A 265,004-nucleotide genomic window follows, 5' to 3' on the forward strand; every position below is an offset into this window, starting at 1 on the left:
CAAGGAATGCTGAACAGAGATGGGAATATCAAGGCAAATGGCTCTTTAAACACTGTACAGCAGAGTTAGCTTAGTCACCTTCCCATCTCTCTGCCTTATCTTCACTGTCTAACCCTTCAGCCTAGATATCATGAAGACTTGAGCCAGCCAGGTATACTTATTTTATCGTGTGAAAAGAAGGGATAGCTTTCTGAGAATAGAGAGAAAATCTCCATACAGCTATTCACTGCCTATTGAACCCACCTTTACTTTAATATGTATTTTAGTTATTTCTATTATAGCTTATATCTTTATTTTCTACTTTTTAAAGAAAGAAAAAGATGCATAAATTCTATTATGTGTGGTGAAATTTGCTAAAGATATACTTGAAAACAAACTACATATGTGAATTCTACATTTAGTAGACAAAGAACTAAGCAAAGGAGTCAAAACCAAGTGACAATATTTTGTTAACAAAAAATGGTCTGCATGGATTTGTGTCACTGGAAATCAAACCAATTTGTGACTTAGCTTTTACTTTCGATACATCTCAATTATCAAGAGCAAGATTTATAGTGCACTAATCTATAGATGAAGACATGTTGGGTGACAGAGGAATCATAGGATTAGGACCACAAATTGAACATAAAGGAGACTGGCATGCTCACATTTATTTCTTTGAAGTGTGTGGAGAAAGCACTGAACATTCTAGATAAAGTCCCAAGTGTGTTCAACTGAAAATTTGAACAAGAATAAGAATTAGTATGGTGTAGTCTAAAGCAGTATTGAAAGTGATTTAAGGAAGCACTAATGGTTATTGAATGTTTCTTATTCTGTCATCTAAAATTTAAAGGTTGCTTAATTGTGTTGGCTAGCAGTTTTGTTTTTAGACTCAATATGTTAGCTGCCAACCTTTTATTTTTAGGACAATTTATCTTATTGCAAATTCTCATATTCCTTTGTTTACTTTTACCTATTACTATAATCTTACAGTTGCACATCTGTACAGAACAGTCCCTGATTTGAATGTTTAGATAAAGCTGGAAGTTTGGTCTGTTCTTCTTAGAGCTTGTTTACTTTGGTATTGATATTTTGAGACATTTTTGCACATTGCAACTCAGGCTTGCCTTGAACAACCTCTTTCCCCTCCCCACCTCCCAAGTGTTGGGTTACAGGTGTGTGTATCCACAATGTCTTAGTCTGCTCAAGGTTCCCAACCAAGGTGCAGCGTGCATTATCATCACATCTTCTGGGCTCCCCTTTTGGCTTTTGGCTGTGATGGTTATTCATATATTCAGACTTTTTGTGACCTTGGTAGTTTTGAAGAATACTGGTCAGATATTTTGCATGATATAGCTCATTTGGGAGTTTTCTGATACTCAGTTTCATTCTATGACAAGAGCTGTAGAGTTTCGGGATGAAAGTTTAGCAGGTTAAGTGTCATACTTAGCATGTAACACCAAATCTCTGTCCTCTCCCCATGAACTATTACTGTTGATATTTCAATGGGATCAACTGTCAGAGCAGGCATCTGTTGGGCTTCTTCTCTGTGAAGTTACATTGCCCTTTCCCTTTCAATACTATACTCTTTGAAAGAAAGCTAATATGTGGAGTCCATACTTAATGAGCAGAGATTTATGTTTCATATCTTGCAGAGTAGAGTTATTTACACATTCAAAAATTCTTCTGCAAGGGGTATTTGTCTATTTCTTCAATTTGTTTGTTGAATTATTTACCTGTGTCTTATGGAATCATATATATATATATATGCACACACACACATATATATGTATATATGTATATATATATACATGTGTGTATATATGTATATATATGCACACATATATATACACATATATATGCATTTATATACATATATACATATATACATATATATAATCACATATATGCACATGTGTATATATATTTACTTTGAAATATATTTATTTTTGCTCAAAATATTCAGCTTTCACCATTAAGAGCTCTCTTTAGTCAACTGCCTTGTCTCCCACACACTTTATCATTGTGGATTCTCTTGTTTGTTTTCTTGTTAGCTTTTTAAATTTTCTATAATTTTTCATACTAAATGATGATATAAATACACTCATATACTTTTGAATAGATTTACAGGAAGCAGTCCTTTGGCAAGGATGCCCAATTGCTTTTATTAGAACATATCATTAGAAAACACGATGTAGAAGTTATCTTTTTGGTCTTTTGAGTGCAACTGCTTCTTGGCCCTTTATATTAGCAAAGATATGAAATAATAATGCATATATAACAGTATGTATATATCTACAAATGTTTCTAAGTTTGTCCTCTTATAAGTGAAATGTGGGTTCATACTGTGGGTTCAAAACTTCCACTCCCACCCATCCCCATGTGTTAGCTTGTCTTTTCTCATGCGAGCAGCAAGAAACTGACCTCTACCCTATTTTATCCACTTACTTCATTGTTCAGTCCTAGCGAATATAAGTTAATACTATGTGTCAAACGCATCATCATGAAGAACAAACTTATTGTCTGCAGTACTGTTTGCAAATAAACTTATAGACAAGTTGTTTTGCCTTTAACAGATTTTTATGCACCTGCTACATTATTTGAGTCATCTTTCCTCTTCATTCCTTTTTTTTTGCAAGAATATTTCATACATTTTTAGCATCATTGGATTTTTTTCTTCTTATTTTTTTATTAAATGTAATTACATCACTTGTCCCCTACAACTTTCTCCTTCAACCTCTCTCATGTCTCCTTCTAGTTCCTTCTACGACCTCCACCTCACTCCCTCACTTGCTCTCAAATCTATGGCATACATACCTGTTTGTGGGTGTTTACTTGTATAAGCATGTACAAATATATAAATACAGCATGCTGAGTCTGTTTTTTGTTGTTTATGTGTCTATGATTTCAGGACTGACCACTTTATAAGGATAACTGATTAGGCCATTTGATCTTAGAAGAAGTTAAGTCTCTCTGTCTCTGTCTCTCCATCTCTGTCTCTCTCTCTGTCTCTCTCTCTCTATGTCTCTCTCTCTCTCTCTCTCTCAGAAGTTCTTAGCTTCCTGTGGTTCTTAGTCTAGGGGTCTAGGATTCTTAGTCTTAGTCCCCATGAGACTCCCCCTCTTTTGTGTTAGCATGTCTATTGATATTGCCACTACTTGGGTCCAACTTAGGCAACTACTTCTTGGAGACGGCATCTCACAGTCCTCCTAGACCCTGCCTCATACATTCTTCTCTCTCAGTTGTTTCCCGAGCCTTAGGTGCACGATGTCTTGTCATTGTATCTGTTAGGCCCAATCTTCCTATAATCCTTTGATCTCCACATGTGTTGTGACTTTATGTAATGGTTTCCATTTGCTGTAAATAGAAGCTTCTTTGATGGAGAATGGGAGCTTAACTTATCTGTGGCTACATGGATAAATTTAGAATTCAGTAAGGAATTAAGCTGGTCTAGTAAAGTGGCATTTATAGGTTCTCTTCTAAGAGCTGTGACCTCACTAGCCCTGGGTGGCTGGCTAGGTTTCTCCCCACTAGCCCTGGGTAGTTGACAAGTGCCAGGGACTCTGGTGGAGTCAGCTTGACAAAGCGAAAGCTGGGAAGCTGGTTCATGAAGCAAAGAGTTTCAAGGAAACTCCCTTCCCGGGGGCCTGGCATTTTCTCCCTAATCTATATAAACCATAAAATTAATTTTTCCATTCCCACATTAGTCTAGTGTATAGATCCACGTGCACTCTATATAGTATTACCTTATAGTAAATGCCTTTTAAGATTGTATTCTAACATAGCTAAAGCCTTTTTCCAGTGTTCTTAGATTCCAGATAGCAGCAAGGAGCTTAACCCATTCAGTAAACAATTAAGCACTTGCCATTTTACTCAGCTGTTTACAGATAGAGACTAAAAGTCTCACTGAGATAGAAATCTTTTACTACAGGCTACTTCCATGTCAAGTATAAGTTGATATACTACCCTGATAAGGGGAAACTCTCCAGACAAGATAAGTTTTACTAGACCTAAGAATTTAGAGCTCTGTGATAGCGCATTACTCTTAAGGCCTGTCAAGAGTTAACAACCCCCTGATGCTTTTAACCTTAAAGTGTGAAATTCTTGCCTGGCATTAGGCTGATCCTAGGCAGGGCTTGTTATCCCTAATGTAAACATTTAATTAGTCCCTGTAAATTCCTTTCTGCTGTAACTGGTGAATTTCAGTGTATCTTGTCTTTTTGTGATTTGTATCCTCTGATAATTCGTTGTTATATAAGTCTGAAGCTCAACCAGAACATTACATTCAGATTCAACACATCTTTCGTGTATCTGTCTGTCATTTTCATCCGGAATCTTTGTCCATCTGCCTAAGAAATCCCGTTCTTCACAGACCAGGGACCCAGATTGTCTGTGGCAGACAAGGTTTCTCCACACTACCCCTAGGTACTTGGCTAGGTTTCTCTTCACTAACCCTGGGTACTTGGCCAGGTTCTTCCCCACTAGCCCTGGGTAGTTGTCTAGGTTTCAAGAGCCTGCATGATTTTCCAACGTGTTTTTACAATAACATTGCTAGACAAAATAGGACTAGAAGCAACATAGTTCATTATAAAGGCTCTATATCACAAACCCACAACCAACCTTATCCAAATGAAGAAAACCTCAAAACACTCCCATTAAAATCAGGAATGAAACAGCGATGGCCATTTTCCCTCCTCATTTTTAATATAGTGCTGGCAGCACAGGCTGGAGTAATGAGACAAGATAGGGAAAATAAAGATATACAAATAGGAAAAAAGAAGTGTAATATACCTGTTTGCAAAGGATATATCATGCATAAGAGATTACAAAACAGTCACAAGAAAATGCCCAGAAAAAAGATCAACAATTTCAGCAAGGAGACAAGATACAAAATCGTTTCGCAAAAGCTGTAGCCTTTCTGTACACCCCCAACAAACATGTCAAGAAAGATATCAGCAGAAACACTCCTATTTACAAAGCCTCAGAAACAAGGAAAGAGCTTGGGCTATACCTAAAAAAAAGATAAAAGAGGTCTATAATAAAAATTCAAATCTCTGAAAGAAGAGATTAATAAAGACACTAGAAAAAGAAAAGACAGCCCATGTTCCAGGATCATATCACAATTGATATTGTGAAGATCACCATTCTACCAAAAAAAGTACAGATTCAATGTAATCCAAATAAAAATATTTACATTTTTCACATACATACAAAAAAGATACACTAAAATTCATGTGGAACCAGAAAAGATGCCAGATAGCCAAAGCAACCCTATTCACTGGTTTGACAAACAGTATCTTTTCTGGTGTCTTTTGGCCATCATAATGGGTTGGAAAGGAATGAGGTTGGATACACATTAATCAAGGACTGAAATGAGATGTTGCTACACATTCCAAGATCATGGGTTTCTGGGAAGTTCTGTGAAGTGGAATTTGTAACTTGCCTTACATGAAATGGTGTAACTTCTGAAAATGTTTTCTATAGCATATTGATAAATATCTTATATCATAGATATCATAATATCTTATATCATACATATATGGAAAACCTTGCTAAGAAATCAATACAACATTTTTGGATGGTTATTTAATATACCTGTACCTCAGTGTCCTTATGTATTAGGTAGAAATGTTAACATATTTCACAGAATTTCTTTGAAAAGTAAATGGAAAAATTCATGGAATGATCTTAGGACAATGGATTTCATTTTCTAAGCATTCAAAATAATATTTATTGTTATTGTTACCTTATTTTCTTTATTACTATTGTTGCAAAAGCAAGACGTAAGTTTTGCTCTTAAGATGCTTATATTTTATCAACTATAACTTGAATATGGATTTAAGATTTTACTCTAACATCTTTTGGTTCATGGTTTGTTTTTTATTTAATGTCGTTCCTTCCATAGCTTTTATCTTATCTTCTTCCACTGCTTATATGATTACTCTGTACATAATTTCCAAATCCTCCACTACGTACTTGTGTGATGCATTTCATGTTATACTTTGAATCAGAATTATCTGTAAATATGCCATCCCCATTAAGAAGATTAAATATTCTATGCATTAATATCTTTATCAGGGAACTGGGCATAGAGTGGTACCCAATAAATATTGGAGGATGAAGCTTAAAGCAAACTAAATTATGCAGGACCCAAAACACCTTCCTCCAAGTCCATAGCGTCTCCTACAATTGTGGCAAAGCACACACTGTTCATGGGTATCTTTGTTTCTTGTACAATAACTTTTACGTTACACATATGGCTATCCAAGATGCAGTATCCGTCTCAAGCTTTTCCAAACTATGGGTCCAGGGTGGTGGTGGGTGAGAAATAGCTATACACATGCAGAAGGACTCTTATTTAATCAATACACTTAGTTTTCTTAACATAACATTGACATCATAAGTAACTTTGTCTTTATCACATGAAAGTTGCCTGTCTGCAGCTATGAAAAACAAGATGAGCCCTTGGAGTAAAGACAGTACAAGTTATTAATACCATTAAGCAGCCCTCTGGATCCAACTGTGACTCAAGCCAGAGCTACACATGGCTTTCCAATTATACAAACCAACAAATCATCTTTCATTTTTGCTTAAGTTAATTGTAAGCTAGGCTTTATCCTTTGCAACTGGAAGCATTTTGATTAATTCAAACAAGCTGCTTCAGTTTCTACTCTCTTTGTTTGAAATATCCCATTGAAAGTCACTTAAAATTCAAAATGTGTTTTTTCTTTCCCTACAGTCAAGTGCAAAATCTTACTCTGTGCTTCATTATTACCTGAGATTTTGCTAAAATAAATACACACATCTGAATCCATCATGATCAGAGAAAAACACAATCATACAGTGAAGGCTGCAACTATTTGGCTTATAAATTTATAGGATAAGCTTTGGTTGTCCTATGATGAGGCATAAACTAATAAGAACTGCACACATATGTACTGAGATATAGTTAGTTTATACTTCACAATAAGCATGTGTCATGAAATAGCTACATGGTCTTGATGACATTACAGCTCCCATCTGACCCAAATATTTGAGTCACCATTCTTGCCAGAAGATAAAAAACATAACTATTTGGTTTAGCATTCCAAGTATGGGGAAAACATAAATCCTGAAAAAACTCCTGAAGGATTTCTTCCTTCAGGAGCTCACAGTCGAGCTGATAAGATGAAACATATACACAAACCCAAGAACAATAGACCAGTACAATTATTTGTCTAGTAAGGTATCCAAGATGCTTAAGATATTAACGGGTAAGAAGCACTGAACAAGAGGAATGGGGAATTAAATGGTTTCTATGACATTGCCCAAGCTCAATGGCTGAAAGCAAAAGCAAATGTGTATTTAAAGACATAATTCATCCATTTGATTTGGTAGATGATCCCCACAGGGAGTGATAGATCATGAGATGGGGGAGGATTTCCCCATACTTGGAATGCCAAACCAAATAGTTATGTTTTTGTCTTCAGGCAAGAATGGTGACTCAAATATTTGGGTCAGATGGGAGCTTTAATGTCATCAAGGCCATGTAGATATTTATGATACATGTTTATAGTGAAAATGTTAGCGAAGACACTAGATGAAGGGGAGGTGTCAGGAGCTCTTGTGACATTTGAGGCCAGAAGTGATGAGTGTTCAGGTACAATTAGTGATAACGTGAAGGAAGGGCAGAAGACACATGAGGTGAAGGCATATTTGGAAGAATGGTTAGAGCCCTAAGTCACACTGGATGGGAAGTTGGAAGCAATGGATTTTAAGGTAGAATGCAAAGTAGATTGGCTAGGGTTAGGAAAGGACAGCACCTAACTGGATGAATCCTGCTGCAGTTGTCTGTTTCCTTACTTTGTCATATAATGAACATCTTTCTCTAATTGTGAAATATATGCTTCTTTACCTGCAGGACCATTTCAGGCTTATCTGTGATGTAATATTTAACATTTAACATGGTAACTGACCTATAACATGGATTCAGTAAATATTTGCCGAATTAATGATTATTTGACAGCTACAATGTAACATATTATTTGAGTGGAAAACAGTATATTGGGGGCATATAGAATAAAAAAATAACCTTTCATGCAAAATTATGAAGCCAACATTTTTTCCAGCTTTATTGAAGTATGATTGACAAAATAAAATGACATATTTGGTATGTACTCTGCAATGTTTTCATACATATCTATATAGATACAGATATTTGTTTCTATATGCATAAGCCATGAAAATGACTACTATCTCAGCTAAGGTTACTACTACTATGATGAAACCTTGAGATCAAAGGGAACTTGAGGAGGAAAGGGTTGCTTTCACTCACAGGTTGGCCCATATAACAGTGAAGGCAGGAACTCAAGCAGGGCAGAAACCTATAGGTAGAGGCTGATGAAGACGCCATGGAAGAGTGATGCTCACTGCGTTGCTCCTCATAGCTTTTTCAGTCTGCTTCCTTATAGAATCCAGAGCCATCATCCCTGGGGTGACATCAACCATAATGGACTGGGCCCTCCCAAATCAGTCACTAATTTCCTCCCCTTAACTGGACTGCCTGGTTAGACTTAAGACTTTAGTCTTGCTGTGATTGGATCTCTCAGAGCTGGATGGGATACAAGCAGGGCTTTCCCTTCTCTGAGGAGAGGGGGAGGGGCAGTGGGGAGAGGGCCTGGGAGAAGAGGAGAGAGAGGGAGCTGACATTGGGATGTAAAGTGAATACAGAAATAATAAATATATGAAACAGTAAAGAATTTAAATATAAGACCTTACAAAAGAAAGAACCAAAGAAAGAAATTAAGAAAGGAAGGCAGTATAGTACAGGTTTGGTTTTCTTACAACTCAGTCTTAGGGAGGCATTTTTTTTTCAACTGTCATTTTATTCTCTCAGATGACCAGAGCTGAGGTCAAGTTGACATAAGATTAGGCAGCACATTGCCATTATCAACTCATATAATATATTCATTACTTACTTTTGTGATGAGGACATTCAAGATATGTTTTAACAACTTCCAAGTATATGGAACATAATTATTAATTATAGTCAACATGGTGTGTTTCCTTATATGTCTATTTGGGTATTTTGCCCATTTTCTAATTGGGATTCTTATCTTCTTGCTATTGAGTTGCATGAAATATACCCTGGATATTCATGCATAGTAGATATACATTTTGCATATATGTTTATCTCATTCTGTAAGTAGCTCTTGATTTTGTTATTCATGTCTTTTGTGTCAAACTACAAAGGTCAGGTAAAGGGGCTTTGCTCCTATATTTTGTTTCTTTGCTTGTTTGTTTGTTTGTTTTTTAAAGCTTGGGGAACATTTGATAAGAGCTGGCAAGAAAATCAAGCAGACAATCTTTAAATCTTGGCAACTGGCAGGAGAGAGAAAGAAAAAACAACGCAAGAAACTTCTGCTTTTCAAAATTAGGTTATTAGGGAAAAAGCATATTCAGCTTTGAAAATGCAGGGTAGGAAGTTAGAATTTCATGCCCCAGGTTGTAGGCCCAGCATGGACCCAAAGGTGTTTGTGAATTGAATTAAGGTTTTCTCCTTGAAGATGGTAAGTGATTAAAGACAAAGGCTCTGTGGAGGGAGGAAGCCAGTCTTTGTAATTATTGCCTTGTGTGCTCTGAGGGCTGCTTAGTGGAAGCCGATTCATTGCAGGAGTGTGGGTTTGCAAGGAGGGAAAAGGTTCATTAAGAAAGGAAAAATGCTCCCCCATGTAGGGTCAGCTCAGGAGAGGAGGCCCCAAAGGCTTCTTCTATTTTTTCTCACAGTTTACGTTTAAATCTTTAATTCCTTGTGAGTTGTTTCTGTGTGTGTATGGTGTAAGAATGGATGACTGTGGGCTCCTTTTGTATGTGTATTTCCAGCTTCTGATGATGAGACTATATTTTCATCCTCCACCCAAAGTATAAAACAGCATCTTCAGGAAAAACTACATTATACGGACAAATGTTGTAAGTAGGAAAATAAACCATGATGTGCATCCAGGAATCAAAATACAATGCAAAAGCCTCTTTGTACTGATGAACTCTTCACTGAGGAATAGTGTGCTCAATGTTATCATGATAACAGCTCCTGAATTTTATTTTAGTAATAGGAATTTTGTCCATAAATTCTGGTTAATAAAATCTTGGACTCAGCCCCAAATTCACATGCTGTCTGTAGTTCTAGGAAGCTGTGTAATTTTTGGGAAGCCACTTTACCCCTTTTGAACTTTAGTTTTTATCTGTAGAGATAATGCTACCCCCTTCATTGTATGGGGTGACTCTTAAGTGAGACGGACATAGAGCTAACTGTGTGCTTGACAATTGGTGTGCTTCCTGTGGTCATTTGTATTATTACTGTTGTAACTATCAACGTCACACAAGAACTTTTCATAGGCGTCTTTGTGTTGCATGCATCGTATACCTAATGTGCCACAGGTTGCAGCCCAGCAGAGGTGTTTGCAGAAGTGAATTAAGGTTTTCTTGTTGATGATGGTGAGTGATTACAAGCAAAGACTCTGAGGAAGAGTCCAATCTTTGGAACTATTGTCCTGTGTGCTTTAATTTCAGGCTTAAAAATGTGAAGTCAAAAAAATCTTTTAAAATAAAAACTCCATGAGTAAATGCATCTCACTACTTAAATTGAGATATTTCAGGAAAATAAGGAAGATGATCTTTACAGCTACTTTGCTAAAAATAGACTTCTGCTGTAAAACTGCTCTCATATATGCAATTGTGAGGCCCCATTATAATTCTGGTGATTGTGTTGTCATTGTGCCATTATGAATTTATGCATAACAGGTAATGTACACACACACACACACACACACACACACAGAGACTTTACTTCTCTGAGAACAAAGTATGTGGGATAATTTGCTATGCTGCAGTGAGTTGGGTTTTTTGTTTGTTTGTTTGTTTGATTTTGGACATGGATCATGTAGCTGTGTTATTTGGGAAGGTCAATGGTGTTGCTACTTCTGTTGTGAATGTTTTTTTTAAAATAATATATTAGAGAAGTGATTTCAATGATAATATACCAACATGAAATTGATGGCTTATTTGTAAAATATTTCCCCACCAATTATTGTTGCAATGAAAGATGAGAATGCTCCTTATTCTCCTTCTCAAATGAAATCCACCTTTTCTGAGCCTACACTGAACCTGTAATACTTATGGCAGGGGTTACCATAGTAACCTGCATTGATGTCACCAGCTCAGGCTTCTGACTTCATTGCATAATGCGGTAGAAAGTGCATTTGCAGCAGAAACACCCTGCAAAGGAACAAGTATCTTGATTCACAGCAAAGAGGACAAAGAAAAGCTGCAAGCTCTAAGGGTTGAATGCTGGATTGTGAGTCAGATCGCCTGAGTTCTTATTTTAACCGTGCCTCTCACTTGTTGCCTTGCTTTGAGTAATGTTTACATGTGTGCACTAGGATTTGAAGAAAAATTATCTCCTGTCTGGGATGGACAGGGCAGGGAAATACTCAGAGTACCACAATGTCTTGTTTATTAGAAATCTAAATAAAGCTAAAATGCCCTAAAATTTGAGAAAGAAAAATAATTACTAATGTTCTATAGCACGTAGGTAAATAACTAGCTCAGAAAGAGATAGTGAAGTAAGAGCCACCTTGCTAGGCTTTCTTTGTTTACCTTGCTAAAACAGCAGCAGCAACCACAACAACAAAAAGATGAACACTTCAGTGTTTATTTCAGTGAAAGAAAGCAGAAAACTCATATATGAGTTTCGCTGTATGTAACTGTGTTCATCTGAAGGTTGTTCTGTGGCATTCAATGTGAAGTCAAACATTAATGTGTCTATTAATTTGTGAGACATTTCCAATGTTTATATGGTGCCCATTATAAGAATTAGTTCTCAAGCTTAGTATGGCAATGTTGATCCTCATTAGAAAATGAGGGAATGGTTCTGCTAATTTAAAAAAGTCTTAAAAGTAATTGTGTACCACTTCAAAGAAAAAGTGAACTTCTCCATTTGTTTGTCTAACCTATTCATTTCATCCATCTCATACTTTTTATTATACACTGAATTACAGAATTGAGATAAGAATATTTTTATTTGAAAAGCATTAAAATAATCAGTTTGCTCGTCAGAGACTATGGTGAAATAAGACACAGCCTTTATTTTTTAATGTAAAGTAATATGGGTAAACATCTTAATAAAGGGAGCTATCCATACCCCATCCAGATACTCAATCCTTTCAAATTATCTGCAAAATTTTACTGTGCCATGAAACTTCATTATTTCTAATCTGTGTTGATTATTCCCCAAGAATACATCATTTTTCAAGTCTTGAGAAATTTTTAGTTAATATTGAAAAATGTAGATTGTGTTAGAAGATTGGAGTGTGTTTCTAAATAAGAGGAACTGCAAGTGATGTCAGCTGACATGTTCACATGCTTCTTAAAAGCTAACCAATATGCCCAGAGCTCATGTCTCTAGCTGCATATGTAGCAGAAGATGGCCTAGTCGACCATCATTGGGAAGAGAGGCCCCTTGGTATTGCAAACTTTATATGCTTCAGTACAGGGGAATGCCAGGGCCAAGAAGTGGGAGTGGGTGGGTAGGGGAGCAGGGCAGGGGGAGGGTATAGGGAACTTTCGGGATAGCATTTGAAATTTAAATGTAAATAAAGAAAATATCTAATAAAAAAATAAAAAAGAAAAAAAGAGCTTGCAAAATCATTTTAAAAACAGAATGCCAACAATAGTGTTTTATAGAATGTTTAAGAATGCATTTTATCATGGATAGTTGTTAGGCACCAGGTGGTTGCTGGGATTTGAACTCGGGGTCCTTTGGGTCTGTGCTCTTAAACACTGAGCCATCTTGCCAGCCCCCGTGTGCCAGTGGTGGCACACGCCTTTAATCCCAGCACTCAGGAGGCAGAGGCAGGCGGATTTCTGAGTTCGAGGCTAGCCTGGTCTACAGAGTGAGTTCCAGGACAGCCAGGGCTATACAGAGAAACCCTGTCTCAAAAAGAAAAAAAAAGAAAAAAGAAAAAAAAAAGAATGCATATTATCTTTTTTAATGATAGCATCATGTGTATCTCATTAGGGAAAAAAGTCTTTTGTACAAACAAAGGAAAACATGTGAGCTTAATACAACAGATTTTAACTGAGAAGGTCTTAATCATATTTTGTAACATTTGTGGAAGAACAGATAGGTCAATATATTTTTGAAATCTTGGGCTCAGAAAAGGAATACTGATATGGTTGTTATTCTCTCCACTCTACTTGGTCTTTGTGTCAATTCCACTATTCCTTAAATATAGTTGTTTGAAGGACCTAAGACTATACAGGTACTGCAAAATCACAGACACCAAAGAATCATGATGATAGGGAGACACAGAGAGAGACACAGAGAGACACACACACAGAGACGGTGAGACAGAGTCAGAGAGACACACACAGACACAGAGAGGGTCTGTGATGTATTCATAACATGGTGATACATTCTGGTGACTCTCCCTAAGTTAACCAGCAGAAGAATTTCAACCTCTGCTACAGGCTTGCACTTGGTGTGCTATTACATCAGTTTGTCTTGATCTAGCTCAACGACTTCCATCCAGAGTCACTACTCTGTCAATCCTTGGTAATTCTGCACAACCCATCTATCAAGTTCTGTTCTTTTGGCAAAGTTTGTAACTATAAACTAAATTTAGCTGCCAATGGTGATTCAGTTAAACTCACTTAACATTTTGAAATGTTATGTTGTTTGAAAGTAGTCTAAGAATATTTATAAAACTTTGCTGAGTGACATTGCTTTGAAAAGTGAAACAATTAGGAAACAAAATCAAGTGCACGGTATGAGTCTGTCAAAACTGTATGCAGAAGATCTGACAGAATTCCAGAAAGAGGGTAATCAGGTGTAATGTTGTTGTGCAAGCAGACAAAGAGCATTCCATAGTAGAAGATATACTGAAGTGAGTGTTCTCTGTCTTCTTCATTGTTATAGCTCACCATCTTGTTCTTAGACTCTTCTTTCATGAGCAAATCATTCATGTTTATTGTTGACACATTATGTAAAAAAGCTCAGAACACAAAGGACAGCGTCATGATTGAACAAATGTTTATTCCATGTTCTGCATATTATTTCTCACAAGATTTTAGGTAAGGGGACTGTAGAGTTGGCCATGAAGTGAATAGCACTTACTGTTCTTGCAGAGTACCCGAGTTCAGTTCCTAGCACCTGTATCCTGTAGCCCACAATTGCCTGACTTCTATCTCTAGGGGATTCAATATTCTTTTATGATCTCTGCAGGTACCTGCACACATATATGCATGCTGACAGGCACAAACCATGCATTAAAACTTAGGTTTAAATCTAAGGTTCAAACATCACCTTTTTATGAAATGATTATATACTCTTCACACTGGTTTGTAAGTTACTATTTTTATATAGCAGTATTATGTGACTAGGTTTTTGTATTTATAGACATTTAACTTAAATAACATAAAGTTATATTGAGATAAATATACCTAAATGACTTAATCATTTTGATAAAGTTTTCTTAGTCTATTGCCGACATCATGTATATATAAAAATTTGCACATACATAGAAGAATCTATGTATATATGGAATTTTAGCTTTCTTTTTTCTTTTTTTAAATATATTTTCTTTATTTACATTTCAAATGTTATCCCCTTTTCCACTTTCCCCTGCAGTATCCCCCTATCCCATTCCCCTCTCCCTGCTTCTATGAGGGTGTTCCCCACCCATCCATCCCTACCCTACACTGGGGCATCAAGCCTTCACAGGACCAAGAGCCTCTCTTCCCATTGATGCCCAACAAGGCCATCCTTTGCCACATATGCAGCTGAAGCCATGGGTCCCTCCATGTGTATACTCTTTGATTGGTGGTTTAGTCCCTGGGAGCTCTGGGGGTGGGGGTGGGAGTTCTGGTTGGTTGATATTGTTGTTCTTCCTATGGGGTTGCAAACCCCTTCAACTCTGTCAGTCCTTTAACTATTGGTTAGGCTCTGGCAGGGCCTCTCAGGAGGCAGCTATATCAGTCTCCTGTCAGCATGCACTTGTTGACACTCACAATAGTGTCTGGATTTGGTGACTGTATATGGGATGGATCCCCAGGTGGGGCATCCCTGGATGGCCTTTCCTTCAGTCTCTGCTCTACACTTTGTCTCCTTATTTCCTCCCATGAGTATTTTGTTCCCCTTTCTAAGAAGGACCGAAGCATCCACATTTTGGTCTTCCTTCTTCTTGAGCCTCATGTGGTCTGTGAATTGTATCTTGGATATTCTGAGCTTTTGGGCTAATATCCACTTATCAGTGAGTGCATACAATGTGTGTTCTTTTGTGATTAGGTTATCTCACTCAGGATTATATTTTCTAGTTCTATCCATTTGCCTAAGAATTTCATTAAGTCATTGTTTTTTATAGCTTTATTTTGTAAATGTATCACATTTTCTATTTCCATTCCTACGTTGAAGGACATCTGGGTTGTTTCCAGCTTCTGGCTATTATAAATAAGGCTTCTCTGAACATAGTGGAGCATGTGTTCCTGTTTCTTTTATATACAATCTTAAACTATTGTATGACTTTTACATTGAAAGAGTGTTCAAATTGTTTGATGTATAATTGGTAGATGCTAAATTATTTTGACTGTAAAATCCTAGAAGTGGAATTGCTAGAAAAAAAAGGTTATAAATTAAAAGAATTGTAATACTTGTTTTTAAAGTGGTTCCAAGAAATAAATGAATTGATAGGCATAAAAGTGAGACTTGTTTGATCATAATTTTCAGTCATAGCAAACTGTTAGAGAAAAATACTATTTACAACAAACTCGTGTCCTTCACTTGGGATTCTCGTGGCACTGGACAGTTTTTATTTGTGTATTAAATTCAATTCCAACAAAACCCAAAACATTTGTTTCCATAGCCATTTGCCGTTCCTTCTCGATACCTTTTGTTTTTACATGCGCAATCTGTTCATTCTCTCATGCTTTCTGTTCTGGGTTTCATATCATCCAATGAGGAGATGACACAGTCAGTAAAGCATTTCCTGTGCACTGGCGTCAAAGAGGGTGCATGTCTTTAATTCTACAACTGGGGAGATGGAGACAGGAGAATTCCTACTTAATTGCCAAGTCCCAGCTTGAGTAGGAGACTTTTTCTCAAAAACTAAGGTGGGAAGTGATTAAGTAAGACACCTAACATGGACCTCAGGGGTTCACATGCATATGCACACACGTTCACACACACGTGCACATGTGTAAACATGCATAAGATACACATTTGTCTACTTTTCCTCGTATTTTCATTTATTTCATCTGTTGTGTATATTCGTGTAACATGTTGGAATAGAATTAAAGTTCATTTGAAAATTCTCCAGTTGTTTTACATTCCTTCTTTTTCAGAACTTGACTTTGACAGCTTCTTGGCCTTCTGCATCAGATTAAGTTATATGCCTCCAGTCTGTCTGTGGCTTTTATAATTATGTTCCATGATCTAATGTTGGTATTGTACTGCTTTACTTATTAATTATTGCTTAAAGCCTTTGTTATTACTATGATAACCTAATAAAATGAATTAGAAAATGTCTGCTGTGCTTCAGTGAGTATAGATAATGAAAATATCATGCCCTCTTTTCTTTGTCCTGCTGTTTTTATCCTAGATGCTAAATTTTATTCTATTTTATTTTTAATTTTCTGAGATTAGTTTATTCTGAGCATTATAAAAATTTTTCCAGTAAATGCTTTTTCATTTTTTTTACATATCTACTCAGTTAATTTTGCTTTTAAATGTATTGGCATACATTAACTATGAATATTATTATATATAAAGGTACATTATATTATGACATTTTCATACAAGTGCGTAATATATTTCAATCATTTCACCCCCATTGCCACCTGTCTCCATACTTTTTAAATGTTTTCTAATTGAAATACTTACATCACTGCCCCTTTCGTCCTCAGCTTCTCCAGTTATCTTTCCTCAAGCCTCTCTCATGCCTCGTTTACTCTCAAGTTGATAACTTCTTTTTCTTTAATTATTATTATTGCATATATATATATATATATATATATATATATATATATATATATATATGTGTGTGTGTGTGTGTGTGTGTGTGTGTGTGTGTGTGTGTGTATTTGCTTGTGCACAGATATTTATAGATACAACTTACTGAGTCTGTTTTTGCTTATTTGTATCCAATTTCAGGATTGATTGTCTTTGTATTATACAACCAGTAAGAAGATTCAACTCTGGGAGAGGTTAATTCATTCTCTCTCCCTCCCCCTCCCCCTTCCCCCCTCCCCGTCCCCTTCTCCCTCTCCCTCAGCAGTCATCAGTTGCCTTTAGTTTTGTCTAGGGTCTGAACTCCATGAGATTGCCCCCCCCCCTTCATGTTAGCATGTCTATTGTATACCATTGTTCCAGTCTTGATTATGTAGCCATTTCTATGAGAGACTGCTTAGGATTCTGGCTCTTACAATCTTTACTTCCTTTCTTCAGTTATGTTTTCTAAGTCATAGATGCAGAAGTTATAGTGTAGAGCTATCTTATGGGGGTGGACTCCCCCGAATATGTTGATCTCAACATCCTGTCTAATTTTGTTGTTGTTGACAGTGGTGGTGGTGATGGTGGTAGTGGTAATGCTATTCAGTTACTGGCTCTTAGGAAAAAAAAAAACATTTTCCATCTACCCTAGAAAGAGCCTACAACAGACCAAACTTCAGATGGAAGATGCCACCACTTTGTGAACCAGTAAATTTTATTGGAGTTAATTACAGGAATATGGGTGAGGGGTTACTTAGAGGAGCAGAAATGACTCAAGAACAATTGTATCATCAAAGCCAACCCCAGCACAGGTGACAGCTCATGAAAACTTCTGGGTAACCTGGTGCATACTGCACAGCCTACAGCCATCTCAGCAGATAGGATAGCCTTTGCAGGTGACTCAGTCAGTCTAAATTGCTTTTGGGAATCTGGGCTGGTTTCTCTTATCTGAGAGTGACTCTCAATAGTCTTGCTTACTCTTGGGAAGGGGGGACACAGTGAATTTGCTCTACTTTGAGTTATTTACCTTCCACCCTAATGAGCTTTCTTAGGATGTTTCTATCTCAGAGGAAACACCATTTGCTGTAAAGAGAGGTTTCTTTTAATGAAACTTCTTTCTGATTTCGTGTCTCTTGTGTTTCCCCTTGTGACACATTGGATTTTATTAAGGCTATCTGCAGGAACACAGTGAGAGCCTGGGCTCCATACAAGGGATTCCACCACTGAATCAAATGCCTCCATCTTCCCTTCTCCTCCCCTCCCCCTTTCCTTTCCCTCCCCCTTCTCACATCCATCCTCAGTTGTCTGTAGATTCTCAAAGAGAGGTGAACCCTGTGTGCTCCTGCTCCTCCACAGGGCATTGACAGGACCAGTTAAGTATAGATCTTATGCAGATATTCGTAGCTGCAATTTTATGGTTTTCTTATTTTTCCAGCTCTTAAAAGCTAATGGAATAAATTCACATTGGTGGATATTCTAAAAACAAGTCACTTGTACTCTGGCAAACATTCAGTACAGTCATGATAGTGTCATTACTATACTTCCATGTTCATCTTAATGACATTGGATATATAATTTTCTGACTCTTCCAGAGAGACCCTTTTCATCCTTATCCTTACGTTTTAAGAAACATATTCTCATGTGAAAAATTGTGTTTGGGAACTTCCCTCTCTCTTTTCTCCAGAAAAATTAATTTTATCGATTGCTTATAGCTAAGAGTCTGATACATTTATATATATAGAGAGAGGCATGAGCCTTTGTTTTGACTTGTTTTGGAAGACACATGAGTCTGTGCATGATGGAAAAAAAATATCTGTCATACTGTAGGAACTAGTGTTCTTGTTTGTTTGAGGAGAAATGGAAGATTATTGAAATTAATGATTTATACTCAATGCTTATGAATTTATTCAAGTTTCCTGTTTTTCCTTTTCCTTATGTAGTTTTCTTTGGTAAATTATAGTGTTTTCTAGAAATGTACCTGTTTGCTTTTAAGTATTTCTTACTTTTTAAATGTCTAATCTACATTTCTACTTTTAATTTTGGCTGTAAATTAAACTGAGGGTTGACACATGGTGGGCGAAGACTGTCACTGGGCTGTATCTCCAGGCCTAGTCACTAGAAATGGTGCACAGATGTCAGTTTGTTTTTTTAAACTGACTTTGGCTACCTTTGGCTTTGCTTATTGCTCCTTTTATCTTTTGCTGCCTAATGCAGATTGGGAAAATTTAGAGGCATGGTTTGATTGTCTCTTGTGATTTGATAGGTTGAGTCCTCACATACAATGCCCAGATTACTCTGTTGCCCATATGGTATTGACTACTCTATCTGGTGACATGCAGATGGTCCTATTGGGTTCCTAGAGCCCAGGACAATTTCATTTCTGTGTCTTGGGGTTTGGTGAGGACATACAAAGTGCTTAACCTCGCTTCCTCATTCCTTGTAATATAGAGCTTGTCCTCATGTCCCCCACTGAAGAGTGGTAGCCATATGCCATTTGTTGTAACCAATCCTACAAGATTGTTCCAAGGGATAGAAAGTAGAAGCTCCAACCCTCTAAAAGCCCAGATACACCTCTCCAAAAGCATCATGCCTGCCATAAACTTTCCCAATGCAGCTATAGAGCATAGATTTCCCAGAGGGTAATAAGATCCCTCTTCTCAAAGAGATGGGGAACAAAAATTTAAAGTGATTTTAAAAATGCAGTTACATTCATTTATCGTCTATTATGCTTTAGTTCTTTATTTTGTAAGCTTTTCTTAATTTTAACTTTTGCATCTTTATTTATATTCATGGATTCTCATACCCCAGCATCTAAAACTGGAAGCTGAAATCCTGCTCACTGTTCCCTTTCTTCTAGTCACTTTCCTCTTCCTTCTATCTTCCTTTTCTCTTCTTACTCCCACTTTCCTCCTCCCCTTTCTCCTCTTTCTCCTCCTCTTTCTTCTCCTTTTTCTCTTGTGAAACATGTTTCTTATGTAACCCAGGCTGACATAAAGTCACCGTGTAGTTGAAGTCAGCCTTGAATTCCTAACCTCCCCAATCCTTCAGTATCTACCTGACTTGTGCTTGGATGACAGGCATGTGTCACCATGCTGTCGACCATTTTTCTCCCCATACAAGGACAAAGGATATGTGTTTTGTCACATGCCTTTCAAAATTTCATCAGTCCTGATCATTTGTTTCTCATTCGTTGACACGTAATGTCATTATGCTTTCATCTTTTTCTCCGTAATTCCTCTTTTTCCTATGTTGCTTCTTTTTCTCTGACTCATTAGGTGATTTCTTCAGAGAAGCCTTTGCATTTCCTAATCCTCCATCTGGCTTATGTAAGGTGTAAGCTAACCCAACTAGAAAATTTTGTTATGGTAATTTTTATTATAATTTTTATTCTTAAATGTTTAAAAATATTACTTAATACTTAAATATTAATATTTGGAGAAAGTTTTATCTTGCTTTTGCATTTTCATTATTTCTTTAAATGTTTTACTTGTATTTTATTTGAAAATTTTTTATTTTATAACTGTTGGGTTTCTTTTTTTTTCCATTTTTTATTATGTATTTAGCTCATTTACATTTCCAATGCTATACCAAAAGTCCCCCATACCCACCCACCCCCACTCCCCTACCCACCCACTCCACCTTTTTGGCCCTGGCGTTCCCCTGTACTGGGGCATATAAAGTTTGCATGTCCAATGGGCCTCTCTTTCCAGTGATGGCCGACTAGGCCATCTTTTGATACATATGCAGCTAGAGTCAAGAGCTCCGGGGTACTGGTTAGTTCATAATGTTGTTCCACCTATAGGGTTGCAGATCCCTTTAGCTCCTTGGGTACTTTCTCTAGCTCCTGCATTGGGAGCCCTGTGATCCATCCATTAGCTGACTGTGAGCATCCACTTCTGTGTTTGCTAGGCCCTGGCATAGTCTCACAAGAGACAGCTACATCTGGGTCCTTTCAATAAAATCTTGCTAGTGTATGCAATGGTGTCAGCGTTTGGATGCTGATTATGGGGTGGATCCCTGGATATGGCAGTCTCTACATGGTCCATCCTTTCATCTCAGCTCCAAACTTTGTCTCTGCAACTCCTTCCATGGGTGTTTTGTTCCCAATTCTATGGAGGGGCATAGTGTCCACACTTCAGTCTTCATTCTTCTTGAGTTTCATGTGTTTAGCAAATTGTATCTTATATCTTGGGTATCCTAGGTTTAGGGCTTATATCCACTTATCATTGAGTACATATTGTGTGAGTTCCTTTGTGAATGTGTTACCTCACTCAGGATGATGCCCTCCAGGTCCATCCATTTGGCTAGGAATTTCATAAATTCATTCTTTTTAATAGCTGAGTAGTACTCCATTGTGTAGATGTACCACATTTTCTGTATCCATTCCTCTGTTGAGGGGCATCTGGGTTCTTTCCAGCTTCTGGCTATTATAAATGAGGCTGCTATGAACATAGTGGAGCATGTGTCCTTCTTACCAGTTGGGACATCTTCTGGATATATGCCCAGGAGAGGTATTGCAGGATCCTCCGGTAGTACTGTGTCCAATTTCCTGAGGAACCGCCAGACTGATTTCCAGAGTGGTTGTACAAGCCTGCAATCCCACCAACAATGGAGGAGTGTTCCTCTTTCTCCACATCCACGCCAGCATCTGCTGTCACCTGAATTTTTGATCTTAGCCATTCTGACTGGTGTGAGGTGGAATCTCAGGGTTGTTTTGATTTGCATTTCCCTGATGATTAAGGATGTTGAACATTTTTTCAGGTGCTTCTCTGCCATTCGGTATTCCTCAGGTGAGAACTCTTTGTTCAGTTCTGAGCCCCATTTTTTAATGGGGTTATTTGATTTTCTGAAGTCCACCTTCTTGAGTTCTTTATATATGTTGGATATTAGTCCCCTATCTGATTTAGGATAGGTAAAGATCCTTTCCCAATCTGTTGGTGGGCTTTTTGTCTTATTGACGGTGTCTTTTGCCTTGCAGAAACTTTGGAGTTTCATTAGGTCCCATTTGTCAATTCTCGATCTTACAGCACAAGCCATTGCTATTCTGTTCAGGAATTTTTCCCCTGTGCCCATATCTTCAAGGCTTTTCCCCACTTTATCCTCTATAAGTTTCAGTGTTTGTGTTTTTATGTGAAGTTCCTTGATCCACTTAGATTTGACCTTAGTACAAGGAGATAAGTATGGATCGATTCGCATTCTTCTACACGATAACAACCAGTTGTGCCAGCACCAATTGTTGAAAATGCTGTCTTTCTTCCAATGGATGGTTTTATCTCCCTTGTCGAAGATCAAGTGACCATAGGTGTGTGGGTTCATTTCTGGGTCTTCAATTCTATTCCATTGGTCTACTTGTCTGTCTCTATACCAGTACCATGCAGTTTTTATCACAATTGCTCTGTAGTAAAGCTTTAGGTCAGGCATGGTGATTCCACCAGAGGTTCTTTTATCCTTGAGAAGACTTTTTGCTATCCTGGGTTTTTTGTTATTCCAGATGAATTTGCAAATTGCTCCTTCTAATTCGTTGAAGAATTGAGTTGGAATTTTGATGGGGATTGCATTGAATCTGTAGATTGCTTTTGGCAAGATAGCCATTTTTACAATGTTGATCCTGCCAATCCATGAGCATGGGAGATCTTTCCATCTTCTGAGATCTTCTTTAATTTCTTTCTTCAGAGATTTGAAGTTTTTATCATACAGATCTTTCACTTCCTTAGTTAGAGTCACGCCAAGATATTTTATATTATTTGTGACTATTGAGAAGGGTGTTGTTTCCCTAATTTTTTTCTCAGCCTGTTTATTCTTTGTATAGAGAAAGGCCATTGACTTGTTTGAGTTTATTTTATATCCAGCTACTTCACCAAAGCTGTTTATCAGGTTTAGGAGTTCTCTGGTGGAATTTTTAGGGTCACTTATATATACTATCATATCATCTTCAAAAAGTCATATTTTGACTTCCTCTTTTCCAATTTGTATCCCCTCGATCTCCTTTTGTTGTCGAATTGGTCTGGCTAATACTTCAAGTACTATGTTGAAAAGGTAGGGAGAAAGTGGTCGGCCTTGTCTACTCCCTGATTTTAGTGGGATTGCTTCCAACTTATTTCCATTTACTTTGATGTTGGCTACTGGTTTGCTGTAGATTGCTTTTATCATGTTTAGGTATGGGCCTTGAATTCCTGATCTTTCCAAAACTTTTATCATGAATGAGTGTTGGATCTTGTCAAATGCTTTTTCTGCATCTAACGAGATGATCATGTGGTTTTTGTCTTTGAGTTTGTTTATATAATGGATTACATTGATGGATTTTCATATATTAAACCATCCCTGCATCCCTGGAATAAAACCTACTTGGTCAGGATGGATGATTGCTTTAATATGTTCTTGGATTCGGTTAGCGAGAATTTTATTGAGGATTTTTGCATCGATATTCATAAGAGAAATTGATATGAAGTTCTCAATCTTTGTTGGGTCTTTCTATGGTTTAGGTATCAGAGTAATAGTGGCTTCATAAAATGAGTTGTGTAGAGTACCTTCTACTTCTATTTTGTGAAATAGTTTGTGCAGAACTGGAATTAAATCTTCTTTGAAGGTCTGATAGAACTCTGCACTAAACCCGTCTGGTCCTGGGCTTTTTTTGGCTGGGAGACTAGTAATAACTGCTTCTATTTCTTTAGGTGATATGGGACTGTTTAGATGGTCAACTTGATCCTGATTCAACTTTGGTACCTGGTATCTGTCCAGAAATTTGTCCATTTCTTCCAGGTTTTCCAGTTTTGTTGAGTATAGCCTTTTGTAGAAGGATCTGATGGTGTTTTGGATTTCTTCAGGATCTGTTGTTATGTCTTCCTTTTCATTTCTGATTTTGTTAATTAGGATTTTGTCTCTGTGCCCTTTAGTGAGTCTAGCTAAGGGTTTATCTATCTTGTTGATTTTCTCAAAGAACCAACTCCTCGTTTGGTTAATTCTTTGAATAGTTCTTCTTGTTTCCACTTGGTTGATTTCACCCCTGAGTTTGATTATTTCCTGCTGTCTACTCCTCTTGGGTGAATTTGCTTCCTTTTTTTCTAAAGCTTTTAGATGTGTTGTCAAGCTGCTAGTATGTGCTCTCTTCCGTTTCTTCTTGGAGGCACTCAGAGCTATGAGTTTCCCTCTCAAAAATGCTTTCATTGTGTCCCATAGGTTTGGGTATGTTGTGGCTTCATTTTCATTAAACTCTAAAAAGTCTTTAATTTCTTTCTTTATTCCTTTCTTGACCAAGGTATCATTGAGAAGAGTGTTGTTCAGTTTCCATGTGAATGTTGGCTTTCCATTATTTATGTTGTTATTGAAGATCAGTCTTAGGCCATGGTGGTCTGATAGGATACATGGGACAATTTCAATATTTTTGTATCTCTTGAGGCCTATTTTGTGACCAATTATATGGTCAATTTTGGAGAAGGTCCCGTGAGGTGCTGAGAAGAAGGTATATCCTTTTGTTTTAGGATAAAATGTTCTGTAGATATCTGTCAGGTACATTTGTTTCATAACTTCTGTTAGTTTCACTGTGTCCCTGTTTAGTTTCTGTTTCCACGATCTGTCCATTGATGAAAGTGGTGTGTTGAAGTCTCCCACTATTATTGTGTGAGGTGCAACGTGTGCTTTGAGCTTTACTAAAGTGTCTTTAATGAATGTGGCAGCCCTTGCATTTGGAGCGTAGATATTCAGAATTGTGAGTTCCTCTTGGAGGATTTTACCTTTGATGAGTCTGAAGTGTCCCTTCTTGTCTTTTTTGATAACTTTGGGTTGGAAGTCGATTTTATCCGATATTAAAATGGCTACTCCAGCTTGTTTCTTCAGACCATTTGCTTGGAAAATTGTTTTCCAGCCTTTCACTCTGAGGTAGTGTCTGTCTTTTTCCCTGAGATGGGTTTCCTGTAAGCAGCAGAATGTTGGGTCCTGTTTGTGTAGCCAGTCTTTTAGTCTATGTCTTTTTATTGGGGAGTTGAGACCATTGATATTAAGAGATATTAAGGAAAAGTAATTGTTGCTTCCTGTTATTTTTGTTGTTAGAGTTGGCATTCTGTTCTTGTGGCTGTCTTCTTTTAGTTTTGTTGAGGGATTATCTTCTTGTTTTTTTCTAGGGCGTGGTTCCCGTCCTTCTATTGGTTTTTTTCTGTTATTATCCTTTGAAGGGCTGGATTCGTGGAGAGATAATGGGTGAATTTAGTTTTGTCGTGGAATACTTTGGTTTCTCCATCTATGGTAATTGAGAGTTTGGCTGGGTATAGTCGTCTGGGCTGGAATTTGTGTTCTCTTAGTGTCTGTATAACATCTGTCCAGGCTCTTCTGGCTTTCATAGTCTCTGGTGAAAAATCTGGTGTAATTCTGATAGGCTTGCCTTTATATGTTACTTGACCTTTTTCCCTTACTGCTTTTAGTATTCTATCTTTATTTAGTGCATTTATTGTTCTGATTATTATGTGTCGGGAGGAATTTCTTTTCTGGTCCAGTCTATTTGGAGTTCTGTAGGCTTCTTGTATGTTCATGGGCATCTCTTTCTTTAGATTCGGGAAGTTTTCTTCAATAATTTTGTTGAAGATGTTTGCTGGTCCTTTGAGTTGAAAATCTTCATTCTCATCCACTCCTGTTATCCGTAGATTTGGTCTTCTCATTGTGTCCTGGATTTCCTGGATGTTTTGAGTTAGGATCTTTTGCATTTTCCATTTTCTTTGATTGTTGTGCCGATGTTCTCTATGGAATCTTCTGCACCTGAGATTCTCTCTTCCATCTCTTGTATTCTGTTGCTGATGCTCGCGTCTATGGTTCCAGATTTCTTTCCTAGGGTTTCTATCTCCAGCGTTGCCTCACTTTGGGTTTTCTTTATTGTGTCTACTTCCCTTTTTAGGTCTAGTATGGTTTTGTTCATTTCTATCACCTGTTTGGATGTGTTTTCCTGTTTTTTTATAAGGACTTCTACCTGTTTGGTTGTGTTTTCCTGTTTTTCTTTAAGGACTTGTAACTCTTTAGCAGTGTTTTCCTGTATTTCTTTAAGTGAGTTATTAAATTCCTTCTTTATGTCCTCTACCATCATCATGAGAAATGCTTTTAAATCCAGGTCTACCTTTTCAGGTGTGTTAGGATGCCCTGGACTGGGCGAAGTGGGAGTGCTGGGTTCTGATGATGGTGAGTGGTCTTGGTTCCTGTTAGTAGGATTCTTACGTTTACCTTTCGCCATCTGGCAATCTCTGGAGTTAGTTGTTATAGTTGTCTTTGTTTAGAGATTGTTCCTCTGTTGATTTTGTTACCCTCTATCAGCAGACGTGGGAGACTAGCTCTCTCCTCTGAGTTTCAGTGGTCAGAGCAGTCTCTGCAGGCAAGCTCTCCTCTTTCAGGGAAGGTGCACAGTTATCTGGTGTTTGGACCTCCTCCTGGCTGAAGATGAAGGCCCAAAACAGGATCTTTCCCAGAAGCTGTGTTGCTTTGGCCAGGAAGGTGGCCGGCTGTCTGGAGCCAAAGATGGCGCCGCCTCAGAAGCTCTGTGGCTCTTGCCTGTACCAGAAATGGCTGGCCTCTGTATTCCACACCGTCACCCGTGCAGCCTGCCCTCCGAGGAGTCCTGGATCCAAGGAGACTCCCGCCGCCGGGGCCTGAGGCACAAACCTCTTGGGCTGGCGAATCCCTGTGCACTCACCAGGAAGGTGGCCGGTTGTCTGGAGCCGAAGATGGCGCCGCCTCAGAAGTTATGTGGCTCTCGCCTGCCCCAAAAACCAACTGTTGGGTTTCTAAACATGTTTTTTACTTTCTGCTTTGTGCTCATGGTGGTGACTTGAGTGTCTATTCAGTTTTTATAGTGACTTCATAGTCTATGGAATACCATGGAAAGAAAGCCTAGAGATACAGATTTTGTGAATAGATAATGTTGCTTTAATTTGGGGGAGTTGGGAAAAAAATGCCACATTTAATCTCAAAGGAAATGTTGCCCATATTCTCAGGAAGAATGAAAGCAGCTGGAAATGAGTGGCAGCCCTGGATAGTGTGAACTGTGACCCAGTTATGCCGAGCAGCTGGGAAGATCTATTTAGCTAGTTCTGGCTGTTACACATCAAGACAAGTGCTTGACCACTGAGCCACACCCCAGTGCCTGAAGCCCAATTATCAATGGGATTGACTTGAGTATCCTTTGTAGCGCATGGAAAGGTTGCTCCATTTTCCTTTTATCCAGGTCTTTCCAGAGAGCCCGTGAATTACAAGATTTTTTTTTAAATTAACATTGCACAGTGGAGTCTAGGCAATGAGAAGAGTAAAGAGGCAGGCATTCAGACCCTACAGCCTGACAGCAGCTATATTAACCCCTAGTATCTATTTGTACATCTTCAAAGTCTTTTGTCTTACAGTTTTGATTGTACTTAGATAAGGCTTCAATAAGCAAGAGAGTGGTTTTGTTTTCCTGATGGAAAGTTTAAATTAGCTCTGCAGCATGTTGCTTTTAGCTTGTTTGTAGAGATAATCGTTTAGTTAATGAGGATGCACCCTTTCTGAGTACTGCCTTTAAAATGAATTTCCATAGATTTACATAAACTCCCTGGGGATCGCTATAATGTGAGCAAAGAAAGAATTGCCCAGCTGTGCACTGATTTAATGGAATTATGAAGCTTTGGGGTGTGGGTTCTGAGAAAGATAACTGTGAAAAAGAGTCACTCAAACTGTTGGAGGAGTAATCCTTAAAAGAATTTGTTCTCACTTTGATAGAAGGCTATTTTAGAAGACAGCAGTAATCCATGGTTTTAAAAGCTTGTCTTAGGCAAAGCTCATGGAAAAGTTGAACATTCCAGAAATCACTCATTCTATTTGAACACTGATGTTAATATTTTATTATAGTAATTTAAAGGTAGAGTCTTACGTTAAATTAGTTTCATCAGAAATAGAGAGAATTAGCAAAAGCCCAATAAGTCATGTCCCAAACTCAAAACCGATAGCTTCCTTATACATTTACCTTGACACTTGGAAGTGGGTCCTGAACCCCTTTCAGAATTTATTGCTTGTGTTCTTTGTGTGTGTCACATTTCAGTCTATGATATGTGCTAGTCAAATAGATTTTTGCCATCTGGTTAACTCTAATTTCTTCTTTATGTGATTCTGTCCCAAATAGTTAAGTGCTATGTACTATGTGGCTGACTTTCCATGTTGGCTAGAATGACTCAATAATAATCATTTGATTCCCCTTGCATTGTATCATAGCAATATGAGCTATATTCTTTTGAAGATAATTTAGATAGGCCTTTATAAATGTTTGGTTCTTGCTCAAGGACCCTTTTCTGTTTTTCAAGAATATGAAGGAATCAATACTTATTTATATTTGGTGTTGAAAGAACAACCACTGGTGTTGTGAGTTGATGAATATTTCAATCAGTAAGTTCTTAGTAGGGCAAGGACAATATTCTATGTGGGATGCAGGAATGGAAGAGGCTCATCTCTAGCAAATGAAATGATATCAATAATCACAGCTATATTTTGTACATTCATTGTATTCTAGGATTTTTCTTTGATTGCCTTACATAAAATTTTGTGACTTAAGTACCCAGATTATCACATTTGCAGATAAGAATAAGGGAAAGAAAAAAGCTAAATTACTGTGTTACAGGCATCTCAGATAATGTTTGTGAGAGCCATGGTGCTAACCTTGACACTTGGACTACACACACACACACACACACACACACACACACACACACACACACACACACAAATTTTGTTCAAACTAGAGTCTCTTTAAGTAGCCCTGGCTGTCCTAGAACTGGATCTGTAGATCAGGTTGGCCTTGAACTCACAGAGACCTGCCTGTTTCTTCCTCCAAAGTGTTGGGTTTAAAGGTGTATACCAATGTGTTTGGAAAATCGTTTTTCATCTTAATCATTTTTTTTAATATATGGTTCAGGGGCATTGGGTGGATCCATACTGCGAAAGAGCCAATACAACTGGGTATCTCTAGAAGTCTGTTTATCTTTCCATATTCCAACTTTGCCTATTACTTAATAGTTTTCCATTGCTGCTTTCCCGATTTTCCTGGAAAGCATCAGTACATTCCTGTCTCTATGACATCTTTGAATAGCCAATTTATATGGAATTACATAGATTTCACTCTGTGGAGCTGATTTGCTTAACTTAATATAATGTTTCAAAACTCATGAATTTGTAGCATTTACTAGGACTTTGTTCTTTTTTTCTTTCTAAAGGATATGCTACCACATGAGTCCTATTGACTGGTTCCAGGATGTGAGAGGCAAAAAAACATTGCCAAGAGTTGTAGGCAAACCTTGGTACAATATAAGATCCTCCTAAAAATATAGTTTATGTATATGAATATATAGTATTTATACAACATATATAGTATTTATCTGTTTATGTGTGAATGGATCTCTTGGATTGCATCTATCTTTTAATGATAGATTATGACAGCTAATGATGCTATTATGTATGTGGGAATTCACAGTTCTATTTGAGCCCTTATTTTTTATTTCTTTTACAAATAGTTCTGCTATACTACATAGTTCTAATCGAGGTTTTTGAGTAACACATATATGTATATAGAGTCTTCCATAGTGGGTAGACCATCTTACACAGATCAGCAGTAAAGCACAATGTGTTGCCAGAGAATGAACTTCACCAAACTTTCCCTTTGTTCGAAGTCATCCTAATGACCTCACAGTGTGGCTAGTGATGTTGTATACACTATCATGGGCTTAGTGGCCATTTGTAAATCTTATCTGGTGAAATTCAAGTTCCTTGCTTATTTTTATAATGATGTTTTTCTTCACTCTTCTTAGCATGAAGAATCCTTTATATAGTCTGCATGTCAATTGTATATCACATATACATTTTTCATCTCATATACAAATTTATCACATATGTAATCTCTTGGGTTGTTTCTTTCATTCTGTGTTAATGTTATCTGATGCATAAATGTTTCTAATTTTGATGACATCCAACCTATTTGCGTTTTCTTTTTGAAGTGTGTTCAAACTCTTAATATAAATGAATCACACAAGTACATAATTTGGTCTAAGTTATAACTGCTGATGTGGTTAGGGATAAGGGGCTGTGCTGTCAGGAAAGGCATGAAGGAAGAAGCAGGGTACGATCCCAGCACACTACGGATGTGCTGAGGGCATGGTTTTTTTTGTTTTTTTGTTTTTGTTTTTTTTTTTTTTTTGGTGAGAGCTTATTTCCCATTAGAGTTGATGGGGAAAAATAATATTTTGTGAACTTCGTGTCTTTCTCATTTTTTTGCCCTGTCTCAGATGTGTCTTAGCTATTTATTAGGGGAGGGGAAGACTGAAGAAGGTGAGGTCTTTGGTGGTGAATCAAAACACAGTGAAACCCTGTCTCACAAAACCAAAACGAAGAATGTGGAGCCCGCAATCTTTTGGCTTCAGGTTTCTGAGTAGAGGAGTCATTAAGCCTGATTTAGGAGATGAAATAGACTCTCTGCGCTGTCTCCTGCACAGTTTGCTTTCCTGTGGACCTTAATTTAAGCATGGTAGAAAGTAAAGAAGAAAAGATCCTTCCTTTTGCCTTTTGTTCTCTGCCAGAGGCTGGGCTGAGCTCACTCTGCTTATTAAGGATGAGGAGATGGCGGAGACTGAGTTCAGGCTGCACTCATTTATCCTCTGAATGTTTTTCTCTTGTTCTTTGAACCTGAGATACACATAATTGTGGTTTTTTTTCTTTGCATGCTCTTAGTGTATTGCCCATTCTTTGCCTCAGATTCTTTGGTTAGGTACAGATGCTGTCACAGTAACAATTGGTAAAATGAAATAGAGATTTTTCTTCTTCTCACCCAGTATAGAGCGAAGTCTCAAGGCCTTTCCGTGTAGTCCCAGGCCTGCTCTAGCTCTGAAGATCTTCTGGTGTAGGCAATTATGAAAGGGATAAGGGATGTGCAATTGCCATGGGGATGGCTTCAGAGACGTCAGGAAGTTTGCAACAAGCACAGGGCTTTTGTAAACCTCCCCGAAGCCGCTACAGAAAGACCATGAGTTGCTATTGCTTCCTCTTCTTGCAGTGTCTTGGGCAATAGGGTGGAGACCACCATGCTGCTTAATCATGGGGTGGGAGGTGATGATAATGTGACGGGGTTTGGACCCATTTGACTGAATTCCATGTGCAAACCTCTCCCCCTAGTTAAATACTGTGTGTGGTCCAGATCACCTGTGCTGGCCTTCGTGCTGCCTACTTTTATTTCACTTGACACAGCCGGAGTAATCTGAGAGAAGGAACCCTTGACTAAGAAATGCCTCAGTAAGATAGGAGGGCAGGCAAGCCTGCAGAGAATTTTCTTAATGAGTGATGGATGGAAGAAGGCCCAGCCCATTTTGGGTGGTTACATCCCTGGGATGGTGGTCCTGGGTTCTAGAAGAAAGCAGGCTGAGCAAGCCATGAGGAGCAAGCCAGAAAGCAGCATCTCTCCATGGCCTCTGCATCAGCTCTTACCTCCTGGTTTCTGCCCCATTTTAGTTCTTGTTTTGACTTACTTCAATGGTAAACAATGATATGGAAGTACAAGGCCATTAAGCCCTTTCCTCCTTAGTTTGCGTTTGCTCATGGTATTTCATTTAACAGCAGAAACTGTAACTAAGACACATTAAGACAAGGAGAGGTGATTTTCATCTTCATTGGCAGTTGAAGGTCCATGATTGAAGGGGTCATTCGGAGGAGTTGAGGCTTGGCACTATGAGGATTTATGCCTAGGAGAGGCAATTGGTGAAAGTACAGACCTATTGTAGCAGGAGATTCCAGCATCCTGGAGATGCCAGTACATTGGGATGTCCAAGCACAACAGCAACTGTGGGATGGAGCCAACTGAAGTCTAGAATTTAAGCTGTGTGTGTGACAGAGAGCAGAGCTGGAAAGTGACTCCAGCCCCTTGGAGGAGCCTAGGATTCATGAGTGAATCCTACACATTGAGTATTGAGTTATTCACACATTCAAAGTTTGGTTTTGCTTTGATTCGACTGTGGCTGTGCCCTGGCTCTTGCCCTCTTAGAAGCCCAGCACTTTTGTATATTTTCTGACAGACAACATTAGTGGCTACTTCTTCCTCTCCTTGCAATGGCTTGGGCAACAGTGAGAAGATTGTAGTGCCGTTTGATCATGAGGTGGAAGGTGAAGACAGCCTGATGGGGTTTGAGATCATCCGACTGAATTCCATCTGACAACATCTCCCCCTAGTTAGATACCCTGTGTGTTCAGGGTAAATTGCACTAGTCATTTGTTGTGGGTAGTTTTATGTCTTCTTGACACAGACTAGGTGGAGAGGTCCTTAGACCTATGTTGGTCATTCTACTTTCCAAGGGCAGCATCAACTTGACTTCAACTCTCTTGAGAATTTCCGTTTTACCTAAAAGCCAAGACGGTTTATTGTGTGAGGTATTTTCCTATTGGTGTTCACTGTCTTTATACAGTTGTGCTAGGTGCTTACCTAGTTCACTGGAAGATGAGAGCAATTCTAGCTAGGTACACTCATTGTTTTATTAGTGAGGAAGTTGAATCTGTGGAGGGAAAAACAAAGGCAGGTGCCATAGCTCGCACACCAAGGTGAGTAGGACCCACGCTTCCCTTCTTCCCTTCTTCACTTTGGCCTCTTCCTTGTCTTCTCTCTTAGACCTTCAATGCTTTGGTTAAAATCTCCTTAGATGAAGGCTGGAGAGATGGCTCAGTGGCTAAGAGAACTGGCTGCTCTTACACAGGTCCTGAGTTCAATTCCCAGCAACCACATGGTGGCTCACAACCATCTGTAATGGGATCTGAGGCCCTCTTCTGGTATTTCCGAGATATTTAAGATGTGCTCCTATACATTAAAAAACAACAACAACAAAACAAAACAAAAAAACCTCCTTAGACAGCAGTTTTCAACCTGTGGTTTGACACCACTTTGGGGGTCACCTAAGACCATTGGAAAACACAGATATTTTCATTATAATTCATAATGGTAGCAAAGTAACAGTGATGAAATAGTAAAAAAAATTATGGTTGGGGTTCCCCACAACATGAAGAACTGTGTTAAAGGGTCACAGCATTAGAAATGTTGGGAATCATTGCCTTACAGATTCCAAAAATTAAACAAAGGGAAACCAGGAATACTTTATATAAACTTGTTAGCTGAAATTAGAAATCATCTTCACATTTGGGATAGTATGGCCACTTCTTGCATTGACACATCACAATATCAATAAGTGCTGATATAAACATTAGTGGTCATCTTGTATGCTGCACGGCCCTCTCCCACTTTGAGGTCCCTGTCACCTCTACTATGACAACGCACCAAGAAGACTTTTATATGACTTATGGAATCTGTCCAGGGAAAGGACTGCTGCACTGGAGGACATGATATCACTCAAGCACCACAAGGACTGCCAGTGAGAACTGCCCCACCAGGCCAAGGACAGAGCCTTGATTTTTATTCCATGGCATAAGGGACTTCGGGAGACTTTCTTCCCTCTATGTGGACTGATTATTGATTTGTTCTTGTTTTCTTGGAAATAATGATTTTTTTTTTGTAGTGTCAGTTTCATAGCATGGTTACTTGTCTGCAAAATCCAGCAATCACAGTGAACTAAAAGAATTATTTATTGTCTTTCAGAGTAAATGGGCTTATTGTGCCTCTGTGTGTTTGTGTGTGTGTGTGTGTGTGTGTGTGTGTGTGTGTGTGTATGTGCGCGCACGCGCTTGTGCATGCAGGCTTCTTTGACACTCAGAAGTCTACACCTGAGTCACTAGTAAGCATAATTTGCCAAATAAATGAGAAAAAAACCATTATTTTCTTAAAGATGGTACTGATGTGATAATCATTTTCATATAATCTTTACCAAACGGCTAGGAGAAAACTTATCTATACCCACTATGAACTAGCTCCAGTTCCAAGGAACAGCATTGGCATCAGGCTGCTGCTTCTTTCCTTCTCCTTCTCCTTCTCCTTCTCCTTCTCCTTCTCCTTCTCCTTCTCCTTCTCCTCCTTCTCCTTCTCCTTCTCCTTCTCCTTCTCCTTCTCCTTCTCCTTCTCCTTCTCCTTCTCCTTCTCCTTCTCCTTCTCCTTCTCCTTCTCCTTCTCCTTCTCCTTCTCCTCCTCCTCCTCCTCCTCCTCCTCCTCCTCCTCCTCCTTCTTTTTTTTTTTCTCAATTTTTTTATTAGGTATTTTCTTCATTTACATTTCAAATGCTATCTCAAAGGTCCCCTATACGCTCCCCCCTTGTGCTCCCCTATGCACGCACTCCCACTTCTTTTTTTTTAAATATTTTTTATTAGGTATTTTCCTCATTTACATTTCCAATGCTATTCCAAAAGTCCCCCATACCCTCCCCCCACTCCCCTACCCACCCACTCCCACTTTTTGGCCCTGGTGTTCCCCTGTATTGGGGCATATAAAGTTTGCACGACCAATGGGCCTCTCTTTCCAGTGATGGCCGACTAGGCCATCTTTTGATACATATGCAGCTAAAGTCAAGAGCTCCAGGGTACTGGTTAGTTCATATTGTTGTTCCACCTATAGGGTTGCAGATCCCTTTAGCTCCTTGGGTACTTTCTCTAGCTCCTCCACTGGGGGTCTTGTGATCCATCCAATAGCTGACTGTGAGCATCCAATTCTGTGTTTGCTAGGCCCCGGCATAGTCTCACAAGAGACAGCTATATTACCCACTCCTACTTCTTGACCCTGGTGTTCCCTTGTATTGGGGCATACAAAGTTTGCAAGACCAAGGGGCCTCTCTTCCCAATGATGACCAACTAGGCAATCTTCTGCTACATATGCAGCTAGAGACATGAGCTCTGGGGGTACTGGTTAGTTCATATTGTTCCACCTATGGGGTTGCAGACAGCTTCAGCTCCTTGGGTACTTTCTCTAGCTCTTCCATTGGGGGCCCTGTGTTCCATGCAATAGCTGACTGTGAGCATTCACTTCTGTATTTGCCAGGCACTGGAATAGCCTCACAAGAGACAGCTATATCAGTGTCCTTTCGGCAAAATCTTGCTATTGTATGCAATAGTGTCAGCATTTGGTGGCTGATTAAGGGATGGATCCCCAGGTGGGGCAGTCTCTGAATGATCCATCCTTTCATCTCAGCTCCAAACTTTGTCTCTGTAACTCCTTCCAGGGATGTTTTGTTTCCAATTCTAAGAAGGGGCGACATGTCCACACTTTGGTCGTCTTTCTTCTTGAGTTTCATGTGTTTTACAAATTGTATCTTGAGTATTCTAATTTTCTGGGCTAATATCACTTATCAGTGAGTGCAAATCATGTGAGTTCTTTTGTGATTGGTTTACCTCACTCACAATGATACCCTCCAGATCCATCCATTTGCCTAGGAATTTCATAAATTCATTGTTTTTATTTGCTGAGTAGTACTCCATTGTGTAAATGTACCACATTTTCTGTTTCCATTCCTCTGTTGAGGGACATCTGGGTTCTTTCCAGCTTCTGGCTATTATAAATAAGGCTGCTCTGAACATAGTGGAGCAGGTGTTCTTATAACCAGTTGGAACATCTTCTGGATATATGCCCAGCAGAGGTATTGTTGGATCCTCCGGTAGTACTATGTCCAATTTTCTTAGGAACTGCCAGACTTATTTCCAGAGTGGTTGTACCAGCTTGCAATCCCACCAACAATGGAGGAGTGTTCCTCTTTCTCCATATCCTTGCCAGCATCTGCTGTCACCTGAATTTTTGATCTTAGCCATTCTGCCTGGTGTGAGGTAGAATCTCAGGGTTGTTTTGATTTGCATTTCCCTGATGATTAAGGATGTTGAACATTTTTTCAGGTGCTTCTCAGCCATTTGATATTCCTCAGTTAAGAATTCTTTGTTTAGCTCTGTGCCCCATTTTTAAATGGGGTTATTTGCTTTTCTGGAGTCCATCATCTTGAGTTCTTTATACATATTAGATATTAGTCCCCTATCTGATTTAGGATTGGCAAAGCTCCTTTCCCAATCTGTTGGTTGCCTTTTTTTTTTTTTTTTTTTTTTTTTATTGACAGTGTCTTTTGCCTTACAGAAGCTTTGCAATTTTATGAGGTCCCATTTGTCAATTCTCGATCTTACAGCACAAGCCATTGTTGTTCTATTCAGGAATTTTATCTGTGCCTATATCTTTGAGGCTTTTCTTTACTTTCTCCTCTATAAGTTTCAGTGTCTCTAGTTTTATGTGGAGTTCCTTGATCCACTTAGACTTGGCCTTAGTACAAGATCAATTCTCATTCTCCTACATGATAACCGCCAGTTGTGCCAGCACCATTTGTTGAAAATGCTGTCTTTTTTCCACTGGGTGGTTTTAGCTCCCTTTTCAAAGATCAAGTGACCATAGGTGTATGGGTTCCTTTCTGGGTCTTCAATTCTATTCCATTGGTCTACCTGTCTGTTGTTATACCAGTACCAGACAGTTTTTTTTTTAATCACAATTGCTCTGTAGTAAAGCTTTAGGTCAGGCATGGTGATTCCCCCAGAGGTTCTATTATCCTTGAGAAGAGTTTTTGCTATCCTAGCTTTTTGTTATTCCAGATTGAGGAGAGTGTTGTTCAGTTTCCATGTGAATGTTGGCTTTGTATTATTTATGTTGTTATTGAAGATCAGCCTTAGTCCGTGGTGATCTAATAGGATGCATGGGACAATTTCAATATTTTTGTATGTCTTGAGGCCTGTTTTGCGACTAATTATATGGTCAATTTTGGAGAAGGTACCACGAGGTCCTGAGAAGAAGGTATATCCCTTTGTTTTAGAATAAAATGTTCAGTAGATATCTGTCAAATCCATTTGTTTCACAACTTTTGTTAGTTTCACAGTGTCTCTGTTTAGTTTCTGTTTCCAGGATCTGTCCATTGATGAGAGTCGGGTGTTGAAGTCTCCCACTATTATTGTGTGAGGTACAATTTGTGCTTTGAGATTTACTAAAGTTTCTTTAATGAATGTGACTGCCCTTGCATTTGGAGCATAGATATTCAGAATTGAGAGTTCCTCTTGGAAGATTTTACCTTTGATGAGTATGTAGTGCCCCTTCTTGTCTTTTTTGATAACTTTGGGTTGGAAGTCGATTTTATTCAATGTTAGAATGGCTACTCCAGCTTGTTTCTTCAGACTGTTTGCTTGGAAAATTGTTTTCCAGCCTTTCACTCTGAGGTAGTGTCTGTCTTTTTCCCTGAGATGGGTTTCCTGTAAGCAGCAAAATGTTGGGTCCTCTTTGTGTAGCCAGCCTGTTAGTCTATGTCTTTTTATTGGGGAATTGAGTCCAGTGATATTAAGAGATATTAAGGAAAAGTAATTGTTGCTTCCTGTTATTTTGGTGTTAGAGTTGGCATTCTGTTCTTGTCGCTGTCTTCTTTTAGGTCTTTTGAAGGATTATTTTCTAGCTTTTTCAAGGGCATAGTTTCTGTCCTTGTTTTGGTGTTTTCCTATTATTATCCTATGAAGGGCTGGATTTGTGGAAAGATAATGTGTGAATTTGGTTTTGTCATGGAATACTTTGGTTTCTCCATATATGGTATGAGAGTTTTGCTGGGTATAGTACCCTGGGCTGGCATTTGTGTTCTCTTAGGGTCTGTATAACATCTGGCCAGGATCTTCTGGCTTTCATAGTCTCTGGTGAGAAGTCTGGAGTAATTCTAATAGGCCTGCCTTTATATGTTACTTGACCTTTTTCCCTTACTGCTTTTAATATTCTATCTTTATTTGTTGTTCTGATTATTATGTGTTGGGAGGAATTTCTTTTCTGGTCCAGTCTAGTTGGAGTTGTGTAGGCTTCTTGTATGTTCATGGGCATCTCCTTCTTTATGTATGTGAAGTTTTCTTCTATAATTTTGTTGAAGATACTTGCTGGCCCTTCAAGTTGAAAATATTCATTCTCATCTACTCCTATTGGTTTGTTCTTCTCATTGTGTCCTTTATTTCCTGGATGTTTTGACTTAGAATCTCTTTGCATTTTGCATTTTCTTTGATTGTTGTGTCCATGTTCCCTATGGAATCTTCTGCACCTGAGATTCTCTCTTCCATCTCTTGTATTCTGTGGTTCCTGATTTCTTTCCTAGGGTTTCTAGCTCCTGAGTTGTCTCCCTTTGGGTTTTCTTTATTGTTTCTACTTCCACTTTTAGATCCTGGATGGTTTTGTTCAATTCCATCACCTGTTTGATAGTGTTTTCCTGTAACTCTCTAAGGGATATTTGTGTTTCCTCTTTAAATGCTTCTAGCTGTTTACCTGCATTTTCCTGTATTACCTTTTTAAAGTTCTCCATCATCATGATGAGAAGTGACTTTAGATCCATGTCTTGGTTTTCTGGTTTGATGGTGTATCCAGGAGTTGCTATGGTGGGAGCGTTTGGTTCTGATGATGCCATGTAACCTTGGTTTCTGTTGCTTCTGTTCTTATGCTCGCCTCCTGCCATCTGATTATCTCAAGTGCTAGTGCCCTCAATATATCTGATTGGAGCCTGTCCTTCCTATACTCCCAGTTGATTCAGGACTCCGCAGTGTCCAGCTTTCTCTGTGTTCCTTTGATTGTGGGCTCCTGTGAACCTGAGATTCTGGGTGTGTCAGAGTTCTTGGCAGTCAAGCTCCTTTGAGACCCTGAAATATTGGTATGACCCAGCTCCTGTCCTGGGATCCTGTTGTCCTAAGATCCTGGGCATGTTACATTGCCTGAAAGTAATGCCTCTTTTGAGGACTGTGGAGCTATCTGGTCTGTTCGAAACCAAGGTAAACCAGAACTGATCAAAAGGAGCCCAAGCCTCTGGTCAGGAAGGGCTCTGGTGTCCTTGTTCCTGCTGTCACAGGCCCGTCACAATTGGATTGAACCTGATGTTGTGTTCCACTCACCAGGGATCCTAAAATTGTGTGGAGAGTCCTCTGGGGACTGTGGAGGTGTCCGCCGATTCATCACCCAAGGTGACCCGGTGCTGGTGCTGACCAGAAGGTTCTTGTGCCCCTGGTCAGGCTGGTTTTCTGCTTCCCTACTGCTGTCTCAAGTCCTTCGTGATTGGATTGGAACTGATGTTTGTTCCACTCACCAGTGATCCTAAGATCTCGTGGAGAGTCCTCTGGGGACTGTGGGGGTATCCGCCGATTCTGTGCCCAGGCATCAGGCTTCTTAGAGAAAAAGTAAAATCAGGTACTCAGTAAGTCATGTAGAAGCTGTCGTCTACATCTAAAACTAGATGAAATGAAAAAGGACAAAGAAACCTTCTTAGAGGACCAGTAGGTACTGTGAGATGTGGTGATGTGTATGTTCCTGAGCTGTAGTCTTTCTAATGTTGGTGTTTGAAGTGAGTATCAGGGGAATAAGTAGTATCTTCATTGCTAATATAAAATTATCAGCAAGCATATAGCATGGAGATATTTCCAGAAGAATGTGAAATGATGTCTTTATCTGTTTGTTTGTTTGCTTGTTTACCTGATAAAGTTGAAGCTATTTCAAAGTGAGGAGACTGGGGCACATACAGTATAGGCAACTGGTTGGCTTTTACACAGTGGGCAAGGTGGAATTTGTATTCAAATAGTCTGACTTCAGTATCTGTGGTCCTACCCACTGTCAGTCAGAACACGTGTGCTAGCATATCTTACAGTTCTCTAGAGCACACTGATTTGGATCTAACTTTTTGCCATCTTTGAAGGTCAAGTAAAAATTTTCTTATGTTAAGGAAAAAAACTACCCCAATTGTCAGTATTTTTTGTTTGTTTGTTTGTTTGTTTTTGTGATCATTGACAAAGAAGTACTTGATCCCATGAAGAGACTGACCAGCAATGTCTTTTACTTAGGGTTAGATTGAAGATGTAAAAGTAGGCATCATGCTAGATTTTCATCTATTGCCTCATGGGATACTCATAACTGTATGAGCTAGGTCATTAATTTAAATAGTCTTCCACCCTTTGGTTTTGTTTTGGGACCTGTCTTGTTGAACTCGTTGTCCTGAAGCACTCTTTCCATGTTACTGTGTCACAGAAATCAAAAGTGCATTCCCTTGCTGGTTTCATGAGTTCAGCTGTATGACAGCCTTCATATAAAACCATAAATCATATCACGTGCTCAGGCTACTCTTCTAATTTAATGAATTTTGTGGGGGAAAAGCTAGTTAAGTTTCACACATCTCAGATCCTGTTGCTTTTATTATCACACTTACCTGCATTTCCTAGTGTCAATGGAAGCAGAAAGCAGTGACAAAATCACAAGAATGTGAATGCACACCCTCAGAGGAATGTCCTCTACTGAGAGAAAGAATTGTTCTCACTTGCACGAGGAAGCTCTGCAGCTGACTTCCTGTGAATTGAAATGTATTTTTCCACACTGGGCAAGGTCTCAGAATCTCACCAAAATTTGGCATTTAAATTGAAGTAATTTCAAAGTTTGCCTGTTGATGCCATTTTTTTTTTTTTTTTTTTTGGCTTCAGTAAATACACGTATGTAATGATATGCTGGAAAATAGTGACCTATAAATAGCTATGTTTGGAAAACTAACACACACACCCACACACACGCACACACACACACATACACACACACACTATAAGTTAGACTCCATGTGAAGTTAGCATGAAATGGCCCTGATTCTGAACACTTCAGAAAACCTTCCCTGAACTGTTTCAAAAATCAGTGTTAGTGTTTTCTTTCTCCTTTATTTTTCTTACAGGGAAGAGAGCATAGGACCTCTAGCATGCTAATCTCACACTGTACTCCTATGCTACATCCCTGTCTTTGTACCATAACATGTTTAACAAACTTGAACACTTGCTTTTTAGTTGCATGTTTCTGGATATGTGAGGTATGTGTAGAGGATGTAGAGCAAACAGAACTGAGAGATTATTGGGGATGTTAATGTTTTACTTATCGATGTATTTTTCTGTTGTGATCTCTTAAAATATGTATTTTCTGTGAAATTTTATAAATACTTTAAAGATAAGGAACCACAATATTCTAGAATACTGAGAAGAAAAATATATCTTTAGGGCTGAGAATGAGGTGCAGTGTTCACAGGGATGTTAGCCATTCTTTCTGTGAGCTTTAACCTTCACGAGAACAAATGTCTACATTTGCATAACCAGTTGCTAAAATAATTCACTCATTAAATCATCTATTATTTACCTGCCACACTATATGACAAAATAGTCTTGGGGTGATTATATAATTATACTTTTTGATGCTGTGACTGTCACTGCCAAGAGTCAGACTTGCCAATGCAATGCATATTTTACATTATTTTATATGTAAGTAAAAACTAAAAATGGATGACTTAAAACACTTATCATTGCACTGTGTCATCTTTAGACAAGTTATTGCACCAGAATAGATAGGAAAACATTTTTATGAGTCAAGCTTTCTATGGTCGTATTGTATTCTCTTTGTTCAGCTATCCAAATACTTGTCTCATTTACAGAATTTAAAAGGAATAAAAGATAGCCTAAAACTTTGTAATGTTTTAATCTTTTCCTTCATGATCACATAGATATGATAATACATGTGATTTCGAAATAAGGTGGTCTTAACTACACAAAGGCCTGGTCTTCTCTGCCACCATTGGAAGGCAGCTTTAGCAGAGAAAGTGACATTTAGTGACACAGCATTACCTGGTTATTTCTGTAGCTAGCATTTCTGACTACAACATTTGTGCCTTCATGTTGCCTTATGAAATACGTAGATAGTCCCCTTTTCACTCTGATGTCCATGTATGAGAACACATTCTCTTCCCAGGGAATGTACTTTCAAGTTAAATAATTAATCTCTAATGACTGACTCCTGGATAGTTAGAAATGGGAGAAAATCAGAAAAGAACATTTCCAATGCCTCAGAGTAAAAACTGAAAAATGAATTCAGAATGTGCTTTGCCTATCCTGGCTTGTTCTACAGAATAAATGTTGATATTATTAAACAGAGAGTGTCAAATGAATTATAAGGATCTCCTACATATTACTTGCCAGTAATTACATATTTTATTTATATTTTATACTACTAACATCATTATTACTTTGAAGTACAGATTTTCACTTGTGGTGATTTAAAATCAGTCACATAGTATTTGAAACGTGCAAAGTATGTGAAATGTTTGAAATTATGAAAGTATCCCTCTGAAGTATTAAAAGGTCTATCAAACACTTACAGGGTGCTAAGGTCTCTTTTAAAAGAATATTTTTTAATGTCTGCAGGTATTCATGGCACTAGGAACTGGTTCTTCCCATTTAAAGTAGGAGTCTGAAGAAACCCACATTAGCTCAACAGTACAAGCAGAAAGTGGTACCGTTGCTCTTGTAGCCCTTGCGTCTTCATTTGCCCCCCAGACCTAATTGTAGTCTCAGTCTTACTAAATGTGAACTATGTATCTGGCAATGAACTTTGATGCCTATATACTTGTCTCATTCACGAATTGTAGTTGATCTGTCCAACTGTACACTGTTTAGAAGTGACGGAGCCATGGCTCAGATTCCAGTCTAATGATTTCACATTGAATAGCACTTCTTTCATGGGATGCTAAACAGTGTAATGATGAAATAAAAGGGTAATGATTAGACATGAGGCATTCAATGATAGTTCACTAAAAAAAGACAAATAGCAAAAATCCTTAGGACTGTTTCTGAAATAAAGGAACCATAAGACTCACTATTTGGAAAATATCTTATATAGCATTGATTTAAAAGTCAAGCCACCCTTATAATTATAATATTATAATAATATAATGCAAATTATAATTTACATTCTTAGTATCTATGTTAAATGATATTTAGCTGACATTTTGGTGCTCTGTAGAAGTATGAAACTCACTCCTCTGTTGATTAAAAGTGATTTACTGGACATCCAAATGGAATAATTTCATGTATTTTGAATGAATCATGGGCATCAGGAATGGCTTTATGTCATGGCACAGTGAGTAAAAAACACTGAACAAAGGATTAAAGGAAAGGAACCTAGGTAAACAGAGCTGCAGAGAGATTGAATGTAGTACAGCAGGGTTAGACAAGTGATTAAAAATACGTGGGGTGGCTCTTGTTACCATGACACTCATACCTTGGTCTGTTAGACAGACTGCATCTCCACGACACCAGGCTATCTCATAGGTTCTGTAATGAACGCGCATTTCCTTTGCACCATGCCTTCTTTGTCCTCATTTAATTACTACCATTTCCCCAGGACTTTCAAAAAGAACTTTCATATCTACCCCAGTGATTCCTAAGCAAGAATTGCTCTCACATACTGTACAGACAGATTTTCAGTGGCCTCTATTAAAAGGGCGAGTGCAGGCAGTTTTGAGGAACAAGGGACGAGGGTTAAGTGGAGGGGAGTTTCAGTATATATAGGAGACACCACCTTTGCTCCTGAACATCGTAACACACTGATTTTTTTAGACAGTCACCTCCTCCTCCACTTTACAATACAATAACCATTATATTAGTTTTCTAGGGCTCCTCTCACAAACCACCAGGAATCCAATAGCTTAAACCACAATGTGTTTATTCTCTCACAGCTCCCCAGGATCGACGTTCAAAATCAATGGGACACCAAAGAAAGGCTTTGCTCTCTCAAAGGCTCTGGAGAAAACTCCTTCCTTGTCTTTTTTCTGCTTCCAATACCCAGTAGCATGTGGGGTTTCTCTGCTTCGGGCTGTTCATTACCAGTCTCTACTTTGTCCTATCATCCATGTCTGGGGGTCCCCTTCCTTTCTGTTGGAATAGTGTTATTCGATTCTAGGCAGGCATGTGTGTTCGGGCACACTCTTTGGCCCACCATGAAAGGCTCATCTGGGTCTGGCAATTGTTGGAGATCATGACACAGCCATGAGAAAAGTCCAAGGTGGACTTGTGTTCTCATAGATGTTAGTGTCTATCATGAAAATAAGGTATTCATCAAATTGCTATGTTAGAGTGTGTGAAGCATTGCTAAGGACTCAGGTTGGTCCAGCCGCCGAAACTGGTTGTGTCGAGAAGCTGAAAAAAGTCTGTAAGGAGAAGTTTGAGCTGAAGTATGAAAGATGAGTGCAGATTATATAGATAGGAATGAGAAGGGGGAGGGAATGTTCCATTCGAGGGAGGGGCAGACACAAAGGGTTCTCTATCACAATACGTTGAGAAACCTCAAACTGTAGTTGTGGCTGGCACTTCTCATTTTATGGCATTAAAAGTGAAATTATGACCCATTCATAGGCTCTAGATATTTATATACATGTTAAGGGTCAAAGTAACATATCTGACACCTGGTTCAGAATGAGAACATATATTATATAAAATATATTATATAACATATCATATAACAGAATAAGGAGCTCAACAGGCTGCAGAGGTTGCATCAGAAAGATTCCGGAACCAACCTGAAAAAGTTCCTATTAGTCAAATGGAAAAATCTGAATATCAAGGAAATAGATTGAAACATATTATATGTTAAAATTTATGAATGTAAAGTACGTGCATGGAGGGATCCATGGCTCCAGCCACATGTGTTGCAGAGGAAGGCCTTGCCGGGGGCATCAATGGGAGGGGAGGAGGCCTTTGGTCCTGTGAAGGCATGATGTCCCAGTGTAGGGGAATGCCAGGGTAGAGAGGCAGGAGTGGGTGGGTGGGGGAGCACCCTCACAGAAGCAGGGGGAGGGAGGATGGGATAGGGTTTTTCTGGAGGGGAAACCAGGAAGGAGAAGATAACATTTGAAATGTAAATAAAGAAAACATCCAATCCAAAATAAATAAAAATACCTGAAACTTTAAAGTAAAAAGAGAGAGAGAGAGAGAGAGAGAGAGAGAGAGAGATTGACTTTTACAAAAAATGACTTTAAGCTTTGTGTGAAAGAATGGATCAGTTCAGTGGTTCTTAGGAGAGGAGAGAATGTTTGAACTAAAAGGAATAAATATGAAATATTAAATATAGTACATGCATTTTGTTTGGCTCTGTACTCAAAGCAACACAAACAAGGCAACCAGAAAGGGAGAATGCATTAGACAATATGGCTTGAACTTCACCTGGATAGTTGACGAGAGTGGAGAATATTAGTCATTCTTGGGGGGGGGGGCATGAGGAGAGAGATGCTTACATTCTGTATTTAATAACTATCTTCTTGAAATATGTATGCGCTGAAATATTTATAAGCAAAATGATAAAATCACTGAGGTTTGTCTCAAATATTATCATGATTAGAAGTGAGACCTCTGTGTTGAGTTTGCAGCTGAGTGACAGGTAGTTTATGCACTATTCTTTTTTTAAAAAAATTTTTATTAGATAATTTCATTTACATTTTTTTGTTTTTTGTTTTTTGTTTTTTGTTTTTTTGTTTTTTTTGAGACAGTGTTTCTCTGTGTAGTCCTGGCTGTCCTGGAAGTCACTTTGTAGACCAGCTGGCCTCGAACTCAGAAATCTGCCTGCCTCTGCCTCCTGAGTGCTGGGATTAAAGGCTTGCTCCACCATGCCCAGCTCATTTACATTTTAAATGCTATCCCAAAAGTCCCCTATACCTCCCTCCACCCTGCTCCCCTATGCACTCACTCCCACTTGGCCCTGGTGTTCCCCTGTATTGGGGCATATAAAGTTTGCAAGACCAAGGGGCCTCTCTTCTCAATGATGGCCGACTAGTCCATTTTCTGCTACAATGCAGCTAGAGACACGAGCTCTGGGGGTACTGGTTAATTCATATTGTTGTTCTACCTATAGGGTTGCAGAGCCTTCAGCTCCTTGGGTACTTTCTCTAACTCCTCCATTGGGGGCCCTGTGTTCCATCTACTTCTGTATTTGCCAGGTACTGGCATAGCCCCACAAGATACAGCTATATCAGGGTCCTTTGATTCCATAGGAAACTTTCTTTCTTTTTTTTTTTTTTTCAATGAGAAGTGAAAGAAGATGCAGGGTACCAATTAGGAGGCAGAGAGGAACTCTCCTTTGTGAACGCTCCCTTGTGAACTTCACTCCTTCATCATAAGCCTTTCAGTACTTGACTAGCTAATGCTATCTTTTTCAAGCATGGTTCACCAAAGCAACAACCGCTGTCTCTCCAGGCAGGGAACATGGCCGAGTTACTGGGTGAGGTCAAGATCCCTTGAGGTCTTTAAGTGTTGAATTATCAAGTACCATAGGAAACTGTGAAAGAAGATGACCGCAGGAAACTGTGAAGAAAGCTGTGCTTCTTCACTTCCATTTTAGAAAGACCTACTTAAGGGCTTTCTGCAGGAAAAATAATGGATTCCAGGAGAAAAAGCACACAGTATCCTTGAAAATAGAAACCATGCTTCTCTTTTGTCTGAAATAGTAAATTAAGGTTAAATAATAACATAGCAATGTAGTGATAGCTAGTTAACTTTTAAAAATTGTGTAGATACTACCTCTGAAACAGAAAGTCCAGTATAGAACAGTAGATAAATAATTTTGAATATTGTCCTTTCTCCCAACTTAATTGCTATTTTCAACTAGTCAAATTACAGTTCAATATTTATTTTAAAGTCATCTGGGTTACTTTTACATCATTTCAGAAATCACCTATTTAAATTATTACCTTAGAGCTTATCTAGATTATCTTTGAGTGAAAAAAAGTTCTTGGGGATTAAACACACTGACAGATAGGAAAGAAGGGTTAGAAAAATCTATCTTTGCCTATTATTAAATGTATTAGGTGCACATGGAAATCATAACATACAACTGTAAACACCCTCTCTTCCTCTTTGCCTCTCTCACATTCCCTCTTTCCCCTTTCCACACGTGCATACAAACACACAAATCACAAAATTATTTTCCATCTAAAAATCCATTTTCTTTCTCAGCTCCATTTTTTTCTTTTTTTTATTATGTATTTTCTTCAATTACATTTCCAATGCTATCCCAAAAGTCCCCCACACCCTCCCCCCCACTCCCCTACCCACCCATTCCCATTTTTTGGCCCTGGTGTTACCCTGTACTGGGGCATATAAAGTGTGCCTGACCAATGGGCCTCTCTTTCCAGTGATGGCCGACTAGGTCATCTTTTGATACATATGCAGCTAGAGTCAAGAGCTCTGGGGTACTGGTTAGTTCATAATGTTGTTCCACTGATAGGGTTGCAGATCTCTTTAGCTCCTTGGATACTTTCTCTAGCTCCTCCATTGGGGGCCCTGTGATCCATCCAATAGTTGACTGTGAGCATCCACTTCTGTGTTTGCTAGGCCCCGGCCTAGTCTCACAAGGGACAGCTATATCACTGTCCTTGCAACAAAGGCTTGCTAGTGTATGCAATGGTGTCATCATTTGGAGGCTAATTATGGGATGGATCCCTGGGTATGGCAGTCTCTAGATGGACCATCCTTTTGTCTCAGCTCCAAACTTTGTCTCTGTAACTCCTTCCATGGGTGATTGTTTCCAATTCTAAGAATGAGCAAAGTGTCCACACTTTGGTCTTCGTTCTTCTTCAGTTTCATATGTTTTACATATTGTACCTTATATCTCTCTATACTAAGTTTCTGGGTTAATAGCCACTTATCAGTGAGTACATTTCATTTGAGTTCTTTTGTGATTGGGTTACCTCACTCAGGATGATGCCCTCCAGGTCCAACCATTTGCCTAGGAATTTCATAAATTCATTCTTTTTAATAGCTGAGTAGTACTCCATTGTGTAAATGTACCACATTTTCTGTATCCATTCCTCTGTTGAGGGGCATCTGGGTTCTTTCCAGCTTCTGGCTATTATAAATAAGGCTGCTGTGAACATAGTGGAGCATGTGTCCTTCTTACCAGTTGGGACATCGTCTGGATATATGCCCAGGAGAGGTATTGCTGGATCCTCCGGTAGTACTATGTCCAATTTTCTGAGGAACCGCCAGACTGATTTCCAGAGTGGTTGTACAAGCTTGGTATCCCACCAACAATGGAGGAGTGTTCCTCTTTCTCCACATCCTCGCCAGCATCTGCTGTCACCTGAATTTTTCATCTTAGCCATTCTGACTGGTGTGAGATGGAATCTCAGGGTTGTTTTGATTTGCATTTCTCTGATGATTAAGGATGTTGAACATTTTTTCAGGTGTTTCTCAGCCTTTCGGTATTCCTCGGGTGAGAATTCTTTGTTCAGCTCTGAGCCCCATCTTTTAAGGGGGTTATTTGATTTTCTGGAGTCCACCCTCTTGAGTTCTTTATATATATTGGATATTAGTCCCCTATCTGATTTAAGATAGGTAAAGATCCTTTCCCAATCTGTTGGTGGTCTTTTTGTCTTATTGACAGTGTCTTTTGCCTTGCAGAAGCTTTGCAGTTTCATGAGGTCCCATTTGTCAATCCTCGATCTTACAGCACAAGCCATTGCTGTTCTATTCAGGAATTTTTTCCCTGTGCCCATATCTTCGAGACTTTTCCCCACTTTCTCCTCTATAAGTTTCAGTATCTCTAGTTTTATATGAAGTTCCTTGATCCACTCAGATTTGACCTTAATACAAGGAGAGAGGAATGGGTCGATTCAAATTCTTCTACATGATAACAACCAGTTGTGCCAGCAACATTTGTTGAAAATGCTGTCTTTTTTCCACTGGATGGTTTTAGCTCCCTTGTCGAAGATCAAGTGACCATAGGTGTGTGGGTTCATTTCTGGGTCTTCAATTCTATTCCATTGGTCTACTTGTCTGTCACTATACCAGTACCATGCAGTTTTTATCACAATTGCTCTGTAGTAAAGCTTTAGGTCAGGCATGGTGATTCCACCAGAGGTACTTTTATCCTTGAGAAGAGCTTTTGCTATCCTAGGTTTTTTGTTATTCCAGATGATTTTGCAGATTGCTCTTTCTAATTCGTTGAAGAATTGAGTTGGAATTTTGATGGGGATTGCATTGAATCTATAGATTGCTTTTGGCAAGATAGCCATTTTTACAATGTTGATCTTGTCAATCCATGAGCATGGGAGATCTTTCCATCTTCTGAGATCTTCTTTAAATTCTTTCTTCAGGGACTTGAAGTTTTTATCATACAGATCTTTCACTTCCTTAGTTAGAGTCATGCCAAGATATTTTATATTATTTGTGACTATTGAGAAGGGTGTTGTTTCCCTAATTTCTTTCTCAGCCTGTTTATTCTTTGTGTACAGAAAGGCCGTTGACTTGTTTGAGTTAATTTTCTATCCAGCTACTTCACCGAAGCTGTTTATCAGGTTTAGGAGTTCTCTGGTGGAATTTTTAGGATCACTTATATATACTATCATATCATCTGCAAAAAGTGATATTTTGATTTCCTCTTTTCCAATTTGTATCCCCTTGATCTGTTTTTGTTGTCGAATTGCTCTGGTTAGGACTTCAAGTACTATGTTGAAGAGGTAGGGAGAAAGTGGGCAGCATTGTCTAGTCCCTGATTTTAGTGGGATTGCTTCCAGCTTCTCACAATTTACTTTGATGTTGGCTACTGGTTTGCTGTAGATTGCTTTTATCATGTTTAGGTATGGGCCTTGAATTCCTGATCTTTCCAAGACTTTTTCATGAATGGGTGTTGGATCTTGTCAAATGCTTTTTCCACATCTAACGAGATGATCCTGTGGTTTTTGTCTTTGAGTTTGTTTATATAATGGATTACATTGATGGATTTTCATATATTAAACCATCCCTGCATCCCTGGAATAAAACCTACTTGGTCAGGATGGATGATTGCTTTAATGTGTTCTTGGATTCGGTTAGGAAGAATTTTATTGAGGATTTTTGCATCGATATTCATAAGGGAAATTGGTCTGAAGTTCTCTATCTTTGTTGGATCTTTCTGTGGTTTAGATATCAGAGTAATTGTGGCTTCATAGAATGAGTTGGGTAGAGTTCCCTCTACTTCTATTTTGTGGAATAGTTTGTGCAGTACTGGGATTAGATCTCTTTGAAGGTCTGGTAGAACTCTGCACTAAACCCGTCTGGTCCTGGGCTTTTTTTGGCTGGGAGACTATTAATAACTGCTTCTATTTCTTTAGGTGATATGGGACTGTTTAGATGGTCAACTTGATCCTGATTCAACTTTGGTACCTGGTATCTGTCCAGAAATTTGTCCATTTCATCCAGGTTTTCCAGTTTTGTTGAGTATAGCCTTTTGTAGAAGGATCTGATGGTGTTTTGGATTTCTTCAGGATCTGTTGTTATGTCTTCCTTTTCATTTCTGATTTTGTTAATTAGGATTTTGTCTCTGTGCCCTTTAGTGAGTCTAGCTAAGGGTTTATCTATCTTGTTGATTTTCTCAAAGAACCAACTCCTCGTTTGGTTAATTCTTTGAATAGTTCTTCTTGTTTCCACTTGGTTGATTTCACCCCTGAGTTTGATTATTTCCTGCTGTCTATTCCTCTTGGGTGAATTTGCTTCCTTTTTTTCTAGAGCTTTTAGATGTGTTGTCAAGCTGCTAGTATGTGCTCTCTCCCGTTTCTTCTTGGAGGCACTCAGAGCTATGAGTTTCCCTCTCAAAAATGCTTTCATTGTGTCCCATAGGTTTGGGTATGTTGTGGCTTCATTTTCATTAAACTCTAAAAAGTCTTTAATTTCTTTCTTTATTCCTTCCTTGACCAAGGTATCATTGAGAAGAGTGTTGTTCAGTTTCCACGTGAATGTTGGCTTTCCATTATTTATGTTGTTATTGAAGATCAGTCTTAGGCCATGGTGGTCTGATAGGATACATGGGACAATTTCAATATTTTTGTATCTGTTGAGGCCTGTTTTGTGACCAATTATATGGTCAATTTTGGAGAAGGTCCCTTGAGGTGCTGAGAAGAAGGTATATCCCTTTGTTTTAGGATAAAATGTTCTGTAGATATCTGTTAAGTCCATTTGTTTCATAACTCTGTTAGTTTCACTGTGTCCCTGTTTAGTTTCTGTTTCCACGATCTGTCCATTGATGAAAGTGGTGTGTTGAAGTCTCCCACTATTATTGTGTGAGGTTCAATGTGTGTTTTGAGCTTTACTAAAGTGTCTTTAATGAATGTGGCTGCCCTTGCATTTGGAGCGTAGATATTCAGAATTGTGAGTTCCTCTTGGAGGATTTTACCTTTGATGAGTATGAAGTGTCCCTCCTTGTCTTTTTTGATAACTTTGCGTTGGAAGTCGATTTTATCTGATATTAGAATGGCTACTCCAGCTTGTTTCTTCAGACCATTTGCTTGGAAACTTGCTTTCCAGCCTTTCACTCTGAGGTAGTGTCTGTCTTTTTCCCTGAGATGGGTTTCCTGTAAGCAGCAGAATTTTGGGTCCTGTTTGTGTAGCCAGTCTGTTAGTCTATGTCTTTTTATTGGGGAATTGAGTCCATTGATATTAAGAGATATTAAGGAAAAGTAATTGTTGCTTCCTTTTATTTTTGTTGTTAGAGTTGGCATTCTGTTCTCGTGGCTGTCTTCTTTTTGGTTTGTTGAGAGATTACTTTCTTGCTTGTTCTAGGGCGTGATTTCCGTCCTTGTATTGCTTCTTTTCTGTTATTATCTTTTGAAGGGCTGGATTCATGGAAAGATAATGTGTGAATTTGGTTTTGTCTTGGAGTACTTTGGTTTCTCCATCTATGGTAATTGAGAGTTTGGCCGGGTATAGTAGCCTGGGCTGGCATTTGTGTTCTCTTAGCGTCTGTATAACATCTGTCCAGGCTCTTCTGGCTTTCATAGTCTCTGATGAAAAGTCTGGTGTAATTCTAATAGGCCTGCCTTTATATGTTACTTGACCTTTCTCCCTTACTGCTTTTAGTATTCTATCTTTATTTAGTGCATTTGTTGTTCTGATTATTATGTGTCTGGAGGAATTTCTTTTCTGGTCCAGTCTATTTGGAGTTTTGTAGGCTTCTTGTATGTTCATGGGCATGTCATTCTTTAGGTTTGGGAAGTTTTCTTCTATAATTTTGTTGAATATATTTGCTGGCCCTTTAAGTTGAAAATCTTCATTCTCATCAACTCCTATTATCTGTAGGTTTGGTCTTCTCATTGTGTCCTGGATTTCCTGGATGTTTTGAGTTAGGATCTTTTTGCGTTTTCCATTATCTTTGATTGTTGTGCCGATGTTCTCTATGGAATCTTCTGCACCTGAGATTCTCTCTTCCATCTCTTGTATTCTGTTGTTGATGAGTCTATGGTTCCAGATTTCTTTCCTAGGGTTTCTATCTCCAGCTTTGCCTCACGTTGGGTTTTCTTTATTGTGTCTACTTCCCTTTTTATGTCTAGTATGGTTTTGTTCATTTCCATCACCTGTTTGGATGTGTTTTCCTGTTTTTCTATAAGGACTTCTACCTGTTTGGTTGTGTTTTCCTGCTTTTCTTTAAGGACTTGTAACTCTTTAGCAGTGTTCTCCTGTATTTCTTTAAGAGAGTTATTAAAGTTCTTCTTGATGTCCTCTACCTTCATCATGAGATATGCTTTTAAATCCGGGTCTAGCTTTTCGGTTGTGTTGGGGTGCCCAGGTCTAGGTCGCATGGGAGTGCTGCGTTCTGATGATGGTGAGTGGTCTTAATTTCTGTTAGTAGGATTCTTAAGTTTGCCTTTGCCATCTGGTATTCTCTGGAGCTGTGCAGGATACACTCGGCGGGTCCTGGAACCAAGATGTCTGTGCAGGGTACACTCGGCAGTGTTCTGGAACTAAGATGTCTCCTGCCAATGCTCAGGCAAAGCGCTCCCGTGCCGGGCAGGTCCCTATCCTCTGGCCGGGGAAAATGGCCAGCTGTCTGTGCAGGATACACTCGGGGTCCCGGAACCGAGATGTCTGCTGCTGATGCTCAGGCAAAGTGCTCCCGTGCCAGGCAGATCCCAATCCTCAGAATTCTTAAGATTGCGTGGCTGGTGTTGTGGGTATCTGGTGGTAGTCAGCTGACTGTGCGCCCTAGCTACCCTGGTGCTGCTTGGACCGAAAGGGGCTTGTGTCCCTACTCAGACTGGGTCTTCTGCTTCCCTGACTAATGCAGTCTCAGGTCCCACGCAATTGGATTGGAGCAGATGCTGTGTTCCACTCACCAGAAGTCTTAAGATCACTTGGCGGGTGTTGTGGGTAGCTGGCGGTTGTCAGCCGATTCTGCGCCCTAGCTACCCTGGTGCTGCTTGGACCGTAAGCCCATTTCTTTAGTTGATGAGAATACAAAATCATGACCACTAGAAAAACATCAAAGTCATTTTTGACACAATTTTCTCTTATGGCTCATTTTAGACAGAGTCTTGCTTGCTGTATGTCTTAGATAGACTTTGAAGTCACTATATACGTAAAGTGCTGGCCTTCACTAATGCAACATCTTCCTCCCTTAGCCTTATGCTATTTTCAGTGATTTCTGACTTTACTTCTAAAATCCTGCAGTGCCTTTTCTTCTCTCTCAGGCCACCCTTTATGATCCAGTTTTACACTTTGTCATGCTTCCGCAATAGTTTCAAAGTGGTTTCTCTTCTTTCAGATTGTCCAGGTTTCACGATATCCACCTATCATTGTTCATCACCACAGTTGCACCATGAAATATGGTGGTGGCACTGTATTACTTCTGAGTTCAATTCTTTTCTAGATGTGTTGAAGACAGGGGAAGTCTCCAAGCCTTCCTTCAGGTGAAGTACATAAATATACAGAAGCCATGCTCGTGGCTCACAGAAGGGAACCACAGGCAGAATGCAGGGATGGTACGCTTCTGGAGGGGTAAAACCATTCCACTCCAGCCTTGAGAGTGGAGACCCAATTCTGCCCAAGCTTTCATTTGTTTTCTTCACTGGAAGCTACAAATACAGATCTTTATTGAAGTAGCTCATTAAAAGAAAAGAAAAGATTTTCTTTTGAAACCACTTCATGAGCCAGTTTGCAACCTTGGTTTTCGTCTTTCATTCCTTTGTTCTTTTCTTTTTTCTTTTCTTCTTTTTCAATACCCATCACTTCTGAGTGTTATAGCAGCAGCTCTTCTATGAGGACCCAGGACAACCATCTCCAAAACTTTCTTTGAATTATTCTTCAACCATCCCTCCAAATTTAGTAGCTTAATAGTCTAAGCTTCTACAGAGTTTGAACTAATACAAATTTAATTATAATAAAAAATATTATTTTGGTTTACATGATTAATTCCTCTGATTATTTAAAGTAATAGCTACTGTACTAGAGGGAAGTCCATGTCAATATCAAAAGAAAAGAGAACCTTCTGAGAAGAGGTGGTGGCAGTGCCTTTCTTTAATCCCAGCACTAGGGAGGCAAAGGCAGGCAGATCTCTTGAGTTTGAGGCCAGCCTAGTCTACTGAGTGAGTTCTAGGTTAGCCAAGGCTACCAGAGAGAAACCCTGTCTTGAAATAAAGAACGAACAAACAACAGAGAAAGGAAAGAAACACACAGAGAGAAACTTCTGATTTTCTTATTTATTTAATATTTGTAATATAATAAGATGAAAAACAAATAACCTCCTAAAAAAAGCAAGAGTTTGAAATATGCGGGATAAAGAGGCTGCATTTAATGTCTCCTTACCTGAGTGAGGTGGGAAGTAAAACACAGTATGTAGAAGACCAAGCAGAACGGCACATCTGCATCTTAGTTAGGGTTGCTAGCACCACCTAAAACAATGTGGACAGACATAGGGGAAGAGCAAAGCAGAATTTGCACTCAGGTTGCTCTTTGGGATTTTATCAGGAACTAATGCTCCAGAAAAAAAGAAGGTCCAAAGTATAGTCAACCTTTTGTATTTGTGAATTCAACTTCTATAGTTCTAGCCAATCATGGGTGGAAAGCCATTGAAAAACCCAGCATCTCTACTGAACACGATCAGATGTCTATGTTGGCATTCTTAAATAATACACAACAACAAAAAAACCCTTTCTGTAACATTTGTAAATTAAGAAATCTATAATGATAAAATTTGTGATAGGATTGCATAGGATATCTTTAAACACTATGCCATCTTATAAAATAAACTTGAATTTGTGAGGAGCTGCTAACTATAAAGGGTCTAGAATCAACTCACTAGAGACACTGAGAGACACTGTACTTGGAACGTTATGGGAAATCACCACTCATCTCTCTGTTTGGACCTTCTACGGAGAAGCAAATACATGGTTCAGATACGATCTGTAGTGACAGAAGAAAAATATGAAAATAATACTGCATATGCAATGAAAGTTAGAAAATAAAAACACCATTAACAAAAGATGATAAAAATCACAAAAACCAAATGGCACACTTACATTTGACATATTAATAATTATATTAGATATAATAAGATTAGATAATTTAATCAAAATTAATACAATTTTAAAAAATTAATGTTGTCTTGCAAATTCATGAAATCTCATGCCTAATATTACCTCATCCACCTGTTAAATTAAAATTTATATAAAACATTTATGAAAACTGACCAAAAAGAATCAAACCATGATGCAGAGAAATATACAATATTTTTAGAAATATATATAAGAGCAAGCTTGGTGACACACATCTGTAATGTCAGCACTTAAAAGGCTGCTGAGGGAGGACTGCACAAGTTGAGAGCAGACTGGGGATATGTAGTGAGTTACAGAAGAGCCTGGGCTACAGAGTAAGATCCTGTTACAAAATATCAAAGACATGGTATAAAGGAGTCATAAATCTCTCTCTACTTAATTGAAATTAAATGAAAACCATGAGAGGATAGTTTTAAAAATCTATTTAAGAATATACATTGACCTGTTTTGAAGTTATATAACATAAAGATCAGAGACTTTACTTTTCAAATTGACCAATGTTTATAAAAATATTTTAATTAACTTTATTCTTTGATATTTGTATATATGTATATACATATTCTAGTTATTCTTATTTCTATCCTCTTTTATCTCCCTCCCATCCCTGTCTATTCCCACTTTCCTACAGTTTCTTCCCTATACTTATGCCTTTATTCTGTGGCCCATGTGATTCCCTAGGTATATCTATATGTCAATGGGTTGGGTGAGCTTGATGGCTTTATAGTGGGCACAGGTTTGAAGACAATGAATGGTATATTAAAGACAAAATAATCAGGAGGGGTGAAAGAGAGATAAGAAATGGAGGATAAATGTTAAGCCAAAAAGATGGAGTCGGGATGTTAGCACCAGACTGCTCAGGTCATTTGTAAATGAAATAAGAAATAGATTTTAAGAATAATAAAGAGAAAAAAAAATACACCAATCGATGTTATTTTATGCTTTGTTATCAGGCAATAGATAATCTGAGAATCTCAAACTGCTACATGAATGCCCCTTTCAGGTGAAAGTTGACTAAACCACAGAGCAGAGCAGAAGAGTAGACCTACTGTGTGAGATAAACCACAGAAAATGAGAAGAAGACCTGTTAGGAAACACAGCTTTGAGGCTCTGCCTGAACAGTTCCCTGAGAAAGCATCTTTATCTCTAACCTCTGAAGATAGGCAGCAGCTCTTACAGATACGACGGTCCACGTGACAGAGAAGATACTCTTACCATCATGGAGGAACATGAGTGATCTAACTGCTAAACAACTCCCATGCCTTTAAGTAGTAGCCACTTGTTCTAGTTATAAAGCCCAATTCTGAAAGGTGGACTCTTCTGTCTTAATTTGTTCCCAGATCAGAACATGAAGTAGAAATTAACAGAAACATAATGATAGTTAAGCCTCCCAACTCTCTCTGTATATGTGTGTATGTGTGTCTGTCTGCCTGTCTTGTTTATGAAAAATAAAGCAGGCAAAAAGAAAGATGCCTGGAAATTTTTTTTATTAAATTTCTCTCTTAAAATGCATATTTTTCAGTTATCAACTTGGTCAGTATTGATCATCAAGACAAAGAGCTACCTGCACCTATAAATACATACTTTTGTTTGTATTAGTGGTATTTTATTTTAATAGTGTGTTCAGTTATTAAAACTTGACATTGTGCTCCTTATCCCTATTTATCAAACAGTGATACATAGCATGCTTTGTTATCCATGCTCCAGGAATCCCTTATTTACTAATCAAGTGATTTGCCTCTTTTAAAGAAGCACTGAGAGTTGTCTTTCTGCTAATTTCTCAGATGTTTTAAAGTATGCATAGAAGCTGTAGAATGTGTTGAGAATTTAGCTTTGCCTGTTGCCATGTGACCTTGATCAAATGACTGCTTGTTTCCATAGCTTTAAAAGGAGGGCATCTGCATGTGTTCCCTTTATTCTGTTTGTCTTCAAATTTGCCTCCCGCATTCTCACCCTCATTCTGTCCCTAAAGCTGATCACTGGTGTCTGACCTTCATTTTCCAGCTGGAGCTGGCCAATGGGAAGCACTCATAGGTGACCTGAGATTGGCAGGAGAGAAATGGTGTCTGCTCCATGGTTTCTTTTCACTTCAGGTACATCTCTCCCCACTAGGGGCTATTTATGAAGATAGTCCCTGCACATGCCTACTTCTACAGAGTGACAGTTCCACAGAATGCCTATGAGAACTGAGCTCACAGAAAGCAGATCCAAAGAATTCCGGTTGCTTTTCAGTTCTTTTTAAAGAGCAAAAAGCATGGTAAATGCTTTGGAATGTATTCTAAGGATTTAGTGTTGAGGCTGTCAAATTTTAGTTTGTGGGTTCATGGCAAGCTTCCTGTGTTTCTATGGCTTGAAACAGTGAGATTTTTTTTAAACATTCTTAATTAAAATATGATCATGTAGTTTCCCTCCTTTCCCTTTCTTTTCTCCAACTTTTCCATGCCCACACTTGATTCCTTCTCAAACTTTTGCCCCCCCCTTATATAAATCACACACAAATTAAATAATAATTTATAAAAAATATATATCTGTTACACACACAACCTGCTGAGTCCGTTTACGGTCCCATGAACACTATTTAAGGGATGCCCACGTGGTATTAGATAACCAATTACAAATCTCCTCTGTGAAAGAAGATCGATCCCATTCTCAGGATCCCCAAGTTACCTGTAGGGTTTTTTGTTTGATTTTGTGTTTGTTTTTTGTTTTTGTTTTTTTTGTTTGTTTTGTTTTGTTTTGTTTTGTTTTTGTCTAGGAATCCAGACCTGTGAATTTTCCTTTTTCTAAGTTTTCATGTCTGAGTGATGTTGTTCTACACAAAAAGCTCAAAGAACACCAATGAACAAGGAATTGGGCTGGTTAGGATAGTAAGAGCCAGAGGACCAGGAATTTGCTGTGAGATTTGTTTCCTAGTAGGTCCTATAAGGTCTCTTCAACCACAATACCTCAATAACATGGATGGTTGAAGAGACATAATATATTTTATATTTTAAGATGTTAGGAGTCTATCTTATTCCACAGGCAAAATTGTGTCAGTGTTCATAGATAAAATTTGAATGGAGCTTAGCCACAGGGTTTTGTTGGTGGATATTTTTCTGCTATAATGTGAATAGTGGTATAGCAATTTGTTGATCCTTGTTGTACAAAATAAGGTAATAGTGAAAAGTTCTGCCATTAGATTGAGATTCCCTTTTTAATGGGAGTAATGAAATCCTAGAGGCAGAGTGGAGAGACAAGTGTGGGCCTTTACTACCAAGTCACACAAAGTGGACAGAATTTTTGTTATAGGCAGAACCAAAGTGTCAATTGTTTTGACCCATATAAATTAATGTTTAATTGATGATAAATTAATAGGAATAAAATATGTTTAATTTATGAAGATATTAACTTAGATGTATAATCCTGTGGACAGAAACATTATGTGTGAGAATTCATAGTCTATTGTTAAAGGAAGTGATTAACTACACTGGTGGCCAGATCCCTGTGGGAAGGATCTTGTAACATATCCACAAATATATGCTGTGAATCTCCAACTAAGGCTCTCCCTTGGGATGCTTATACAGTGACTAAATATTGCAGTAAAGGAATTATTTTGTACTTTCTGTATATAATAAGATATTTGTCCTTAGGTGAGAAAGAAGAGGCTGACAGTGAATTATTAATATTAGGGGGTCCCTGTTCCTAGTTAACAGATGAGATAAAAATGAATATCTGGTTTTCATGTGCATGTGCTACCACAGATGGGAGTGTCTACAGTAGGAAGTAATTTGAGTAATACATTAGGTGGCTTCTTTAAAAGTAAAAATCATCTTCAATGTAGTTTTGCATTAATGATGGAGTTGGCTAGCTAGACAGGGACTTAGGAAGAAGTGATTGGGAGGTTGGTAACAGGCATGACTAGGAAAGTGTGAATTTCAATTCATTTGCATATTCCTAGAAATGAGAGAGGTCCCACAACAGGAAGAGGAGGCTCCACTCCCAGGTATAGCAAGCCCAGGATCATTAGGATTAGGGGTGAGTAACACACAATATCTGTTCCAACACCACCGGGAGTAACTGGGACCAACAGGATCCAGGTACTCAGGAACCTGCCAGACCAGTGGCTCAGGTTCCTTCAGGTCTAAGCCAGTTTACCTTGGGCACAAACTTCTCAGCCAGCCCCACAGCACCCAGAGGAGACTCAAATCCTAGGCGCTCTAACACAGCCAGGATCCCAGAATTCCAGGAGTTTGATCACACCAGGTTCTCAGGGTCCCAGAGGCAACTAGACTCCCAGGAACTCTGATACACCCAGAATCTCAGGATTACAGAATCCTGGAATCACAAGATCACAGAGACAGCTGGACTCTGAGGAGTTCTGATACAACCAGGATCACAGGAAGGACAGGCTCCAGTCAGATATAGCGAGGGCAGGTACTAGAGATAATCAGATGTTGGGAGGCAAGCATAAGAACATAAGCAACAGAAACCAAGCTTACTTGGCATCATCAGATCCCAAATTTCCCACCATAGCAAGTCCTGGATATATCACACTGGAAAAGCAAGACCCAGATCTAAAATCACTTCTCATGATGATGATAGAAGACCTCAAGAAGGATGCAAATAACTCCCTTAAAGAAACACAGGAGGGTCCACAATTTGCACCTGAGAGCTGAAGCTATTGTATGGGTTCTGCCAGGAGAGGCCTCTTCTCCCTGGGCATAGAGGTGAGACAGCCACTTTCTCTCAGGCTTACAGACCCACAGGAGAAACAAGCTCCTGCTAGAGACAACAAGAACATCTAACACCAGAGATAAACAGATGTCGAAAGGCAAATGAAAGGATCTTACCAACACAAACCAAGACAACTTAGCACCATCAGAACCCAATTCTCCCACCACAGCAAGTCCCAGATTCCCCAATTCACTGGAAAAGCAAGATGTGGATTTAAAATCATATCTTATGATGCTGATAGGACTTAAGAAGGACATAAATAACTCCTTTAAAGAAATACAGGAGAAAACAGGTAAACAGGTAGAAACCCTTAAAGAAGAAACACAAAAAATCCCTTAAAAAATTACAGGAAAACACATGCAAACAGGTGAAGGATTTAACAAAACCATCGAGGATTTAAAAATGGAAGTAGAAACAATAAAGAAATCACAAAGTGACACAACTCTGGAGATAGAAAACCTAGGCAAGAGATCAGGAGCCATAGATGCAAGCACCACGAACAGAATATAAGAAATGGAAGAGAGAATCTCAGGCACAGAAGATACCATAGAAAACATTGACACAGCAATCAAAGAAAATGCAAAATGCAAGAAGATCCTAACTCAAAACATCCAGGAAATCCAGGATGCAATGAGAAGACTAAAGCTAACAATAATAGGTATAGAAGAGAGTGAAGATTCCTAAGTTAAAGGGCCAGTAAATATCTTCAACAACATTATAGAAGAAAACTTCCCTAACCTAAAGAAAGAGATGCCCATGAATATACAAGAAGCCTACAGAACACCAAATAGTCTGGGTGAGAAAAGAAATTACTTCCCACATAACAATCCAAACACCAACTGTACAAAACAAAGAATATTAAAAGCAGTATGGGAGAAAGGTCAAGTAAAATAAAAAGGCAGATCTATCAGAATTACACCAGACTTCTCGCCAGAAACTATGTAAGCAAGAAGATCCTAGGCAGACATCATACAGACCCTAAGAGAACACAAATGCCAGCCCAGGCTACTATACCCAGCAAAACTCTCAATAGCCATAGATGGAAAAACCAAGATATTCCTTGCAAAACCAAATTTACACAATATCTTTCCACAAATCCAGCCTTTCAAAGGATAATGAACAGAAAACTTCAACATAAAGAGGGAAACTACACCCTAGAAAAAGAAAAAAAAATCTTTTAACAAACAGAAAAGAAGATAACCACAAAAAACATAATTCTAACTCTAACAACAAAAATAATAGGAAACAACTATCTTTTTTCCTTAATATCTCTTAATATCAAAGGACACTATTCCCCAATGAAAAGACATAGACTAACAGACTGGATATGTAAGCAAGATCCAATATTTTGCTGCATACAGGAAACCCACCTCAGTGACAGATAGAGACACTACCTTGGAGTAAAAGACTGGAAAACAATTCTCCAAGCAAATGGTCCCAAGAAATGAACTGGAGAAGCCATTCTAATATGGAAGAAAATCGACTTCCAACCTAAAGTTGTCAAAAAAGATATGGAAGGGCGGTCGCCATCTTGGTCCGGGACCCGCCGAACTTAGGAAATTAGTCTGAACAGGTGAGAGGGTGCGCCAGAGAACCTGACAGCTTCTGGAACAGGCGGAAGCACAGAGGCGCTGAGGCAGCACCCTGTGTGGGCCGGGGACAGCCGGCCACCTTCCGGACCAGAGGACAGGTGCCCACCCGGCTGGGGAGGCGGCCTAAGCCACAGCAGCAGCGGTCGCCATCTTGGTCCGGGACCCGCCGAACTTAGGAAATTAGTCTGAACAGGTGAGAGGGTGCGCCAGAGAACCTGACAGCTTCTGGAACAGGCGGAAGCACAGAGGCGCTGAGGCAGCACCCTGTGTGGGCCGGGGACAGCCGGCCACCTTCCGGACCAGAGGACAGGTGCCCACCCGGCTGGGGAGGCGGCCTAAGCCACAGCAGCAGCGGTCGCCATCTTGGTCCGGGACCCGCCGAACTTAGGAAATTAGTCTGAACAGGTGAGAGGGTGCGCCAGAGAACCTGACAGCTTCTGGAACAGGCAGAAGCACAGAGGCGCTGAGGCAGCACCCTGTGTGGGCCGGGGACAGCCGGCCACCTTCCGGACCAGAGGACAGGTGCCCGCCCGGCTGGGGAGGCGACCTAAGCCACAGCAGCAGCGGTCGCCATCTTGGTCCCGGGACTCCAAGGAACTTAGGAATTTAGTCTGCTTAGGTGAGAGTCTGTACCACCTGGGAACTGCCAAAGCAACACAGTGTCTGAGAAAGGTCCTGTTTTGGGCCTTCTTCTTCGGCCAGGAGGAGGTCCAAATACAAGATATCTGCGCACCTTCCCTGTAAGAGAGCTTGCCAGCAGAGAGTGCTCTGAGCACTGAAACTCAGAGGAGAGAATCTGTCTCCCAGGTCTGCTGATAGACGGTAACAGAATCACCAGAAGAACAATCTCTAAACAGAGTCAACTATAACTACTAACTCCAGAGATTACCAGATGGCGAAAGGTAAACGGAGGAATCTTACTAACAGGAACCAAGACCACTCACCATCACCAGAACCCAGCACACCCACTTCGCCCAGTCCAGGGAACCCCAACACACCTGAGAACCTAGACCTAGATTTAAAAGCATATCTCATGATGATGGTAGAGGACATCAAGAAGGACTTTAATAAATCACTTAAAGAAATACAGGAGAACACTGCTAAAGAGTTACAAGTCCTTAAAGAAAAACAGGAAAACACAATCAAACAGGTAGAAGTCCTTACAGAAAAAGAGGAAAAAACATACAAACAGGTGATGGAAATGAACAAAACCATACTAGACCTAAAAAGGGAAGTAGACACAATAAAGAAAACTCAAAGCGAGGCAACACTAGAGATAGAAACCCTAGGAAAGAAATCTGGAACCATAGATTTGAGCATCAGCAACAGAATACAAGAGATGGAAGAGAGAATCTCAGGTGCAGAAGATTCCATAGAGAACATCGGCACAACAATCAAAGAAAATGGAAAATGCAAAAAGATCCTAACTCAAAATATCCAGGAAATCCAGGACACAATAAGAAGACCAAACGTACGGATAATAGGAGTGGATGAGAATGAAGATTTTCAACTCAAAGGTCCAGCAAACATCTTCAACAAAATTATTGAAGAAAACTTCCCAAATCTAAAGAATGAGATGCATATGAACATACAAGAAGCCTACAGAACTCCAAATAGACTGGACCAGAAAAGAAATTCCTCCCGACACATAATAATCAGAACATCAAATGCACTAAATAAAGATAGAATACTAAAAGCAGTAAGGGAAAAAGGTCAAGTAACATATAAAGGCAAGCCTATCAGAATTACACCAGATTTTTCACCAGAGACTATGAAAGCCAGAAGAGCCTGGACAGATGTTATACAGACACTAAGAGAACACAAACTGCAGCCCAGGCTACTATACCCAGCCAAACTCTCAATTATCATAGAGGGAGAAACCAAAGTATTCCACGACAAAACCAAATTCACGCATTATCTCTCCACGAATCCAGCCCTTCAAAGGATAATAACAGAAAAAAACCAATACAAGAACGGGAACAACGCCCTAGAAAAAACAAGAAGGTAATCCCTCAACAAACCTAAAAGAAGACAGCCACAAGAACAGAATGCCACCTTTAACAACTAAAATAACAGGAAGCAACAATTACTTTTCCTTAATATCTCTTAACATCAATGGTCTCAACTCGCCAATAAAAAGACATAGACTAACAAACTGGCTACACAAACAAGACCCAACATTTTGCTGCTTACAGGAAACTCATCTCAGAGAAAAAGATAGACACTACCTCAGAATGAAAGGCTGGAAAACAATTTTCCAAGCAAATGGTATGAAGAAACAAGCAGGAGTAGCCATCCTAATATCTGATAAGATTGACTTCCAACCCAAAGTCATCAAAAAAGACAAGGAGGGACACTTCATTCTCATCAAAGGTAAAATCCTCCAAGAGGAACTCTCAATTCTGAATATCTATGCTCCAAATACAAGAGCAGCCACATTCACTAAAGAAACTTTAGTAAAGCTCAAAGCACACATTGCGCCTCACACAATAATAGTGGGAGACTTCAACACACCACTTTCACCAATGGACAGATCATGGAAACAGAAACTAAACAGGGACACACTGAAACTAACAGAAGTGATGAAACAAATGGATCTGACAGATATCTACAGAACATTTTACCCTAAAACAAAAGGATATACCTTCTTCTCAGCACCTCATGGTACCTTCTCCAAAATTGACCACATAATAGGTCACAAATCAGGCCTCAACAGATTCAAAAATATTGAAATTGTCCCATGTATCCTATCAGATCACCATGCACTAAGGCTGATCTTCAATAACAAAATAAATAACAGAAAGCCAACATTCACATGGAAACTGAACAACACTCTTCTCAATGATACCTTGGTCAAGGAAGGAATAAAGAAAGAAATTAAAGACTTTTTAGAGTTTAATGAAAATGAAGCCACAACGTACCCAAACCTTTGGGACACAATGAAAGCATTTCTAAGAGGGAAACTCATAGCTATGAGTGCCTTCAAGAAAAAACGGGAGAGAGCACATACTAGCAGCTTGACAACACATCTAAAAGCTCTAGAAAAAAAGGAAGCAAATTCACCCAAGAGGAGTAGACGGCAGGAAATAATCAAACTCAGGGGTGAAATCAACCAAGTGGAAACAAGAAGAACTATTCAAAGAATTAACCAAACGAGGAGTTGGTTCTTTGAGAAAATCAACAAGATAGATAAACCCTTAGCTAGACTCACTAAAGGGCACAGGGACAAAATCCTAATTAACAAAATCAGAAATGAAAAGGGAGACATAACAACAGATCCTGAAGAAATCCAAAACACCATCAGATCCTTCTACAAAAGGCTATACTCAACAAAACTGGAAAACCTGGACGAAATGGACAAATTTCTGGACAGATACCAGGTACCAAAGTTGAATCAGGATCAAGTTGACCTTCTAAACAGTCCCATATCCCCTAAAGAAATAGAAGCAGTTATTAATAGTCTCCCAGCCAAAAAAAGCCCAGGACCAGACGGGTTTAGTGCAGAGTTCTATCAGACCTTCAAAGAAGATCTAACTCCAGTTCTGCACAAACTTTTTCACAAGATAGAAGTAGAAGGTATTCTACCCAACTCATTTTATGAAGCCACTATTACTCTGATACCTAAACCACAGAAAGATCCAACAAAGATAGAGAACTTCAGACCAATTTCTCTTATGAACATCGATGCAAAAATCCTTAATAAAATTCTCGCTAACCGAATCCAAGAACACATTAAAGCAATCATCCATCCTGACCAAGTAGGTTTTATTCCAGGGATGCAGGGATGGTTTAATATACGAAAATCCATCAATGTAATCCATTATATAAACAAACTCAAAGACAAAAACCACATGATCATCTCGTTAGATGCAGAAAAAGCATTTGACAAGATCCAACACCCATTCATGATAAAAGTTCTGGAAAGATCAGGAATTCAAGGCCAATACCTAAACATGATAAAAGCAATCTACAGCAAACCAGTAGCCAACATCAAAGTAAATGGAGAGAAGCTGGAAGCAATCCCACTAAAATCAGGGACTAGACAAGGCTGCCCACTTTCTCCCTACCTTTTCAACATAGTACTTGAAGTATTAGCCAGAGCAATTCGACAACAAAAGGAGATCAAGGGGATACAAATTGGAAAAGAGGAAGTCAAAATATCACTTTTTGCAGATGATATGATAGTATATATAAGTGACCCTAAAAATTCTACCAGAGAACTCCTAAACCTGATAAACAGCTTCGGTGAAGTAGCTGGATATAAAATTAACTCAAACAAGTCAATGGCCTTTCTCTACACAAAGAATAAACAGGCTGAGAAAGAAATTAGGGAAACAACACCCTTCTCAATAGCCACAAATAATATAAAATATCTCGGCGTGACTCTAACGAAGGAAGTGAAAGATCTGTATGATAAAAACTTCAAGTCCCTGAAGAAAGAAATTAAAGAAGATCTCAGAAGATGGAAAGATCTCCCATGCTCATGGATTGGCAGGACCAACATTGTAAAAATGGCTATCTTGCCAAAAGCAATCTACAGATTCAATGCAATCCCCATTAAAATTCCAACTCAATTCTTCAACGAATTAGAAGGAGCAATTTGCAAATTCATCTGGAATAACAAAAAACCGAGGATAGCAAAAACTCTTCTCAAGGATAAAAGAACCTCTGGTGGAATCACCATGCCTGACCTAAAGCTTTACTACAGAGCAATTGTGATAAAAACTGCATGGTACTGGTATAGAGACAGACAAGTGGACCAATGGAATAGAATTGAAGACCCAGAAATGAACCCACACACCTTTGGTCACTTGATCTTCGACAAGGGAGCCAAAACCATCCAGTGGAAGAAAGACAGCATTTTCAACAATTGGTGCTGGCACAACTGGTTGTTATCATGTAGAAGAATGCGAATCGATCCATACTTATCTCCTTGTACTAAGGTCAAATCTAAGTGGATCAAGGAACTTCACATAAAACCAGAGACACTGAAACTTATAGAGGAGAAAGTGGGGAAAAGCCTTGAAGATATGGGCACAGGGGAAAAATTCCTGAACAGAACAGCAATGGCTTGTGCTGTAAGATCGAGAATTGACAAATGGGACCTAATGAAACTCCAAAGTTTCTGCAAGGCAAAAGACACTGTCTATAAGACAAAAAGACCACCAACAGACTGGGAAAGGATCTTTACCTATCCTAAATCAGATAGGGGACTAATATCCAACATATATAAAGAACTCAAGAAGGTGGACCTCAGAAAATCAAATAACCCCCTTAAAAAATGGGGCTCAGAACTGAACAAAGAATTCTCACCTGAGGAATACCGAATGGCAGAGAAGCACCTGAAAAAATGTTCAACATCCTTAATCATCAGGGAAATGCAAATCAAAACAACCCTGAGATTCCACCTCACACCAGTGAGAATGTCTAAGATCAAAAATTCAGGTGACAGCAGATGCTGGCGAGGATGTGGAGAAAGAGGAACACTCCTCCATTGTTGGTGGGATTGCAGGCTTGTACAACCACTCTGGAAATCAGTCTGGCGGTTCCTCAGAAAATTGGACATAGTACTACCGGAGGATCCAGCAATACCTCTCCTGGGCATATATCCAGAAGAAGCCCCAACTGGTAAGAAGGACACATGCTCCACTATGTTCATAGCAGCCTTATTTATAATAGCCAGAAACTGGAAAGAACCCAGATGCCCCTCAACAGAGGAATGGATACAGAAAATGTGGTACATCTACACAATGGAGTACTACTCAGCTATTAAAAAGAATGAATTTATGAAATTCCTAGCCAAATGGATGGACCTGGAGAGCATCATCCTGAGTGAGGTAACACAATCACAAAGGAACTCACACAATATGTACTCACTGATAAGTGGATACTAGCCCAAAACCTAGGATACCCACGATATAAGATACAATTTCCTAAACACATGAAACTCAAGAAAAATGAAGACTGAAGTGTGGACACTATGCCCCTCCTTAGAAGTGGGAACAAAACACCCATGGAAGGAGTTACAGAAACAAAGTTTGGAGCTGAGATGAAAGGATGGACCATGTAGAGACTGGCATATCCAGGGATCCACCCCATAATCAGCATCCAAACGCTGACACCATTGCATATACTAGCAAGATTTTATCGAAAGGACCCAGATGTAGCTGTCTCTTGTGAGACTATGCCGGGGCCTAGCAAACACAGAAGTGGATGCTCACAGTCAGCTAATGGATGGATCACAGGGCTCCCAATGGAGGAGCTAGAGAAAGTACCCAAGGAGCTAAAGGGATCTTCAACCCTATAGGTGGAACAACATTATGAACTAACCAGTACCCCTGAGCTCTTGACTCTAGCTGCATATGTATCAAAAGATGGCCTAGTCGGCCATCACTGGAAAGAGAGGCCCATTGGACACGCAGACTTTGTGTGCCCCGGTACAGGGGAACGCCAGGGCCAAAGGGGGGGAGTGGGTGGGTAGGGGAGTGGGGGTGGGTGGGTAAGGGGGACTTTTGGTATAGCATTGGAAATGTAAATGAGCTAAATACCTAATAAAAAATGGAAAAAAAAAAAAAAAAAAAAAAGATATGGAAGAACACTTCATATTCGTCAAAGAAAAATCTACCAAGAAGAACTCTCTATTCTGAATATCTATGCTCCTAATGCAAGGGCATCCACATTCATAAAAGAAACTTTTCTTTTTTTCTTTTTGTTTTTGTTTGTTTGTTTGTTTGTTTTTTGTTTTTTTGTTTTTGTTTTTGTTTTTCAAGAAAGGGTTTCTCTGTGTAGTCCTGGCTGTCCTGGAACTCACTTTGTAGACCAGGCTGGCCTCGAACTCAGAAATCTGCCTGCCTCTGCCTCCCGAGTGCTGGGACTAAAGGTGTGTGCCACCACACCCGACTACTTTTTTTCTTTTTTCTTTTTGTTTTTTTTTGTTTTTTTTTGTTTTTTTTTTGAGACAGGGTTTCTCTGTATAGCCCTGGCTGTTCTGGAATTCACTCTGTAGACCAGACTGGCCTCAAAATAAAAGAAACTTTACTAAAGCTCAAAGCACACATTGCAATGCACGCAATAATAGTGGGAGACTTCAATACCCTAGTCTCAGACAGAACATGGAAACAGAAACTAAAAAAAGACACTGAAAATAACATAAGTTATGAAACAAATGGATTTAATATATATCTATAGAACATTTTATCCTAAAACAAAAGAATTCACCTTCTTCTAAGCACCTCATGGTACAGTCTCCAAATTTGACCATATAATTGGTCACAAAATGGACCTCAACAGATACAAGAAGATTGAAATAATCCCATGTATACTATCAGACAACCACAGTCTAAGGCTGGTCTTCAATAAGAACATAAACAATAGAAAGCCCACATAGATGTGGAAATTGAACAATACTCTACTCAATGATAACTTGGTCAAGGAAGAAATAAAGAAATTAAAGACTTTTTTAGAGTTAATGAAAATGAAGCCACAACATATCCAAACTTATGGGGCACAATGAAAGCAGTCCTAAGAGGAAAACTCATAGCTCTGAGTACCTTCAAAAAGAAACTGGAGAGAGCATGCACTAGCAGGTTGACAGCATATCTGAAAACTCTAGAACAAAAACAATCAAATTCACCCAAGAGTAGTAGACAGCAGGAAATACTCAAACTCAGGGCTGAAATCAACCAAGTGGAAACAAAAAGAACTATACAAAGAATCAACCAAACAAAGAGCTGGTTTTTGAGAAAAATCAACGAAATAGATAGCCAAACTAACTAGAGGGCAAAGAGGCAGTATCCTAACCAACAAAATCAGAAACAAAAAGGGAGACATAACAATAGAAACCAAAAAAATACAAAAAAATCATCAAATCCTACTACAAAACACTCAACAAATACTCAACAAAACTGGAAAATATGGATGAAATGGACAATTTTCTAGACAGATACCAGGTAACAAAGTTAAATCAGGATCAGATAAATGATCTAAACAGTCCCATATTCCCTAAAGAAACAGAAACAGTTATTAATAGTCTCACAAACAAACAAACAAACAAACAAACAAGCCCAGGACTGGTTGGGTTTAGTGCAGAGTTCTGTTAGACCTTCAAAGAAGACCTAATTATAGTAACTATTATAATTCAAACTATTCCACAAAATAAAAACAGAAGGTACTCTACCCAATTCGTTCTATGAAGCCACAGTTACTCTGATACCTAAACCATACAAAGACCAAAGAAAGAGAACTTCAGACCAATTTCCCTTATGAATATTGATGCAAAAATATTCAATCAAATTCTTGCACATCGAATCCAAGAACACATCAAAATGATCATCCATTCTTGATCAAGTAGGCTTTATCCCAGGAATGCATGGATGGTTCAATATACAGAAATCCATCAACATAATCCACTATATAAACAAACTCAAAGACAAAAACCATATGATCATCTTGTTAGATGCTGAGAAAGTGTTTGACAAAATCCATCAACCCATCATGATAAAAGTCTTGTAAAGAACAGGAAGCCAAGGCCAGTCACCTAAACATAGTAAAAGCAATATGCAGCAAAAAAAAAAAAAAAAAAAAAAGTAGCCAACATTGAGCTAAATGGAGAGAAACTTGAAGAAATCTCACTAAAGTCAGGGACTACAAAAGGCTGCCCACTCTTTCCCTACCTATTCAATATAATACTTGAATTGCTAGCCAGAGCAACTAGACAACAAAGGGAGATCAAAGAGATACAAATTGGAAAGGAAGAAATCAAAATATCACTATTTACAGATGATATAATGTATACTTAAGTGACCCCAAAAATTCCAACAGAGAACTCTTAAACCTGATAAATAACTTCAGTGCAGTAGCTGGATATAAAATTAACTCAAACAAATCAGTGGCCTTCCTCTACACAAAGGGTAAACAGGCTGAGAAGACATTAGGGAAACAACACCCTTCACAATTGTCCCAAATAATATAAAATACCTCGGTATGATTCTAAACAAGTGAAAGATCTGTATAATAAGAACTACAAGTCTCTGAAGAAAGAAATTGAAGATCTCAGAAGATGGAAAGATCTCCCATGCTCATGAATTGGCAGGATTAATATAGTAAAAATGACCATCTTACCGAAAGCAATCTACAGATTTGATGCAGTCTCCATCAAAATTCCTACTTAATTCTTCACAGAGTTAGAAAGAGCAATTTGCAAATTCATCTGGAATAACAAAAAACCTAGAATAGCAAAAACTATTCTCAACAATGAAAGAAATTCTGGTGGAATCACCATCCCTGATCTCAAACTATACTACAGAGCAATTTTGGTAAAAACTACATGGTATTGGTACAGAGACAGGCAGGAAGATCAATGGAATAGAATTGAAGACCCAGAAATGAACCTAGACACATATGGTCACTTGATATCTGACAAAGGAGCTAAAGCCATCTAATGCATAAAAGACAGCATTTTAAACAAATGCTGCTGGTTCATCTGGTGGTCAGCATGTAGAAAAATACAAATCAATCCATTCTTATCTCCCTGTACAAAGCTCAAGTCCAGGTGGATCAAGAACCTCACATAAAACCAGATACACTGAAACTTACAGAGGAAAAAGTGGGGAAGAACCTAGCAGATATGAGCACAGGAGAAAAATTCCTGAACAGAACACCAATGGCTTATGCTCTAAGATCAAGAATTAACAAATGGGACCTCATAAAATTGCAAAGCTTCTGTAAGCAAAGGACACTGTAAATAGGACAAAAAGACAACCAACAGATTGGGAAAAGTTCTTTACCAGTCCTACATCCAGTAGAGACTAATGTACAATATATACAAAGAACTCAAGAAGTCACACACCAGAGAATCAAATAACCCTATTAAAAATGGGGTACAGAGCTAAACAAGAAATTATCAGTTGAGGAATATTGAATGACCAAGAAGCACCTAAAGAAATCTTCATCAGGGAAATGCAAATCAAAAACAACCCTGAGATTCCACCTCTCACCAGTCAGAATGGCTAAATTCAAAACTCAGGTAACAGCAGATGCTGGTGAGGATGTGGAGAAAGAGGAACACTCTCCCATTACTGGTGGTATTGTAAGCTGGTAAAACCACTCTGGAAATCAGTTTGTTGATTACTCAGAAAATTGGGCATAGAACTACCTGAGGACTCAGCTCTACCACTCCTGGGCATATACTCAGAAGATGCTCCAACATGTAATAAGAAAACATGTTCCACTATATTCATAGCAGCCTTATTTATAATAGCCAGGAGCTGAAAAGAACACAGATATCCTTCAACAGAGGAATGGATACAGAAAATGTGATATATTTACACAATGGAGTACTACTCAGCTATTAAAAACAATGAATTCATGAAATTCGTAGGCAAATGGATATAACTAGAAAAAAAATCATCCTGAGTGAGGTACCCCAATTGCAAAAGAACACAAATGGTATGTAGTCACTGATAAGTGGATATTAGGCCAAAAGCTCCAAGTAACCAAGATACAATTCAGAGACCACATGAAACTCAAGAAGAAGGAAGACCAGTGTGGGTGCTTCGGTCCTTCTTAGAAGGAGAACAAAATACTCACAGGAGCAAATATCAAGATAAAGAGTAGAACAGAGACTGAAGAAAAGGCCATCCAGCAACTCTCCTACCTGGGGATTCATCCTATATACAGTAACAAACCTAGATACTACTGTGGATACCAAGAAGTGCATGTTGAAAAGATATGGCTGTCTCCTGACAGGCCCTGCCAGAGCCTAACAAATACAGAGGTGGATGCTGGAAGCCAACCATTGGACTGAGTGTGGTTTCCCCAATAGAGGAGTTAGAGAAAGGACTGAAGGAGTTGAAGGAGTTTGCAACCCCATAGGAAGAACAACATTATCAACCATCCAGACTACCCAGAGCTCTCAGGGACTAAGCCATCAACAAAGGAGTACACATGGCTCCAGCTGCATATGTAGCAGAGGATGGCCTTGTCATGCATCAATGGGAGGAGAGGTCCTTGGTCCTATGAAGGCTCGATAGATGCCCCAGTGTAGGGGAATTGAGGGCAGGTGGGTGGGTGGAGGAACACTCTCAAAAAAGCAGGGGACAGAGGATAGGATGGGGATTTTCTAGAAGGGGGGAAACCAGGAAAGGGGACAACGTTTGAAATGTAAATAAAGAAAATATTCAATAAAAGAAAAAAAAACAGAAGTGAAAGGTAAGATGTCTTTTGGTATGACTATTAGCTCCCTCATCATCATCTATCACAAGACTCATTTTTATTGTGCATGTCATCCAGGATGGAGCTGTGCAGTTCAGTACTAAGAGGCACTCCTTACCAACACTGATGTGGTTATTGCTGTGGCTGAATGTCAACATTATATGCCTTAGAAGCTAATATTAGCTCTGTTCTTCAGGGGAACCAGGCAGAATGTTGGTGCTAAGTAGAACATGCTTGTTACTTGCTAGCAGAAAGGACAAAGCTGTTCTCACAAGATTTATATTCTGTATGCACATTTGCCTTTCCATAATTTTTCTGTCAATTCTGCAGTCTGTGATTATGGTACTTACACAATGTGATAGTGTTTCTTACAAAATAACCTTAATCAAAAATCTCATTGCACATTGAAGAAAAAAAGAAACAATGAGTTCACCGTCATGCAACTCACCAATGTTTCCACTTCCCACAAAAGTAGCTGGACTTTATCTTATAATCTCTGGGAAGTATAGGGAAAGAGGGAGATCTGAGGGAGAGAGGAGTGGGAGGAAAAAATGGGGACCAGTTCAGATACAGAAGGAGATGGGGGAGAAGTACAGAGGGTCAGGAATTTGAAAGGAGGTATGTAGCAGTCGGGGAGGGGGAACTGGGGGTAGCCATTAGAAAGTCCCAGATGCCAGGCACCCAAGAGGTTCCCAGCACCCAACAGGGAGGACATTAGTCTAAATACCCAACAAAGGTGAGATAGAATCTATAGAGACCATATACACTGGATAGGCAAGGCTCGGCTGAGTGATGGGGCTACCCACCTGCCTCAAAAATATTAACTCAGAATCCCTCCTGTCAAAAGGTAATTCAGGGACAAAGAGTGGAGCAGAAACTGAAGGAAATGCCATCCAGAGACTGTCCCACATAGGGATCCATCCCATCTGTAGACATCAAACACAGACCCTATTGCTGATGCCAAGAAGTGCTTACTGACAGGATCCTGGTATAGCTGTCCCCTGAGATGCTCTGCCAGAGCCGGATCAATATAGATGCAGATTTATATAACCAAACATTGGACTGAGTGTGGAGAACTCAATGGAGGAGTTAGAGGAAGGACTGAAGAAGCTGAAGGGGTTTTCAGGCAAGCAGACCCCCCTGCCCCCGCCAAAGCTTTCAGGGACTAATCCACCAACCAAAGAGTACACATGGGAGGACCCTAAGCTCTATCTGGATATGTAGCAGAGGACTGCCTTATCAGGTGTCAATGGGTGGGGGGAGGGGAGCTCTTTGGTCTTGTGAATGCTCGATGACCCAGGATAGGGGGATGCTAGGGTGGTGAGGCAGAAGTGGATGGCTGCGTCTGGGAGCCCCCTTATAGAAGCAGGGGAGGTGGGAGGGGATAGAGGATAACATTTGAAATGTAAATAAATAAAATAACCAATAAAAGTGGAAAAAACAGAACAATGGAAAGAACTACTAAAAGTTGAGTTATAAAATCAGTTTAGAAACAACTTAACTGAGGTTTTAGTGTTGTCCCATAGGAAGTAAAACATATTTCGTGTAAACATTGCTTGCACAGTTCACCCGTAACCATCGTATAAAAGATGTGGACTAAAGGATTGAGTTATCAATGGACTTCTTATGTCACTTAGTAATTAACTATTTCTGCTTCATGTTCTGTGGCCTCAGAATTTGAGAGTTATTTGGCCTAAGGAAAGGAAGGTGCAGCATCCCATAAGTTAAACAATGCTGTTTCATTGAATTAATGACAAGACACTGCCTATTTGATTGTTTCTAAGACATTAAAACAGCAGAAGGAGAAGCAACAGACTGGTTAGTTCCTACTACTAAAGCGAAATTGTATTAGTGGTGTTATATTAAAGGGTATGAAGGAATAAGCACTATGTGCTGTCATTCAGGGTACCACTAACACTCATCACCAAGTGACTAACTGTCATACAAAGATATTTTTTGTCATGTTACAAAGATCAGAGTTTGTGAATCAGAAGTCTCTCAGGATTCTTTTAGAGGTGACTCGGGGAGTGATTTTACAGAGTGAGTGTTAGAATATAGCAAAGAAATTGTTTAATTGATTAAATCTGAGCTATGGCCTTATTAGAACTCTCTCAGGTGGAAGATCAAGACAATACCACTGGCTCTTTCTGTCATAGGCTTAGCAGTTCTAAAGGAGTTAACATGCCAGGGACTGCGTTTTTCTTTTCTTTTTTTTTTCCATTTTTTATTAGGTATTTAGCTAATTTACATTTCCAATGCTATACCAAAAGTCCCCCATACCCACCCCCCCACTCCCCTACCCACCCACTCCCCCTTTTTGCCCCTGGCGTTCCCCTGTACTGGGGCATATAAAGTTTGCAAGTCCAATTGGCCTCTCTTTGCAGTGATGGCCGACTAGGCCATCTTTTGATACATATGCAGCTAGAGACAAGAGCTCCGGGGTACTGCTTAGTTCATATTGTTGTTCCACCTACAGGGTTGCAGTTCCCTTTAGTTCCTTGGGTGCTTTCTCTAGTTCCTCCATTGGGGGCCCTGTGGTCCATCCAATAGCTGACTGTGAGCATCCACTTCTGTGTTTGCTAGGCCCTGGCATAATCTCACAAGAGACAGCTATATCTGGGTCCTTTCAGCAAAATCTTGCTAGTGTATGCAATGGTGTCAGCGTTTGGAAGCTGATCATGGGATGGATCTCTGGATATGGCAATCACTAGATGGTCCATCCTTTCGTCACACTTCCAAATTTTGTCTCTGAAACTCCTTCCATGGGTGTTTTGTTTCCTATTCTAAGAAGGGGCAAAGTATCCACACTTTGGTCTTCGTTCTCTTGAGTTTAATGTGTTTAGCAAATTGTATCTTATATCTTGGGTATCCTAAGTTTCTGGGCTAATATCCACTTTTCAAAACCTATATGAACTCATGGAGACCCTTAGAGAGTCACGTCTCAACTAAGAACTGAAGCTGATGAAAAATGTAGGATTTTGAACAACTGTGAGGTCTGTAGGATCAAATTTACCTCGACCAAGACCTGTAAAGCTGTGCAAGAGCTGCTTATACTGGGTGAAATACAGAGTATTTTTAAAGATAATGCCCTGGTGTGGCAACTTCTTCCACTGGGGCACTAGATGAGGGCAAAATGAAGCTGAATTACATCCTGGGTCTGAAGATTAAGGGTTTCTTGATGTAGTTGCACACTCAGGTCTTTAAGACAGGTCTATTCACCATGTCCAAGTACTTTCCACCAGTGCTATGTCAGTGTCCACAACGTGTAGTGAACCTCCCATCCTTCACTGTCTGTGGAACTCACAGACTCACATTGACTTTTTTCTCTGCTCATCTTATGTGGCAGATGCTCAGACCCCATGAAGAGGAAGAATAGCAAAAAAGCCATATGGCATTGGGTGGGGGGCGAGGGGTGTTAGTAAGGAAAAGGATTGCATTCACACCTCTCTGGACTGGAGGATTGTCTAGTTTTCCAGTTGGCTAAAAAGATAGGATCAACACTACCACTACTATTATTACTACTAGTACTGCTGCTGCTGCTACTACTACCTCTAATTATTATTATAATTATTAATGATCTATAATGATAGTTATAGAAGATGAAAAGAATCTTAATGATCACGTGGCTATTTTGATTGTCTTGGCTTAAAATTTATCTTACGCTACTTATAGGAAGTAGATCTGAGGTAGGTATCATGTCATTTCTTTGGGCCCCGGTGTATGGAACTTCTTTCCCTATGAAATCTGCAAGCTGCAGGATTTGTTCAGGAGTATGGTTCTGATTCCTGAGGTTTAACAGTAGCTTGAACAAATATTAGCCAAATGAGTGGATATACAGTTACTTTATTAACTGAATGCTAAGTCTTATATTCTGTTTTTGGTTGTATCTATATTCTATTATTTTATCTTTATTTAGGACAAGAAAACTTGTGTCCTGGATGTTTTTTTGCTTCAGCTTCTTTATTTGTGTGTAACCTATTCTTGGTTCCAATCTCATATACACAAGTGCCAAATCAAAAGTGTTCCACAAACTTAATTTTTCAAAGTTTAGCATATGCTCATCTAGTGGTGAAGATGGTCCTAACTTTAAATGATATCTGAATGGGGGGAAATCTAGTTTCTTTGGAGACTCAGTTGTGTCATGTGATGTTTTTCTGGAAACAGTCTTATAAAAGGATGTTTTCGCTGAAGCAAACGCATGGGAGGATGTTTTGCTAAGAACAGGCAAGTGGTGTTTTTCTGGAGGCATCCTGAAAAAGGGCATGTGATGTTTTGCTAGAGTGGATGCTTGAGAGAACACATGATGTTTGGAAAGGATATAAATATAGCCCAATGGAGTATAGACAATGATGGATGGTATTGGTATGCCTTGGCATTCTTTGCTGGTCATTGTTGGGCTTTGCTGATTCTGGTCTTCACTGAGTGGCTGGGTGGTATTGGTATGTCTCACAATTCTTTGTTGGTCATCATCTGTCATGACTTCATAGAGAGAAATGCACAAAAATACTTCTGGAGGTGTTCTGGCAGCTTCTTGGTGCTTTTATGGACTCAGGCTGATTGGCAGAGCCTTGCCGTTTCTTCTGGTTTGCCCTGCCAGTGCTGATTTGTGAATGGTGTTTGCGAGTCCTGTTGTTGTTGATTCATGAATAGTGTTTGCAAGTAGATCAAACTGCTACTGATGATTTGTACGAATTGAACTGCTGGTATCCTGAGAATACTTATTGGATTTGCTACAAAGAAATGTTTCTCAACAGGTCCACATCCTTCTTTGCTCTTGTGGGTGGTGGGGCTACAATGGAGTTAAAAGCATTGAAAAACAATTATTAAAGGTAGGTTTTGAATAATCTAAGCCCAAAGATATCAGTTATTTATTTATGGAATTAGTTTCTCCAGCTTTGTACAGATAGTCATACTTTTTTGCTGTCACATGTTTGAATACCCTGCCCTTCTCCAGAACCTGTAGATTTTATGCCTTTTATGGAATATCTCTCTTAATCTCTTTTTAAAATCTGAAAATTAACAAAATTTGGAAGATGCATTTGTTTTCAAGTGTTTTCAATACAAAACAGTCTGTTTTATTTTTTTATTTTTATTTTTTATCATTGTGACAAAATATCTGGTATAATGAACCTCAAAGAAAAAAGGTTAAGTTTGGCTCACAACTTGACAAATTTTAGCCTGTAGTTGCTTGGTATTGTTGGCATGGCCAAAAGTAGAAGGTGGAATGAGTTGGTTAGTTCACAGTTGCCAGAAAGCAGAGAGAAGAATAGGAAAGCCTGTAATTCTAAAATCCTCTTCAAGGGTACATGTCCAGTGATCTACCTTTTTTCCCCCAACAATGCCATGGCCTTTAAACCATAAACCTTAGGCGATATTATTCAATCCATAGCAATAATAACGATGCTGATATTGACTGGTTGTGTGGACTCAATTACTTATTAAAACACTCATACCTGGCACATAGGAATTAATAACATTTGTCTTTCTAACAGTAAGACTCTGATTTCTCTGTTACTGTGAGAGTGAGATCTCTATCTCCATCTTACCTGAGGCCTACAATATCTTTTAGAGTTTATCATTGTGGCAGGGTCAAGTGTGTTGACCCATGACCTGAGGCACAGCAGACAGAATTTGTCAGGGTTCATGGGCTGCCAGGGCTTTGGAAACTGAAATCTTTGCTCTGAAGTTTGCTACAGGTTCTGAGATGTTACCTAAGGCTGAGGGACCTACTCAGCTCTGGGTGGAAACTCAAACTTTCTTGGCATAAAGACATGGTGCCACAGGATTTTATTCCTTTTTAGTCGGTGTCTCCTCAGGTGTTTGTTTCCCCAAAGAATAGATTAAACATGTGGCCTGAGCAGCACACCTCATCATTGTGTGGTGGGGAGAAAGCAGTTCTCAGCTGAAGCTCTCTTTGTCTCTTTATACTAGTCCTCTTGCATTCCTGAAGGAGTTTACTTTAGGACCTTCAGTTCAGGTTTCCTTCAGTTTTGGTCTCTGTTTTACTGTATTTATAGTTTTGTTGGATATAATTAGCTCTATGTTGCTGTGCATTGTCTGCCCTCTCTTTACAGTTTTGTTCTTAACTGGGACAAAACAAAATATAAAATATTCACAGAGAGTAAACTCTGAGTGCTTAGAGTTTTGGGTTCTGGGAAGAGACTAACATTTTTTGTTTGTAGTTTTGGTTGGTTGGTTGCTTTGTTTTTTCCCTTTGGGTCTAAATTAAAATGTATTAATTAATTGTTGTATTAATTATTGTTGGGAATTAGTATGGTGGTAGTTATTACTTAACCAGCTAGTTCCCCAAATAATTGTACAGAGACCTTTTAATATTTCAAAGTTTAGGCTTTAGCTGGGCAGACTCTCAACCAACTCATCTAAGTTAATCTGACTACCTAGCCACATCCAGCCACATGGCTATATAGCTATACCTTCCAGGCCTGTAGTCACAACCATCTCTTCTGATGCCTCCTGACAAAAAACAAAGCAACAACAACAACAAAAAACTTTCCTCTTTCTCCTTCCCAGAGTTTCTTTCTTACTCCCAGGAAGTCTCACCTTTCACTTCCTGTCCAGGTAACTGGCCATCAGACTTTTTGAAAGCAAATCAGAGAATGCCTTAGGTAAGTGAGGAAGGACAAAGACACAATTTCACAGAGTGTACCCCAACATTTGGGTTTTATATACTATTTGTAGTCTTCCTTTTGACTTAGAAGAATATGTATATTTTATCTGTATGTGACATATTAAAATACTATAGATTTGCTTTCACCAAGGCTACTGCTATTGGGGAATGTCAGTCCTGTCCACAGCAGAAGCCAGCACTTAGCTCCTAGTGTGTCTCTATACTTGCGGGACCATCCTGATTATATAGTAAGTTGAATGTGCTGGCTTTCTTCCATTTTGTGAGGAAAACAGTCCTCATATTCTGGCTATAGATTATGCCCTCGAAGAGTTAACATAAAGCTGTATCTATTCCTTTGAATACTGCTAGTTTATTTTTTGTGTCTTATTTTCTGTGCAACTAATAAGGTGATTTGGTTATAGTGGAGAAAATATTTAATAGTTTTATTGTTATCATGCTTGGAAAAATCCCATTTATGACATTATCTGTTTTAGTAAAAAGGTATGTTGTCCCATAGAAAAGTTCATAGGAATTTGTAAAGAAGGGTAAATAGACCTGGTTTATTTATTTATTTAATGTGCCTAGGAAAGTCAAAAGAATATTGTAGAACTGAGGCCTCACAAATAACACAGTGAAAGACCTTCATCAGTTAACATGCACACATCATTCATTACACATAATTACCTTTTTCTACACAGATTTCTTGAGCACACAATGAGCCATTGACACATAGGTAAAGAAAATAAGTGAAAGAAACATGAAAAATTCCTTGCTTTTTGGAGCTTACATAAAGAGAAACAAGAAGAATTACACCATGTAATGTATTAGGAAATTTAAGAACTATAGAGAAAAAGAAATGAAGTAATGCTGGTAGGGCTGTGAAATGGGAGATTGCGATTTTCTCTATTTAGAAGTGATGACTTTGAGACGGAGACATGCATGGTACTATTTGAAAAATAAGTAAGTTGCCTAGGTTTCAAGAGCAGAAACATTCTAAGAAGAGGAAATAAGAACCACCCCACTTTATTTTCCATTTCTTTTGTGGATACAATAATAAAAGTCCTTTAATGTTCCAAGTTGCTTAGAAAATAATTTCTGCTCTTCCCTAAAATCTCTATATGTCATGTAGCCAAATGCACTACAGACCTCAAAGCAACCATTGACACTTGTGATACAGTTTAAGTAATCCATTGAGCCATACAAGACGAATATGTACAAACCAGTACCTCCTCATGGATACTTGCTCTGAGTTAGCATCTATAGGGGCTGGCTAAGAAGCCCAGGCAGACGGGTTTTGTGGACTATAGCACAAACAAGCTCTGTAAATTAACAGATCTGTCAGTTTATTGTGATTGTTTTAAGACAAAGCATATTCTTTTCTACTTTCAGTCTTTCCTCTCTCTTAATGGTTCTGTAGTGGCCTGGGTTTGGATTGTAATTTCCTCTCTAATCTCCACATTGATCTGCTTCATAAGGCAGAGGAAACTGATCTAAGAAGGAGTGGTTTTGTAGGGAACTCCAGTATGAACGTAGATGGTTCCCTGCTGAGCAGGTGCTGAGTGCCATTGCCTTAAAGAAGAGCTTCGCACATAACCTTTTACATGTGCCCAGTTCTGCTTGAAACACACATTAATAAAACAGTATTTGGATTTGAGAACAATGCACTAAAAATAGCTGAGGGCCTGTACTCCCATTTGGGAAAAATTACTGTGAAATGATTTTTTCCCCCCTCCTTCTTCTGAGCATCTCACAAAGCAAAACCAATTCACAGTAACTCAGAGTATATTCTCAAAGAGACATCTCCAGCCATTTACTCCTGAACCCTGGAGACCTCATTATTCTGCCATTACAAACAGACCTGCAGCAAATGTATGCCTCTGTGCTGGCAAATTAAAATAATACACAGAATTTGCTATGCAGATACATTTGCTAGTCACTGCTATATATTTATGTATGCCTGGTACATCCTGCTTTATGGAATAACTGTGTTTTTCAAAAATTCTGCCTGAGTTTAAAAGTATCTTTAAAGTTTTACATCAGTGACTCCCAGAGCTGGTTGTCAGAACCAGCAAGGTTTAGAGGCCTTTGCGAACAATTTATCTTCTATCCTATCCGTTTTTTCTATATGCTTTGAAGGAGAGTATAATGTCTTCTATATCCACTCACCTGCTTCTAAGGAGGCTAAGAATCTCCTCTGTGAATTGCATTTAAGAAGGCTATTATAGCCCTCTGGAATGCTGGAATGGAGACCAGGCTCAGCACTAGTGAAAGCTTCATTCTCATGAGTGCTCAGAGTTGGGGGTGGGGAACAACAGTACCTTCCCCAGTGCATTGTAGGTCTCTGTTCACATGTGCAGACTCTATGGGGAGGCTGGAGATGACAGTGGTGCTTATTTTATAATACCTTTTTACACAGCTGCTTAAGTAACAGAGTATTTTAAAGACAGTACATTGGGAGATTAAAACACTATAAAATTGTTTTGGTTTTCATGGATTCAAAAGCTTAGTTGGCAGAATAAAGCAGATGTATATACAGAAGCTAGTATGGGAAATAAATTCTGTAAGTAAGTATTTGTTTCAATTTTCTGGACCACCATGATGTATTTGTGTATATAAACGAAGGCTTATTATTATTTTTTATTTTATTGGGTATTTATTTCATTTACATTTCCAATGCTATCCCAAAAGTCCCTCACCCACTCCGCCACCCACCCACTCCCACTTCTTGGCCCTGTCGTTTCCCTGGACTGAGGCATATAAAGTTTGCACAACCAATGGGCCTCTCTTTCCACTGATGGCTGACTAGGCCATTTTCTGATTCATATGCAGCTAGAGACATGAGCTCCGGGGGTACTGGTTAGTTCATATTGTTGTTCCACCTATAGGGTTGCAGATCCCTTTAGCTCCTTGGGTACTTTCTCTAGCTCCTCCATTGGGGGCCCTGTGATCCATCCAATAGCTGACTGTGAGCATCCACTTCTGTGTTTGCTAGGCCCCGGCATAGTCTCACAAGAGACAGCTCTATCAGATTTTGCTGAAAGGACCCAGACGAAGGCTTATTATTGATGCTGAAAGTTAAGAAGGCAGAGATTGGAATTGCTCTCCCAAACCTAAGTTATTTATGGAGCAGTTTGGAATTTCTAGAAAATGCTCCAGAGAGGAAGAACAATTGAATGATGGAGGATTACAAAGAAAATGAGGGCTGAGAAGAGGGGAGCAGAAGCCAGTGATGTAAAGTGAAACTGGGGTATCACACGTGCTGAAATGGCCTTTGAAATTCCAAGATTAAACTCCCAGAATGTACTGTTAGGGTGCCATTTGAGGACGGTTGGGACATAAACTGAATTATGTTATCTTTCTAGTGGGTTAGTAGTGAGCCTTGAATACAACTATGTAGCTATACAGCATAATACACCTTCTTCTTTCTCCTTCTGCTTCCTATTATTATTATTATTATTATTATTATTATTATTATTAATTTTGTTTTTTATTTGAGATAGGCTCTCACTCTGTATCAACTGGGCTGGCCTTGAGTTCTCATCCATCTTCCTTCATCAACCTTCTGAAAGCCCAAGGTTTCAGGAAGGATCCACCATGCATGGCTACTTCACACTTCACAGACCATACAGCAACACTAATTTCTGAGTTAATAAAGCATAAAAGAGCAACTAACTAGATCATTATGGGACTCTGGAGTGAATTATGTGTGTTTTTCTCAAGCTTTTGGTAAATTAGGCCATTTATGCAAAACTTTTTATGAAGAGTATCCGTGGCTTACGTTGTTTTTATTTATTAGATGCAAGAGAGGGTGATTATGACTTCTAAACTGGCCAGGAGTAGAAAATGAATAACATGGGAGGGGAGTAAGAGGATCTATGTACTGAATCAATTCTAAAGAGGGTCGGAACTGGAGATAATGGAGCACAAATGTCTTCCTAGAATTTTCTGGAGTCACCTAGCAGGTGTAGGATTGTCAGGAAGGGGTTTGAGACACACTCAGATATTACAGGTGTTAGGCTGTGGGTGACATTGAGTTACAGATATGTGAAAAGAAGATATTGAAATTACAACACAATATATTATAACTGTCAGATGAAAGACAGCTATAATAAGTAGCGCATAAGTTCAAAGTAGAGGATGACAATTGATCTGAAGCAGATGGGAAGAATTTTTTTCCAGAAGAATGGGAATTAAGATGTGAGCTTTGTAGATGAATTCTGATAGGAATCATCATCTAGAATAACAGGTACAAGGCCTTCATTTTCTTTTAAATCTTTATTCAGCTCCTAGAAGTCAAGGAGAATGATGGGCAGTCTGGATGTGTACATCATTGAGACAAGATTTCTATCCACAGAATATAAACATAAGTGAAAAACTCCAGAAGCAAATGATTCTAATAGTGGGCAGCCATGTGACCCCTTCACAGTTCTTTGAATAGCCTGTGGAGAAATACACATGGGAGCATTTTGGTCTGTTTGGGTCACTTAAGGGATGGCTTCACTACAAACTTGACATTACAGCTGGGCCTTGAGTGCTGTAGACTATGACTAGGTGGAGACTGGGATAAGATCAGGGAGCCATGTAAGCAAAGCTGCGAGGTTCAGAGCACATAAGTCTGCAAAACACAGCTAAGTCCAGTGTGCAGGAAGGGTGGAAGAAGGCTGGAACAGCATATATGGCAAGAAGGTGGACGGGTGAGAAGAATTGGTTTCTGAGCTGGTGAGCATGGTTGGATTTATTTTGTCAAAGTATTATGATTGAGTAAAGGGGTGGAAACAAAAGAGAATTCAGGGTTAACCTTGCCTAGTTTTCTTTGTGGGAGGTGTATTGTCATTGATGTACATATCTCACGTCTTCAGTGCTGTATAGTCAAATCCTGTTAGCCCCTACCTATGGGTGAGAAAACTGTATATTTCACGGCACATTAATAGAAAAACCAGGTCTGAACCCATCACATCTGACTGCAGAGTTGAAGGGTAGTCTTGAATGCTACCTTCTGTTGACTTGAATCATCCAGGCAGAAGTCCAAGTTAGAGAGTATGGCCTTCAGGTAGAAAAATGTATGGCAGAGTAGTCAGATAGAGATAGCACCAAACCAAGATGAACCAGTTTTATTGTTTGAATTGACAGAAAACAATAGAGATACTGTCATCATTCTACCAAGAAAATGAGAAAATCATAGCAGCTTATTATGTTGTTGTAGCTATGCCTTTAATATGCAACTACTGAACTTCTGACAATGACAAGCAAGGTCTCCTACTAAGTGTGCTGAATGAATCTCACCATCATATATAAAGTTCCCCCAATCAAATAACAAAAAAGATGGTTAGTTAACCAGTTTTTGTTGTCATCTATGGTGAACATCTGGAAGGCTTTGTGAGTTTCATTTTTGATATAGTCGATCTACCATTATATAATGTCACATTTAAGAAATGAGGTGAGTCTCAGAAATACACATGCAAAAGAACATAATATATGCAAAAGGCAATAATAACATCTGCTACTCTTTCAGGGTTGTAAAAGCACTCCTAGCCCCTGGCATGTGCATATAGATTGCTGAATTTCATAAAATAATAAAATAATAATGCTTTGTATTGCAATCATGCCTCACACAGCTTTCAACGCTTTCCCAGAAAATAAATTACAGAAAGCAGTATGCATAGGCACTTGAGAGTGATTAGTGATGGAACATGTACTGTTCTGAATGCTGCTTTTGGTGTTTCTCAAATGTCAATAATGTGTTCTGAATGGAAATAAAAGGATTATGAGGAGCTCAGAGGAGTAAAATCGCACATGTTTTGTTGTTTGTATATTTTTGAAAGCAGCTGGGATATATGCTAAGATATTTTGGTTTTTATGGGCTGACCTATTTAGAAGACAACTTTTCTTTGCTAAGCCCTGTGCTTAGCTTATACATGGCTAATAACTTTTCCTTATTATGTTTTAAGTCTGTTTGGGAGTCGTGTATTTGTTTAGTTGTTTCTGTGTGAACTGGCTGAAGTTCCATTTGGAGCTATCAGAAGACAAAGACTCTCTGCTTACACATATTGAATAGCATGACTCAGGTAGGGATGCTAAATGAAAGACTGTACCTGATAGCTATGGAATAAATGATACATGAAGACCTACAGTGTTGACCTAGAGAATCATATCAGTATACAACCTGCAAGCTTTAGCTACAGTGTATTTTTTAAATACTTTTTATTATTATGTATTTTCCTCAATTACATTTAGAATGCTATCCCAAAAGTCCCCCATATCCTCCCCCCCACTCCCCTACCCACCCATTCCCACTTTTTGGCCCTGGCATTCCCCTGTACTGGGGCATATAAAGTTTGCGTGTCCAATGGGCCTCTCTTTCCAGTGATGGCCGACTAGGCCATCTTTTGATACATATGCAGCTAGAGTCAAGAGCTCCGGGGTACTGGTTAGTTCATAATGTTGTTGCACTTACAGGGTTGCAGATCTCTTTAGCTCCTTGGATACTTTGTCTAGCTTCTCCATTGGGGGCCCTGTGCTCCATCCAATAGCTGACTGTGAGCATCCACTTATATCTACAGTGTATTATGTGTTTAGATGTATACAATATAATATAACATAGCATAATATAATATAATATAATATAATATAATATAATATAATAATATATGAACAATTTAAGAATGCTTTTGTTTCATGTTAATCCTGTAAGGTATTTGAACCATGGGCCCTGGAAGTTATACTTTTATATAGTGTTTGGCCTGATAAACACTTTAGATTATAGCAACCTATTCAAGTTTTATAAATATAAGGTGCCCAAAGTTTGAAGATACTGAGTAACTTTTTTGAATTCACACTCTGGAAAACAAACCAGTCACTGAATGCAGGAGCTTCATGGCTCTGTGAGTGTGCAGGAGCTTCATGGCTCTGTGAGTGTGCAGGAGCTTCATGGCTCTGTGAGTGTGCAGGAGCTTCATGGCTCTGTGAGTGTGCAGGAGCTTCATGGCTCTGTGAGTGTGCAGGAGCTTCATGGCTCTGTGAGTGTGCAGGAGCTTCATGGCTCTGTGAGTGTGCAGGAGCTTCATGGCTCTGTGAGTGTGCCCTTCTGCATGTACGGAGACAGGTTTAGTAACAAGGGAAACATGACAGTTGTCAAGGGATCCAGAGGTAAAAGAATGCCAAATACCTTCACAGATGAAGTGTAGAAGCCATTTACAGATTACATACAAGTTCAGCAACACCTCCCTAAAAGCTGCAATTGTGGCCAGTATTTAAATGTATCTTTCCACATGTCCGGGTGTAGCCATTTCACATCTTCATAAGTTGGAAAGGTAAGTCCTTTAAACATACTATTTGAATGGCAAAATACAAAACAAAAGTTGGTGGCACCAATTCATTTAAATTCTGTTTCTTTTCAGTCGGTTCCAGACATTGATATCATAATAGTTACCCATCTCTTCATTGTGACAAAAGACCAGGCAAAGGCAACCTAAGGAAGGGTTTATTTTGGCTTTCAATTCTGTTAGATACAATCCATCATGGCAAGACAGAGCTGCCGCTGGGATCAGGAGGCAGCTGGCCGCTGGCCGGGTTGTTTCCACGGTCAGGCAGTAGATTGATGCTTCTGTTCCTCTGTCCCCTTTCTCTGGTATGTTCAGCCCACTGATGGAATGATGCTAGTCACAGTTAGGATGCATATTCTTATCTTTCTACCTCAGTTAACTAAGTCTAGGAATTCCCTCACTGGGATACTCAGATGTTTGCTTCCATGGTGACTGTAAATCCCGCCAAACTGATGATTGAGATGTACTGTCACATCTACTGGCTGAACATCTGTAATGTGTAATTTTATTGTGGTAGCCACTAACAAGAAAAGCAGGTTGGTTGTTCCTCTTCTTAAGCCTAATGCTCATCTTACCTGGGAAAGAGTAGTGCAGCATAGGCGTGTCCACTCCATTTTTGCTTATCTAACCATGTGTTCAGGTGTAAAACAGACTGCACACATTTCCCAGGATTGATTGAGTGAAATCTGTGTATAGTGGCTCTGTGTGGGGAAGTGTGCAGGTGTTATCACTAGAGTGATAATACACAGATTAAATAAAATAATCGGAGCACAATACTGGGTTTTAAATACAACTGGGTTAGAAAGCATGTGTGAACATTTGAGTTCGATGAATGCTTAAATGATCTGTAAAATAGAGGAGATTTTCTTGAATTTCCATTTATATCATGTGACAGAGTATTAAACTTACTGATATGTAGGTAAAATTGGACAAAGCAACAGACAGCTATGTGCAGAATGCTCAGACAATTCCAGAATTTTCCTTGCAACCTCTTATTGGAATATGTTTAAGCTTCCAATAGGACTACAGGATTAATGAAGGTTGAAGGGCTACTACTTAGTATTTTTGCCCATTGGCATCTGTTTGTGATGTCAGACATGCTGGTTGGTCAGTTCAAGTACTCTGAGGGTCTTCTTTCTCACAATGTAAGTCTCATCTTCAACTTTATTTATGTCCTCAGACAAGTGGTTTGCAACATTCCTAATACTGCAACTCTTTAATAATATGGTTTCTCATGTTGTGATGATCCTCCAACCATAAAATTATTTTCCTTAGACTTCATAACTGTAATTTTGCTATTGTTAGGAATCATAATGTAAATATCTGATATTCAGGATATGTGATATGCAGTCCTTATGAAAGGATAGTCCTTATGAAAGGTTGAAGACCACTACCTTAGAGGAAACAGAAACTATTTCCTTTAGAGTACTTTAGTGCTACCCAACCACATACCAACCAGATTATTGGCTCATCTGTCTGTATATTTTCATCAGCAATAGATATTTTACTGTTCTGGTGCTGTGTTGGATAGAGTCTCCATCATGATCTCTAAGGTGCCTCCAGGCTACATTTTGGAGAGGAGACAGATCTCTAAAATGCAGACATAGCTTTCTTTCCATGCCCTAGACTCAGATCTTTATCAGAGATGGGCTATAGGACTCTCATTTCTTAGAGGACAATGAAGGAGATAACTAACATAATTTCCTTCCTCTCCATCTCTGAACATTCTCTTCTACTAGCCTAAAAATCTCTTTCCTGGAGGGAGTTCGAAAAACTGAAGAGGTAACATTCTTTTCAGCTTCTATTTCTGGATCTCTAGGGTTTTTTCTCCTTATGTATATGTCAGGCTTTCAGTACTGAGAATCCGTATTTGTCAAAGAAGCTTGATTCTTGCAAATCAAAATACTAAGCTTTCAAAAGCTATTGTTTTTTTTCCCTTTGAATTTTAAAATGTATTTATAGATTCAATTGACTCATATTCTGAGCAGCATCTACTATTCCACTAGGAAATAAATGTCAAGTGTTGCAGTGGGTAAAAAGTTGCTGAAGAGTGAGGAAAAGGTGAAAGGAGAGTGCTTGGTTTCACAGGATCTTATTTCCCTGCATTATACTGCATGCTATGTATTCTTCTCTATGTAGAAGTCACACATCACTCTGGTGCCTTGATACCCTCCTCAAAATCCAGGCATTAGTCTCTCAACAAAATAGGATTCAGACATTGTCCGTGAAGGTTCTCCACACATGGCTTTCTTGTGTGAGTGCGGATCCAACCTTCCGTTTGCCCAGGGTGTTACAGCATCTTTGGGCAATCTGGTTGTTACTGAGAGATGTCCTTACCTTGGTGACCCAGAAGTACTGTTTTGGTGGTCTGCTTCCTCAAACCAGGGCACACCACGTTCACTATAGGTGTAAATTCATCAGGGGATTAGTAAGCCCCTCCATGATTCAATGATCTCTTAAAGACCATCAGCTACCAAGGAACCTTTGCACATACGAGCCATTTGGGAATATTCTTCACATTCAAACCATAACAGCCCCGATAGTAGCTTTGAGCTCACATAATCCCCCACCAGTATCTTCAAACCTTATAAAATCTACAGTGCAATTCGCAATATTCCTATAAGCAATGCAAAAAGAGGAATTTGCCTTTTAAATGTGCTTAGCAGCTCTTTCCATTTCTGTCCAACTGGATTTTTCATAATACTTACCTCATGAACTAGGGACACTGCTGCATGATAGATTGGGGATTTCTCTTTTTCTCCCCCCTCCTTTTTTTTGACCATTTCAGAGTACTTTGAATGTTCAAATAAATTAAGGTTTCTTCATACTTTTTCTCCTTTCTCTTTCTCTTAGAAAGTCAAAGAGAAATGAGTACACATGTTTAAGACCAGAGTCAAGAGAGGTGGATTATGGAATCGGGGTAATGATTCAGCTACACACTGTCATCATTTGTACATAGTGTCTGTGGACAGTTGCCATCTATTGACGTTTAGTTGATAATCAATCCAAACTGGCATCTGAGAGATGGTGGGTAAATCTGTACACTGTGTGTCTTCTTTGTCATTCACAGGGTCCTTCTTTTCTGCACCCTGTACTACTACTCTGAATCTCCCAGGATTAAGAGCTTTAACCTCACCTAGTCTTTTTTCCTGCCTTTTCCATCTCCCTCCAGTTAATTTTATTATAATTCTATATGTGCTTATTATCCAATTGCATATTTTTATTGGAGTGATGTACTAGTGAGGTATAGTCCCATCTCAACATTACTCTTTTACATGTGGAAGCTGAGTTGTTTAAACATTATTTGTTGAAGATACTTCCCTTCATTGACCTGATGATACCTTTGGGAAATGTCAACTGGTCATGGACAGAGTTTATAGGTTTGTTATGTGAAAACCCATTTCCAAGGGAGATGCAACACACAGTGTCTACTCATGCTAGATAGGGAACCTATGATAGATGAAAGTACATAGGAAACCCATGATAGAACAAAGTACGGATACCACCAAACTCCAACTTAGTGAACCAATTAGTTTTATTGGGGTTACTTACAGGAATATGGGTGTAGAGTTACTTACAAGAAGAGAAATGACTCAAAGACAACTGCATCATCAAGAGCCAACCAACCCATTATGGGTGACAAATCAGAACTGCTAAGAACCTGGAGCACACTAAAGAGCCTGCAGGAAGCTAAGCAGATAGGAGAGTGTCTTTTTCAAGTAACTCTTTTCTAAAGCTCTTTTAGGCAGTTGTGCTAGTTTCTGCTTCTTCTGGGCAACTAGTGTGATCTCAGAATCTTCCATACTGCTTTGATTGTCTGAGACTGATTCTCAGTAGCCTTATTGCTTTCTCTGGCAGAAAATGGCCTAGTGAAACTTGTCAGTTCTAGGAACTTCCTGAATCTCTTTGAAGTTGTTTGCCCACCTATTAAACAGCTTCCAGCAAAATGGAATGTTTTAATCTTGGAGGAAACTTACACAACAAGGTTATAACTGAGCACGATTGGATTTGTATGTCTATGTCTTTGCTATAAGATAGGAAAAGTCTAAGGCTAAGTCTTGTATCATAAACCTTTCTTCTTTGTTTTCAGCTCTTTAACTTGTGAACCTTTGCCTGGTAACTTCAGAGTTTCTTGAACTATTAAACCCAAGGACAGAAATCAACATAAATGCAATAAATCCTTCTTTATCAGTTTTGTCTTCCTCCCTTTCAAAAAAATTTTGGCATCTTCATTTCATAATATCCTAATGTATATGACAGTGTCATGTTTAGTTTGGTCACTTTAAAAATCTATCAGTAATATAATTGAAAATTGAAAACATCCGAATGTAAAGATTTCTGGATGACAGAGTTACCATTCTACTTGAGACAAGAAATGTTCTAAGACAATTAAGGTAATCTCAAGAAGAAATGGGTTCAAACTTAAGGAGTTCAGGAAGAAAATTTTAATAGAATACGTTTCATCTTGTCATTGCTTTATTTGTATTGTTTTAGTTAGATCCAACATGAGAATGTATTTATATATGTATGTCTGTACTTCTTAGATTTGGGATTTACGAAATGAATAAAAATAAAAGAAAAAGAAAATTAATTTAAAAGAATGAGCAAGTAACACAATTTTCTAGAGTACTCTAGATGTTAACAATTTAATGTAAATTAGAACCATTATTAGTCACACTCTATGAAATTTATGAAAGTTAGAGGAGAATTATGGCCTACATATCAGCCATTTAGAAGATCAGTGATATTTAGTCACTTTGGCAGTTTGAATTCTGGAAATACAGAAATATATCTGCTAGTCTCCAGATTCCCGGCTTGCCTCTCATCCTGTAAATTATCAATGGGTTAATTATCACCTCTGTATCAAGGATGTGGTCTGAGGTCATATGAGTGTCTCAAGCTGGAAGAGTTGAATTTTCTCAGTGCACTTGTGATATTTATAATTGATAAATCTGAATTTAGGGTAACACTTATTTTGCATTAAAAAACAGCTCAAATTGTATTTTAGTAACAACAAAAAGTAAGTTACTTAATACCCATGAAGGCTTTTTACTTGGTTATTTACAGTTGTCATTCTAGCAACAGACAAGATGTGTGCCCTCCCCGGGTTACTTTCTCTACCTGGGATGCATCTGTGGGATGAGCCTCGGGAAATGTAATAGACTGAGACACTCCTGTCTACCTTTTAAAAGTATGACTCTTCCCTTGGTGTTTAGATAAATGGCTGTGAGATTCAGGCATTTATACTGATATAAAAATTGTGTGTACATATTGGCAAGAAAGGCAAAAGGAAGAGTTCCCACACAAGTATAGTGGGTTATGAAAGACATGAAGACGGATGAGAGTATGTCCCTGCCAGGGGATAGAATTGGATGGTGACCTCAGAGGTGGGCAAAATCGTGTTGCTTTGTATACATGTATGGAAGTCCAAAGCTAACAAAGTTGTTTTTTAAAAAAAAGATCCTGGGGAATTTGAGAAGGAAAGTGTGAAACCCACTCCTCTTGTTACAGTGCAGGAAGTTAGACTTTCTTGATCCATTATCCAGAGTAAAGATGTTTGTCATGAATCAATAGATATAATCGTTCACAGCTGACTTTAGTGACTATCGAAAGCTATCTGAAATGCCATAGCTATTTGGTTTGTTTTGTGTTTGCATATATGACAGTTTCTGGAGAGAAACTTCATAGAAGGAATATTTCAGCTTAATCAAAGCATGGATTGTATATCTGTTTTCAAAAGACTTGAGCAATGATTTAGGTTTTAAATTATTTTTTATTTCCTAATACTTTGTGTATCAGAACCAAATGTACTCCTTCAGCACCAGTTAAGAAGTGTGTAACTGTAGCAGATTCAGATGTTAAATGCACAAGCACAGCTCTTGATTAACTTAGCAGCAACTGTGAGTCTGCATAAAGACTAGCGTTTGGCTTTTTCTGAATGTGATTTTGTGAAATCAACATGATAAAATATAAAATTCTGAATCTGGGACATAGGAGGGTTCATAAGAGAGATTTTAAAAATTGAGTTCTACTCAATTATTATTGAAATAACTGTTTCCCAGTGTCTTTGAGGTCTGGAGGGGCCCACTGTCTCTGCTCTCCTTGCAGGTGGGAGGGAGTCGGGAGTGACCAGGCAGAGATACCGCTCATCTTCAGCTATGTTGAATCGTTGGCTGATGAGGATCCCTGAGAGTATTACAGACACTTTGGATATTCTCACTGTCTGTGGTTCAGAGCCTGGGAAAGTTTGGGGCAGAAAAGCCAAACCTTTCATGGAAAGGTTTCTGTCTGTTAACAAATGCAGACCTCTCACAAACAGAAGCAGCACTGAGCTTGGTGCCAGGCACTCAGACACAAATCAGGAATGGGTTCCATAATTCAGACATATGCAATCTTATGGAAGTTCTTAGGTGTGTTTAATAAAAATTTCAATGGGGTGGAAGGCCAGTAGTCCCTAAGGGTAGGTGAGCTGTCACAAGAGTTTCTAGCGAGGGCAATCTTAGGTCCCATATTACCAGCCATCCCTCTTCACCTCATGATGGCTTTGCTCCATCCAGAATGTGCTGGGTGGTGCGCCTCCTGGTATGTAAGTCATTTAATGTTCTCTGTTTAGCCGTTTGCGTACCCAGAATGCATCTGGCCTCATCATCTAGACCTTATAAAGGGAAACTGAATTCATGATTTTAGGTACAGCAATTTTCTTATATAATTTGGTTGTTTATCTACTGCAAACTGTCATGTCTTTGTACTCAAGGCAGAATGTTTCGTGATCATTGTCTTACTGGAGTGACATGTAGATTTTATTTTTAGTTGACCTAACTTTGACATGCTTCCTCAACTATAAATTAACCTTGCCTAAACTTAAGTCAGAGGCTAGAAAACAAAAGAAAAATACTGTTGCATTTTATTTAGTGCCTGCTTAACTATACTTAATTTTGTTTGGAAATGTTACAAATTTTAAACATTCAAACTCAGCCAATGCTAATTAATAGAAGGCAAATAGAAAGCAGACAAGAGTTAGATTCAGTGGATAAACTTGAAATAAAAAGGTTTCCCTTATTAAAAAGAAACTATTAATATCAAGGAGTAATCCCTAGTTAGAAGAGCGGGATAATTAATTACAGTTCTCAGTAGAAATCTTATGTAATATTTTTAAGAATATTCTTAAAGCCATAACAATTTATTAATGCATTCAAAAAATGAAACCTGAAGCTCACAGAATTCTGCATATGTGATGACTAAGCCAGCAGCTATTGTGCTAGTTCCGGGCTGACACATGCATTTCTACATGCTATTCTTTTCTCCTAATCTTTTAGAAGCCACCTTTACCTCTTGACTGACATAGTCTATGTGCTGTCATTTTTGAGGAATGCAGACAAACCAGTTTTTAGAGATCACTGAGTATGTTTCGCAGTGACCTTTATGCTGTCTGTTTCTGTTGAGCAATTAAAATAGACAGTCAGTAGTGTGCAAGTAACGTGTAATTTGGTTCGGCCATCTTTGACCTTCTTTTCATGCCATGGTTCATCACTTGGCTTCCTTTCTATGCAGAATCCAGCCAAGCATTTGTAAATGTTCATAGTAAGAAGTAGGCTTTTGAGATGCTTGACAGCTCAGGAAGAGTGATAAGGCACTGTTGTCAAACAGCTGCACAGAAGCCTTGAGAAGCACGGAGTGAGCTGTCAATAAGTGATAATATCACTGCCAATTATCAAATCAAAACACATTCAATAGGAAAACACTGAAGTCCTAGGAATAGAATCTAATCACTCACAACTCCAACGATGTACTGAGAAATGAAATTTCCAGGCACAAAATAGCCAAAGTACCGATGCCTGAGATTTGAGTCCTCTTTGTACTGCTAATAGCTCTTGTGAAATGGGCAAAGTCATTAATAAGTTTTTGTTTTCTTATTCTGTTATATGCCTAGTGAGATGGTTCTACCTACTTCCAGGGTTGCCCTGAGAGTCTAAGACGAACCAGTGTGCTGAAAACATGTGTTCTCCCCCCAAATGCCCAATTTTCTATTCAGCCTTATTCAAGGAGTGGTATATCTACAAAACTTAACAACTACACAAACTATGATCCTAACACAACGGAAGTTCGAAACTGTTAAAAATTACACTGCCCTTGGAAATCCTCATAGAGAATTAGAAAAGCATTTTAGGGAAAATATGAACATGACTGGTAAAAGGGATAAAACATAATCTACTTTCTGTAGACATCTCTGTTTATATATGCTAGATCATAATGTCATTTGGTTAAAAACATCAGTCTTTGGTTAAAACTTTGGTTTAACTTAATAGTGTTTGACTTACGTTTCCAAACTTTCTATAATTCTATGCCTTTATTTTATTTTTCTCAGAACATGAAAGAAAATATTGATTATGTGTAACACATTTTCAAACCCAAACCATGTAGAAATTATTTTGAATGACAGTCTTGAAACTATTCATCCTATTTATTAGTTTCTTCATTCAAAATATAGCAGGCCATATGCAATAGATTTATTTAACTAGGTGGCTGCTGTGGAGAAAAAGGTGGTAAGAGATCATTATGGGCCAGGACTACAGCAGGAATAGGGTTTGAGCTAAGTGCAAAGGACCTGGTACTGTAGAGAAGTGAAGGAAATCCCGACTGGGTCATGCTGTTTGTTTGCTAATAATAAAGCTTCAAAACCTATTAGGAACTTGCCTTGTGAGTGCAACGCTATTTTTCTATTCCCAATGAATAATTTAATCACTTTGTTAATATTGTCATTGCTTATTTTCAGACTACAAATTCCAAACTTTTTTTTTTTAACAGTTCATTGAAATGTTCATCACTGGTTGAATTTAAGAGTTATGCTTAAGTATTATATTGTGAATTTTAGTACTTTATTCACGTTAATATTTTTTCTAATTTATGATAATCTTGAAGGATTCATACCTAGCTTTTACAGAAGATGTGGCAGAGAAAAAAACAGTTTTGGCTAAAGGTGAGGAGTGGAATTTGGATCTCCAGAACCCATGAAAAAACTGGGCAGGTGCTGCAGCATGCTTTTAAAGCCAGAGGCAGAGGTGAGGGGTCCTCAGGCCTGAGCTAGAGCAAGCTGGCTGTCTAGACTAGGTAATCAGAGGGCTCTAGGTTTGCAAGAGATGATACCCCATGCCATCCTGTGGTCTCTACATGTTCAGAAGTACTCCAACACATGTTCATCCACACATATGTGCACACACATGCACACACTGCAGATATACAAATGCACACATATGTGCACACACATGCACACACTGCAGATATACAAATGCACACATATGTGCACACACAGGCACATGCTACATATATACAAATGAAAAACGTATTTTTAACAAAGTTCCTACTTTTATCTACCCAGGGGACACTTCACATTTTTTTTTTTTTTTTTGGTGACAGGAGTTTATTAGTTAAAGTCAGCAAACCTTAGTTGAGATTTCAAGATCAATTTTGATAGAACTCTCACCTCATCCCATGCCTGATGCTCTGCTGAGATTCCTGGGAGTTCTGCTCCATTTCACAAGAACTGACGGAATTTTAAACCATAGAAGCCCACTGCATATTCATTGATTTGCCCTGAAAAAATAAATGTAGTATGATTTGATTATATTTCGTCGATTCAACTTTGAGTTCGCATAGGTTTATTCCGGTTTTATTTTCTTATCCCAATAAGAGTCACTTCTAGCATTAACAGAAAGCTTAGAGAAGCACTGTTTCTCCCCTCAGAAGCCCTGGCAGTGCCCCTCCTCCCCAGCACTGTGTTCCACTGGTTGGGTGGTTACAAATGGCAACAACACTCAGTAGGAATTCCACCTTAAACTCTCAGAACTCAGAACTCTTTCGTAATCCCAGGGACTGGCTGCACCTAACACACTGAAGGATATGAGACACACCTCTTACTGCAGCTTTTGGATATATCACTAAAATCAAGTACCAAGGACACCCTTGGATGGAAGATTAGAAGGCAGGCAGCAAAATGATAAACTGTATAGAGAATTAGAGAAGATGGAGTTTCACGGGGTTCAGAGGCCCCATTCAAATCTAACTGGTGCTGAGGAGGGCTGTTCTAGCTTTTCTTAGCTCCCAATGTCTTTCTCTTCCTTTTCCTCCCTTCCTCCATCCATCCCTCCCTCCTTCCCTTCATCCTCCCTTTCTCCGTCCCTCCTTCTTTCTATGTCTATAGATTTATCCATTTTTACATCAAACTATGCCTTTCTTTCTCCCTTATGCCCTTCTTCTCTGAGGCTCTCATGCAGTTTGGCTTTCCTTATATAGAGGAAACTATCCAGTGAACTGATTCAAATATTATGTGTGGCACATCCATGATTAGCCATATCAGTTATCTCTAGCAGGAAGGAGATGCAATCCTGATCTGAACTCTCGTCCAAGTTAGATTATTTCAGGCCTTATCTCTATAGTGAATCCAGAAATGGAATTTTGGGAAAATATAGTATGCTAATGTGTATTAAACTTCCTTACACACCAATGCTTGTTAAAAAAGACAAAAAATAAAACAAAAAAACCATAAAACAATAACAAAAACAAAACAAAACAAAACCTTCACAGGACAAAGAAGCAAGGCTCATGTGTTGCCCTTGCTGAGAGAGGGAAAGGCAGCACCCGCAGGCTTTATTACTTACCCGAGAGAAATGGAAAAGGAATCAATCGCTGAGGATGTATTTTAAAAAGAACAGAACATTCTAGTTCAAATGCACCATTTCCCCACCGTGTTCCTGGGGCAGGCTGGTACTGCTAGCTTAAGAACACAATGACTACACAGGTTTCTCCTGTCACAGGTGGTTAAAATACAGGAAGGGGCTATGAGACATGTCCTCATCTCTCATCAATAGGCTTCCTGAATACACACGGCCAATTTCTTTCCATAAGAGTCCTCTTTTGAAGTTGGTAGGGACAATGAGACTGCTTCAGTAGAGACATACTGTTTTTCTGTTTCTGGAATTCAAACTCCTTGTTAGTGACATCATGTTCCTCTCCCAGGTGTGAGTTGGGTAAACTTGACAGCTCCAACAATGACGGCTCAAGGGCAGCTCTAGGAGCTACATTGACCCAGCTTTCTGAGTTCATTATTACATGTCAGGCAAGTGGCATCTTGGGAAGTAATCGTGCCTCTTTGATTCTGTTGCCAAGGCCTTTAACCTTTGTATATGTAATAGATTTCAAAATTAAGCATTAGTTGTTTAGCTGAGCAAGGTCTATGTCTACACAGTACTGCTTAGTACAAGGTACCCAAGGTATTGAATATAGCCACCTTCATTTGCTGCCCCAAATATCCACTACGTTCAGGAGCAGATGTTTACAGCTGGCAGATTTATTGAACCTACAGGCTTATTTGCTTTCTTAGGCTGTCAGTCCTCCTGTGCCTTCTTCACTTTTGGCAGAGTTTTTTTTTTTTTTTTTTCAGTATTGCTTATGAAATCTGGCTCCCTGGCTTGGAATCACATTTTCCGATTTTACTGAGAGAACATGGCACACAGAGCATAGGAAATGCATCGATGAAGGAGACAGCAAGTGCTGCGATAGAAGAGAAAATGTTTACAGATTTCTAAAATTTCTCAAGTCTAAGCTTTCCATTGTAAATCTGGAAGCCCCCAAAGGTGTACTAGGTGGGTGTTTATTTATTGTACTCCTTGCTTTCAAGTGCTTGGTAGATAGGTGGGAAGATTTGCAGGAAGTTTTATGATTAGAGTTAGATTAATAAAACAAGTTTATCTGATAAGTACATAGCAATAGTATTTTATATGGTAGCTACTTTGCTCAAGTGCATATGTGCTCATACACAGACACATAGTCACACACTTAGATGTACATATACACGTGCACACTCACACAAACTCACATGGGCATGAATATTTGCATTCTCTATCACACATGCATACAATTATACACATATATACACACACACTAACACACAAACATATACACACATGGACACATACTTGCACATACATTCTCAATTATATCCATGCATATACACCCTCACATGCATATATACTCAGATATACTCACACACACTCACAAACACAAACATGCAGCAGTTTCTCCTGATTTTAATAACATCTTGCTTGCCTTTCAGACAGGCCCTTAACTGTAACCTCTCCAGCCTGGCTGTGTCTTTATTGACCTTTGTGGCTTTATTTCTAAACATTGTATCCTTAGGATAAACAGTGAGTCTCATGCTACACTTTCCCTCCATCTTTGTCTGTGTGAACCAATGTTATATTTAATCCTTTACCTTGGGCTTGTTTCTTTAGACTGTACCGGCTGCAAGAGCAGATTCTCTGCTCATTTCTACATACCACTTGTATGTGCTATGAACCTTCGATTATGATAAACTCTTGATAAAGTCTCACCCTCCTCACTTTTCTCTCCCTCTCTCCCTTCTCTTCTCTTGCCTTCCTTTGATGAGGTGCCTGAGATCCGACCCAGAGCCTCACATATGCTACAGGTGTGGATTCATATCACTGAGTCAGCCACAGTTATTTTTGTAGTGAAAGAATCCTTTCACATAGAGCTTCCCAGAGTGGGCTTAGATACAGTGTTTACTTCCTTTTGATAGGTCTTTTCAAATTCTCGCTACATTCTTTTTATTTATGTGGAACGGTCATCTCTGATACTCTTCCATGTATTCTGCAAAACGAAGCCATTTCTGCTGGAGGTATGTTGAGGTGGCAGCTCAGAGAGGCATTCCAGGCTTTGGTTTCAATAGTCCTGTTACAGAATATTTGCACACAACGGTACATTCACAGCTAGGTTGGGACTTGAGCTCTTATAGGTCTGAGCAGAGATGGTGGGCCCAAGAGTTCCTTCAGATATGGTGTTCAGAGAGAGTAGACTTGGAAGGGGTTTTTTAAATACTCTTCATCAGTCAGCACTTCCATTATGACTTCTGGTGGGTTTGATTCCCATGCATTTCCTGTTCAGGAACACATGGATATTTTCCAGTAGGAATTTCATGAAATAAAATTTTAATTCCAATTTTTTTCTGTCGTGCTTCTTTGTTCACAGACAAGATAGCCTTTCGTGGCATAAGAAATAACAAATGAGCATGTAAGAGAAGTAACCAGGCCTCCCACACCAACCTCCACATCCTCTGAAGTTAATACTTTCTTTGACATTAAAAGTAGCTGGCAGGGAGCATGTTCCTATGATGCGATTCATTGCTAAATTAACCAGCTTTTCACAATGAGAGAACTGCGCTGGCTTGATTGTTTCCCTTCTTAGAGGAGGGGAGAGCAAAGGCATGACACTTGGTGACTTTCCGATGTGTCCTGAATAGTAATTGGGTTTTTTTTTTTTTTTTTTTTTTGTCCTGTATCTGCATTCTCAAACAGCTAACTATACTGCTAGGTTTGTAGATGTAGCTGATGCTCTCCAGGATGGTTTCCTGGATTTAAGTACATATTTTATGCCTAACCTTGTCAAAGAGCTTTTGAGAAAGAGAGAGAGAGAGAGAAAGAGCTTCTCTACACAAAACATTCTTTCATTCTGTCTTCATTATCTTTCCATTAAATTTTATGTCAGTTTGTCACCTCTATTTTTAGAAAAGTAAATTTTTTTTAGATAATGCATTTATGGTGTGTGGTTAAAAGTCCACAGTACAACCGACTTGTATTTTCTAGGTGTCGCATCAGCTGGGATGGCCAAAATAATAAGCATGATCTGAGGGCATGTTTTATGCAAAAAAAATATCCCCATGTATGCAGCATTGTTCAATATGTTATTTTTAAAGGTAAATTTATATTTTTCATTTAATACTGTGTTGGCTGGCGATTTTAAGTGCCTGATCTATGTTAATCACTATGTGGGCTTCAAGCTCTCAAACTTAAAAAATTTCTGATAAAGTCATGTTGAGAAGGAGTTTAAGTGCTCATTAGACAAGACTATATATCAAAAATTACAAACATCAAACAAATAATTTAAAATGACAAAACAATATTAAGATGCAAAACTACAAAGCAGAGATGTTTTAATTCTTCTCTTGTTTTTGTTTTTGTTTTTTTTTTTTTTTTTTCGGGAAATGATTTGAAATACATAGGATCCAAAATACTGTTGTTGTTTTTTTTAAATGTTCTTCTATAGTTTTAGTTTTTTCATTTGTTCATTCATATTCATTGTGATCATACAAGGGGGCATGAGTATAATTCTTTGAAGGGATCCTAAGATTACAGCATAGAATTTGATATTTATTTAATGAATTTAAAGATACCTATTCTTCTGGAATATCAGATAAGAGGGTGCTTCTGCCTCTAGTCAATAATTTCAATAACTATAGTTAAAATTATCTTCACCCCCACAAAAAAACCCCATTTGTCATATACCTCTTAATTTAGAAATTAAACCAGAGGAAACAGGGAATTGGAAAAGCCAACAAAATAAAAACCCTAAGATATCTTTCTTGAACACAAAAAAAGGAGAAATGATATTTCCTGGTCAGTTACAGTGAAGTGATGAGAGCTAACACAAAAGAGTCAAGGATGCTGTGGGAGGTCAGGGCATAGAAGACCCTCTCTGTTCAAAGAAGGTTAAAGGAAAGATGATTTCTCAACGTGGAGTGGGAGCTGTGGTGAAAAGAATCCCATGCCACTTCCCTGAAAGAGAGCATATCCAGTTCTCTGTCTCTCTGTCTTTCTCTCTCTCTCTCTGTCTCTCTGTTTCTCTCTGTCTCTCATTGTATGTGTCTGTCTGTCTCTGTTTCTATCTCTCTGTCTCTGGTGGGTGGTGATGACAAACAGACTGATCTAGAGACAGAGGAGAGAGAAAAAGACAGGTGGTGAGGTGGTGCATGCATTTTGTTTTGTTTTGGAAAGCTGTAGAAACTGATGATTTTGAAGGTTAATTTGAGACCCTCATTTGAGCCACATACACAGAATTATTTAATAATATTTTCTAGGGTCTCTCAATGATAGTTTAAAACATAGTTAGTTTCAACTATTTTCTAAAAATATTACTTGGAAAGTTCTTGAAATGTACAATTTATGTATTTTAAAATTACTCTTTTTTTTTTTTTTTTTTTTTTTTTACAATTCATTCATTATGGCCTCTCCCCAGTCTGCCTTTCCACAGTTCCTCATCCCATTCGTCTTTCTCCCTGTCTCCAAGAGGATGTTCCCACTTATGCCACCTGCCAGGCCTCTCTACTCCCTGGAGTCTCAAGTCTCTCAAGGGTTAGGAGCTTCTCCCACTGAGGCCAGACCAGGCAGTCCTCTGCTGTATATGTGTTGGGGGCCTTGGACTAGCTTATGTAGGCTGCCTGGTTGGAGATCTCTGGGGTTCGAGTTAGTTGAGAATGCTAGTCTTCCTATGGGGCTGCCCTCTTCCGCAGCTTCTTTCAGTCTTTCTCTAATTCAACTACAGGGGCCCCCAACTTCAGTCGATTGGTTGGGTATAAGTATCTGCGTCTGTCTCAGTCAGCTGCTTGTTGGGCCTCTCACAAGACAGCCATGCTAGTCTCCTGTCTGTAAACACACCTGTATAGTCTCCTGTATAGCATCAGCAATAGTGTCAGGTTTTGGAACCTCTCCTTGAGATAGGTCCCAAGTTGTGCCTGTCAGACTGCCTTTCCCTTAGTCTCTTCTCCATTTTTGTCCCTGCATTTCTTCTAGACAGGAACAATTCTGCATCAGAGTTTTTGACTGTGGGATGGCAACCCCATTCCTCCACTTGATGTCCTGTCTTTCTACTGTAGGTGGACTCTACAAGTTCCCTCTCTTCACTGTTGGGCATTTCATCCAAGGTCCCTCCCTTTGGGGCCTGAGAGTCCCTCAGCTCCCTGGTCTCTGGTACATTCTATAGGGTCCCCCAATTCCTACTTCCAGAGGTTGCTTGTTTCCATTCTTCCTGCTGGCCCTCAGGACTTCAGTCATGTTCTCCCATACCTGATAATGTTCCTCTTTCCCCCTACCCTGACTGGGAGATATATATATATTTCCAATTTTCTGAGGAACTTCCAGATTGATTTCCAGAGTGTTTGCAATTCTACCAGCAATGGAGAAGTGTTCCCTTTTCTCCACATCCTCACCATTTTAAAGTAAATCATGTACCATTATAGTTATTGTGATAAAATCTTGTGATATCTTGATTTTGACCCATCCCACCTAGGCATGCACTATCTCTTTGTCTAACATTCCCACACAGAGTATGCCATGCTCCTATTAATATGTGCAGTATAATATGCTATTCTGAGAAAGATTATAATCATATAACTTGATGACAATGATTTTATTATATATTATTGTTATTAATCTTTTACTATTCCTAAAATTTACCACAGGTATGTATGTAGGTATATGGAGAAACCACACAGTTTAAATAGGCTTTCATGGTATCTATGGTTTTTAGGAAGCTACTAGGTATTTTGGAACCTGTCACCATATATATATCATCTATAGTGTAGATCCTGAGGATAAACGTGAATACATATAAGATGGATAGATGTGTTAGAGTTTTAGAGCTTATGTCCCTGGGTAACTCTAGGACACATTGGTCCCAGGACAACTAAGGTCACTGAAGCTTGATCATACTTTTTTAAAGCTGGAATTTACTCCTAAATACAGCATTTTTAATATATAAAGTACTAGTACTTTGTACTTAATTTATTTAATACATATTTTTTCTTTACTTTTTTTTTAATTAGGTATTTTCCTCATTTACATTTCCAATGCTATCCCAAAAGTCCCCCATACCCTCCCCTCCACCCCCCTACCCACCCACTCCCACTTTTTGGCCCTGGCGTTCCCCTGTCCTGGGGCATATAAAGTTTGCAAGTCAAATGGGCCTCTCTTTCCAGTGATGGCCAACTAGGCCATCTTTGGATACATATGCAGCTAGAGTCAAGAGCTCCGGGGTACTGGTTAGTTCATATTGTTGTTTCACCTATAGGGTTGCAGATCCCTTTAGCTCCTTGGATATTTTCTCTAGCTCCTCCATTGGGGGCCCTGTGATCCATCCAATAGCTGACTGTGAGCACCCACTTCTGTGTTTGCTAGGCCCCAGTGTAGTCTCACAAGAGACAGCTACATCTGGGTCCTATCAGCACAATCTTGCTAGTGTATGCAATGGTGTCAGCATTTGGAGGCTGATTATGGGATGGATCCTTGGATATGGCAGTCTCTAGATGGCCCATCCTTTTGTCTCAGCTCCAAACTTTGTCTCTGTAACTCCTTCCATGGGTGTTTTGTTTCCAATTCTAAGAAGGGGCAAAGTGTCCACACTTTGGTCTTCGTTCTTCTTGAGTTTCATGTGTTTTACAAATTGTATCTTATATCTTGGGTATCCTAAGTTTCTGGGCTAATATCCACTTATCAGTGAGTACATATCATTTGAGTTCTTGTGTGTTAATGCATATTTCTTTATCCTTTCCTTGATTAATTTCTGTTTTCCCCAAAATGCCTCACTGGTATCTAGGACACAGGCTTAACTTTAACATTATAGCAAGTCAGCTTTCCACACTCATCCCTAGGTACAATGCTGAATCCACCTGCAACTTTTTAAAAAACCACTGATAAATCCTGATGTACTAATGCTAGAGCTCAGATGTGAGAGCAAGTGCTAGCTGCAACTCTTTCTTGTCAACTTTCAGAATTAAAACTATTTTTCCCGTTGCTTTGTTCTCTTTCTCCCTAGTATTTATTTTGGAATATCACTCATTTGAGTTGCTATCTGTTCCTGTTTTCTCCCTCTCTTCTGCCTCCCTCTCCTCTGTACTTCTTTTCCCCCTTTTCTCCCTCTTAGGACTTTTGGAATGTCCTCTAAATGAGTCCATTTGAATCAATGTGGGCACAGAGTTTTCAGACCTGAGTCCTTTGTATAAAATTGTGCTGTATTGTAGTCTTTGCATTTTCTGCAATAGTTTCTAGTCATTTCAGAATTGTGGCCTCTGCATTAACAAAGATGACTTGACTCAACAGAGACAGGATATAGGCTAAGCCAGTAAGGATATTCTTTCACTACAACTGATTTTTTCCAAGGTGAGTTTCTCAGATAATTTTCTAAGCATTTAGAGTAAAAGACACTGAAACAAGCTTTGCCTTCATTCCCTTGCTGTCTCCCCTATTTTGCCATCCTTCTGATATCATATCTGATACTTATATGTACATTGCCAATGAAAGGCTATACTAAAGCAGTTTTCTATTAATGCTAATGCCCTGATTTTATGTTACCACCATATAAAATCCTTACCCTATTTTCTTCAATGAATTGGTTTAAAGGATTAAAATTATATCATAAAATATAATTAGAGATATACTATTTTGACTTTGTTTATAGCAACTGAGAGCTCTGTGTTTTTGCTTCTGTGGTTTCTTTAAAAATGCAGCCCAAGGTTCAATCAGAACTGTGTTACTTTCACTTTCTTAGGATAACTTACTACATCCTTTTAGCATTTATAAGCATAAATAAGAGCTTGACAATTAAGACCATCACAGTGCCATCTTGGGAGCATGCACTTGTGCCAGGGAACATCTGTGAATCCCAACAAGATGAGCAAGGTGTTGACTCCTGTGCAATTTGCATTAGGGTCTTGAGCTTGAGCTTGAGCCATACCACTATCTCTGGTGCAGGAGGTAGGCTGTGAGCCTGTTTCAGGCAAGCATTTATAGAGGCAGGAAGGGAATATCTAGCCTGGTGCCCATCTGATTGGGGCACCATTATGGCCTTTAAAATAACTGGCTGGTGCTGGGAGCCAAACCATAAACTTAACTTCTGCTTTCCTCCTGTTTGGTGGTTGTTAGGAAGTGAAGTATCAGGAGTGAGCTTGTAACCTGGGGGTACAGATGTGTTGGGGAATAACCTGCAAACTGTTATTAGGCATAGGTATTCCTGGGGGATAACTTGGAAACTGGTGTTAGACAAGGGTCTTGTTGAAGTGTAGCCTGGAAACTGGTGCTAGGTTCTGGCTTGTTAGTTAACTTGAGTTCAACCTTAGGTCAGGTTCTCTAAGATGGACTCTAAACCCAAAAGATTTGGTCTTTCACTCTCACAGCTTCTGTAAGCCCCATCAGAATTTCCAAATTTTGGTTTGTCATTCAGCTCACTATTTCCAGTGGCCACACACTTGGCAGATGTTGAGAAAAACTGAGAAGATGGGGAGTTTGATGACCACCATTAAAATATAATATTATCCATTCTCACTATATACTTTTTTTTATCATTTCCAGTGTGATTTTGCTATGGAAATGGGCTCTGGTTGAGAGAGTTCCCACCTGCATGCTTCCTTAGAAACTTGAGCGGCTCGTGGAAACAAGCACAGATCTTAGGAATGATGGAGTTAGCATAGAGTTTGATGTACTATGGAGCAAGAATAATTCAGTAGCCTGATTTGAGGTCAGTTAACCTGTGGTTTTTATATTTCTTCTCTTATAAAATGGGACAATGTTATCTTCTCTATTACATACCAAGATGTTTATTGCCAAGACATCTGAAGAAAAATTCTAATGGCCATCTTATATAGAATGTGCCAGTTCCCATCATTATTGTGATAGAGACTTTAAAACTTTAAAACTTACTTTCAGAATGTAAGTTTTACCTTCATAAATGTGTAAAGAAAAGAAGTCCCTCCAGATAGTCTTTCTTTCTTTTACTAGAGAAGCCACTACTCCTGCATGAATCTCAGAATATTCTTTAGAAAAGAGAGCATTTTTTTGAAGATAGTATAGAACATTCTTCAATATCCATCACAGGATCTGAAACTGGAAAAAATTCTGGATTAAGGCACCAGATTTTCTATGCCTGTGGCATATGTCCTTTGGATTTACAGGAAAGAAAATAATAAATTAAAATTCTGATTTATGAGTACTTATTATGTCTATCATGCTCAGTTCTATGTTTTCTTTGCACTGCACGTTTTGTCAAACATTCCTAAGACAGCTGAGTATAGAGGCAGATATCCTTAATATCAGCACTGAGGTAGGAGGATCATGAGTTAGAGTCAGACTGGACCACACAGGAGAAGAAGAAGGAAGAGGAAAGAAAAAGGGGAAGGGAGTAAAAGAGAGGGGAAGGCATTTGATAGCAGAGCAGGAGATGACATCAAAAGAGCTTAATTTGTGTTCTAGAGTTAGCAGTTTCTTCTTGGGAAGAAAGCTTACATGCATGGGGAATTGTGCTTTAAGATATATTTACTTGTGTGTGTTTGTGTGTGTGTGTGTGTGTGTGTACATGCATGTGTGTGTTGTAGGATGTGTTTGCATGTGTGCAGACATTTCTATGAAGATAGTATAGAGAATTCTTCAATATCTGTCACAGGATCTTAAAATGAACAATATTTAGTCAGAGAAAAACCAAATACAGCTACTAGAAACAGATGTCACAAAACCGCAGATAAGTCCAGGAAAGCTGACATGATTAGTCAATAATTATTGAGACTTCAGGCCTTTCTACATCTGGGAGGAGTTAATGGGCCAATCTACTACAGGTCATTAACTCAACAGCAATTACTCCTGGGAAGTGTCTTATTTTGAAGTTAATACTCTGTCTTAAATATGCATATTTAGAGAAAACTGCTTATTTCTTATACCATGTCTACTAAAGGCGCAATGACAAGGCAGAAGCTCCTAGAGGCTGGTTGTAGTTTTCTATAACAAAATAGGAGAGAGGGTCAAGTGCGTACACGTGAAAGGGAAGCATGCTTTGCTATCTCCATCTTGTAGTCATAGATGCTGGAATTTACCTTCACCCCTGTTCATCCTCAGAAGAAGGCAAGGCAGTTCTTACTGGACAATACTATGTGCAGATAAGGTGAGATGGTGTAGCAGGGGAAGATGAAGATGGAAAGAAGTCCAGTATGAAGAACTGGCAAGGGAAAGGTATGGAGGAAAGTATGCAGAAACTTCTAGACAGCCTCTGAGAACTCTTCCCTTCTCTCCTCAGCTCAACTGCAAGGTTTCCGTCCACATCACTCATGCATTTCACCCTGTCCAGACCATTTTAATTCCCAGGACACTTTATTTCCCTATAATGGGCTCTCTAACACTTCACGTGGATCCTCACAAGATAGGTTCCACCTTGAAGTGAGTTCAAAATGTGAGCTCCATGTGTGGAATTCATTTGTACTAGTGCTGTTAGAGTTGTCAAATAGGGAGCTGTCACAAGTAGCCCATCTCAGCTTCTCTTCAGTCCAAAGGAATTAATGTTTCATATTTGTATTCTGTTGACTACAGAGAGCTTGACTGTCTTTGTCTTGGAGAAAGGTGTCTCAGTCTTTCTCACCTCATGTAGTGATACTAGCCTTCATGCCTTTTATATTACCATCACCACAATCTCTCATCCAGAGAAGTTCAGACAAAACTAATTTTTCTGCAGTGACACTTTCCTACTTCATATAAATTGATCCCATGACAGGTCTTATGCTGACTTATCTGTGACTTCACCAGGTGATATCCCCAGTTGCTGTGGTGTCATCTTCATTGCTTCCCTTCTTCTCTTAGCTCATCTTTCTCCCTCTCATACATACTCACTTGTAAGTAGCATCGTCTGTGAGAAAGATGCATGGGAAAGAATCTTTAAGTTATACATAGAGTTTTACATGGTGGAACTGGTTCTATTAGAGTAGATAGAATCAAGGTGGTAGCCAGAGGAACACCAATGTTCATGAGAAAGAGAACTGAGAATTACCACTGATGGAGAAGGATTGCACAGATGCAATATTATCAGCACAAGGGTGTCACAGAATTAACTTCGGAATTTCAATCTGACTTGTTGAATATTGTTTCTGGTTACCTCCAAGATTCCTTCTCATTTTACACAGAAACTGGAGATGTAACAGCTATGAACTAAAATTCATTACTTCTTCCCAGATCTGCTATTTCTGTAAATGAGGTTAATATCAATTTCTTACCATGTTCCAATGATATTGGCTTCTTATGAGGTTTTGTTACCCCCATGACTAATACAGATGCTTCATATCCTTAGTATTCTTTCCATTCTCAGTAAATTTTTTTCAGATTTCAATTTTCTATTTATAGAATGATTATTGTAGCAAATCATGAATGATACAGGATTCTAGTCTCATTGTTCTCTCTCCCAACAACCCATCCTTGAAATAGTCACAAGGTAGTTTCCTAAAATAAGGACCTATCATGACATGCTAACTAAAAGTAATAAGATGTTTAAGGCTTATGAATCTACAAAGTATTAGCTATGTTTTGAGTAATTTCAAGTCAAGTAATTGGCTAAAATCAGAACTATGAGTTCTACAGTTGAAGGCACAAAGGCCTTGGAAACAAATGGGAGAAGTTTCAGATATCTATTTTATACTTTAAAAGATTGGGACATTTTCTTTTTAAACATAGCTTTGTGGAACACATGCACACTCTTAGACATATTTTCTCTTCCTTTATCCCATCCTCTGTTTCACTGCATGTAATGTTCCTTACTTTACTATGATTAATTTGAAACTTTTCATCTTTAGAATTTAGTAATTCTATTATTGTTTTAGTTTCTATTTTATTGCTGTAAAGAGGGACCATGATAAAGCAAAGCAAAGCAAAATAAAACAAACCAAAACACTTAATTGGGGGCAAGCTTAGAGTTTCAGAGAATGGTCATCATGACCATCATGGTGGAAAACACAATAGCCAGCAGACAGTCGTGGCACTATATCAGTAAATGAGAGCTTACATTTTATCTCTAGGCAGGGAGAGAGACAGTGGTAGCCTTTGAAACCTTCAAAGTCCATTCCCAATGACACACCTCCTCCAAAAAGGCTCCACATCCTAATCTTTCCTAAACAGTCCCACCAACTGGGAGACAAACATGGAGGCCATCCTCATTCAAACTACAATTATAATTAGCCTACATAATCTTCATTTTCTTAATTCTTCTTAGGATTCTCTGAGCTTCCTAGTTCTATGGGCTAACATTCATCATCATCATCATCATCGAAAACTATACTTAATATAAACTCTCCAAATATTCTTTCCATATTTTTCTTTCTCTCACTACTTTCTATCTCTGCCTCTGAGAACCAATTCTCACATAGAAGTCTATATAACCAAGGGCTAAGAACAAGGAGATCATTGTGATTTTTGAGGCTAGCATAAGCTAGATAGTGATTTTCGGGTCAGTTGAGCTATATAGTAGGGTCCTGTTCAAAAACTAAATGAAAAACAAAAAAGCGTAGACATGATCAGAATTTCCCTAGTCAGGCTACGGCCTGAGTACCCACGATGCTGTGATGTCTCTCTAGGCGTTACAGCTTAGAAGCTATCTAGCTTACTGTGGGAAGCTCAGCTCATTTTACAAACCCCTATCCCTTTTGGTTCCCTATGGGATCCTGTTTGATAGTTCTAACTCGAGCTTTCTTTGCTTTGGAAGACATCTTAATCCATTTTTATAGCTATAACTGAACACCATATCATAGGCATTTCATAAAGAATAAAAGTTTTATTCAAATACAGTTGTTGGGGATCCACATAGAGACTGAGCTGATATCTATCTGTCTGTGTGTGTCTGTGTCTGTGTGTGTGTGTGTGTGTGTGTGTGTGCGCGCCAAGGGCTTCATTCTAGCTCCTGTGTGTTCTTTGGTTGGTGGTTTAATCTCTGAGAGCTCCTAGAGGTCCAGTTTAGCTGACACTATTGGTTTTTCTGAGGGGTTCCCATCTCTTTCAATGGATTCAATCATTCCCCCAACTCTTCCATAAGAGTCCTTAACCTTTGTGCAATGTTTGGGTGTGGGTAATTAATTGCATTTGTTTCAGTCAGCTCCTGGGTAGAACCTCCGAAGGACAGTTACGATAGGCTCCTGTCTGTAAGCAGAACAGAGAATCATTAATAATGTCAGGGATTGGTGTTTGTCCATGGGATGGGTTTCAGGGTAGGCAAGTTATTGGTTGGCCCTTCCCTCAGTCTCTGGTCCATCCTTGTCCCTGCATTTCTTTTAGACAGGGCACATTTTAGGTCAAAAGTTTTGTGGGTGAGTTGGTGTCTTTATCCCTGCACTGAGTGGTTCTGCCTGATCACACAGGTGGCTCTTCAGGTTCCATGTCCTCACTGTTAAGCATTTTGGCTTATGCCACTCGCATTGACTCCTGGGATCCTCCCTCATCTCAGGTTCTGGAACTTCCTATAGATTTCTCCCATCCATCCACACACTCTGACAGCTGCAGATTTTTATTCTTCTGTCTCTCTCCAAACCACTCCCATAATCTCCTCCCCTTTCCTTTTCCAACCCACTTCCCTCCCTCCTTTTGCCTCCTATGACTATTTTGTTGCTTCTTCTAAGTGTGATTCAAGCATTCTTGCTTGGGTCTTCCTTCTTGTTTCACTACTTTGAGTCTATTGGGTATATCATGAGTATTCTTTACTTTATGGCTAATATCCACTAATCAGTGAGTACATACCATACATGTCCTTTTGGGTTACCTCACTCAGGATGATATTTTCTAATTCCATACATTTGCCTGCAAAATTCATGATGTCATTGTTTTTAATAGCTGCATACTATTCCATTGTATCAATGAACCACATTTTCTGTATCCATTCTTTAAATGAGAGACATTGAGTTGTTTCAAGTTTCTGGCTATTATGAATAAAGCTGCTCTGAACATAGTGAAGCATGTGTTTTTGTAGTATAGTGAAACATCTATTGGGTATATGTCTAAGAGTGATATAGTTGTGTCTTCAAGTAGAACTATTTCCAATTTTCTGAGAAATTGCCAGATTGATTTCCAGAGTGGTTGTATAAGTTTGGAATCCCACCAGCAATGGAGGAGTGCTCCCCTTTCTCTACATCCTTGCCAGCATCTGCTGTCATTTGAATTTTCTATCTTAGCCATTCTGACTGGTATAAGGTAGAATTTCAGAGTCCTTTTGATTTGCATTTCCCTGATGACTAAGGATGCTGAACATTTCTTTAAGTGCCTCTTGGCCATTTGAGATTCCCCTGTTGAGAATTCTCTGTTTAGCTCTGTACCCCATTTTTATTTATTTATTTATGTATTTATTTATTTTGGAATCTAACTTCTTGGAGATCAGGGGGATACAAATTGCAAATAAAGAAGTCAATGTATCATTATTCACAGATGATATGATGATATACATAAGTGATCTCCAAAATTCTACTAGAGAATTGCTTACAGTTTATAAATAACTTCAGCAAAGTGGTTGGATATAAAATTAACTCAAAAAAATCAGTAACCATCCTATGTACAAAGGACAAATGGGCAGAGAAAGAAATTAGGGAAACAGCATCCTTCACAGTGCCATGAATAGTATAAAATATCTTGGTATCATTCTAACCAAGCAAGTGAAAGATCTATATGATGAGAACTTCACAGAAGACAGAAAGATCTTCCATGCTTATGGACTGGTAGGATTAATATAGTGAAAATAGCCATCTTACCAAAAGCAACCAACAGATGTAGTGCAATCCCATCAAAATTCCAACACTATTTTTTATAGACATTGAAAGAGCAATTCTCAATGTCATATGGAAAAACAAAAACACAAGATATTCAAAACAATCCTTAATAACAAAAGAACTTTTAGAAAAATCACCATCCCTGACTTTTAGCTGTATTACAGAGCAATAGTGGTAAACAAAACAAAACAAACTGCATGGTATTGGTACAGAAACAGACAGGCTGATAAACGGAATTGAACTAAAGTCCCAGAAATAATTCCACACACACCTATGGACACTTGATTTTTGACAAAAAAGGCAAGACCATACAATGGAAAAATGAAAGCATCTTCATCAAATGGTACTGTACTAACTGGATGTCTTCATGTAGAAGAATGAAAATTGATCCATTCTTCTTACCCTACACAAAAGTAAAGTCCAGGTGGACCAAGGACCTCAACATAAAACTGGATACACTAATCCTCATAGAAGAGATCGTGGGAAATAACCTTGAATGCATCACTACAGGAGACAATTTCCTGAAGAGAACACCAGTGACTCAGGCTCTAAGATCAACAATTGATAAATGGGACCTCATGAAGCTGAAAAGCTTCTGTCAGGCAAAGCACATTGTTACTAGGACAAAAGAATCCCTACCAATTGGGAAAGGATCTTCACTAACTCTACACTTTGATAGAGGGCTAAAATCCAAACTATATACAAAACTCATGCTCTCTCTCCCCCTCCTTTTCCCTCTCCTTTCCTCTCCCCCTCCCTCTCCCCCCCCCCTTAACTGGAAAGGGCTTGCCTATTTATTGAATTTAATTTACGTGGGTTACCTAACATGCTCAATTTTTGGATGGATTTTAAGAAGACTACCGTTTTGAATTCTTTTTGACTTATTATTTTAAGGGTAGAAGGAATACATGAGCTATGGCTACATCCTAAATCCTCTGAATTATCTAGTCATTATATTCTTGCCTCTTTTGCCCTAGTGTGCCTTCCTACACAAGCAATTCTGTAAAACTAAAACCTACACTACTTTTTTTCAGTGAGATTCTAGGTCTAATTTGGGTTTGGCTGGTTAGATTCACTCAAGAAATACAAATGGAGAAAATGCTTTGGGTTGTCTCTGATGCTGTTTTGTGTCTTCCTGTTGCGTACAGTGAGAGTGGTGGTGGATACTCCTCTCTGGAACTTCTGTAGCATCCATCCTGTGCCTGAGCTATCCCTTAGATTTCTGGTTAGAAAATTAGATACCAATGTAAGAAGCACCTATTGCTTTCGTAGATTGCTGACTCTGGGGTGAACAACTCTTATAGACTCTGGGTAATACAAAATCACTTGTTTTTTTCTTTTTAATACTATTATTGATTTACTAGAGTTAACAGTCACAAAGATAATTTTCTAATTTCTCTGCTTCCTGACTCTTATAGACAAACTAAATATCTATTAGTCTGTGTTATAAAGGCTCTGAGAATCACTCTGGAAGTCACTGCCTCAATACTCTAACAAGCCCAGACCTCTCAAATACTTTCTAAGAGCTTTGGTAAACTCCTTTGTGTTTAAAATAAAAAAAGTGAGGTTTTTTTGTTTTGTTTTGTTTTTTTTTTGTCTTTATCTGATTCTTTTTTTTTTCTTTCCATTTTTTATTAGGTATTTAGCTCATTTACATTTCCAATGCTATACCAAAAGTCCCCCATACCCACCCACCCCCACTCCCCTACCCGCCCACTCCCCCTTTTTGGCCCTGGTGTTCCCCTGTTCTGGGGCATATAAAGTTTGTGTGTCCAATGGGCCTCTCTTTCCAGTGATGGCCGACTAGGCCATCTTTTGATACATATGCAGCTAGAGTCAAGAGCTCCCGGGTACTGGTTAGTTCATAATGTTGATCCACCTATAGGGTTGCAGATCCCTTTAGCTCCTTGGGTACTTTCTCTAGCTCCTCCATTGGGAGCCCTGTGATCCATCCATTAGCTGACTGTGGGCATCCACTTCTGTGTTTGCTAGGCCCAGGCATAGTCTCACAAGAGACAGCTACATCTGGGTCCTTTAGATAAAATCTTGCTATTGTATGCAATGGTGTCAGCGTTTGGATGCTGATTATGGGGTGGATCCCTGGATAAGGCAGTCTCTACATGGTCCATCCTTTCATCTCAGCTCCAAACTTTGTCTCTGTAACTCCTTCCAAGGGTGGGCATAGTGGAGGAGGGGCATAGTGTCCACACTTCAGTCTTCATTTTTCTTGAGTTTCATGTGTTTAGGAAATTGTATCTTATATCTTGGGTATCCTAGGTTTTGGGCTAATATCCACTTATCAGTGAGTACATATTGTTTGAGTTCCTTTGTGAATGTGTTACCTCACTCAGGATGATGCCCTCCAGGTCCATCCATTTGCCTAGGAATTTCATAAATTCATTCTTTTTAATAGCTGAGTAGTACTCCATTGTGTAGATGTACCACATTTTCTGTATCCATTCCTCTGTTGAGGGGTATCTGGGTTCTTTCCAGCTTCTGGCTATTATAAATAAGGCTGCTATGAACATAGTGGAGCATGTGTCCTTCTTACCAGTTGGGGCATCTTCTGGATATATGCCCAGGAGAGGTATTGCTGGATCCTCCTGTAATACTATGTCCAATTTTCTGAGGAACCGCCAGACAGATTTCCAGAGTGGTTGTACAAGCCTGCAATCCCACCAACAATGGAGGAGTGTTCCTCTTTCTCCACATCCTCGCCAGCATCTGCTGTCACCTGAATTTTTGATCTTAGACATTCTGACTGGTGTGAGGTGGAATCTCAGGGTTGTTTTGATTTGCATTTCCCTGATGATTAAGGATGTTGAACATTTTTTCAGGTGCTTCTCTGCCATTCGATATTCCTCAGGTGAGAATTCTTTGTTCAGTTCTGAGCCCCATTTTTTAATGGGGTTGTTTGATTTTCTGAAGTCCACCTTCTTGAGTTATTTATATATGTTGGATATTAGTCCCCTATCTGATTTAGGATAGGTAAAGATCCTTTCCCAATCTGTTGGTGGTCTCTTTGTCTTATTGACGGTGTCTTTTGCCTTGCAGAAACTTTGGAGTTTCATTAGGTCCCATTTGTCAATTCTCGATCTTACAGCACAAGCCATTGCTGTTCTGTTCAGGAATTTTTCCCCTGTGCCCATATCTTCAAGGCTTTTCCCCACTTTCTCCTCTATAAGTTTCAGTGTCTCTGGTTTTATGTGAAGTTCTTTGATCCATTTAGATTTGACCTTAGTACAAGGAGATAAGTATGGATCGATTCGCATTCTTCTACATGATAACAACCAGTTGTGCCAGCACCATTTGTTGAAAATGCTGTCTTTCTTCCACTGGATGGTTTTAGCTCCCTTGTCGAAGATCAAGTGACCATAGGTGTGTGGGTTCATTTCTGGGTCTTCAATTCTATTCCATTGGTCTACTTGTCTGTCTCTATACCAGTACCATGCAGTTTTTACCACAATTGCTCTGTAGTAAAGCTTTAGGTCAGGCATGGTGATTCCACCAGAGGTTCTTTTATCCTTGAGAAGAGTTTTTGCTATCCTAGGTTTTTTGTTATTCCAGATGAATTTGCAAATTGCTCCTTCTAATTCGTTGAAGAATTGAATTGGAATTTTGATGGGGATTGCATTGAATCTGTAGATTGCTTTTGGCAAGATAGCCATTTTTACAATATTGATCCTGCCAATCCATGAGCATGGGAGATCTTTCCATCTTCTGAGATCTTTAATTTCTTTCTTCAGAGACTTGAAGTTTTTATCATACAGATCTTTCACTTCCTTAGAGTCACGCCGAAATATTTTATATTATTTGTGACTATTGAGAAGGGTGTTGTTTCCCTAATTTCTTTCTCAGCCTGTTTATTCTTTGTGTAGAGAAAGGCCATTGACTTGTTTGAGTTAATTTTATATCCAGCTACTTCACCGAAGCTGTTTATCAGGTTTAGGAGTTCTCTGGTGGAATTTTTAGGGTCACTTATATATACTATCATATCATCTGCAAAAAGTGATATTTTGACTTCCTCTTTTCCAATTTGTATCCCCTTGATCTCCTTTTGTTGTCGAATTGCTCTGGCTAATACTTCAAGTACTATGTTGAAAAGGTAGGGAGAAAGTGGGCAGCCTTGTCTAGTCCCTGATTTTAGTGGGATTGCTTCCAGCTTCTCTCCATTTACTTTGATGTTGGCTACTGGTTTTCTGTAGATTGCTTTTATCATGTTTAGGTATGGGCCTTGAATTCCTGATCTTTCCAGAACTTTTATCATGAATGGGTGTTGGATCTTGTCAAATGCTTTTTCTGCATCCAACGAGATGATCATGTGGTTTTTGTCTTTGAGTTTGTTTATATAGTGGATTACTTTGATGGATTTTCGTATATTAAACCATCCCTGCATTCCTGGAATAAAACCTACTTGGTCAGAATGGATGATTGCTTTAATGTGTTCTTGGATTCGGTTAGCGAGAATTTTATTGAGGATTTTTGCATCGATATTCATAAGAGAAATTGGTCTGAAGTTCTCTATCTTTGTTGGATCTTTCTGTGGTTTAGGTATCAGAGTAATAGTGGCTTCATAAAATGAGTTGGGTAGAGTACTTTCTACTTCTATCTTGTGAAAAAGTTTGTGCAGAACTGGAATTAGATCTTCTTTGAAGGTCTGATAGAACTCTGCACTAAACCCGTCTGGTCCTGGGCTTTTTTTGGCTGGGAGACTATTTATAACTGCTTCTATTTCTTTAGGGGATATGGGACTGTTTAGAAGGTCAACTTGATCCTGATTCAACTTTGGTACCTGGTATCTGTCCAGAAATTTGTCCATTTTGTCCAGGTTTTCCAGTTTTGTTGAGTATAGCCTTTTGTAGAAGGATCTGATGGTGTTTTGGATTTCTTCAGGATCTGTTGTTATGTCTCCCTTTTCAGTTCTGGTTTTGTTAATTAGGATTTTGTCTCTGTGCCCTCTAGTGAGTCTAGCTAAGGGTTTATCTATCTTGTTGATTTTCTCAAAGAACCAACTCCTCGTTTGGTTAATTCTTTGAATAGTTCTTCTTGTTTCCACTTGGTTGATTTCACCCCTGAGTTTGATTATTTCCTGCTGTCTACTCCTCTTGGGTGAATTTGCTTCCTTTTTTTCTAGAGCTTTTAGATGTGTTGTCAAGCTGCTAGTATGTGCTCTCTCCCATTTCTTCATGGAGGCACTCAGAGCTATGAGTTTCCCTCTTAGAAATGCTTTCATTGTGTCCCAAAGGTTTGGGTACGTTGTGGCTTCATTTTCATTAAACTCTAAAAAGTCTTTAATTTCTTTCTTTATTCCTTCCTTGACCAAGGTATCATTGAGAAGAGTGTTGTTCAGTTTCCACGTGAGTGTTGGCTTTCTGTTATTTTTTTTGTTATTGAAGATCAGCCTTAGTGCATGGTGATCTGATAGGATACATGGGACAATTTCAATATTTTTGAATCTGTTGAGGCCTGTTTTGTGACCTATTATGTGGTCAATTTTGGAGAAGGTACCATGAGGTGCTGAGAAGAAGGTATATCCTTTTGTTTTAGGATAAAATGTTCTGTAGATATCTGTCAGATCCATTTGTTTCATCACTTCTGTTAGTTTCAGTATGTCCCTGTTTAGTTTCTGTTTCCATGATCTGTCCATTGGTGAAAGTGGTGTGTTGAAGTCTCCCACTATTATTGTGTGAGGTGCAATGTGTGCTTTGAGCTTTACTAAAGTTTCTTTAATGAATGTGGCTGCCCTTGTATTTGGCGCATAGATATTCAGAATTGAGAGTTCCTCTTGGAGGATTTTACCTTTGATGAGAACGAAGTGCCCCTCCTTGTCTTTTTTGATGACTTTGGGTTGGAAGTCAATCTTATCAGATATTAGGATGGCTACTCCAGCTTGTTTCTTCATACCATTTGCTTGGAAAATTGTTTTCCAGCCTTTTATTCTGAGGTAGTGTCTATCTTTTTCTCTGAGATGTGTCTCCTGTAAACAGCAAAATGTTGGGTCTTGTTTGTGTAGCCAGTTTGTTAGTCTATGTCTTTTTATTGGGGAGTTGAGACCATTGATGTTAAGAGATATTAAGGAAAAGTAATTGTTGCTTCCTGTTATTTTTGTTGTTAAAGTTGGCATTCTGTTCTTGTGGCTGTCTTCTTTTAGGTTTGTTGAGGGATTACCTTCTTGTTTTTTCTAGGGCATTGTTCCCGTTCTTGTATTGGTTTTTTTCTGTTATTATCCTTTGAAGGGCTGGATTCGTGGAGAGATAATGTGTGAATTTGGTTTTGTCGTGGAATACTTTGGTTTCTCCATCTATGGTAATTGAGAGTTTGGCTGGGTATAGTAGCCTGGGCTGGAATTTGTGTTCTCTTAGTGTCTGTATAACATCTGTCCAGGCTCTTCTGGCTTTCATAGTCTCTGGTGAAAAATCTGGTGTAATTCTGATAGGCTTTCCTTTGTATGTTACTTGACCTTTTTCCCTTACTGCTTTTAGTATTCTATCTTTATTTAGTGCATTTGTTGTTCTGATTATTATGTGTCGGGAGGAATTTCTTTTCTGGTCCAGTCTATTTGGAGTTCTGTAGGCTTCTTGTATGTTCATAGGTATCTCTTTCTTTATATTTGGGAAGTTTTCTTCAATAATTTTGTTGAAGATGTTTGCTGGTCCTTTGAGTTGAAAATCTTCATTCTCATCCACTCCTATTATCCGTAGGTTTGGTCTTCTCATTGTGTCCTGGATTTCCTGGATATTTTGAGTTAGGATCTTTTTGCATTTTCCATTTTCTTTGATTGTTGTGCCGATGTTCTCTATGGAATCTTCTGCACTTGAGATTCTCTCTTCCATCTCTTGTATTCTGTTGCTGATGCTCAAATCTATGGTTCCAGATTTCTTTCCTAGGGTTTCTATCTCCAGTGTTGCCTCACTTTGAGTTTTCTTTATTGTTTCTACTTCCCTTTTTAGGTCTAGTATGGTTTTGTTCATTTCCATCACCTGTTTGTATGTTTTTTTTCTCTTTTTCTGTAAGGACTTCTACCTGTTTGATTGTGTTTTCCTGTTTTTCTCTAAGGACTTGTAACTCTTTAGCAGTGTTCTCCTGTATTTCTTTAAGTGATTTATTAAAGTCCTTCTTGATGTCCTCTACCATCATCATGAGATATGCTTTTAAATCTAAGTCTAGGTTTTCGGGTGTGTTGGGGTGCCCTGGACTGGGCGAAGTGGGAGTGCTGGGTTCTGATGATGGTGAGTGGTCTTGGTTCCTGTTAGTAGGATTCCTACGTTTACCTTTCGCCATCTGGTAATCTCTGGAGTTAGTAGTTATAGTTGACTCTGTTTAGAGATTGTTCTTCTGGTGATTCTGTTACCTTCTCTCAGCAGACCTGGGAGACAGATTCTCTCCTCTGAGTTTCAGTGCTCAGAGCACTCTCTGCTGGCAAGCTCTCTTACAGGGAAGGTGCGCAGATATCTTGTTTTTGGACCTCCTCCTGGTCGAAGAAGAAGGCCCAAAACAGGGCCTCTCTCAGAAGCTGTGTTGCTTTGGCAGTTCCCAGGAGCTGTCAGCTTCTGTGGTGCAGACTCTCACCTGTGCAGACTAAAATCCTAAGTTCCAGGGAGTCCTGGAACCAAGATGGTGACCGCTGCTGCTGAGGCTGAGGCTGCCTCCCAAGCCAGGCGGACACCTGTCCTCTGGTCCGGATGGTGGCCGGTTGTCTGCGGCCCGCCCAGGCTGCTGCCTCAGCGGCTCTGTGCTTCCGCCCGTCCCAGAAGCTGTCCGGTTCTCTGGCGCACCCTCTAACCTGTTCAGACTAATTTCCTAGGTCCCGCGGAGTCCTATCTGATTCTTTACAGAGACTCATCATCTGTCATTTGTGCTGACACTTGTCATGTATGAAGTACTGTCACCTATGAGATATCATCTGCTCTTATGTAAGTTTCAGGAAACTGACATGTTATAGAATACAAATGCAGTTTTTAAGTGCACCACTGTGAAAGTAAAAACCAAAGACTCTAATTAATCATAAAAATGTTTTTAATCACATACAAATTTTATGTTGTGCTTTTTAAAAATGTGCTTGGAATATTTTACCAAGTTCAGGTGTGATCCCAACTGCTCCCCATTGACCTATCTCTAGAAGAGGCTGTTGTAGATGTGTTATTACAACACGCAGGTAATGGTGGTAGGTAATAGATCAAGAAAATTTACCTCATGCTGCATCTCATGCTGTAATTCTAAACTCAAGTCTGGATGCTTTGGAACCTGAATTCAGCAGAGAAAGGACTTGGAACAAAAGATCTACATGAATGAAGGCAGGGAGAAAAGGGAAATTGAAACCATCTATATATTTGTATATAGATGTATATATTTTGTAAATTCATCTCACTTCCATTCTTCCTAAGGAAATAATGAACAATGTTCAACAAATTAAGCTATCTAGGTATGGAGCTTTAATGACTAAGTAGTCAGTTAAAAGCCTAGCCAGGGGATACACTTGGTCTTTCAAAGCTGGATCCTGTTGTATGTATACATTTTAGATACATGTATTGAAGATGCAAGCTATATAGCTGACATCAGAAACAAAATTTTTAAAGAGAAAGCTAATAAAACTAGACTGGATCTTGTGGCAACTCCTTGTTATTTTTCCTTAAATCTCACAGGAAATTCTTAACCTTTGGGGCTTAGCTCAAAACACTCAAATGGATGAGAATCTAGAAAGCCATTTTCTTTTAGCTCTTTTAGCTCTTGCAAAGCCTACTTCATCCAGTAGCGTGTGCATGTGACAATATGATCCCGCAGCTAAAAACAGAGCCTATTTCACTGACGCCTTAAAGTCACAGAAAATGAAGCAAAATCCCAGATAATGACAACCATTTTAGAGTCTGTTTCCTCCAGGAATCAAATCAAACTGCTCAACAGCCTGTCACTGAGAGCTGAATAGAGAATGAAGCCGATGTGGTGGTTCCTCCTTAAAGGAATGATAAAACACTGATTATTCTAATCTGGCCCTCAGCACTGATAATAGTAGGTCACTTCTAATTATTGTTCCCTTTCTGGACTATATAAAGATAAATACATGGGATATTAAAATGCCTTGTGGACTGGTTATTTAATTGCTACAGAATTGATTTCATGAAGGAAAGAAAGCAGATTAGATTCTAAGATGTAAATGTGCAACTTGACAGACTGCAGTGTATTTTTTGAGTCTATCAATAGCATGTCAGCCCACAGCTTCTTGCTGGCTATTGTAGATTTTTGTTATATGAGACTGGCAGATTTGATGTTCATAAGAGCAAACATAACTGCTCCTCTTCTTAATATAATAAGAAATTGTGTTTGTGTTTTCAATGTTGTCATTCACATTATGCAACATGATACTTTTAGATTGGAATGGCTGTCTGCTGACCAAGAGATGATCATGGTTTTCTTTTTGCTTTTCTTTCTTCATTTAGCCCTCAGCTCAAGTTCCTAAGTGCTGGGGGAGTATGCTCTGTTTTGATACTAGCAAAGCTAGTTTCATAGTCTTGCTGGGCCTTATGACTATAAACTAGGAAAAACATAAAACACAGTTTTCTGATGTTTGCTTCAGAAATTCTTACTGTTTTAGACTGGGGAATAGATAGCCAAAATAAAGGGAATATCAGTGTTAATATTATTTAGAAATTCATTTACTTAACTTCCATTTTACCTGGCCAATAACAATTGAGTATTCCTAATATCATGCTACTCTACTGGCTCTGCAGATTTAGGGTGAGCATGCTCTCATGTTCTCTCCTTTCTAGACAAGCCACACATGTGAAGTAGGAATGTGGGGTTAGGTTTTGGGATAGTCAGTGGAGGTATGCTTTACTATATATTCAAGATATATTTCCCTTTGTTGAAATTATAAAGATGGTATAATATGCCTTTTTGGGTTACCATAACCAAATGCCACAGATTGACTGCCTTGTAGGGGCTGAATATCTAAGATCCAGGCACTGGCACTGCAGGTCTACACTTCAGACTTTTGTTTTGGCTCATTAGGTAGCTGCCATCTTACCTTATTCTCATGTGACCTCTTTATGTACTTAGTGAAAAAGATGCGAGTTCTTTTTTGTCACTTCTTACAAGGTCACTAATTTTGTTAGACTATGGCCCTGACTAAAACTTCATATAACCTTAAGTACTTCCTAATATGTGTTATCTACAGATAAAGGTAAATGAATATTAGGACTTTGACATATGAATGTGGATGGAATACATACATTGAGTTTACACTGTTGTCTCCTTTGCTTTTCTATTGCTTTGACAGGACACCAAGAATGACACAACTGATAAAAGGAAATATTTATTGGGGCTTATGTTTTAGAATCTATTGCAATCATTGTGCAGAGCATAGCAGGGGTCAGGCAGACATGCATTAAAGCATTAGCTGAGAGCTTTGGTCTTGATCCACAAGTGTAAGGTAGAGAGAGCTAACTGGGAATCATGTGGACTTTTGAAACCTCAAAAGTTGTTTCCTGTGACACACATCCTTTGAAAAAGACATATCTCCTAATCCTTCCCCAAAAGTCCCACCAACTGGGCCCCAATTTTTCAAATATATGAACCTATGGAGGCCATTTTCATTCAAACCACTACAAGTAGGTAGAGTAGGGGATACATTGGAAGAACAGTTAATACAAGCTCTGTTGATGATACAAAGCCTTAAGGAACAGAGATAACAGATTAAAAAAGGATAAGACAGATGGGCCTCTTGGAAGTGTTTTAGACAATTAAATAATAAGCACAACTATCCTGAGGCTAAAGCAGATGAAATATGTGAGAAACAACAAGATAGGCAGGGGTGGGATGAACCAGAAGAGTGATGAGAAATGAGAGTGGAGAAAGATGTAAGCTATGAAGTTTGAATATGCAGCATTATTTAGAATCCTTTGAATTAAATTTATTAATCCTAGATGGTGGCATTATTTTGGAAGGTTCTGGAGACTTTAGAAGGAAATGGTTTACTTCAAGCATATCCATATTGTTATCTTGCATCTGGCTCCTTCCTTTCTTGCCTTGCTGAACTTCTTACTGCCATGATTTCTTGGTTAGGGGTTCTAGTTCAGTGATAAAATGCCATTACCAAGAGCAACTTGGGGGAAAGTATATTATTTCAACTTTTAGTTCCATGTCACACACAGTCCATCATCAGGAGGAGTAAGGGAAGGATCTGAAGCAGGTATCATGTAAACAGATTGCATAAAATCAAAATTAGGAAGTTTTTCTACCAGAATTTCAGTCAAAGTGAGGTTTAAGTTGATGAACCTGGAGGCAGAAACTAATACAGTAGGCATGGAGGAGTAATACTTACTTGATTGCTTTCCATGGCTTGCTCAGCCTGATTTGTTAGAGACTTCAGGACCATCAGCCCTGGGAACTGTTAGCAGTCAGCCAGGCACTTCCACATCAATCACCAATCAAGAAAGTGTACCATAGGTTTTCCACAGGACAATCTAGAGTGGACATTTTCTCAATTTAGATTTCTCTCTTCCAAAATGCTACTAGGTTGTGTTGCACTGACATATAACTATCCAGCACATATGATTTGAAGAGTTCTCCTCTACCATATACTTCTACCACCATGGTGATACGCCTAAGACCATTGTACCAAGCATCTCAGATGGAATGCTGTAAGCCCCCCAAAAACTTTTCTTCATTGAATTGTTCTCTCAGTTGGATCACAGCAAACCAAAAGTAGATGTGTATGGTAACTCTCAATTTCATCAACTCCCTTGCATCATAGCAAATATTTTTAATGGCCATATGTTTCTTCCAAAAATAAAATTAATAGGATGTAACCCACTTTGATGGATATAGTCTGGAAGACAGAGACGAAAAAGCATTTTTCAACACGTAGAATCTAGTTACAGAAAACATGTACCTGGGAAAGGATGTGAATCTAAATCATGTATTAATAATACATACAGAGCCTGATTTTCTGTCTCACTGCATTAAATATTTCTGTTTTGCTTGTTAAAATACTTGAAGGTATCATGTAAACAGATTGTATAAAATCAAAATTAGAATAATTTCCTTGATCAGAATTTCAGACAAAGTGATATTTAAATTGATGGCAGTTTCCTGAGTTAATTTTTTTTTAGTATTTTGAGATGCTAATAAATTAATCAATTATAATTTCTGTACACACGATATGCCTCATAGTTTACATTCTTCCCCACCCCACCCAACCCCAACCCCTTTGGGCTATACTGACACTGTCTGTGTTCTATGGGAATAGGAGAAAGGAAGGATGTTAAATTGGATAAAAATTCAGGAATAGAATTTTGAAAGCAGCTTTGTGAAGGAAAAATGAAGCCTTGATGCCATTACCTAAAGGGGATTGAAGGTTAGGGAGAGTTACTTTCTGAAAAGAGGTATGTGAGATAAGAACTTATTTGATCTTGGGAAGAGCAGGCTGGGCAGAGTCCTCTGGTGTTAGAGGTCCTGAAAGCAACTCAGCACTAGCGTGACAGATGACATAAGTTTAGAATGACAGTTAAGGAATAAAGAGAAACTCCCAATAGTTGTCATGTAAAACAGCCAAGGCCTTCAGCATATGTGAGCATTTTTTATCTTTTCTGTAATTCCTGTTATATTGACCTTAAAGTAAGATATTTCATAATATTAGTGTGCCTGGCATATTCTGGGATATTTATTAGGCATAAGGAGGATTAAATGGTTTCTAAAATGACTCATGTCTTTTAACTTGTAAACATTTCATTGCAAGTTTGTCCTCATGTTTATTCAAATATTTTAAATGATTATCAATGAGTCATTTTTCATATACTTGGTTTTTATTTTCTTTCTGTGCTTATTTATTTCAGCTGAGCAGATGAACTTAAAAAACACAAATGCCTTATAATATTTGGGAATTCAAATCTGTTAGTTCTGTTTCATTTATTGTGAAGAATACCTTGGCAAAAACAACTTAGGGAAGAAAGTTCAAAGTTCAAGCCATCAGGGCAGTGAAGTCACAGTGGCAAGAATTCGAATCAGCTTGTCACAACACATCCATAGTAGAAAAAAAAGAGAGAGAGAGAGAATAACTAATGAATACATGCATATTTTCACTCAGCTAATTTTCTCCATTCTTATATAGTTCAGGATCTCCTGCCTAGGGAATGGTACCTCCCATAGTAGGTAGGTCTTCCCACCTCAATGAAACTAATCAAGACAATTCCCCACAGAAATGCCTACAAGTAACTTGATTTAGGCAATCCATCTTTTCCCAAATGATTATAAATTATTTTAATTTGACAGTTAAAACCCACAAAATGATAAGACAAGATTTCCACTTATCTCTTTTCTTATCTTTATATGGTGACGAATGAAATTTAAATATAATTATATTTTATATCAAAGCTAGATTAGTCTGTAGATATATTTTAAAGTATAAAAGTGTTTTAATGAGTGGTTTTGTTCTTTTGCTAGGGTTTCATATTTAGACCAGAAAGCTCTTCTCTTAATGAAGGAGAAATCTTTCTTCATCTAATTTGTGAATTGTATTTAGGGTCTGTTGAAAGATAATGAAATTTGTGAGGTCATTCAGGCTTGGTCAGTTTCAAAGAAAGATAAAATATAATGAAAGTATTCTTATTAACAGTAGTAGCTTTTATCTAATAAAATGAAGATATGAAAAGAGATGTGAGATAATGAGTATTTATTTTCTCTTAAAAAACAGGTAATGGCTGTGTCAGATTAAATCCCACTTCACAGCTCATAGACTTTTGGCTTTGCAAAGCCTAAGGTATTAGCCAGGACAGTTTTCTTTAACATGAAAATAGGGAGAGCTGACATGTGAAATGCTCTTGAAAAACAAATCTCTTAAAAACTCATAGGAGGAGAATTATTTTTGTTTCCTTGAAAGAAGTAGAAGAGGGGGAAAGAGGCCAAGCATAGGGCAGTAGTGTAGTTCCCTCCATATGGAGATACAAATCTAATATGGACTGAAAACTCTTCTCTTAATGAAGGAGAAATCTTTCTGCATCTAATTTGTGAATTGTATTTAGGCTCTGTTGAAAGATAATGGAATTTGTGAGGTCATTCAGGCTTGGTCAGTTTCAAAGAAAGATAAAATATAATGAAAGGATTCTTATTAACAGGAAAACATCGGCTTCTTCTTGACAGAAGAATTACCACTGGAGACATCAAATTCTATTTTACAGAGATTGAGTCCTGATGAACCAAGAGGATATTCAGAGTACTAAGGATTTTGCCCAGAGGCCATCATTCTGGCTTTTACATATTTTGAGTGTATCAGCTGTGCCAGAAGCATTTTATTTCTGTGTGGTCATTAGATTTTATATTGCTGCAGAGACAGATAAAATAAAAATCTTTTCAGAAGAAGCTGCTTACTAGACTTTATGAATTTGGGTGTGAATAGTCATTCTATTTAATAAGTATGATTGTTAACTGTTCTGAAACATAAACAAAATTTACTTCTGGAAACTTAGAGTATAGAGCCAAAATCTCTCCTACTTCTTCTTTTTCCTTTTAAAATTAAGAAGAAATAAGCATCTATAAATGGGAGAGAAAACCATTATAAGAACATAGTTGTATATTCTCATTAATTATAGTGCTCAATTTTGGTTGTCATTTTTCTCCTTGTAGCTTCATTCCATAGCCAAAGATTCTATCCCCTTAATCTCAGACTTATTAAAGAGTGCTTCTTTAACTATAGAAAAGATAAAACAAAGACAAGAAAGAAGTCATCATCAAATAGTTGAACATCTTAAGGTCTGAAGTGCTATGCCAGACATCTTCACATTGATTATATTATTCAAAAATCCAAGAGTCTTAGATGCAAGGTTCATGGCCACCAAAGTCCATAGTTGATGATTTGTTCTGGATAGTTATTAGATCCAACAGGAATCCATTTCATTCTGACGCAAGTGTTCATGCCAAAGTGCTGTGTTCCAAAACACCCATGGAAGGAGTTACAGAGACAAAATTTGGAGCTGTGACGAAAGGATGGACCATCTAGTGATTGCCATATCCAGGGATCCATCCCATAATCAGCTTCCAAACGCTGACACCATTGCATACACTAGCAAGATTTTGCTGTAAGGACCCAGATATAGCTGTCTCTTGTGAGACTATGCCGGGGCCTAGCAAACACAGAAGTGGATGCTCACAGTCAGCTATTGGATGGGTCACACGGCCCCCAATGGAGGAGCTAGAGAAGGTACCCAAGGAGCTAAAGGGAACTGCAACCCTATATGTGGAACAACAATATGAACTAACCAGTACCCCAGAGCTCTTGTCTCTAGCTGCATATGTATCAAAAGATGGCCTAGTCAGCCATCACTGGAAAGAGAGGCTCTTTGGACTTGCAAACTTTATATGCCCCAGTACAGGGGAACGCCAGGGCCAAAAAGGGGGAGTGGGTGGGTAGGGGATTGTGGGGGGGTGGTTTTGGGGGACTTTTGGGATAGCATTGGAAATGTAAACGAGGGAAATACCTAATTAAAAAAAAACAACAAAGTGCTGTGTTCCATTAAGTAAACTTTAAAGCATTTCTATGAAGTCTGAGTAGCTAGTTACATCAAAATATTATTGTCAAGATTAAAGAGACCCCATTTGTGTGGATGTGCCTTATGAAGTTCGATGTACCAAATGATTGATGTATTGCAGATATATAATTAAACATTTGGAATGACTCCATAACTGAAAAAGATACCCTTAAGTTACAGTTGTCTCAAGTGTGGTCAAGTTCACAGGAGCTATCATAATGAACATGGAAACTAAAAATACATTAAAATACACTATATATATATATATATGTGTGTGTGTGTGTGTGTGTGTGTGTGTGTGTGTTTGTGTGTATGTATATATATATGCAATTTTGAAAATTATTGCCCAAAGCATATGCATATAAGAAACTAGAATATTGAATGGGAGAACTACTGTTGGAATTATTATACTACTGGCTGATTATTTGGAAACAATGTAAAAAATCGTATGGTTTTCAGAGGGCTATGTTGCTAGGGCCTATCTGTGTAATATCTGTGTAAGTAATACTTAGGGAAAAAAGACATGTGTCAGTGGGTATTAAAGTATATTATTTTTCTTCAGGGCTATTAGGAAAATCTTTCTATGTATTACTTTTCTAAAAAGGGAGAGGAGAAAAAAAATGGAAAACAAGCAAACCTTCACCCTTCAAAACTGTATACCTTCATTCACATGTAGTAATCTGACACAACCAACTTTTCCTGGCTTTCAAGCCATTTGCAAATTGTCTGGCTATCACTCACCTTGTTTCATCCTTGCCTACACATTTGTCAGCCATCAGAACCACCTACAGTGTCTTCCACTCAGAATAGCACAATTGCTAACAAATCCCTTTAAAGCAAAAAATAAATGTGTGCAGTCAGGTGACGCCCTGCCTTTCTCCTCCTTTGCTATGGCTGGGGCCCACTTGGCACCCAGAGTCCCACTGTCCAGATGGTGTGCTCCTCTCTGCTCCTCTCTGCTCCTCTCTGCTCCTCTCTGCTCCTCTCTGCTCCTTCTCTGCTCCTCTCTGCTCCTCTCTGCTCCTCTCTGCTCCTCTCTGCTCCTGCTCAAGCACATTCCCTGCCAAGGCACCGAGTGCCAATTTTCTGGTGAAAATCTGCTTTACAGAGAGAGAGCTGCCCAGGTTGTGTCACCTCCCTTGTGGTGTACATACAACTGGAACTATGGTGAGTCAGAGGCCAGTGGCAGAGAAGAGGAAGAGGGCAGGAAGACATGAGACTTGCATGAAAAAAGGAGAATTATTGAAATGAAAGGTAGTCACCCCTGTGAACTTAGGTAAATTATCTCAACTCTCTAGTTTTCCACTGTCTCCTTGCTAAAATGAAGGCACTGAAATGGGTGACACGCTACAGCTCTTTGCCTCTAAAATTCCATAATGTTCTGTATCAAAGCAATGATTCTATTCTGACCAGCCAGCAATTTGGGGGAGGCATAAATAAGTTTCAGATAAATGTGGGAGGTAGCTTCTTTATAGCAAAACTAGGTCTGCCTGCTGACATATTTCAGTGAGATCCTAATTTTGGATCCTCATGTTCTAATGTTAAGAAGTTTTCTAGTCAAGTGAAGATTTCTTGTGACTTAGACAATTGCTACAATGCTGATACAGAAAAAGATGATTTAATGAGTTTTACTATAATTTAGGTGTTAGGGACATGGTAAAGAACAGTCTGGAGTCCAGTGGTCCCACAGCAATGAGTGATGGCTCATCTCAGCAAAATTCAGGCAATCTTTTCACAACAGTGCCAAATCATTGCAATATGGCCTTCAAATAATTTTTGCTAATATGAGCCTGAAAGGCTCTTAGTAATAATGTCTTGGCCTTCTAATTTCCTATAGTAGCTATCCCAGCAGCTATAAATACTTGGGAGTTTAAAGGAGCAGGATTTGGAGCTGTACAGGGTTCTAAGAACTTCCAGGAAAGAAGCAGTCTGTGGGTGGTCACTGGGTTGTGGCTCAATTCCATTGCTATCCTGTGTGGTTTTCAATATTTTCTTGTAGTTTGCTTTATGTAGAAAAGTATAAATCAGGATAATGCTTGAGATGAAAAGAAAATATCAGTGGTTTTATATTTTGGCTTACTCATATCTAGGACATGAATCATTCCTAATAACAATTTTAAAAATATAATTAAAATACATCAAACCAGCCTTTTCTGCCACTTGATTCAATATGAGTAAGGAAGGGTATATGTGGGTCCTGACAAGGAAACAGTGTTTCCTTTTCTGGCTATGCTGTGTTCTACCTGTGAACTAAAATAAATGAGTGCTCCTTTGTTTCCTTTACTTTTTATATAATGCACATTTCATTTTCTATGACATGTATACTACTGTGCATAAGAAAAGCCCAGGCTATAAGAGCCATAGAAAGCTTAAAACTGGGAAAATTTGGATATCAAATGTATGCTACTTACTCAGGTGTTATCTTGCTCATTTGTCTGTTGATATAGTTGATATAGATTATCACAGGCTGCCAGATTTATTAAGAAAGGAAATTTATTAGGCAAAATACTCTTGATGTTGATCAGTATAAAGCTGGAGACCAGGATACCAACCGGGAGGGCCTTTTTCCTCTTTCTGGCAGAAGATACTGCATGGCAAATGGGAAGGGGAATGCATGTGAGACTATTTGTTTTACAACAAAGCATCCTCTAAAAATAACCAACTCACTTCAGGGAGAGCTTACTCTTGAGAGAATAGCTTTAGCCAATGAATAGAGATGGGCTCCTTACTATCTGAGCACCTTCTATTTTAAACCTCTTCCTAACCTGTTTTACTAGGCATTAACTTTTCCACAGATGATATTTGGGGGAGGTGTATAGTAAAATTATTTCAGGCTTCCATAATAAATTACCATAAAGTTAGTGGGTTAAACAACAGAAATTTATGTTCTCAGAGTTATGACAGTGAAGTCCAAAATCAAGGATGCAGAGAGAAAAGGGGAGAGAGAGAGAGAGAGAGAGAGAGAGAGAGAGAGAGAGAGAGAGAGAGAGAGAGAGAGAGAGAGAGGAAGAAAGAAAGAGAGAGAAAGAAAGAGAGAGAAAGAGAGAAAGGAGACACAGAGGGAATGAGAACCACTTTAGTGGCTCTTTCATGATGATATTAGTCCTATTACTAAATACCCTGCTTTTATGATCAAATCCTTAGAGTCTCCATAACCAAGTGCAGCCACACTGGGCATTTGAGATTCAACAATTTAATTTCAAGCACAACTATTTAATTCATAGCATACATACCCTCTAGGAGAAGTACAATACAGACTTTTGTTTTGATTTTGAGATAAGGTCTCAAATAATTCATTTAGGCCTCAATGACTCCTGATCTTCCTACATCCACCAGAGATTATGGGCATATGTCACCAAAACTTGTATGCAGTGTTGGGATTAAATTAAACCGAATACGTCTTGTGCATGCTGGGTGAGCACTGTATAAACTGAGGTATATTCCTAATTCGTTATAATATTAGAGGTAGTTTGTAGTATAGTATGGTGTTTGAAGTCATTAAGTCTCACTTTGAGCTATGGTTTTGGCCTTAACTGTGTGACCATAGGTGAATTAATTTTGAAGTGATTTGTCAAAGATATTTTGAGTATCAGCTGGGTTATATGTTAGTGACTGATCACAGAGTTACAAATATAATAAAAAATAAACTATGTTGTCCATATAAATCCTTAAAGAATACAGACAGTATTTGCCAAATGCTACTTAGATTCTGTGATTATCCCCAGAAATCAGTTGGTATTTTAATGGACCCTACTTTAGAAAATATCATACAGTTTTTATAGTCAGAGGGTCATCTCCATGGTTACTAAATTCAACATGCACTAGTATCTCTGAGTAGAAGGAGGGCTGTTTTAAGATGGCATGGTTAATGTAGCTGGATGTCACAAACTAGAGAAAACCCCAATTGTTTACTGGGTAGTGGTTTTCAGCCATGCCATATAATTGGTTCCCTCATGTTACCTTCAGGGCACACATTATCTCTGAAATTCTCCTGGGTAACAAGGGGGTTTCATTGTGGTTATCTATTGGAGATTCAGTTCATAACTTTTAGTATACAATTGTAGAGTGAGGTAGTTTTCTGTTTCCTTCATCAACAGGAAAATTCATTTGTTGTATGCTTTTCTTTCAGTGAGCCTATTTACACTAATAAACACAGGCTTTCACACCTAGACAGACAGACAGACAGACACATGCATGCATTTTGCATGCGTGCGCGCACACACACACTCACACAGACACACACAGACACACACAGACACACACACACACACACACACACACACACACACACACACTTTTCAAAGCTCATGAAAAATGTTTGAAGATCAACCACTCTAGGCATAAATCTTAAAATCTACTTTGCTCCCTTCTAAAGGGAGATGACCCAGCAGTGTCCTTTTGTTTAGCAACATAGAGATAACATCCTTTAATTCTTTATTGATTTTCAAATTAATTTGCTATCAGAACTATCAGAAGGCATCTTACAAATTGTCTCTGGAATCTCCAAAAGGACTTCAAGTACAGTCCCTCATGCTGAGAGATTTTTTCAATCACTTAAAGATGCTTTGCGCTTCCCAGTTTAATTTTGGTAGCATCAGAATGCTGCAGAGAGCCGTGTGCTTTAGGAGTCAGATGTCAGGCTCTTGTCCTTCCTCTGTCACTAGAAAATAATGGTCACAAGTAAGTCACTGGCAAAATCTCCTGAAGGTAGACAGTTTCTTCTGTTTACTTAGCCTCTGACCCTTAGTATTCTTATTTATGAAGTGAATGCAACATGGCACACAGCAGTAAACCCTCTTTGTAGTTTGTGCTAAAAAATACATTGTTTAACCTACTACATATATACCAAATGGTTCCTTTATATTATCCCATTTCGATCTTCTTGATAAACAATGTCTGTCCTTGTAAGTCCTTGAAGATTGGGAAGCTTTGGTAAATGCTACTTAGTTTTGTAGATTTTCCTGAAAATCAATCTTTTACTGTGACTCTGCTTTAGAAAACATTGCACTTTTCACAGGCAATGGATTGTCTCTGTATATGTATTTGCATGTCTGAGAGGACAAAAAGACAATTCCCACACCCTAAGCACATGTTCCACTTGCCCTGCCCTTTTTACTGCTAGATCTCCTATGGGATGGGATGGGATGGGATGGGAATTAATCCAGTATTATCTATATTTGATAAAAGGTTACATAGATAACCTTAATAAAGAAACATGCAATGTCACGTCTATGAAAAGCAATCTAAATTAAGTAGAATAGTTCAAACTCTGTGAGAAACATTTACAGCTTCTTGATTGATATTAGTCTATTTAAGGGCTATTTTATGTCCATTTCAGAATGCTCTTTGAATTCTTCCCCCAGATTTCAGGGAGGTGTTTTTGTTTGTTTTGTTTTGTTTTGTTTTGTTTTGTTTTGTTTGTTTTGTTTTGTTTTGTTTCTGATGTTGTTTTTGTAATCAGTATTTATTCAGTGTCAGTTAGAATTAAGACAGCAACCCAAGTCCTGTGGGAAGATAGGAAAGAAGAGTATAGTCCCAACCCTTGGAACCTCTTTATTTAGCACAGACAACTTTAGGAAAGAAGCTGGGGGTGACCCCAGCAAGGACACTCTTCCAGGTCTGCAGCACCATTGCTCAACAAGAGTTGGCCCAGCGACAGTCTTGAGTTACTGTTTCTAAGTTGAATCTGAGTAGGTTGGAGGAATTCTAGAAACAGAAACATCAGTGGATTTTAAAGTGATTAGTATGAGTGTATGTATGTGTGAGTGTGTGTGAGAATATATGTGTGAGTGTGTTGTAAGCCTGTGTGTGAATGTGTGTGGGGGTGTATGTGGTGTATATGAATGTGTTAGTGAGTAGGGGTGTGAGTGTGGGTGGGTGATATGTATATGTGTGAGTGTGGTGTATGTGTGTAAGTGTGTATGGGTGTATGTGTGTGGTGTATATGTACAGTAAGTGTGGTGTGTATTTAAGTAGCTGTAGGATGGAGTTTTGTGAGTGTGCCCATACATGGGCAAGAACTTATTTAAGTTGTTCTGTATAGCTTAAGAAAGAAATTTCCAGGCCTATCTGGTTACTCCCTTCTACTCCCATTTTTCCTTTCCTCCTAAAATTTTTCCCAGATGTGGGCAGAAAGGGAGAGGGAAGACTGAAAATATTTTATGGTGTTAGCAGGCAAATATCAAAATCTAGACTCATACTCCTCGGATCTTGATTATATGTCATTAGTACTTTGGACTTGAGTTTAAGCTAATTTATCTTTCTTACATTTTAATCTTATAAAATTGAGCTTGTCCTGAAATGCCAAATTTTTTGTTATACTTACTAGGTATTTGTGACTTGGAAATGTAAAGATTTTTTTAAAAACTATTTTATTGGTTCTGTGATAATTTCTTGTAACATATTTTGATCATATTCACCATCCTTTCCCAACTCTTCTCAAAATTGCCCTCCTTCTCCACCCACCGCACTGTGTTCCATTGAAAATAAAAGCCATCAAGATCAATGTGTGCTACCTCAGTGCTATTAGATGTGTGGCCTTCTACTGAAGTATATGGTTGGCTTATGGGCCTTGTGCAAGCTGCAGACTTGTTACCTAATGTCTCTGGTTCTAACACTCTTTCTATCCCCTCTTGTGAAATCATCCTTAAGTCTAATGAGAATTAAAATGAATTACCCTATAAAAGAGACAAAGTACTCCTACTACATTGATGGACAAAGAAAAAACTCAGTTTCAATAATATATTATTTCCTCTGGAGTCTTTGGCCAAGAGTTTCAATGAACCCCCAAGCATTTCAATAACTTGATGGTAGGACCCTATTCCTAAAGATAGGCTGTACTTAAGTCCTAGAACATATGTAGGTCAACCAATAAACATACCTACAGACTAGCCTTTAGAGTAGCAGAGGAGGCTGTGTGTATGTTACTAGCAAAGAAAAGAAGTCATAACTTTTACCCTGCTATGATTTCTGTGAACTACAATAATAACTAGGTTGGCAAGACATGCCCATGGGTACAAGAGTAGCACAAACATCATGGAAATAGCCAGTCAGTTTCTGATTGTATTTAATTCCCACTCTATAGGATGAAACCCATTCCTGGCCTAGATAGGCCCTAGGTGAGAACCTAACACCATCATTCTCATAAATAAACACTATATTGAAACAACTCCTAATGACTTTTTATTTTGCCTATAGATTCTCTCATCTTTCAGTCCTCATCAGAGAAACTTCTCTCTGAAGTAGATTGTGATTAATAAAGTGAACCACAACGGGCCAGGTTGCAAAGATAAAAAAAAAAAAATGGCAGAATGCCCAGCCTTAAATTGAACATATATGCCACACACCTTCTCCTCAAGGCTCAGGAACTTCAAAACGTTTAATAACACATATTGTTTTTAAAGTAGAACATTATAAAGTGAAGAAGAAAGTTCATTGTCAACCCCACTCAACCATTTCCTCCAGGTCACCATAGTCCATTAACTCTCACTTGAAAGTAGCTAGTCCTTGATTCACCAAATTGTTTCAAAGAAGAAAATGGAGTTTTTCTTTCTACCTGCACAGTATTTCATCACTTAACAACAGTATATTGTACAGTTAAAAGTACCTGAAAGAGGGATTTTTTTTTAGTGTTTCACCATGAAGTGATGATGCTTAAGGTGATAGAAATGATAATTACCTGTATTTGATCATTATAAAATGTATACATGTAAAATACCACAACACAGTCCACAAATATGCAACATTAGCAGTTATTACCTAAATACAATATGATAGGTTATTAAGATCTTTGGACCCTTGTGCAAAAGCCCAGGTAATCTGTCAGATTGTCAGAAACAAAGGAGGAGTGTTTGCTTCTTGATTTTCATTGACCATGACACAGGGAAGTGCAGACAAATTAACTTCAGCATAGTTTTATTGATTCGCCACTTCAACTAAAACTTAATTTTACTAATGGGGCACAGGTGATGCATGCTTTTAATTCCAGCATTTGAGAGGCAAAAGAAGGTAAAGCTCTGAGTTCAAGACCAGAATGGTCTACAGAGCAAGTTCCAGAGCAGCCAGGGCTATGCAGAGAAATACTGTCCAGGGGAGATACCATGATCACGAAGGTGGTTTTCCCAGGTCGAGGCTTATCCATTGCACTCCGGATGTGCTGACCCCTGCGATTTCTCCAAGTGAGGGAAACTCGACTGCATAATTTGTTGTAGTGGGGGTCTGCATTCGCGCTCTCCCCTTTAAAAAAAGGAAAGAAAGAAAGAAAGAAGGAAAAAAAGCGAAAAACTAAAAGTTAGTAAGTAAATAAACAAATAAATAAATAAATGTTGTAATTTAATTTACTATTTTATTTGTATACGACCACTTAAGACTGTTCTTATATTTAGAGATTGCAATTGCAAATTCTTTTCGTTCTGCGCATTGTTATCAAGATCAGAATCAGGAGACAATATATTCATCTTGGGCAGGTTGGTGCTAACAGTTTTTACCTTCACAGGGTGTGGAAGGGGAGAACCAGTATCTTTATACCATCATCATATAAAGTTAAGGCATGGTTTTCTCTTGTTTCAAAACCATCAGTCACTTTGGGTTTTGGTTTTGGAAAACTGACTTCCCCTGTAATCTTGGCTCAGTTATGACTTCAGTACTTCTGATCTGAGTTTTTACTAATATTACCACTCTCCTCCAACAGTCATTTGTCCATTCATTAAGTTGTCAATACTTTTTGAATGTTCATTCTATTCTTGGCCCTGAGAAAATGAGTAAGAAAGGCCCAAGTGCTTTGCAACTGTGTTTTTCTTTTAAAAATATCCATAGCTGTTCTTTTCTTTTAGTTTTCTTTTGCTTCTCCTTTTTATCATTTGCAATTGCACTCAAAATTGCATTTTTTGAGAACATCATAACACTTTTGAGTCATAATCTCTTTAGGAGTCTCATACTATGAATAATGCATATCTTCTCTCTAAACATTCTGCAGACGTTCATGGAATGTAGGGTGCACGATTCATGGTGTTCAGCTTTCATTTGGAAAAACTAAAATTCAAGACTCCATGGTCACTTTCTGTTAAAGTTCACATTAGTGTTACCTCATCTCTCCTGCTTATGTCAGAACTAGGCCAGAGTGATAGCTTCTTTGTCTTCCTAGAGATTAAATTGTCATTAAGGACAGTTGGGAATCTGTTACATAGTTGGTTTTGAGCCAGGTAAGTGTTTGGCCAGCACATGGATACCTGAAGCCTTTCTTTCCTTTCTAATGCCAGTGAGAACAGAAGATTCTCCTTTGAGAGGGTGTAATTGCTAAACCACTATGGGCACACCATGATGGCTAACAGCATTAATGCAATGCTTTCTAATATAATGTGCCTTTAAGATGTAGCTATTTCTATGCAAAGTTAGGCATCTCAGACTTCAACACTTTCTTCTGCCTTTTAAAAAGTTTGTTCCTTGTGGATGTGCCACATCTTACTATTACCTTGTACTAATTGAGAGATTAATCAAATCTTAGTCATGATTTCATTTCCATACTTATTTCCTTTTTGGGCATGGTGCTGGAGAAAGAGATGAGAGTTCTATATCTTGATCTGTGGGCAGCAGAAATGAAACTGTGAATCACTAGACAGGCTTGTGCTTCTGAGACCTCAAAGCCCACCCAGCCAGTGATGAATGTCCTCCAACAAAGCAACACCTACTCCAATAAAGCCACACTTCCTAATAGTGCCACTCCCCATGGGCCCGAGGGAGCCATTTTTGTTCAAACCACCACAGTGTCTATAATAAGAACAATATTAAAAGTTTTCTTGAATGAACAATAATCTGTTAGGCACTTTCTCAAGCATGTTCAGGTAGAATAGTAAATTCGATCTTTGTAATTCAACTGAAACAGAAAATGTCAAGAGTCGGATTGTAAATGGAGAGAGGCCACAGCACTCTGGCAGTGGCAATTTCAGTGGTTAAAATTGATCATTTATTTCTGGATAATTTATATTTTAGAGAAGACAGAGATGAGTAAATTAACTACTTTCAAATAATATGTGTTACAAAGATAAAAAGAAATATGCTTTTCTGAGATGACCCAGGGACATTTTTTTTTTATTCTCAAGGACTGTATCTATGCATCAGCCAGGATATTATAAAGTGACAGTAGTAGAAACTGAGTCCAGAATATTAAATAATATGGAAATTTGTTGTCTTATGCAAATACAGAAGCACTGAATTGACAAATTATCTAACAACCCAAGCACAAGAGAAAGCAGAGGTTCATAGATGCCTGCTCCAGCATTTGGACTAGCTATCCCTCTGCCTGAAAGATGGCTACAGCATTTCTTCCTGTTGTATCCCTACATGTCTTGTGCAAAGCCCTCAGGGGAAAAAAGATAGATCAACCCATTCTTCTCATCAATTTCTTTATCAGCACCATTCCTCTTGTACCTTAGTGTCAAGATTGCTACTCAGTGAATGGCATCTACCCTAAGGCTTAAGTTTTAGAACAATTAAGTCCTCAGAGTTTGAATCAATTTTCCTAAGTATATGAATGAAAACCAAAGGCTAAATATTAAAAAAAAACAACTTAGGGACAAAAAGTGGGACAGATCTGAGTGGGCAGCCACTGCTGGCCATATGAAGCCTAGTCTTCATTAATGAGGAGGCAGGGACACGAGGAACTGGAGTAACAATATGCAAGGGAAGCAAACAAGTCTGAGTTCTTGAGATTGAAAAGTAGCTCAGCAGGATCGTGGAACGGAAAGATGCGTAACTGCTACATGGTCCCTTGATATTGCAGAAGGGGGAATGAGATTAAATGGGAAGTGTTGAGGAGGTATTTAATTAACAGTAGGCTCAGGAGCTGTATTTGTTTGATCACGTAACACATTTGTGTTTTCAGTTTTTTCATCTAGCTTTGTAGATTACCTAGTCAGTGTATCAGCTTTACCTTCTTTAAAAACCATGAATTTGTTGAAAGATGTAAAATGAGAAAAGAAAGATGGCTCAGAATAGATCAAAGAACATAATAGAGTGTGGTGATGAGCGTTAATTGTCAGCTAGACACACTATAGATTCACTTGGGTGACGGGACTCTGGGAATGTCTGTGGAAGATTATCTCGATCAGATTATTTAAGGTGTCACTCTGGGTGCCACCATCCTCTAGAAAATGGTTTGTGAGCTGAGCACTGATATACATTGTTCTCTGTCTGCTTCCTGATTGTGAACATAGTATGATTTGCTGCTCCAAACACCTTGTGCCTTGATTGTCCAGACAGGAGGGACTGTATTCTTGAGCTATAAGCTGAAATAAGCCCTTTCTCTACTCAGATGCCTTCACCAGAATGTTTTTCACAGCAACAAAAAAGAAACAGATCTAGGTAGATGATCAATAAATATGAGAAGTCATTTTTTTCTTGGTTCTTCTCTTGCATCCATTTTAAAGTAACTTCTTCCTGTCCTGTGCAAAACTGGATGTGAGAGATAATGGAGAAAGGCACAGGGTTTCAGGAAGACTTTTGAATGGGGTGGAAACTCTGATCTAGGGAGGTGGTGCCAGCAGAACTTAACTCCCTGTGTTTAAGCTTACAGTTAAGAGAAGTAGAGATCATGAGTGTCTGAGTTGGAAATCTGGAGAAAATGCTGTGCCTGTATCTGAGATAGGGAAGAACCCTGTTTGTTCAAAAAACTAAGAATTTCATGAAACAAAAATGCTTAAGAACTCTGCTTTCAAATTCCTTGTTATAAACCCATCCATTTTCTGAAGAGAAATTTCCTGTTGTTGTCCCTGTCTTCATTGTAAGCTCTCAATTTACATACTCAGTTTGATGATAAAACAGTTGGTGAAGACGATCTTCATCAGACTAGTTACCCCAGAGCAAAAGTGTGAGCATCATAGACTTAGCACTGACTTGTGAGTATGTCAAAGCCCAGATGCTATAGTTTATGAAATTTCCTGAGGAGTGATGTGCAGTTATTTTTATCCATTCCATCTCTTTCCTATTAGAAGTTAGCACCTAATTTTTCTTGAAGGTGAAAGTAACATTAATTTCTTTTGTTTTTTAGAATCAAATTGAAAAGCAGACAGAATAGCCACTCCTGTGAAATCTCACTATAATGGTTTGACATGATCCAGATGGCCTTGTGTGATGGGCAGAAAGCTCCCATCCACCTGTGTCTGAAAATGTCCTATGAAGATATGCTCTTGATAAGCATTGATCTTCTCTCAATACTTAGATGTTTCTCTCACACATTTTATTTAATATTAGTAAAACATCAAAATTTACAAATTCTACCTAGATTTGTTTTATTTTGTTGGCAACAAAACCCAAAGCCTTCCATTTTTTTTCCTGGGAAAATTTACCAAAATAATTGATTAAAAATTACTGTATGTAACTGAGGATATATGAATGGAGATATAATAGGTGGATAAACATATCTCTTACTATATATGTAGAGAGATGGATATAGATGATAGATAGATAGACAGATAGATAGATAGATAGATAGATAGATAGATAGATAGATGCTGATAGAGACAAAGACAAGCAGGCAGTCAGAGAGGCAGACAGACAGACAGACCGACAGAGAACAAACTGACATATGGAAATGTGAGATGTTTGCCATGCCACTGGCATTCACTCACTTAGTTTTCTTGTACCATGAATGAAGTCTTTTACTTTTCCTTTAAAACTTACTATAACACAAAGAATTTTTTTGGTAGAAAACACACAAAACCAATGAGAAAAAATTACAAAAATAGAGAGAGAAGAAAGAAAAAAGAAAAGAAAGATATTAGAGTTGAATTTTTAAAAAAAATAAAAAAAATTTTGCAAAGACAGAAACAAAAATTTTAGAATAGAATAGAATATAGTCAAATATTTCTGAGGCATCTTTTCTTCCTACTCCATGTCTTTTTTTTTTTTTTAAAGATTTTTCTATGCAGAACATTTTTCAGTGTCAATCTTTCTAACTTCAACATTAAAAAGCTTGTTGTTTTTACTTCCTGTCAGTTCCAAATGGAAAATAAGCCCATAAAGAACTCCAACTGGTGGTTTAAAGTGGAAATCTACCTGCTCCCAAAGCATTGGGGCAGACTAGTCAAGGGTGTGCAGTCCCAGAGCAGCTCCCAGTCATAGCCTTTCTGGGAGCTAAGGTTATACCCGACAGAGCAAGAGATGCTCTTCTGGGAGGATGCCTGGCAGAATTAAAGGAGAAGAAACCACTGAATAAAGCAAGAATAATGACTAAAAAGCACACTTTCAAGATGGCCAGAGGAATAGCAGCTTAACTTAGCACCAGGGAATAGAGATGTACTAGACCCAACCCTCTCTCTAGTTCTCCATCCCAGTTAAACTCATTTTAAGTGATTTTCTTGATAAATTTAGATCCCTAACTCAAGATCAGCACTTTTCCAACAATCTAATCTCACTGAATTGCTTTGCTTTTTATGTCTTTGTCTTTATTTAGAGAGACACATTTTTTAGTGTCTATTGTTCTTCAGGGCTTTCTTTTCCATGGAGTCATATAGTGTGTCATGGATCTGAACTGCTTTAGGGGTGGAGCTCTCGTTCCTTTCTATCCTGAGATTGATTTATATGTAGAACAGGGTCATTCAGAGTTTAGTGCAGCACAGGTCTGGAGGGAATTCTACCTTTATTCAGTATAAGCCTGTGGTGGTTTGAATATGTTTGTCCTAGGGAGTGGCATTATTATTATTACTATTATTATTATTATTATTATTACTATTATTATTTTGGGTTAGGTGTGGCCTTGTCAGAGGAAGTGTGTCACTGTGAGGGCGGGCTTTGGGACTCTTTTCCTAGTTAGGTTGGAGTTAGTCTTCTGTCTGCTTTTGGATGAAGATGTTGAACTCTTAGCTCCTCCTGCACCATGACTGCCTGGAGGCTGCCATGCTCCTGCCTTGATGATAATGGACTGACCCTCTGAACCTGTAAGTCAGCTCCAATTTAATGTTGTCTTTTATAGGGGTTGTCTTGGTCATGGTCTGTTCACAGGTGCAAAACCCTAACTAAAACAAAGTCCAACTTCTAATGGGCCAAGTAAGTTTTAGAGAAGGTAAATGATATACCAGAGTCACATCTGTGTGCCAGGATTAAAAACTAAAGATGTGTTCTTTTCTGTGCATACCTAATGGAATGGAGTGGAGGGTTAAATTCTGAATGCAAATATTCAGCTCAGGTTGGATTCTCCCAGTCCACTTAGCTGAGCACTTACAGCTGTTAGGACTCTGAAGGAAAAAAAGTTATGTTTTGGTTTGGGCTGGAGACAGAGTCCCTTGGGTGAAAAGAGCTGCTTCCCTTTTTTGTACAGGGAAGACATCCTGTGTTGAGCACATCACCCCACTGTGAGCAGAGCAGAGCAGAGCAGAGCAGAGCAGAGCAGAGCAGAGCAGAGCAGAGCGAGCAGCACCCACCCTGCTTTCAGTCCTGGTCCAGCCCGCATCTCATCACCATTTTTCCTGCTTCTGTTTAGCCACTGATACTGCAGCATTCTGGTCCTCCTCGTTCTCCCTGCTTCCCAAATGGCCTCCTTCCAACTCAGCATCACCATAGTGATCTGTCTAAAATGCAAATTCATTCTCATCATGCTCCAGCTTAAAATAGTGCCATGCCTACCCCTTCCTGCAAGCCACACAGGATGGCTTGTTCCCCTCACACCAGCACTCTGCTTTGCCTCTTTCGTCTCTATTAGTACCAGACCTAGTCCCTGAACTGAGATTTTTGAACTTACCTAATAGTTAGAACTCCTAGTAAGGTCCAAATACCAACTGAAGTAGCTGACTTTTAAACCAGACAAGGCTTAAAAATCAAAAGAAGTAGAGCCATTTAGTAAATAAATTAATGTTTTATAGAAAAAGCCCCATGAGTTCAAATGATTGAATTTATAATTTACTCCATTGGGTTTTTTTTTTTTTTGAGGCTAGATTCATTTCTAGCATAATGATATGAAAGAAATGGATTTTGAATTTTGCAGCCTAATTTGAAGCTTTGGAGACTATCTTGTCTCTTTTTCACTAAATGCAGACAAGGAAATTTTCTTTTTTATTTGCCTCTGGGACTATAAGTTTTCTGAGTTCTTAGACATCTTATACATTTCTACTCCAGTTTGGTATGTGAAAGAAAGCAGAGGAAATGAACAATAAAGGAACAATAGCTATTGAAGACAGAAGACAGTAAGCACTTCTATACATAGAAAGCAACGATGACAGAAGACAGAGGCCATACTAATGGCTATCTGAATTAACTGATAGACTTCCACATCTAGGTATCTCCACAGAAACAGAAAGACCTGCCACCTTTCTCAGTTGTCAACTAGAAAATTAAAACCAAAGCTGCCACTTTCACTGAAAGAGTGAAACATTTTTTAAAAAAAAGGACTGACACCCCAAGGGCCAACAGAAAGAATGGAAACAGACAACCTTGGGAGATAGGAGGTATGGGGGGACCTTCCAGAATGCACCAGAGACCTGGGAAGTGAGAGACTCTCAGGACTCAAAGGGAGGGATCTTAGAGGAAATGCCTGACAGTAGGAAGAGGAACTTATAGAGCCCAACTCCAGCAGGAAGACAGGGCATCAAATGAGGGAGAGAGGGACCATCCCACAGTCACAACTCTGACCCATAATTGTTCCTGTCTGAAAGAATTACAGGCATGGAAATGGAGAGGAGCCTGAGGAAAAGAAGGTCCAGTGACAGGCCCAAAGTGTGATTCAGGTCAAGGGGAGGTCCCAAGGCCTGACACTATTACTGAGGCTATGGAGCACTCATAAAAAGAGATCTATCATGACTGCCCTCTGAAAGACCCAGCAAGAAGCTGACAGAATCAGATGCAGATACTTGCACTCAAACCATGGACAGAAGCAGCTGATCCCTGTTGTTGAGATATGGAAGGCCGAAAGAAGCTGAGGAGAAGGACAACCCTGTCGGGGGACCAGCAGTCTCAACTAATCTGAACCCCTGAAATCTCTCAAACACTGGACCACCAAACAGGCAGGATACACCAGCTGATATGAGGCCCCCAACACACATACAGTAGAGGACTTCTGGGTCTGTGCTCATTCAGAGATAATGCACCTCACCTTCAAGAGACTGGAGGCCCCAGGGAGTTTAGAGGTCAGGTTGGGTAAGGGGTGGAGACATACACATGGAGACAGAGGGGTGGGGAGGAGGTATGGGATGTGGAACAGTCTGAGGGTAGACAGTGGGTGGGGAATAAAACCCAGAGTGTAAATAAATAAATAAATATAATTAAAAAATGCCTCCATAAGATCCAGCTTTAGGCTGGGCAGTGCTGATACATGCCTTTAATCCCAGCACTCAGATGGCAGAGGCAGGCAGATCTTTGAGATCGAGGCTAGCCTGGTCTGCAGAGTTCCAGAACAGCCAAGACTAAACAGAAAAAAGTGCCTGGATGAGTTGAGGACACATAAAACACCATGAAAAACAAACAAACAACAAACAAAGAAAAAACAACAAAACTCAACAATCGAACAAAAGACCAGCCATCAGGCAAGCCTGCAGAAGATTTCTTAATTAGTGATTGAGGTAGAAGGATGGAGCCTACTGTGGATAGGGATGCCCTTGGGCTAACAGTCCTGGCCTCTATAAGAAAGCAGGCTGAACAACCCATGAAGAGCAAGCCAGTGTAAGCAGCACTCTGGCACGCTCTCTGTCTCAGCTCCTGCTTCTGGTTCCCGCTGTGCTTTAGTTCCTCTCCTAACTTCTGTATGCTGAATAGTGAGATATAGTGTAAGCCAAATAAACCTGTTCCTCCTTGGGAGAAAAAGTTTTTATTGGCTGTATTCTTTGAAATATATGTGGGATTGTAGAAATAACTGCATGACTTAACTGTTCTCTGCTGTCTAAGGATGCTACAGGATCTAGGGGTGAGAGGACCTAATTTAGTGCAGAAACTCATCATTAGGAAGGCTGAACAGATAAGATCAGCAGTGATCCTGGTTTCAGCATCTTCCGGGGAAAATTCAGAGGCAGGGTCAAGAGTAGAGGGATAAACTCTGAGGGCAGGGGCCATGTTTTAACTGGCTATATGTAGATATCAACTTGGAATCATTATTGTCAGCCATACCGATTGTCGACTCCACTTTCCTGATGCTAGCAACGTTGGCCTGCCTTATATTTTGGACTGGGTGATACCAGGCTGTCATTTTCAGGCATCAGTGGCTCAAAGCGAATGACTCACCGATGGTGAATGATGTCCTCATTTCTGATTCATCGGCCTCCTCCCTTTTCTGCTCCCTGGACCGTGTCTTGCACAAAGAGACACATTTTAGAAATTTATTGCAGAAAATATAACTTACGTTTTCATTGTATCTATAGTTCAGAAAACAGATGTTTCATACAGATGGTTCCTAAGGCAATTTTAATTTTAAAGACATTTCCCTTTGTTCCCCATTGACTCTTGTGACATTACTGTCTCTTGGGCCCAATTATGAGCCTTTCCCTGTAAGAGCATCTCCTTACCCTGATGGCTCCCACACATGTAAAACCTCATAGTATTTATTCAATGGCTATTTTGCCAAGCCACACATTTATCTCAACCTATGTATTATGATTTTTGTCTGACTCTTTTCTCCTAGGATTATTCTCTACATTTCTGGAACCATTTTCCATTTGTGCCTTACAGCTCTTTTGAAGGATCACTGATTAAACAGCGTGGGATAATATTTTTAACTCTACAAACATGCATATTTCACTCATATCTAGTCAGTTAATAGGACCTGCTCATGCGTGATACTTTTCTCAGAATTGAAATCTTCTATCTCAGAGGAAGTCTCTTTGATACTGTACAAATAAGCCTTTCATAAGTCTCAGGAAGTTCTTGAAACTTACAAGACTCATGAGGCTCTTCCCAAGGTTATATTTACAGTGGAACTGCTAGAGAGGAACCTATCTGACAAGCCCTGGTGCATGAAAGTGACTCTCCTTCTTGAACTGCCTACAAGACATGCAAAGAGTACCAGAGAGGCAGCTTCCGTGAGCTGCCACACATTTTTGATGGAATTATTGGTGATGCACCTACTTTTGCATCATCTCTATCCCTGTAAGGAACTGCAGTAAACCCACTGGTCTACCAAGTTCAACCTTGGTGCGATTGTTTCTTTCATCTCTTAACCGTGTGTTCTCTATTTGGGTGAATAGGCATTTGTTTAGATCTCTCTGGGAGAAGTCAGACAACACATCTTCATCCTCCGGGTTTTTCCAACTAGAACATCTCTCTTCTCTTCCTGGAAGTCACCTCTACTCCAACTCTTTTCTGCACACGCAGGTTATTACAGTCTCCTAGAAGCTTTTTCCTGTCTGCATGCATTACCATGTACAAATAGGCTAGCATTTTTGGTACAGACATTTTCCCCACAGAGAATTTCTCAAGTTACCAGCTTGCTGACTTCTATGCAATTTTAGGATGTGCTATTTTGCAAATGATTGGAGAACTAGAGATGCCGCCACGGTTCTTGCAAACCTGTAAAGCTGGATCTTCCTTCTGCAACTTTGTGCATGGTAAAGCTCTAGGCTACAAAGTCTTGCCTTTGTACCTTGCTACTTGTCAGGGCTCTAAGTCTTTTATGATGTGGCTCTTTTCTGAATTTGTATTTCATTAAATTGGAGACTCTAGATCTGCTGCGTTATGTATACTTTGATTTCTTTTGTCTTCTTCCAAAATTATTTTTCAGTGCTGCATCTGTACCCTGTAAGTGTCCGGCTGGCCACTGAGCAAACTATGCAACTCCTACCTTCAATAATCATAAGTTTACAGATATATTGTAAGCTCATTGATGTTGAGATCTCGCCAAATAATTTCAACACTGTACACCATTTTATGGGCCTAATAAATATGTTATAATGCTTAAAATATCATTGCTACATTTTATTTTATTGTTTGTAGCCACCAAATTCCAGATATTTAAAAGCCCCTAAGGATATTGCTATATGCAGCTGTTTTATAATATTTACATTCTAGCATACTTTGGGCAGGTTTCTCAAAAACAAAATGGCTAAAGAAAGAAAGAAAGGAGTCCTGTGTTTTATTCAGTGATATTGCAGGCATGCCAAACTCATTTTAATTCCACAATGCTCTTTCAGAGACAAATTTATTACTGATTATTCAATAGAGAGAATTTACAGTCATCATTTTTATTCTTACATTTTGATACTTGATAAATGGACCATGTTTACTGCTCTCACATCTAGAATTTGTTTTGCTCATCTCTGTTTGCTTACAACTTGTAAGAGCAACAGAGACAGTAAAGGTAATTGATAATTGATATAAGAGCATCAGTAGAAACCATGATGGTATGTACAGTTTGCAGAGTTTATTGTACCCCAGGGCACTATTATGAATGGGTGACTTCAGTTATTTTTGTACTTACCTATGGTATGATGTTATTTTCTGTAATAAGGTCAGTAAATTTGCTCAGAACAAGTGATAACTTGTATACAGACCATAATTATTGCTCATGCTATCTGGAAGCCATGTGGAAAATGAATTTCAAAAATGAGGTCTAGCTGGGCAGTGGTGGCTCATGCCTTTAATCCCAGAACTTGGGAAGCAGAGGTAGATTTCTGAGTTCGAGGCCAGCCTGGTCTACAGAGTAAGTTCCAGGACAGCCAGGGCTACACAGAGAAACACTGTCTCGAAAAACCAAATAAATAAATAAATAAATAAATAAATAAATAAACAAATAAATAAATAACGAGGCCTAAGATATTATTACTTAACATATCAAAGTCAACTGGGAATGATTCATTTTAGCTTTAACTGTAGTATCGTATGCGTATTTATTGGGCTCCTGTATTAACCTGTGATTTCGTGAAGCTGATTGAATCCTGGCTTTTTTTCTGAAGCCACTGACCCTGATGGATGGTCTACAAAGCATTGGAGAGGGAAGTTGAGGAAGTTAGAAGTTCTCAGTAGAGTAGTTGTGTCTCACACTCTCTCCTTTTCTTAGGCATCATTTTTAATATTCTGAGTTATTTATAAATTCACAAACTAGGCTATAGTATTCTAGAGCTCACTTTAATTTTGACATTTCCAGTCATAAGTAGGAAGTCCAGAAAAAATATGTTTACTGAAAAAACATTGTGCCGTTTACTAGAGAGATTCCTTCCTTCCTTCTCTCTCTTTCTTTCTCTCTCTCCTTCTTTCCTTTTTTCTTTCTTTCTCTTTTATCTTTCTTTATCACATCTTTCTCTCTTTTCTTTCTTTCTTTTATCTTTCTCACATCTTTCTTTCTTTATTTATTTTATCTTTCTCACATATTTCTTTCTCTCTTTCTTTCTTTCTTTCTTTCTTTCTTTCTCTCTCTTTCTTTCTTCCTCTCTCTCTCTCTCTCTCTCTCTCTCTCTCTTGTCTTTCTCACATCTTTCTTTTTCTTTCTTTTGCCTTTCTTCCTTTCTCTTTGAGATGGAACACTATGGAACTTCAGTTATTTTGTTGAATTGTATCAATAGTAATCTCATCATCTGCATTTGTTCAGGATCTTCCTCAGAATGTGTTCTTGGCAGAGTGGCTGCTGTGTATGTTGATGATGTAATGTGTGAATCTGTTCCATAGTCAAACCCATTGCTGTCTAGCAAGTCTTAGCTATTTGTGGTTCATTTTCTAGTTCTATGTGACATGGGCATGATCTGTTCTTGGCACAGAGGTTGCAAAACAGAAGCATTTCACATATAAATAAGAGTATTTTGTTTTAGCCTTTTAGAAGCTTCAACAATTTAGTTGTTTGTATTCAGTATGTACTTTGCTTTTCACTGTTTCCAATCTGTTCAAGGTGATACAGTTAAAGGAATGGTATTTCTATGCTTTTATTTTCCCCTTCTACTGCAAACATCCATAAATTTATTTTTAAAGGGGTGTCTCAGATAATTCCAGAGAAGTTTCCTGCTTAAGTCATTGTCTCATGATGATGGACTTCTGCAAAACGTTTTCAAATGTGCCTCTTGCCAATACCAAACACACAGCTCCCACACATAGACAATTCCAAAGCCAGGGTTGTGGCAAAGTCTGAAGCTATTCTAGTTTTCCAAGGCAGATCATCTGAGAACTTAGATCACCATGAATGTTATAGCATTGACAGGTTTCGTGTCTTCTTGCGCTGTGAGCTATCCCGGTACAACTCAAAGTTGTGTTTCTGAGATCTTATAGAACCTTCTGTTTTCTCAAAATGTTACTTATCATAGCCTGAGGCTCAAGCTTATCTCTATGGTAGTGATATGATGTGCTTGAAATTGATTCTCTTCTTTAGCCTGAAGTTGAATTTCTTCTCAAGAGAGAGGATCACATTGTACATAGAAATTAATCTCTGGACAACAGTTCCAGAATCCACATTTGCCCTTCAAGAGTAGCGAAGTAGCAATGTGCTCATTTGCTATATCCAAACTAAATATGCATGCCATTGGCACCTAAGCAGTCCTGACCCCACATGTGTTAGCTCAGGGTGAAATACAGTAGCGTTATATTCTGGTGACTATAATAAGAACATCAGACAAATCTAGGGATCCTTGACAATAGGTTTCTGCTTTCATCTTCTCTCTGTTCTCTTTTCTCCTTCTTCATTCCACTTATCTACCCCCTCCTTCCTTCCTACTTTCCTCCCTCGCCCATTCCTTACTACATTGACTATTTTCCTGTATGGAATAAGAGTGAGCTTTCAGCTTAAGTCAGAGTTCATTGTCTTCAGTAAGTCAGAAATAAATCAATTCAACATTGGACCAACGGAAAGAATAATCAAATCTAGGTAGGAGCAAGATGAACTAAGAAAAAAAAATCATTGTCTTTTTATTTTTGGCATTTTTCCAGACCCCTGTTCCTTGTCACACCTAGGATGTACATTAGAGTCCATTCAACCAAAGCTGATCTTTCATAATCACAATGAATTCAAGGTAGCCCAAATGCTTTCTGGTACCCAAAAGGCTTCCCAACTGAGTCTCCTCTTCCCCCAGCTCCATGGACACATGCCTATAAGAAAACTCCTTTAGTGCCTAAGATAGGTGATCCCAGATGAGATCCCAGCACCCAAAGGGGAATGATGTCATTTAGGCTCCATGTGGGGGAAGGGAGCTTCCAAAAATGTATCTTTTATTGCAGGCACCAGGACATAGAGCAGTCAAGATTGTCTATGCCCCTTGACTCTAGACTGGCATTGGGAAATAGCTCATGATGACTTCAGATCTGCCAACAGCTCTACTTCCAGAAAATACTGCCTTGACCCTGCTGCTTATTGCAGAAAAATACCAGTTTCCAGTTAATTTGAACTTGTCTTCAGTTCCATCATGGTCAGCCTGACACAATACACCATGCCTTCAGGCTTTTCCCAAGTTACAGCCTTGTGATACGCTGCATTGCACCTAATCTCTACTTCTGTAAGAAAACCCTCCTTGGAAAATTGAAGGGTCAGAAGTATGACATTTTATGACTATTAATCAACAAATTCAGATTTCTTTTGACAGAATTGATTTAACTAAGCATTTGTGTTAGATAATGAGAAAACTTCATTGCAAAAAGAAATGGTTTACTTATTAAGCATCAGGTACTCCATGGCAGCTGCAGTGGGGAAGATCTGAGCTGTGCCTTGTGCTTAGAAGCAGCAAAGATGGTACTGCCCAAGTACTAAGCTGGAGGGGCTATGGAAAACCTCATTTTTATTTTTTCATCATGAAACCCGTAAGAAAGGAACAACTTGACACAATGAAGAACATGTCAATGAGGATATTTTAAAAATATGTTATTTTTAATCTGGAACAATGTCATTCTAGCAGTGCCCTAAATGTTTTCTAATAGTGGGTCTACCCTTCTTACAAGGACAACAATATTATAACAATAATAAAAGTATAAAAGCATGACTAAAACAAAATAAAATCTAACTATGAATTCATTCTCTAAAAATAGTACTTGTGCAGATCTTCTACCTATGACCCATTCCAAAGTCTCCCTTAATTGTATATTAGTTGGTGATCACCTAGATGTGCTAGAAAACTGTAATGCATTCCTTGTGAAGACTTGTTAGGGTTTGGAGTAGCTGACCATCAAAATATGGGATGGATCTCCCTAGGAACAGGAAATAGAGCAGATTCTTATTGATGAACATGGGAGTGGAATTGGAAGATGAGACAGGCATCTCAAACTGTGGCTGAGAGGGAAGAGCTAATGAGAAAGGGAATACAGGGAGGGACAGCTACAAATAACAGCCATCGGTGGGGTTGTGTGGAAGCCTCTTAGAATAGAAACATCCTAAAATATAAATGTATATGAAGATGATATAAATATAATTACCAAGTAAGAGGAGAGACAGAACTCCAACTGAACATGGACATCCCTTCTTACCAAATGAAGCTTCCAGTTCTGGAGATATGTTACATTTAATAGAGTTATTTTCAGGGGTGCAAATGTCCAATGGTGATACCAGAACAACTCAGGATATTGCCAAGGCAGTGGTTGCTCTCCACAAACTGATGCTAAGGCCCCATTGCTGAAGGCACCGACAGAACTCATTGAACATGGAGAATTCCAACTGGTGCCTAGAACCTTCATACATACCTACTTCATGACTAGCCTTGGTGGCAGTCAAGTCCAGGACTAAAGTACATAGATAGGGAAGGTATTATAATTCAGAACAGTCAATGTGATCATTAAAGTGCAGTTTCAGACTCCTCTAGGAAAATGTAAAACAACAACAACAAACTATCCATGCAAGAGAAGATAACCTTTGTCTTGGACAAGTGCCTGACTAGCCAGATGGACACTTCTTAATGCCCAGGACTGCAGGCTTAATTTTGTGCACTGGACCAGACGTGGAAAGATTTCAGAGCTAACTCACTACCTTTATTTAAGAGACCATGTTCTATAACTCACTAAATCCAATTCTAGAATGCTTATTGTGGACCATGAAGACAATCTCCGCTAAGGTCAGCAGACTCTGGTCCTAGTAGGATTAAACAGATTCATGATAAAGCCCTTGCAGTGCAACAGGGAATGAAATCATCAGGGGGCTACGAGGTGCAGGTGTGAAACCAATCCAACAGTGGGATGTTTCCGAAGTGAATTTTCAAAGCAAGCAAGCAAACAAACAAGCAAGCAAGCTGTAAATGCTATGGATTTGATTCATTTCTATTGACATTAAAGGACATAATGATTATAAAGGTGTTGCAAGATTGTTAAAAACAAAAAGCATTAAACAAACACAAAATGGCTTGCTGGGGCCTTTGTGTAGTAATTGATAATGGTAGCACTACTGTTTGTGGCTAGAAAATACATCCATTACCTGATCCTTAAAATAACCTAAATAATCTGAAATTATAATAATGATTTCTTTGAAAACATTTCCATTACACCAACTCCCCTGCAGCCCTTCCTGAAGTTGTGGGTCACGTTAGTCACTATTGTCGCAGCTGTAGCTTAGGGCTCACAGTATGTGCTAGCAATTTGGTAATCTAGGAAATTTCAGACAAAGCACAATTTTAGATGTATCAGCTGTGCCTAAGAGGCAATCTTTCTCTAATCTTTTTGTAAATTCCCTTGGAGCACAAAGTAGAAATGGATCCTTTCCGGAAGCCTTTCTCCAATGTCCCACAAAAATGCTGTCATTATAATAAAAGTTTGAACAGTGGAAATGCTGGAGTTTGGTTTCTAGATCTGCCAGCTATGAACTGGGGGTCTTCGGACAGGTTTATCACCTCTCTTAGTAAACTTACTGAAACTGAGAATGGAGACTGGGAAGAAGCTCCAGTCTGAGGAGAGAATGCAGCATAGGAATGTGTCTCAGGTACGCGATGCCTTCTGGGTTGCCGGACCCTAGAGCACACTTGTCTGTGATATTAATATCTGCTTTGTGTGGATTTTATAAAATGATGCCTAATGATTGATGTAGTACCAATCAAACTCATGATCAGTGTGCAGTGAGGGAGATAAATGTGGCGGATGGCAGATGCTACTGGAGACAAGGGCATGGCATTTCTCCTGATCAGAGAAATAATATGATGATTGCAGATAAAGTAATAGGAATTAATCACGCTCTCTGTCTTCTTGCTCTAGTTCTATCCTCTTGCTCTTTATCCCCTATCTCCCCCTCCCCCTCCCCCATTAAAAAAAGAATCGGTCATTAAACAGAGCAAATGTCCCTGAAGGAATAAGGAACAAAATAGTGAGTGACAATCTTTTTTTTCTTCTTCTTTTCAATTTTTGAAGTCATTTAGATTTTTCCACACATTGTATTCTGATTAAAGCTTCTGAGTCTCGAATCTCCCAGGTCCTCCCCACCTCACTTCTCATCCAGATCCACACCCACTCTCTCTCTTTCTCCTTAGAAAACACACAAGTATATAAAATAATAATAAGAAGAAGATAAAGACACTAACAAACTGAAATAGAACAAAACTAATGGACACATAAAAAGGGTTAAAGAAATAGCGCAAGAAACGCATATAGATGCAGAGACACACAGATTTTCACACACAGAAATCTCATTAAAACACAAAACTGAAAGCCATAGTATATTTTCAGGAGACCTGACAGGTAAAAACAAAACAAACAAAACAAAACAAAACAAAACAAAACAAAACAAAACAAAGCAAAGCAAAGCAAAGCAAAGCAAAGCAAAGCAAAACAAAACAAAACAAAACAAAACAAAACAAAACAAAACAAAATGCCAGGGACAAAGCATTATGAGACAAAGAACCTCAAAAATTGCAGTTGAGTTAATTTTATCTTGGCCATCAACTTCTGGGCAAGTAGTCTGAATACCCTATAGGACTCTGTTGGGGAAAACTAATTTTTCGTTTGTGTGTGGTTATAAGTTAGAGACAGCTTCTGGGTTAGAGGTGGGGGATTGCACCCACTTGTCCTCCTGGTGCTGAGACCCTATCTGACCCAGACCCATGCAGACCCTGTGCATGCTGCTACAGTCTCTGACTACATCTCTGCACCAGCCCTGTTGTGTCTAGAAGGTCTAGTTTCACTGGTGCCTTTATCCCCTCTGGTTTATAACATCATTATGCCACCTTTTCCACAGATTTCCCTGAGCCCCTAGGAGAGGTATTTGATGGAAACATCCCATTAAGGCTGGATTGATCCCATTAAGGATGAATGCCCCAAAGCCTCAGTCTTTGCGCATTGCCAAGTCATGGGTCTCTGTATTTGTTCCCATCTGCTGCAGGAGGAAGCTTCTCGGATGATAACTGAGCAAGGCACGGATCTATGTGTACAGCAGAATATCATTAGTAGTCATTTAGTTGCTATGTTCTTTGATAAGAAGAATAGTATTGGGTTTTCCCCTAGGTCTCTGGCCTGTACAGTCTCAGGATCTTGGTCACCTGAGCAGTGTTGGGTCCATCTCATGGAGTGGGTCTTAAATCCAATCAGACAGTGGTTGGCTATTCCCACAGCTTTGTGCTGCTTTTGCTTCGGTATATCTTGTAGGCAGGTCACCACTGTAGCCTGGCAGGGTTTTCTAGCTAGGTTGGTGCTTTCAGTTCTCCTGTAGTATCATGTCGAGTACCTTCTCATACCATAAACACTAGTTAGCAGGCATGAAGGCTCTAGGTAAGCACCAGCTCAAATTCTCCATGTTAAGTGTGTTGTATAGGTGTTGTCTTCAGCAATGGGGCCTAACTATCAGTTTGTAAAGAACAATCAGTATCTCTGGCAAAAGTTTCTGTTGTTTGGAAATTGTTATGAGGTCCCTTTGGCCTCTATTAAATGTAACCTATTTCCAGAACTGGAAGCTTCATATGGTAACAAGGGATGTCCATGTTTAGTTGGAGTTCTGTCTCCCCTATCATTTGGCAATTCTGTTTAGATCACTTTCATATACATTTATATTTTAGGAAGCTTCTACTCTATCAGCTTTGCATATGACCCTCAAATGGCCCGTATTGTGGTTGTCCTTCTCCATATTCCCTTTCTCATCCCCTCTTTCCTCCCCCTCACCATGTCTTCCTGTTTCATGCTCTCGCTCCATCCCCATGTCCATCAGCAACATTTATTCTATTTTCCACTCCTAGGCAGATCCATCCCTGCCCCTGGTCCCTTACTCTTTACCTAGCCTCCGTGTGTTTATATGGATTGTAGGTTGCTTATTGAAGACTTAACCACTAATAATCATATATAAGTGGATACATATCATATTTATCTTTTGGGGCTACCTCACTTAGTATTTTTTGTAGCACCAAACATTTGCCTGCAAATTTCATTTTTTTAACAGCTGAGTAATATTGCATTGTATAAATGTAGCACATTTTCTTTATTCATTTAGCTGTTGATGGATATCTAGTCTGTTTTCAATTTCTGGCTATTATGAATAGAGCATCCATGAACATGGTTGAGCAAGTATCTCTGTATAGGTTCAATTGTGCTTGAGGTAGATATTAAGATGAGAGAAAAGCAGGAATTTTGATATTGGCTTTAATTTATTAATTTTATTACTGGTGCATATTCTGTATGACCCAGAGGATGTATCCGTGATTGTTGCATTTTTGGTTTTGAATGAGTGAGTTTATTATTAAGCCAATACAACCAAAAGCAAAAGGGCAAATAGCAAGTAACAGTAGGAGCAGGTAGGTAGAAAGCATTATCAAATCTGACCTCACAACATTCAGCAGAGATGACCGAGTAACTCAACTGAAAGAGCAAACAAGCGTTCACGTCATCAAACCTGCGGCTTACAAACAGACTGCAGAAAATGAAGTGTCACACGGAGTTCCTGACTGAGCTTTTCTGCACAGCTGAGGTCCCAGTGGCTGAGCTCGTGACACTCTGTTCCCTCTGTGGGCATTTCTGTGCCAGGATATGGACAATAGTAACCTCTGTTGGGTGTGTTTTGCTGCGCACTGTTTTTAAGAAAAAAAAAGTATTCACTCTGGAGATATTTTGCTCTTCCTGTTCCTCCTGCCACTTGGGAAGCTACCTCCTATACCCAAACAAGGGGTATTAGAGAGAACTTAGAGACAAGCACAGTTGGGTTTGAAATAAGAGGCAGGAGACAACACTGCTTCCTGGGCCAGCTGCTTGGTGTGAGAAAGCAGCACATAATACTTTACCAATATAATGTATGTTACAATACAGTTGGGCTTTCTGTATCTTTTCAATCTTATTAATTTATGTTCATTGCCTTAAGTTGATATTTCTGCCTTTCTTTTGATAATAATTTCCTGATAAATGCTTGTTTCTGATTCCAGACATAAACATTTTGTGTCACTTTTGAAATACCCAACAGCAGGTAGATAGAGCTTAAAGAGACCACCTCCAATAGATAGACATGGCCTCCAGTGGAAGGATGGGGTCACCCAGCCATCTAAACATTTTTAAAGCCAGAATTGGCCCTGTCTAAAGAAAATGCAAAGACAAAAATGGAGCAGAGGCTGAAGAAATGGTCATGCAGAGACAACCCCACTATGTGGTCCATCCATCTGCAGATACCAAACTCTGACACTATTTCTGATGCCAAAAATGTGCTTACAGACAGGAGCCTGGTCTGGCTATCCTATGAGAGGCTCTGCCAGCACGTGACTAAGACAGATGCAGATACTCACAACCAACCATTGGACTGAGCCTGGGGACCCCAGTGGAGGTGTTAGGAGAGGGGCTAAAGGAGCTGAAGGGGATTGCAACTCTATGGGTAGAACAACAGTATCAATTAACCAGACCCCTCAGAGCTCCCAGGGACTAAGCCACCAACCATAAAGTATACTCAGGTTGGTCTATGGCCCTGCTACAAATGTAGTAGAGAATGGCCTTGTTGGGCATCAGTGGGAAGAGAGGCACTTGGTCCTGTAGAGGCTTGATTTCTCAGAGAAGGGAGATACTAGAGGGGTGAGGAGGGAGTGGGGGAGGCATCCTTTTAGAGGTAATGGGGAGGGGTGGTGGATTTGTGGAGGGGAGACTGGGAAAGGAAATAACATTTGAAATGTAAACAAATAAAATGATTAATAATAAAATAATAGTAATAATAAAAATGGAATAGCATGTGGAATATATACAATCAAGTAAACACAACTCAATCTAAGAGTCCTAAACTTAAAACTTATTTGTGTGTGCATGTGTGTGTGTTCACGCGTGCATGTGAGAGTATATTGTGTGTTTACATGTGTTTATGTGTATGCATGTGTTTGTGTGTGTGTTTGTGCAGGTGTGCATTTGCCTCAACATGTGTGTGGAGGATAGAGGACATCCTCATCTAACTTCAATGTAATTGCAAAATAAACGTTTGTTTTCATATTATTATGTTTTATTTTGTTATACTCCCAAAAATGAATGAATGAGTGTAAACCTAGCCACTGAGGTACAGATTAACAACTGAGCTGTTACTTAACCTGTCGGGAGAAAGAACATCTGTCCCTGCTGAGAAGTGCTGAGTATATGGACCACTCCAGGGCAGGCATCATACTCAGGAGAAGTTGACCAACATATAATGGACTATACAGGCTTTTCCTGTGTGTGCTTTTATTTGGTTACAGTTTAGGGGTGTAAGTGTGTGTGTGTGTGTGTGTGTGTGTGTGTGTGTTCCTTTGGGATGTTGTTTTGTCTGTTTTCTAGGTTTGGGTTTTTGGTGATTTGCTGTTATATTAGGGTTTTGTTTTATTGTTTTGTGTTTTGAGTAAGAACTTAAAATTTAGTGAGTAGGGATTGGGAGAGGATCTGGAAGGACTTGAGGGAGGGAAAACACGATCCAAATATGTTTAAATTTAAAATTGTTTTAAATAATTAAAATAGTAAAAAAGAAAAAAAATAAAGAAATGTTCTCCACCTAGGGAAGCATCTTGCCAGAGTTAAATCTTGACCCTAAGAAGGTGAGGCCAGAATACTTTCTTGAGGGCACCGAGTGGACCTATCTGCCAGAAGTCACAAACGGAGAGATCAAGTGAGGAGAACCACACCGTAGAAGCTCACAAGTCAGACAAAGTGAGCTCACACTACTGGAGCTCTCAGGGTAGGTAAAGTCAGGCAATCACTCCATAGAAGTTCTTAGGTATCTTGGATGAGATGTGTGAAGTCGTATTCAAGTCTATCAAGATGGCTTTAGTAAGGAAAGCCATTTGCCACACAATACTACTGTATTATCATTTCCCTGACATCTTTCAGGTAGTACACCATTTAGATAAAGGGTTGTGACTGACTTGGTGTTTACATTGAAAGTACCTTCCTGCGCCACAGGTGCTGCAATGTAAGGGTGAAGACTCTGCGTTGATAATAGCTACATCTTTGTGTTCAATTTTACTCTTAGTATATTTCAAATAAATCTGCCAATCTATTTTCACACTTTTCTATTTATTATAACATTTTGTTTACCCATGCTTTCCTCATTTTGAAACTATCAATTAAAATGCTAACAAACTATCTTAGCAAACAGTCTTAACAAATTATCAACTTCAATGCTAAAAACTCAACTTCTGTATTTTAACAGGAAGCTTATATTTATATTTGTCTATGAGAGCTAAACTTAATGAATAACTCTTCCTTTTTCACCCCAAATGCAGTATGTTTTAACTTTTTCCAAACAAACAAACAAACAGTCCTAAATTTCCTAAATTCCTATTCCTGCTTCCTTCTGTCAAGAACTAAAGGGACCTGGAGTTTCCCTGGTCTCACAGGCTTTAGCAGAAGACACAACCAGGATGAAGAATGGATATTTTTTTTTTGTTCATTGTAATAATAATGGTGAGAGGGGTGGGCATTTCCTTTCCTACTTCCTGGAGCTCAATTTTCAAATGAGTGACCCTGAGTTGGCCTGATGGTGGAAATTCAAACTGTTGCTTTACCAGAAAGATGGGGAACTGAGAGATCCCGAATCCCTTAAAATGCACATCAAGTGTTAACGTTTCTTAATTTTGTTTGTCAGTTGACTGGACACGGACCCAATACAAAAATTGATTTGGGGACACATTATAAGAGATTATTCAGATTATGTTAAACTCTGAGATTATCTTGTTTACATTAATTCATATGGGAGACATTTGGGCAAAATGGTAAGAAGAAAATCCCAGTTGTGTATTACAATTCTCCCTTGGCAACTTCCTGATTCCTCGAATGTGAGCAAGTAGCTTTCGCCTCTTACTGGTGTGCTTCTCTTATGTCATACTCTATAACACTGAACCAAAACACACCTTTAACACTTACAGTGTTTGTATTAGATAATTGATCATCCCAATGAAAAGAGTAACCAATACAGTTATTTAAAGCACTAATTATTATCAAAATCGTAGTCATTACTATGTTGCCAGATAATTTGATCACATCTGATTGTGCCATAGGTATATCTTTAGAAGTTTGATCTTAAGGAGTCAGGGGTTGATAAACTTTCTAGATGCTTTTTTTAAAGGACCTATTGATTTGTAATTCACTGGACATAAAAATTCCAGCTTTATAGTTTATATTTTATAAGAAATAACAAGCAGTTATTTTCATTTAGCATAGTTCCTTTAAGAATCCACTGTGGTTTTTGTAGCTCTGCTATCTCTTCTGTTATATAGGTTGCTTTTTTTTCCTGCAGCCTTTTCAAAGTTTTCTTTCATCTGATGTACTTATGTGGGTCAAACAGACTTGAACTGTAACATAAAATTAAGAGTGTCTCCCATGATATTGCAAGGGTAAAGAATGAAGATGCCTGGGCATCTAGAAAGTTTATCAACCACTGACTCCTTAAGACCAAACTTCTAAAGATATACTTATAGCACATGAATCAGATGTGATCAAATTGTCTGGCAATTGTACCCCAACTAATGGAGTGCAATTTTTTTTTTGCTTATTTTTTTGTTTGTTTGTTTCTTTGGTGAGAGAGCCACAGCTCCACACTACCTTGTTTTGTGGGGTTTTGTTTTCTATGTGTGTATGTATGTATGTATGTATGTATGTATGTATGTATCCATCTTCCTATTTATAAATGATGCTCAGTGGCCTAGGATAGGATAAAATTCTTAGTCAAGCCTCTCAAGCTCTAGCCAGAACTGTAAGCTTAAATTGCCCTGCCTGGCTTAGAGCTTGCTTTGATGTATTGCCTTAAAATGTAAATGCTTCATCCAATTTCTCTCAGATATTAAATCCAAGAGAACCGGATTTCTCTGTATGCTTGTAGCCCTTTCAGTCAATGCTATTCCACTATCACCTTTCCTGTGTTTTCTCCTGTCCCTTCCTTCAGGACAGATCAAAATGACCAGTTGCTCTTCGCCTCTTTGTTTTCTGCTCTTGCTTTCTTCATTCTTTACCTTTGTAATACCAGGGAGACACTCTTAATTTCATGTTCCAGTTCAAGTTCGTTTAACCCACGTAAGTACACCATCTCTTCCATATCTGCACTTCTCTTTTATTTATAATATTTTATGTATGTAACTTCTGTATTTTATAACTACATCTTTTTCTTCACAACTTAGGTATTTCACAAGTTTTTACCTCTGGAAATTAAACAAACAAGCACACAAACAAACAAACAGCAATTCTTTCAGAGCAATCTGCTATTCTTCTCTAGCTATGTTTTCTTGGGACTTACTGCTTCAATGTGCCTGTCAGTTGTCATCTACTGGAAGGAACTGTCTCTGGCTTTCACTTGGTGTATCTACTTTCATCTTCCAAGGCTTAGTGCTCATGTGCGTTCAGCTCCACCTAGCCCTTGTGTATACAACTCAATCATTCAAGCCATCTGACTTGGTCAGTGTCTCACACGTGCAGTTGACTGAGGCATCCTGTTTGGTCAATTACTCATCTCTGTGAGCTCTTCTGATTTTAATGCCACTTAGAAATTTCACTTTTTAGAAATTTTCAATTTTCGGTTTTGGAGTTAAAGTGAGCAGGTTGGGAGGGTTTTTTTTTTTTTTTTAAACTATCATCTTAGATGAGGATGTTGTGTTTAATGGGCGTTTGATCAACCATATTTAGCTCATATTACCCATTAGAGAAGATTTGCAATGGAAATATTAATGAATGTTAATGTAAGTAAAAAATAACCAATAATTGGGTAGACTTTGGGAAGACTTGCAGTATTTGTAGAGGGAAATGGCAATACTAGAGGAAAACCACTTTGGCAAAAGGAGAGGGAGGGTGTCCTTGAGGAGAAGGAAAGCGACACATCACAGTCTAAGTGGGAATGTATTTGAAAAATGGTGACAGAGAATTAGCTTACAGTGAAGTTCCCAGGATGCACAGACATCTGTTTAGTGACCTTAGGGTTGACCATGTTGAAATTATCCAATCTAAAGAGTCAGAACTTTATGTTGATATTCTTATACAAAACTAATTGCTCAAGGGCAAACCATTCAACTCAGAAGCTTGGTGTATACACCAGAATGCCAAATTTATATAATACTAAACATACATTGAAAATTGTATTCTGTATTGATCTATAAGAAAGGCATTTAAAAGGCTAATTACAAATAGTACATTGGCCAATGAGCCAATGTGACAGAAGTGGACTTTAGTGATTTTAATGGTTCTTGAGATACGATAGGCCAAAGAAGTAAGAGGGTGGTACCTATCAAAATATATAATAGATAATATCTAAATTATCTATTTTGTTCATTTTTCAGGGAACAATTGTTGCATAATGAGTCATAAGTGCCATTTGACATAATTTTTCCTTGTACGATGCTGGTTATTGACTGACAATGTTATTATGGTTTGCATCTTATATATTTCCCAAAAGCTCAGTCACTGAAGGTGTGGCCTCCAGCTGCTGATGGAGATATGAAAGTATACATATGAATATGTGGAAACATTGGAATTAGGACCCTGTTAGAGGAAGTAAGTCACTGGAGTTGTGATTCCAGTCTCTTCTTTTCTTTCCTTTTTCCTTCTTGTATAACATGGCATAAACAGTTCATTTCTCAATGAATTGAAACCTTGGAAACCATAAGCCAAAATAAACTTTGTTTTTTCTTTTAGGACATCTTCCATATTTTCCAGAGTTATGACAAACATAACATAAGCATAGTATAATTATCACAAAGATTACTCCTTCTACAGCTAAAATTACAGCCATTATCACCTACTGCTAATACTATTATAAGGCTATGGAAAAATCCTTTTATTTAATTTTTATAATTATATAAAGTAAGTATCCCTAACATATTTTACAGATGAGAAAAGTAAAGCATAGAAAAGTTAGAGAAGTTGAAGAAAATTGTCAAAGAATTCATTTATTCAGCACTTAAACTAGTGTCTGTCTCCAAATCTCCTGTCTTTTTGATCCAGTTTAATAACCACAGACCTGGACAAACACAGGACTTGAGAGGCCACTGAGACCACTGACACTGAGGTTCCTAACAAATTGTTTTCTATGTGCACAGGTGACTGGCTTCATTGATCACATTTTTATCTCATTCTCAGACATAAGCTTCAAATTATAAGAAATATGTCATTGACTCTCCCATCTGATATACAAGAATATTTCTGTGAGTAAAAGAACCACACATTGTTCTAAAACAAGAGTCAGGATGTAAGGAAGAGTGAAGTTGATATTTGAGAACAAAAAGGAGGAAAGCAAAGAAAGTTTAGCTGCGGAAATCCCTGTCTCCTGAGATGTGGTCTCTAAATCATCCTTTTGTTATGACAAAACAATTTTTATCATTAAATTTAGTAACTTGTATAATGGTTAATGACTAATTGCTACTAAGAAAGGCATACAAAGGCCTGCTGTGGGCCATCTTGGGCGCAAACTCAGCGATGGTCCCACATCCCCAGAGGACTCTCCATGCCACAGGCACCCTAGCACACCCAGGATCTTAGGATCACTGGTGAGCGGAACACAACATCTGTTCCAAGCCAATCGTGATGGGCCTGTGACAGCAGGATCAAAGGCACAGGAGCCCTGCCTGAGCAGCAGTTAGAGGTCCTTCTGCTCAGTGCTGGTACACCTTGGTTTCAAACACACCAGCCAGCCCACAGTCCCCAGAGGAGACACCACTTCCAGACACTGTAATACACCCATGATCTTAGGATTTCAGGATAACAGGATACCAGGAGCTTGGTCACACCAGGATCTCAGGGTCTCAGAGGAAGCTTGAGTGACCAGAACTCTGACACACCCAGAATCTCAGGTTCACAGGATCCCGGAATCACAGGATCACAGAGAAAGCTGGACTCTGAGGAGTTCTGAATCAACCGGGATTATAGGAGGGACAGGCTCCAATTAGATATTTTGAGGACAACAAGCACTTGAGATAATCAGATGGCAGGAGGCATGCATAAAAACAGAAGCAATAGAAACAAGGGTAACTTGGCATCATCAGAACAAAAATCTCCTACCATAGTAAGTCCTGGATAAACCATCACACTAGAACAGCAAAATATGGATCTAAAGTCACTTCTCATGATAATGATGGAGGACTTTAAGAAGAAAATAAATAACTTCCTTAAAGAAATACAGGAGAACACAGGAAAACAGCTAGAAGCCTTTAAAGAGGAAACACAAAAATCCCTTAAAGAGTTACAGTAAAACACTACCAAACAGGTGAAAGAATTGAACAAAACCATCCATCTAAAAATGGAAGTAGAAACAATGAAGAAACCACAAAAGGAGACAACTCTGGAGATAGAAATCCTAGGAAAGAAATCAGGGAACATAGATGTGAGCATCAACAACAGAATACAAGAGAGGGAAGAGAGAATCTCAGGTGAAGAAGATTCCATAGAGAACACGGACACAACAATCAAAGGCAATGCAAAATGCAAAAAGATCCTAACTCAAAACATCCAAGAAATCCAGGACACAATGAGAAGACCAAACCTACGTATAGTAGGAGTAGATGAGAATGAAGATTTTTCAACTTAAAGGGCCTAAACAGAACAAATGGGACCTCATAAAATTACAAAGCTTCTGTAAGGCAAAAGACACCATCAATAAGACAAAAAGGTCACCAACAGACTGGGAAAGGATCTTTACCTATCCTAAATCAGATAGGGGACTAATATCCAATATATATAAAGAACTCAAGAAGGTGGACTCCAGAAAATCAAATAACCCTATTAAAAAATGGAGCTCAGAGCTAAACAAAGAATTCTCAATTGAAGAATGCTGAATGGCTGAGAAGCACCTGAAAAAATGTTCAATGTCCTTAATCATCAGGGAAATGCAATTCAAAACAACTCTGAGATTCCACCTCACACCAGTCAGAATAGCTAAGATCAAAAATTCAGGTGACAGTAGATGCTGGCAAGGATGTGGAGAAAGAGGAACACTCCTCCATTGCTGGTGGGATTGCACGCTGGTACAACTACTCTGGAAATCAGTTTGGTGGTTCCTCAGAAAATTGGACATAGTACTACCTGAAGATACAGCAATACCTCTCCTGGGCATATATCCAGAAGATGTTCCAACTTGTACTAAGGACACATGTTCCACTATGTTCATAGCAGCCTTATTTGTAATAGGCAGAAGCTGGAAAGAACCCAGATATCCCTCAACAGACGAATGGATACAGAAAATGTGGTATATTTATCCAACGGAGTACTACTCAGCTATTAAAAACAATGAATTCATGAAATTCTTAGGCAAATGGATGGATCTGGAGGATATCATCCTGAGTGAAGTAACCCAATCACAAAAGAACTCACAGGATATGCATTCTGGGCATATATCCAGAAGATGTTCCAACTTGTACTAAGGACACATGTTCTACTATGTTCATAGCAGCCTTATTTGTAATAGGCAGAAGCTGGAAAGAACCCAGATATCCCTCAACAGATGAATGGATACAGAAAATGTGGTATATTTATCCAACGGAGTACTACTCAGCTATTAAAAACAATGAATTCATGAAATTCTTAGGCAAATGGATGGATCTGGAGGATATCATCCTGAGTGAAGTAACCCAATCACAAAAGAACTCACAGGATATGCATTCACTGATAAGTGGATATTAACCCAGAAACTTAGAATACCCAAGATACAACTTGCAAAACACATGAAACTCTAGAAGAAGAAAGACCAAAGTGTGTATACTTCATTTCTTTTTAGAATGGGGAACAAAAGTACCCATTGAAAGAGTTACAGAAACAAAGTTCAGAGCAGAGCCTGAAGAAACAACTATCAAGAGACTGCCCCACTTGGTGATCTATCTCATAAACAACCACCAAAACCAGACACTAGGCAGATGCCCACAAGAGCCTGATGACAGGAGCCTAATATAGCTGTCTCCTGTGAGGCTCTACCAGTGCCTGGCAAATACAGAAGTGGATGCTCACAGTCATCCATTGGACGGAGCACAAGGTCCCCAATGAAGGAAACAGAGAAAGTACCCAGGGAGCAGAAGGGGTCTGAAGCCCCATAGGAGGAACATCAATATGAACTAACCAGTACCCCCAGAGCTCCTTGGAACTATAACACCAATCAAAGAAAACACATGGTTGAACTTGTGTCTCTAGCTGTATATGTAGCAGAGTATAGCCTAGTTGGTCTTCAATGGGAAGAGAGGCCTTTGGTCCTGTGAAGGATCTATGCTCCAGTATAGGGGAATGCCAGGACCAGGAATGGGAGTGGGTGAGTTGGGGAGCAAGGGGAAGGGGGAGGGGTTAGGGGATTTTTGGAGGGGAAATTAGGAGAGGGGATAACATTTGAAATGTAAATAAAGAAAATATCTAAAATAAATAAATAAAATCGGTTTAATTTAACACTAAAGAAAAGAGAAGAAAAGAAAAGAAAAGCACAGAAAACAGGAAGTGAGAGAGATTGCTCAGTAGATGAAGTGCTTGCTAGGCAAGCATGAGGGCTTGAGCTCAGATCTCCCAGACCAAAGTCTGGGGCATTAGTACTCTAGTATATGTAACTACAACCTCACTAGAAAATCAGGTCTTTTAGAGATACAGATAAAATGGAGTCATTTGGATGAGCCCGAATCCAATCTCTCTAGTGTCTTTAATAAGAATAAAATAAGTCATGCCAGGTGTGGTAGCGCACACCTGTAATCCCAGCACTTGGGAGGCGGAGGCAGGTGGATTTCTGAGTTCAAGGCCAGCCTGGTCTACAAAGTGAGTTCCAGGACAGCCAGGGCTACACAGAGAAACCCTGTCTTGAAAACAACAACAACAAAACAAATGAAGAATAAAATAACATGTCAACACAGGGGCAGGAGAAGTAATGTGATAACAAAGGCAGAGACTGGATCGAGCTGGTTTGAACACATGGATTGCCAAAATTGGCAACTGTCTTAGGGTTTCTATTACTGTGATAAGATGCCGTGACCAAAAGGGTTTGTTTCACCTCACAGTCTATAATTCATCATGGAGGGAAGTTAGGGCAGGAACTCAAGGCTATGGATAAGTGCTGCCTACTGGCTAGCTCACTCGTGGCTTACTCCCCTGCTTTCTTATACAGTTCAGGACCACCTGCCAAGGGCTGGTACCACCTACAGCTGGGTGGGCCCTCCCACACTGGTCATTGATCAAGAAAAATGTCTGTCAGTCAGCCTTGTCTCCATGGAGATGTATGTGTCGATGGGAGAAACAACTACCATTAATGTCTGCACCATTAATGGATTCACAGAGACATACTGTGAGACCTTGATGCCTCTTTGTTGGTCATAGCCTTGTAACACAGATACAACACATGAAGACACTTTGACAGCTATATTTGTTACTATTGTACTGAATACACAGGTGCCCTGTGTGAGACACACATAAATGAATGCAGTAGAAATCCCTGCCAGTTTGGGAAAGAATGTGCCAAGCTGTTCTCAGAAGATCAATAGGGACACATTTCGGGCCTGCCTTCCTCTTTCAGCTACCTTGGAGCCTCAGGCTATGTTTGTATCTCTCTGCCTAGATTCACAGACAAGAGTCTAGCATAACTGTCCTTGTGAGAGGCTCCTCACAGCAGCTGGCAGAAACACATATAGGGACCCACAGCCAAACAATAGAGTGAGCTCGGGAAGTCTTGTGGAAGAATTGGGAGAAGGATAGAGGGACCCAGAGAGGATAGGGACTCCACAACACACCAATAGAGTCAACTAAACTGTACCCTTGAGGCCTCCCAGAGACTCAACTACCAACCAAAGAGTATACAAGGGCTAGGCTAGGTCTCCACACACATATGTAGCAGATGTGCACCTTGGTCACCATGTGGGTCCCCCAACAACTAGAGTGGAGGTATATCCTGACTTTGATATCTGCTTGTGGATCCTGTTCCCCTAACTGGGCTTCCTAGTCTGGCATCAGTGAGGGATGACATGTCTAGTCCTATAGAGACTTGAGGTCCCAGAGTGGTCTGGTACCCCTGGGGGGGGACTACCCCATCTCAGAGATGAAGGGAGGTGGTGGAGGGAGGGGCCATGTGAGGAGGGACTGAGGTGAGAGGGGCTTTGATTGGTATTCAAGTGAATAAACAAATAAATTAATGGCAAAAGACATTATGTTGGGAAAAAAATTTAAAATTCCAACTTAAAAGAAGAAAAGAAATATGCTTAATAGACTTGCCTATAGGTCTTTCCAACAGAGGCATTTTCTTAATTGAGAGTCAACTATGGCTCTAGCTTGTGTCAAGTTGACATAAAAACTAACAGACATGACACCTTTGTCCAGAATCTGGGAGAAGGCAGTGAAATGGCCCCCTGCAACATTAGTCAGGATGCGGCTGACAGTTGATTCTGAGCTTCTGGGCTCTGAGCTGTGATGTTGTAGCTATCTGCTGCTGTAAGTCACTTGCTTTGTAGGACTTTCTTCTAACGGCCTTAGGAAACAAGTGTTCACTCCTTTAGCATTGGTTCATTTTCCTTGAAATGAGTTTTAGAGTTCCTTAAAGGTTTGAAAGGCACAAAGTTGTTACCAAGCAAAAGGATCTTTGAAAGGATCAGCCTCCATTGTCCTTCCTCCCACCCCACACAGCTGAGCATCTTTGCATAAGCCACACACACAAATATGGATGTTCTATAGGAAAGAGGAAATGGTTTCTTCATGACAAATGGCTCACTCCTGAGAGGACACTGTAGTTTATTGCCCTGTTTACTGAGCTTGAGTTCCTTATACTCAGTGCTCAGACATCAGCAAAAAGAAAAGTCTGGCATTGCATTCAAGTGAACCAGCATTTCATTTTATATCCTGTTTTCTCTTTGGAGTTCTGTTAATTCTGTATCTTCGAGGAGTCAAACAAGAATGAACCCTTGTTTTCCTTTAGAGTCTACCACTCCATGAAGAAGAAGAAGAAGAAGAAGAAGAAGGAGGAGGAGGAGGAGGAGGAGGAGGAGGAGGAAGAGGAGGAGGAGGAGGAGGAGGAGAAAGAAGGAGAAAGAAGGAGAAAAAAGGAGAAGGAGAAGGAGAAGGAGAAGGAGAAGGAGAAGAAGAAGAAGAAGAAGAAGAAGAAGAAGAAGAAGAAGAAGAAGAAGAAGAAGAAGAAGAAGAAGAAGAAGAAGAAGAAAAGAAGAAGAAGAAGGGAAGGAAGGAAGGAAGGAAGGAAGGAAGAAAGAAAGAAAGAAAGAAAGAAAGAAAGAAAGAAAGAAAGAAAGAAAGACTAGCAAACACAGAAGTGGATGCTCACAGTCAGCTAATGGATGGATCACAGGGCTCCCAATGGAGGAGCTAGAGAAAGTAGCCAAGGAGCTAAAGGGATCTGCAACCCTATAGGTGGAACAACATTATGAACTAACCAGTACCCCGGAGCTCTTGACTCTAGCTGCATATGTATCAAAAGATGGCCTAGTCGGCCATCACTGGAAAGAGAGGCCCATTGGACACGCAAACTTTATATGCCCCAGTACAGGGGAACGCCAGAGCCAAAAAGGGGGAGTGGGTGGGTAGGGGAGTGGGGGTGGGTGGGTATGGGGGACTTTTGGTATAGCATTGGAAATGTAAATGAGCTAAATACCTAATAAAAAATGGGAAAAAAAGAAAGAAAGAAAGAAAGAAAGAGAGAGAGAGAGAGGGAGGGAGGGAGGGAGGGAGGGAGGGAGGGAGGAAGGAAGGAAGGAAGGAAGGAAGGAAGGAAGGAAGGAAGGAAGGAAGGAAGGAAGGAAAAAAGAAAGAAAAAGAAGACTCTAATCCTCCCCAAATTCTCTATGTAGATATCAGCTCTATACCATCTCATTTCCTTCTGGGGAAAACAAACACTTGGATTGCTTTAAAATGACTTTGAGTGGGAGAAAAAGTAAAAGCACTCTGCCCTTCTTACCAAGCACACATTGACTGACTGCTTCAAATGATCACATTTATTTTACTTAGTCATTTTTTCCCAAGAGCATACAGATATAGTTCTGATTCCTGTTTCTCCCTGTTGACCTCCCATACACCCACATACAACCTTTCCTCTTTAGTTAGTTCTCTTTGCTGCCCAGCCTACCTACTTACCTCCAATCAATTTTCAAAAGAAAATTGTTCATAAAAGGACATGCTTATATAAAATGTTACTGTGAGCTGTGATGGCGGGCAGCATGGCAGGAAATGAAAGTTGTTTGTTGAATAAGACTTTTAGGAGTGAAGAGAGGTGAGACAGAGGGAAAGCTTCCCCTGACGCCATGTCCAGCCTGCAGCCTTAGGTTCTTAACACTCGCTGCCATGATTGAGATGCAGGACTGAAGATAAAAAGTTACAGTTAGGCCGCTACTCAAATACTCCTCTAGGTTCAACTTGTTCTTATTGTCCTTTTGGGAAGTTCATATTAACCTTTAAGATATGTAGAGAGATGCTAAAGAGGTTTACAAAGTCTCTTAGGTTCAATTCTTGACCACTTTTTGAATTTTCTTATTTTCTTTCAGTCCTGATCAGTTTATATATAAAATGGGAATAATAATAATAATAATAATAATAATAATAATAATAAACAATAATATCTACTTTGCTGAGTCTCTGAAAAGATTAAAGGATACAATGTTCATTGTTGGCCTCCAAAAGGTACTCACTAAAAGGATAACTGCTATTTGTATTATAATTTATGTTTTGTTGTTGTTAACTTGATATGAGCTCAGGTCGTCTGGGATGAGACCATCTCAATTGAGAAAATGCTTTCATAAGAGTTAGACCAGAGTGTTGGGGCATTTTCTTAATTAATGTTTGATAGAGGAGGACCCGCCCATTCTGGGCAGGGATAGAAAGCCAACATGCAGCATCCCTCCATGTCCTCTGTGTTAATTTCTGACTCAAGGCTCCTTCCTGCCTCGAGATCCTGCCCTGACTTTCCTTCATGAAGAATGATAACCAGTAAGATGAAATACTCCTTTTCTTCCCATGCTGTTCTTGGTCATGGTCTTTAGCTCAGCAATAGAAAGGATGTATATAGAGAACCATGTGTGTTTACATGTGATGGTTAATATTCTGGCTTAGAAAGGGTTCTTGGACATGTAATTAAAAATACTACTTTTCTGTACATCAGGAAATAGTAACTCTGCATACATGGGAACAATGTTGTTATCCATTCTGGGAAGTTTTTTTTTTTTTTTTTTTTTTTGGATGCCATTTCTTCTCAAGAGGTGATATCAAAGGCAAGCAAGTGTCATAGTCCTCCCTGCCCCTTCCTTTGCCAGGAGCCCTTGCTGAGGTAGAAATTCGGAGAATACTTTGGCAGGGAGACAAGATCAAGGCTGGAGACAGGCTGAGAGAGCAATGAAGACTGCGGTCATAAGATCCTGCTGAGGAAACTTGGGTGCTTAGGACATAGGAAGCCGCTGTTTGATGCCAAGTTTCCTGCTGCTTAAATGCTTATTAATGGGTCTGTCTCTCTAAGCATCTGTGAAATCGCTATAGTAATTTTATAGCTGGAGACCCACTTTGCTGAGCTTGCTCCCTCTAAGGCCACCCAGCCAGCTAGATGGATTGAAAGGTACAAAACCTAAAGAATTTCTTCCATAGCTCTCCTAAGGACAACAGGCTGAAGGTGCTTTAATCAATTTAAAGGTGCAATAAAATCAATTTAAAGTTACACAGAAATGAGTGTGCTCCCAATTTATACAGAAAGGAAAGAATTCCGTTTAAATGAAAAAAAATTGAAAATGTACTTATATAAATATGATATAAATTTGATTTTAGATTTTGTAATTAGAGAGAGAAACGACAATTCTGTCAGTTCTGATGACTCAGAATTTGACCCTGTTTGAATCTGTTTTCCTTATCTTACCTTTTCAATGTCTCTTAATGGGTTTCTGTGAAGCCAAAGCATTTTCCCACTTCTTTCATAATTTTTTTAACTAAATAACAGGAAGCAGCAGCTAGAGATTTTATTTTCAGATGCTATTTTCTTTCTGTCTCTGCAATCAGTGGTTTCATGATCTGCTAGCTTCACCTTGTCACGGGTAAAACAGAAGTAAATCTTTACACTGTGAACTTAATCCAACTCTGAAAATTAACCATGACACTTGGCACAGAGTTTACGCGGCCACGGCTAGGAGAGATGCGAAGGGCCGGCTCACCAGCAGAAGAGACTGGATTTAATCCCTACTCATGTTTTTGGATTTATTTTATTTTTATTTGTGTGTGAGTCTGTATGTGAGCATCACATATGTATGCAGGTACCTACAGAGACCAGAAGACCACGTGAGAACTTCTGAAGCAGGACTTACAGACAGTTGTAAGTTGTCTACTGAGAACAAAACTTGGGTCCCCAGCAAGAGCAGCAAGTACCTTTAGCCACAGACACATCTCTGTGGCCCTCTACAGATAAAATTTCTATACCATCAAAATTTCTGATTAGTTTTTTGGCAGGCCTTCTCTTCCCCAGTCTCCTGATACAAGGCAACCACTGATTGGCTTTCAGTTACAGGTTCCATTTTCTTGAATTATTACAAAATGAACTCATAGAACATAGTCTCTGTTTGACTTTTCTTACCTACTTCCTTCTGGGAATTTTTTGAATTATTTTAGGTAGTTTTCCATTCATGCTAATGAGTAGAATTCTGCTATAGAACTGCTCACATGTGACCTACCCATGTATCAGATGACGGGCTGTCACATCCTTTTTATTTTAGGACGTTTTAAGGAGCACTTGCATACAGGTCTTTGTGAAAATGTGTTTGCTTTTCTCTTAGATAAATACACCTTGAAGAAGAACTGCAGGGTCATAAAGTGAGTGTGTTTGTTTCTGTAAGAAGTATCCAAACTGCCCTCCAGAGAGGTGTGAATAACCTATGCCTGTGGTCAGGGTCGGCGGTACAGTTGCCCTAGGGTCTATAAACACTTGACAATTTCAGGTTATTACATTTAAATCGGTTAGTGTAGCGTCTCAATAATAAAAAGATTTTTGCTTTACATTATTTTAATGATTAATTGCCTTTCTATTTTACTAAAATTTATTTTTCATATGGATATCTTTGCTGGGTTTCTATTAAAATCATCTTGTTTTAAATAAGAAATTATTTCTTTGTTATTAAGCTGTACACAGATCTTCGTACACTCTAGATGAAAGTCATTTAAAAGATTTATGTTCCATGTTTTTCCTCTTACGGTATGGATTTTGAACTTCCTTTCTTTTAATTTTTAAAGATTTGTTTATTTTACGTATATGATGTGTATTCTCTATCAGGATGTATACCTGTGTGCCAGAAGACAGCATCAGATGGTTGTGAAAACCCATTATAGATGGTTGTGAGCCACTAGAAGATAGCTGGGGACTGAACTTGGGACCTTTGAAAGAACAGAAAGTGCTCTTAACCACTGTTGGGCTTTCTTTAGAAGCAGTTTTAAAAAACAAATGTTTCATTTTATGAGACCCTATTTATCAGCACTCTGCTTTTTCTGTCTTATTTATGAAATTAGACCTGCTGTCTTCACTTAAAGGTCTATGATCTTAGGTAAATCAGCCCATCTCTCTGAGATTTACGTTTCCCTTTATTTAAAGAAATAATTATATATGATATCATCTAGTAGACCTCCTTGTGATTGTATAGATATTCCCAAAGAGAGCCCTCATTTTAGAATGCCCAAGGACCTGAGCATTCTAAATCATATCACATCTGAGTGCCAGTCAGAATAGACAACACAATGGCTGATATTGATCATCCTATCAAAGATGCAGAGCCAGCTTCAAAGCCACGAATTTGGCTTTACTAATCTGGATAAAGGGTGAATGTCCCAAGATGACCAGGTTTTCATGAATAACTACAATAGACAAATGATAGTCATGTTAAAATTCATGTGTGTTTCATTTCCTGGCACTTTGCAGCACAGCTTTGTTGTGGAATATGTCAAACCTGAAAATGCAGCCTTCAGTCAGGCAGAGTCCTTATTCACATGGTCAAAGCTTTGATTCACAGCTGCAAGAAAGCCTCCTTCTTGGAACTACAATATGAACCAACCAGTACACCCAGAGCTCCCAGGGACTACCAACTAAAGAGTACACAAGGAGGAACCTGTGGCTCCAGCAGCATATGTAGCAGAGGATGGCTTTGTCAGACATCAATAGGAAGAGAGGCCCTTGGTCCTGTGGATGCTCGATGCCCCAGTGGAGGGGAATGTCAGGACAGGGAAGTAGGAGTGGGTGGGTTGGTGAGCAGCGGGAAGGGGGGTGGAATAGGGGGTTTCCTGAGGGGAAACCAGGAAAGGGGATAATATTTGAAATGTAAATAAAGAAAATATCTCGATAAACTGTTGTCTAAGATCTCCTAGTTTCGTCTGAAATGTTCGCCATATTCAAAGGGGTCTTTGCTGTGGTATTAAACTCTAGATGATTACTTTAAAGAAGGTATTAGGGAAGCAGCTGTCTACTCTCTAGAAAGATGAACCATTATGTAGTACTATCTCAGTGCCCAGAACTCCAATGCAGAGATTTGAGTTTTGGCTCTGTCTCTTTGGGCTATGACTTTATTTCTTCTTTGCCTTAGTTTCCTTACCTAGACTCTGCAGAATAATTGAAAGCATGTTACATGAAATATATAACATTAGTACATTAAGGAATGAAATAAGAAATATATGTCAGGACATAAAGATTTGGGAGAATATCTCTTACTGAGAAAGTGTTCTGATATTAGGAATTTTAAAGTTATTTTTACTACTGATACTGGTGTAGGTGGGTCTCATAAAAACCTCAGGAAGTATGGCAGTATGTTCTTGATAATATTTATCTCACTTTCTTTATCCTCCATTACCTGTGTCCTATCCCTAAGGGCTTGGCTGTCAGCCTACCTTCCCCATTACAAATTGAATTGACAGACTAATTCCCCAGCTGCTTAAAATATTTCTTCTTCCAAGTATATGCAATGGTGTCAGCGTTTGGATGCTGATTATGGGGTGGATCCCTGGATATGGCAATCTCTACATGGTCCATCCTTTCATCTCAGCTCCAAACTTTGTCTCTGTAACTCCTTCCATGGGTGTTTTGTTCCCAATTCTAAGGAGGGGCATAGTGTCCACACTTCAGTCTTCATTCTTCTTGAGTTTCATGTGTTTAGCAAATTGTATCTTATATCTTGGGTATCCTAGGTTTCATTGCATATACTAGCAAGATTTTATCGAAAGGACCCAGATGTAGCTGTCTCTTGTGAGACTATGCCGGGGCCTAGCAAACACAGAAGTGGATGCTCACAGTCAGCTAATGGATGGATCACAGGGCTCCCAATGGAGGAGCTAGAGAAAGTAGCCAAGGAGCTAAAGGGATCTGCAACCCTATAGGTGGAACAACATTATGAACTAACCAGTACCCCGGAGCTCTTGACTCTAGCTGCATATGTATCAAAAGATGGCCTAGTCGGCCATCACTGGAAAGAGAGGCCCATTGGACACGCAAACTTTATATGCCCCAGTACAGGGGAACGCCAGGGCCAAAAAGGGGGAGTGGGTGGGTAGGGGAGTGGGGGTGGGTGGGTATGGGGGACTTTTGGTATAGCATTGGAAATGTAAATGAGCTAAATACCTAATAAAAAATGGAAAAAAAATATTTCTCCTTCCATGAATGCTGCATTTTCTGGAAGACTCCAGAAGACACAAAAGCCCAAAGTGCTAATGAATTAATTGCATGCTCAGGACATCTAGCAGACTACTGTGGAGTGAAATACTTGGCAAACAATAAAAAAAAAAAGGAAGTCTGTATAGCAATTTCCAATCCTGCCATTGGCAACTTTGAGATTATAGAGGGTCAAAGAGATAACTCAAGTGGCATAGACATTATCTATGAAAAAGGGATAGATATTATCAAGAAAAATTCTACCTCCCTGTGCTCTTTTATGCAGTTTCCATGTTGTATATTTGTCTACTTAAAAAAAAAAGTTGGAAAGCCACATCTATTTGCCAGACCAGTATATATTTATATATGAAGAGTAGCTTCATAGGCTCCATGGGAAAGATACTCTTCTCCAGTAGCGTACCCAGATCTCTGTGGGATGAATGAGCTGGCCTGGCTTAGGAAGATGCACAGTATCCTCAAGAAAGGGAGCACAGGGAGCTTTGAACATTGTAAAGTACAATGGAAGCCAACACCATTTTTTGAATTTCCCAGTGACTATTGGAACAAGTGAATTCCTCTAGTGAATTTCCAATCTGCAGATATATTTATGTAGCAGATCAAAAGCAAATTCACAAAAGAACTTTTTTCCTCATTTTAGAGTAAATGAAACAAGATCCTTTATACTCTCCATCTCCAGCACGGCTTTAATATCTTACCTTCCTTTTTTTTTTTTTCTGTGTTTACATGATATGCAGTATGCAAGCTCTTAAATGTTTAAATATTGTCATTTACTACCAGAATTGGAGGAAGCCTCACACAGGCAATCTTGAGCAACCTATTACCAAGGAAGAGATTCTACAGAGTCCTACATTAAACAAAATGGTATAAATGGAAACATGTTGTAAGATCTCTGTAAAGCACCAAGTATACTCTATAGAGACTGGCGTCTGAAAAATCACCTGAGGTAAGTTACACAAAATGCCTGCGGTGGTATACTGTGAAACCTGAGTTGTCAAGTAAAAGTGACAGTATTTTAGTGGCAGAATTGCTGCGTGGAAAATACAGTGGAATCAGACATTTTCTTCCCTGATCAAAAGTCTCATTTTCCCATTTATGAGTATGCTTAATCTACTTCCTTTTTTCCATTAATCCAAGAATGTGCATTAATTTCTTCTTGCATTTCCTCTGGCCCTTAGTCATAAATCCTCAACATGGAATACGGGTGCTTGATTAATTCATATGGATGGACAAAAGAGTTGAGTAGGGTCTTGGATGTACTTTCATAGATGAAAGAGATCAAGACCTAGCTATGGTTAATCACCCTAATTAACCCTTTAAAAGCATCCCACAAGGGAGCTGAACAAAGGGTAGTGAAGTAGACTCATGTATACATGAACAGAAAAGAAGAATTAAAATTTGTTATGCTGGGTCTTTCTTTTTTTTCCCATTTTTATTAGGTATTTACCTCATTTACATTTCCAATGCTATACCAAAAGTCCCCCATACCCACCCACCCCCACTCCCCTACCCACCCACTCCCCCTTTTTGGCCCTGGCGTTCCCCTGTACTGGGGCATATAAAGTTTGCGAGTTCAATGGGCCTTTCTTTCCAGTGATGGCCGACTAGGCCATCTTTTGATACATATGCAGCTAGAGTCAAGAGCTCCGGGGTACTGGTTAGTTCATAATGTTGTTCCACCTATAGGGTTGCAGATCCCTTTAGCTCCTTGGGTACTTTCTCTAGCTCCTCCATTGGGAGCCCTGTGATCCATCCATTAGCTGACTATGAGCATCCACTTCTTAGTTTGCTAGGCCCCGGCATAGTCTCACAAGAGACAGCTACATCTGGGTCCTTTTGATAAAATCTTGCTAGTGTATGCAATGGTGTCAGCGTTTGGATGCTGATTATGGGGTGGATCCCTGGATATGGCAGTCTCTACATGGTCCATCCTTTCATCTCAGCTCCAAACTTTGTCTTTGTAACTCCTTCCATGGGTGTTTTGTTCCCAATTCTAAGGAGGGGCATAGTGTCCACACTTCAGTCTTTATTCTTCTTGAGTTTCATGTGTTTAGCAAATTGTATCTTATATCTTGGGTATCCTAGGTTTGGGGCTAATATCCACTTATCAGTGAATACATATTGTGTGAGTTCCTTTGTGAATGTGTTACCTCACTCAGGATGATGCCCTCCAGGTCCATCCATTTGGCTAGGAATTTCATAAATTCATTCTTTTTAATAGCTGAGTAGTACTCCATTGTGTAGATGTACCACATTTTCTGTATCCATTCCTCTGTTGAGGGGCATCTGGGTTCTTTCCAGCTTCTGGCTATTATAAATAAGGCTGCTATGAACATATTGGAGCATGTGTCCTTCTTACCAGTTGGGGCATCTTCTGGATATATGCCCAGGAGAGGTATTGCTGGATCCTCCGGTAGTACTATGTCCAATTTTCTGAGGAACCGCCAGACGGATTTCCAGAGTGGTTGTACAAGCCTACAATCCCACCAAAAATGGAGGAGTGTTCCTCTTTCTCCACATCCACGCCAGCATCTGCTGTCACCTGAATTTTTGATCTTAGCCATTCTGACTGGTGTGAGGTGGAATCTCAGGGTTGTTTTGATTTGCATTTCCCTGATGATTAAAGATGTTGAACATTTTTTCAGGTGCTTCTCTGCCATTCGGTATTCCTCAGGTGAAAATTCTTTGTTCAGTTCTGAGCCCCATTTTTTAATGGGGTTATTTGATTTTCTGAAGTCCACCTTCTTGAGTTCTTTATATATGTTGGATATTAGTCCCCTATCTGATTTAGGATAGGAAAAGTTCCTTTCCCAATCTGTTGGTGGTCTTTTTGTCTTATTGACGGTGTCTTTTGCCTTGCAGAAACTTTGGAGTTTCATTAGGTCCCATTTGTCAATTCTCGATCTTACAGCACAAGCCATTGCTGTTCTGTTCAGGAATTTTTCCCCTGTGCCCATATCTTCAAGGCTTTTCCCCACTTTCTCCTCTATAAGTTTCAGTGTCTCTGGTTTTATGTGAAGTTCCTTGATCCACTTAGATTTGACCTTAGTACAAGGAGATAAGTATGGATTGATTCGCATTCTTCTACATGATAACAACCAGTTGTGCCAGCACCAATTGTTGAAAATGCTGTCTTTCTTCCACTGGATGGTTTTAGCTCCCTTGTCGAAGATCAAGTGACCATAGGTGTGTGGGTTCATTTCTGGGTCTTCAATTCTATTCCATTGGTCTACTTGTCTGTCTCTATACCAGTACCATGCTGTTTTTATCACAATTGCTCTGTAGTAAAGCTTTAGGTCTGGCATGGTGATTCCACCAGAAGTTCTTTTATCCTTGAGAAGACTTTTTGCTATCCTAGGTTTTTTTGTTATTCCAGACGAATTTGCAAATTGCTCCTTCCAATTCGTTGAAGAATTGAGTTGGAATTTTGATGGGGATTGCATTGAATCTGTAGATTGCTTTTGGCAAGATAGCCATTTTTACAATGTTGATCCTGCCAATCCATGAGCATGGGAGATCTTTCCATCTTCTGAGATCTTCTTTAATTTCTTTCTTCAGAGATTTGAAGTTTTTTATCATACATATCTTTCACTTCCTTAGTTAGAGTCACGCCAAGATATTTTATATTATTTGTGACTATTGAGAAGGGTGTTGTTTCCCTAATTTCTTTCTCAGCCTGTTTATTCTTTGTATAGAGAAAGGCCATTGACTTGTTTGAGTTTATTTTATATCCAGCTACTTCACCGAAGCTGTTTATCAGGTTTAGGAGTTCTCTGGTAGAATTTTTAGGGTCACTTATATATACTATCATATCATCTGCAAAAAGTGATATTTTGACTTCCTCTTTTCCAATTTGTATCTCCTTGATCTCCTTTTGTTGTAGAATTGCTCTGGCTAATACTTCAAGGTAGGGAGAAAGTGGGCAGCCTTGTCTAGTCCCTGATTTTAGTGGGATTGCTTCCAGCTTCTCTCCATTTACTTTGATGTTGGCTACTGGTTTGCTGTATATTGCTTTTATCATGTTTAGGTATGGGCCTTGAATTCCTGATCTTTCCAAAACTTTTATCATGAATGGGTTTTGGATCTTGTCAAATGCTTTTTCTGCATCTAACGATATGATCATGTGGTTTTTGTCTTTGAGTTTGTTTATATAATGGATTACATTGATGGATTTTCGTATATTAAACGATCCCTGCATCCCTGGAATAAAACCTACTTGGTCAGGATGGATGATTGCTTTAATGTGTTCTTGGATTCGGTTAGCGAGAATTTTATTGAGGATTTTTGCATCGATATTCATAAGAGAAATTGGTCTGAAGTTCTCTATCTTTGTTGGGTCTTTCTGTGGTTTAGGTATCAGAGTAATAGTGGCTTCATAAAATGAGTTGGGTAGAGTACCTTCTACTTCTATTTTGTGAAATAGTTTGTGCAGAACTGGAATTAGATCTTCTTTGAAGGTCTGATAGAACTCTGCACTAAACCCATCTGGTCCTGGGCTTTTTTTGGTTGGGAGACTATTAATAACTGCTTCTATTTCTTTAGGTGATATGGGACTGTTTAGATGGTCAACTTGATCCTGATTCAACTTTGGTACCTGGTATCTGTCCAGAAATTTGTCCATTTCGTCCAGGTTTTCCAGTTTTGTTGAGTATAGCCTTTTGTAGAAGGATCTGATGGTGTTTTGAATTTCTTCAGGATCTGTTGTTATGTCTCCCTTTTCAGTTCTGATTTTGTTAATTAGGATTTTGTCCCTGTGCCCTTTAGTGAGTCTAGCTAAGGGTTTATCTATCTTGTTGATTTTCTCAAAGAACCAACTCCTCGTTTGGTTAATTCTTTGAATAGTTCTTGTTTCCACTTGGTTGATTTCACCCCTGAGTTTGATTATTTCCTGCCTTCTACTCCTCTTGGGTGAATTTGCTTCCTTTTTTTCTAGGGCTTTTAGATGTGTTGTCAAGCTGCTAGTATGTGCTCTCTCCCGTTTCTTCTTGGAGACACTCAGAGCTATGAGTTTCCCTCTTAGAAATGCTTTCGTTGTGTCCCATAGGTTTGGGTACGTTGTGGCTTCATTTTCATTAAACTCTAAAAAGTCTTTAATTTCTTTCTTTATTCCTTCCTTGACCAAGGTATCATTGAGAAGAGTGTTATTCAGTTTCCACGTGAATGTTGGCTTTCCATTATTTATGTTGTTATTGAAGATCAGTCTTAGGCCATGGTGGTCTGATAGGATACATGGGACAATTTCAATATTTTTGTATCTGTTGAGGCCTGTTTTGTGACCAATTATATGGTCAATTTTGGAGAAGGTCCCGTGAGGTGCTGAGAAGAAGGTATATCCTTTTGTTTTAGGATAAAATGTTCTGTAGATATCTGTCAGGTCCATTTGTTTCATAACTTCTCTTAGTTTCACTGTGTCCCTGTTTAGTTTCTGTTTCCACGATCTGTCCATTGAAGAAAGTGGTGTGTTGAAGTCTCCCACTATTATTTTGTGAGGTGCAATGAATGCCTGAGCTTTACTAAAGTGTCTCTAATGAATGTGGCCGCCCTTGCATTTGGTGCGTAGATATTCAGAATTGAGAGTTCCTCTTGGAGGATTTTACCTTTGATAAGTATGAAGTGTCCCTCCTTGTCTTTTTTGATAACTTTGGGTTGGAAGTCAATTTTATCCGATATTAAAATGGCTACTCCAGCTTGTTTCTTCAGTCCATTTGCTTGGAAAATTGTTTTCCAGCCTTTCACTCTGAGGTAGTGTCTGTCTTTTTCCCTGAGATGGGTTTCCTGTAAGCAGCAGAATGTTGGGTCCTGTTTGTGTAGCCAGTCTGATAGTCTATGTCTTTTTATTGGGGAATTGAGTCCATTGATATTAAGAGATATTAAGGAAAAGTAATTGTTGCTTCCTTTTATTTTTTTGTTAGAGTTGGCATTCTGTTCTTGTGGCTGTCTTATTTTTGGTTTGTTGAATGATTACTTTCTTGGTTGTTCTAGGGCGTGATTTCCGTCCTTGTATTGCTTCTTTTCTGTCATTATCCTTTGAAGGGCTGGATTCGTGGAAAGATATTGTGTGAATTTGTTTTTGTCGTGGAATACTTTGGTTTCTCCATCTATGGTAATTGAGAGTTTGGCTGGGTATAGTAGCCTGGGCTGGCATTTGTGTTCTCTTAGTGTCTGTATAACATCTGTCCAGGCTCTTCTGGCTTTCATAGTCTCTGGTGAAAAGTCTGGTGTAATTCTGATAGGCCTTCCTTTATATGTTACTTGACCTTTCTCCCTTACTGCTTTTAATATTCTATCTTTATTTAGTGCATTTGTTGTTCTGATTATTATGTGTCGGGAGGAATTTCTTTTCTGGTCCAGTCTATTTGGAGTTCTGTAGGCTTCTTGTATGATCATGGGCATCTCTTTTTTTATGTTTGGGAAGTTTTCTTCTATTATTTTGTTGAAGATATTAGCTGGCCCTTTAAGTTGAAAATCTTCATTCTCATCAATTCCTATTATCCGTAGGTTTGGTCTTCTCATTGTGTCCTGGATTACCTGGATGTTTTGAGTTAGGATCCTTTTGCATTTTGTATTTTCTTTGACTGTTGTGTCGATGTTCTCTATGGAATCTTCTGCACCTGAGATTCTCTATTCCATTTCTTGTATTCTGTTGCTGATGCTCGCATCTATGGTTCCAGATCTCTTTCCTAGGGTTTCTATCTCCAGCATTGCCTCGCTTTGGGTTTTCTTTATTGTGTCTACTTCCCCTTTTAGTTCTAGTATGGTTTTGTTCATTTCCATCACCTGTTTGGATGTGTTTTCCTGTTTTTCTTTAATGATTTCTACCTGTTTGGCTGTGTTTTCCTGCTTTTCTTTAAGGGCCTGTAACTCTTTAGCAGTGCTCTCCTGTAATTCTTTAAGTGACTTATGAAAGTCCTTCTTGATGTCCTCTATCATCATCATGAGAAATGTTTTTAAATCTGTGTCTAGATTTTCGGTTGTGTTGGGGTGCCCAGGACTAGGTGGGGTGGGAGTAGTGCGTTCTGATGATGGTGAGTGGTCTTGATTTCTGTTAGTAGGATTCTTACGTTTGCCTTTCGCCATCTGGTAATCTCTGAAGCTAGCTGTTTTAGTTGTCACTGTTAAGAGCTTGTTCTTCAGGTGACTCTGTTAGCCTCTATAAGCAGACCTGGAGGGTAGCACTCTCCTTAGTTTCAGTGGGCAGAGTATTCTCTGCAGGCAAGCTCTCTTCTTGCAGGGCAGGTACCCAGATATCTGGTGTTCGAACCAGACTCCTGGCAGAAGTTGTGTTCCACTCACTAGAGGTCTTAGGATCCCGTGTGGAATCCTGTGTGGGCCCTTGCGGGTGTCAGGCGACTCCGCTGGCAAGGTAGCCTGGGGCTCGAGTGGAGCGGAAGGGGCTTGTGCCCCAGATCAGGCCCGGGTAGCCTGCTTCCCTATGTACCGCAGTCTCAGGTTCCGCGCGATTGGATTGGGGCAGGCGCTGTGTTCCACTCACCAGAGGGCTTAGGATCCCGTGGGGAGTCCTGTGTGGGCCCTTGCAGGTGTTGGGCGAGACTCTGCTGGCAAGGTAGCCCGGGGTTTGAGTGGAGCCGAAGGAGCTTGTGATGCTGGGTCTTTCAAAGTTGACTATTAGACCACTTGCCTGGCACATACAATGGCTAAGATAATCTAGCTAGCCCATGAGAACTGTCATGTAGAACAATGACCCCTGAATTAGAAGGTCCTTGGGTTCATGTCAATAGCCAAATCTGATGTAACTTACATGCATATATGAGCTCTTTTCATACTGTATTTACCTTTAAATACAGTGAAATAAGTGGTTCTGCTTCTTAGTTCTCTTAGATTGAGTCAATGTCTCAACTTTTACTCTACCTTCACAAGAAAACCTTTCGATGGTCTTGACACTCAGAGACAGCCTGTTTTCTCAGTCCTTTTAGAAAGTGTTTGATAAAAGATGTATTAGTTTAAAGTTGTTATTTTGTATATTAACAAAAAAAGGTATGTGTTTAAAAAAATCTGTATTCTAGAGAAAGATAAAACAATAGTTTTCCTTCTGGTTTTTCTAAATACCTTTGGTGTTCTCTTTTGCACCCCCACACATAGTGAAGCTCCCTATATCCCCCCTTCCCCTCTTCAGTGAACCTTCATCATGCTAGCCTCCTCTCTGGCGCTCCTTTGCTCCTTCTCCTGCACTGGGACTATTATGCCCTTGGCTTCTGTGAATATTTCTGTTTATAGAAATAAACCTAACAATTCAGAGCTAGGGTCCAGAAATCTGAGAGATTATGTAACTCCTGTCTTCCTGGGTTTCAGTTGCTTTTACACGGTATAATATTTTCCAGTTCCATCCAGTTAGCTGAAAATTTCACGATTTTATTTTTTTGTTATAGCTGAAATGTACCCCAATTTTATTATCCATTTACCAGTTGATGGAAATGTAGCTGTTCTCATTTCCTGGCTCCTGTGAATAAGGCAGCAGTGAAATGGCTAAGTAGGTCCCTGTAGTATGGTATAGAATCTTCGGGGGATATACCAAAATTTGGTATAACTGGGACAAATGGTAAATCTATTATGAGCTTATTGAGGATTCTTCATACCGTTTTCCAGGGTAGCTGCACTCTTTCCCAACACTACCAACAGTGAATACATCTTCTTCCCACACATTCACCAGTTTTTGTTGTCACTTGTTTTCTTCATCTTAGCTAGGGAAAGACGAAATCTCCAAGTAGTTTAAATTTTGTATTTTCCTGATTACTAAGGATGTTGAACACCTTAAAAGATACCTCTTAGCCATTTTTATTTCTTCTTTTTAGAGTTCTTTGTTCTGATCTGTGGACCAGATTTACTTATAAACTGGGCATTTATAGGCAACAACACATAAATAAATGGGTAAATAAATAATAAACATCAAAAAAGCGCTGCTCATCTTTCACAAACTTAAGAATAAGGAGGAAGAGGAAGCATAAAAGAAGAGGAGGGAGGCAAGAAGAAACAGAAGGGGGGAAACCAAGGAGGAGGAGGTAATTTCCTTGGTCATGTAACTGTGAATACAAAGGAGAATATGACATACAGGACTCTAACCTAAATCCACCAAGGAATGCCACCTGTTTTTTCTTTCTCTCCATTGACACTTACCCACCTATGCTGGGTCCCTGAATTTTGTAAATTGTTATGGGTGGCTTTTCACTGTTCCACAGAATGATGTGGCCATGCAACACACAGGGAAACACATACACAGAGATATCAAGGCTAATTCTCTCTTGCTTCCTTGATCTCCTTGATAAAATACTTTTCCCAACCAGCAATGTATATGTGAGATCAGGAACAAATATGTGAAGTGGCAGAGCATGCCTTAATTCTCCTGCCTTAAGTGCAGTTTCCACCTGCTGCTATGATCTAAACTGTACCTTGTGTGACTAGGGTACTACTCTGAATTGGATTTGTCAAGTCTTGGTTACAAGGCTATCTTCTGTCACCAGAGAGTGGAATCAGCTAATTATTATTGATGACTTCACCCAGGTAGAAAAGATGAAGGAAACTTATCACTAACTCAAATCAGGGAGGGGCGCACTTTGCATGTTAAAGATATTTTTCTAAAAATATTTGTGCATTGGTATCATCCTTAGATGACCACAAAATACAGACTTCTGAGTCTCATCTCTCTGATTTTGAGTATCTTGCCCCACACATGAACATAGGGTACAGCTAAATTTGATTCATACATTATCAAATCTTAATTCTTTTTTATCTGTTCTCTAAACAAGGTCCAGATTCCAAATACATTCATTCAAGATTCCCTGGAATTTGATTCCATGTTACCTCTTTAGATTTATTGTACTGGCTAGTTTTGTGTCAACTTGACACAGCTGGAGTTATCATAGAGAAAGGAGCTTCAGTTGAGGAAATGCCTCCATGAGATCCAGCTGTAAGGCATTTTCTCAATTAGTGATCAAGGGGGAAAGGCCCCTTGTGGGTGGGACCATCTCTGGGCTGGTGGTCTTGGGTTCTATAAGAGAGCAGGCTGAACAAGGCAGGGGAAGCAAGCCATTAAGGAACATCCCTCCATGGCCTCTGTATCAGCTCCTGCTTCCTGACCTGCTTGAGTTCCAGTCCTGACTTCCTTTGGTGATGAACAGCAGTGTGGAAATGTAAGCTGAATAAACCCTTTCCTCCCCAACTTGCTTCTTGGTCATGATGTTTGTGTGGAATAGAAACCCTGACTAAGACACTTATCATCTACTTCTTTACTCCACCCTAGACTCTAGCCAATACAGGACATATATTGGCCTCTATGTATCTGGAAAGCATCTGTTGATGTAGTTATCCTGGTTCTTCAACATAGACTAAAGCTGTAGAGCTGAACGTTCTTCAGTGGTGGAGACATTCTCCTGTGCCATCTAATATGGTAGCCATTGGTCACCGTACTCTCTTGGCCCTTGAGCATTTGGGATGTGGCTGGTATGACTGAACTTGTTATTTTACATCAGCTTAGTTCAAGTTAAAATAGCTACATGCAGGAGTCAAAGTCAGACAGAATGCTTTCTTCGGTGAATCTACAACAACATTTTGTCTTAAATCTTAAGGGGCTCATAGCATAATCTTCCTCTGTCAGGATAAATTCTCTGATACCTCCTATTGCAACTACTCCTGAGCATCTGTATTGCACGGAACATGTGACTCTTACTACTGTTGCTCCCACTTTGTTTTTGTTTCTGTTGTTTCTGCTTTACAACCCCAGATATCAGAGACTTCTTAAAAGGAAGAACTGCTCAGAAGACTTGAGTGTGGGATGTGGAGGTCAGTCTTGTGAAGGAGAAAGTGGGATAGAGAGCGAGGTACCTCAGGCGCCTGAGACCCCTCAAAGAATCCTGCCCTGCCATACAAGGCATTGGATCTAAGAAGGCTCCTTGAACACCAGTGAGACCGCAAAAAAAGAACCTAGGCCAGAGAATGGCTGCTTGCCCCACCCCCTGTATTCCTGAAAGTCCTAACAGGTGACAATGCTCCTGAACCCCAGCTCTTTCTGAGTAACCTTGTCAGGCAGGGCTTTCACTGGGGCATGGTTAAGGGTGACAGTGTCTGATGGGATCCTATCGGCTGAGGATTTAGAGGCTTAGGGTTGGCTCAAACACTATGTATAAGCTTTTGTGATGTGCAATAAACTCAGATCTTCACCCTGATGCTACTCGCCAGAGTCTGATGATTCGTATTTGTCATGTGATCCCGTAGCCTCTCACCTACCATCCTTGGTCCTCCATCAATCATAAATGCCTGTACACACCCAAATCTACACATTACTAGCTAGGCCTCAGACGTGTGTGTGTGTGTGTGTGTGTGTGTGTGTGTGTGTGTACATACATACATGAAGGTTCATATGCTAAAGTACTGCGAGTTGCTGAGAAATGTGTACCAGCTTAGTGTTACTGAGCCAGAGCTATAGTTAAATGGAATGGCCACAGAGTGATGGCCTATTTTCTTTTTCTTTTTTTAGCTTGGAAGCAAAGATAATTGTAGTTTTCGGAAGTACTAATGATTTTTATTGAAGTAAATGAGGGAAGGGGGCCGGCCTCTGGGAAGATACTGTTTAAAACGCTTGGCAAGTGGTAAAGTCGTTATGCATTCACCCTGCCTCGCACTTTTATTCCAGAATTAGTCTGTGAAATGATGAACTGTCACTTCCTAAATCTTCTGCAGATGTTGCTGTTGCTGGAGAAATGTCACTGGGAAAGATAAAGGACCATTATTCTAAAGAGTGTTTCAGGCTGACTGAATCAGGTCTGAAACGTTATTGAAATGGGAAGATAAACTCAACTATTTTCAGGTAAAATAAAACTTAATTTAAAAAAGAAAACAAGTAGTCCCTTCTGAATCCTGGGAAAATGTCACTGACTCAGTTTCAATGGTATTTTATCCGTTAAGAGGGAGAGGACAGACGGGATGAAGCTCTGAGTTCATCCCTGGAGCTCTACAGCTGAGGTCTCCTTCCCCTGAGATCTCTCCCCTGATAGCAGCAGCTGAAGGGGAGGCCATTAACATTTTGGGAACACTGCAGACTGACAGTGTGTAATGTTATGGCATTTCATCTCAGGACATTTCATCTCTTTTAATCAGTGTTTATGTTGGTGATACTTCACAGCTATTTGCTTTCACATAAAAATGGAATACTTCGGTCACGTCGTGAACAAGGCTGACTTATTATTCATTGCCATTGCTGGCACATCATTTTGCTCTTCTTTTTCATTTTCTCTTCATTCTCCTCTAAGTCCCTCCCTCCTTTATTCTCCTTGTCTTTGATTTTTTTTTTTTTTTGCTTTCATTTCTGCTCTTTTTAGAAACATTTTGATTTTGACTCTTTGATGATAGTCTCCCTGGTCAGTTAGTGGCTTGCTTTGTCATTCCAGTTTCTTAGGAAAGCCCAAATGGAGAGTGTGGAAGAAAGACCATTTCATCTGAAATAACTGTTCATGGGCCCATTGCCCTAGGTTACAAAGTCATCACACATGGCTTAGCTGTGTATGCTAGTCTTTCTCCTGTCTTCTGTCTCCCCTTATTTACGACACCGTTTTAAGTGTCTCTTACCTGCTTCCCTGTTTTCTTCTCCATTTCCTATTTGATACTGGGTACTTTGTAATACTATGTAATACTATGTAATAATACTATGTAATACTATGTAATACTATGTAATACTATGTAATAAATATTATCAAGCTACTTATGATTCTCTCTCCGCCCTCCTGAAATGTTATAATAAGTGCTTAACTGAGTAGTGATTATTTTAAATGACACAAATAACATTCGATTATCTCTGAAGGATGGCATTTTTATTTTTGAGATTTATTAATAAATGCTGTCTGAACATATGCCTGCATACCAGGGAAGGCATCAGATTTTGTGAGCCACCTTGTGCATTGTTTGGAATTGAACTCAGGACCGCTGGAAGAGTGTTCTTAGGTGCTTAGACATCTCTCCAGCCCCTGAAGGGTGTCTTAGGATAATGTGTAAGTAATACACACTGAGAATAAATCATATTTCCAGTTTTGAATTGCAATTTTGTTCCAGAGGATCCGTGCGATTGCTCCCCTTTTGTTGCTAGGAAGAGGTACTGAGGCAGGGGGCTGCAGCCCCAAGCAGTCAATAGATCGCAAGGGTGAAAGACTGACAACTGAGAGTGTGCCATGGTACTAAGATGTGGTCCTCAGGGTACCACATGTATGAAGTACAATGCTCTCTTTATACTGTTTTCAGTTTAGGTTATGTGGGATGTAACCTGTAGGTAAGTACTCCAAGCATAATAAAGTTACTAAAATTTTCAGTCTATCCACTAGATATGGTTTTCTTTAGTTTTTAAAAATAGACATAATTTCTTTTACAAATTTCTTGATTTAACAATAGGCCAAAATTATCTCAGTGTAGGACATAGTTTCTCAAAGTTAACTAGGCTGACTTTTAAGTCTGGTTAATTATTTGGAGGGAACTATCCTGTACATTGTAGAATTATCAGTTATAGAATTATACAAATCTTCGCTTTCTGTCTACTAGACCAGATCTTCTATTCCTAGGTAATAATTGCGTCTCCAGATATCTCTAAATGCCTCCTGTACAGAGAGGTGATGCCTCTGTAGAGAGGACCTGTTGTGATGCCCTCTGTTTGCAGACTGTGCTCTGTCTTCTGGGAGTTCCTCAGGTTCTGAGCAGTCAGCAGAGAGGAAAGACGGAATGATCTATACTTGAAGTCCTTCTGGATCAACACTGAGACTTAGGCCCTGGTTAATCCACTGTGATCAGACTCATGATCTTCATCAGTAATCTCTGCCATCTCTCGGGTACAACCTTCAGCTCCTTGTTAATTTTGGCAGGAAGGTGCTCTGTGAGGAGGCCTCAGCATTGTGTCCATCCCAATCCTTGGAAACCCTGTTGAACTATAGGTCCATTGGGATCTCCCTGGTTCTGAGCTTTTCCTTGGCAAGGGCTCAGCTCTGCCTCAGATTTCAGACTGTCCCTGGGAAGACCTTTATAAAGAACACTGAGCTCAGGCGCTCGTCTTTCTTCTGAGCCCTGCTTTCCCTACAACTCTCCTGGTTCTCCTGGTTCCCATGTCTCAACCTTTTTTTATGAGTTGCAAAGACAAGGAGACAAGACTTTTTTCTTTCTTTCTTTCTTTCTTTCTTTCTTTCTTTCTTTCTTGCTTGCTTGCTTGCTTGCTTGCTTGCTTGCTTGCTTGCTTTCTTGCTTCCTCCCTCCCTCCCTCCCTCCCTCCCTCCCTCCCTCCCTCCCTCCCTTCCTTCCTTCCTTCCTTCCTTCCTTCCTTCCTTTCTATGTTTCAATGTTTCTTTTTTTTTATTTATTAGATATTTTCTCCATTTACATTTCCAATGCTATCTCAAAAGTTCCCCCATACCCTCCCCCTCCCCCCAACACACTGCACTACCCACCCACTCCCACTTCTTGGCCCTGGTGTTCCCCTGTCCTGAGGCATATAAAGTTTGCATGACCAATGGGCCTCTCTTTCCAATGATGGCCAACTAGGCTATCTTCTGATACATATGCAGCTAGAGACACAAGCTCCAGGAATACTGGTTAGTTCATATTGTTCCACCTATAGTGTTGCAGACCCCTCTAGCTCCTTGGGTACTTTCTCTAGCTCCTCCATTGGGGGCCCTGTGATCCATCCAATAGCTGACTGTGAGCATCCACTTCTGTGTTTGCTAGGCCCCAGCATAACCTCACAAGAGACAGCTATATCTGGGTCCTTTCAGCAAAATCTTGCTAGTGTGTGCAATGGTGTCAGCATTTGGAGGCTGATTATGGGATGGATCCCCAGATATGGCAGTCTCTAGATGGTCCATCCTTTTGTCTCAGCTCCAAACGTTGTCTCTGTAACTCCTTCCATGGGTGTTTTGTTCCCAATTCTAAGAAGGGGCAAAGTGTCCACACTTTGGACTTCGCTCTTCTTGAGTTTCATGTGTTTTACAAATTGTATCTTGTATCTTGGGTATTCTAAGTTTCTGGGCTAATATCCACTTATCAGTGAGTACATATCAAATGAGTTCTTTTCTGATTGGGTTACCTCACTCAGGATGATGCCCTCCAGGTCCATCCATTTGTCTAGAAATTTCATAAATTCATTCTTTTTAATAGCTGAGTAGTACTCCATTGTGTAAATGTACCACATTTTCTGTATCCATTCCTCTGTTGAGGGGCATCTGGATTCTTTCCAGCTTCTGGCTATTATAAATAAGGCTGCTATGAACATATTGTAGCATGTGTCCTTAGTACAAGTTAGAACATCTTCTGGATATATTCCCAGGAGAGGTGTTGCGGGATCCTCCAGTAGGACTATGTCCAATTTTCTGAGGAACCGCCAGTCTGATTTCCAGAGTCTGTGTACAAGCTTGCAATCCCACCAGCAATTGAGGAGTGTTCCTCTTTCTACACATCCTTGCCAGCATCTGCTGTCACCTGAATTTTTGATCTTAGCCATTCTGACTGGTGTGAGGTGGAATCTCAGAGTTGTTTTGATTTGCATTTCCCTGGTGATTAAGGATGCTGAATATTTTTTTCAGGTGCTTCTCAGCCATTCAGTATTCCTCTGTTGAGAATTCTTAGTTTAGCTCTGTGCCCCACTTTTAATGGGGTTATTTGATTTTCTGGAGGCCACCTTCTTGAGTTCTTTATATATATTGGATATCAGTCCCCTATCTTATTTAGGATAGGTAAAGATCCTTTCCCAATCTGTTGGTAGCCTTCTTGTCTTATTGACGGTGTCTTTTGCCTTAAAGAAGCTTTGCAACTTTATGAGGTCCCATTTGTCAATTCTTGATCTTACAGCACAAGCCATTGCCGTTCTGTTCAGGAATTTTCCCCCTGTGCCCATATCTTCGAGGCTTTTCCCCACTTTCTAGTTTATAAGTTTCACTGTCTCTGGTTTTATGTGGAGTTCCTTGATCCACTTAGATTTGACCTTAGTACAAGGAGATAGGATTGGGTCAATTCACATTCTTCTACATGATAACTGCCAGTTGTGCCAGCATCATTTGTTGAAAATGCTGTCTTTTTTCCACTGGATGGTTTTAGCTCCCTTGTCGAAGATCAGGTGACCATAGGTGTGTGGGTTCATTTCTGGGTCTTCAATTCTATTCCATTGGTCTACTTGTCTGTCTCTATACCAGTAGCATGCAGTTTTTAATCACAATTGCTCTGTAGTACAACTTTAGGTCAGGTGTGGTGATTCCACCAGAGGTTCTTTTATCCTTGAGAAAGTTTTTGTTATCCTAGGTTTTTTGTTATTCCAGATAAATTTGAAGATTGCCCTTTCTAATTCATTGAAGAATTGAGTTGGAATTTTGATGGGGATTGCATTGAATGTGTAGATTGCTTTTGGAAAGATAGCCATTTTACTATATTAATCCTGCCAATCCATGAGCATGGGAGATCTTTCTATCTTCTGAGATTTTCTTTAATTTCTTTCTTTTCAGAGACTTGAAGTTCTTATCATAGAGATCTTTAACTTTCTTAGTTAGAGTCATGCCAAGATATTTTATATTATTTGTGACTATTGTGAAGGGTGTTGTTTCCCTGAATTCTTTCTCAGCCTGTGTATCCTTTGTGTAGAGAAAGGCCATTGACTTGTTTGAGTTAATTTTATATCCAGCTACTTCACTGAAGCTGTTTGTCAGGTTTAGGAGTTCTTTGGTGGAATTTTTAGAGTCACTTATATATACTATCATATCATCTGCAAAAAGTGATATTTTGACTTCTTCCTTTCCAATTTGTATCCCCTTGATCTCCTTTTGTTGTCCAATTGCTCTGGCTGGACTTTGAGTACTATGTTAAATAGGTAGGGAGAAAGTGGGCAGCCTTGTCTAGTCCCTGATTTTAGTGGGATTGCTTCCAGTTTCTCACCATTTACTTTGATGTTGGCTCCTGGTTTGCTGTAGATTGCTTTTATCATGTTTAGGTATGGGCCTCGATTTCCTGATCTTTCCAAGACTTTTTTCATGAATGGGTATTGAATTTTGTCAAATGCTTTCTCCACATCTAACGAGATGATCATGTGGTTTTTGTCTTTGAGTTTGTTTATATAGTAGATTATATTGATGGATTTCTGGATATTAAACCATCCCTGCATCCCTGGAATGAAACCTACTTAGTTAGGATGGATGATTGATTTGATGTGTTCTTGGATTCAGTTAGCGAGAATTTTATTGAGTATTTTTGCATCGATATTCATAAGGGAAATTGGTTTGAAGTTCTCTATCTTTGTTGGTTCTTTCTGTGGTTTAGGGATCAGAGTAATTGTGGCTTCATACAATGAATTGGGTAGAGTACCTTCTGCTTCTATTTTGTGGAATAGTTTGTGAAGAACTGGAATTAGATCTTCTTTGAAGGTCTGATAGAACTCTACACTAAACCCATCTGGTCCTGGGCCTTTTTTGGTTGGGAAACTATTAATGACTGCTTCTATTTCTTTAGGGGATATAGGACTGTTTAGATCATTAATCTGATCCTGAATTAACTTTGGTACCTGGGATCTGTCTAGAAATTTGTCCATTTCATCCAGGTTCTCCAGTTTTGTTGAGTATAGCCTTTTGTAGAAGGATCTGATGGTGTTTTGGATTTCTTCAGTATCTCTTGTTATGTCTCCCTTTTCATTTCTGATTTTGTTAATTAGGATACTGTCCCTGTGCCCTCTAGTGAGTCTGGCTAAGGGTTTATCTATCTTGTTGATTTTCTCAAAGAACCAGCTCCTGGTTTGGTTGATTCTTTGAATAGTTCTTCTTGTTTCCACTTGGTTGATTTCACCCCTGAGTTTGATTATTTTCTGCTGTCTATTCCTCTTGGGTGAATTTGCTTCCTTTTGTTCTAGAGCTTTTAGGTGTTTTGTCAAGCTGCTAGTGTGTTCTCTGTCTAGTTTCTTTTTGGAGGCACTCAGAGCTATGAGTTTCCCTCTTAGAAATCCTTTGATTGTGTCCCATAAGTTTGGGTATGTTGTGGTTTCATTTTCATTAAACTCTAAAAAGTCTTTAATTTCTTTCTTTATTCCTTCTTTGACCAAGGTATCATTGAGAAGAGTGTTGTTCAGTTTCCACGTGAATGTTGGCTTTCTATTATTTACATTGTTATTAAAGATCAGCCTTAGTCCATGGTGAACTGATAGGATGCATGGGGCAATTTCAATATTTTTGTATCTGTTAAGGCCTGTTTTGTGACCAATTATATGATCAGTTTTCGAGAAGGTACCATGAGGTGTTGATAAGAAGGTATATCCTTTTGTTTTAGGATAAAATGTTCTGTAGATATCTGTTAAGTCCATTTGTTTCATAACTTCTGTTAGTTTCACTGTGTCCCTGTTTAGTTTCTGTTTCCACGATCTGTCCATTGATGAAAGTGGTGTGTTGAAGTCTCCCACTATTATTGTGTGAGGTGCATTTGGAGCATAGATATTCAGAATTGAGAGTTCCTCTTGGAAGATTTTACCTTTGATGAGTATGAAGTGCCCCTCCTTGTCTTTTTCGATAACTTTTGGTTGGAAGTCAATTTTATTTGATATGAGAATGGCTACTCCAGCTTGTTTCTTCAGACCATTTGCTTGGAGAGTTGTTTTCCAGCCTTTCACTCTGAGGTAGTGTCTTTCTTTTTCCCTGAGATGGGTTTCCTCTAAGCAGCAAAATTTTGGGTCCTGTTTGTGTAGCCAGTCTGTTAGTCTATGTCTTTTTATTGGGGAATTGAGTCCATTGATATTAAGAGATATTAAAGAAAAGTAATTGTTGCTTCCTATTATTTTTGTTGTTAGTGTTGGCATTCTGTTCTTGTGGCTGTCTTGTTTTAGGCTTGTTGAAGGATTACTTTCTTGCTTTTTTCTAGGGCATAGTTTCTGTCCTTGTATTGGTTTTTTTCTGTTATTATCCTTTGAAGGGCTGGATTCGTGGAAAGATAATGTGTGAATTTGGTTTTGTCATGGAATACTTTGGTTTCTCCATCTATGGTAATTGAAAGTTTGGCTGGCATTTGTCTTCTTTTAGTGTGATGAGACTTTTTTTTTATCTGATTTTGCAAATATAATCGTTTGTGGCCTAAACATTATTCACTTCCAAAATATTTCTCACTTGTTTTCTACTATGTCCCTTCACTGAAAGTGACTCCAGTTAAGTGACAATGGGAAAAGCAGTATAAGAAAATGAGAGAAAAAATTTTTAGTTAACCCAATTTTTTCCTTTAGACATGATGTATTCAATCATTGCTTATTTATTCCATTTTTAGATTTCTACAAACTAGAAACCATGGTAAACCCAGAAGAAAAGGCACTCCAGTTCAACCTTCTCTACAAATGAAGGAAGGGGCAGCCAATCTTACTTCTCCCATAGACCAGACTGAAAGATGGCTAAGAATGTACTAAAGCACACTTCCACATGTAGGCATGGGCATTTCTTGAAAGAACTGGCCTTGGGAGAGCAACTGAAGAGGAAAGAACCATCCTGAATTCAGGTAGTCAACAGCCTGGATGTTCTCTTGGAATAAGTGAAGTAAGAGAATATCAGACCAGAAATTAGTATTGAGGTTTCTCAAAAGGTTTGAAAGAGAAACACTACATGGCCCACAGATATCACCCCTTGGTGTATACCCAAAGGATTCCATTTCCTACTGTGAGCATCCAAGCATATCCATGTGGATTGTTCTCTACTTACAATAGAAGGAAATGGAACCAGTATAGAGACCCATCAATAGATGAATAGATAATGAAAATGTAGTATACATACATGATGGAATTTCATTCAACTGTAGAGAAAATGGAGTCATTACATGCGTAGGGAAGGGAATTAATATGGAAGGTACAATTTTTAAAGCTCACAGACAGTACAATAGATTTTAAAGTAAGACATAGAACAGGGTAGGTGAAAATCTGGGATTCCAGGAGGGGAGGAGGGGGAAAAGTTAGATATGGAATAGAAATACACAGCTTACTAAGAAAGAGGTGAGAAAATTTCTCTCCCAAATGGAAGCAGGCTAGTGAGTTGAGGAAACAGCCCCAATACATCTGGCTGCAGTGTGTGGTCTTTTATAGCCCCCAACTTGTCCTCTATCAGCTTTATTTTGTGCATGCTTTGTTGGTTACCTGATGCCCAGATAAGGAAAGGCTTCAAGTTTCCCTTGGCAAGCTGGCTTCTTCCACGTGTTATCTGGACACATTCTTTTTAAAGTTACTACTAGTCTGTCATAACTCTCGGGAGCTGTGGTCCTAAAAACAACTTTTTTCAGGATATATATATCACATATATTACACACACATATATATACACACATACATATATACATATATACACATATGCATACATATTTTAAGGATGTGGTAAAAGATTGGTAGAAGAAATTAATTGGAAGTTGGTGTGAATTTGTGAGCACTGAGAACCAACAGTATCAAATATATATAAAAGAAAACCAGAGCATAGAGTTACATTACTGACAGATGTAAACAATCTGTCTAAACGGAGCTTATCCTTATATTGTAGCTGGAGTTACTGTCATTGTAGCATCTTATGTGTTAGAAGTTCATATATATGATTCAATGCAAAGACATGCACAAGGCCAAAGTTTCCATTCATCCCTTTTATAAGCTACTTTATCATTGTTCTCTTTTGCACAAATCATCATAGTCTTTGGTTATATTTTCCTGCTTTGTGTTTAATAATGTACAGATGACCAAAATTAATATTTTGCTCTGTTTTGCTTTGCTTTGCTTGGTTTTGTTTTACTGTCAAAAGCAGATGAGTGTCTGGGCTTGGAATGAGTCTTTTTGCCCCCATTACTTCTTTCTATTTTAGAATTTTCCCCCCTCTATTTCACCTGTTGAGAATGAGACAGAGGCAATGTTTACCATGGCTGGGCTTGCATTTCCACTCTGCAGTGATCTTCCTCTTGGCAACTGTACACTGGTTAGAGCACACCTAACATGGTCTCCATGGCTTTTTTGTACAAAAGGACAGGTGATTCTCCAGAACTGTAGAACATGGAAAGGTGGGTGGGATGGCTAGAGCTTGGCTGATATTAGAAGAAAGAGGTAAAAATACAATTTCTTTTCTCCCTATCTCAGCTTCCAACCATACACAGAAGGTCAGTTACACCAATATAGAAAAAAAATCATGTTTTAAAATTCAGCTATTATATAAATACTAAGGCATACCTTGACAGAGACAGGTTTCTGTCTTGAGCTTACGCAGGGCTCATGCATGCTATCATAGCTCCTATGAGTTTACATCAACCCCTGCCTTGCTTCATTCAGGATAAGTCGTCCTCATATAGGATAACTTTATTTCAAGTCTTTTTATGTATGTGCATATATATATACATACACACACACACACACACACACACACACACACACACACACACACATATATATATAGTGGCTATTCCTGGTTGTCAACTTAACTATATTTGGAATGAACTACAATCCAGAATTGGAAGGCTCACCAGTGACCCTTATCTGGAGGCTTGGAGATCCTTATCTGGATCTTGGTATGGAAATCTTGAGCCATAGTGGCTATGGATTCCAGAAGATTAAATCTCCGAGTTTAAGGAACACACCTTTAATCTGCGCTACACCTTTTCATCTGGGATTAAGGATGTGGTGGAACACACCTTTAATCTGGGCTACACCTTCTGCTGGAGACAATATAAGGACATTGAAAGAAGGGAGTCTAGCTCTAGCTCTTGCTCCTTTGCCTGCTTGCTGTGTGAGACTGAGTAACTGCTAGATCCTTGCACTTCCATTCACAGCTGCGACTGAACCATTGTTGGGAATTGGGCTGCCGACTGTAAGTCATCAATAAATTCCTTTATTATCTAGAGACTATCCATAAGTTCTGTGACTCTAGAGAACCCTGACTAATACAATATATATGTGTGTGTGTGTATGTAATATGTATGATTTTGTATATTTGCCTATATATAAGAAAGTGTTTATGGAAACAGAATAACTTTTAGAAAGCTCTTCAGTGTTATTTATCTCCCAAATAAAACTGATTTACGATGCATTTTCTTAACTAAAAGCCTAAAACACTTAATAGCCACTATGAACAAATATTTTGACAAAACGTAGATCACTTAACTATATTTCTAAAAACATTGCTATTAAAAAATAAATGTTACATCCATTCCAAATTAATATATATATATATATGTATATGTGTGTATATATATATTAGAAATGATGAGGTCAATGTCCATGAGGGTGACACTGTGACTTGGGGCACAAGCTTCTGTGTCTTGAGAACCAAGCTAAGCAAGAGGACTATATTTAGACACTTGTCAAATCAGGGCTGAGGCAGCGATTAACCAAATAACATTTGACTAAGACTGGATGACCAGTTCTTTAAATTTTTAATTATAGTATAAGTTAAAATGAATTTGGGCTAAATTAAAAGATTTAATTAATGTGACTACCTACTTATAAGTCAATTTGTACTATGTCATAAAAACACAAGTACAATATATATATATTTATGTATTTAAGAAATACATATGTATATGTATATATACATACACACATAGTTATAAGCAGAGAAAAGATTTTTTTTTTAACAAACTCATTTTAAAAAACAACCTGTTTCAGTTAAGCTCTGGCAGAGCCTCTCAGGAGACATTCATATCCGGGTCCTGTCAGCATGCACTTCTTGGCTTCAGCAAGTGTCTGGGTTTGCTGGCTGCATACTGGATGGATCCCTGAGGAGAACTGCAGGCTGGTCTCCAGTAGAGCTGAGGTCTGAACCCTGATGGTCATAATTCACCTATGTGACACTGTAGGCGTTCCCTCGTGCTCCTGGAAGTCTGGCCCCTGCCTAAGGTACCACCTCCCACAGCCCCCACAAGAAAAGCATGGTCAGTAGTCATGTAAGCAATGGCCCAAGCTTCTGACCTTCAGGCTAAACTTGTCCCCAGTTACCTAGCAACAGTGAAGATCATAAAAAAGGGTGCTCAGCCCCCACCTTGCTCTCTTACTCCTTTGTTCCTCTACCTCTCACTCCTCTCACTCCTCTCTCCTCTTCCCTCTCCCTTTCCGTCTTTCTCTTTCTCTTTCTCTTTCTCTTTCTGTCTTCTTCTTCTTCTTCTTTCTCTCTCTCTCTCTCTCTCTCTCTCTCTCTCTCTCTCTCTCTCTCTCTCTTCTACCTTCTCTCTTTCCCCCTGCATTTCTATAATAAAGATCTTCAACCATAGAGTCTCTGCTCTGCTCCTTCAAGTTCCACTGTGCACTCTGGTCAGTGTTGGGAACTTCTTCCCCTATTCCCTCTCTCCCACAACCCTGGTAGCTTTAGCAAAGTAGCTCCGGGGGGGTGGGGGGGGAGGGTTCTCCAGGCAGGGCTGCCCCTTGGCCAACCCCTGAAGAGTGGGATAGAGGAATGCCCACCCAGGGATGAGTGGATAGGGTAGGTAGCAGCCCTCCCATGCCTGACTGACCAGAGAATAGGGAAACACTGGCAGGGCATGGGCATCATTTTCCTTCTGTTCTTCCCCAGGGCCACCAGGCCCCCCGCCCCTTTATTTTGTTCCCAACAGATCCCCAGGTGGGGAAGTCTCTGGATGGCCTTTCCTTCAATTTCTGCTCCACTCTTTGTCCCTGTATTCCTTTAGACAGGAGCAATTCTGGGTTAAAATTTTGAGAAGGGTGAGTGACCTCATCCCTCAACTTGGGGCCATGTCTAACCTCTGGATATGGTCTCTACAAGTTCTCTCTCCCAGAGCACCAAGAAACTAAACAACCAACCAAAGAATATACACGGAGGAACCCATGGCTCTAGCCACATCTGTAGCAAAGGACAGCTTTGTTTTGCACCAAAGGGAGGGGAGGCCCTTGGTTCTGTGAAGGCTTGATTCCCCAGCATAAGGGAATGCCAGGGAAGTGGGGCAGGAGTGGGTGAGTGGGTTGGGGAGCACCCTCCTGGAGGCAGGGAGAGGGGTGAAATGGGGGGTTTTTCTGAAGGGAAATTGGCAAGGGGATAACATTTGAAATTTAAACTAACAAATTAACCAATAAAAAAAAATTTTAAAAAATAAAAACCAACCTGTTGTATGCCCAGCCTACCTAGTCTTTAGAATCCTAGGTCTTCTAGTTTATATCAAAATCATGTCTTTAGAAATACATATTTTGGATTAAATATTGCTTATGCTGTTAAAATGTAATCTAAGCAACAGTCTCACTTTCTTCTGCCAAGTGATATAAAATCTTTGGAAAGTATCTCTGAAGTGACCCAAGATCAGAGAGACAAATCACATACCCCTCCCCCACCTGGGGCTCCTAGTATATGGAGTATGTGAGTAGGTGGGCTGAGCAGAGGGTTATGAATACGAAGAGACCCTGTCTTAGTCCAGGTTTCTATTGCTGTGAAGAGACACCATGACCATAGAAATTTTAATAAGGAAAACATTTAACTGGGGCTAGCTTAGAGTTTCAGAGGTTTGGTCCATTATCTTCATGGCCTACAGGATAGTGTTATGCAAGCATACATGGTGCTGAAGAAGGTACTCAGAGTTCTACATCTGGATCAGCATGCAGCATGAAGAGAGCATGACAATGGACCTGACTTGAGCATCTAAAACCTCAAAGCACCCATCCAGTGACATACTTCTCCCAATAAGACCATGTCTACTCCAATAAGGCCACACCTCCTAATAGTGCCACTCCCTATAAACATACCATTTTCATTCAAACCATCACAGACCATAAAGAGGGGGATAGCAAATGTAAAAATAAGTGATGAGGAAACACAGGATGGGGGGAGGATGTACAAGGACACAGAGGTCAGGAAAGAGGAAAAGTGACTAGGTGAGGAGTTATAGCAGACATCAGGAGTAGCAGTGATGAGAGAGATGAGAGAGAAGAACCTCCAGAAACATTGCTTGACAATGCCATTGTACACCTAATGCCTGTGTGCTAATTTTCTTAAAGCTAGCCAGCTCATGCAGGCTTCACTCTTCACAAGAGTCACTGTCTGTTGCTGCTTCTGTCCCTCCTGACGTCAGTCTCCAGCTTCTTTAGCCTTTCAAAATGAGCCAGACCAGGGAGTTTCCACAACTTCAGCCTCAGAGTAGGACCTCATCCCTAACTCCCCCTTTTAGAGCCCTCTGGCTTCTTAGACTGAATAGCTACCAAACATTGTATAGCAACATTGTCTATTGCAAGCAGACAACTATTTTGGGGTTATCCAGTTTTCTATGTTAATAAGCCAACCTAGGAAATCAACAATATATAATGTTCATTTTCCTCTAGATCAGTGGTATCATGTGACCCTTTCACAGATATCCTATATATCAGATATTTACATTACAATTCATAACAGCAGCAAACTTACAGTTTTGAGGCGGCAACAAAAAATGTTATGGTTGGGGAATCACTACAATACAAGGAACTGTATTAAAGCTTTGCAGCATTAGAAAGGTTGAGACCTACTGCTCTGGAGAATCCAGACTAGCACTGCTCAGTAGGGTTTTGAGGACCTTAGGAACTCACAGCGAAACAGGACTTGGATAATTGTAGGCTTCCACACCAGATGTCCTATAGGTGGGACTCCTGTGAGAGAGGTAGGAATCTAGGATGACTTAGGGAATCTTATTTGTGGTCTCTGTGTTATGGTTTGTTCTGTGTTAATGAGCTAAAGTTTTCTTGGCCTTCTGGTGCACTTTCAGTCAATTAACCATTTGTCTTTGTAAAGCCCTAGGTAGCCCTTTCTTCCCAATTCTGCAACATATACCTGGTGCCATATTCTCTTGTAAAGCTCTGAGTAATACATTAAGTGATATTGTGTTTCTTAGTTTTTCCACTGAACATTCTATCTAGGATCTAGTAAGTCTAACATGACATTTTCATTGTTTCAAAATCACATTTCTCTGATTACTAATGGTTTAAACATCTGTTTACATATTTTTGTGAAGCCTTTGGATTTATTTAGCTGCAAATTGACCCAAACATCTTTTTCTATATTTAAAAGTTGGGATTTCCATCTCATAAGAGTGAATATTATGTACAGTCTGGATGATTGTTTCCCTGTCATTTTAGACATATGAAATGTCTCTGACATATTTCTGCTAATTTTACCCTCAAAAATATTTCCTAATTTTGGTGGGACTGAATCTAATAACTGATGTTTTGTGAGAATCATTTGAAAGTTATTCCCTATCCCTAAGGCATAATATGTTCACTCTTTATGAGTCTTCTTGATTTATTTCTTTAATATTTCAGCATTCCATTTTGGCATGTAATAATGGTGTGTGTTTTCCCATTTATGAGCAGCTTTCCTATCATCCTTTGCTAAGCAGGATGATGAGTATCATCATCTTTGTTATGAATTAAATTCTGAGATATGGCTATTTCACAGATCTCGTGGTATGCAAGTCATTTTGTTCCTTTTTAAATTAATATCAGACAATTTTTAATACCACAGTCTTGTGGTTACTCTTAACAGGTGTTAGGGTAAGTATCTATATCCTTTACAGAGCATGTTGATATTCCTTGGAGTTATAATTCAAGACTGCTTTGAGACAAACAAATGTGGTTTATTTCTAAGATCACAGCCTAGTTTATGGCAGATGAGTAGATTAATGGAGATAGAAATAGCAGACACATTTAGTCTATTGCGCTTCATAGCAGGGCACTGACATTTGGTAAAATTAATATTAAATTATTTAAGGCACTTTAGTTTTTGGGTTATAAGTTTTTAAATCACTACTACAGTAATTAATGAATTTAAAGTTTGATGAAAGTGTTATATAGGTTAACAAACAACTGGATTCAGAGAAAGAGGCTGATGAATGTGAAAATTGAACAATACAGGCCAATGTTTATGTGATCAGAATTCCAAAGTGGTGAATTTATACCCCTGTCTGTGTGCTAGCACCAGGTGAAAATATCCAAACATTATAACAGCATTACACTGGCTGGAAGTGAGGAGAAATGTGCAGAAAGGTCGTTGTGTTGTCAGATGTCATGTTCCTATTGAGCCAACTGAAGGCAGCAATCGCCAAACCTCTAACCAGGCAGGGGCTTCCCATGCTAATCATTGGGTTATTTTGGGTATCTTTTTGTGTTCATCCATGCAGGCCCATGCTTCCATGGTACATCCATCTCTCTGAACCTCTCCTCACTCCGAGTGTTGCCTGAACCTTGAATCAGCCCCTGTTCTAATAAGCTCTGTTAAATTTAGTTTACTTAAAATCATTAAAAATGAATGGATTTGGGGACAGAGAGAAAGTACAAGATAAGAGAGAAGGAGGAGGAGGAGGGGAAGAGGAAGGGAAAGGGGAGACAAATATGCTGAGAAACACTATAAAGTGGCATGGATCATTTAAGTATAAGCTTTGAAAAGAGACACATCTAATGTGATACCACTCAAAAAAACAAGGGGGAAACAATAAATCTATCAGACTAAACTACATAGACTTCTTGACTTTAGACCTACCAACCCACTAATTTCATTCTGTTCTAGGTATATATAACACCAGACAACATGGTCAGAAAAGCTTCAGCATGAATGCCACATATTAAAGGAAGCCTCAAACCCACCAGAATGGACACCTTCAGAATGCTGCAGCAAAGAGTAAAAATATAAAAATTAGAATGCGAGAAAAATTCCAGGAATAAACAAAACAATCTAGGGTCATCAGATTCCGTAATTGCACCTTGGACATTTTATGTGGCAGTTGCTACTTCCCATTGCTAGGCCTAAGGTGATGTAAGCTCTGTTCTTCATTTCTTAAACATTTCCCAACATATCTGAGTAGGCTTTGCTATTATAATCATTTTATTTGAACCATCTGGAACAAAATTTCTATTCCTGCCAGAATTTTATTACTCATTTTTTTCTGTGGCATCAATAGCTGTTTTCCCAACATCTAGAATAATGCTCTACACAAGCCCAAGAATCCTTGATCACTAATTACTTGAAATTTTTATAATAACTTAAGGGTCAAAAGGTCTTGAGGAGCACTGGGTAGTTCTCATATGGATCTATAAATGCATATGTAGGAAGAAATTGCTAGAGAAGAAATCTAGACCCTCACTCACATCACTAATAGTAATAGCTTCTTCAGAAGAGCATACCATTGAAAATCACCAAGTGGTCCCATCCCAGCAGCAGCAGGTCACTGGGCCACCTTACAAATGGAATGTTTACCTAAGGGTGGTACATCCACCCACTGCTTAGGAACAGCCAGAGACATTTTGGCATGATGGTGCCTAACAGACACATTCAACTCTCTCTCTTCTTTTGGAGAATTAAAGGCAAATAATACAAGGAAAGTGTAATGGAGGATGCTCCTAAAAGTGGCCCTGAAGTTCAGCAAAGGAGACTAAGATCATGACCCTCCCTGGGCGTACAGGAAGATAGTGAGTACTTCCTAGTTCAAATGTGAAGCAAACGACAAAGCATCGTCTTGTCAATATGAGATTCTCTTCAGATTCTTTCAAATAAAAGCATTCTAACTCAAGGAAGAGCAGGTAAACAGGAAGCAGTGGCAGACAGTTGCCCCTCCAAAGGGCACTTGAGCTACAGGACACAGCCTATAAATGCTGCAAGTCATATGAAAACTCTGTGAATACAAGTTCCCAGAAGAATGCTAAGTCCTCCACTTCAGTGACTATGAAGGGGTTGGAATATTGCAGATCCAAAGCCTTGTGACATTCATCTGGGACCATTTTAAACACTATGCCTTGCCCACCTCTATGTCTGATCTAAGGTCCTGTGTCTAAAAGATAAACTTTTTGAATGCATTAATTTAACAATGCTCTAGCCCAACCAGAATGATAAGCATCCCACCAAAGAACATGGAGGCTATAACTGAAGGGTGTCCGCTTGGCTTTTACTGTTGTACTTGATGCATCTTCTAATGTGTTTAAGAGCTACCTGGACACAGGACTTTCTTTCTGTTACTATATAAACTTCATCAATCTGTAACCGCCTTGGAACATGGTATTTGGGGTTGTCTAAATATGTGTTCCTCTCCCATGACCACTTAACTTTTGCTTCAGAATGACCTACCTCATCTCAGTGAAGATACTCCAGGGTCTCTAGTTTCTAGGAACATATGTGAGCTGTGAGGTAGTCCATTTTTTTTATTAGATATTTTCTTCGTATATATTTCAAGTGCTATCCCCAAAGGTCCCCTATACCCTCCCTCCCCCCGCCCTGCTCCCCCTTGGTGAAGAAATAAGCAGAAGACGTTAAGATTAACGCAAAGCAGAGATAACAAGTAGGAGGAACTAAGAGAGAGCCAAATTACCAAATGGACACAGGGATTACCTAACTAAGATAACATCTGGATAAACAACAGCAACTTTAGATTTTAAGTGAACTCCAATTCCCTAATTCCATGCCTATCTCTTCCAGACTTTGTAATTTGTTTAGGAAGAACCCTACCACCTCATTTTCATACATCTATTTACAAAATCCTCTATCTGAGGTTCTAGTTCATACACCTAGAGGACTGTAGCTTTCTGGCTCCCAGTTTGATGGTCTTTTCATCACACCAGAAATTCTGAGCAAATTAAATCTTCATTTTCTTGTAATTTATTCTTATTCCAAGATTGGATAATGAAAGTTTACAAACTAATTTTTGATATTTTTTTACCAAAATTTTATAAATGTCCAATTTTTCTTTTCTTTTCTGTTATAAATGTGAATTTTGATTGCAACAGGAACTAATCTAAGGGACAACCGCAAATCTACCAAAATGTTGTCACAGGTGCTTTTTTAAAACAAATAATCTAATCTTTAAATGAAGTGTTTTGTTTTGTTTTTTTAAGTTTGCAGATAATAGTGAGAGACATGTCAGAGAGATCTGTGATTTCCTTCTTCCTGAAGCTAAATCCTTGATCAAACTCTCAACCTGAGTCACTCAGAAAGCAAATCATGGAGGGAGAGTCTGCTTGGCAGGGAAAGAAGTCAGAAGATACAGCAGTAACAGGAGAGGAAGGAAAGCACAGGCATAAGGACAGGGACAGAGCAGGTGGCTCCTAGACAGATTCTTTTGGATGCATTCATAAAGGGGTGTTTAGTATGAGAGGAATGTAAGGGTGCCATTTATCTTGATTGTGTCCCAAAGCCCTTCACAGAATATTTTCTTGAAGACGCTTTTACAAAAAGTGAGCTCAAATTGCCTTGAAAATTGGCTGATGAACAACAGGCAAGCAAATGTACCTCTTTCTAAAACAGCTCCTGAAATGACAAAGGGATTTCTGTCCTTTCTTTTTCAGTCCTCACACGTTCTCAAAACCTACCTGAAAGTAATTTTTCTTCTCTCAGCTACAAAGTAATTTAAACTTACAACATGTTCCGCACCGAGTTTGGTACTCTGGGTTGCAATGGCCATACTGCAAGCCAAAATCAAGGACTTCTTTCTGTGTTTGTAGTCTGACATATTGGGATTCTTGGCTTCTCTGTACTATATGGAAATTACAGGACCAAATTTTAAATATGGGTAATTCTAGAAGATTTGTATGATGATTTGTACATGCCTATGGAGTGGGATGATTAGAAGGTGTTGGAGTAGTTGTGTCACTGTGGGAGTGAGCTATAAGACCATCATCCTAGCTGCCTGTAAGCTATTCTTCTACTAGTAGCCTTCAGATGAAGATATAGAATTCTCAGCTCTACCTGCACCATGCATGCCTGGATGCTTCCATGCTCCCACCTTGATAATGATGGACTGAAACTCTGAACCTGTAAGCCAGCCCCAAGTAAATGTTTTCTTTATAAGACTTGCATTGGTCATGGTGTCTGTTCACAGCAGTAAAAGTCTAAGACAATTTGAGAGTTTTTAAAAATATTTTTTATTATTATGTATTTTCCTAAATAACATTTAGAATGCTATCCCAAAAGTCCCCCATACTCTCCCCCCACTTCCCTACCCACCCATTCCCATTTTTTGGCCCTGGCATTCCCCTGTACTGGGGCATATAAAGTTTGCATGTCCAATGGGCCTCTCTTTCCAGTGATGGCCGACTAGGCCATCTTTTGATACATATGCAGCTTTTAAGCTATGAGATACAGATAGATTCCATTTATCAAGGATGTTAGTGTCCTCTAGGGAGGGAGCTGAGTGAGATGCACAGGTGCCATAACAGGTAACAGTGTGAGGAACTGGAGAAGAGAGCTTGTGTGTCATCACTCCCAGCTGGCCTCCTTCTCTTTCCTCCTTAATCTGTCATCATATCAGAACCTTAGGAAAGCATAACATTGGAATTGTGTTACATCTTTAACACTCTTCAGATGTTTCCCATCGCAGTTTGAAAATAATTCAGAAATTTTCTTATGTTGTCCATCTTCACTGACCACCACTGAGGCATTTGGCATACCATTGAAACTCTGCTTTAAGGATGGAAAGAATGAAAGACTGATAAGTGGGTGTATACACAGTTAAACCTGACTATATAATATTAACTGTTCTGTTATTTTTTAATTGTACCTGGAAATTCCTATTTTCATACAGTCATAGAAATGTGAATCAAAATGGTTATACAGTATGAAATTTAAAATATCAGGGTGTGGGCTGGCAAGATGGCTCTTTGGTTAAGGGCACCTGTTCCTAAGCTTGACAACCTGAGTTCAAAGCCAAGGCCCACTAAGTAGAAGGGGAAATCCTAGTCCTGCAAGTTATCTGTGATCTCCATACATGTGTCATGGTATATGTTCATGCATGTATATTCACATACACAGAAAACAAAGCAATGAAGTATAATAAAAAGTAAAATTTCAGGCTGTGTTTTTAGAAAATGAATCAGATTATGTTGAACCAAGAGTGCATTTGTTTTTGCCACATCTTACATTCTGGGCTAGTCCATAGGACTCTGCAAATTGTATTGTGTGACTGTTCAGAAGATGCCTAAGAACTTCCTCATACATTAGAAATATGTATTAGGACCTTGAAGGTAAGATATTACCTTTATGCATTTCAAGCATAGAAACAAATCCATACTTATTGGTGTAATAAAACTCTAAAATAATTGTGTGTTAAACATGTTCTTAGTTTAGAGTGATTTCAGTTCACACACTAATAGATTAATAAATCAATCTAAGTCAATTATCTTTAAAAGTCAATTGATAAATGACTCCTATTTATTTTAACAGAAGCTGTATTTGTATGCAGTCGTTCACTTTTTAAATAAGACTCAAGTATATTCTTTGCATAAGCATCTACCAATAAACAGTCACATTTCTTTTATAATATTCTTCAGAAGTCTAATGTCTATAGTTTTGAGAGAAAAGTGAGAAATTACAAATATATCTTACAGCATGTAAGGATCAAACTTACAGGGATTTTTTTTTTTTTGCCTTTTTCTTTCTCTTACACTGAAGGCTGTTGTATGTAAAACTAGTAAGACAGTGGCTTTTTAAGTCTTTTGTAAGGAAGCTTATTTAGTAAGGGGCGAAAGTGAAATTCATCTGCAGGCATGAAGATAGGCTTAAAATGCAGTTTAGACATGACATTGATTTAGAAAAATGGCAATAGTAAGTTCTCCTCTAGGGTCTATGACCTCATCAACTATGGATAGTTGGCTAGGTTTACAGTACCAGACATGAATCTATTCCTATTGTTTGAGCCTTAAATCCAATTAGACAGCTGTTGGTAATGCCAAGATAAAAGTACTACTATTGCACCATTGAGATAACTTAACTGGGCCAAGCAACATGGCAACATGGACAGGGAACAAACACGTCACAAGGTCTCACTTCTAGATGAAGAGGGACAGGCAACCAATGGCTGTTGAGATTGTGGTGGAAAGAATGTCAGTTTTCTCCAGGGGCAAGCTGTCTTATAGATTATCCAATCTTGAATTTTCAGCTCCAAACATGTGTATATATGAGCAATACTATATGAACTCAGTAGGCTATATATATATATATATATGGCATATATATATATATATATATATATATATATATGCCATAAATTTGAAAGGTGGTAGAAGAAGATGTGAGTAAAGGTAGAGGAAAGAAGGGAGAAATGGAATGGCATAAATATATTATTCTTACATGAAAATGTCAAAGAAAATTAAATTTAAAAGTTCCTCCAAGAGGAACCAAGGAGCAGCCTGAGACAGGAGTCTTCTGGTTTCCATCTCCACCCAGAGGTGATCCTTTGCTACAGACCTACATACATAAATACTGCAGAGAGAGAGCTGGTCTCCCAGGAGTGCCTACACACCTGTGAGCACAGCTAAGACCATCACTTCTTTTCAAATTCCTGGTCGAAGAGGGACCCTCCCAGAGCCATCAGGACACAGGAACCAAGGATCAGCTGGGGAAAGGATCCTTCTGGTTTCTGTCTGCACCCCAGAGCTGACCCTGTACCATAGCTCCCATACCTAAATTCCTCGCAGAGAGGATTGGTCTCCCAGGAGTACTGACACACAGGCTTGAAGGAGGGACAAGTCACAGTCAGAGACAACAAGACCAGCTAACACCAGAGATAGCAAAAGGCAAGTGCAAGAACATAACCAACAGAAACTAAAGCTACTTGGCATCATCAGAACCCAGTTCTCCCACCACACCAGAAAATCAAGACTCTTATTTGAAATCACATCTCATGATGATGACAGAGGACCCTAAGAAGGATATAAATAACTCCCTTAAAGAATTACAGGAGAACACACATAAACAGGTAGAAGCCCTTAAAGGGGAAACACAAAAACCCTTAAAGAATTATAGGAAAACACAACCAAACAGGTGAAGGAATAGGACAAATCCTTCCAGGATCTAAAAATGGAAATAGAAACAATAAAGAAATAAATGGATATTAGCCCAGAAATTTAGAATAACCAAGATACAAGATACAATTAGCAAAACACATGAAACTCAAGAAGAATGAAGACCAAAGTGTAGACACTTTGCCCCTTCTTAGAATTGGGAACAAAACACCCATGGAAAGAGTTACAGAGACAAAGTTTAGAGCTGAGACAAAGGAATGGACCATCTAGAGACTGCCACACCCGGGGATCCATCCCATAATCAGTCTCCAAAAGCTGACACCATTGGATACGCCAGCAAGATTTTGCTGAAAGGACCCTGATATAGCTATCTCTTGTGAGGCTATGCCGGTGCCTGGCAAACACAGAAGTGGATGCTCACAGTCAGCTATTGGATGGATCACAGGGCCCCCAATGGAGGAGCTAGAGAAAGTACCCAGGGAGCTGAAGGGGTCTGCAACCCTATAGGTAGAACAATAATATGAACTAACCAGTATCCCAAGAGCTCATGTCTCTAGCTGTATATGTAGCAGAAGATGGCCTAGTTGGCCAACATTGGGAAGAGAGGCCCCTTGGTCTTGCAAACTTTATATGCCTCAGTACAGGGGAACACCAGGGCCAAGAAGTGGGAGTGGGTGGGTAGGGGAGGGGGTGTATAGGGGACTGTAGGGATAGCATTTGAAATGTAAATGAAGAAAATACCTAATTTTAAAAAAATCACAAATGGAGCTAACCCTAGAGATAGAAAAATCTAGGAAAGAGATCAGGAGTCATAGATGCAAGCATCACCAACAGAATACACAAGATAGAAGGAGAATCTCAGGTGCAAAAGATAACATAGAAAATATTGACACAACAGTCAAAAAAATTGCAAAATGCAAAAAGCTCCTAACCTAAAACATCCAGGAAATCTACAACACAATGACAAGACAAAGCATAAGGACAACAGATATAGAAGAGAGAGTGAAGATTTCCAATTTAAAGAGCCAGTAAATATCTTTAACAAAATTATAGAAGAAAATTTCCCTAACCTACAGAAAGAGATGCACATAAACATATAAGAAGCCTACAGAACTCCAAATAGATTGAATCAGAAATGGAATTCCTCCCATCACACATTAGTCAAAATACCAAATGCACAAAACAAAGAAAGAATATTAAAAGCAGTAAGGGAAACATGTCAAGTAACATATAAAGGCAGACCTATCAGAATTACACCGACTTCTCACCAGAGACTATGAAATCTAGAAAATCCTGGGCAGATGTCATACAGACTCTAAGAGAACATAAATGCCAGCCCAGGCTACTATAACCAGTGAAACTCTCAGTTACCATACAGGAAGAAAACAAGATATTCCATGACAAAATCAAATTTGCACAATATCTTTCCACAAATCCAGCCCTACAAAGGATAATAGATGGAAAACACCAACACAAGGAGGTAAACTACACCCTAGAAAAAGCAAGAAAGTAATCTTTCAATAAACTCAAATGATGATAACCACACACACATAAAAATAACATAAAAAATAACAGTAAGCAAAAAAAAAAATCACTATTGACTAATATCTCTTAACATCAATGGACTCAATCCCCAAATAAAAAGACAGAGTAAAAGTCTGGATTTGTAAACAGGACACAGCATTTTGCTGCATACAGGAAACACACCTCAGTGTCAAAGACAAACACATTCATTCTTAATTCCTTGTACAACACTCAAGTCCAAGTGGATATAGAACCTCCACATAAAACCAGAGACACTGAAACTAAAAGAAAAGAAAGTGGGGAAGAGCCTTGACCACATGGACACAGGGGAGAATTTCCTGAACAGAACACCAATAGCTTATGCTCTAAGATCAAAAATTGACAAGTGGGACTTCATAAAATTACAAAGCTTCTTTAAGGCAATGGACACTGTCAATAGGACAAAACAGCAACCAACAGATTGGGAAAAGAATCTTTCCAACCCTACATCCAATAGAGGGCTGCTATCTAATATATACAAAGCACTCAAGAAGTTAGACTCTAGAGGATGAAATAACCCTATTAAAAACGGGATACATAGCTAAACAAAGAATTCTCAGCTGAGGAATATCAAATGGCTGAGAAGCAATTTAAGATATGTTCAAAATCCTTAGTCATCAGGTAAATGCAAATCAAAACAACACTGAGATTCCACCTCACACCATTCAGAATGGCTAAGATCAAAACCTCAGGTTAGAATATGAAGAAAGAGGAACACTCCTCCATTGCTGGTGGGATTGCAAGCTGGTACAATCACTCTGGAAGTGAGTTTGGAGGTTCCTCAGAAAATTGGACATAGTACTACCTGAGGACCCAGCTATACCATTCCTAGGCATATACACAGAAGATGCTCTAACATGTAATAAGGAAACGTGCTCCACTATGTTTGTAGTAGCCCTACTTATAATAGTCAGAATCTGGAAAGAACCCAGACATCTCTCAACAGAGGAATGGATACAGAAGATGCGGTACATTTACAAAATGGACTACTACTCAGTTATTAAAAACAATGACTTCATGAAATACTTAGGTAAATGGATGGAATTAGAGGATATTCTCCTGTGTGAGGTAACCCAATCACAAAAGAGCTCACATGGTATATACTCACTGGTAAGTGGATATTAGCCCAAAAGCTGGGAATACCCAATATAAAATTCACAGACCAAAAGAAGCTCTTGAAGAAGGAAGACCAAACTATGGATACTTCAGTCCTTCTTAGAAGAGGGAACAAATTACCCATGGAAGGAGATACAGAGACAAAGCTTGGAACAGAGACTGAAGGAAAGACCATCCAGAGACTGCCCCACCTGGGGATCCTTCCCATATACAGTCACCAAACCCAGACATTATTGTGGATTCCAACAAGTCCTTGCTGACAGGAGCCTGATATAGCTGTCTCCTGAGAGGCTCTGACAGTTTCTGACAAATAGAGGTGGATGCTCTCAGACAACCATTGGACTGAGCACAGGGTCCCCAATGGAGGAGCTAGAGAAAGGATCAAAGGAGCTGAAGGAGCTTGCAGCCCCATAGGAAGAGCAACAATATGAACCAACCAGTTCCCCCAGAGCTCCTAGGGTCTAAACCACCAACCAAAGAATACACATGGAGGGACCCATGGCTCCAGCTGCAAATATAGCAGAGGGTGGCCTTGTACATCAATGGGAGGACAGGCCCTTTGTGAGAAGGCTCAATGCTCCAGTGTAGGGGAATGCCAGGACAGGGAAGGGGCAGTGGGTGGGTTGGTGAGCTGGGGAAGGGGGATGGAATTGGGGGGTGGTTAGAGGGGAAACAAGGAAAGGGAATAACATTTGAAATGTAAATAAAGAAAGTATCAATTAATAAAAAATAAGTTCTTCCAAACCATTCAACTTCAACTGGTAGAAACAATTCTACCTATATTCCGACTTACATTTAGTTTGTTAATTTGTAAATTAAAGTATATAATTATGATTACCAATATATACAGCATAAATTGATCGGAAAGAAATCTAGCCTACATTTAGTCAGAATACAGTTATGGGGAAGGTTAAACAGGAAAAAAAATTTTTTTTGAGGGGGGGTTGCTTTTTCAAGACAGGGTTTCTCTCTATAGCCCTGGCTGTCCTGGAACTCACTTTGTAGACCAGACTGGCCTCAAACTCAGAAATCTGCTTGTCTCTGCCTCCCAAGTGCTGGGATTAAAGGCATGTGCCACCAAAGCTCGGCTTGAAAATCTTTTTTTTTTTTAATTAGATATTTTCTTCATTTACATTTCAAATGCTATCCGAAAAGTCCCCTACACCCTCACCCCGCCCTGCTCCCTACCCCACCCACTCCCACTTCCTGGCCCTGGCATACTGCTGTACTAGGGCATATAATCTTTGCAAGACCAAGGGCCTCTCCTCCCAATGATAGCAGATTAGGCCATCTTCTGCTACATATGCAGCTAGAGACAAGAGCTCTGGGGGTACTGGTTAGTTCATATTGTTGTTCTTCCTATAGGGTTCCAGACCCTTTCAGCTCCTTGGGTACTTTCTCTAGCTCCTCTATTAGGGGCCCTGTGTTTCATCCAATAGATGGCTGTGAACATCCACTTCTGTATTTGCCAGGCACTGGCATAGCCAACAAGAGACAGCTATGTCAGGGTCCTGTCAGCAAAATCTTGCTGGCATATGCAATAGTGTCTGGGTTTGGTGTTTGTTAATTGTATGGATCCACGGGTGGGGCAGTCTCTGGATAGTCCTTCCTTCTGTATCAGCTCCAAACTTTGTCTCTGTAACTCTCTCCATGGGCATTTTGTTTCCCATTCTAAGGAGGAACAAAGTATTCACAATTTGGTCTTTCTTCTTCTTGAGTTTCATGTGTTTTGCAAATTGTATCTTGGGTATTCTAAGTATCTGGTCTAATATTCACTTATCAGTGAGTGCATATCATGTGAGTGCATATTTGTGATTGGGTTACCTCACTCAGGATGATATCCTCCAGATGCATCCATTTGCCTAAGAATTTCATAAATTTATTGTTTTTAATAGCTGAGTAATACTCCATTTTGTAAATGTACCACATTTTCTAAACAGGAAAATCTTGAGGGAATGACTGGTTCTATAATTTTTGAGCCAAAATTGAAGCAAGATTTAATTAAATAATGGCCAGGATGATGGAATCTGGCCTGGTCCATTGCTGGGTTGCCTCAAAATGGTGACAAGTCATGTTTTGCAGAGACTTACAATGTCACACCCATAAAGCCACTGTATTTCCCATCTGGTCCAATCGGGAGCTGGCGGATATGCTGACATATTTCCCACCCACTTACATGTGATCAAGCATATCCAGTGCAGCTGATTCAAACAAACCTGTTCAGGGGAGCACACACATGTGTCTTGTTATCTTTCACAACAGCTTTCATATCTTTCTCCAATATTTTAGGAAGTACCTGTCCTTGGATAAACAGCTTAAAGGTTAGAGCCAATTTTGCTTCATGAATCTCTTAGGCACAGTAATTAAAACTTAAGACATAGCTGGCTCTCACAGCTGCCCACCAGAGGTGATCACTGAGACATAGTTTATAGCCAATTGAAAGTCTTTATCCAAGCTGGCTGGTAGTACATTTATGCATTCCAGTATTAAGAGTAGACTTGAACATTTAAGCCAATTATCTATCTTACTCTGTAGGTGCAGGGAAAAGTTTGCACAAGCAAGCAGTGTAACAGAAGCTAACATAAATGAATAGTTGGAAGAAATTCTTTGGAAGAAGCTAAGATTAGTTATTTAGGAGATCTTGATTCCTAGACTAGAAGTTGGCAATTTTCCATGGGATTCTCCATCAAGGAGATAAAGTTCTATATAAACCTTACGTGGCCTCAGGAATAATACAAGACACAGGAATCACTGCTCTGGCTTTCTCTGTCACAGTATAAATCAGTAGTGGAGACAGAATGTCAACATTCATGATCCAGACAGTCTGCCCGTTGTCAGTCTTTATCTTGCAGTAGAGAGGTCTTGGGGGTTGGGGGGAGAATTTCTCTTGTTTTGTAATCACATGACTAACAAGTGATATCAAAAACAATGAATATAATATAAATGAAGAAGCACAACATAGTCTGAGGAGCTCCCTCCATCAATATTCAGGCCACAAGGAACTTGACTCTCTGTGTCTCACACTGAGGTTAGCGTCTTCAGGAGAGGGCTATGGTCACAGCAAGCAGCAGCCCTGTGTTTGGGAATCAAGATCCTGTCTACATCCTTCGCTAAGACAGTGCTAACTTTAAAACAGGTGACCCAAGCTGCGTTGTAGAGCAAATGGAAGATGTGTGAAGTTAAAATAAACTAGTGGAGTTCACACTCATTAACACGCTGGCGAAAGTAGCTTTTTCATTCTAACACATTTACAGGGACTTTCGGGAACACCACTGAAGGGACTCAAGCTGTCCTGAACATGGTAAACACGACTCCGACAGGCCTCGGCCATCTCTCCATTCCCTCTGCCTTGCTACAACCCATTAAGTTACATTCCTAAAGCCAGCCCCCAAGGCCTATGCCTTTATTTGGCCAATCTTTCCTCCTGAGGCTGACTACCAAGCTCCAGCTACCAAAGTATTGAAGTCCAGCAATCAAAAGCCCCCTTTGGCTCACCTAATTAACATGACCAGTTAAAATTAAGCAACTCATCCTAATATGGATTTTCCATTTTACCTTTATAAGCTACCATTTGCCTACAGGCCATGTCTGTCTTGTCTCTATCCAGAGACAGTCCTTTGTCTCGTCCCTTCCACTTCCAGGACAAATACTCCTTCTCCTTCTCTCTTACTGCTTTCCCCCCTCTCCCTTGTTCCCTTCCCTTTCTCTCTCTTCCTCTATCTCCTCTCTTTGTCCTTTATCCCTGCATTTTGTCCCCCCTGGAGCAAATACATCTCCTTTGTGTTGAAAACTAGGTCTGAGACCTTGTCTTGGGATCCATGAGCCAATCCTTTTCCTTTCTACTGTCTCCTTGGAGCCTCACACCCCTGCAAGTTAAGTAAGTACTGCAGGTAGAAGACTCATTACCCTAGTTTCAAGGCTGAGGGAGTCAAGGCCTGTGAAGATTAAGTGACTGGTCTAAGGCTTCCAATACTATCCTGTAGTTATAACTCAAACCAGTTATAATTCAGTTCAAATTCTGCTTTTCTCTTTTGCAGCATGGTGGACAATAGAGTGTCCGGATCAGGAAGGTTATCAGGGACCATGGAGCTGGGTGACTGTTTATCTAACATCTGCATTTGCAGGGCTTTCGGTCTTTTCTTTATCCAGCTGCAGGAGTGTGGCAATCATCCTGTCTCAGGGCAACCTTCCCATCAGCTTGTCTGGCAGGGTAGTGCTCCGAGTTGGAGTCTCACAGTTAAAGTTCATCCATTTCAGGAGTGATGAGAACTTCCAGGAAGAAGGATGTTCCATGACTTCCAAACCAAAGTTCCATTTAGTGAAAACAGAAGGTAGAAATCAGATTTGAGGAGGGAGGATAGAATGTTGGCACTGTTAATCTCAATGGGAGAGAATGAGACTACTACTGCAGTTTTAAGCCAAATTTAAAGCAAGCTTCAATTAGATACTAGTTAGGATGATGGTCTTTGGCTAGGTCCTTTCCTGAGTTCCCATGCTTTTAATCCCAACACCACAGTGGTAGAGGTGTGTGGATCAGATTGGTGTAGGTAGCAAGTTAGAGGAAAGCCAGTGCTACACAGTGAGAACCTATGTCCATAAAAAATTATATAAATATAAATAGATAAATATTCCCATGTGATTAATTCTTGTAGTTACTTATTAAGTCTGAGGTTTTATAAATTTTAATTCATTACTTATTCTTTTTACTAATTTCTAAGTGTTTATATCTCTTTGTGTTACTCCCTTGTATTTGAACGGAACTGTTCAGTTATATTTTTAAATTATTTAAAATAAAAGGTTTTAAATCTATCCACACATAGAGTTGATATATTTGATTAACTTTCTAAAATAAAATTATATGCCTTTCTTCTGCCTACAATGCACATCAGATGTATAGAAACAGAGCTTGAACGTGAGATTGCACAGGCAGAAACACCGTTGGGATGTTTGAACTACTCGATGTAGGCCACACTTAGATTGCCTTTGTAAATCTCTTGGTACCTTACCCCACCAATCCGTTAACTCTGTATTTGTGCTGGGGGCAGACTTGAGTAATTTCAAGAGACTGAACTGCCTGCAGGCCCTATGCTCTTAGTATCTCTCCTTTACAGGAAAAGCCTTGCTCACTCCGGAATTGGTGAGAAGCAGCAACATCTTGATCTTCCTTGCTTATCTTCGATATCAAAACCCCGATTGGTCTGTCTTTCTGAAGTCAATATTATGACCAGGATTCCCAGTGCCAATGCTTTCCTTTACTGTTTGACGCAATATGCTTAGGTATAAATACATAATTAGCTCAGCCTTTTCCAGTTAAGCCTAACATTGAATAAAACCCTGAATGTTAAGGTTTAATCAGCCACAGATTCCTACAGAACACTAAGAATAGCAGCTGAAATAAGAACTATTGGAAATGTCTGAGTCCTTCCGCTGATCTCGGCATGTCAAGCACATTCCAGCTGGGTTCCTCATGAGCATGCGTGTATGTGTGGTCAGCTGGCAGGCTGGCTGTACTACAATGTCCTCAGGTAGGACCACTCCATTCTTTGTGTCTCTTGTATTTATGGAGTGAGTTAGATGGTCAGATTAGCGTGTTCTCACGACGAAGCCAGGCATCCAAGAGAGAAAGTTCTAGACTCTACCTTGTCAGTTTTCAAGTCAAGACTCAAGGTTCTGCATTTGCAATGGTCTGTCAGGTGCTGATGGTCACTAGGGGACAAATCTGCTATTGTAGTAGAGAAATAAGTATTACTTGTATGATGCAGCTACTCAAGAAAAATTTCTGTGGACTATTGTCAAATATTTTTCAGTCCATATTATATTGATTACATGCCTTACTAATACAATGTAAGTACAGCACATTTTAAAACATGTCTGCTAACATGATTTGGTTAAAAACATATTGAACCACTGGGCTGGCCAGGGAACTCAGTGGTTAAGACCACTTGATGCTCTTGCAGAGGACCAAGGTTTGAGCCCCAGCACGCTTGTCTCTAAGTGCAACTCCAGAGGATCCAGCTCCCTCTTCTGGCCTCTGCAAGTTACCAGGCACACTCCCAGTATACATACATATTTGTAGGAAATATACTCATGCATATAAAATAGAATAAAATAAAATACATTTTTAAAATCCTTGATTTAACTAGTCTTTTATCTGAAGCATTCAGGCATTTTCCAGATTTTCATAAGAAATATGATTCTAAAGAATTAATTGAAAGATCACTATTTGGTCTGCAGTTTATAATTTATGCTCTTTCCAAAAACAGAAAAACAACTAATGCAACTAATATAAGTTTTGACCATTTTTTAAAAAAGATTTGCACAAACTTAATGAAAAAACATGTATCTCACATTTGTTTTAATTTATAATTCTCTGGCTTTTAGTAAGATGGAGCTCTTTCCATATATTTGTTATTTGCATTCTTTTATGGTTTTCCTGTGTCTTTGGCTATTTTTCTACGAGTTCATCCTTTTTTCTCAATTTTTTTTTGTATTTGCTCTCTAGGTACTGTTATTTATTTCCTTATCCTTATACATTGTGTGTGTGTATATGTATGAATATGTGTGTGCATGTGTGTGTGTGTGTGTGCATGTATGTTGTGTGTGTGTTTTCCTTGTTCATATATCTTTTCCCTAAAGTTCATCTTTGATCAGTTAAAAAAGTTTCTTTAGGTTTTTGTTTTGTTCTGTTTTGTTTTTGGTTTTGGCTTCTTGTTTGTTTGTTTGTTTGTTTGTTTTGTTATTTTTGTCATGAAATCTTTACAGAGTACACTTGCACTAACCTGGGAGGTTTTCCAAGTGGACTCTTACTGTACTAGAGAGGCACAGTGGCCACTCTGTGTGAATCAAGCATGCTCTACTGCAATGGACAGGTTCATACAGCTGGTCATACAGCAAGGCTCCATTTCTACCACTGTGATTTTCTACAATCCATGTGGGATGTTTATGTTGTGTAGTGGGGACAAAAATACATTTTTTATGTATATATTCATGTTATCTTCATCATTTCATAATATGATATATATTTTGGCTTTGATAGTAATAATAAAAGATTTTATCATTTTGCCCACAATTCCTAATGCGTAAATGACAGTATTGTTTGGAGAATCAGGTGAGGTGGCAGATGCTTGAAACCAGCATTCAGGAGGTGTAGACAGAGGATCATCGAGACAGGGTCATCCTCTGCTACATAGCAAAGGTGTAGCCTGGGTGTGTGAGGCCCTGTTTCCTAAAAGAAACACACTCACACACACACACACACACTCACTCACACACACACACATGCATACACACACACACTCACACACACCACATGCATACACACACACACTCACACACACCACATGCATACACACACACACTCACACACACATGCATACACACACTCACACACACCACATGCATACACACACACACTCACACACACACATGCATACACACACACACATACACACACACACATACACACACACATACACACACGCTGCAGAAACAAAAGATTTTTGCATAAGGTTTTCAAAATATATACTTTTCTGTAGTAATTTTGTTTCTTTTATTGGTTTTAATCCATTTACATTTTCTGTTTTCTGAAATGTCTTCTAATAATTCATATTTCCTAGGAAACTTTAAACTTAATTCAGTATTTCAAAATGTATTTTCAGAGTGTTGACTCTTCAACATATTTAAGTTTGCTTTTAAATATTTATTTTTCATATTTTAAGTGTATTCTTTTTTCATTTTTTTCTCTTAATGTTTAAGTAGTAGTTTGTGGCTAAACTCAATTTTCACCCATCCATAGGTCATTTACTTCTATACTATTTATCTCTTCCAATTTACATTTCCTCATTTATAAATTTGTTATTCTACCTTTATGTTTTACTTTTACCTTTCCAAGTGGTTTTCTTGTTTCTATGGTTCATAAATAGAATACCTATTTAATCTACTATATTACTATTTAATGATATAAATACATGACGCTATACATTTTATTTCATTGAAGCTTTCTAAGTATTCTGTTGTTTCTTTTGATTTAATTCTTTGAGTTACAAGTTTTCTGTGGAAGATCTTATGTTTTTAAAGGGAGTTTTTAGTTTCATTTCAGCATTATCAATGTTACTTTTTCTTTGTACCTTTTGGTATCTATTAGTGTTTTCCTTAAGAGCTAACATGGTGAATTTTATAAGTAATCTATCAGTATTTTATGGTCAATTTCTTTACTTTCATGGTAGGATACAGAGGACATATTGTTATGTGCGTCTTGTACATTGCTGTAAAATAGATATCGACCTATATTAGCATTTTATATTATTCCAGGACTCAGTAAAACCCTTGTTTTCTTTTCGTCTAAAGCTCTGATGTGCATTTCTAGGTTGAACTGGTCCAGGTTTGGTTGCGTCTGAAATGCAGACTTGCTAAGAAAGCAAGCATGCCCTCAGAGGAGCTTGATGCTTCTCAGTGGGAGCCCTGTGCATACTTATCACTTCTGACATTTGGGTTGGTTTCCTCAGCTCAGCAGACCACATCTTCCTTCCTGTCTCTGGTCTGCAGTACATTGTCAGGGTCAGACACGCGATGGTGCAGCAGACGCTCTGTGTGCTCTTTTAATTCTGCTCAACACTGACTGAGTTGTGGCCATTTCCTAGCTTTGTTAGACATGGCATTTTCTGAATTTTACATTGTCTTTCCTGCTTGGGGGTTTTCAAGATATTTGTCATTTGACATATTCTTTGTAAACATTTTTCTCCCCTCTGCAGTTCTGTTGATCTCAGTCTATGACCGGATCCTTTACCGATTTCTCTGGTAAGTCTTTGTTCCCATGTATTTTCTCTGAGGCAAGGCTTTTTCTGGCCAGTAAACAGATCTGGATTGGTCTCACACTCGCTCACTCTCTTGATAGCCTGCACTATTTCCTTTCTCTGTTGTAAACAGCTTCAAGCAGTCTCCTCACCTTCTTTTTTCCAATTCATTTAAATAATGAGCTTTATGTAAATTTGACCTCCTCCCCATCCAAACAACATTATTATGCTTGGGTCCACTGTCTCCAAGAGAGTCACTGGGCTCATCTTTTACAACGTAAGCAGACAATGTTACCTTTATCTCACACTGGATGCTTCATACCAGGTTTTCAGTCACTTGAGAATGGTCAGGACAAAAACTGAATCCCCTTGTCAGCAACAGCTCAGTAACTTGATAAATTCGGAGAACAGGATCCCGTGTGAAACATTAGAGATTCCTTTTCCTAGGAACCAACCAAACATCATCTATGGAATATCACCTTACCCCTTCTCTGGGTAATGTCTGAGGGTGTTTGCCAGAAACATTCTGTAGATTTTGGACTTTCTGTTTCTGAGGCCCATGAGTGTCTTTACCACAGATAGCTGCCCTTGGTGCTCTTGATATGGAGCCATGGAAACAACAGGAACTCAGTCAGTCACTCTCTCATCTTCACATCTAAGCTTCCCTCTTAGTGCGCGAGCGCGTGCTTTAAACTACAATACAGTACGAACCCGGGCTCTTTTCAGATGAGTAAATAAAGTATGGGGACTTTAAATAAGAGAGAGAGTGAACACTGGTACCCAACGGCTCTTGTCTGATATGTGCTGCTTACTGAGAACTGATAGGGTTGAAGGCTGGTGGTGTGAGGTCATGGGGAACTATGACCTAAGTAAGCCTTCCTCAGGATAATATTGAATGTCCCTTCCTCAAGCCAATGCTCTGTGTCCCTTTAATTTCCCAGGACTCTGAGTTTATACAGGTGCTGGAATCTCGCCACACCACTTTCTTCTTGAGACTTACATAGACAATACCAATAACCTAAAGTTATTCAGCCAGAGGGAGCAGAGGAGAGGAGAGGGCGGGTCTAGTCACTAAAGCGATCACCAGGCTCTGCTTAACTGAGTTCTGGTTCAATGGCATAATGACTTGTTATTTTTCCCCAGCTATTCTGGGAATTTGGGGAAAACGGTATGGCCCCTTTATAACATTTATTGCTGATCTCTCTCTCTCTCTCTCTCTCTCTCTCTCTCTCTCTCTCTCTCCTCCTAAATATATGTGATTAAGTCTCATGTGATTAAGACTCTATGGTCTTTTTTTACATTTTCTTGCTGCAGTTGGTGTTTTGTGTGGCCCAATAAGCATCACGACTGAGTTGACTCAGGGAAGGAAATAGAACATTTCCCATAACTACACAGCCTGAGGTTAATTGCCAGGATGTTGTTGAACTTCGTGTGCAGGAAGGTGGTCCTATTTCTCTTTTCTCATCTTGACACTGGTATGAAGGAGTTGTGTTCCTCCCGCTGCTTGGGATGATTTGCTTTTGAAACAATGGATGCCTCCATGAAAATCTGAGTGCCTAATGCCCTCTGTTCTTAACTGCCAGGGCACAAGTGTTTACACCAAAGTTTGTTTCAGTGTTAATCTGGATTGGTATGTTGAGAGAAGCACCTAGGCAGTTGGAAAAACCATACTTACAACCAAGACAGTAAGATGAAGCAAAACACACATACAAATCAATAAACATGCTCAAGTAGAAGAGAGGTAATTTATCCAGAAATATATATGTTTCAAATGGAAACCCATAAATAAGAAGAGGTTCATGCCTACTCACACAGAATGACCAAAGCAGATAGTAAATTAGAATCTTAATGAGAAGATGAAAAAGGGCAACATCTTGGCAGTCTAACTGGTACAATATCTCAGTGAAATGGACTTGTTTCTAGTTCACCCTGGCAGTTGTGTCTCCCGTCTTCCTCCTTCTGAGGACCACTATGCAGCTGCAGCAACAACAGCTACACTGTGCCTCCTCCCACCTTCTTTAAGGTGGTCATGATGAACCACTTGAGAGATGAATGCCTGGCCCTAAAGACTCACTCTGGGACTTTTCTTTGTAGGAGGTGGACAGGAAGGGAGAGGAGGCAAGGAAAGGAAAGAGAAAGCCATAGATAGACCAGTATGAAACTCAGGCTCTCTCAAGCTCGAAGGTTGGGCTACATTATTTTAGCAAGCGAGGTTTTCTTTCCGTTCCTTTGGTGAGGTTTCCTGCTTGCACTCCGAGTCTCAAGGCCACAATTCTTGGCTGTGTGGCCTTTGGGAAGCCACTGAAACTCTTGGATGTCAGCTGCTTAACCTATACAGGGGAGAAGTCCCATGTTGTAAAGATTTTTCTAAAGTTTAAACAAGTGTAAAATGGTCATTTTAGGTCTTGTACACACATTATGCTTTGAAATGGCAGCTATTAGAACCCCGTGCAGTTTTAGGAACAGAGAGCACAGAACAATAAGGATTCTTGGAAAAGCGTCTGAGTATTGATTTTCCTAAGCCTGTTAGAATTTTAAGCACTCTCCAAAGGCAGACAATATGGGCAAAAGAGGAGGGCTCTATACCTCAACTTCTATTTAGAACAGATTGTTTTATTTTATGGATCGCATTTGAACTTTGTAGTTTAAAAATAGTATGAAGAAAACTGTGCAAAAAGAAAAGTTCTAGTATGATTTCCTAATTTTTCAAAGAAGAAACTAAGTCAGGGGAATGTTCTGCCTCTTTGTTCTTATCAATTGATTCTGAGGATGTACAGGTGGCCCATTCACCATCTCTGGGTCGATTCCCAGTTACAGGCCTGCCATGAAGCAAGGCTCTGACCTGCTTTCATGACTCCAGGGATCAGAGTGACTCAAGTCACAGACAGCCTTCCCAGTCAGAATAATTTCTCAATCTATTTCTGAAGACGGCTCACAGGCAATTGAAGAAAATAAGAATGGCTCCTCTCACAGTTTACAAGACAATATGCTAAACTGTCCCTTTTGTTGATTTAAGCATAATTTAAAGAAAAACAATTCCTAGGCACAGAAAGAAGGTCTGAGATGAGTTTCCGATTTTCTTTATTGGAAGTTTCTAAGATCCTTAGTCAAGTGTGATTAAGAAAAGCAAGTCTCTTATGGTCCAGTCTAGATGTCACTTCCCCATTCAGACACTGCTGATGCGACACATCTCCTACCCAAGATTGGAATGACATTTTTTTCTTTTCTTCAATCAAGATTTTATTCATAACTACAGTGAAAGGTTTAGTCTCTGCATCTGCAGTTGCTCAGAGATTATATTGCAAATCAACTGATTTCTAAAGAAGCTTTGATTCTGGAAAAGATGCCTGTAGCCAGTCGGTAATCATAATGACATTAATAGGCTGTGTTCACTGCGCACTGCAGTGTTTCAGCTGGGTTACAGATTGACAGGAAGAAGTTCACTCCCAACACACATGCTGTAAGGTCCCATTAAGCTCCTGATTTAATTTTCCATGGATGCAAACTTAATCAGAGGGGAGGTTGCCGCACAGGAGAGAGCAGATGCGGGTGTTCTGCCGTAGCTTTCTTTCCCCTCCTGCTCACAAACTGAACAGATGCTCATAGATGCAGAGGCACTGTCCACATAATGCAGACAAAATAATCATTCTTGCTATGTGTCTGCCCTTAAACACGTGGGGTTCTAATGTACGGGTGAAGAACTTGTGTAACACTTCATTTCCTCCTTAGTCTCTAAGCTTGAGGTCTGCAAACTTCCATTGCCAGCTACTGAGAACACAACTTAGAAGGCCTAGATGCCCCAGAAGCAATCTCTGCTTCTAGATTTCCAATATGGGGAGCTTATTCGGCAGTGGTTTTCATTTGCATTCAGTATGTTACCAAAGTTAATGTGTAGACTTTCCATGTTAAAACACCAGTCATCAAAATACCCATCAGTAGGGGGTGGCGGTACGTAATGTTAATCCCAGCACTCACAAAAATGAAGCAAGAAGCTTTTGCGTTGGAGGTCAGCCTGGGTTATGTAGCAATTTCCAGACAAGCCTGGGCTACAAGTTAGACTGATAGATATCAAAATAGGAAAAAAAAGAAAAGGAGGCTGAGGATATGACACAGCTGCTAGATTACTTGTAGTGTAAGCACGAAGAACAGAATTTGATTCTTAGCAGCACCCACATAAAAACTCATGCTGCAGGTCAGGCCTGCAGTAAAGGGCTAAGGAACCACAGACAGGAGAATCCCTGGAGCTCCAGTCAACCTAGCTGAAATCGCAAGCTTTGAGTTCAACGAGACATATTCCTTCAAATATATGGAGAAAGTGACTAAAGCAGACTTCTGATATCAACCTCTGGCACAAAAACATGCTCATACAGATGCACACATGTGAACATGTGTGTGCACACTCATTTTCATTGAAGCTCAAACAATTGTGTGTCATCATGAGAATGGTGGGACTGATTTTGTGTGTGTGTGTGGTCTCAAATGCAATATGGCTACAGTGTGTCTCTGAGACAAGTGTTACAGCCTATTCCTTTTTGTAAGAGTGGATGATGGCAGAGATGGGGCTAAGAAGGTACTTCCTTAGGAACAGATCCCTGGAGCATAGGGATAGCCAAGGTTCAGCATCCGTCTGGCCACTAGCCTGACATTATTATTGAGGTGACTTATTCCAAAATCAATACCACAAGAAAATGGAGGTTGTTCTTCATGGACATTTCAACAGAGCTATGGCATTGACACTGAAAAGTACCATAGACTCTCCTCTCAAACTCTTAATTGCATCAGTCAGGAACTTGAGAAGGCCAGACTCCACCTCAATGAAAAGAGGTTAATGAAGAATACTTTCAAGGTGAGTAGATTCAGAAAAGATTTAGACACATAGATGCAAACAACCATACAAAGACTAAGGAGGAAAATGGGGGGGAGGGGAGATAGTTATTTTGTTACAGAGCCTGAGCAACAAAGAGGGATTTCCTGAGGAGCTGTAGACAGTGGAAATCGCCTCAGACCACAAATGGAGATGGCAAAATGTCCCCATTCCTCCTGTCCCCTTTCATCCACTTCCCCTTAGTACTGGAAGCATCCACAACAAATAGTGAGGGCGAGTCTAACTGCAATAAGAAGAGGTGAGTTTCATGGGTGAGTCTAACTGTGCAAGAGGAAAAGGTGAGTTTCATGAGGCACACAGAAAAGCCTTACGTGGTGAAGAGGGGTCATGGGGCAGGGAAAAACTGGAGACTAGGTACACATTAATTTAGTGGGTTTTTTGCTTTATTTTGTTTTAATTTTTAGTAGCTCACATCCCACTAAGGTACTCTAGCTGATGACACAGCTGAGGAGCTGGTTAGCAAAACCAGAGGAAATACAGGTTGTTCTGTACACTGATGCTGTCACTCTCACGTCTCCAGAATTGTTGCTGGTTACTCAGTAGTAGAGTATTATTCCACCATGTTAAGGAGAGATGAGTTTCATTCTTACTTTATTATAATAAAAACATTAAGATTGCCTGGGAAAGAGCCATTTCTGCTCTTCCTGGTAGTTCCTCATGATATCTTTATTCTCCCACCTAAAGTTTTAAGATGATGAAAAAGAAAGTAGCCTCCAGAAGCAGTATCCAAGACAACAGGAAGTTGCAGTGTACATTTATGTAAGCTGCCTTTGCTCATAGTTTTAAGAGCTGGTTAAGGAGATTGTCATTGATTTGGTATGACTCACGGCCACCGATGTGAACACATTCCCTCAAGAGATGACATATCTATCATAGACTATATATTTGTTTTCTATGTGAACAGATCATTGGGATGTTATCTTCTCTGGGACTCTGGTAGATAAGAAGGGCAGGGAGACTAGGAATGAGGAAACCAACCTGTCTCTGAGGATGACCATGTATAGAGAACCCACTGAGGCAGCAGAGCTCACAGTCACTTCACATAGCTATATTAGTTATCTTTCTCGTTATTGTGGCAAAATGATTGTTAAGAATATACTGATGGAGCCGGGTGGTGATAGCGCACGCCTTTAATCCCAGCACTTGGGAGGCAGAGGCAGGCGAATTTCTGAGTTCGAGGCCAGCCTGGTCTACAAAGTGAGTTCCAGGACATCCAGGGCTATACAGAGAAACCCTGTCTCAAAATCAAAAACAAATAAACAAAACAAAAACAAAAAACAAAAACAAAATAAAAAACAAACAAACAAACAAAACCAAAACAAAAACCAAAGAATATACTGATGAAGGAAGCTATGTTCTGGCTTGCAGTTCAGTGGGATGCAAAGAATGATGTTGGGGAAGGCACGAAGGCAGGAGTAGAACAGTAGCTGCTCACATTGCACCGATAGCCAGGAAGTCAAGTGTGGACAAGAAGTAGAGCTGGGCTTTGCAGTCTGAAAGTCCAACTCTAATGACTTGCTTCCTGTAGCAAAGCTCTACCTTCTAAAATTCCACAACTTTCCAAAACAGAACCATCACTAGCATAAAGTGCTGAGACACATGAGTATATTGGGAAATATTCAACATACAAACCACAGTAGTCTGCCCATGTTTCCCATAGCTCTGGGACTGTCATGTGATGCAATGCATTCATCTCAACTCTCCAAGTCTACATGGTGCTTAACATTCCCAAAACTGTGGAAAGTCCAACACATCTCTTGAAACTCAAGGCAATTTTTATTTTTTTTTTTAACTATGAGCCTTTATACATTGAAAACAAATTATGGAGTTCCACGATAAAATATTGCATAAACATGCTCATTCCTAAAGAGACAAATGGGTCATAGCTAGAATAGATTAGACCAAAACAAGACTAAAACCATGCAGGGAAAACGTGAAATCTTACAGTACCATGCCTGGCATTTATGATCATGATCAGTTCATATCCTACTCACTGCCTGCTGCACTCACAGCTTTTTAGCCTGATTCTATTTAGTGACATCTTCCTTCAGAAGATGCCTTATAGTTCTGGTGTCTCTAATATCCCAGGGTCTCCATAATCCCTTAACATTCATCTTCAACTTTCCATGTAAAGGTCTCTTGGGGCCTCCTTATGAGGACTTTATTCTCCCTATAATAACTTGTCTATCTCTATGAAACCATGAGGGAAGATGTCATAACCACTTTAATGTTGTATGTTTTTATGTTCTGATAGCCAATAATTTTTGAGCAGTGTTACCAAGTTTTGCTGATCCTTGAAATGGAGTTTTCTCCCCTTGAACCTCAGTTACAGCAGTTTTTGTGTGTAGACCCTGGGGAAATACTTTCCTAGCAAGTTGTTTTCCATAGGTAAGAAAATCCTTGTCATTCTGAGTTTAAGCTTTATCCTTTCAGATAAGTTTTTTATTTATGCAACTGAGATTTTGGTGGGTGCATCTTGCCCTCAGAACAGATTATTCACTGCCTCAGTGCAAAGCAAGAGGTTCCTCTTCAACAGGTTCCTCTTCAACTCTTATGAGTCCTTTCCCTTAACGAACTGCACGTTTTGCATACCCTTTGGCCTCACCTGTTGTTTCTGTTAAAATATGTAGATATAGAAAATAATAGTGAGTAGTAACCATGCCTTAAACTGAAGAGGAACCTGTTTCAAAATTGTTGGCACCAAACACATTAGTCCATTATTTTTAAGTTCATCCTCACTAAAGTACTTGGGACATGAGCATAATGTATCCAGACTCATTGGCAGAATGCAGCCTGAAACATTTCCAGCTCAGTTCCCACTAGAATCTGTATTCCCCTCTGATACCATGGTCTGCATTTCTCTTAACATTCTTGTTTTCCACTCTCCCATGAAAATGGCCCATTGACCTCTGTTTACAGCCTTTTAGGCCCTCTTTAGCACACAGCTATACATTTTAATTTACTTTTCCCATTGCTATGACAATATACCTGACAAGGGGTATATTAGAGAAGTAAGGGATTAGTCTTACAGTCCAAAGGGACACCTTTCATCACAATAGAAGAACCATGGCATTGGGAGTGAAAGGTAAGTTAATCACATTGCATCTGCAGTAAGGAATCAGAGTGTGGTCAGAGAGCAGGACCAAGCTATAAAAGTTAAAAGCCCAACCTCCTCCCATGACAAGCAAGTCTCCACCTGCTAAAGGCTCTACAACCTTCTAAAAGGCACTACCCCCTGGGGAACAAGTATTCAAACACAGATGTCTACAGGGGAAATTTCCACATTCAAATCATAACATCTGAAAATTTTTGTGCCATAATTTAAGATTAGATTGTCTGGATGTTATCCTCTAATACCAAATACCATATTCCCTCTGCTGTTCTCAGCTCCATGCCCTGTGGGTCATCAAGGTCTTACAGAGCCTATAACAGTAATTCTCTAATTCCCGTGTGATGTAGTTAATTAATGGAAATCAGTATAAATCATAATTTAGAAAACAATATTAAGTTCTTTCTCTTATGCATCAGGTCACATAAGGAATGTATGCATCTTGAATACTTTTTGAGTTACTTATATTTTGCAGAATTTAGATTGATATTTATAGCATCTCTTTCTTTTTTGTGTGGATGCTTAGTTGGTGTGTGTGTGTGTGTGTGTGTAAAATCTTTGTGTGTGTATATGATGCACATGATGGTTAATCTTGTCAACTTGAACGAATCAACAACCACAGAGAGCAGGACATCTGTCTTTGAGTCCAAACATTCATAGTGTTGACCAGCCTGGAGAAAATTAAAAATGGGTGATGTTGAAAAAGGTAAGAAGATTTTTGTTCAGAAGTGTGCCCAGTGCCACACTGTGGAAAAGGTACTGTGGAGACAAGCGTAAGACTAGACCAAATCTCCATGGTCGGTATGTGTGGAAGACAGGTATTAATTGGTTTTATACTTAGATTTATATAACTGGGCATATGAATACGTTTAAATACTGGGAAAATTCTATCACTGTCTCAGAAACAAGAAGACTCACCTGCGTTTCAGTTTGTGTTCACTATCCTCTTTAGGCAATGGCTAAACACCAGGAGGCAACTGTCTATTCTTGTTAAGGCAGTTTCAATTAGAATTCCCTACATCAAGGATGCTGCTTTTTACCACTGAAAAGCATTTACTGTGGTTTATGTATGATATCAAATAAAGATTATTTCACACACACACACACACACACACACACACACACACAAAAGAATCAACAACCACATGAGGTATGGCACTCTGGGAATTGTAGAAAGAATAGCTTATGTCTGGATATTCTGTATGGATGTGGCACCTGTCAATAATAAATCTGATGGCCTATTGGCTTAGGCAAAAAAACAGGAGATGGGACATCCTGGTAGAGAAAGAATGCTGGTAGAGAGCCAGGCAGGAAATTCTCCAGGGGAAGATGTGACAAGATGGACACATGGTACCTAAACACAGGTAAACAGTCACATGGCAGAATGTAGGTTAAAATAATTTGGTTATCTAAGATATGATATAGTCACAGCAGAGCCTAGCTATACTATATGGCCAATGTATTTCTAAGTATAATTTGAATCTGAGTCTTATTTCTGGGAGCATGGGGATAGGAAGAAGAACCAGAACAAACTTCTACAGGGAAAGCTCATCATGATTGTGTTAACTGAAGTGGAAGGCAGCTTAATTATGAGTAGGACCATGCTTGGCAGTGGGTACCTTGTAACCAGCTCCTCCTGCCTTACCTTCCCTGTCATGATAAAGAGCATCTTGAACTGTGAGCCAAAATGAACCTTTCTCCTTTAGGTTGCTTTTGTCAGGGTATTTTCACACAGCCATGGGGAGAGAGACTAAAACATGTTTGCTTGTTTGTGTGCATGAATCCACAAATGAATGCCACAACACACATGGAGAGGTCAGAGTACAACCTGAGGTGTCAGCCCCTCTCTTCTGCTTTGTTTTACACAGCATCTCTTTGTTGTTTTGTCATGTCATAGGCCAGGCTAGATGATCCACAAGCTATAGGGGATTCTTTGTCTCTGTCCTCTCTCTCACGGCCATGGGAACATGGAGTTTTCAGTTATGTTCTACGATGGTCAGCTTTTTACAGGGATTCTAGAAATTTACATTCAGATCTTCATACTCTTGAGGCAAGTGTATTATCCACTGACACATTTTAGCTCCTATATTTTATTACTAAATTGTTTTTTGTCATAACATTCTTCCCCGATTGAACAAAATTAAGCATGTGCTTTTATTCCTTTATTTCCTTTAATAGATACAAAAACTGCTGAGAAATATTTTCTGGGGCAATTAAGCTTAGGGAAACATTGATACTATATATTATTAAAATTTGTTCTTGTTTATTCGGTATATAGCATATTTTATACTAAGGGTTTAATGATAAGTAACACTAACTCCTTTATTTGTAGAAAAGTCAAATTTAATAATAAAAGCAAACCCACGGCAATGACTCTGTCTAATGTCCTAAATAACAGAAACATAAATGATTATTTTTTCTGAATGCAGGCATTCTGAAACAAGACCTACAAATTGATTAAATAAATTTGAAAGTTTTGTGTTTTCAAGAACCATTTTCCAAAATCTTCATTTCAAAGATGTATCTTTGTTTTTTCTATATCAACTGTGTAACATGGTAAAGTGGAGTGACTCTATAAGAAAATAATGTGGGGCTGGAGAGATGGCTCAGTGGTTAAGGGCAATGACTGCTCTTCCAGAGGTCCCGAGTTCAATTCCCAGCAAACACATGGTGGCTCACAACCATCTGCAATGAGATCTGACGCCCTCTTCTGGTATCTGAAGACATCTACAGTACTCACATTAAACAAACAAACAAACAAATCTTTTTTAAAAAAGAAAATAATGTGTCTTTCCTGAGTCATAGTGATAGATCCAAGATTACAATGAAGAAGCCTCTTTGGGGATTTAATTTAGAGCTAATGTAGTTATGTTCTCAGGCTTGGTACAAGTGAGCTCAAATTTTGCTTCTGCCATTTACTAACTAGCTAAGAAACTTTTGGCCAGTTACATGAAATCCTTTTAAGGATAAGACATCTGGGGAGGGAGTGACAGAGTTGATCTCAAGTTCTTGTATGTAGCAAGTATTAAAAGTCTCACCATAGTTATAAATTTCTAATTTTTAAATTCGGGTAAGTACAGTGGTTTCTCAAAGTTTGGGAAAAAAAGCTCTAGGACCCTTTTGCGATACTGAAACTCATGTGGATGCTCAAGCTCTTTATAGAAAGTGACACTGCCATTCAACCTACTCATACCCTTCCATATGCTCCGAATGCTCTCTAAGTTACTTATAACACTGAATAGAATAGAGAAGTTGTGAATTCGGCAGTCACTTTATTGTTTATGAGATGGTAAGTCATGAATTTTGAACACTGCAGGTGCAGTTTAAAAATATTTTTGATCTGCAGTTGGTTGACTATGTGGCATGAATGTAGAGACAACCATGCCTGTGTAACAGACTAGTGGTTACAATTCGATAATAGAACCTGCATAAAAGGCGTAATTCAGGTCTGACACTCATGCAGTAAGTGGTGACTCTTATTATTAACTGAATCAAAAATATTTCCCTAGGTATATAACCTATTCTTCTATGTTTTCTTGCTGAGAAACCCAAGGGTCCTTAGTGCCTATGTAATGTATGGGAAGTATAAGTCTCACATGCTCTCTTCTGCAGTTATAGAATGCTATAATGGTGAAACTGACCCTGGCCATTTAACAGGTAAAGGCACACAATGTTAATGTGGCTTCCATAGCTAGCTTGTCAGCACACATTTTCGAAAGCCCATGTGTGCTGATCATCTACAAGGCTTGACTTTACCTGTACATGGCCTCCCTATCCCTGCCCCTTGTAGTTTCCTTCTGCATTCTAAAGATGACTCCTCTCATGAACATTTCTGAGTCATATTCCTTTTATAGGAAAGGTGAGTTGGCCCAGCATGGCCAAGGTGTGAATGAAATGTTATTAATACAAACAGAATCATCCTCTGGGCGCCATGCATTTATCAGATCAAGCATCGAATTAGGAAACTATGAAACCAACTAATGAAAACAAAATGAATATTGTTTGCTAAATTAATGCTGTCATCTTCCCCTAATGTGTCTTCAAACTGAAACAGTCCAGGGGCAAAAATAAAACGAGCTGGGAACGCTTTGTACCACAGTGTAGAGGATTTGAGACACAGACTTAATTTCCAGTGTGTTAAAATGTTCACGTGTCAGTGGTGCATGTATGTTAGCCTGTGTGCACATCCCACAATGCATCATTCCCCTCTCCTTCTGTACTCTGAAAATTATAGCATCAAACCACACCCACATTGACAAAATCAACCTGTGCTTTGGAGCCTGACGAGTGGTGGCCTCCATGCTGCATGCTTACCTGCCTTCTTTAATAGTTTTAACTCTCAAGGCACTAAATCCTGCCAGTATGTGTGTGTGTCGCTCCTCTAGCCACTACAAATACAAGTAAGGAAAACACACTGTGATGTGTGATGCTTTAGAAACTAGTGAGATTCGTTATTTTGACTTGTTACACTCACTGACTTTTATAAGCCTGTATTACTCTTTATAAGTAGATCACCCCCTACCCCTATGGTCAGTACTTATAAGAGGAAACCCTTGTCTAAAGCAGTGGTTCTCAACCTGTGGGAGGGTCAAATGATCCTTTCACCACAAATCCTGCACATCATACCTTTACATTATGATTCGTAACAGCAGCAAAATTACACATAAGAAGTTGCAACTAAAATAATTTTATGGTTGGGGGTCACCACAACACAAGGAACTATATTAAAGGGTAGCAACATTGGGAAGGTTAAGAATCACTGCCTTAAAGCTGCCAGGCTCTGGGAGTATGGAGCCCAGCCAAAGGCTTGCTTGGTCTCTGGACCTCTAGAATGTCAGGGATTCGAAGGCTGTTGGTTCCAGAGTTTAAGAGAGTGAGTGGAAAGAATGCTTCTTCCTTCTGATTCCTCTGTTGTCCACTCAATGTACTTCAGGGCAGATAGGACTCTGCTGCAGTAAGCTGGGCTATGAACATGTAGTATAGAAGTTACACTCTGCTTTTAGGAAAGGTATTTTCCTGCTAATGTTGATAAGTCATGTTCTCTGACCACCCTACCCTTAGAGAACCCTAGTCAGTCGGTTAGGCCAGGTAACAATGTGCAGCGACCACGACATGCTTCTCAGCTCAGTGAAACGGCTGCACATAGAATTCAGTTTCTGTAAACAGAAGGGAAATTTAACGTGAGTATCTGATCTAAGGAGATTCCTGACAGAGCCTGACAAATACAGATGAGGATGCTTGCAGCCAATTGTTGGACTAAGAACAGGGACCCCGTTGGAGGCATTAGAAAAAGGACTAAAGAAGCTGAAGGTGTTTGCAACCCCATAGGAAGAACAACTAACCAACCAGACCCCCTAGAGGTCCCAGGAACTAAACCACCAACCAAAGAATACACATGGAGGGACCCATGACTCCAACTGCATATGTGGCAGAGGATGGCCCTATGTGGCATCAATGGGAGGAGAAGTCCTTGGTCCTGTGAAGGCTCAATGACCCAGTGTAGGGGAATGCCAGGGTGGTGAGGTGGGAGTGGATGGGTGCTCATAGAAGCAGTGGGAGGGAGGCAGGATAGGGGGTTTGTAGAGGAGAAACCAGGAAAGGGAATAACACTTGAAATGTAAATAAAGAAAATATCCAACCAAAATAAAAGAAAGTCCAGTGCTAGGTATTTGCAAGCCTCCAAACCCAAACATAGCTGTTTTACCTTGCCTTGGAAATTTGGAGGTAGTTAAGACAAAGAGTTGCAGCCAATTAGAAAAAATAAAAAGATGTAGCCACATTAAAATGGGCAATTCTGTAAGGTCATGGAGAAAAGGAACGTGACTCTAGTGAAGGCTCTAAAGACTGAGCATGGGAGAATTTTTCAAATGTGACAGCTAAATGTCTTACTATATTGTGTTATGTTAGGAAAAAAATTCCTAAGGCTGAGAACATTACAATGAGAAGTTGCGTATTTAGCTTACAGGTCTAGAAACCAAGAACATGGCATTGATAGTGAGTTCTTATGAAGATATGACATTGAACTCTTAGAAGATAGCATCACATGGGGGAAGTTACATGTGAGCAAGAGGTAACATATCAAGATCAGAAATGAGAGTGTGAGGAGAAGCTAGGCACTTTCTTACCAATTTATTGCAGTTCCTGAGCTGTTCCTGCAAGACCAAACCCACTTGGCAAGTCTAGTATTACTCCCTTCCTGATGGCGGTCATTGTCAAATCATCTCCTCTGGACTCTACCTCTTTAAAGTCTTACCAACTGGGAGTCTTGTCACTTGGGGTCCTAATCTTCCAGCATGTGGATCTTAGAAGACAACCTTTCAGCCTAGAGGAGAGTGATTGACACCTAAACACATTCTTATGGAATAAGTAGTTAATGAAAATGGGCAGTTTGGAGGCTTATTGAAAAGCTCAAGGAGAATCCTTTTGCTTCCTGGCCTTCATTTTATTTTGCCTGGCATAAATTAAAGCAAAAGCAAGTGAAATATAAAGTAAGAAAAACATACCATGTTCTACTAGCCTTTAGAATGTAAATATATATGACATCACAAACATCTTGATATATAGGTTGCACCCTACTTGGAAGCACAACAGCTTTGAGAGAGTTTGGGAACTGCAGGATTCTCATTGGCCACTGTCACTTCAGTCATTACTAGAGCTCCAAATTTATTTTAAAATGTTTAGAAGAGAAGGATGGGTTTACATTATTTTACATCAGTGTTCCATCTCCATTATAATGACTATTATTTCAAAGATGACTAGGTTGGGGGTCCTATTAGACATGCTTCTTAGAGTGACATTGGAAGTATCTCAGGAAAAGCTTCCAGTCAGAATCAACATTACTTCACATCATATATAGGACTAGGTATTCATACAAATTATGGTTCTTCAGCATTATTGAGAACATCCTTTGAGTCAATTTCTGGAGATGTTTAAAAGAAAGTTCAGAAAGCCCCTGTAAGTACCATTCCTTAAAGACAACAGACCCTTGGACTTATTTGGGGACAATTGATGTGGTTTGTGTTACTTTAAATAAGAATTGTCCCTCTTAGACTCAGACATTTGAACACTGGGCCCCCAGTTGGGGGTGTTTTGGGGTAAGGTTAGATAGTGTAGGTAGTTCAGTCTTGCTGGAGAAGTACATCACTGTGGACAGCCTTTGAGAGTTGCCCACTTCCAACTCTTTCTGCTTTGTGCTTGTTGTCAATGATGTGACTTCACTGCTTCCTGCTTCTGGTGCCATACCTGCTACTTGTTCACATGTCTTTTCACCATCATGGACTGCTATCCCTCAGAACCATAAGCTGATAGAAATTCTTTCTTCATTAAATTGATTTTGGTTGTGCTATTTTGCCACAGGGAAAAAAAGTAGCTAATACATGCTTTAAAAAATTATGTTCCAGATACGTTTTGAAGCTTCAGTTGCATCCAGACCACCCTAATCTACACTGTGAGAGGTCATGGAGATGGCTCATATTTTTGACACAATATTCTGGAGGACATATTGTGGACACACTTATCTTCACTTATGGGAAATTCCATATTCCTAAATTGATGTGTGAATCTATTTCTGTAAATGAATTGAGCATTGTGAGTCATATCCATAATTTCACTCCTATTAAAGTAGAGGCAGAAGCATGAGTTCAAATCCAGCCTGGGCATGAGTTCCAGGCCCATCTAGGCTACAGTATGAGTGGATATTTTACCCAAACAACTGTCCCAAATAGAAAGTTGTACATGAATATTAGGATATTAGGGGAGGAAGGATTGTAGGAGCCAGAGGGGTCTAGGACATCATAAGAAATGGCCAATAGAACCAACCAAACAGGACTCATACAGACTCAAGAGACTGAAGGGACAAACATGGACCTTGTACGGATCTGAGCTAGGAACTGTGCATATATCTTATGTTTGTGTGGCTTGGTGTTTCTGTGGGACTTCCTACAATGGGAGTGGAGGTGTCTCTAACTCATTTGCCTGTGTGTGCTTGGAACCCTTTTCCACCTATTGGGTTGCTTCGTCCAGCCTTGATATGAGGATTTAGGCCCAGTTTAGTGTATCTTGTTAGACCATGCTTGGTGGATATTCCTGGGAGTACTGCTCTTTTTGTTGTTTGTGTTGCTGTTCTTGTTATTGTTGAAGGGAGATGGAGCCAGAGTGGATCTGGGGAGAAGGGAGGCGTGTGTGGGGGGCCAACTGGGAGGAGTGCAAGGAGTAAAAACTGCAGTCAGGATATAATGTATGAGAGAAGAATAAAAGAGAAAAAAAGAAAAAATAGAAAATTTCCCAAAAACTTTAAGATAAGTTTTAAGTAGTATTCTACTATGCTATAAAATAAAGTCTTTTAAAAATTCCTTTACATTCATAACACCAAAATCGTCTTTCCTATTAGAAAATGGATCTAGAAAGTAGGTTTCCCCTTATCCTTTGTTTTTGTTTGTTTGCTTTTTGTTTTTCTCCTTTGAACGGTAGCTGTGGGTTTTCCGAATCAGCTTTATAAGTTTTCAAGGTTCTATCTCAAGTGTAAGTTCCTTAGCTATATACTGAGAACACTGGGGCTGATTTACATCTAAAGCCCGTTCCATCATTCACTTCAAGTTTAGCTCAGTGTTGACAGAATTCAAAGGTCAGAGGTGCTGGCAGGTTTCTGAACCCAGCATCAGATCTTTCCTTGGAGCACCTTCTCCAGGCAAGAAAAGCCCCTTCCCTGTTGTTCTTCCTTTCCTTTGCATCTTTTGTGTACAGTAATCCACCTCTTCCACTGACACCTCCAGCTGTACCTCAACTGAAAGGTGATGCTGAGGTCAATGTGTTAAATCACCAAGGCAGAAAGCAGCTCCCATCACAGAAGAGGTGGCAGAGATAGCAAGTAAAAATAGCTAAGGATATGGAAACACCCCTGACGGTGTGAAAGCTCTGACCTCCCCCGTTCCATTTAGTTTTGCATGGTATTGATTTCATCCCCCATCTCTTCCACTTCTTTTTTATTTTCCAAGAAGCAATGGCCTTTCTTATCGGTGACATACTGTAATTGTTTAAATACACAAACAGACAGCCTTTTATTCTATGAGAGCACTCACTGTGAAAGCATGAGGACCTGGGTTTGAGTCTCTAGCACCCACGTAAAAAGCCTCATCTATTCCTACATGCACTTGGACATACACACAGTTGTCTGAACAACCAGATAGTTGGACCTTGCTTGGAAACAATCCTAGCCCAAGGCTCAGTAGTAGGCCTTTGTCTAGGAGTAAGGTGGAGAGCAACAGAAAAAGACAAAAAACTGGCCTTTGCATACACACATGGGTGGAGACACCAGCTCCCTATGTGTGCAGATCACTCATGTACATGCACACACACACACACTCTCTCTCTCTCTTTCTCTCTCTCTCTCTCCCTTTCTCTCTCTCTCTCTCTCTCACACACACACCCATACACACACACACACACACACACACACACACACACACACACACACACACTAGTTGAACAGGAAGGTTCCTTGTTAGAACATGCACTGTGTCTCCATTATCATGTCTACCTTTGGAGGAAGGCTGTAGACCTCAACATCACCGAGAAATGGATGCATCACCATATAGATGGAGCATCTGCATGGCTAGTAAAGTGCTGGCACTTTATAGATGTCTGGAGTTCCCCATGGAACAGGCATACATATGCTTTCCTTCACAAGGTAGATGTGGTCCACCAACCGTCTCCAAGAAGAAAGATGTCTATAATGGATCTAGCAGGTGAATCCATTGTCCTCAAACATATGTTCCCAGGTAGTGTGAATTCAGTGTCCTAAGCTAGAATTATTTCCAACTTTGGCATCAGCTCACAGACAGTGAGAGCCTTAATTACTGCAACTTTTCCCATGTATGAGTTGCCAAGAACTGTAGACCACTGTGGTTTTACTCAATGTATAGGTTACTATGATTGTTCTATAATGTGGAAACATCAGTTAACTATATAGTTACTATGGAGGCCAAATATGTGTTTTCTTTTACTGCAAACTAGAGTCTTCTCTGTATTGCTCTACCCCAAAATTATTTAAAAGGAAGAGAGTAATTTGTCATAAAACTTTTTAAACATGTGACTTTTAAAAAATGTGTTCTGGTCTTGGCCCTATTCTTTGAAGATGCAGGGGTGGAGACGAATAAGGAATCAGTTCTTACTCTTGGGGATTGCATCTGTGGAAGTCTTGTGCCATTAAACTGAGTGCCGCCATGACTTTTCATCTTCATTGATTTGTAGATATCATAGCCTGAAAGAATGCTAATGAAGACCAATTATTCAGAAATAATTGGCAGCCATGGAGAGTATTGTTATTTATGATAATTATGAGCTCATGTTATAGGTGCAAGCACATGTGTCTGAGAATGTTTAAAAGCAGCTGAATGACCTGGTATATGCAGTATTATGCTAAGTAAATAACTTAGAGTGAAGTATTCCCTCTGTCACTAAAATTTATCCCAGGAGTATACATGATATAACACACATGTTTTATACAGGACAGTCATGAAGAGTTACAGTAGTAATGAAATTTTATGAGCAAAACAATAGCCCTTACATCATGGCTGACATGGAATTTGCCAGAAAAAAAAATGTTTCAATAGAAATTTTGTATTTTCTGCTTTGAACTTCTTAGAAAGGTTACTAGCCCTCACATAAAGCTTCCTTATAACCCCACCAGAAGTTACCTGAATATTTTACTACCAGGAGAAAAAAGATTTACCACACAGTGACGTTACAGTCAGGTGATCTGGAGATTTCTTGAAATTCTTCAGAAAGGGAAACAAATACTGGCCTGATAAAGCAAGCCTTGACTGTTTTTATCTCTCAGAGACTGTCAAGTGGACTCTGAACAGTGAGAGCCGTCTCACTGAACTTGATGCCTCAATAAGGCGGCTTATCCTCCTTGAACAAAACCAGCTCCTGGGATCATTATCCTCTTGTTCATTTTAGCACTCGGTACAGATTGCTCTTTCATTCTGTGCACTAATGTTCAAACTGTAATGTTATGGGGGGCAGGGAAGAAGATTTGTGGGCTCTCCTATGCATTGGAAACATTTAAATATCAGAAAAATGGTTCAGTCCAATGGCAGGTTCAAGGAAGCTTTCGTATGTTATTTTTATGGTTTTTTGTTTTATTTTTGTTTTCTGCCTGCTGTCCTCAACTCAAAGCACAGACTCAACTAAGTAAAGGCAGAGGCAGAATTGTGCAATCCTATGAGCTGGAATGGTTTAAACACAGGCTTGCTGGGGTAGAAGACTTGTCGGCACAGGCTTATATAATAGGATGTGTGGCTGCTCGCTGTCCTTCTAAGAGCTGTGCTCTTGGCAAAAGATGATTGTCTGAGTGAGCCAATAGCCTATGACTCGCAGCTTCAAGGTAAGTAGACTGATCAGATTGGGTGACATTCTGAGGAGAAGACACGGTGGCTGGGAGAATGATTCTGGCGGTGCCCTTTGAAGATGAAGACGGGAATGGCCACAGCACTCAAAGGAAAGGCTGGCGAAATGAACATTGATGACCACATTACACATTAATTACACTGAGGCTCACACGTTATACTCAATAAAAGGATACAAATTGGAAGGCCACAATTTCTGCTCATCCCTAATTACAGCTCATTTTCCCATCTGTTCCTATTGCTGTACCTTACTTGATTCCAACAGAGAAAGAAACAGATTTCTATAGTATTTAGGAGTCAATCCTGGCCTTATGAAAGAATAAAATATACTACAAATATGAGCTGAAAAAAATTTACCATTATTGATGAGAAGGCTTCAAGGTCATAGGAAATATGGGAATACAGAAAAATCAGTAAAATACACATTTCCTGTTCCATGAGGATGTGTGTGTGTGTGTGTGTGTGTGTGTGTGTGTGTGTGTGTAGACATCCTGTAGTCAATCACATTTATTTTGTGAAGTAAAGCTGAAAACACAGAGGGGTAGACACTGTTACTACCAGCGGCTGTCCATAAGGTTATACTCAGGATTGCTGAAAGAACAGCTGCTGTCTCAGGGACAGGCAATAAGCCATGAAAACTGGAGTTTGGAGACACTGGAGACCTGATATATCATCAATTGACAGAGTCTTTAACTCTGTCAATGACCTTTAGCTCTCCTAGTAGGCTAAGCTGTCTCTGCCTCCCTTGAACTGAGGTTACACGAGCAAGCTCCATTCTGAGTTTTTGTTTGTTTGTTTGTTTGTTTGTTTGCTGTGATGTGAGTTCTGATGACTGAACTCAGGTTGTCCTATTTGAAGTCAAGTACTTTATCCACTGACCCATGTCTCCAGCCCTTCCCTATTCGTTTCTTCTTCACTTCTTCATTTCTCTTTTTCTATTCTGTAGGGTTTTGCTGTTTTGTTTTGTTTTAAGCTATCAACTCTGGTCGTCCATCCTCATGCACCCTCAAGTCTATGTGTATATTACTGCTAAATAGCCTCATGCTTTCTGCATGAAAAGCTTCTTATACTCTACTCTATGGCAATTTCCTATCTTGGGCTTCTGTGGGAGACCAGCCAGAAGATACTCACTCTCTAGGCTTCAATAGTTCCTTCCTAAACAACGTAACATCATTTGTCACAGACAGTTGAAACTTCTTGCTTACATTCTTATTGCTTTAAGTAGACCAGAACCTCCTCAAGGTGGGGCGCTCTTACAGCACATAATTGACAGTCCATCTTTAATAATATTACATACTTACTGACTAAAACCCCGACTTCACTGAATTTTAAAAATGAGCAAATATATGAAGGCTGGCTTATATTGGCTCTAGAGTACGATGATTAGTTTAATTAGCTGAACTCTCTCAGGACTAAGAACACTGGTAAGAAATTGGCATTGGATTTTCAAGTATGTATTCTGTTTAGAACAGTTAAGAAATAAAAGACCAAGTCAATATCTAAGTAGAGATAGGCTATAATTGCCTGTTTCATCCCAGATTTTAACAATTCATAAAACTAAAGAACAGGAGAGACTTTAAAATGTATTCAGGCCAAATTCCAGGTACAATGAAAATAAACTTCCCCAAGGGCTCACACAGGGTTACCGGCTGAATACCAAAATCCAAGTCTAGAAACGTGTACCCCTGCACAGCTCTCTCCATACACACTGCTGTGAAGATTCCATTTCCAGGGCTTATACATCCAGCCTGGAATGCAGAGGATGTGGTCTTCTCTCTCCCTCTCACTGAATAATTTTTAGCAGCTACTTTGATTACTTTCTGTTGCCCCGCTGTGCTCTGCTGCGCTCACCCTTGCAGAGGACATCTGGTCATACAGCAAAGAAAATTAGTCAGTGCTTTTTTATTTTTTTAAACAACATCCCCTCAGTCAATCAGCCAACAAGTAATTTATTGAGCAGTTGCTGATGTGACTGACACAAGGCTCATAAGATAGAGCTGGCTGCTTTTAAACGCAATTCATCAATTAGGCAACTCTTTGCATGATTTTGACTTGGCATGGCTCAAAGGACAATATTTTTCAAGGTCACTGAGAAGTCAGTAGTGGGAAGCTGACTTGGTAAATGATTTTATATGGAAGCACGCTCTTTGGCTGAGTCACAATGTTAGCTCCAAGGCTATCAAATAGGCAGCATCTAGGATTGACTTTGGCCCTCAGCTAAAACTACTGTGCCCACCTGGCCTTCGAATTTGATTGCTGAGACTAAATATCCACAAAGAAATAGTTATGATACACTAGAGCCAGTTCAACTTCCAAAATCTTCATTAGAAACAGGTGAGCAGTAAACTTTTTCATTTTAATTAGACTGAAACATTACATAGACATATTTATATTGAACATAGGGCCAGATAGATGGCTCAGTGGGTAAAGACATTTGCTTACATGCTGGAAGATCTGAGTTTGATCCCTGAAAGAGATGATAGGAGAATACTAATTCATTCAATTTGCTCTCAGACCTCAACATATGAGCTATAGCTTGTGTATGCTCCATACACATACACGCAGCTTTTAAAGTTATGACAAAAATTAGAACATATATTTACTGAAAATTAAAATACTTTTCCTGGGTATCCTTTGTTTCTCTATGCTACATCTGACAATTCAAAATTAGGACTTACTACATGTAGATAACATTAAGGACAGGAAGAAGCTCAAGTCTTACCTACACAAACTTCTTTGTGTTCTATTTTGCTATGTTAATTAGTAACAACTGGCCTGACAGTAAGCAGGGTCAGGCTATTGGCCACTATTTTGGTCACAGTGTTTTGGGGGGTGATATTATGTAATGATTATCAACTCAAATTTAGAAGCCAGATATAGGAATTTGAAAACTGATTTTACCAATATTTTGAGGCAACTTGTGTCATTCCCATTCTTTGTCTCTGAAATGGGGTGATAATCTATACCTTAAAGTCACCAGTGATAGGGACACCCACCCACCCACAAAACTTTCCACCCCAAATTTATGCTGTCTACAAGAAATGCCAGGACAGGGGATAGAGCGGAAACTGAAGGAATGGCCAACCAGTAACTGGCCCAACTTGAGACCCATCCCATGGGCAAGCACCAATCCCTGACACTACTAATGATACTCTATTCTGCTTGCAGACCGAAGCCCTAGCATGGCTGTCTTCTGAGAGGTTCCGTTTAGAAGCTGACTGAGACAGATGCAGATACTCACTGTCAAACAGTGGCTGGAGCTTGAAGACTCTTATGGAAGAATAGAAGGAAGGTTTGCAGGCCCTGAAGGAGATAGGAATGCCACAGGGAGACCAACAGAGTCAACTAACTTGGACCCTTAGGACTCTCAGGGTCTGAAACACAACCAAAGAACATGCAGGGGCTGGACCTAGGCCTCCACATGCATATATATCAGATGTGCAGCTTGGTCTTCCTGTGGGTTCCGAACAACTGGAGCGGGAGCTCTCTCAAAAGCAGTTGCCTGTATGTGGGATACATCCTTCTAGCTGAGATATCTATTCTGGCCTCAGTGGAGCAGATGTGCCCAGCCTCATAGAGACTTGAAGTGCCAGGGTTGGGGGATACCCAGAGGACCCCCTACCTGCTCAGAGGAGAAGGGGGAAATGGAGGAAGAATTGTGGGAGAGGTTGACCTCCGGGAGGTGACCAGTGAGCAGGATGTAAAGTGAATAATTAAAAAATAAAAACTACTATAAAAGTTAATAGACTGTATATACACCAGTAGTATGCCATTAAAAACTTTAATAGTCATTACAATACCTACATACATTTCTAGATAAATATGTACTTATTTAACAAATATCTAACAAATACCTAAAATAATCGACTTTATAAAGGAATTGATTCACTTCTGCTCACAGGTTTTGAATGGCGCAGAATCCGTTGTTTCTCATGTTTTTTGCTGTTGAGTTTGGGACAGTGTAGCATACCATGGAAAGAGAATGTTCTGCAGGGCAAAGTTCAGGGAGCAGAAAAAGAGAGAAACCAACACAGACACCAGGCACACACAATTCCCTTCCCAGCAGACCCCTCCCTGTAAAAGTCCCACCACTTTCTAATAAAACTAAGATCTGGGTGCAGGGCAAGCCTAGAGCATATGTGCCTTTGAAGGATTTCTAGATTTAAAGCAGATCAACCTGCTTAGGGGTAACATTAAGCTCAAGCCACCTGTTCAAATCCACTTTGTAAAAGGATTTTATGGAATGCTCCTGAGAACTGACTTATTCCACCGAGCATCAAGCAGTGCCCTACCGGCTTAGCTGCATGGCCCTGCATAGCAAACACAGATGCTACGCATCAGTCAAGATTAGTCCAGGCCTACAGGGTGTCATACTAGAAGAATTAGGATGTGAATGATTTACGGGGAAGTAAGACATTTTAGAATTATTTTTAAATATGAATAAAGCAATGGGAAGGCAAGTGACTCTATCAAGTGCTGGAAAAGTATGCACACGCTTGCCACCATGCTTCTAAAGGATTGGGGACCTCCTGAAATGGCTGAGAAAAAATACTATGATTAGGATATGGGCATGTTGTCTGGATAAAAGAAATTTTGTGAGTTAAAGAATCCACAGGCTTTTAAGGGGAGAAATAGACTAAAATTTGCTGCGTAGGAAAACTCTTGACGTTTTTAGATAATGTCACAATCTGATTCCATTGTAACCAGGCCATTAAATTAGGAAATACAAATATAATTTAGGATTCTATCTTTGTTCAATGAAAGAAAAACCATTCTTTCTCAGTCTCTTTGCTTCTAATACTCCAGACCGAGAGGTTTTTTTTTTTTTCATCTTTGACTGTAATATAAATGAAAAACTAATTTCATTTACATATAAATTAAATTATATCCTGTTACTCTTCAATTGCCACTTGAAAATGAGAAGAAAAAGTTAATACATTCAAAAGCTTTGGAAATAAGATTCTGAGGAAGACTTGCCAGGAAGTAAGGCCCCTTGACCAATGCTGTCTGCTGCATGCCGTGGGAAGCCTTCCAGGGGCAGGTGGTTTTTGGCCTCAGCACCCTGGTGTTGGGATGACAACCTCAGGTCCTATACACATCTTTCCAGTTGTCCTGTTTGCGAAGAGCCTCAGCAAATTGAAAATCTTGCCTATTCGTGTTGATGTTTTGTCTTTTTCTTGTATTTTAATGCTAAATGCTGGCCCCAAGGCCAGCTTGCCTCCCCCACCCAGGGAAAGGGATAGGAGATTCTGCATGTATCCAAGTGACCCATGCAAGTGATGCCCTGTAACCTTGCCCTGCCAGCTATCCCTGATTGGTGCATAAAGGTGCCTACGGCTAACAACTGGGCAGAAGAGAGGTAGGCTGGGTCCTTAGCTTCCTAGGGCTTTGGGTATAAGAAGACCAAACAGGAGGGAAAAGGTGAAGATAGGAGGAAGCTTCCATGCGATAAGTGAGTTCTGAATACATGGCTGCGAGGGCTGGCCAGTGGCAGTTAAGAGCAGCCTTGATGGAACACAGCAAGCTATAATTTGGGCTTATTGATGGGGAAACGGCTTCTAATAACATAGGGGGTAGATATCTGTCCAGCGCTAGGGCTGATTAAGGCTTACAATAAAAATAAAAGTTGTGTGTCTTTTGTCAAGGAACTAAATGATCAAAGGCAGGGTAGAAACCCTGATTTGAGATTAAATATTTACTACAACATATCTCAATTAAAATGCCGGTGGAAATTTTGAGTCTGAATCAGAAATGTGAAGTTAGTGAAACAGAGAGAGAGAGAGAGAGTACAGAGACAGAGACAGAGACAGAGAGACAGAGAGAGACAAAGAGAGAGACACACAGAGAGAGAGAGAGAGACTGGACAAATGAACTAAAATTTGCTGTGATATATATTAAAACACAAAAGAAAACCGTTTGCAGCAAAGTGTGTAATATTGACCCAGGAAGACACAGAACAAGAATGGTGTATGTTTTATTTAGCCTCATTTCTGCCACTGTGACAAATACCATGATTCAAGGGCAACTTATGAGAAGCAAGGCTCATTTTTTTTGGCTTACAACTTCAAGTCAAGGTCCATCAATGAGGAAAGTCAAGGTAGGAAGTCAACTGAAGCCTGCTTGCCAGTGCACATGGCCACACTACCAGCCAAGGTACTCTGCAGACAAGCAGTGCAGCAGGAACCATGCAGAATGTGGCTTGTTAGCTGGCTCACGCACAAGCTCATTCTTAACTAGCTTTCTTATGACAGCCCAGGAGCCTCTGCCTAGGTCTGGTGACACTCATAATGACCTGGGCTCTCTTATATTAACATCAAGCCAATCTCCCCACAGACATGCTCATGGGCCGATGGAACGTAAGCGGTTCCTCAGCTGATGCTTTCTCAGGTGAATGTAGATTGTGAAGTTGACGCTTAAACCTAACTAGGACAGTAGAGGAAGTTACAGTGGCTGATATGTCTGATTTATCACTAAACACTGGAAACGTGATAGATCATTAATACTTGTCACGCAAATGATTATGATTCGTAAAAAAATTAAAATTCTAAATCTCATGAAATGCAACCAAATAAAATCCAAACAAAGATTTTATTACAAAAGAGCAAAAATGCAGGCAAATCAAAGAATGGGGCAGTGGTGGTCATTAGTAGAACATTTCTTCTTTCCCTTCTCAAAAAAATGTAGATTTTCTTTCTCTATGTCTATAAAAAAGCAACCATACCCCAAATTTTAAAAATGATAAATTAATAAAAATATTGTTGATTTCTCATGAGTGGTTAATGATCTCAATACATAAAAAGATTGTATAAGTTGGCAAGGAAAAATATTCTTTCTCTCAATCAAGCCAACTGTCTCCCACATTATAAACACTCAATATAAATCAGTTAAATAAATTATTAAATTGAAAGTACTAAGGGGAAGCTCCCACTAGAAAAAAAATCTAATTTCAGGGCTCAATTACAGAAGAAAGATATTAATTTATAAATATACATAGGAATCTCTAACCTCACCAGTAATTAAAGATGTGCAGATTAAAATCCAGTAAGACAATACTGTCTGCTTTTCAATTTAGTTGGAGCTGAGATGATTAATGCACCGTGTTTGAAGAGTTTGATAAAACAGATGATAACACTGGAAACTGCTAGAAGATTCTTAGGGTTTATATGTGTATTTCAATAAGAATAGAGCAAGAGTGTTTTGATTAAGCAGCAACTATCAGAGCTATTCAGGTAGATTTGTAACTAAAATTATACACTATTTCATTATTGTTTTATTAAAAATAACCTGACATATCCATAATATAGAATTACTTGCGTTATCTGCAGACACACATAATGTGAACTAGCATGCAGCCATTATTGCTGTGTTCTAGAGAGACTTTAGTGAATGGCTTGAGAAGAGAATTAGGAGAGCTAATGAGGAAACAGCAAGTTACAGAGACTCTGTGGTTTCATAGGTGTGAGGTCAGATAATTATACTTGTGAGTTTATTCTGTTCTGTGAACCAGAGATCCGGGGGGAGGAAGCAATCTGTGCAGTCTTGTCCTAATTGTTTGCAAAGGGTAGATTTCATGTTCCATAGAGAAAGGCTGTTGGATAACTCATCTAAACAGAAACGTGCCTTCCTCTGGGAGGAGAGATCAGCTAGGATTGTTCAGGGTTTTAAGATTCTGAGGTATTTATTTTTAAATCTTATATTACTTCTCTAGTCAATGTAAAAGTGGATTCTAAACAAACATATGCAAAAGCCAAGTTTTTCTTGTTTGCTTGTAGGTTCAGCAGAGGCTCTAGTGTCCTCTAGGGAGAGCCTCAGAGATATCTCTCTCCTTCCAGGGGTGAGGAGCCAAAATGGAGCCAGCCTCCCTGGAGTTGTGCAATGAGAAAGCCTGGCTGGTGGAAAGCAGGTGTAGCAGGGTGGGGAGAGAGCCTGGGTAGAGGAGCCTCCAGGTTTTCCTTACAATTCCTATCATTCCCTGTGAGGCTCAGGGAGCACACATGGAAAAGGGAGACTTAGAAGTCATGCAAATACAGTCTTTTCCAGTAGCCTAGTGTCATTTGTTTGCTGGAATTTTACAGGGGTATTAGATGAAAAACCTCTGTGAAGAAAACATGGAACTGGTGTCTCATGAAAAGGGATCAGGAGGGGCTGGACAAACTGTTTAGTTAACAAAGAGCTTGCCACACAATCCAGAGGACCAGAGTTCAATACCTGGACCCGGGGTAACCGTGGAAGGACAGACCCAACTTCACTGTCATATCTTGATCTCCACAGATGCAGACTCACACTAACAATAATAAATAACAATCTTTAAATATAAAATGGAACATGATAGGCTAGAGGTTGACATATGATAATGAACTCTGGCTTTTGCACACAAATGCACAAGCACTTGTACACACATGGGTGGAAAAGGGAGAAAAGGTGAGAGTGAGGGCAAGATAGGATTTTGATTGATTCCGAGCTACAGAGAAGAACATCACCATGTCAAGACCAAGGCAGAAGCATAGAACGGATGCATCATCCTGTAAAAGACTGCCACATCTGTCATTGGAAGGCACGGAAGGACTCTTTTAGAGCTTTGAGAGGGAGCAGTGCCCTGCCAACACTTTTGACCTCATGTGCTATGACAGATTAACCTGATCTTCATCTTTATGGACTTCATCGTCACAGACCTAGGAAGCTGCTGTGTCTTGGTGGGATGCTGGGGCTGAGTGAAGCCCAAAAAAGGGTCTTTCCCATCTCTTTCAGTGCCAGACACTGGCTCACTACAGTCCTCATAGGGGACCGCTCTGATCATGACTGTTTCTGCCATCTTCTCTTACCCATTGTTTGCATTTTCTTGAAAAGTTATAGGTCAAATACTCACCAGTGTCTTTGGTGATCTCGCTGAAAGGCGCTTCATACTTGCATGGATTTGAAAGATGGCCCCAAGAGAGTATCAAACTAGCCAACAGTTCCTGAGAATGGCCCCATTTCCCAGACTTTAAGAAACACCTACTGTCCTGTGAATTTTGCCTGAGTGTTTCAACATGGGCTCTGGGAAAATGGCATAGAGGAGACCCTTGAGAGATTGCTATTTCACTGGGCTGTAAAATGCAAGTTTGAGATCACTAATCTCTCCTGACACTCCCTAAATGACACAGCACTGACATGAGAAATAGTCCAGCTTCCATCACAAATAGAGGATGACTCCCTATGAGAAGGGCCAGCAGTGAGATGTTTTTCATTCTTCTGAAATATTAACTTCTCAAAGATAGAATCCCAGGCAAGGCTGGAGGCAAGTGTTGAATGATTCAATTAAAAGAACATGAGATTTGAGAACATTTGTGTGCCCCTGTTTAAGGCTGATCACCTTAAAAAAATATTGTTGAGCAGCATTGTTTCTAATGTCCCCAGGAACTGTGTGATCCTGTAGATCTTGCAGTCATAACCTAACCAGTACTAGGCAGATGTTAAGCCTCTTGTGGTGGTGAAATTTTTCTGGATTATGTGGATGAATCTAAAGTAATTAATTATAAGGGTCTTCAGAAAGAGTAGATAGTAGATCAGAGAGCTGGAGTCAGAGAGGTACGGCATGAGGAAGATCTGATTAGACCTGGCACATACAGACAGGAGCATCCAGAAGCTGGAGAAAACAAAGCCACAGATATTCCTGTCTTCTAAAAAGAATATACTTATATCTACCCCTTTGCAACCAACAGGAGCCTGGAGAATCCCTGTCAGAAAATTATAAAGTAAAATTGTGCTGTAGGGCCAAGTTCATAGAAATTATTGCAGTAGCAACTGGAAACAATGGTGGACAACTGCTAATCCACATCAACATTTCTATTAAAAATGTACTCAGTTATGCTCATTCACTTACATCTAAAGAAGAACAACTTTGCTTGGAGTTAGCTCTGTGGTGGGGTGTTTATTTAGCATGCCATGGGTTTATTTCTTAGTACTACAATAAGAAACAACATGATCATGCATGGATTATCAAAATGACCGGTGCATACCAAGCACTGTGTATGAGCATTGACAGTGTATCAAAGTGATACATCATCATGCATCTACTCTCAAAATAGCTACTACACATCCAAGGCACTGTTCTGGCTTGCATGAGTAACCAAGAAAGAAAAGATTCCTTCCCTCAAGCAGCTTCTGTTTTTTTGTGGACAAAGCAGCAGATAGGACAAAACTGACAGTCCAAGAGAATGACAAGTTGTTTAGTGCTACCAAGAAAATTAAATGGGACAAATGATAGAGATTATTAAGAAAAGACATCTATGAAAGGGCATTTTAGCCTAGATCTGAATAATAATAATAATAATAATAATAATAATAATAATAATAATGTAATGAGTAAGGAGGAGGAAGAAGGAGAGGGAAGAGGATGAGAAGAAAGAGATGAGAAGAAAGAAGACGAGGAGGAAGGAGGAAGAAGAAGAGGAGGAGGAAGAAGAGGAAGATGGAGAAGAAGAGAAGGAAAAGGAGAAGGAAGAAGGGGAAAGGAAAGTGAAGAAATGGAGCAACCCTAAAATTCCCAAGATGGGATGTCTCAGACTTAAATACTGTACGCATTCTAAATGCAAACCAAGTGCAGAGATCATTACAGGAGCCCTCTCTTCCTATGGAAAGAGTGTTGACATTGCTGATTTGGCTCTGGAGCATACAGGCCTCTCTTGCCTTCAGGCCCCATACTCTTTACACTTGTCTTCTTTCCTCTGTGTTACCATGACAAAGTTCTCTGACATAAGTAACTTAAGGAAGAAAGGGCACATTCTGCTAAGACTTCAGGGTCTTCAGTCCACCATCTCAGAGAAATTGAGGCAGAAAGAATTTAAGGAAGCTGGCCATAGTGCCACCGGTCACAAGCTATCTGCAGTCTTAAGAGGAGAGCAATGAATGTGTGCTGTTGCTCACTTCAGGATTCCAGCCTGGGAATGATGCCCAGGGCAGGGCTTCCCACCTCAATTACTACAATCAAATAATTCCCACAGACATGTCCACAGGCCTATCTTCCATGTCATTGAGTTTCTGTCAGGACAACAATTACATCATACCACTGTGCTAGATTTTTAAAATTTTTCTTCGGTGTTTGTCTCATCCTTTTTACACTCTTTTTAAAAGCACTTATTTGGGAAACAAGGTCCCTTGCATAGATTTTGATGCACTGCTCATCAGCCACTGGAAGCGGAGTCAAAAAAATGGAGCAAGATGGCAGGAAGAGCGGACTTGTGTCTGCCTGCTCCTCCATCTTCATGAATGGCCTTCTCCCGGGTCTTTCATGTTGCCATATGAAATAAGTTATTTCTAGTAACAACCCTCATAACCTTTGATGTTTTCTCGTTCTTTGTCTGAGAGAGAAGAGGAGAGCAGAGAAAGCAGGAGGGCTGGCTGTTGCTAGGCACCAAGCTGGCATTCAGGAAGTGACAACGAAACACAAGAAGATTTAAAAATAAACAACTGTTTGAATCTTCAGCTGCAATGCCAAGGACTCAGATTAAGTTATTTGATTACTGGTATTGATTCTCCAAACATATTTTTTAACAGGAAATAAAAAACAGGGGTGGGGTGTAGGGTGGGGTATGTTCTGTCAACTGTTTCTATTTAACAGTTGTTTCTTCCACCAACATGGCTATTAAGGGCATTGAGATTTACGTTTATGATTTTCAGGTCAGCGGACAGAGGAGTGCATTTCTGCAAGGCTAATATCAAACCTTTGCCATTCAAGTTTCAGTACAGCAGGTTTGAGGGTTTTCTTCACAAAGTGGGTGGGAGTAGGACATAACCATCTCAACCCTTGGGTGACTGCTGTTTGTATGCCCTTCAGGAGGAGGTTTTTACTTAGAACCCAACCTTCTGAGTGTCCAAACCCACTCAGCAGACCACCAGGAAAGCTCCCTCTAACCCTTGGCAATCACCATCACTCTAAACAAACTTTCCTGTGAGCTCTGTGGAGCCACAGTAATCTCCAAGGTGCCCAGTTTTAGCGCTGTATATTGATTTTTAAATCTGTAGTCATAAATGGTAATAAGCGAGGGAAGTCCAGCCCTGCTTAGAGGAGCAATAACCAGGTAATGTGTTGCTTTGCAGAATTAGCAACACAGGCCCAGGAGACAAGGCGGCCACTTGCAATGGTTGACCATAGATCTTCCAAAGCTGAACTTTTTGATTTTAAAGTTGCTGTGGAGTTTGCATGCAGTGTAAACTTGGTCAAGAGATCTACTTTAAGAAGGGAAAAATGGCAATAGCTATCTCATTGTTGTTAAGGTGATTAAACAGATAACAGTTGAAAAGTTCGTAGAAAAATGCCTGACTCAGAAAACTTTGTGTAAGGGGTGGCATATTATGTGATAATACTCTGTCTCAAGGAATGATCGAACTATCGTTGTGATCCTAGTATTTGGTCAATGTTTTTTTTTCCCTTCATTTTTAAACTATATTTAGAAAAATGAGCTGTATACTTCTTTCCAAATGGCAGTGCTTATGAATAAACACATTCATGGTTTATATTAATATAGCAAGAGAGGCCTTGCCTGCAGTGTGCCCATATACATGAGTTTCAGTCAACGCAGGTTAGTGAAGATAATTCTCCACCATTTTTGTTGTAGATTAAATGACTGATTGTATGCAGTATTATCTGCATCTTTGCTCTTTAGCCCACACCCATTGTTCAAATACCAGATGTGCAGTAAAATCCCTGACCAATCACCAGTCATAGCATTCCTCTGACACTCGGTAACTGAGCACTACAATCTGTCCACAGGCCTCACCCAGGGAGCCAGCCCTGCCTGTGGTTCTTCCATTTCTTCCCCTGATGAGTCTAGTAGATAATTTATGCAACTGAACAATCACCAGAGGGAACCTAAGTGAGGCTGTAACAAGACATTAAGAGGGCAGAACATTGAGTGAGTACAGAGAAAGCTGCAGGAAATCGTTGCCTGGGAGATGCTCATTATGGCCCTCTCTTGAGTGACATGGCTGTAGGATTGTATGGAGAGTGAACTTACCAATATACATAAGGTAAAATCATGCGGCAAAAAGAAAAATGCTTGCCTAGAGAGTGTGACATAATTCCTTTGAAAGCACTCTCTGAGTTATTTCATGAACTTCAAAGTGTAGTGATGAAATGCCTCACAAAGTGAGTTCCAGGACAGCCAGGGCTATATAGAGAAACCCTGTCTCAAAAAAACAAACAAACAAAAAAACCAAGACAAACAAACAAACAAATAAACAAACAAACTAGACACCAGAGTGGCAGCTCACCAACATGATAATGATGCTCTTCCTATAAGAAAGCAAATGATCAATCTATGCTTTGTGAAAGAGCAAAGACACAACTAATTCCCAATAGAGTTAATATTTTAACATCAAAATAAATCAAATCAAAACATAACCCATGGGGATGATGGCTCAGTGGGTTAAAATGCCTGCTCCACAAGCACTAGGAATGAAGATTGATGCCCAGTATCCAAGTAGAAGCCTACTGTGGTCACATGGATTGGGAGCCTAGTGGTTAAGGGTATGGGTGGGGCAGACAGGAGGATCAGGAGGATACCTAGAGCTCATTGGCTAGCCAGTCAGTGAGCTCTGGGTTAAGAGAAAGACCCTACCTCAAAAAAAAAAAAAAAAAGGAAAATTGGAGTAGAAGACACCACGTGTCCACATCTGACCTCCATATGCACATGTGCACCCCTCCCCACACACACACACACATCCCATACCCATCATATCAGATTAGGTTCTAAACATATTTAGTATTGATATACTAAATAAATGTAAGTTGTATATCCATCTCCACACACATTTATAACTGGATATACCTAAGAAAGCTTTAGGTATATCCAACATTTCAAAAGTTCACACAACAAATTTTCCCTTTCTTTCTTTACTGTCAGCTTTCAAGTCATCATTGTGATCCTGCAATGTTCTGCAATTTAATAGCCACTCGAAGTACCTTGAGGGCAGGGTTAACAGAAAAAGGACAGTTCATGAGGGAGCATTAGTGGGGTTCTATTTGAAAAAGAACCTTAAAGACAGTTGAGGTTTGGGTAGAACATAAAATATATTATTCTATCCTTGGAAAGCTTTTGACAGAACTCATTGTCACCAATAAAAAGAATCAGGAAGCTTATTTATTTTGATCACTTAAAACTCAGAGTTCTTGAATACAGTAAAATGGCTGAACTCAGTATTCTCAGTCCTCGTCCCATAGGCTTCATAGAAAGAAAGGAAAGAGTCTTTCTTTTGCTTTAAATAGTTCAAGGGAGCTTACTATTGGACATAAATTATATGCTCAATATAGAATTGAGTTGTGTAACAATTCTATACTCATGGGTACTGACTGCCATTGTTCATCTAAACTAACAGAGAAATATTGCAGTCATTTTACCCAACTTTAGAATGTATACAAAATGTAGGGTTGATATATATAGGTATCAGCTTGATTTTGATGTGGTACACAGTGACACATTACTCAGATGTTAAAAAGGTGAAAGCATGAAATTCACAGGTAAGTGGATGAAACTAGAAAGAATCATCCCAAATGAGTGACCTAGACTCAGACAGACAAATATAATATGTATTTGTGGATAGCTCTTAAATCAATGGTAATCAGTTCCTTCTCTAAGGATTGTAGTTTGGTTATCATTGACTCAACAGCTAATATTCATTGAGTAGATATACCACATTCTCTTTATGCATTCCTCTATTGAAGAACATCATCTAAATTCTTTCCAATTTCTGAATAGTGGGAGTAGATCAGCAATGAATATGGTTGATCAAGGGTCTCTGTAGTAGGATGACGTATCTTTTGGGTATATGTACAAGAGTGGTATAACTGGATCTTTAGGTAGATTGCTATCTGTCTTCCTGAGTAACTGCCACACTGAATTCCACAGTGGATGTACAAGTTTGAACTTTCACTAACAATGGATGAGGGTATCCATAACTCCACTTCCTCACCAGCTGTCACTTGTTCCATTGATCTTGGACATTCTTGAAGGTGGAAGGTGAAATCTCAAAGTAGTTTTGATTTGCTTTTCCTCTAGATGGGTAACAATGTTGACCATTTCTTTAGTGTATCTCAGCCATTTAAGTTTACTCTTTTGAGAATTCTCTCTATAGATCTGAACCCAATTTTTAATTGAGTTATTTATTTTTTTCTATTTTGAGTTCTTTGTATATTTTGAATATTAGCCCTTTATTGGATGTGCAATTGGTAAACAATTTTCCCCATCCTGTAGGCTGCCATTTTGACTGATGATATCCTTTGCCAGGCATGCAGAAGCCTTTCAGTTTTATGAGCTCCCATTTATTTGTTGATCTAGTGCCGGTACTAATGGTGTTCTGTTAAGAAAGCATTTTTCTATGCCAATGATTTGAATGAAGCCAGTAAGGTGAACAAGTATCTGATATGAATGGAAGCCCACTCTATGGGATGGAACCTATATCCAACACTGCTTAGGTGACCAAGAACCTGAAACTAGATAGCCCAGACCAAGGATAAAACCAAATACTACTGTCCTACTAAAGGAATTTAGTGATAAAATGAATCTTAATGACATTCTACTATACTCATAGATATAGTTATTGCTCTGCCAGTATCAGAGAAGTCCTCCCGCAGCAGATGGGAACAAAGACAGAGAGACCTAGAGCCAGACAATATGTCTAGATCGAAAGACCTTGGAACACTCAGCCTTAAACGTGATGTTTCCATCTGTGCTGGATAATTTTTTGTCAACTTGACACAAACTAGAATCATCAGAGAAGAGGAGCCTCAGTTGAGGGGAAAAAATGCCTTCATAAGATCAGGCTGTCGGCAAGCCTGAAGGGCATTCTCTTAATTTGTAATTGATGTGGGAGGGCCTAGCACATTGTGGGTGGGGCCTTTCCTGGTCTGGCCATCCTGGGTTCTATAATCATCATCTCTCAGAAGCTGTTTATTTTCTAATTTGAGACAAAAAGGGGCAGATGTGGTTGGAAGGGTAGATGGGAGGGATTGTGAGAGTAGAGGGATGGAAAATAATAATCAGGATATACTATATAAGGAAAAAATCTATTGTCAATGAAAGAAAAACAAATAGAGACCTTTGACATATTAATTAATTCCAGTTGAACTCATTTAATATTGCACACATGTATGAAATGATATATAGAAAAAAGCTCATTCATTGTGGAATTAGTTATGATAATAAACAAGTAAAAGTAGCATGTTATGGAGTAAGAAAAACTAAATTTACATTAAGGCACCCAATCATGTGTCTGGTTTCCAAGAAAATGTTCCTGAAGTGGCTTCACAGCACACAGTGCCGTCAGCCCTGGTAAAGGTTTCATGGATTATAAAATGAGAGAGAGAAAAACAGCACTTTTTTTTTTTAACTTGGCTGACCTTGAACTCTCAGAGATCCATTTGCCTCTGCCTCCTGCAAGCTGAAATCAAAGCTATATACCACCATTCCCTGTCATTACTGCTTATAAGAGAAAAGAGGAAGGACCTAGTCCCATATGTTTTCCTAGGGGTGTGGTGGAAACTTGACAGCATGAGAGAGGAGCAAGGAAGAAGCTGTTCTCAGAAGCCGTACCTAGAACTCACGTGGACCCAGACTATGGAAAACGAGGAAGACATTTCCCCAGCAGCCAAGTCTCTTAGCAAAACAACCATCAAAATGAAGAAATTGTTTGTACAATTTCAAAATCCTTTTTCCAGTGGGAAAGGGGCATCTAAAGAAACCCACATCACCTCTGCCTGGAACACAGGCAGGCGGCCACAAAATTCTTCCTGCATTGTATTATAAGGAACTAAACTGTGTGAAGGTCCAAGCAATTTAATGGTAGTTGGGACTGGGAATTCTGACTGCGTTTAGACTGAAGTGACTATGGCCATATATAATAAAGTATCTTGTATCCTCCTTGGGTCTTCTCTGGGGCTGAAGACGACCACCCCTGTAGAGTAAATATTGATGAAAGATGTACCATGACATTATGTGTATTCTATCAACTTTACTGACATGATACAGTATTAGGGAACTAGTCACTTAAAAATTTGCAGGAAATGTGCAGTAGTGTGAACCATCTATAGGCTACAGAAACAAGAGAAGCTAGTCAGATGCATGATAGTATATATTTATGTGAAATGGTAAAACCTGTATAACTAGAAAAGTGTATGGGAGAGAGGTGAAAGCACTTGACACTAAGAAGGAAAAGGGAACCTATGGTAAATGAAGAAATGTATGATTCACCAAATCCTCTACTATGATTTATGTGAAATGTGTTAAAGTAACTGAGGAAGGAAATATTTCTTAAACAACAACAAAATCCCCAGTTGTTTAACTCACTAAATTTCATAGTTTCCAAGTCCATACCATGATGTAGTATGATCAGTTGTGGGCAGGGAGAGAGACTAAACAAGGAGCCGTCCCACGAGCATATGCTTACCAGCTGCTGATCAGGACAACATTCTGCATTCCAGTTTAATCTCATAATCTCATTGTAAAATCTCTCTCTCTCTCTCTCTCTCTCTCTCTCTCTCTCTCACACACACACACACACACACACACACACACACTTAAAATGCACCAGGCAGCATACCTCTTTATAACTGCAGAACACGCTTCTGGAGAAATGAATAATTTTGGGCTTCAGGTACAGTGAGTGCTCTTGGCAGTTAGTCAGTGTGGCAAGAAATATTTGAAGATCCGCACTATCGCCAGCTACTCTCAGCCTCAGCGACCCTGCTGCCTTCATGGCTAGCCCCAAGCAGAGACTGACCATCTCACAGTTCTCTTGCTACAGATTCTGCTCACATTCCCAATTATCCACCCCACTGTGGTCAGCGGTCCGAAATCCCAGTAACCCTGTAAAATCAAAACTCTAGAGCCTTGTGATTTATAAGTCAGATTTATATCAGTAAATTCTTACCCCACAAACCCCTCCACACAATGAACTCAGAGCCAATTGATATTGATATAAATTGCCTGCCTAGATAAGGCAAATTGCCCTGTAATTATCTATCCCTTATAAGATAGTCATAGCTACCTGTGGCTATTTAAAACCACTCCGAATCTTGGATGACTTTCTCTTCCTCCATCCTCCTTCCTTCCCCTCTCTGTCCTCTCTCTCCTGTCTCTGAAAATCTCTGCCTGCCTTCCTTTTCTACTGCCCAGTCACAGGGTTCTTGTTGTATTAAATGCTAAATAGCCTGGGTTGGCTATGAGGCTATAACTAGTCTTTCAACCACATCAAAAATCCAAGAATAACCAACATTATCTGAAAATATAGGAAGCCTAACACAACTTCCAGAACTGAGACAAATTGTAGAGACAGCTGCCTATCTATACAGCTCCAGTATGTCAGGAAGTTGGAACACAGGCTTCAGCCTTCTGGCCATGGGTATTCTGATAGACCTTGAAAAACAGGAATTATTAAGGACTAGCTTATTCTCTTTTGGCAGAACTAAGCTGTCCTAACCTGTAACTTGTGTCCTCTCAAGGATGGTATAGGTCTGCAGGAGAGGTAGACAATTTCTGCCCAGTGGCTATCTAGCCACAATGTACTACCTCACCTGAATATAAAGACACTCAATTTCTTCTTTGAATCCACAAAAGGGGAGTTGCTAGGAGCAGATATGTCTCAACAACAAAAGAATAAATAACATTAAAAGCCACATACTGTGGATTTCTGACATTTTTGAAAACCAACTTTCTATGTAAAGTATTCTGGACTGTTGCCCATTAACTACTCTCAGCTCTTTCTAATTAAATTATCTGAAAACACCCTAACAATAAACTCAGAGCCATGAATTTGCTGTCTGGCCCTTAACTCACAGGCTTAAGCATCTCAGATAAGGTTATAATAACAGTTATAGAAGGACTGGGTCTAAGCCTTGTACTTCTAAAATTTTTGTATAAATAGAAGAAATTTAGACCAATGAAAACCTTGATTTTGTATCAAAATAAATTCCGTACCAAAATAATAAATTATGACTTCAACTTAGTAACTATTGTAAAAATTTCTACCAAATTAAAATTATTGCTACACAATCAATTTTAGCTATTTCCTTCTTGTTCTAATTATGACGATTTCTAAATTTCCCAGAAAGACAACCTAGAATAACCACCTCCAGACCCCCAGGTCAAGGGAACCGACTCTTCATAACTTCTTAAGCTGAATATGGGCGTTGAGATATCTTTGAAGGGAGAGGAGAAGGGTAAGGAAAATGGGGGAGTTGGTTGACCTTAAGAGGGCCATACAACAACTGTTTTAGTCTCTGATGTCTGTGTTCTGACTGGATCCAGCTCAAGTTCCAAGAGATCAGGAGTTCAAAGCAGGTCAGTTCAGCATGTCTGACAATGAGACTCACCAAAGCTATATATTCTGCAATATACAAATCTCCAAACAAAATGTTAGTGTCATCAAGATGACTTTTTTGTTTGATTCTCTGGAATCTAGTTCTTCAGGGTGTCTGTCTCCCTTTGTCGTATCTGATCCACATTACTCTGCAAGGTGTATAGACACTTAATCACCTTTTCTAAAAATACAAAGACAAAACTTTCTCCCAAATCAGCATATCCTTGAGCCAGGAACCAGAAAAACCTTAATTTTGACCTCTCTCACAGAGGAGTAATATAACCACAAAACTCAAAATCACATACATTTTGAAAATTAAAGCCAAAACAAATGAAGTAAACTAAAATACTGTATGTGCCTATTCTTAGGTTTTTTCCTCTATTTTAACATGTCAGGAAATTAATCCAAAATTCCCGTGAGCCTATGTTCAAAGAGTTATCCTGCAGAACTTCAAAGCTTTCCTAAGACAATTGTTTTCATAAATCTCCCTGCTATCCTAAAAATCCTTTTGCTTATTGTAAAAACCTATTCTCAGGCCTCTTCCTTAATCTGTCATGTCAGGATAATAACCCAAAATTCCCGTGGAGCCCACATTACAGAATATGAGTTAGTTATCCTGCAGACCTTATTACACCATCTTTAAAACAATTGATTCACACTTTTATCTATACCTGCTTCTCAGCAGGCAGCTGGTCAAACCAGAATTTAAAACCAAAATTCCCATAGAGCCCGCGTTAGACAGAATTTGAGTATCCTGTAAGACTTATTAGAGCAATATATCTTTATACCATCTTTAAAGCAATTAATTCAAACTTTCACTAATATCTGCCTGTAGGAAGCAGGTAGTTTTTACTTGTTAAGCTCTCTGCCTAGAGCAGATATCCTGTTATACCATCGATCTGTTGTGCTCTCTATCTGGAGCCACAGACTTCTATTAATTAATACCTGTTCATAGCAGGCAATTATCAATGACCTCTCTACTTGGAGTCAGTGACTAATTTTCTCTATCCTAGTTCCAAACCACAGGCAAAATTCCCCCACATGATTGGGACAAAATCTGTATATAAGTGTATCCTAGAAGCAAATAATCCCAATTTTATAAATTCACAGTTAAATCAATATCTGCCCCAAGATTAGGCAGTTTCACTTTCATTCTCTGGCTCTCTGACTCATAACAGCCATCTTGTCTCTTTCCACAGCAGGAGACCACAAAGCTCTCTTTCTATGTTTCAATGTTCCCGCCCTTAAGTTCACATGACTCATCCCAGCACCACCTTTCTCCCACTTAGAAAATAAAACCCTAACTCTCAGGCTAATAATCTTAAATTTCTAGTGGATTCTTGCCCAACACATTGTTTCACCACCTGTTTCGAAAAATATTTTTTTAAAAAAAGGAATTTACGCTGAGTCAGCAAGGCCAGCCAGGCACTGATGGTCATGGCCGGCCTCCTGTTCTCATCTCCTGCAGACTGACTCAGAGCTCCGAAATCTCTTCACCCTGCTCACTAAGTTCCTACTGGCCGGTGGCTACCACACCAGCCCCACACTTCTAAATTCCATGGCTTTTTGGGGAGCGCTTCTGGCAAACCCCTGCTTTGCCACAGTACCTTTCTCTCTGGAACCCAGTCAAGTCGCTAAGTGAAGGAAAACGCGACACAACTTAGTTCGGCAATGTTAACTCAATTGCTGGGCACAACAATTAGAATCCTGATCTTGTAAATCTTGTAAGCCATATTAAATATAAATCCTCCAGTGGTGAATCCTGGTGGATTTACCATCTAAACAGAACACCACTAATAGCTACATCTTGTCCTCCCACTGTCCTGATCCAAAAGCCCATTTCTCTCTCCTGCCTCTTCTCTTCCACTCTCTGACCTGGAAGTCCCGTCTAGGTGCCCAGCGATTGGTTTCTTTATTCATTAGAAGGGTCACATGAAGTCCTGAGTAAGTGATTCACATCTCATCCCAAGAGGTAGCCCCTCTTGGGAAAACTAAATTAGCATCAAAATACAAATAACACCAGGGCTAGCCACAACATTTCCTGCTTTCTGTCCAATTAAAAGTCTCTTTTATCTCAGCTATAAATTGAGGACAATTATTACCATTTTGTAATTTATAAAGTACAAGATAGACCTAATACCCAGTCCATCATTTTTGTCAATTAAATAGAATACTCTGTCATCTATCCTAACGTAAAACTCTTATAAATCCATGTATAGCAGTGTTAATGAAACAATGTGTATGAAATGAGATGTCTTCACAGACAAAGCAAAAACTCAGCTACACATTGGCCAGTTGAACACATGACTGGACTAACTCCTTGCATGAAACTTCCCCTATATTTCTCAGAGGAGTGATGATTCTATAAATTATTTGCTAACTCAGTGTTTATGGAGACTTCGGAGAATGCAACTGTAAATAACAGGACTCCCCAAACTTGGCCACCCTCAAGGCGTGTGTGTATTTACCTTCATCCTTGATAATGTTATTGGACACTTGAAATACTCTACAATCTTCTGGTTTTCATGGTAATTTTAAAACAGATATAACCATAGATAAGGTGAGTGGTCTTTCTTATTTTCATTATTGTGTGTGTGTGTGGTGTAGTTGAGGGACCCTAAGGGGGTTTCCAATCTCACACCCTCCTTACAGCTTCCCCCTCTCTTCTGGGGTCAAGGCTAGGCCAAGTTCCATTCTCCACCCACAGGAACATCTTTGAGTAAAAAATTCTCAAAACATACTGACTGATAGCTACCTGACCCTCTGGAAAGTTCTAGGTAGAGTTCAAATGGGTGCCATGCTTGCTAGCCAATAGATTTAAAGGTAAATATGCTTTGTTGCTTCTGTCTCCGACCAGCAGAAAAGAGCGACGACACAGCGTTCTTCTCAAAACAGTTTATTCAGGAACCTTTCAACATGCATGCAGGAAAAACTGTCTCCAGGAAAACTCTCTTAGCCCCTAATCACAATCCCTTATATAACCCGTCAACCACGCCCCATTAGCCCAATCCACGTAACAGCAGTCCATTGGCCAAAATCATCACTTGTCATATGGTCTGATCTTGCAACATGGTGCACCTGCGCAGTTCTCACGATGGGTGCAGCTTATTTTCAGGTGTATGAGGAAGTCAGGTGCAAGTCATAAAACTTGGCTGCAGTCCGGGGCTCCATCTTGGGACTGCTGCCACACCTGCTCCTCACAATGCTTAGCCAATAAGTTTGAACTGTAATCTTGCTGATATAACCTGTGCCCCTAAAAAGTATAAACACTGCTTGTAATAGCCATTGGGGTCGCCTTAACTCACCTTAAGGGACTGATTGAAGGTCGACCCCAACTTGCCAGAAAATAAACCTCTTGCTTTGCATCAATCTGCATCTCAGTGTCTCACTCAGGGGCATCTCCAAGTAAGTACCACTAACCGAGGGAGGGTCAGGGTCTTACAGAGTGTATGTGAAAGAAAGATGAAATTTCAAGACCTGTAAGTCATATAAAGTACTAAGAAATTGCTGGTTGTTTGTGAGCCTAGAGGCTGCCTGGGGCTGAAAAAAAAAAAAAAGAAAAAGAAACCCGGATACGCCCCGTAGTTAAAACATTCCTGGGAACAGCTTAACCTTAAAGATAAAGAGGAATGTGAGGACATAACAGGGCTATCTAAACTGAGTCAACAACTCACAGAACTCTGACACCCTGCACATACATGTAATTTTTCTGCTGATGCTTGAATAAGCCAATAGTGTGTCGCTATGCTGGATTCCACACCCCTAAGCACCTTACCCCATAAAAACCCCTAGCTTTCTAGCCTCTTGGCCAACATCCGTTATCTCCTGTGTGGGATCCATGTCAGTCTGGAGCTCCGTCATTAAACTGTCTCATGTGATTACAGCAAGATGGATTCTCGTGTTTCTTTGGATGCTCTCTCACTCCCGAGACTAGAGCGGGGGTCCTCAAAAGGGGCTCTTACATATGCAAATCATACATGTGTATGCAGGTATGTGTGCCCACTTTTGCAGAGGAGGTTGTTGGGCACCCTGACTTGTCAATCCATGGCTTCTTCCCTTGAGATGATCTCTCACTAAAGCTGGAAGGAGATGGACAGCCAGCAAACCCCAGTGATGTTCTCCATCCTGCCACCTGCCTCCAGCACTGGGCACATGACATCATGCAGCCATGACCAGCTTTTATATGAGTGAGTGCCGAAGGTTCAAACTCAGATCTTCATGTTTACGTGCTGAGCTATCACTTTGGCCCAAGTAAACCTGTTTGCCTGTAGAAAAAAATGTCCTTTTTATAAGAAATGACATTTCCTGTATCTGAGACCTCATCCTTTGCAGAGTTCAGCTTTGCCGGAGTGTCCTGGAATACAATGGGTTTCAGTTAGAAGGGAGAAAGAGTTGGAATTTGGCTGGGTGTGTACTGCTCAGATTATTGGAATTATCATCCACAGGGATGTGTGCTGGAACCTGAAAAGGAGGAGAGGGGAACAGTGCAAACTCACACAGCCTGTTCCTGGTCCATGGCTCAAACAAGCTCTCTGTTCCCTGTCAGGGAGAAAATAACAAGGACAAAGGCAAGGGTGACATCAGAGTAGCCAGTATTAGGGAGAAAAAAAAAGACACAGTTATCTGGGTGGAGATACTCAGAGTCCATGGCAGGTAGCAGAGGGCTTCTTGATGGCAAGTTAGGCATGTGACAGAATGAGGGGAAGACTGAGACAAGAAAGGACAACACCAAAGAATGGCCACAATAAAGAGCACCTTTCCCCAGAACACCAAGGAATGAATTCCACAACACATCCTCAAGTTTATTAAGGTTTATTCATTTAGGGAAATCCGGGCCAAAAGGGAAGCAGGGAACAGCCACTGAGATCCTGACATTGGGAGCTGAATCGGAAGAATAATGTGCTTCAGCACTACAACTAAGCATCCTTCAGTTCTTGTTTACTTTGACTGGAAAAGACAGATTAACTGGCATTAAAACTAATGTATGCTTTAGGATAGAGCTCCCGTTTCATTTTCTCTTTTAAGAAGAATAGTGTTTATCTTTGAAAAAGCCAAGCTACTGTTGTGGTGGGGTTGTGTATGAGTGCTGTGTTTTTATCACTCTCCCCTCTCCCTGACCCCTGCAATTCCTATCTCAATTTACTCTTTCTCAAAACTGTGGCCTCTATTTCTTTAATTATAATTGTTACACATGCTTGTGCATGTGTGTATGCTGTGTGTGTGTGTGTGTGTGTGTGTGTGTGTGTGTGTGTGCTGAGATCACCTGGTATCATTCATATGTGCTTAGGGTGACCTCTTCAGATTGGCTAGCTTAATACAGGGAACCTGGAGAAGACTGATTCTCCATCTCTTTGCAACCATTAATTGCCGTTCTAGGCACGAAGCCTTATGAGAATTCCTCTGTCTACACTGGCATGTCAATTGATAGTTTCACTTTTTTAGGTCTTGTTTTGGCAACCATATTGTTCAGATTACCTGTGTGCAGCCCTCCTCCCATAAGTAGAAGATTCTATCACACAGCATTATCCAGTCCTGGCCTCTGGCTTCTACAGTCTTTCTGCCTCCTCTTTCTCAATGTCCCCCAAGCCTTAGGTGTAGGCACTGAATTGTAGATGTATCAGTTGGCACGGGCATGCTACAGTCCTTTGTGTCCTGCATTTTGACTAATTGTGGCTCTCTGTAATGTTCACCATCTTCTGGAAAATGAAACTTCTTTGGTGAGGTATGAGAGCTACAATTATCTGTAGGTATAATGATAAGTACTTAGAATGCAATTGGGATTATATTAATTTAGGGACGTAGCAGTAGTGGTGTCTAGGTTTCAAGGTATGGATTTCCCTCTGCTGACTGAACCTTGGGTCCAATTATCAAGTAATGTTGGAAAGAAAAAAAATGAAATAAAAATATAGTTGTTAAATAGACTATAACATATTTCTGGCATAAATAATGATGTTGCTTACGGGCAATGGATAAAGTACTTAGTGAATGTGTATTTTTGACATGGGTGTGGCCATGTCAAGGATCCTAGATCCCCACACCTGTGGGAAGGGCAAAGTTATTCCCAGGTCAGCCTCATGGGAATGGCTAAGCATCCCCTGGGTTCCAGGTGCAGATGTTGACAGCGTTCGCAGAAAATATCAATCATATCTTCCCCCTCCCAGATGTTTATAGTCTAAGACTGCCCACTACAGAAAATACCTATTGAGATTAGCCAAACCTGCCTCTTTGTTCAGCTGTATAGAATATCCCCACCTCTTTCTTGTGAAGCTGTATACAAGTCACCTGACTCCTTGACTCAGGTGAATAAAATAAACACACCAAGTTTCTGAAATGCTACTGCTGTGACTCCATCAGAGACCATGGCCCATTGGATCCCAGCTCTTCAGTACGTTTTAAGTGTGTCTATCCTGTCCTCATTCCTTTGTTACCCCAGTCAGGTCAAGCTCAATGCTGTGTAAGTCATGAAAGCTGCCAATAATATTGTGGACTGATTAGGAATCTTAGGTATGGGAAGTATAAGCATCTATTAAGATGTCTTTTTATTTTATGCTTTCTAACAGGGAAATTTTCAATAAGGACCATAAACATGATTATGTGGCTCAGTAAACTTCCCAAAGGATTATAGAGATTTGGGAAATATCATGAAGAATTGATACAGACTTTTTGAGTACTTTATTCATACTCTGAGTGCAGTATTTTTGTTAATGCCTCTATGTCTTCATCACTAATGTGGAGAAAAATTACTTTCATGATTGTCACATAACAACTGCCCTCGGAATCAGTGTTTGGTCCATTACAGCAGTGTTACCTGTAACTTAAGACACTGCCAGCCCAGGTACCCAAGTTTGAGTGATATACGCAGTGT

At 39.3% G+C, this 265,004-nt stretch overlaps 1 long non-coding RNA gene and 1 other non-coding gene across 6 annotated transcripts; both read left to right on the forward strand.

Moving 5' to 3' along the window:
- Positions 1-10,510: 10,510 nt before the first annotated feature.
- On the forward strand, positions 10,511-203,183 carry Gm28905. Of its 5 annotated transcripts, none has more exons than XR_871454.3 (5): positions 10,511-11,311; positions 161,083-161,180; positions 175,027-175,192; positions 185,938-186,064; positions 193,504-195,626. It is a non-coding gene; the product is annotated as a predicted gene 28905 (long non-coding RNA). The 5 variants fall into 5 exon arrangements; XR_380112.2 differs by lacking the exon at positions 10,511-11,311 and adding an exon at positions 201,717-203,183 and having other exon boundaries at positions 160,909-161,180; positions 193,504-193,728; XR_003948829.1 differs by lacking the exons at positions 161,083-161,180; positions 175,027-175,192 and adding an exon at positions 201,717-203,183 and having other exon boundaries at positions 193,504-193,728.
- On the forward strand, positions 135,517-135,680 carry Gm25682. The gene has a single exon (XR_003949084.1). It is a non-coding gene; the product is annotated as a U1 spliceosomal RNA (small nuclear RNA).
- Positions 203,184-265,004: the final 61,821 nt, after the last annotated feature.

Source organism: Mus musculus, chromosome 10 (genome assembly GCF_000001635.26).
Source record: "Mus musculus strain C57BL/6J chromosome 10, GRCm38.p6 C57BL/6J".
NCBI classification, from domain to species: domain Eukaryota; kingdom Metazoa; phylum Chordata; class Mammalia; order Rodentia; family Muridae; genus Mus; species Mus musculus.